Source organism: Dermacentor silvarum, chromosome 1 (genome assembly GCF_013339745.2).
Source record: "Dermacentor silvarum isolate Dsil-2018 chromosome 1, BIME_Dsil_1.4, whole genome shotgun sequence".
In the NCBI taxonomy this organism is placed as follows: domain Eukaryota; kingdom Metazoa; phylum Arthropoda; class Arachnida; order Ixodida; family Ixodidae; genus Dermacentor; species Dermacentor silvarum.
The window spans coordinates 76,226,079-76,470,503 of NC_051154.1; the positions used below are offsets into that span (position 1 = coordinate 76,226,079).

Sequence of the window (244,425 nt, forward strand, 5' to 3'; positions counted from 1 at the left end):
TCTATACTGACCTGTACAGAGCCCAAAACAGCCAAGCTACTTTCATTCAACATAGTGATGAACCGGATACAGAGGCTCCTTCTATAACTAGCGCCGAAGTTAGAAGGGCCTTGAAAGACATGACCAGGGGAAAAGCTGCTGGAGAAGATGGAATAACAGTAGATTTAATCAAAGATGGAGGAGATATCATGCTTGAAAAGCTTGCGGCCCTTTATACACAATGCCTCACAACTTCATGTGTACCAGAGAGCTGGAAGAACGCCAACATTATACTAATCCATAAGAAGGGAGACGTTAAAGAACTGAAGACATGACCAGGGAAAAGCTGCTGGAGAAGATGGAATAATAGTAGATTTAATCAAAGATGGAGGATATATCATGCTTGAAAAGCTTGCGGCCCTTTATACGCAATGCCTCACAACTTCATGTGTACCAGAGAGCTGGAAGAACGCCAACATTATACTAATCCATAAGAAGGGAGACGTTAAAGAACTGAAGAATTATAGACCCATTAGCTTGCTTTCAGTATTGTATAAAATATTCACCAAGATAATTTCCAATAGAATCAGGGCAACACTTGACTTCAGCCAACCAAGACAACAGGCTGGCTTCAGGAAGGGATATTCTACGATGGATCATATCCATGTTATAAATCAGGTAATCGAGAAATCTGCGGAGTACAATCAACCTCTCTACATGGCTTTCATAGATTATGAAAAGGCATTTGATTCAGTAGAGATTCCAGCAGTCATAGATCCATTGCGTAATCAAGGAGTACAGGAGGCATACGTGAATATCCTAGCAAACATCTACAAGGATTCCACAGCTACCTTGGTTCTCCACAAGAAAAGTAGAAAGTTACCTATCAAGAAAGGGGTCAGGCAAGGAGACACAATCTCTCCAATGCTATTCACTGCATGCTTAGAAGAAGTATTCAAGCTCTTAGACTGGGAAGGCTTAGGAGTGAGGATCAACGGCGACATTGTCCTATTCAGCAACAATGGAGACGAATTACAACAAATGATTGAGGACCTTAATCGAGAAAGTGTAAGAATTGGGTTGAAGATGAATATGCAGAAGACAAAGATAATGTTCAATAGCCTGGCAAGGGAACAAGAATTCAGGATCGCCAGTCAGCCTCTAGAGTCTGTAAAGGAGTACGTTTATCTAGGTCAATTACTCACAGGGGACCCTGATCACGGGAAAGAAATTTACCGAAGAATAAAATTGGGTTGGAGTGCATACGGCAGGCATTACCAAATCCTGACTTAGAGCTTACCACTGTCGTTGAAAAGAAAAGTGTACAATCATTGCATTCTACCGGTGCTAACATATGGGGCAGAAACTTGGAGGTTAACGAAGAAGCTCGAGAACAAGTTAAGGACCGCACAAAGAGCGAGAACGTTAAGAGACAGGAAGAGAGCGGTGTGGATCAGAGAACAAACGGGGATAGCCGATATTCTAGTTGACATTAAGCGGAAGAAATGGAGCTGGGCAGGCCATGTAATGCGTAGGATGGATAACAGGTGGACCATTAGGGTTACAGAATGGATACCAAGAGAAGGGAAGCGCAGTCGAGGTCGACAGAAAACCAGATGGGATGATGAAGTTAGGAAATTTGCAGGCGCAACTTGGAATACGCTAGCGCAAGACAGGGGTAATTGGAGATCGCAGGGAGAGGCCTTCGTCCTGCAGTGGACATAAAATATAGGCTGATGATGATGATGATGATGAATGCCTAACGTTTTTGTTTCTCTTGCCCGAGAAAGCCACGTTTATCGAGAGACTGAGAGTGCATTAAAAATGATTAAAGGCATAAATGCTGCGCAGTGAGTTAGTTACTCGTTGGGTCAATGGTACCTGCCAGTACCAGCGCTTCTAATGCAAAATGTACTGTGCTCTGATGACCGCTTCAACTCCTAATTAGGCTGATTCATAAGGTGGCATATAAAGCCAGAAAACCAAAAGCCATACTCTATCTGTGCGCAACACTGTGAAAGAAAATTGCTTCTCCGAACGCGCTTCGTCAAATAAAAATTCTACAATGGTAGCCGATAAACGCACCCACTCTGTAAGCATTGAATTACCCGAAATGGTTTGTTTCTACAAACCTCCAATGTCAATGCCCATTTACAAAATCAGTGCGTTCACGAGCCACCACCGTCTCCAACCTGCTTCGCAGTTTTATTTGCGTCACTGACTCGCATAACAATCATTACAACGAAACACCGAGATTAGCGTGGTACCTTTGAAATTAAAAGAAATAAGGTCTTAATAACTAACAAAAGAAAAAAAATGCAACGTGCCCTATTTACAAATTTACAAACGGGAACCTTATGGAGGCGCCGGCGATGTCTTCCCCACTTGACCTGTCGAATTCCTTGCCGATCATAACACATCCCATGGGAGTGGCCCAGACCCTTCTTTTACAGGGTTGTGTGGTGCCCACAGGGTTCGATGGGGTTTGCATAGCACGAGATTTGCTTTCCTAAGAACTGTTCACACCTAAAGAAAGCCGAGTGTCGAACACCTAGTGCCATTTGGGTAACCAGGTTCTCATTCACAACCACCATATTCTTCCGCACGCATCATTACTGGTGCGGTGGCATCGGGTATACGTATAGTCATCTTTACTGCTCAACGGGTTGACCATAACACCCCCTGAAAATCTACCAGCCACTCTTATGAGCAGCAAACTTGAAAACCATACCGGATGTACAGCCACTAATAAGGGATAATGTGACGCCCCATAACCGCACATAAGACAGCGGCGGTGAACAAGAAGGGCGAGAGAACAGTGAACTTGGCAGGTAACGAGAGTGGCTCGCAACAGCTACCTTTCCAATCCCAGCCGATTCATGCATGAACATTCCCCGATAGTGGGTATGGTACACATATTTAGAAGGAAACCCAACAAGTCCAGAGAACACGGCTGTGTTCTTTTTTCAGGATGTGCAGCATACAAGCTAAGACCTTTAACTCTACTGGAAAGGCACGCGCTGCGTCTCTGCCTCGGGCTGCCAAGTTTTGTGGCTAATAATGTGCTTTATCTGGAGTCTGTAATTATTCCGTTTGATTCCAGATTTAAGCAACACACTATCCTGACTTTCCTGAAGCTTTATCCCTCTCGCATTTGACACCCGTTTTCATCAATTATCCAGAATCATTTTTCAGAACACGATGGCGGCGTTACCGTCAGCCACAAGTTATTTTTGTTCAATTGCTGTTATCAAAACTTCAAGTTAGTCTACCGCACCCGATTTCTCCAAAATCTAATTCGTTCAAAGTAAAACTGACTTTTGATGATATTTTTCCAAAACACGCAAAACTTCTTCTTGCGCGCTCGCCTTTACCCCTTTTGTACGTTGTTGGGTGTATGTTTTATTTTATCCAGTGTGACCAATCCCCCTCGTAGGTACGAGCCATGTTTTGAGGCAACAACAACAACAACAACAACAACGAAGCGCCTTTTAAGACCCTTGTTCGGTAGCGGATTGCTAACTGGCATCGCTGCTTCGCATTTGGTGCGTCGGTGCCCTTCGTGGTCGATGCGTGGTTTCGCAGGCAGCTGTGCGCGCGACGTCCGAGCGGTCGTGTCGGGAACAAATAGCTGCGATCACAACCACTGTCTGTCACCCTTTTTCATTCGCTGCCCAGACATTCCGAGGTCATGAGTGGCTTTTTTTCCATGTCGCGGTTTTAGTTTGAGCGTTGCATATATAATGTGCATTACACGTGAGGCAACTATTTTCGCGTATTCTTTGGGGGATCTTTTCACTTCTTGTTTGTGACGTCGTGCCAACAGCAACCACGTGTTGTTTGTACAATGACGTGTCTGTCCAGTGAGTGAACATGATATGGTTGTTTCGATATAAGGGGGGACGTGGCTTTCAAAATCAACTTCCTTATTTCTTCATAGATTTTGATGAAAATCGGCACAAATGTTTGATGAAAATCGGCACAAATGAGTGTCTCCCTGATACTTCCATAAAAGTTTCAGAGTGATGCCTTGAGAACATTTTATTGAGCAGAATTTTTCTCTCTTGAACTTTCTGGAGGACCTGGGGAGCTTAAAAAACATGATGGAAGGCTCGTTGAGTATTGACTGCATAGCTCCATGCGTGCTGGAGGTCGTGACAGTCTTACTTTTTTTTTTTTTGCAACACAAATTTTTTAGATAGTCATTTTTCAAGTTACCTTCACACCAAGCACACTTTCGGGGTGAACGAATAACCACACCATAAATTTATAAAAAGTCAAGATAAAAATGCGAGACGGTCTCGACCTGCACTGTAGTTCAAGGAACGTGACAAAAAAAAAAAAAAAAAAAACAATCGAAATAGGCTAAACGGTAACGAAGAAATCAGCTCCAGAAATTGAGCAGAAAGGCGAAAAAACAGTTTTGAGAAAAGGGCTCCTAAAGTTTCACCTTCTCTTCAGTTCTCTAAAACGCACCAAATTTGTAATCTTTGATGTGTTTTGTGATGTGGGGCTTCTTGGACATGTGGCCTCTGGTCTGCTGTGCCTTCGTTCTGCCTTTTTCATGTTTGTATGGCATTCTTTACTGCTGCTCTCAGTAGCGCACCCAGGATCTCTGCCGGGGGGGGGGTTGACAGTTTGCCAATACCACATAAACAGCACTAATTTCGATTTCTTCACGGGAAATTGTAAAAAAATGCGCTTTTTGCGAGTGTGCAGACGATTGCGCGTCTTACGTCTTAGTTGCAGTACTCAAATGCGTAAGGAAAGAAAAGGGGTTAAACAAAAGGGGGGGTTAAGTCGGCCTCAGGGGGGGGGGGGCTACAACCCCCGAATCCCCCCCCCCCCCCTCGTCGGTGCGCCACTGGCTGCTCTACAAAGAGCATGGTGTCTGGGTTTCAAACCAAGTGAGGCGCAGAACTATGTGGGCATATATATACAGTAGTTCTAGCGTTGTACCTGCAGACTGCCTCATTGATAGCAGTCTCTAGTAGAGTCAGTGAGGCATTGTTTTCTTTTGGTAGAATCGACCATGTTACTGAATGAACGCTCTCAGCAGCGTTCTGGATCATCTTCCATTGACAATGGCTATGGATGTTAGGAGAGCCACCGATAGATAGGCAGCAATGCAGCTTCTAGGTGCTTTCCAGCCTGTACTTTGGTATGATGCCTCACTTCTGCAGCCAGGTGTCTGTGCCAGCCCAAGTGGCTTAGTGAACAGAGCTCGTGATGAGGTTCTCTTTATGATGGGGTGGTAAGATAGGTATTGGTACGAGATATCGTGGCAATACGATAATAGAGTCGGCGCGCGATGTGCCAAGTCGCGGGTCTGAGGTGCCCATGTGCGAAATGCCCGGTCGCGGGTCCAAAGAATAGACGCTCGGTGAGCTCAATCGCACAGTCCGAGGTGCCGACGCGTGAAATGCCTAGCCGCGGGCTCGGGGAGTCGACGCTCGCGATGCAGATGAGCGAAGTGCCTAGCCGCGGGTCCGAGGAGTCGACACTCGATGAGCGATGTGCCGACGCGCGAAATGCCTAGCCGCGGGCTCGAGAAGGCGACGCTTGATTAGCTTAGCCACGCAGACCGAGGTGCCGACGCACGAAATGCCTAGCTGCGGGCTCGGGGAGTCGACGCTCGATGTGCTTAGTCGCGCAGTCGGAGGCGCCCACGCACGAAATGCTTCGGCAAGGATCCGAGAAGCCCGCGCGCGATGTGCTTGATCGCTGAGTCGGAGACGCCTACGCGCGAAAGGCTTAGCCGCGTGTCCGAGGATTCCGTGCCCGAAGCTTGGTCGCGAAGGCCGTGTCGCCGATGCTCGGAATGCCTAGCCGCGGGTCTGAGACGTCCACAAAAAGCGGGATCGGCCACGCTACTGCGATCTCCATGTAGCGCCCGTTTTAACACTTGTCGAGATTACGGAAACTGCCCAGAGCTCGCGAGGAGACCTTAACAAGCGGTGCAGACGACGCAATCGCGGAGCAAGCACCGGACCAATGGCGAACCGCGCTGGAGTCACGTGGCGGGCGCGGCCAATCGGTGGCTCCAGCACGACCTTCAATCATTTGCTTTTTGTGTGCTTGTTTCTGTATGGAGGAGATAGCTGAAGCGGCAGATTTGAAGACGGAGAAATGCGCTTTTCAACGAGACCAAGATGGCGGCGCTCGGCTGCGCCGTTCCGGAGATATAGTGGCTTGAAAAACGCCGTTCTTTCGCGATTTCCGCGAAATTTTTCGGCACCTTGGCTGATACAATTTTTTTAGTGCACTTCAACTTGGTTTTCAGTGATGATATTTCGGAATCAGATAGAATAAGAGTTATATAAACTGAAAATTTGATTTTCAGAAAATCAATTTTTAGCCATTTTTCGCGATGCGAAAGCCGCGTCCCCCCTTAAACTTTTATGGCACATGCCTGTATGTGACCTGCATTTTTCCAATGAACGTCATTGCAAGTCAGTTTGGTTTGGTTTGGTGCCTATAGAAATAGCACAACCCACTACGGGGGATTGGCCATTAATTGGGCGGCAGTAGGAAGAAAAATGAAGGATACTTAAATGGGATTTTCTTGCTTAAGAATGAGATAATAAATGAATTCTAATCGTTAATATTAATTTTCATGCTATAGCATCTTAAAATTTGAAAACAAATATTTTTGTTGCCTTGTTAAAAAAATTAGCATGGCAGTCTCCTTGTTTACATTACAAAATTAAATATGGCATCACATACGTTCCTATTACAGTGTCCTAGTGTCGACGCCCCCAGAGATAGAATGATAGGTAGCGTAATGGGCAATCCAAGTTGGCGGAGGGGACCTTCTAGAAGTCGCTTTCTATGCATGGTGAACCTCCGACACTCTATAAAGAAATGATCCATAGTTTCCAGTTCATTGTAATAAAAGCATTGAGGGGAAGGCGCCAAACCAGACCTATGGGAATAGAAATTAAGCCTTGGTATTCGGCAACGCATTCTAGTAAACGATACTTCAAATTTTCTTCTTGAACACCATCCTGCTGTGCCAAGGCAAACCTAAGGTGCTGAAAATCAGTGTTATTGAGTACACATGATTTGGCATGTTCTTCTTGGACAGAAAATTTTTAAAATCTCGCAGAAGTGACGTATGCCGAAGGTCTTAGGATCCTCAGTACCGGGCCGTTAAGAGATGCCGCTGCTAGTGCGTCTGCAGATTCGTTTAAAGTGAGTCCCACGTGCCCTGGCACCCATACCAGATGGATAAGGCGTAAATGTTGGGGGATGGATGAATGAAATTCTCGGAGAATGATAGATGAATTGGGCACTGATAAAGCGAAGCAAACAGACAAGGAGTCGGTTAAGATTACGGCTGAAGTAATAGATGTGGGAAGTTTTCGTAGAGCTAGGATAATTGCTAATAACTCCGCCTGAAATATTGGCGTAAAGTCTGGTAGTCGAAGGGAGAAAGACCAATTTAATGATGCTGAAAAAATACCCACTCCTGCCTTCTCTTCACTGACAGAAGCATCTGTGGCTATTACCAGGCGCGTAGCCAGGGGGGGGGGGGGGGGGGGGGGGGCTTCAGCCCCCCCCCCCCCCCCGAAATTTTTTCGTGCTGTCGTGCACCGTCGACCAAAACAACCACCGGCGCCGGGAATCATTCTGGATTTTGTCTACAGTGTATTTTTGACGCACTAAATGACATTTTGGCGCCAAAATTGCGAACTCGGGCTAAATTTTGTGGCAACGCCCATGCACCTGGAGTCGCATAACGTAAGGAGCCCCAGCCGAGCACAAAGTTTCAACGGCTTTTCGATAGCGAGCGGGCGCGTCGCGGCATCTTGCAGCGGCCCCGGAATCTACGGAGCGCATTGATTTAAATTCCGAAACTTGATGGGTATGAAGTTCTCATAAACTTTTGACGCGAAAGGTGCACTGACACTTCCAAAGGCGTGCTTCTGCTTTTTAATCCTGGAACTTTGTGGGTTTCATGTTCTTATAAACTTGGGAGAACATGCGCGCACTCGAACGCGCGTATCCAAGCCGTTCCAGAAATGGAAGCACGCGCTCGCAATCTTCCACACACAAGAAAATATTGAATATCACCGTGACTGTCAGCTGGCATCTGATAATTTTCTATAAACATCTTCAGGAAGCACGCCAAATGTGATCGATCAGCTGGACCAAGGCAGGCAAAAGTAAAATAAGAGAAAACAGAAAGTTCACCGCCTATTAAATTTGAGACAGTTCTTTTTTGCGGGTTGCAAGGTCTGGCTCTCCGTGGCGATAGGACACTGGTCCTATGGATTTAAGCACAGCCCCCGCTGAAAATACTGGTATTTCCAGAGCGCTTCTTCGCATGCGAGCTGATTGTGGAGATACATATCTCAAGAACCATTTGGAAAGTTGCCCCAGTAATGCCTCGTATGTAAACCAGATGTACAAAACCAAATTATAGGAATTTCTCGCCTATCCACCTATCGATGTGACCATACAGAACTCTCTCAATTAACTTTACGAGATTTGAGGTCAGAGAAATAGGTCTAATGTTATCTATTGTATATCCATCACCCGTCTTTTTGAGTAGCGGAATTATTTTGCCAACCTTCTAATCTGGATGAATCCATGCATTTTTAATAAAAAAATTTATAAAATTAAGCAAATCCTGGGGAGATAATTCGAATAATAGTTTTATCATTGCTGTAGTTATGCCATCAGGACCTGGGGTTGAAGCTGGCAGCATCTTTACCACTCTCATTAACTCTTCTAATGTGACTGCTATGTAATCATTAGCTGTTTCAGGCACCGGTATATGATAGGGGCGAAGTGATGTGAATCGACGCTCTAAGCCTTTTGCAATCTCCTCCAGTGACTATACCAATTCAGTGGAAGTTAAGCCAACAGACTACATTTATCGGGGCTTAAACAATCTTTTTAGACCATAGAAACCTAAATAGGGCTTTTTTATTACTAGACTGCGATAGGTAACTGTAATGTTTAGTGTTATAATTTTCTTTCGCTTTGTCAACTGTTTGCCTGAACATAGCTGCAACAAATTTATAGTCATTCCAATTACGTGGACATTGATTATACAGTAACTTTCTCCAGGCTGCCTTTCTTCTTCTATATTCGCGTTCACAGTCCGGATTCCACCATGGTGAATAAGTACCCCCTTTAGTTGACTGCATACTGAAGCTGGATTTTTTGTAACTGTCACTTATCACTTGACACAAATTAACTGCCTTAACTTCATCATTTAGGCCAATCTGTTTATTTAAAGCTGATCGCAGTGAATCTTGAAATTTACTATAGTTAACATAGATGCGGACATGCTTTTCGACCAAATTAATTGGTCTCATGACTTCAAAAATTATTGGAAGATGGTCGCTATTTGTGGCTGAGGTGATAGCAGACCAGGAGAAAATTGCACAACCCGAACTGGAAAAACTTGGGTCTAACACCGAACGCGATTTGCCGGATACATAAGTTGGGGTTCTGAAATTTACACAGTTAAGATTATTTGATGAAACCCAATCCAACAATCTTTTACCACAAGAGTCGGACCGATAACCCCATGATACGTGGTGAGAATTAAAGTCACCAGCTATTATTAGATCCTTTCTGCAGGCTGCAAGCGCGGCATCAAGAGAACCTGTATTGAGAACTCCTGTAGGAAAATAAACATTGACTACCGAAAATGGGGCGCATCCAGGAAGCGTTAAATGCAATGCTAGAATTTCACTTTAAGCAGAGAATGACTGGTGACTAATCTTAGCTTTATGACAAATTTTTGTTGAGATGAAAAATGCTAATCCCCCTCTACGAGAAGGACGGTCTAGACGAAACCTGCGATAATTCTTTAAATGAAAACTCTTTTCTGTGGATAACCAAGTTTCTTGCAAAATAATCGAATCAGGAGAAAGTTCTTCACAGAGATATAACAAATCAGCGGCTGCAGCAAAAATGGAACGACAGTTCCACTGCAGCACTTTCAAGCTTCCTATGTTGACGATATTCCGGCAGTATTTACTGCCGTCTGTAGAATGTTATCCTTTAGGAAATCATCCTTTGTTAACCTGTCATTTTGACTCTTTTTAGCTTTTATTTTATGGAGGGTAGTTGCTCTCGGGGAGTTTGAAGAAGCACAACGTTTACACGTTCGAGCATCTAAATCCATGTTCTCAGTGGTATCTGAACCAGTCTCGTGAATGTTAAAGCCCTCAGGTTCGACAGGAGTTGCGGGAGCTGCAGTGTCATTAGTACTCCGAGGCGAGGCCTCTGCCAATTGGTGTTTCTTTATATTTTCATCAGAAACTGTGATTCCAGAAGGAACACTTGGACGCGCAGTAACATGCAAAAGTTGCGACAACTGAGAAGTGAAAGCTTGCCCAATTGTCTCTGAAAGGTTCGTAAATAAACTGTCAAGGGCTTTTGCCATAGCCTTCTCTACAGCTGCAGCTACAACATCACCAAGAGATGCATCCACAGCTTTGGAGTGACGAGCAGCAGCTTCAGCATAACCACCTAATTTCTCTAATGCAAGGGCACAAGCTTCATGATGCGAACATCGTTTCCTTTCTATAATTTGCATAATTTCAAGCTCTTGGTCTCTCGCAGGGCATTTCGTACAGTCACAGGGTGGGAACCTTGACACAAACAGCATCATTCGCTCTGAGAGGAACACGCTTTTCCATCGTGGCCTTCTCCGCAAATGCGGCACCGAACATCAGACCTACATCCCTTAATACTGTGGCCATATCGCCAACACTGAACGCATTGCACTGGGCGGGGAGAAAGTGCTTCCACCCTGTATAATACGGGCCACGCCTTGATCTCTGACGGCCTAGTTGTGCCTGCAAACGTGACAATGACCGACTCTGTGGGGACTCTTTGATTATCAGAAACGCGTGAACATCGGTAGACTGATACGGCACCTGCCAGGGGGAACCAGTAGCGCACCCAGGATCTCTGCCAGGGGGGGGGGGTTGACAGTTTGCCAATACCATCTAAACAGCACTAATTTCGATTTCTTCACGGGAAATTGTAAAAAAAAATTCACTTTTTGCGAGTGTGCGGACGATTGCGCGTCTTACATCTTATTTGCAGTACTAAAATGCGTAAGGAAAGAAAAGGGGTTAAACAAAAGGGGGGGTTGTGTCAGCCTCAGGGGGGGGTTATAACCCCCGAATCCCCCCCCCGTCGGTGCGCCACTGGGGAGAACATCTCCAGGACCTCGGAAGCACACAGACTCACGTCGACTCCACAAACTAGCCCCTTAACGCAAGCTAGATGAGGAGGAATAAAAGGCCTCACCGGGTGATTCGTGAACATTTGACACTGCAGAAGGTCGGAGACACAGGTCTGGTCCGGCGAACAGCATAGAATGCCCCCTCTGCCAAACTATCGAACATCGGTTATGCTTTGGAAGTGTGGGGTTGCTTTTCGCAGCTCTTCTTGAGTCGCCTTTGGATTTTTCACGCGGATGAATCCCCCATTGGTCGGCACTAGGGCCACTGGAACGCTGTGAATACCACTGCGCAAGAAAGCCTCTATAGGAATGTCGTTATTGGGAAGTAAAGCCGTCCAGAGGAAAGACCTCTGGCCGGGAGAAGAGGCATTAGGAACTCACAATCAGATTAATTACACAATAAGAGGAAAGTACCAAACAAAGCTAAAGAAAAATAAACCGCCCGATACTTGACCAATTCCCCGCAACACGACTCGAACAGCCGTTTCGTGACTGGAAATTATAACATGCAAGACAGTGCCGAAATTCTGTTTCCTTCTATCGTGTCTTCGTCTTCCTCGCTGTGTTTATATATACAGGTTGTCCCAACTATCATGCGCCATGATTAAAAAATATGCAAACGCCACGTAGCTGCACCGAACCAAGGTAATGTTGTTTGCCGTCGCTTGGAGAAGCTCAGATGATTTTTTGCATTTCGCCTAATTACATAATTAGTCCTAATTAATGAACTTCTCAATTATTATAATTAGATGAAAACGGTCAATGCGAAAGTTGTAGAGCAATATGAAAAACTCCCAATACAGCTTTCTGTTGCTCGATACGTGCTCCAAAAGTGTTTTTCCGAGCGTGAAAGAAGCCCGCGAATACACGCAAAATTGCCGCGCGACTGGCTGCTCGAGGTACCTTGTACTGTCAAGAAATTGGCCTCCTAACACAGAGGGCGCGCTTTCTAGGCGCAGGAGCGCCAAAAAGAATTCTGTATTATTTATTTATTTATTTCAATACCTACATTCACCCGAATGCATTACAGTAGGGGGCTTGAAATACTAAAGTAAGAGCAAACAAATGTGCATGAATATAAGAAAAAGTGAACAAGTGCGCTGAATTAAAAAAAAATTGTGCGATTACAAAAGGATGCGTATAGCTGGAAAAAAAAGAAAAAGAAAACCGCAATACCAACATCAACAAACCAGCAACAAATAACAACAACCAGCAATACCAACATAGCTTTATACACTCAACACATATTGGCTGACAAATTCAATGAAACGTTCTTCGCCGACCATGCTCATAACGTCAAATAGAAGGCGATTCCACCACTTGATCGAAAACGGAAAAAAAAGAATTCATGAAAAGAGATGTGCGTGTGGTTATTTCTTTTATCTTAAATGGATGGTCACAGCGATGCATGCTGGCGGTTCAAAATAAGTATCCCTACTTACGGCTGTACGATTAAGGTAGATGTCGCGTAGGAAAGTAATGCAGGCAAGCTTCCGCCACGTTGAAAGATTAGGCCAGCCGAGCGAGTCTTTTATTTCAGCAATACTGCTCGGAAAGTTATAATTTCCAGTCACGAAACGAGCAACACGATTATGAAGCGCTTCTAAGCGTTCAATAAGGTTCTGCGTATGTAGGTCCCATACGACGGAGGCATATTCAAGAATGGGTCTAACGTTCGATAAATATAATCGTTCCTTTATTTCTTGAGGAGCACTTCTAAAATTTCAGCGAATAAAGTTGAGTGTACATGCAGCTTTAAAAGTTATTGTATCTACGTGGTGGGTCCAAGTCAAGTCTGATGAAAGGGCTACACCTAAATATTTTGCTTCAGTTATTTGTGGAATGGGCTGATCATTCAAGTAGTAACGGGCTGGAAGTGACGCGTTTTCTAGAAAAGATATGTACTTGAACTTAGCAATGTCCGGACACATAAGCCACGTGTGCACCAAGTATATATTTTGTTAAGGTCAGCTTGTAACACATCTTTATCTGAATCATTAATAATGTCTCTATATACGACGCAGTCAACTGCGTAAAGCCTAATCTTTGATGTTGTGCCGATGCCTATATTATTAATATAGATGAGGAATAACAATAGATCCAGCGCTGACGAGACACAGAAGCTGTCGCCGATTCCATTCCATTTATCGATTCCATTTATTGTAGCATGAGCTACAAGATGGAGCTGATGAAAGAGCACTGGCTACAGCTCTCACGGAGAGCACTTGGTAGAGCCCCTACTACATCTCAGGGGAGATGGGAGAGTTCTCGATGAGCCGTAAAAAGTCCGCTTAAAAGCCCTCTGGCCAAGCTACAGTCCCACCGTCCTCCAATCGGAGCGTCGAGAGTCACCGAAGGGTCCGCTTTGAGGGCGAGGGTGCACATAATCCCCCGGCGCCTTTGTTCCACGAACACTTTCGGAGAAGTGCCCTCGGGCACACACTGCTCACTCCCCCACAGAAAGGAGGGGACACTCGTAGATAGGCGACTTCGCGCTTGACTTTGCCGAACGTAACAATGGGTTCAGCGTAATTTTTTCCAGGATGAGTGCCTGTCTGAAGGAGGGGAGGGGGGAGGTTGGTCGGGAATAATTTTTGGGGGGTATCCAGATCCTTTTGGAGGGGCGTTAGGGGGGGGGGGGGGTGTATATATCCCTGGTTCATGCAATAAAAGAACATGTGAGACCTTATCGAAGGCCTTCAGAAAGTCTAGTAATACACAATCGGTTTCATGACCCTGGTCAAATGATTTGTATAAATCATGAGAAAGTTCAGCGAGTTGTGTGGTGCAGGAATGCCCTGTCCTAAAGCCGTGTTGGTAATTCACAAAGAAATTGCTTCGCTGAAGGTGATGGAAAACCACTCGAATATATGTTCCAAATTTTTGCAACTGACACTTGTGAGGGATATTGGGCTATAGTTAAAACGCAATTACGAGGGCCACTTTTATGAATGCGAACTATGTTGCCAATTTTTTAATCGTGTGGAAGGGACGACGTGCGAAGGCATAGAGTATATAATAACGCAAAATATTTAGCCAGGACAGGTGCGCAAGATTTTAGAACTATGTTTGGTATGCCATCAGGCCCGCAGCCGAGTTAGTATTTAAATTTTGTAGTAGCTTCAGGACCCCAAAGCTGTCTATTGCTATCTTGGGCATAGATTAATACTGAGGGCGTATGTAATCTGGCAACTCTTGAGGCGCAGAGCCAGAATAGACAGAGTCAAAATAATGACTAAGGCAGTTTGCCGTATCTGTGTCATCAATAATGGCTCTGCCATCGTGCATAAGTGAAGGGATGCCAGTACCATCTTTACAGTTATATTTGACAAATTTCCAAAGTTCTTTTGGGTTGCTTCTAATCTTCAATTTAAGAGATAAAAAGAACACGCTTTTAGTCGTCTTCAGTTGAAGTTCTGTTTTATTATCTTGACTAGCGCTTCATATAAATGTTGTTCCTTCCGTTTGACATATTGCTTAAAAATGTGCTCTCTTTTTTGATTAGAGATTTAATGTCGTTGTTGAATCATGGCTCATGTTTTATTTGTTTTCCAGTAAGAATTTTATACGGGATATGTAGGCCATCAAGGTCAGTAAGCTTTCCTTTAAACAGTGACCATAAGTCCGCAATATTGGTTGTGACACTGAGAGCCTCAAATGTTTGAAAGTATTCCTCCAAGGTCTGCATTATACCATTGTAATTGCTCCTTTCGTAGAGATAAACCTTTCTGGATCGAATGATCAAAGCCTGAGGCGATGGACAAGTTACGTGTGCGACCACACATTCGTTATCACTAATGCCAGGTATTTGGACAACAGAATGTATTACATGCTGTGAATTGGAAAATAAAAGATCCAGAATGTTATCTGCAGAGGCAGAAATACGAGTGGCTACATTTACAAAGTGAAAAAGGCCATGGGTGCTTATAAGATTGCAAAAGGCGCAAGGTAAGGCTGACTGAGAAGAAAACACAGATATCCCATTGATCCACTGGATGTCAGTCATCTTAATGCCTCCTCCACATAAAAGATTTATCTGTATCAACTTTCGTTAACGCGTCAGACAGGCAAGTAGAGGCGTGAGAGCGTCTATCACTTGGTGGGCGGTAGAAAGCGCCAACTGTGAGGTATACACCAGAAAGAAGCATTATCTTGCACCCACACCGACTCTCAACTGAAGTCACAGAAATCAATAAAAAAACTCGGTATAAACTTTCTCACTCTTCAATTACTCGCCAGCGGACAAGCACACAGCATTTGTACTGTCCACTGTGCTCTGTCCCCACGTGTTGCGCCTTTTCCGAGTATACAGATCCATATGCTCAGCTTTCGGTATTGCCGAGCATATCCCTAAGGACGGCAGAAGCAGACACACAGATCTCTGTAACATATCATTTATTTCGCTTGTGGCAACATTCATGTTCATGCTCCAAAGCTACACGACAGGCTATGAGGCGCAGTCATGGAGTGTTCCAGGCTAATTTAAACCCATCGAGGCTCTGTTGCACTGATTAACCCTTTGCGGTCCGAAACTTCTACCCGCTTTCCGGCTGTCCTGGTCCGAAACTATTTTGCCAGTTTGTGGCACCACGAATAAAAACACAAACTGTGGAAGAAAAACTCACAAGATATTTATTTTTTCTCTTGCATTCTGCCGGCAACTCCTCTACCGATATTTGAGCAGCGTGCGATAACGCGCGAAGCATTCTCCTGGGTGCAAGCCAGGGTTGTTACTGCAGGTGTTGCAGAAAAACACAGTTTCCCTCCTGCCTCCGTTACACAGTTTCCCTCCTGCCTCCGTTTGTTTTTCGATCGCCACACACAGAACAGTCTTTGCTGTTTCGGCCTGGGAGCTTGTAGATGAAATGGCACCTCCCATCTAGCCTTTCCTCGCACTCCTTCCACGCAGACTGGCCCGGCTTTTTGGCTATAGCTCTCACGTCACCCACCACCTGTTGGATGAGGTTGCGGCGGTACTGTAGGTGTCGCTGTTCTTTCTCACCATGATTCTGCAGTTGCGTGCACCTCAAAATAAAGCTATTGACAATGGAAACCTCTAGAAGCCAGATAAAAAGCTTTCGCCACCATTTCAATGTCTTTCGACAAAATGCGTAGCTCACACAGTAATGATCCGCACGGTCAACTGCACCAATGTTTTCTGTGTAGTCGCATATGACCACTGGTTTCTTCATCATCACTTTCTTTCCTCCTGCTTGTATCCTTGTCACTTATTTCAGAGATACAGTGTGGGCAGAACTAAGCATCGTCACTTGACGCTTATCTTGCCAAGCAAGCACAATGTAGGAGTCTCTTGTTCTGTAAGCTACCACTTCGCCCTTTTTCAGCGTTTTCTTGACCTGCTGTGGCATTTGCTTGCGATTTGGAATCACGGTACCACTCAATAGTACTCTCTGTAGAAGTAACTCTTCGGCAGGTATTGGCGAAGTGTAATATCTGTCGGTGTAGAGGTGGTAGCCACTCCCCGGCGTAGCTTGCTGCACTTTCTGGAGCAGGTGCAGAACAATCCGGCAGGTGAAGGAGAGCTCGGGGCGGCTAAGACTGTCAGTTGTTGTGCTGCCGTAATAGGGCTCAATTGCCGAAACGTACCCCGTTTGACAGTCGTCAAGTGCGTAAACACGCATGCCCCATTTCGTTGGCTTTTGCGGATTATAGCATTTGAATGAGACACGGCCCTTGAATCCAACAATGCTCTTATCAACGCAAATTTTGGGGCCGGCTCTGAAATTCTGTCGACATTTCGCGACGATGTGATGCACAACGTCCCCGATCTTGCTTCCACGAGTTGCCGGCCGACCTGAAGAGGCATCATGGCATGGGGCAACGTGTAACATCCAAAAGATTTGCAGAAATCTTTTTCGGCAGAAAACGTGCGGAAAGAAAGGCATCTTGTTTACAATATCTTGGCTAGAATACTCCTTCAGTTCTGGTTTCGGATTCAAGGCCATGTTTATAATTACTCCAAGAAAAACTCTGAATTCTGTCAAGGTCATGTCTTCCCAGTCCTTTCAAATTGAATCCTTTGGAAGCTCACCGGCACTCGAAATCTTTTCACGTGCATAGCCGTTTGTTTCGCACACAATATTGTCCATCAGCTTGTCTGTACAAAACAGCCGAAAATAATCCAGCTCACAGTTGAGATTGTAAGCGCTTACCTGTGATCCTGCGTTCGTGACAGTGAATGGAAACTGAGTGAAATCAGGCACACTATCCGCATACCCCTTCCAGTCCACAGCACGTGGTCGCGCATTGTTCCCTTGTGTGTCAACAGAGGTGCTGTCTCCACCACCGCCGTCGTTTTCGTCACTCGCTTTTGTCGAACCACTGTCATCACTATCTGATGGAGGCACGTAATTCTCTTCCTCACTGAAGTCATCATTGCTTTCACTAACCGTAAAACGCGCCACCTAAACGCACCACCGTAAAATGCACGCAGTGAAAAAGTGGTCATGCTTCTCAGCGAACCGTGCAAACATGCGGTTCCGTGCGCAAGTGAGAACGCTCTGGAACATTGTGCTGCACCCTAGTGCAAAAAGAAGTAAACTTCAACAAACAAAGTTTACTTATCCCTCAAGAGATGGCGCATCATGTATACAAAGAATACGCACGAATTGCAGTGAGAAAAACCGCGAAATTTAACCTCCAAACACCCTTGTCGGGTGGTGCCCAACAGCGGACCGCTACGGCCATGTTGCGTTGCCCTGCCCGACAACGGAGGCCCTGCCCAACAACGGACCGCAAAGGGTTAACGCTACAGCAAATAATCGTTCTTGCATTTCGCCCCAGCAAAGTGTCGCGTGCCACGGTCACATATCGAACCTGCGCCCTCGCGCTCAGCAGCGGCATGACAAACACTTCAAGAGGCGCAAGCATAGCTTGCACACCTGATGAACAACCTCTTCATGATGTTGCTGGGAACTGCTTTTGCAATGCCAGCTGTTCAAAAGTGATTCCTGCTTTGTCGCATCAGTCCATGTATTTGGCGCATGTAGGGGAAACTTTAGAAGAATCCTTGCAGGTAGGAGAAAAAAGCTATTGAGGTACAACATGCAGGAAGTGAGAAAACTAGCGGGCACTGGGACAGCAGATGATGCTGTTCTTGATGTATGCTAAGAGTATGCAAAGATATGCTGAAGCTTTGTTTTGCTCTGTGGCAACATCCTGCACCTGCTTCCTTTTTCAATACAAGCAGCAGAGTGCGCCAGTCAAGTCACGAAAATGGCGACACTCCATTGGGCTTTCTTCTCCAAAGGTGTATTTATACCCTTTCGTCTGGACGGGAGGCTACAGTACCGCTTACACACTAAGAAAGAGTCCTAGTCGCACCTACGTGCCTGACAGAAATGTTTATCTTGTACTGAGATATAGGAATAAGATTTTTTCACGCGTTCAAATACACAAGAATCACGCCTCGTGCATAAAGCTCCTATGTGCCCTCAACTGACTCTCCCCCCTTTTTTTTCCTAATCAAAAGTAACTGTTAAAACTATCGATCACTGAAAAGTAAAGTGGAAGGTCACTGCTGCCTCCCATTTTTGTGCATGTAAAATTTTGCAAGTCCTTTCACAGAGCGAAAGTAGTAGTTTGTAAAAACCCATGTGGTCACCATCAATAATCTACATAATTGAACAATGGTCAATATACTTCGCGGGCGTTTGGCAGCCTACTGGAATCTATTGGCTACGTCTGTGTATCACAGTAGGCAATGGAGGCAGCAGAGGTTTGTGGTGTGCACCTAGAATCGCCAGTGCTTGACGTAGACGACTAGTGCTTTAAATGCGTTTGGCAAAGCAAAGTGCGACAATGCAAAATGGCATTCACACAGCGTGGATATAGGAGGTGGGGCCTTAGGAGTCTGGTCGACGTTATGTGGAATTATTTCCCCTTAACCAGCTCAACCACGAACGCGCGACAGACCTCGGCCTCTATATGCCCTAAAGGCTAAGGAAATGTTTGTTCAAGCCACTGCTTGGCTTTGCCTTACAACCGAACTCCTCCCAGAAGGAATATACCGCTTCGTGCCTACGAGACACCGAAGGACAAGATTAGCGTGACAGTTAGCTGAATGCAATATAAATTATTAAATTAAATCAGCCCACTAGTCTGAGTCTGCATGTTGTTGCAGTCTTTAAAACCCTCCCCATCTGGTATTTTCAGGCAAGGCCATGGGCGGAGAAATTGATGGGCCTCTATCTGAGATTCTGCATCTTTTTTCTGTGTAAAACTTGGCTCTACCACAAAATCATCTAAACTAAAATCAATGTGATCCCACGGTGTTTGCGTCTGAATATCTACACTTTCAAAATCACAAAACAAGAACCCAGACGTCTGTGTTTCCATATGCAAGACATCTGTGCTCTCAAAGACATCTGTGCTCTCATCTTCATTAGTTTGCGTCTCAGTGTGCGAAGAAGATGGAAAATCTGTTTGAGCTGCAGTTTGTTGCATGTTTTCAATGAGAAGGCTATCAAAGTGATTGTCTGTCTGTGTCTCAGATGACAGGATGTGACTGACATCCTGCAAACTGTCCTCCAAGCCATTAGTCACCTCTGACTCGCAGATTGGAGCTAAAACAGGCAACATAGCTGGTTTTTGTGAAATTATGTTTAAACGTTGCTCAAGTGGGACATCTGGGAGCCCCATTTGAGCAAAGTTTTGCCTTGGTCCATCCAAAAACAGGGAGCGGGAAGGCGAATAGGAACTACATAGGTCTTTCAGAAATGCATCAGACTCAAGTGTTTGCGTAGCAGAAGAACTTCTGGGGAAAAGGTCCATCCACTCCTTGGTGGGAGCTGCACAACCATTGAAGAGAATCTGATCAAGGTCACTCCACAGTTCATTTGTGGCGATTTCCTTGTCCAACTTGTCAGGCTCTGGCCTCAAAATAGGATGCTTCACACGTGCCTTTTGGGCCCTGCCTACAGCGCTTTCAATTGTCTGTGTGTGGATGCTGCAGCCATGATGTGTTTTCCTGCTCACCCCTTTGGACCGCAAGGGCTGCACGCTCCTAAGCTGGACGTCAGGTTCACAGGTCTGTGTCTGCACAGTCGTCTTCATCGTTCTGGAGCGCTTGCATGCCTTGGGTGGAAGATTTACAAGCTCTGATGCATCTCTCCTAGAACCTTCACTGCTGCAAGCTTGAATACACGAATCCTTAGTGCGCCTACATCTGCACGACACAGTGGTTTGGGAACTTTGATGCACTTTTCCTACAGATAAGCACCCAGCATTGGCGTCTAGTCCACAAGAAGGCAGGTCACTTGGAGGATTTGCCTTGGGAACAATGCTTCGCCATTGTGAAGGCACTTTTGCAGTGTTTGGCACAAGATTGTCCTTTGAACCAGCACTCTTCTCCTTTGGGCCCTGGATGACTACAATTACTTGGGTGGCCACAGGCAGGATAATTGTTTGCAATGGCTGGTTCTGGGCTGGCTTCTGCCTGAAATATAAAAATTTACATTGGTAACCAGATAACCAACAGTAAACACTAAACGTCAAGCTAAATCTATCTAATCCTTTCAATGGGCGTTGATAGACGCTGAAGTAAAATCCAGCACTACATTACACAACATTTCAACAAAATGTGTCATTGTGGACAAATGTGGAGAGACGAAGGTCTTAAGATGTAAGCCAGCTTAAGGCATGCATTTAACTTTTGCACTGACTGATTTGTTCACTCATACAAATGGAAACAACTTATCGATCAAATGAAGGGCCTCAAAAACAGAACAGTGCTTACATTTTCGAGAACTCTGCTTCAACTTGTGTTTAATGACATTTTTGGTGTAAAAGGTAAGTTTACACAAAACATGTAATTAAAGGCAGAAAAATGACCTCAAGATAAGGTTTTTATTAGCCAACAATAACTACTTCTTACTACAATTAACTCTTCTCACATCCTTCTCTGGGGAGTACTGGCATGTTATAAATGTTTGCTGTAACTCATTCAAGTTATATTCATAATAAAAACTGTGTAGTATGAAGCTTCATTTAGTTACTGGCATAATTACTGGTGGAAGACAGGATGGGCACTGATCATTTCTTTCTACAGTGTGTCTGTTTCTAATGATGTCAATAGGTCAGACCAGTCAAACCAACTAGCTGAGATTTCTGCCTTAAATAGCAACAATATTTTGTTAACAGCACCTAGGCAGAAGGAAGCTTAAGCATTTTTTGTAGACATATAGCAGCTAGAATTCCTAATATAAATCGCTTTCTAATGCCAGAGTAAGGCTCAAAACCTAGTGAACAGCTTGTGCAGTATAAAAGAGGGTGTCTCAACTTAAAAAAAAAAAAAAAAAAAAAAAAAAAACAGATTCAGGCTTGTAGTTCATGGGATACTGGTGCCAAAACAAATACAAGTGTTGTGCAATGTTTTTGACAAGAAAATTGTGTTTACCATACAAATGATACCTATATCCATTTCAATGAATCTGCTTAACAATGACATTCTTCATTCTCAAGACAATATTCATAAATATCATAATGCTGCAAAGCCTACAAGTCAAAAAAAAAAAAAAAAATCCACACCTTCAACGGCCAAACACTGTTACAAAATGGCTTTTGCAACCTTGCATGCCCACAATTCACAATGGTTGACTGCTCCATCTCCCTCTAGGCTGAAGCCACCATCAAACCAACCAAGAAAACATCTTCGCTGCTCATTTGGGAACTTGTAGAGCAACCTTTCAGGCTCAATTACCGTATTTCTCACATCTGTCGCGTTACTTCCTTTTTTTTTTCCTGTCTCCTGCCTGCACCTTTAATGCAAGTTGCAGAAAAATATTTAAAATAGCGGCCCCGTGGCAAAGATTCCATGCTTCTCTTGCAAAGTCCTAACAGTGATGGCCATTAAGACTTAGATATTTACAATAACTGAAAACCTTCACATACCTTCAACCTGACCCTATAACCTCCAAGCCCGAGCTGTGCCTATCCTGCCAGTTTTTAACTACATTGCCAAGGACGAACCTTACTTGTCCATGGTGCACATTTTTTGTCATAGATAAGCAGTCATGAGCGCCAGCTTGTTCCACCAGTAACTGTTGGCTTTGAGCACTCATGCATATCATTGTTTGCTTTACATTCAGATTCAGATTTTATTCCAAAAAAGTAGTTGCAACATCAATAATATACAGACAAGGGTCCCAAAGTGAAAGAACTGTAGTGGGACCCTTGGTAAATAATATGTTGATGGTGGTATCTATACACAGCAAATGAACGCTATTATCAAACAACATCGACAGATTAAATACATTAGATAATTCAATTCAATCAAGCAAAGACAAAAGAACATGGTAAGAAAGAAACCCGAGAACAAGCATGGATGAAAACATGGATGAAACATAAGTGACATGTGAGAGAGAAGTTTGGGAACTTGCAGAGCAACCTTTCAGGCTCAATTACCGTATTTCTCACATCTGTCACGTTACTTCCTTTTTTTTTTCCTGCCTCCTGCCTGCACCTTTAATGCAAGTCGCAGAAAAATATTTAAAATAGCGGCCCCGTGGCAAAGATACAATGCCAGGATCGTAGTACAGTTATCGCAGGAAATGACACTCAAGTAACTTTTTAAAGATTTCAAGAGAAGAGCACGATTTAATAGTTGATGGTAATTCATTCCAAAGAGAAATTGCTGCGAATGAAGATGTTTTTTTGCCGTAATTGATATGAACCATGGGTAACAAGAAATTGTTATTAGCCGCAAATCTGGTTACATTTTTAATTCTGCAAAAGGTCAACTGCAATGAACGGAAACATAAGGTTATTATGAAGCAACTTGTGGAGTAAGACAACTATGTTAAACTGGAACAAATTATTAACAGGCAAGATACTGCACAAGCGAAGTAACACAGAGGCATTAGATTGCATAGTACTAGAAGTGATAATGCGTATTGACTGATTTTGGATGTGTTGAATTGATGATAAGTGACAAGCGTACGTGTTGCCCCATGAAACAATACTGTAATTAATGTGACCTATGAATGAAAGCAAAATACAACGCTAGCAGAGCCTCACAAGAGAAAAAAGGACGAGCTTTGATTAATGCACGGATACCAAATGTAAGGTTAGAGTCAAGATGTATGCCAAGAAAAGTAACATCGGTGCAAGTGGGAATTGAATGAATTCTGAGCTTTAGTTGAGGAATAAAGGTTAAGGACCTCTGAGCACTTTTAAACAAGATATATTTAGTTTTTAGGGGATTAAGAACTAAGTACTAATTGTTACTACACCATTTCATAATGTTACTCAATGCAATTTAACTTTGAAGTAAGAGCAGTAATATATTTATCAGATGAAGATATGGTTGTGTCATCTGCGTATAAAACGCAATGATCATAGTTGGAGGAACTAAGAGAATCCGGAAGATCATTAATATATAGAACGAAATGCCAAGGACCTAGAACTGAGCCCTGTGGTACACCCTGGTTAATACATTTTGTTACAGAAAAAGTATTTGCTACATGTACTGTGTATTGCCGGTCAAGAAAGCAATTTTGCAAGAATGCTAGCACCAGGACCGGTTATACCATTATACCTTAAGACTCAAGTTTATTAAACAGGACCCGATGCTTAACCATGTCAAACGCTTTAGTAAAGTCTAAAAAAAAAGATCGGACTAAGTTTCCCGAATCGATACATTTTTTTATGTAGTCAGTTAGAGACAGCACAGCTAGATTAGTGGAACTTCCAGGGAGGAAACCAGATTGGTTGTTTTATAGCAACTTAAACTTTGGTAAGTAGTCATAAAGACGGTTAACAAATAAGTTCTCAATAAGTTTACTAAGGCAGGAAAGAACTGCAATTGGTCGGTAATTAGTAACTGTTTGTCGCCTTTTTTAAAAACAAGAATAATCTTAGCGTTTTTTAAAAATGAAGGGAATGAGCCATGTTTAAAGATTAGGTTGATAATATTACAGAGTGTGTCGGAAACTAAATGTGCCACCAGTTTTAAATGCCTTACACAAATTTTATCTAAGCCAGGCCCTGTATTTTTAAGATTAGCAATCGTGGAAAACACTTCATTTGGTGTAGCTGGTAAGAGGAAGAATGATTGCGACGTACGGTTTAAAGTACTATACAATGGCGCATCGATGTTGTTATTAGTATAAACAGAAGAAAAATAGTCCGGGAAAGCATCAGCAATTTCATTGGGCTCAGAAAGAGTGAGACTATTGTCATTTATTTTGGTTATAGAGGCATCAACAGATGACTTGTTAAGAAAAGAGTTCAGTAGCTGCCACTGTTTTTTGGGATTATTCTTTTTCTGCTCGAATTTATTTTCGTAGTACTTTTTTTTTTCGCCTGTTTAAGTAAAACGTTCAATAAATTACAGTACCTCTTATATCGTTTAGCCAGTCGAGTATTAAAGGGCTGACGTTTAGTTTTTTTTTGTACTTATTTTCCACCTTCCTCAGACTTTCTAAAAGACCATCCATCATCCATGGGTTCTGCGGATATTAATATTTTTTCCCACATTTTACAGTCGAAACGGCCAACAAGAATAAGGAGCAAAATTTATTTAGTGCTTCTTCGGGATCAAACGTGGTATTAATGGGCGACCAATCAGTTTTACTGATGGCTTCAACAAAGGTATCTGCACTAGATATAGGAGTATAGTAGCTAGTACTGTCCTCATGCATTTCCTTGTTGGAAAATTGAAAGAAAAATTGGAAAATGATTGGTTATATCAGTATCAGGTTATATCAGCGGTACACTCATTGGTCACGTTTTATCTAACATATCACCATCGCCTTTTCGCGGGGTTGTATCAACAACCCCGCGAAAAGGCGATGGTGATATGTTAGATAAAACGTGACCAATGAGTGTACCGCTCTCACAAGAGGCTAATCTAGTTGGACAGTGAATGAGTGATTGAAAACCATATCCAGTAAAACAGTCAGTGTAAATTGTGCACAAAGTGGAATCAGTATCAAGTAAATTAATATTAACATCACCTACAATCAGTATATCCTTATTTTCAAAACTTAGCTTTGACAACACGACGTCAAGACAAAGCAGGAAATCGTAAAGGGAAGATGACGGTGAGTGATAAATGCAACCAAGAATCAAGTTCTTGTTATTGTGATTAAGGAATGACCGGTCGACCTCTATCCACACTGACTTGCAATGATTCAAATTAACTGCCAAATAAAATTTGCGCGTGTAGGTGACATCTTGTGAAATAAAAATCGCGGCACCACCATGACCCTGACAATACTCTGCTTGATAAGATGGAAAACCACTCAGATTGTTGTCGGCGTCAGAAAGCCAAGTGTCCGATATGCAGATGAAAGTGAAGGCACGCTGAAGTGAGGCGATGAAGTTATTAATTGCATCTATGTTCTTACGAAGACTACGAGCATTGAAGTGAAGGAGCAATCATTTTTTTACGGTAAGACAAGATTTTATGTCAACGGGGGAGTTGCTAGCAAGGCCATGAAAAAAGAAAGGGGGAAAAGCAAGAAAAAGAAAGAAAAAATTTACAATGCATCACGTGAAGATTCAAAGGTCAAATTCAGTGATAATGCGATAGACCCTGCTGTCATCAGTTTTGCATGCTTTTATCTGGCAGTTCTCTGTCCGTAAGTACTTCCACTTATTTTCCTTTTTGAGTGCCAGCGCCTTCGAGAACACCTTGTTTTCAATGGTCAAGTGGTCGTTCACATAGATTGACATGTTAGTGCCACCAGTGAAACCAATGTGGTCAGTGCGAAGCCTAGCCCTTCGCGCCTTCCTGATGAACTCATTTTTGTTATTGCGTGAGCAGAAGCGAGCAATGATGCTTTTTTCATTTGATCTAGAGGCAACACGGTGAGCCGTGTCGATATCAGTGGTTAATATAGGGAGTTCGATATCATCGCCTATGCGCTTCAGAATGGCTCCTCAATCTTCACCCTGCGATGTAGGGATTCCCTCAATTTCCACATTATTCATTCTCGAATACTGCTCTAGATCAGCCACTATTTTTTCTAGTGCTTCATTACATGACAGGAGTGCCCTGTTTGAGGTTACTAGTTCTTCCTGTTTCAGTTTAATCGTGTCGAGTTCTTTGCTCATGAACTGAACACTTTCGCAAAGCGAAACATGTTTACCTAGTCCTAAGTTTTCCAACTTGATGTTAATCCGTGCCACCAAATCATTGATCAGCGTGTCCAACTTATCATTCAGCAATGCCTCAAGAGATGTAATTTTGTTCGCCAATTGCGCTGTAGTAGGCATAGCGGAATATACACACTACAAACAGTAAAACAAGACGTTTGGGCAGCAGTTGTGGCAGAATAAACCTTAAATGGTGTACAGAAGTAATCAACCAACCTGGTGACAAGAAATTGTGTTAGAAGGGGGACATGCCACTGCAACTGCTGCTGCCAAATTGAGTCAGTGCCATTGATGCGTCCTTATATGGTCCTAGTTGAAGTCACGTGCAGTCCGCGCATACGCAGCAGGCAGTACAGGGCGCAGACACTTGAATGCACTCTCAATGAGTGCAAGCGCACGTGGAAATTATATCCCACGGTGGCCACAGACGACGCAGGAACCAAGGACGAGCAGGAACCTAGGCAACTGATCAGCCTGGTGACAAGAAGAAATTGTCTTAGAAGGGGGACATGCCACCGCAACTGCTGCTGCCAAATTGAGTCAGTGCCATTGATGCGTCCTTATATGGTCCTCATTGAAGTCACGTGCAGTCCGCGCAGACGCAGCAGGCAGTACAGGGCGCAGACGCTTGAATGCACTCGCAATGAGTGCAAGCGCATGTGGACGACACAGGAACCAAGGCAACTGATCAACCTGGTGACAAGAAGAAATTGTCTTAGAAGGGGGTCATGCCGCCGCAACTGCTGCTGCCAAATTGGCTTGCTGGCTTTGCTGTCCAAATAATATTATTGCAACATTTACATACTTTGAGCAAAACCCTCCTTCGATATCTTATTCAATGCTTTGGTTGATTACAAGAGACAAACCAAACAATTATTACTTTGTTTTTTTACGAGGACATTACGTGTGAAAAAAAAAACGGCAGAGTAAAAAAAAAAAAAAAAAAAAATTGGAAATTTCATGCACTTTTCCAGGGAAGAATTTGGGAGTTGATGGCTAATGCACTGGTGACAACCTTTTGCCTAAACATACTTTATTTATCCGCTTTGCAAAATGTCATGAAATTCTGTGCAAATGCTATCAGACACTTTTGAAGCACTATGCAGTGATTGCATAGCAAAGTGTTTGATAGCACGAAATAGATGAACACATGTGCCATCTATTTGTCATTATATCTGGTGGCCTTAGGCCTCTTTGTTCTTGCAGGGTTTTCTTGGCTGCATCTTTTCACCTCCACAGCTTACGATGGGTTGGGCCCTATTGTCTAAGTCTCATGACCTCAATTTCTTGCACTCGTTAGGCTGGATCCTCTCAATTGTGATAACCTGTGACTGCATTCCAGGCCCTTACCACCATTTGCTGTTTTTTTTTTTTTTTTCCTTTACAGTAAAAGGTGTTAGGATCTTGCCAAGCCCACTCAGATCTACACTGTCTGTCTGGTTTCATAATATGTGATTTCAACATACATGGGTCATTCTCCACATCCAATGCACAAACCAGAAACTCAAACCTCTCAGATTTCTTTTTAAAGTTGTTTAGTAGGTGCTAAGAAATGCAAACCCAACATATTTAGTACAAAAACAATTTTTGTCTGCCTAAGTGGCATTTCAATCCTACTCTTTAAGCAAAACATCATGCACAAGAAAAAAAAAATGAAGCTGAATTCAGAGAAAGCAGAAACTGCACCTCAATGCTATCCTTTGAAGGACTGTGTTACTGTGCACTCTCCTTGCAGGCCGCAACATTATTTTTGACATAATTATAATGCGGTCAAAAGGGCAAATTTGGAAATTTTGAAACGTTATAAAAACTTTGAATTTATCTACAGTTGTTTTATTAACTATCCTTGGTAATGTTATGTCCAAATAATTCGCTAAAATACTTTGGCATAAGACAACCATGAAATGTGGGAGAAAAATTACCATGAAGTGGCATAAATTACATTTGCAACTTATTTTCAGATGTAAATTTTGCATAGAGGTGGTCCACCTCAAAATATGCAAAGTTGTGTATTTCTTAGAAGGACACTTGGAAATTTGTTTCAAGAAGATTAATTCCGGTAATTTTTGTTTAAGGGAAAGAAAAATTTTTGAAGTGTGGTCTCTACTCCATACCGCACTGTTGACTAGCAGTGCATCTACACTGCAATACACACTTTTTTCATGTCGAGAAAGTTTACATAATGGCGGTGTTTTCTGCAGAAGAGTGTTGCAAAACTGCTTGAGATTTCCGCACCTCCATTTATTTAGCCAGCTCAAGGTTCTGTGTCGATGAATACTCAGCAGAGTTCACTTAGCAGAGTAAAGGTGGAGTGAACAAACCAACCAACACAAAAGATGAGCTTGACTGCTCAAGACAGAGCCCAATAAAGATGTATGTGCGAAAATAGTCTTCTGAAAAAGCATTGTAGAACATTTTATAACCTGGGGCGCGATCTTGTACGCGTTCCAAAATGGAACGGAGGCGTTCCGTTCCATCGAGCCGCACACGATTGGTCAATTTGAACGTCGCGGTTGAAATTGACCAATCGTGTGCGGCTCGATGGAACGGAACGCCTCCGTTCCATTTTGGAACGCGTACAAGATCGCGCCCCTGGTCACTCTGTGAGGTCTAGTCTAGTCAGTCTAAAAACAGCTGGTCTAAATTCATATCTTCGTACCAAGAATGGGTCAAACGCTCCTCGCATTGAGAAGTGTGTGTTTGTATATTACTGCGTCAATTGTAATCTATGCCTTACTGTAGTCCAAAATGTGACGGTGTCATCGCTCAGCTCATAAAATGTGCATGTGCTCTGTGTACACCTGCAGCTTAATGTCAACTGTTGACTAAGCAATTTTACAACTGTCCAGCAGTGAACAATCTGACACTGGGGACACTGACCATTCCTCCTAAAGAAGAGTTGGTAACCGCTATGTGGGGCTCAGATGAGCTAACATGGAAGATCATAATGCCTCCATCATTCCTCAAGAAGTTTCAGAAAGCTGCCATGAAACTAATTCTCATAACTACGTAAGACACACAAAAGCAAAGGCCATACATGGTGGAAAGCAGTGTCAGGAAAGAGGCTTCATTATGCTCCCAGATGAAAGACAATTGTAATGTTGGCTAAATCACCAAAGGATTTGTCATATCCTAACACAAGTCTATATGGAGCTATGCCGTTATTAGAAATGCTTATTGTCATGACCCCACACATGCAAGTTTAGTTGTAGCAATGGTCACAGCAAACATTCAGGACAACGCTCTAAATTATATTCTGTAAATGGGTGCGAGTTATGGAACAGCCACTCATTTTAAGAACCAGTTTCAACAGCCCAAAGTGCAATACAATGAGTCCAGAACAATGAACAGTTTTTTTTCTTTTTCTTTTTTTCGGCTACAGGGTAGGGCAAATATGCTTACGTTGTTAGTTATCTTGTAAAGCTCCAAGAAACACTATATATTATTCTCAGCCACCATACCATGGCCAATTGAAGCATAAATGAATTTGTGCACATACTTACTGGCAAACTGAATAATTTGTTTGTTGTTTATTGAGAATGATGAAGTCAAAGCATTCAGTGAAAAAAAGAGCGTGAAGATGTTGTGAAAGTGCCCGGAATCTTAGTTGTTAAACATGTGGAAGCAAATAAAATCTTGAATATTCTCTATACACGGCCCAATTTGCAAGCACAGTGAGAATGGCTGTTATTTTCAGAACTTACTTGCATGACATACTGCTTTTCAGGAGTGCTATTAATATGAATAAACACACACTGAAGATTTAAACCAGCAACAACGCTTCCAACACTTTCGTGGGACACTCCCCTTCACTTTCTCATCAAACACAGGCTGTGAAGGGAAGGTTTAATTGCCCAACCTCTATTTAGCCTCATCAGTCATTACCTACAAAAAACCCTATATCTACAATAATGCTGCAGGTTTCTTGAGCATTGATACTGCAAACTCCAACCACCGTGAAATCCAATGTCTATAAAACACAACATGCTAAGTGAGCGAGTGCCTCAGGTTGAACACTGCAATAAACAATCTACATGAAAAACGTGCTGCCAGAGGGGACAAAAGAAGAAAAACACAGACATGTTTTGTCTGCCTGTTGTCCCACCTGATAGCTCTGTTTTTTCCCCCTAATCATGAAACAATGAATCCTTTCAGTAAATCCTCTCTAACAACGCTTCTCTGCATACCACATTTTTGTGTTAGGTGAAAGATAATGCAACAACACCGATAACAAATAATGAGCCTCAAGAAGTCCTATGAAAATCAGAAGTAATATTTTTTTATGACAGTCCAGAATTGGCAAAAATCTTTCTTCTTATGGTTTTTAAACATTCACTGCCTAATTATGAAAAGAAAAAGAAGAGAAAAAAAAGAATGACGGGCAATAGCAAATTTTTGCAAACTGACTAAATTATGATGGATAATGCCAAGAAAAAGCCTAAAGTTGAAAACGTTATTCTACAGTACCTTAAAGGGTCTGACAAACGGTCAGAACATGTTGCGAGACATTGGTAGAGATGAAAAGACCATAATTTATAGTGATAGAATCGAGTGTGCTTTTTACTATTGAAGTAGAAATCATGATTTTAAATTGGCACAGAAAGCCGCAAGAACCGATAAGTGGCCCGAACTGGCGCTGAAAGCTTTGGTACTTTGGATGCAGTATATCAAATTACTGTACATAAATTAGTTGTTAATAAGTGCGGCATAGTTATTGTTTAAAATTGCAGTACTTATACGTCTTTTGCACTTCATTCTATGCACACTATGAAGTAAAAAATGTGCATGCTAATGAATGGCGCTGCCTTCGTGGTAACAAGTGGAGCGGCAGAGCTGTTCAATGCATGGCGGTGCACATGAGCACTGTTGCACATGTGCGAGTTAGTACCCCGAGTTCTGTGGCGTCTATGAGATGCAAAAGGCCATCGACAAATTGTGCCATGCATGGGTGCCAGCACTGCAATAATAGCACTAGTGGCATATAGTTTTTGTTATTTGGACGGAGCCGTCGCTGGGCCGTAGATTTGGACACCACCTTTATTATTGCAAAAATAATTCGCTGCAGAAAACATGAACTGCACAAACATTGGCTTGATAAACAAAATATTACTTCCTTTCAGCTAGGGCTGCACTTGTCTGCTTCACACCAATGCTGGTGTATAATTGCTATCGTGCTGACCTATCACTCTTTTCTGCATGTTTCTTGAGCACGACTACATCTTCAATGCAGATGCCAAAATTATGCTGAAAAAGGCCCAGTTTTGCATTGTAGCTTAAGAAGTTTGATTTTCAATTTCCTTGCTTGTCTCATGCCCCTGCTAATTACATTCAATTTTATTCAGCTTGGAAGCTTCTCCAAGTGACACACAATATGTGTGAAATTGTGAAAAATAGTATTATTCACTCTATTCAGTTTCTAAGATGAAAAAATGAGCAACTCAATAAATAGAGCTTTTTCACCTTGTCTCTGTTCATTTTTCATGGGTAGAAAAATTTAACTTCACTTTATTATGTGAATAAATCTTGGCACCTAATTTTAAAGGTTCACTGAAAACAACAAATAGTAGGGAACCCTCTCCGAATGTTGTTATCTGCACCCCTAAATGTGTTGTCTTCTTTCCTTCATGACTTGTCTCTACTCCTACACATGCTGCAATAAGCAAAGCCCAATACTGCCAGGCTCTGTTATGATCGGCTTGGAACTCTGCATCTCAGTTCTGGGAAACCAAACCCGCGCACGTTGCCGTGTCGGGGCAATTATCTACATCCCCAAGAGGCGGTTGTGATCTTCCTGGAAACTGTACCTCTCAAATGTGGGAAACAAGCCCGAGCGCCTTTCCCGTGACGAGATAATCCCCTTCATCCCCGGGATAGCGTCACACCTCTACGACCTGAGCAGAAGAAAAAGGCGAGCTATCAAGAAAGAGGACCCGAGGGAGAGGAGGTCGTCAACCTGACCACCCGACAGAGGACTGACACTTCCACAAGTTCCCCGAAGGAGACATCGGCTACCACGAGGGGTTATTTAAGGCCGTCCTGGCCCCCCCGTGTTAATCAGAACCGCTCGAGACTCGGATAGAGTCAAAACCATGTACCAATGACGTGAATACAATCTTTCTATTTTTCATCATCACGATGCCCGCCCTCATCGCCGTCTCCCAATTCCTGCGGTGACGACCCACCTCACCCGGTCGAGATTATATCAGCTCACACATGGGGATTCTTTCAGATAACCACACTTCCATTTTGCATGTGTCGCAGTTCCGCATTCTTCGTCATTAATTTTGTCTCATAAGTAGACTCGCGCACAACTTCTACAATTCACTGATGATCATCTATAAATATGATTCAGCATTTTCAGTTTTTATTGCCATGCTAAAATTTGTATTTCGATGAATAATATTTCGCATTGGGCTTACAGCTTTTTTTTTTTTGTTGTTTTATCTGATTCACTAATTCTGTTGATGGTGAAACGTGTTGTATGACTGTACATCCCCACTGCAGTTGCCATCCAATACACCGAATAATAAAGCTTTCAAGGTCATAGGAAGGGCCCAATGCCACAAGGCGATGCAACTAAGCAAATATTAGGACAGCGCATTTGATATTTGAGCGCAAATAGAATGACGCATTATGCGTAACATTATGCTGATCCAAGGAATACTAAAAAAAAAATGAAAAGGAATTTAAAACCCCGCGTTACCACCACCGAACCTGCCCAAGTTCATCGGCCACAGTATGAAGACTGCAATACAAGGACCCAGGCCTGGGTCCCCCAACCCCTCTGTCACAAAACAAGGATGAGCGCTCATCCTTGAATGTTTTGAGCTTGTGTCTGTCAACCACTTAGCGTCAAGTTACCATAGTTGGAAACTCATTCAGAAAGTGCCAAAATACCTATGACGAAGTGAGCTCATCATAAGACAAAAAGTGACATCACTCATGACAAGCTGAGGTCGTCAAAATCCCTTACAGAGATAAACTGGGAAATATGTGCAATCCAATTTATGATGTTCAGATCACACATGGTCGCATGGACAAGGGTGAGTGGCAATGCTAAAGCCTACATCAATCAGCAAGCAGGAATTTTGCAAGGAGGTTAGAATACTACATTCTGGGGTGAAGAAGGCAACCCCCGAGTGAAGTGCTTGCTCAGAGCATTAGGACATTAATTAGAAAATATTCTCTTCTCACGTCCTACACGTTTGGTTCACCATTCAAACAGTAAGTGTTCATGCTCCTTTGAATTACAGGTTCTCGGGTGTTATATTTGAACAGGGTAACAAATTTTGTTTATGACCTTGAAATAGAAGCAGGACGAAAAGGAGTGTTTTGTCTACCAACAGAGTCTCAGTTTAGGTCAGTTTCTAGGTGTGCAAAAGCACTTCCACAGCATGTGCCCTCCCACCTGGCACAGACTTGTTTTTCATAAAATATGCTTGCAATAGCTTCACCACTCTTCAAAGGCAACTATACTACCTACTACGGATGTTCTATTATTATTATTCCTACAACCACGCAGGCATTCAAGATCATATGACCAATATAAATGGACACTTACTTGCACGCATCGCCTCGCTTCCGTTCAAATGGCAGCGCGTGAGAGCGCCGCCTCGCATGTGTCAGCAGGGCCTCCCTGTTCTGGTAGCTCGCCCCGCACGAGCAAAGCCAAGAAGTTCCGCAAGTAGCCTCATGGTGCTTGGAGAGCCAGTCAGCTCCGAATTTTTTCCCACATTTGGAACACGAATACTTCTTCTCGGCGTGAACCTTGAAGAAGTGCTGCAAGGAACAAGGGGCAATAAATATTCGAGAAGACCCAAACGGTGACGTTTTGCAGACGCTCTGCATGCTAAGTTTCACAAGGGAGAGTTAAGAAACAACGTGACATTACACCATTCGCATAATAAACGATAGCATGGCTCGTTCTAACCATTGGTTGTCAAAAATTGACTCACCCATTAAAACACGAAATTTTCACGGGGGTTGTGCACCAGGCACACATATATGTTCAAGTTAAAAATCTAATGGCAATAAGGATACGAGTTATCTGCCCCATCATGGTAGGAACGACGAGTACGCCGACATTTCCACCAAATGTGTTGCAATGCACTTAACACACACACACACACACACACACACACACATACATACAGATGCTGCTTTGCTTGTACGCTCCGGGTGTTATGTACAAAATGTATCCGTAATGCGCACTAGTTGTGTAACGTCTTAAGGTCCATCATACCTGGTTAAGGAGCTTTTGAGATGAAAACAGCTTGGCCTGTCCATCCATCGAACAGCAACTGGCCACGGTGCACCGGAATCTTTTTGGTACGTTGGGAAGTTTGACTCCAGTTTTCTGCTTCATGTCTAGTTCGCGTTGATGATGCCGAACACGAATAAATTAAGCACACAAAGTTAAACAGCACTACAAAGCACCACTACGGATGGCCTGGCTACAGTGGAGTGTATAAGTAGACTCAGCAACTGCAGCAGTGGTGCGTACCGTTACGCACACTGATCGCAGGCCTGCCATTTTGTTTAGCCCTGTAAACGAGCCTTGTAGAGCCCTGCGCCCGCTTGCGCCATCTAGCACTTTAAAAGCACAACGTGGTTTTTTAGTTCTTCTTTTATCCATCAGATGGCGAAACTGTCGGACTTTACATAAGCAACCTGAATAAAACCATTACAGTACAGTGTACTAGAATATTGGTACACATATAATTACAGGGTATAACTGAAGACTAAATTAGTTTATTTCACTTCATACAGACACACTAAAGCAAAAAAAAAAGAACTTGCAGTTATAGAGTAGTTGTAACAAATTCAAAATTTATCGAAACTGAAACTGCGACTCAGTGCTGACGCCGGGTAAGTGATCATCGTTGATTCCCTCGGTTTCATAAACATTATATGGGCGAATTGCGCTGACTCTGTTATCATTCTAGCGGGATAGAGCGTTCTGAAGGGTTGCGGCGGCGTTTATTTTGTGGGGGCACCTGCCAAGCGCCAGGGAACAGCGCGGCAAAACTCGCGTAGGACCTCAAACCGCGTGCCCGCGTCACCCGCGCTCCGAAAGCGCGATTGTCGCACCCCTGGCGGTGGAAGCGCTTCTCACTGCTGCAGCGCGCTCCCCTCAGCGGCCCGGCGCGGCATTCATTCAGAACGAAATATGGCGTCGGAGGATGCGAACGCGCCGAAGTGTGATCTCGAAGGCGATGGCTGTGTCCGTTTGTCTTCGATCCTTCAAGCCTTCGGTGCGCCCATCCGCGAGGAGCAGGCCTGGGCCGTGTGCTACCAGACTTCTAAGTGCATGTGCAAAGAGTGGACGGCGGACAACCGCGGATGTTATTGCCTGACAGACACCAGTCAGCTGAGGATCCACAAGGATGGGAGCGTACACAGCTCCACGGTGCGCGAACTGGGTCCGGGTAAGCGCTAGCCTACGTCATTATTTACATAGAGCTTTACTATCTTGCTATTTCGGCCCCCCTGCGCGTTCTCCTAATGACCAGCCTCACTGACACCGCCTGCAGCCTTTTTCTGGCATTCTAGATATCGATCTTGTCAAACGAAAGAGAAGGGCGAGTCGTGCCCTATGTAAATCGAAATCACGATGTGGTTTGTCGGTGTTTTGGGGGACCTACTGATGGTCGTGACACACAGGGGTATTCGCCATGCTTACACCTGTGTTTCCATCTTTTCGACGGTAAATTTAACAGTTGTTCGATAGCGTTTACTGTGTAAGCACTGTATGTGCGGCACGCCTACCTGAAGATGCGGGAGCGCATCTCTCTTGAAATATGCGCTCTGTAATGTTGGAAGAGACATCTTTTCGTGAGCATTATCTGGGGCATATCTAGTCTAGATGACATTTATCGTCATCATAATGTCACGGCTGCACCGAGTTCGTGCGCCAGTCTTGCTTTCGCGAAAGTAGTTCGTTTGCGCATACCAGCGCCCACAGAATGCGGAGGAGGCACTCTGATCCCACGCTCAGCATGGCTCCTCTTCGTTTTCTGGTCATAGTCACCACAGGGACTTGCTGTCATGTATGTGGTGCACATAACTGATTTGTGCGTTCAACTCGTTAATACATTTGCTAGCAGCAGTGGCCGGCGACTGTGAAAACGCGCGCGAACTGTGCGCACATTTTATGTTTACTAAAATTATTTTCGTTTAGAAGCGTGTGTGTGTGTGTGTGTGTGGGGGGGGGGGGGGGGGGGGGGAGCTAATTGTGGTTTCTGTTTTCAGACATACATTTATCGATGAGCACGTATGCGCCTTGCAAAATTCCGTCGTGCTCCAATTAATGCCGGATAATACATTTTGATTGCACAATGCCGCGCTCATTAGCAATTTTGTGCAGTGTACTTATATTCTTTGGCTGTACTTTCGTCCCTCCGTTTATTTACGTACCGTCAGAATAAGTTGACACACGAACAATTCAAAATCAACTGTCATTGCGTTCCTGCGTTTGCCACATAATCAGGCTCAGATTCGGGAGTTCTGAAACTTGTGCATGTTTAGTACGATGTGCGGTGCGTAAACTAGTACGATGTGCAGCGACTGCACCTCGTACTCTGAATCAATCGCACGAAAGATGTGCTTTGATTAATATTTCCCGGTTCGGGTTTAAATTTACGCCGCGGGCACACGCGTGCATTTTGTTCCGCAGAACCATGTTTACATGCGACGTATTCTAAGCGAAAGTCGTGGATTCGCCTTCTGCACGAATCACTTTGTACAGTCAACCACGTGAGTTTACGGAACACGGGTTTTCAGAAAACGTTCAATTTCCGAGCAGCCTAGTCAGTAAATAAAACGAACGTCACAATGTTGTCCACCGGTAGGTGCTGTAAATGCGAATACTGCCTGCGTTGTGAGGCTGCGCAGATTCAGATTTTTCTCAGATCTCGTGTTCCGTAAAATTTTGTGGTTGACTGTACGTGTTCTAAGTTTATACATTATTTGCGATACCTCTCGCCTCTTCGACGTCAGTTCGTGCGTTATTAAGTTGTCGTGTGGCGATTTCGGTTTCCTTTTATCGAGGTTGAACCTCGCCGGCCAGGTCGCCTGCAGGTATTCCATCTCATCAGCGTTGCTGTGCCATTAGGCCATAAAATTAGTGTTGAGAACTTTTTAAATATTTTTTTCTTGCAAAGGAGTGAGGGGGGGGGGGATACTTATTTATTCCGCCCAAAATGGGGCTGCGCGCAAACGGGCACACCACGACCTTCTATGCTGAAAACGCGTTTCCACTGCAGAACACATGGAGTTAGTTCACAAACCGTTTCATTGTCCGTTGACGCCAAGACCATGCCACGATCGCAGTGTTTCAAGTTGGGGGTATTCGCAACGACAGTATGTCTCGGGCGTGTTTTTCTTGGCGGTCTAGTCTCCAGCCTGATAGTGCGGATCACGGCCGCTTGTTGTGGCAGCGTGCGCGGCGGCGAGAGGCGTTGGCGCTGTCGTTGGTCGCGATTCGTGACCAAGGCGTAGCCGTTCAAGGCAACGCCGAGCCAGAGAGTAGCGTTCCCTCGAGAGCCGGCTGAGCGAGCGGCCATGCCTTCCGGGTTTAGCCGAACGCCGCGCGCGAAGGTCGGTCACGCGTCGATCGATTCCCGCGGTCTTCCGTATTCGGGCACGTTTTCGGGCGCTCACATATCGACGCCACCTTGGCCGCCGCTGGCAGACGAGCCACTGGGCCTGGTCGTGGTCGGTGGCCCAGTTTCGCTGCTGGCCTCTTGGCGCAATTCTCGAGTCGGGGGTTGTCACGTTCTCAATGAGACTCGACATCCAAGCTCCTCTCGTGGGGCTCAGCGTGTGAGGAAAAGTAGTAGCCGGTTATTTTCGTTTCATAAATAAGTTAGGAAGGAAGGAAATTGCTGCTGGACCACTAGCTTTTGGCTGCTGACACCTGAACGGCGGCCAATTGAGAGGGGGTAGGGGAGGACAGAAGGAATAGCAGGCATGACAGTTATAGCAGAAGGAAAGCTATGTACACACTTACATGTATTCACGTGATATTTCATCATTTCACCCCACAGTTCGCTTGCAGTGCCCCTTCACTGAGTGTTTGTTGCACCCCCCCCCCCCCCCCCCCCCACGCCGTCAATGTAATTGACGGCGTGGGGGGGGGGGGGGGGGAGTTTTTGGTTAGAACGATGAGGTAATGGACGAGAATAAAGTAGCATATATGTCGTCGTTTTTAGAGAAGTAACGTGGTGAATGTAAATAGGCTTGCGTTGAGCCCGTCGAGCTCAACGCAAGCCTATAGTCGAGCATTAAGAAATACCGCGTTCACACTATAATGTCGTAGTGACAGCAACGGGCGGCTGTCAGAAACGACTCAGTTGCGGCTTTGTGCCACAGTTGTGAGTAAAAACGCAACGTTTAGTACACTCGGCATTATCGGTAGTATCGTACGATAAATATCATAACGCCTCTCCGATTTGGCTGCGCCATTGTGAAACATTTTCTTCACATGCGGTGATGCACGCACGAGTTCACACTGGTGAGTGCATGCAACGCGACACTCCTCACGGGCCTTGCAAATTTAGAAATACTGTCACCGTCGAGCTATCGTTTGCTACGGGTGGTTAAGCCTGTTAAGCCTTTTCTTAAAGAAAGGCACACGTGCGAGGGCCACGTGGCGAGGGTCAATGAAGATTTTCGTAATCGCTGTATCGCAGTAGTGCTATACGCGGTGGCAACCACGTGGTGGCCCATAGGATGCAGCATTTCCTTCAGGAAATGCAGCCCACGATATGAATGAGTTCGAACAAAAGTAATTTAGCCGCGCCATCACCGTCATCATCAGCCTATCATTATGTCCACTGCAGGACGAAAGCTTCTCCCTGCGACCTCCAATTACCCCGGTCTTGCGCTAGCTGATTCCAATTTGCGTCTGCAAGTTTCCCGACTTCATCACCCCACCTTCTCTTGGTACCCATTCTGTAACTCTGATGGTCCACCGGTTATCCGCGCCATAAGCCGACAACATTCCAGGCTTCAGGCTTGTCCCCTCCTTGCGACGTTCTCCTTGTCCGTGTAAACCGCCTCCTTATGTGATCACAACGCGCGAGGCGTTTCGGTTCGTGAACCACTATATAAATTAACAAGCGCCGCGCCATGCTACAAAAATCTCGCGCGACGCCTGCACGACCAAAGTGGCGAGTTCAAGAGGACCGTCAACTCGTGCAGAGCTGGCTGCTCGCGCTTGTCGAATCGAGTAGTGTCGCACACTCTGGACTCGTAGTGACGAAAGCGCTGGCAAACCAGTCTCCCTGGCGATAAACGTGTTAGGAGGAAACACGAATGGTTCGGGGCCGGCTCGGCTTCCCCCCCTAATGGAAATTTTACCGCCACAACTCGGCTCTTAGAAGAAGTGTTGTTATGTGGGTATAGAGGCGCTATTGCTGTCTCAGCGGAGCGGCCGGATCTCGGCGGCGCGGCGTTCGGCGCCTACTCGTTTTCCCCGCCGCCCTACTATATGACTGCACCGCGCTCGGAGTGGAGGCCGGGCCGTCACCCCGAACGACGGCAACGCGGCCCCCTTTGGCGGAGTGCCTGTCCGATCTGCCCGTTAACTTCTTCGTCATGTTGAGCCTGTAGGGCCGAGGTTTGGCGAAGTGTCGGGCAGAGCCTCTCACCGCTTGTCGTTCCTCATCGCGCGATTTCCTTACGAGGCAGACTTTTTTTTTTTTTTGAGTTGGCGGGAAGAACGTGTTGCTTCGATGCGCAGAGCATCGAGGCACCAAAGTTGCCGTGACGTCGGGCGGGTCGCGCTCGCTTTGCCTTAACCTCACATTTCGCAAGCATCATTCGACATCAAATTAAATTGGAATATGTTCACCTTTATTTCTGTCCATTCGTACAAAAAAAGAAAAAAAAAAGTCAAATGTTATTTATTTCTAGGGGTGTGCGAATAATCCATCTTTCTAATAACGAATCGAATATAGTGTCCTATTCGATTGGGTCTTCGAATCGAAAGTCGTCGTTCGTAAATGCGGAATATTTTTCGAATAATTTTCGAATATTTCAAAACGTAAAGTGATATTCAAAATAATAATAATATTCAAAACGTAACATAGAAGTGGAGCAAAATTACAATAAATTGCATCCCCACGTGCATACTATAAGCATAAAACATGACAACTCACGTAGTGGAGCAGGCTATACGTCGCCAAGGGAGGCAAACTTTGCCGGATGTGCAGCAATAACTCGATCTCTCTGAAGTGCATACGAAGAAACTACTTGTTATCTCCTAATGCTCCGTTTGTGCTTGCTATAAACGATGCTTCATAACATGCAATCTAGTGACAAGGAACTAGGTAACGTTGTCAATATTGGGGTGTCAGCGTCGTTTTACATCAATTGTGAGAACGGCTGTTCATTATTCCAACATTATTCCATTAGTTTCAGGTACTATTCGATTCGTATTCAATTCACTCTCGAAATGTACTATTCTCACACCCCTAATTGTTTCAATTAAAGATAAATTAGTGTAATAATTAATTAGTTAGCTTTCATAATTATATACAAATGAAAACTTCGCTACAGCGTATCGGAAATGCTTTGCACAGAATACTGAATTAACGCTCGGCGTTAAGATGCCAACTTAATGCTTAGCTCAGGACAAACTCTATTTCCCTATTGAAATGCATGTAAAACGCAGAAATGCTTTTTGTCAGACAACCGCTTGACCGATTTGAATAAAATTTGTTCAGTTTGAGAGAGCAAAGAAAGAAGAAAAAAAGGAAGTGCAAAGTTTACAAATCCGTAACTCATCACCAAAGAAAGATATTGTAGTTCTGTAAACTATATCTGTTAGAGAATCCCAAGAGGACGAATGTGATATATCAGTTTACATCATAACTGAAAGTGTTACAATGCCTACGAGAGTTTTGCAAAACAGTGGTATATTTAGGAGCGGTGTATAATGCAATTTTGTCCGCTTTAATGTATTATTAGGTACAGCTTTACAGAATTGGAATTATTTTTATTGCTTATAGTTACAGAGTTTTGAATGTGAGCTTTTCGAAATTTTGCAATTTTAAATTATTTTTCTCAAAATATTTATGGCGTAAATTGACAATACACTTGCTGCAGTTACTAGATTGTAGCTTTTCCTTTCAACGCACATTATCAAAATCAGTGAAGTGGTGGCCGAGTAAAGCGATTTCTCCGTCCGTTGCCATGTATTTAGATAGAAAATACTGAGCGAAAGCTTAGGTTTTTCTGCTCTTAAATCAAAATTGGAGTTATCAAGCCCAGCGAAAAAAAAAAAAAAAAAAAAAGGTTGCGCAGAAACCATCGACGATGGTTGTCAGTGTAAGTGAATAGCGCCAACGAACGAACGTTTTCCTTGCCGAGTCCGAGCATCGACCAACCACGAAAATGGCCGAAAGAGCCAAAGATGTTCGTTTTAAAGTTCCACGTTGTTTCACCACCCTGTGTGCCGTGTCACTATAACGACACATGCTTACGTTTCCAGTTGTCAGCGTAACTGAACAGTTAAGGAATCCCTGCCGTCCGCGGAAAAAAATAAAAATAAAAAACGCCCGCTAAGTCCTCTCCTCCCTGTGCGCTGGCGTTTTCTTTCTTTTCTTTTTTTTTTTTTCTTTTTTTTTCCTGCGTTGGCGGCGGTGTTGAGTGATGCGTCTTTGAAAGTTTTAACGCGATGGTGTTAAGGGCCCCGTGTCGCTGAAAATCCGGCGTCGCTGTCGGCGTGGGCGCACAGGCGTCGGTGGCGGAGAAAATCATCCCGAACCCCCCCCCACCGCGCAAGCCCTCCGCGTGGCGCAAGGCGTTAGTGAACGAAATTGAATTTCTCAAGGTAAAATTCGTCAGAAAAATCGTAAAGTACGACTTAACCACAACCTATACAGACATGATAGCGTCGGATTGTAGTTTGAATGTACGAGAAAACATAATTCTGTTACACGGAAACTCAAACACAAACCCCATTTCCAACATTTCTGCCATATCACCAGCGGCGCGCAGAGGCGAAGGTGGAGAAAAAAGAAAGCTGCAGTTGGCCGGGAATCCTGACAAGCATTCAAGTATCTTTGAATGCTATCGCGTTCCACTCTCAAAGGCGAAGCTTAAGCATCCTCAAATTTTTTTGCAGGGCGATCGGGCTGAAATTAGCGTAGGCCAACTTATCAGATACACTGTAAAACGATCTGCTCGGACAAGGGCATAGAATGGCACGTAGCACGTCTTTCACGCATCCTTAGTTAGCGCGTTTTTTTTTTTTTTTTTTTTTTTTTTTTTTAATAGGGGGGGGGGGGTGATGTGGGGAAGTGTACACACGCACCCTTGTTGAGGGTGTAGGGGTGTCAATTTTGCTAATGTGTAGTGACACTAACTTAATGCAACGCTATTTCTGCTGACTTCTTGTCCTTAGCAGATGCTGTATTACCAGTTATAAATGTTTCTCACCAGCTCGCGAAAACATCCCCAGTAGATTTCGCTATAACGTGCAGAGATGGCTGCTTATTTATTCCAAACGCGCAGGCGCTCACCGATTGGGCAGCTCTTGCGACGTATCTATAGCCTAGTGGGCTGCAGCTCGTGCCACTTTTTGTTTGTTGTTATGTGCAGTATACGCGGTTAGTGCTGTAACCGTATATTACAAAATATTTGTTACGTGCCTCATTCGAAGACGCAGGCTAGTACGCTTAGTATATAATAGCGTGGACGTCGAACAGGGGAAAAAAAAAAAGTAAGCTTGACAAGGTAAGACGCTCAGGGCAACATATACCGACAGCGTTCAGGATAAACCTCCGTGTTCTCGGCGCTCATTCCACTTCTGACACGAAAATACTACTACATGGGATGATCACCTCTTAACGTGGACGCTTATATCGCACACTCATTCACCACCTGGGCACATTCTCCGTCACTCTCGTTTTATGTTCGACGCCAGCGCTGTAATAGGTGTGTGCCCGTATTCTATACGTCTTTGGATGCGTCACGTGGCGATATGAGATATCGTCCGGAACCTCTCATGGCTATAGGACAAGCGTCTGACCGCCGTTTTTTTTTTTTATTTATTTTTATTATTATTGCATGAGGGTTTCCGTCGCCCGTGACTACCGCCTGGCGCGTGTGAGCCCGTCGGCATAAGTATATACGGCACGAGCCTTATCGCTGCATGCGCTGGAGAAGTGTGGGCAGATGCTGGTATAGTTCCTGGTTCAGCAAACGTGCTGGCGGCTTGTGGGCTGTTGTAAAGACTTTGCGGAGAGATTCGCCGCCCGTTTCTTGTATATCTTCTGAACGAATGCCTCTATAAACGTCGACTTCCGTTCTTGTACACTACGCTGTGCGGCTGTCGCACATCGGGCTTTTGTCCCTTGCGTGGAACTGGATCTCTCTCTCTTCCGGGCTATGTGGCAGCAGTTCGGACAATATTGGCCTTTCACTCGATTGTTCGCTATATTGTATACATGAAATATACACCTATACCACTTATTTCTCTCTGAAACTAAAGTACACAACTCTTGAAACCAAAGTACACAGTTCCGACGGCCGCGTTATGTTGACCCCTGAACGGTGGCCAGTGATTGAGTCGATAAAGGAGATAGGGTAGAAAAACACACATATAGTGCATAGAGAGGAAGATTACCTGACTCTTTACATATTATGCAGGGAACTCTGAAAGAGCGCAGGCGGTGGCTTGGTGCCCATCTCCGGCGTCAAGCCAAATGGAAAGCATGCAGGGGACCGTGCGGGTCTTTTGTCGCGTGTAAGCCTGTAGCTCTACGATGAGTTAAGTGATGGAAAGGGTGGGAGGAAGTGCACGTAGATGCGCTGCATTCTACGGTTCAAGCCGTGCAGGGTTACTTTTAGGATGGACGCACACAGAGCGCTCTCGGCGCGGCGGAGCTTCAGTGTGATGACGCGAAACGAGCGCGAATTTAGGACTGACGTATCTTACACCACAAACAAGGCACAAATGCGTAAACGTTGAGCAGCGAGCTTGTCTGGCTAAAAAAAGTGCATGCGTTTGGCCCATTCGGTGCGTGGTGCCACTTGATGCCGTGGAATATTCGCGCACGAATTCGACATTCGTATGCATACGTGTTCCTGGCACTCTTCTTGCTGATTTCACTCAGCTAGTAACCTTCTCGTCCTAGCTATCCGAGTGGTCGTGTTTCTGTAATGCCTTTATCCTGTCTTTTCTTGTTTCTTTATTTTTATTTATTTATTTATTTATTTATTTATTTATTTATTATTATTTATTTATTTATTATTTATTTATTTATTTATTGGGGGAAACTCGATGATTCGTTGGTACCTCATTGTTGGATAATATTGATTTATATAACAGTGCAGTGCGCTGGATAAGCGTCGCGGGCGGTGTATAGGCGACTCGAGAATAAGCGCGCTTCGTGCTACGCGACCGTTTGGTGAAAACGCGCGTTTGGCAGTGAAAACTGCTCGAAGCATATATACGCGTGAAGCAGCAGCCCCCGGGGCTGTTCAACAACACACTGTTCGAATTGTGGGCGACAAACGCGCGATCGTCACGCACCATCGCCCGCCTCTTGCAGTCGTCGTGCACGTCCGAGATTTACGTCTCGACGCCGTTGTGTGGCAGCCCGCTATAAATCGACGCTCGCTCCCGTGCGCGCGCCCTTTCGCGTGCACGACATGCGGCACGAAAGGGCCCTATTTCTTCCCCGGGAGCAGCGCCGTCTCTCTGCCACACGAAGTGCGTGATGCCGTGGTGAAGGCGGCGAAAAAATGAGCGTTTCGAAAGTGACTACCGCCTTCTACCAACCAAGGCTCGGCGCCTCGGCCACGTGACCCCTGACTTGAGGAGGCACCTGCGGTGGCCTTTGTCTAACAGGCGGCACGAGCGTGCTGTTCGGCCCTATAGTGAACGCGGCGAGCTTCGACTCCCGAAACTGTATATACGAGGAGCGTGGTGCCACTGATCCCAGCGTGGTTTGGAAGGGGGAGGCCCCAAGTTACGACGCCGTAGCTCGCGTACGACCAGGCTGTTCGTCGGATCCTAAGTAGGTCGCACGGCACCTGCCGCTGATCCTCACTTTGCTCGTCGGTCGACTTGATTGGGCGGGCGCTTCACGTAACACGCGACCTATCTTCGCCTCTGCAGAACAAAAGGCAAGAGCTGCGCAAACTGTTATTGGCAGTGTAGAGCGCGGTCGGCCCGGTTCCGAGAGGCTCAGCGAATTTGGGGGGAAGAATTTCGCTTCCCCCACCGAGAAATACTGATGCACGTCCAGCCTTCTTCCCTTGTAGCCATTGTCTGCGATTTATCTCGCGCTGCTCGATTCCATGCCGCTGTGTGAACTCGCCCAAGTTTTTGCCGTCTTTCCTCATTGTGCTTCGGTGACCCCGGTGAGATCGTTGCTTGCGTGTGTATACTATGAGCGTGTGCAATTTCTCAGCGACAGTGCGAACTTTGTGGCCGCCTGGTACAAGGCACCCTTGGGAAGACAAGGTATACCCCCGCCAAGGTGCTCCGAGTGTGTACGCACATTCGTGGGAGAAAAGCGCCGTTGTCACGGGTTTTCGCCGAAGCTGGCCGCGGGTTCGGTCGTGTCGTGCGAAACGCGCGTTATCGCTGAGCCATGCCCTGTCCTGGGGTCGAAGCTGATCTAATCGGTTCGTCGCAAAAACAAGGCTGCCTTGTCCGCGCGGTGTTGTTGCCTGGGCGAGCCCCTCCGTTCTTTGGGAATGGTCGTTGTCTATATCGCGTGTTTTGGCTCGCACAGCATCTGGGACGCGAAAAATCCGATGTTTACCGGGCCGCCCGCTCTTATATAGCACCTTATTAGTATTCCATCGGACATAATCTTCATTTCTCTTCCACATTGTGGGGAAGAAAGATGACGCCTAACGCAGATACATATGAAGGAGTGATTGCATTTACGGGCGCTCATTGTAAAGATGGAGCTGCTGTAAGAGCGTCAGTGCTGTTGAGTTGTTTTCCTATATAGCAGTGAGCGGCCCCGTATACAATGTAGGACGGCGCGTTTGTGCAGTTGCTATATAGCTCCTCTCTGTTAGCGGCCGCGCAATCGTCCTTGCGAAGTATCGGCAAATTCAACATCAGCTGTACGCATATCTGTTCGAATGAGGTTCGTCCGTGTGTCCCATGCGATGCTGTGTATATATATATATATATATATATATATATATATATATATATATATGTGTGGTAGCTGTACAGGTCCTGACCAATATCGGAGAGAACACCGAACTCGTTTCGAATCCTGAAATGGCCATGTGCGGATTCGAATTTCACATGTCCATCTGTCACAAGCAGCTTCCCCGTTGAACAATTGGCCTCATTGAACACATTCGTGTGTGCGTAGCAACCAATGTTTGTTTTTTTTTTTTTTTTTTGGGGGGGGGGGGGGGCACGCACTTGACCGGGGGGATGGGGCCTGGGCGGGCCGCACACGAACACAGTTCTTTTTTTGGGGGGAGGGGGGGTCACGTGTCCAATGTATGCACCCCCCCCCCCCCCTTCTCTCTATGCCACTGCACTGTGGCCTCTTGACAGAAATCTGTGTGGTTCCTTTAATATTGCCTTTGGGTGGGGGGGCACCTGAAGAGCCTCTTGCAGCATATTAAAAAACACGTTTCCTTGTTCAAGTACCAAAATTCAAGCGACGCCAGACGATATTTTCACGCCGAAGCTGTTCGGAGCAGTGACTTTCGGAACTTGTGTCGGAAACTCTCCTTGTCCCCAAATGACGGGCATTAACATCGTCCGCGTGCTCTCTTCCACATTCTCGTGCAGAAGAGGAGTAGGAAGGCGTGACTTCGTGGGCCGCTGCAGCTGGTGCACGGCGATCGCTGCTGCTTTTCGGCGGCGGTCAGTTCCGGCCCGCTCGTTTCGGCCCCGTCGCGCGTGGCACGCGAAAGTATAGCGTCGAGCGCATTGTTTCTGGCCCCCTTGTGCTGGCCCGATGGCCGTCTCCGCGGCGGGAGCGCGCCTTAGAAATGGAAATTACGTGCCTCTTTCTCCCGGCCACAACAAGATCAGAAGCCGCGGGCTTTGTGCGGCATTAAGCCGCCATTATTCGACGGAGGGGCATTGAGCGCCGGAGACGTTGAACTCTGGGTCTCAGCCGCTCTTGGCCTTTGTCTGTGCACCGTGGGACGCGCCGGCGGTAGCCGCTTTTTCCTGCTGCCAAACGCGGGGCTCCTCATTTAGGTCGGCCAGCGCTAGCGCCGCCGCGGACGCGACTTGGGTGCCCGCAATTCCAGCCCGGGACACGCTATGCCACGACCCTCTTGCGAGGTGCCGCCACTCATGGGACATTTAGGCTGTTTTGTTTGCCCTTCCCTTTTTCTTTTCTTGGTATCTGGGCTCCGCGATGTGCACCCCCCCTCAGGGTATCCGCGACCTATCGCGCATTCTTCTGATGCGGCTTCTCATACGTTCCTTCGCGGCTTGTCATCACCTCCAGCTTGGTGCGAAGTCACCCAACGCGCTTGGCTTCTGAAAGAAATCAAAAAAAGAAAAGTTATTTCTGAACCAAACTAGGTGACCGGAGAAACTGAGGCATGGTACCATGGACCGCTGAAGGAACAAGAATTACTAATCACACACAGTTGTGCAAGTATAGAATGTATAGTTGGCTATGACCATTTTCAAACCAACGTTGATATAACGAACAAACAGCGTAATTGAAGACATGCTATGTAATGTGTGTGGACGGTTTGGAGATCTGCATTTAAAGAAAGGGAACACTAATTCAAGGGAACACTGATTAATAAGATTTACAGAAATAGATCCCGAGGCCTCTCACCGCGATCTTTCTTCGACTCCTCGTGTGTTATCCGTAGCTTTTTCACGGCATTGTCGCGCGTGCGCCTAAATAGAGCGTTAAGAGCGAGTAATCACTGCAGCACCTCGTGAACGCGTCTCCACCTCTGCGATTGACCGCGCTCTTCCCGACCGGCGGCTACGAAGTCTTTATGGCATCGATCGGCTGGTCGTGTTAGAGCGCTATGGTAGCGCTACAAAGGTCGTGTAAAACGGTTACAAAGCGTTACCGTTTGCAGAAACGGGTCCCTCTGATGATAACGAAGCAGGATCATCACTTCCATACCCGGTTATTGCCGTAATACAGCTGTAAAGTCGTTTTTCACCACTTGCGGCGAGAGCGCTCTGAAACGACCACTCGAAGATGCAGAACTATTCAGAGCGCAACAAACGCTGATGCCGCCGTCATCATCGTTTGCATCACCGCGTTGCCGGTGAGCGCGCCACTTGCCAGGGAACCTACCATGTACATATAGTGCGCAGTCCGCAGCATATCACCTGCTTCAAACGATCACCTGCTTCAAACGATCACCTGCTTCAAACGGAAAGAACCAAATTTGTTTTGCGGGGAGCCAAATTTTTGATAATCTGTTTAAATAACTAGTAATTGCTAATTGACATTGCACTTATCCGCGATAAGAGCAATGTCAATGTCAACCCGCTTTATAGCACGGGTTGAAATTATGAAATTGAAGCCGAGCAGTGCGACATGTCCACTCGTTTGGAATACTGACTATAGCAGCAGTTTAGAGATATTCGATCTTAAACTCTCAAAGTACATGCGTGTTTCATGTAGCTTCGTCTCGCTTCGCGAGACAGAGACTTTGTATAGGAAAATAAGCAGAACGCCAGTGGGACAATGCTCAGCGAGGTTGGGGCAACATATCGCGAAACTACGTGGCCATGCCAATTCTTTAATTGCAGCACGTGTCCTAAAGTAATTGACAAGTTTAAATTGTAAACATTATATGATCATTTGGGTAATCAGTGATTATTACACATTTACTAATGTCCGCCGCCGGGAATTATGCATTGTCATTAAAGATATACTGTTACATGCACTGCACTCGCCATCTGAAGCAGACGGTATTCTCGAGGCGTTTCATCGGGCACCTTGAACGCACTCAGGTTCTGCATCGGTTGTCACGGGGACACATCCGTATTTGCTCTCACGTGCAGAAGTATAATAGTATAACTCGAAATTCAAATAAAGCGATACATTTGTCACACTATCGTAAAGTTACTTTTCTTCGGCCGGAAGCTGCGTTATTAGGGACGCCAGCCGACACCACCTCTTCATCGAGCTCCATAGCTCAAATACCTGCTACCTTTCGTCTGCACGAGTTGGCTATAGTTGTTTGACGGCGTCAAAAGCGTCGGAAATGGCGGCGGAAGCCCATCTCCGCCGTATCTCGCGATTTGCGGGGAAAGTGGGTCTGTTGCCGCGGACGGTGTCGCCGGTTGTAACCGTTTATGTTCGAGATTACGCCAATGTGTCGCGCGTAGTTCCCCCTTGATGTCGCGGGGCGGAGGGAGCGCTGTATTCGATTAGAATCAAAAGGGCGCCGTTCGGACCGCGTCGCGTCCCGTTATCGCCAGATCTTCACGGATGTTTAGGCACCGAGTCGGCGACGTCGTTGCGGTGCGCCGGAGTGCGGCAGTGCGGAAGCGTCACCTGCCCTGCCGGGGGACTCTGCGCCCGGTTGTTTGCGGCGCGCGCGTCGGCGGCAGGTCCGCCGCTTCCGGTGGCCCTCGGGCGCCGGCCGCGGACGGGGCCACTGGGCCAGAGGCAGCCGCTCCCCCTAATTGCGCCGCCTCTTGGGGGCACGCGCTGGGCCGGTCCGCGCCAGAGGCTCTTTGCCTTTTTTTGGCCCGCCTTTCTCCGGCGTGCTGCGGTCCGGCGCGAATTCTCGCCTGGTGGCCTCCCGAAGAGTTCGATGCGCGATAGAGAGCCCGCTTATTACGAGCCACTCCTTGGTGGCGCCCGAGCGCTATAGTACAAAAATCTGTGGTTGCCTCCGTTGTCTGACGGCGTTTCGTTGCTCTTTTTTTTTTTTTTTTTCTTTTTATCCCCCACCCGTGTATATACGCACCCCGTTTTGAGGGCCCTCTCTCATGTAGGAGGGGGGGAGCGCGAGCTGTGCGCGCGTGGCTATTACATCCGTGTCTCGTCAGATGAAAACGAACAACTGCGGCCTACATGTTCAGTCGCGTCGTCTCTCTTTTTCTGTCCCCCGGCTCGTTCGAGCGGGCGCTTTTGTGGTGCCACCCAGTGATACAATGGCATCGCGGGGTACGATGCGGTCGGTCGAGGCCAGATGCGGATTAATTTCGCCCATCTACGCACGGAGTTCCCTCCTCCATCATCTGCCCTACACTCGGGGCCCCTCGTGTGAGGACGTTGCCAATCGCGAAGCTGTGCATGGCGCTGGAGGCAGTGCGCGCCCAAGTTGGGATGTTACATACAATCAGGAGCGCGTACGTGCCCAAGTGAACGACGCAGTTGTTTTCCTCCGTAGAAATCTCTTGTTTTGTTCCCGGCGTTGTGCCGAAATGTGTTCCAGTCACCGAGCTTTCCGACACTTACCGGGATGCGAAAGCTTTTGGCCTGCAGTGTACGGGAACGAGTTTAGCGGCCCTTTTGCTCTTGTGCCGCTTCACGGTGGTTGGCTTCTTTACCGCGTGTGTGGTGCTGCTCGCGGGAAATCTCATTATACTGTATACTATTACGCAGCCCTCTGAGACTGACCATTCTCGAGATTTTACGCAGGCTGGGTTTCGCGTGGCTTCCGTGTCACTGGCAAAATAGTTTTGGCGAGCGAAATTCACCGCAAGTGTTATGCTTCCCGAGAGACTTTGAGCTTCATAATGTGTCCGGGAGCTCATTTTCGCCGTTTTGAGATCGATTGCACGTCTCGTTGAGCCTCACCGGTGGATCCTGTTTAATGGGGCAGCACTGGATCGGAAATTATATCAACATTTTAACGCTTGCGTGAGACGAACGCTCCTCTTTTACGCAATGAGTGAATGTCTCGCGATAATTCCAAGGGTAGTGCCGTCACCGACTGTCTATAGGATGTCTCTTTGCGCGTCGCTTCCACTGGGACCGCTTGTGCTAGACCGGAAGCTCTAGGACTGTGCCTGGTACGAAGAAATTAAAATGTGTTAAGACGGAAGTTTTGAAGTTGTCTTATACGAAGTATAACTATCTTTGACCCGTCTTCTTTTCTACGCTAAATATTCACCACTTCAGCGAGTGATTAGAACAAGTGGTTTGCCGGTTGGTGGTTGAAATGTGCGTGGGGTCGCGGCTCCATTCGCACACTCAAACGTGGTTCATTATGTAGAATGTGTCGATGGAAGCAAAGTTTGTGTGATCCGGTAGATGGTTGATCCTGCACGGGGACCCAGCGCCAGCGTCACTTCATCCCACGTGGCTGTGATGAAGTTGGGTCACGTGGCAGTGCCTGGTCAACCGGCGCGTTGTCATCTCGCAGGAACGGAAAGCCATAATGCTGCATGAGCGGTTGTTTCCCCCTTCCTAAGTATTCGATCGCATGATAATTGGCCGCAAGGTGTCGTGGTGGATGCGGGATTCACCCAGTGAGGAAACTGTGGGTAACGTACACCTTCCAGAAGCGCTTGGGTTTAAAGTGGACGCAAACATCAACAGGTCAGCAGTCGCGATATGCAAGAGACGTTTAGGGTATTGGTGAGAAAAAAAGCGGGGAAGAGATTGATACGACCTGATTTGCCATCTTACAGTCATATATGTAGAGGTACAAGGTAGATATTGAGGGAAAAAAAAAAAAAAAAAGATTAATGAAATTTCTAGCTTGCAGCAAAACTTCATAAGGGGGGGGGGGGGGGGGGGTTCCACGAGTTTACCGGCGCCACGTTTAGGTGGTATGAAGCAAAGTGCAGACAAGACAAACGCCGTCTTGTTCTGTGTGCATCTTGCTTTGATGCTTGTAAATTTGGCACTGTGGTACATAGTGTCCACAATACTTGTAACGAACTAGCCCAGCGTTATTGTCCGACTGCATGTTTTTCCGCTTATGGATGTGTCAGGGCAACGGCGAATAAGGATCCCTCAGTTCTTGATCAGAGGAATAGGGTATGGGTGTTCTTATAGAACCTGATGTGATTGTCATACTCGAGAAGGAATTCATAGGTACCGTTTGCAACATGAAACGCATTTGTATAATTTCTCTCTGAATAAGGAGCCCTTCACTAAAGCGTCTCTTTAGCCCCTAGCTGTGTTTCTTTGGGATGCTAGAACCCGCCAATCGATCCCGCAGAGCGTCTGCTCTTAACACGTAAGCTGCGATAAAGCTGATTTCGGCGCGGCCGATTAAGCCTCGGGCAGGTGCAGTGGTCTGCACTTGCGTGCGCGACTAATGGATACCTGCTTTCATTTCCTCGGTGCGAAGAAAAATGATTCCCCCCCCCCCCCCCCCCCCCCTTCGCTCCTTTGTTAGCGCGAACCCCTGTCGACAGTTGTGTGCACGTGCAAGCAAATCGAGAGGGTCAATTTATTCGCCGCATCAGTTGTGCGGTGGCGTGGAAGCGAGTAGTGCCACTTCTGCGGCTCGAATAAGCGGCGCTTTAACGTCGTCAAATGTTGCGAAGCAAATTAGACTACGCGGCCCGTCTGCTCGGCGTTCTTGCGACACGGCCAGGCTTGTGAATGCTGCGCGGGGCCGCGGACGCAGCCAACTCGTGCGCCGCGCGCGCGTGTTACAATCGGGGTCTGAACTTTTTTGCGCCTATTGCGTCCGGGCATGCGCGCGTTTCGTTTCAACAGCAACGGCGATGAACGGGATGGAGGCAGTGCGGTATAGAAACTAGCGTTTGGGAATGAAACGGCACGTCGCTTTTGAAGTGGCTTCCAAATTCTCTACTCGACGCTTCTCGCATTTTTTTTTTCTATGCGCATGAACTCATCCTTGAGGTGTATACGTTTGTGAAACTGGGCCCGTATACCCCATTGACGTTCTTACGCTAAAGCTGTTCGTAAGAGCAGATTCCAGTCACTCCTGGTGCAACTGGTGTCATACATGTTAGCGAATGCCACCGGCCACAGGCGAAGAGCACTTGCGTAGAAAAAGCTTTGTGAATTCGGCCGCTGAATTAAAAGCGCTGTATACGCCGGTAATGGCAAACGCCCAATCCAGCGATAACTTTAATGTCCATTTAAAGAAAAAAAAAAAGCGCTTCGCTGTAATGTCGATTCCTTTCAGGAGTAATAGAACGGAAAATAAGTGCCGCTCTGCGATGTACCACACGCGTTGGCACAGGTAAGCGTAGCCAGTTCGGCTTGTCGTCAACGGGAGCGGTATGCGTTGATTTTATTGTAAGGGTACCTGATTACGGTTTGCAGCTTTATAGGCTCGAAGATCAATAGTGATAATGAAGAAAACATTATGAGAAAAGTTGACGGACTATTGGCGGGCACCGAACTGACATTTGCTGTGTACAGCGGCGGGTTGTCTACTGCGCTCTCTCGTCTATAGTTGAAACGCTTGAAGGAGCGGCAAATTTCGCCGTAGGGGATTTTCTGTTGTTGTTCTCGTTGTCTATGTTGTACATACTGTAACGCTATTCATTAAAGATACATCAAAGAAAATAAACGTGGGTGCCCCTCCCCCTTTTCTTTTTAGATAAAATATAGTTGGCAACTATATATCGCCAAATTATAGTTACTGTCGAGGTTTGCACCCTTGACAGTACCAGTAAGTACGTAGAAGTGCCGTTATATATAGTACAAGGTATAGCTACTAGCCGTACTATCGTGCTCAGTTCAATATGAGCTACAACGCGAAAGCGCGTAGCAAAGCGGCATACTGAGCGCGATATAGTACCCATAGAGAATTTAAGCGCTGCAACGGCGACACCAGTCGTGTCCCGTCCCTTTTTAGGTGCTTGTTCTGTAAACCTATGTTGTGTTGGCCATGGACATCCGTGAAACAGCGGTGAAAAAAAAAAAAAAAAAAAAGAAAGAAAGAAAGAAAGAAAGAAATAACGCTTGTCTTTGTGCCTGTTCGTCTCGTGTTGACGTTCCTCATTTCCTCGTTCGCCATAGTTGCAGCGTGATAATGCCCCTCCCCCCCCCCCCCCCCCGCCCCCCCATAAAAAAAAAATTAGAACTCCTTAATTTCGCTATATATGCTGTCTGCGGTTCCAGTTAAATGTCACAAAATAATATATACAAAATATTCGGCGGCGGTGTTGAAGGCAATGAGCGGCGCCCACCCGCGATATGGGGACCGCAGGGGAAAAAAAGAGAGAGAAAGCACAAATTGACGTCTCCGTGGTTGTGGTGCAAATATGGGACGGTGCTGACGACCCCCTCGAGGCGACCGCTGTCCTTCTGCGCCTCCCTCCCCTCCGCTACTCTCAGAGGGCGGCCTTTGTGCGCCGTGTCCCATCTTATTCCCTCTTCTCTTTTACGCCGTGTGCGTCGACCGATAATCGAGCCTGTCTGTTCGCATATAGAACCTCCTCGGTCCCCGCGCTCGGCTGCGTCTCTGTCGTGTGCCGCTTCTATAGCGTCGTTCCGCGGAGCCGTGCGACCAGATGGGCCGCATAACGTGCCAAGTACCACCCAGAATATCTATTTAAAAAAATAATAACTACGAAAAGTGTGTGTGTGCGCGATGGAGGCGGTGGTGGTAAGGAGGGATGGGGGGAGGGGGGGGGGGGGTGCGCGATGAGCGGGGAAGTTTGAGCGTAACAACCTCTGTGGGTTCAATCAACTCCGGAAGCGACGGATGGTCGAAGGGTTGCCTCAGGTTGACGGGTGGTCTTTTCGTCTCATGATATTAGCTTACTTTTATTTTACTTTTTTTCAAGGGGTGTGCCGATAGTGTTTTTTGAGACCCAATCGAATACGAATCGTATAGCTTTCGGGTAGTTTTTGAATAAGGAACAGTCGTTATCACAATTAATATAAAATGATGTTCACATCCTAGTATTCTTAAAGTTAGCAAGTTTTAAATTATGCGATTCCACGTACCAAAAACCACCATCTGATTATGAGGCACGCCGTAGTGGGGGACTCCGGAATAACTTGGACCACGTGGGGTTCTTTAACGTGCACCTAAATCTAAGTACACCGGTGTTTTCTGCATTTCGCCCCCGTCGAAATGCGGCCGCCATAGCCGCAATTCGATCCCGCGGCCTCGTGCTTAGCATCAACAACACCACAGCCACTAAGCAACCGCGGCGGGTGAAGCTAGCAAGTTTCTGTCATTGCATACTACGTTATGAAGCGTCGTTTATTAAAAGCACTAGTGGAGCAGCAAACAAGTATATTCTCTTCACACGCACAGGACTCTTCAGTAAGCGTGTATGGTTGCTGTAAAGTACGGATATACCTAAGCGACGTAGCCTGCTCCACTAGGCAAGTTCTCATGCTTTATGTCTGTACTGTATATGCCCACGGAGGTGAAAATTTACTTGCTCCAATTATATGTTTAATTGGGCCGGCTTTTGGTGACCGGTCGCATCGGAGGCGCGGCCACAATTCGGTAACTGGACAAGGTGGAAGGGGAAAGGAAAGCAGAAAATAGGCGACTTCAAGCGAAAAACACGAGGTACAGAGGCTGCGAAATTTACCCAACAAGTTTCGCCGTGGGACCGAAAATTACTATGGCGTCCTCCCTCGCCGCGACTTTCGCCCAAGAGGCTGAGAGAAGGCATGGATCTCCTCCCATCGCGGTGGCATAAATAGAAGTGCGGCCGTGCGAACGCAGCTCGTTCACTCGCTCGGCTGCGATCCTTGTTTTTCCTCGGTTTGGATGCGGTGGCTGTGCCACACGTGTTTCATTTGTTGGCGAGGCCTGTGGGAAAGCACTTTCGGCTCAGCTTTGTTTTTTGTTTTCGCGGAAGCTGACTCGTATATAAGCGTTGCCTTATTTTCTTTTTTTCGCCTCCATTGTCACGCCGGCCTCATTTGGATGGCGCGAATACTGATGTTTAGCAAATTCGCATGCTTACTGGTTTTCGCCGTCTTCCCGCTGGAACCATTCTCCCCTCGATACGTGCTCGGCGAGCGCTATCCTTTTAAGGAAGCTCGTGTCCTGCATGCAGCCTGCTTGGGCGAGCTCGTGGGCATGAAATAGAATTGGCGGACGAATTTCAGATCTATGCGCTTCTGCTCGCGCGTGCATAGGCGGAACGGACGCGTACACAAACAAACGAAGCCATGATCCACCGTGTACGACTTATGCGAACGGTAAGAGGCCTCGTTGCATGAAATTAACCCTTGAATTGCGATTTCGAAGTGTGACATCTTCCATACGTTTTGCACTCCTGATAGGTATTCTGCAGTCGCGCATTTCACTTGCGGAAAACACTGTCGGAATCTGTCTTGTTTTCCCAAGTTGTAACATTTGCACGACGTTGTATGCCCTCTCCCGGTTTCATTGACTTCATTTACGCTGCGTCCATCTCTTTCGTTAACTAAGCTCTTCCTTACCCATGCATCCGAGCGCTGATGCGTCTCTGGGTGTATGGACGTTGAAGGCGACCACATCAAAAAGTAACATCACTTACCTCCATCGCCTTCTTTCGTGGTGGGACTGCTTGAGCGACCCTCGTATCTCGTGATCTCTGCCCAGCGATGCTAAAATTGAAGAAGGAAAATTGGGCCGCGGTGGCGGGAGAGGGGCAGTGCGCTGTGTTCCGTGTTATGCCAACGTGCTACGATTATTCTTGGTGGTTTCAGTGAGCTGTAGTGAAGGGAGGCGGCGGTGCTATTTCGCTACCGAGTGGTCGGTGCGCAGTGCAGTCCACTTGTTGCGAGTGATTGGACTTCAACGCAGGACGTAGCTGCAGGTCTAGAACTTCGGGAGTTTACGGATACACGAATCTCTCTATACGGCACCACGCTTCAGCTGAGAGCGTAGCTGGTACTTCATGCTTCCTGATCACGTGGCTGCAGCAGTATACCAGAGCTTCTCTATACAGTTGGTATTGCCGACTGACCAACAGCACGCTTTGCACGCAAACGAGACGTGCTTGAATCGTCTTTTGGAGTGAATTTTAGGCGTGCGGTTGTTAGAAGCATTGTGAAAGGGCGATTAAAGGGTGCCTCGAGCGCGCGGAAAACACGCGCGCCGCCGACGTTTCAGCTTCTCAAAGAAGGGTGTTTTCTGCCACTGGGCTATACTTTCGAGAGATTAGCTTTGCGGTCTGCGTGGGCTGGTGGGGTTTTCGTATATAGTGTGCTCTCTGGTGGTGACGGTACGCCGATTGTTTCAAGTGTACGCAGCTGTATGCTTATACACGGAACTACGCGCGGCTCCTCAACCGCAAGTGGTGCATGACTCATGCGCGGCGAGTAGTGCTTGCGCCATTTATTTATTTTATTTATTTATTTACAAAATACTGCAGGCCCGACTTGGGCCCTAGCAGGAGGGGCAAAAGTGTACACGTGAAGGCAATACATAGTCACATTTACATACAGTGTAGTTCATACAGTGTTCAATTTGTACAGGAAAGCACGAAAGTAACAATACCTTGAATATCTCAATATTCACACAAAAAGGAGTATAAGTGAAATAATCAACATCAATCCTGAAGACTTTCAATTATTTTTATACTTTGCGCTGATGATACTGGCAGCGAGTTCCACTCGTTAATTGTGCGCGGGAAAAATGAAAACTTGAATGGGGGGGGGGGGGGGGGGGGGTTAGTGTTGGTGCTGTGTGGGGTTAGTGATTCTTCATGTCGATGCCTTGTAGTTCGTGACACCAGTGATGTCACGTATGGCTCAGGGGGGAGTAGCAATTGACGATTCTTCAAATGAAAGAGAAATTTTATTCTGTCAATTTTTCTTCGTAATTGCAATGATTTTATGCCATAAAGATTCATTAGTTGAGTCGGAGAGTCAGTTTGGCGGTATTTAGAATAAATAAATCTAACTGATTTTCGTTGGATCATCTCCAATGCTTCGACATTCTTTTTCGTATGAGGGTCCCAGACAATGGATGCGTACTCGAGTTTGGGTCTTATAAAGGATGAACATGCGAGTAGTTTGACATCAGGTGGTGTGTGTTTTAACTTATGTCGCAAAAAGCATAGTTTACGGAAGGCGGATGTGCAAATGTTCGAAATATGGGTATTCCAACTGAGTGTACTAGTTATTGTGACGCCGAGGTATTTGTAGTGAGGGACCTTCGTTAGCTGTTGTGAAGGGAGACTATACGAAAAAAGTAAAATGTTTTTTTTTTTTTTTTTCTACTCATATTCATGAAAACCGTTTGTCAGCGTTAAGTTGCATTTCCCACTCTTGACACCATGTATGTATGTTTTGCAGGTTAGTAGTATCCAGCAAGGCTTGATCATCCGGAGATTTAATTTCATTAAAAAGCAAGCAATCATCTGCAAAAAGTCTAATCTGAACTGGTTCATTTATGACCTGGACAATGTCGTTGATGTAAATGAGAAACAAAAGCGGGCCTAGTACGCTTCCTTGTGGGACTCCTGAGCTAACAGGCAAATGTCGTGAAAAATGTTTGTCAATACTTACAAACTGTGTATTTGCCATACACATATGTTACTGCTCAGCAGCCCTTTCACGCTGTATCGTTCTAACTCGGTCGCGTGTCTTCGAGGTCTCGTGCGCTCTTGCCTGACAGTTGCCGCGGGACCTCCGCTTTTCCGGCGCGTCTCACGGTAATCGCGGTGTTCCATATTTTTTGTGTGATCCGTGCGAGGGCGGATCCAGGGTAGCATCCAGGTAGGTGGGGGAGGGGGGGGGGGGGCTGCAAGAGGCTTAACAAAACAAAATAGATATGGGGTGCTCGCCCTTCTTGCGCACGGATCTGTCGAACGAGTCGGTATAGGCGGGGAAAGGGCGGGGTGTAGTGTCAATGTCTGGGAGAGGGTGATGCACTTATGGATCCGTGCGGGGCGATTACGTTCTACGAGGGAGCGTCAAGTGTCTCACTTGAGTGAACAGCAGTCGAAACGGGAGGACCCTGGCAACGTGTTTCCGATGCGGTGAGCCAGTCGGTTAGAGCTGAGCGGCGGAGTGATGAGCTGGCTCCCGTCGTAGGATCGAATGGAAACCGGGGATGGAGCGAGGAAAAGCGCCCGATGCGCCGCATTCCTCCGCGCGCGTCGTTTCGGCTTTCTGGTGCCGGCGGACAGGCCGACTCCTGTAGCGAGCCTCTATTTATTTGTTCCGCTCCCTCGCGCAGCTCCGTATTTTGCCCGAAGCCTTTTGTGCGTCGTGCCGCACGCTCGACCATTTCCACGGAGGCGCCACCGCCGTTGTGTACGCAGTCGGCTTTTGTGCCCAAAGCTGGAAGAAACGGCTCGCCATGGGGCAGCTCCGATTGACTTGGGCCAGCAGAGATATCGGCGAATGATTCCTACGGCTGAATGCTCCACCTGAAAGGCGATTCCCTCGGCGCATCCCCTCACTGCTCTTCGCGCGTCGCCGCTTCTCCTGCTGCGGTTGTCAGGCATCCACTTTTCTCTGTTTCTTTGCTTTGTTTCCGTACCGGCGCGGTTGATGGATCGCCGGCCATGGAGGAAGAAAAAAAAAAAAAGAAAGCCCGCCGAAAACAATGGCAGTACGCGATCGGATGCCCTGCCACCGATAGGGTTCGCCGCGCGCGCATCCGGATGCGCCTTCCCGGATCCATCCATTCGCCGGCGTCCCCACATCCGCGGGCCCTGGTCTCGCGGCCCGGCGCGGTGCCACTCTCCGGCCATTTCACTCGTCTGCCCGGTGGGCGCGAACCTGTCGGTCGGGCGCATTCCGAGGAGAGACGGAAACGCATTTTTTTTTATATATATTTGCGTAGGCGCGCGCAGTTGCAAGACCCAGGCTTTCTCTTTCTTTCTGTTTTTCGTCCCGGGCAGTATAAGCGCTTTTGTCTTGAGCTGGCGAGCGCTGCTCTGCAAGAGCTGTTGTGATCCGTCCTCCGGATGAAGAACGAGCCTGTTGGGGCATAATCAAAGTTCGATCACGTCATGCGGATCCTATGCAAATGTCATGGACGAAAGGCTGTTGAAGTGCTTTCCGCTTACTCGACGTCTCTTGTTCGAAAATTTACGGTGCACTTCGGCATGTGTTGGCATTATTTGCCAACGCTTGTCCACTGAGATTGTGCCGTCCACGTTCGCAAAGCACAGCGCCCGTCGGCGTGCGAAAAGACGTGCAACTTGTCTTCGTCATACTGTTCACATGCATTTAAGGGAGCACTGGGTCGAGTACCCTGAAGTCACCCGAGGCTCACCTTCTGCGCTGTGCCGTAACATGCGTTGTGGCGGCCCGCTGGTGGTGGAACCCTGCTGACCTTGAGCGGCGGCTGGGCCGGTCCCGCCGGTGGCAGCGACCGGATTAAGCACCCCCTGCAGGGGGAGCCCCCCCCCCCTCCCCCCCTGCATGCGTAATGACCGTCTGCATGCTGACCGTGGCAGCGGGTCAGGCCCGTCTCACCAGCTGTCCCGCTGCGGCCCTTCCGCATTGGCCGACGCGCATTAGCAGCCGGGTTCCGCAATCACCGCCGCTCGGCCACCGGCGGCGCGCGCGGGCCGCTTAAATCGCGCCTCGTCTACCGGCGACTAATCGAATTAAGTGTCCCGCTCGTACGGTTATGGTCCGGGTGATTGCGCCCTATGGGCACGTCGTGAATGCGGGCTGCAATTGGAAGGTTTGGTCGCTGACGAGTTGTACACTTTCGACGCTGCCCCAATCTGGGTCGCGGAATGCACCGCCAGTAGCTGAACGCTCGCGTGCTTTATTTTCTAATGGGCGTTATCGAGATCCCGTCTGGCATGAGCCAGAAAGAGACCACTGACCGTCCCTCTTGTGGTCGTCTGAGCCGTAGACAGTGGTCAGGGCATCGTCACGTGATGATATCGAGCTGGGACGTACCCGTCACCCGCGTGGGATCTGAAATCGCCACGACGTCAGCCGTTGGGCAGAGCTCGACCACCAATCGCCCAGGGAAATGTCCGCTGCGAAGACTACCGCCTACGGTGGGGGGTGATAGCCTTCACTTTCTTACGACAGAAGTCATGTCTGGGCAGGAGTTGCGTGCCCTCCTCTCCGCTCCTTCTTTTTTCGTGTTACCCCGCGGTTTTCTACGCCTTACCGCCGTGCGAACTTTCTTTATGCTCTGGGCTTGCGTGTCGAACGTCGGCGTCCGGTCGGAGCGTGGGCGGAGGGCAGCCTGCTGCTGTCTGCGCCGCTCGTCTCGCAGGCGGAGGCGACGGGTCGCGTGCCGGCCACCTCTTTTCAGGCTCGTCCAACGGGGCGTGCAAAAGGGCGCGCTGCCGCCGTCTCTGTCGAGCGCTAACTTTTCACGCAAGATTGTGGCTGCCGACAAGATGCGGCTTTGTCGCACTTGGCGCAGTGCTTTTCGGGCAGCAGCGCGTGGTGGATGAAAGGCGCCCCGAAGCGTCGTCGTGTGCTCGCGCAGGGCGCGCGCACAATGCCTCGTGGGGAAAGGAGAGGAAGCGCTGTGCCGCAATGAATGAAGGCGGCGTTACGACGCGCTCTCCTTATCGGACCGCATTGTTGTCGGCGATAAGGTGGAAGGCTAAAATTGGGGCGCACCACAAGGGACGTCCGTGTGGGGGCTCGCATTGGGTCTGCGCAGCGCCAGGGGCACGAACACTGAGCCGTCGTTGAGCAGCCTTCGCGGGACACACGCCACTCCTTTGTTGCTGTCCGGGAGAGGCTTTGTCGATGAGGACTCCTCGTCCGGGCTCTGCTCGCGGCGCCCACGCAGGCTGACCGCCGCGACCTGAGCGGCCTCTCGAAACAGAAAGCGGCCACGCGTGTACGCCTGCCCCCCTCCCATACTGGCGCGCATATATATACTGCTCGCGGAGAAGCGGGTCATCCCTTGATGGCTCCCTTCGCGAAAGCAGCGTGTGTCCACATGCGCCGCCAAGAGCCCCGCATCGGCCTGGATGGAGCGATACCCGTGGCTGCAGCTTGCGTGGCCGATAATTTCGTGCGCAGCTATATGACCCGGGTCTTGGCGCGCCCTCTTTCCAAAGTGCCTGCTCACATGAGACGCCACTGCTGCAGAATGAATGGAAGCTAACTGCCGTTGCATAAATACCCTCTTTTGCGGTGCCTCGAAGTGGCAGCAGGGGAGTGGAAACGGGAATGGGCTTGTAAGTAGTCTTTGACGTCACTGGGCGCTTGGAGCTTCGAAACTGTAGCCGTCATTCAGCGTTCGGCCATCTTTAGGAGTTTCTCCGTTTCTAAAGAGATGCTCGTTGGCTGCGTTGCGCTGTAGCTAATTTGTAGCTGGCTTGCCCGTATATTGCCATGGTTTGCTTGCAAACGGCGTGCCTAATCTTTGGCAGAGCTGCGATGGTTTCTTGTACGTATAAAGTTGTCCAAGTGCATCTTGCTCTAGCAGTGCTCGCAAATGCGCACTCGTAACATATCGCGTACATGCTACCACTCCTGCGGTCCGTATATAGGTGCGCCAAGAGTCGGGAAAATGCGAATCATGTCCGCTCGTGAACGCACACCGTGACGAACTCGACGGAGGGCGTCTGTATACACTTGCGAAATCTGCATGATTTCGAGCTCTTGATGGTATGTAGTTGGCATTGGCAAAAACAAGATGTACGAAGTCGAAGGTAAACGAGGCAATGTCATGATGCAGGCAACAGACAAAGGACGGCGTGTGTCGTGTGTCATAACTTCAAATGTTCCGTAGACCTGCGGAGTGATGCCTGCGCAAGATTACTTCATCAGAAAATATACGTCAATGTTTTTGAAGAATCACAGACGGCGGTATGGATTGGAGAGCAAGCACAGGTATAGTTGATGTAATGTGAGCAGGGCGTTTGGTGCGTGTATAGCGGATAACTTTTCAGAGGAAGCTTTAGCTCGGTGCCAACTTCGATGCCGTCTATTCAAATACATGTCAAACGCAGAAATGCTTTCATGAGACAACCCCTCGATAGATTTGATTGAAATTTGTTGCACTTGAGAGGCGGAGAGAGAGTTAAATTTTAGTGACTGTAAGAAGCAGAATGTTGATTTATTGCCTGGAATATTTTACAAAAATTGCCGGAAATTGGTAAGCTTCACAAAAATTCAAAGCACAAAGTCTGCAAATCCGCGACTCTACACCAAAAATAAATATCGCAGTTCTGTAGGCTGCATCTTTTAGAGCATCTGAAGCCGAGAAATATGATATAATAATTTACAGCTTACGTTAATTTGTTATAATTTTTACAAGGGTTTTGCAGAAGTCCTACTCGCATATTATGGTATATCTCAGAGCGATGTACAATACCTACATCAATGTTTTCCACTTTAGATTTATATAAGGTGCAGTTTACAGAATTGTGCTATCATTTCTCGTTGCTGAGTTACAGAGTTGCAGACTTGATAGTTTGTTTCCTGAAATTTTGAGATTTTTAGCAATTCTTATTAAAAAAAACTGATGACCTAAATAAAATGTCCGCTGCCTGCAGTCACCAGATTTTGGCTGTTTCTTATAAATGCCGCAAACCTCATCATATTCGGTGCTGTGGTAAAGCATGTAAAAAACTCATCATCATCAATAACCATCTCAGTAAGAACCCCTCCCCCCTCTTGAAGAAAACCTGGGCCCGCGCCTGCCCTCGTCACTGGAGAGCAAAGTGAAGCGCACATATGTAAATATCACAACTTATCAAACGAGGCGGCGGATTGCGCCGACTCCAGTATATACCGACAGGCTCATCCGTCACGTTCGCCCTTAACGCGCCGCGGCAGCCAATATGAGCCAGTGGTCATTCGGTCGCCTTGAGGCCCTGTTGCCTGTTGTTGAATGTCGTGCCTCGGACGGAGAACACTTTGCGCGATGCCGTATGCGTCATCGGATGCCTCTCAAGGTTCCAGGGCCCACGCAGAGGAGAGCGACTCGCGCTTGTTCGTATACGTGTATAGTGGACGAAGGAAGTCCGTTGCTTATAGTCGTCCACGATGACATATGGCGGCCCTCACTCAAACGACAGAAGGCCATAAAAACAAGAGGATCCCATTAAGTGACGTTTAGTTGCAAGCTCGCGCGCATTAGTATCTGCAGACGCGAACAGATTACGATAAGCCGACTCGTGTAACGCGGATAGCTAAACGCGCTGCCGATGTTGAAACTGAAGTCACCCCCTGCACGTGCCCTCGACTCCGCGCGCGCGACCACCTGCGAGCTATCCGTGTCAAGTCAGGTGAGCGAACCGGCGCAGACCATGGGAGCGGGGGCGACCCTCTCCGAGGGAATATAGGCACCGTGCAATGCTCGACGCGGTGAATTTGCGAAAGATATGCGCTCCTTTCAAGCTTCATCTGTCGGAAGAGACGCGAGTGTGTGTCGCCGCCGCGTTTCGACAGCGGCGCGCCGCGTTTTCGCCGCTCTGGTTCTCGCGGGCTGTTGTGTGGTCCGGCGGAAAAGGGGGTTGCTCGTGCGCGCGCATTTGCCACCAGGAAGCCCGTGTCCCCACAACGGCGCCCCTGTCTCACCCGCCGGGCGATAAGGCGGACACGCCGTGGAAAAAAAAAGGCGGCGCTCTTTTCTCGCCGGAATCGGTTAATCTTGCTCTCGCGGCGCGCGCCCGCTGCTTGGCCGCTTTTGTCTTCGTGGCCGCGAGTCGGGTCACAAAAGGCACCGCCGGTGTACGCGTGCTTGGCTGCGAGAAAAGGAAAATATCGAGAGAGAATAAAGTACGAATAAAAGAAAAACGTCGCTCCGCAGTCGTGCACACCGCACGCCCCTCCGCTAGATAGACTCTCGGCTAAGAATAAGCGCTCCCGGCCGAGCGGTGCACCGGTGGAAGGCTTGGAAGCGCTGACCGCGGTGAGTTCTATCTTATAATAAGACAGAAACGCATCGGCCTCACCGGTCAGCGCTTGTACTGTACAAGGCCTGAGAGTAACAGGTAGTGCTGGCCCAGCAGGGGAGTACACTATACCTACCTCGGGGCGAGAGGTAATAATCTTTGCTCTTGAGACCCGTGGTCGTGTGTCGGCTTGGTCGCTCTCGGGGGTCTCTCCCGCTGCGTCGACATCCGATGGCGCTTGCCTCCCCGGATAGGTCGTAGCTTTGGCGTTAATTACCGGCAGTGTCGCTTCGCCGGACATTCAACGTGTCCGAAGCCTCGTTTCTAGCTGTTTATTGTCGCTGTTTATTGCGTGACAGTATATATGCTTAATTTGTCCGTGGCCGTATCATCTCGATATCTGCAGCCAAGCGTCCGTTTCGTTTTCGAAGATGACAGTATATATGTGCGTGTGTTTCCACGACCTCTGGCAATCAGCGGGACAGTGCTATAGACCGGCCAGAAGCACCGTTCAACTGTGCCTCGTTTCTATCGTAGAGCTTTCTGCATGGACGTCAGTGCACCTCCCTCCAAGCACGCACGCCGAGCACTCGGTGAGCGCTGCGAAGGAAGACGAGGCGGTCCAAGCAGCGTTATCGCGGCGCTCCGTGAGTGCACGGGGCCCGTTCATTATGACGCTGTGTGTGCCTGACCGTGAGCGCGGACTGTTCTTCGATGGCGCGCGCGTGCTTGGCCAGCCCGCGAGCGCGCCGATGCCGTCGTGATGGGGCTGCGTGACGCGGGGCCGTTTTGTTGCGGTGGTCAGCACCAGGGTCATTCCTCGCGCACAGCCGCGGTGCTCGTCCGAGGCGATTCCGGGTCGACGCCGAGGAAGGCACCGGTGAAGCTCAGTGTCGCAGATCATCGAGGGCGGCGAGCGCATGCATAGCGCGAACAATGCGCCGTCCAGCCGGCCCGCGTGATGGATGATTGTTTCGACCGTTCGGCTACCGGCTGCCTTTTTTTGGGGTCGCGCAACGTTGCCGTTTATAAGAGGGGTCCTTTGCACCCGTGCGCTCTCTCCCCTTCGCGCGGCCCTGAATCCCCGCCGAGCGTCGTCCGCTGCGCGCGCGCGTGCGCCAACAACGCCGCGCGCGCGGCCGCACCCTCGGCCTGTCGCGACGGCTGCGTCGAGTCCGGCCGTCACAGCCGCGACGTGCGCGTTGTCCGCTGCACGCGTCGTTGGGCGCAGTAAGAGCTGTCGGGCCGGTGCTTAGCGGCTCGCCGATTGGGAGCGCCGTCGACGCCTGACGGGAAGAGCGCTGGCGGAGTCCGTCACTCGGCTTGCCTTCCCCGTGGCTCTTCGTGACCCCGCCGACGGACAGGCTATATACGTGAAAGCGAGTCGGCGCGGCCATTTATTTTGCAGGGTGCGCCTCGAGGAGCGCGGCTCCCCACGTTCGCCTCGGCACTAGCCTGTGTGTATGTGGTACACTTCTTAAACGATATTGCCGAGACCGAAAACTTGTGATCGATGACCGGTGGTAAATCGAAAAACAGCACACGCGATCCAGAAAAGGGAGACGTCGGCTGCTGATCAACTCTCCCCGTCTTCCTATCCGAGCGAATTGTGCCTGAAGGATTAGGGCTTGGTCGATGACCTGCGGAATTATTTTTCTTCGAACTGTCGTAATGTGCGCGCCATTAATACGTGCCGGTCTCGTAACAGGGATAATTAACTTACTCTTCAACACCAGTGGCTATTCGACCGTTAAACTCCTGTCTGCCTGTTAAAATTGTCAAGCTCAAGAAAGACGCTCTTCGTGATAACGTAAAGTGTTTTTTTTTTGTTTTTTTTTTTCTGTTCCCGACAAGCTAAAGAGCCTGTGTTTGAGAACTAATCCATCAAGAACAGATAAAGTAAAATGTGCTAATTTTATCACAAGAATAACTTCGCGCAGTGCAAGACATCTGTTGTTTACCGTATTTCTCTCTCCTGCGGTAGATGCTGTATCGGCGCAGATGTCTAAATGAAAGGTTAAGAGAACCTATAGCATGCAATACGGTTAATCAATTACCACCTGATGGCTTTCTCGCCCTTCGTGCTCAAGTGTGTGGCTGCTGTCCTTATTTTGATAGGACCGCCATCCTTAGGACGACATAGGGATGGAACAAAAGTGTGTGCCATTGCGTTGGGGGTTATAGTATGGTTTGGCCTAAGATCGAAATAAACATTGTCGGTGCTAGCAGCGCTGCGTCTCCATTGTTCTTCTTGTTTTGTTCTTGTGCCTTTTCGCTGCTACAACTAGTTTTCTGTCTTGCAGTACCAACAAGCCCACATTGCTGCTCTAGTTAAAATTGTCAGTCTCGATTTGTTTTCGTTTTTTTTTTTTTTCGGCACGGTAATAGAACCGCGCATCCTGGTTGCCACCTTTCATCTTTTGTCGGCAGGAAGAGCTCCTTTCGGGCTTTTATAATTTGTGTGATAGTGAACCGCATAATTTTCAATTCTCGCATCTCTTCGCACCCGATACTTAGCTATATTAAATTTTAGGGTTATTAATTGTTTAGTGTTTATGTACATATTGTTTGAACTTTCTGAACCGATAGCAGCTGGCTATATAGTACCGATCCATCAGGAGGGTGACATTGTAGGTAAGTTCAGGTAATGCAACTGTACAAAATAGCATTGGGAATATATACAACACAAATAGAAATAAGTGCAAACTTCAGGTAATAATTGCGTGTGAAATAGCGATTGGTGCCATTTTTCTGAAAAAAAAAATATGAATGGTTCAGAATATGACGCATTCACAATGGATGACATATACGGAATTATTAGGTGATAACTTATATGATGTCAAAAGACGAGCGCATGATAGTGAAAATGTCTCGGAAGGAACAGGCCAGTACGATGGGCGTTCATAATGTTCGTATTATTGCCATGAAAGAACAGAGATTAAGTGATGGGGAGACTCAGGTGGGAATTTATGAGGGGTGCTCATAACGTTGGTATTGTAATTGTTTTACGGTGCTACGGGCCACAGTATGATGACAAAACTTCACTTACGTGAAAAACGTTTAGCACAATCTGGGGCCAGATTCACGACGCATGTTCTTATGCGAGTGCGGTTTGTAATTTGTCGTCGCTGCGCCGATATTCCCGGCTGCTGGCCATCGGGAAGTTCTCTTCCGGCAGGTCACGGCTACGCGCCTGTTACGTCGGTCAAATGCGCCCCGTCGCGGGGGAATCGCGTACGCAAAAGGTTAAACGGGCACCGGTTGACGCGGAGATAAACGGAGGGTCTCTGGTTTACGAACTTCCGGTACGGAGTTTTCCTCGGCGGACGCGCGGCTCAGAGCCGTAAACACGCGTCCATGTGGTGGGTATACGCGTTCCACGAGCGTTGTTGTGGATGTGGTCAGCTCGCTCAGGGTTTGCCGCGAAACGTTGGTTGCTACCGTTGTTGCTAGGAGTGAAAAGCGCAAGCTCCGCTTAAGGAAGTGTGCGCGATGGGCCTTCGGTATTTCACTTGTGTAAGTCGCCGGATTTTCGGAAGTAGACGCGACAGTAATATATGCCGTCATCGTTGCGCAGAGCTTCCTGCGTTAACTTTGTTTTTTAAGGGGCTGACGCTGACGGCTGTGTTAACGCAGAGCGCGAGTGTTATGACCTATATAGAAATGGACTTTGTACGTCCATACTTTTTTTTTCTGCACGAATTAAGTGTATCGATTTTAATGTGTGGGCCTCACGCATTACGTTTATGGAGATTGCGTTCGCGGGAAGCGGGATGGAGATGAGCTGTAAAACGGGAGTATGCGCAGTTGTGAAGCTGCTGTAATTTTTTTTTTTTTTTTTTTTTTTTTTTTTTTACTGCATGCTATGAAGCTCTTTCGGTGCATCTGTTCCACGATTGTAACCCGGACGCCAGGATCTCGGCTCCGACATTATACGTGCTCATATCGTGGCCCGGAAATCTCTGTAGCTTCGGCATCTTGTAGACCGGTCCTTAACTAGCCTTTAAATAAACACTTAATGAACACTAAGGTATAGTGTGCGCAAATCATCCTGCGCGAGGTGAGCATATTATATCAAACCCAGCGGCGTACACGATGCAGGCGCTCGAGCTGCATGGCACGAAACTAACAACGCGAGTCGCTGAATAAGCGGTGGGACGCGCGCGATGCCTCATTCAGTATTTATATTCTGGCATAATTATTTATTTGTGGCAGTATTTATTTATAGCTGCGCCACCGCATTGCAAGCGCGATCGCCGGGTCGTGTATATGTCGCGCTTCCCGTACAGACGCCAGCGTAAAGGAGAGGAATATTTCCTATGCAGCACCGTGCCAAAGCTCAAATGGCATTGTTTTATAGCGACTTCTGCGGACGCGCCACCTGCAATGGTGAATACTTTTTTGGAACCCGCTGATGGGCTCTTACTAAATAGTGATGTTCTGCTGCACCACCTGCGCGCGGCGCCCCTGCGTGTCCATTTTGGCCAATAGGCGCTGCACCACGACTTGGAAGATGCTGCACGGCTACTATAGTATACGAACATTTTTGTCATCGTTTAGCGCGATGGCGCCCAGGGAACGTGGCTGCGCCGCGCCGGGCACGGCAGCTCGATTCTCGTGCCAAAAATAGGCCGTATATAACACCACTGGCGCTGCTTGGTACGTATGATATGACACTCCCGTGTCAAGCATACACACACACACACCTGCGCCTCGTTAAATTCGTCGCCCATAAATGGGTCCATGCGCGACTGTCACCCGATGATATCGCCTCCGCTCCTCGAGGCAGCTGTTCGCCCCGACGGAGGTCGAAAGTCGTTTAGCCGCGTGGCCGCGCGCACCCGAAGCGCGCCTCGGCGGGTGATGGGAGGACGCCCGCGCGCGCCGTGGATTGGTGCGCGGGTTGGCGCGGCGGCACAAATGGGCGCCGGCATGAATTTGGGCCGCGCAGCCTCCCCTTTGTGGGCTGCCAGGTCGGCACCAGCTCGCGCCGACGCTCTCGCGCGCGTTTCGTGGCGCAGTTCGGGCCTCGTGACCCCACCGCGCGCGCCGGGTCAACCAGCGCGCGCGCGCCAGGTCGCGCGCGGTGCGGCCGCCGCCGGAGTGAGGCCTGTTCGGACCCGGTGCGTCAGATCCCGGAGTAATGCTACACACCCGCGCCCGTCGCCCCCTGCGCGAACTGCTTCTGGCCACGAACCCCGCGGCCGCCGCCGCGGTGACCGAGCGCTCAGGAAGAAGAGTCGCTGTGCCGGAAACCCGCGCTGCCGTGTGTGTGTACACCGCGCCGGGCGAGCGAGCTCCCATGTCATTAGCGTTCGGCGACGCGGCAGTTCGTGGCGGAAGACCCGCGGGGTCATCTGCCTGTGGCGTATCCGCTCTCCTGGCGATCTTGACAGCTGCATATTCGAGGCGTATCGCTCGCCGCGGTCAGCACCGGCAGTGTGTGGACGCTGTCCCCTGCGGCGACGTGGAAAGCTCTCCGAGTATCCAGGAGACGAGCGAAGGTTCTGTGCTGATGAAAAGATTGCTCTATCTCGCTTTCGAGTGAGAAATATTCACGTCGCGCGCGGATTTCTGTGTATGATTGGCAGCAGCCCAGTGGCGCGCGAGTTTACGTCGGCCGCCCATGGGAATGCATGTTAATATATATATATATATATATATATATATTAGCACACGTCTCAAGTATGCACTCTTTTGATGTATATATAGAGAGCAGTATGGAGAGAGTTGCTAAGGACGTATATACTATACGTAACGGGGTATAAAGAAAGTGTCTTCACGCTTGTGAGATTGATGTCATTGTCAGGAGGAATTAAGTTACCAGGAGTATATAATGCACGAACATAATAAAACGCGCAACGTAAAACGTCATATAGATAATGCAGGGACATAGAAGTCTTTTTTTTTTTTTTTTTAGATTGTAGATTTTTTTAATGCCTGTTGGTAAGTAGTAAAATTATCATCCTCGAACTGGATTGCTCGAAAAGGCGGACATTACTTGCGCAGTAAATCGAAATGCATAATTGACTAATTAGCAAAATTTCAGCAATGAAATTTAAATGTAATTACTTTTCTGCACAAATTGCAATTTACGTATTGTAGCCGGCGAGTTTACGAGGCATGTTCACTTAGAACGAAGGATGACACTGGTTTCGAGAGATATTCGCCGCCAAACTGGCGGTTAAAATTTGTTGTCTCACTGACTTTTGTGATAGAGGCGACGTTTTATGCATTGAAGCACAAAAGCAACTGGAACGCCAATGTATTTAGTCGCACACGCTTTGGCAATGAGTATCTCGATGCTGGCGCTATCCAGAAAATTCGTTCTAAGTGGGATACGCCTCGCGAACTCACCGGATACAATTCGTAAATTCTGTTATGTGCCGTAAAGTAATTAGTCAAGTTTGTAATTAGTAATTTTTTAAAATTAGTTGATTATGCATTTCGATTTCGTTTGCAAGTAATGTCCGCCTCATCGAGTAATCCAGCTCAGGGACTAGAATTGCGCTCTCTGCCACAGGCGATTTTTCTAAAATTGTGTATAGCCACCCGGCATAGCAACGTAAAACATTAATAGTGCATAATGGAAAACAAAAGAAAAACGCTAGCGTTACGAGATGCGATCTGACGGCCAAAGGCGACGCGGAATTTGTACTTCATTCAAGTTGGCTGGTTCTTTGTGGCGGTTTAGCACCGGCCGCTCTTCCGCGTCCGAATAAAATACGCTGGATGCATCTCACGTCCGAGGACAACACGGATAAAAAAAAAAAGTGTCAGTTGATCTGATTGTTTAACGTAGTTAACGACTCATTTTGCATAAGAAATACCCACCTGAAAAGTTGTGCAATGAGATAACAGCAAAACAAATAGGGAGGACTATGAGGCGTCCTTCAATTAAGACAGCGTCGTCCTGAAGGCAGGCACTGCTGCATCCATATGTCATCTGTGTTGCGTATGTGCGACTATTAAAAGAGCAAATCACGCCCAAACTATATCAGAACACGTTAGTAAATCTACACGCTGTATGCCATGTTGTGGGATTTTATCATTTCTCTTTATGGGGCTTTCACGAGTACATGCAGTGTAGTAGTATAAAGCTTTCCGAACAAGGTCCGCTCTACGAAGTTTCCCGCCATACCTATTTTCTTCCGCCTCTGCAGTATAGCTATGGTCGTTTGAACGACGGCCTCAGGCTACGCACTGCTCTAAGTTATCACGATATAGTTATCCCTTAATGGATTACGCTGCCACATTCCACGATAAAGGTGAGCGCACCGACCTCTCCACTCTGCGCCATCCCGTCTAAGTCACCGTAAGGAGCATGAATGAAGGAAATCAACTTTCCTCCATGACAAGGAACCTTCCTTCTACCATGCTTACGGACGCTGAACGCAGTCACGTAACGTTAGCGACCGTGATGACGCAATGCGATAACGTAACGTTAGCGACCGTGATAACGCCGCGGTGGCGCCATCTGGCGTGACCTCGATCACCTGTTGCCGGTTCGCGCATGGCCGTTGAACCTCCGGGCCAAGACGATCCATTAGCATCAATCCTGGCGTTTGTATAGCGACGCGTGTCGTTAGGCCCGGGCCGCCCTAATTCATCAAGCGATCTGGGAGTCGTTGGGGTTGACGGTGAGTGGCGTGATTCGGCTGAGAGGGAGCGAAAGCTTGGATGCACCGTCAGCCATTCGGTCCGACGTATACGACAGGCCGTACCATCAACCGCATCCAACGAGTACAGCCCGATCGGCGATGTTTCCGGCGCGTCGTATCGGATGTCTTCGACGCTCGCGTGTTTCGCACTTTACTGGTGATTAGCGTTTAGAGCCATCACGATGGATTAGCTCTAAAGTATAGGCGACTTTCGGTTTTCAAGCTGTGGCCAGGTTTGCCAACTCAGTTCGCCTGCGAACGTTAAAACGGCATCGTGTACAAAGGATGGGGAAAGTCTTGTAGCGTATGGAGCATGCACATGTTCAGAGAATGTTGTTTTCTTACGTCATACTTAGGCATACGTATATATGGCTTGCCTGCCTACATGGCTCGTAAGTGGCCGCGCATGGCATGCCCAAATGACCATGCCTGCATGGATTGGCCAACGAGGGTCATGGCTGTTTTAATGGCTGCAGCCAAGTTAGGCGGTCCTAATGCTAAAGTTCACGGGGATATATGTAGATAGCAGAGAATTTAGGCAAGCACGCAGCTGACGCGGCAATTTGCATTCACCACGAGGCGGGGGAACCTTGTAAAAATATAGTTTTTCGATAGAATTGCGGCTCTCAGCCCTTCTCTCGGAGCGCTGTAAAAACAGTGTATGTATCCTCGATGGGAAGCGAACACGGGAAGAGGTGCTTGCCATTCCAGTGGGGCGATTCATTCACGTACGCTTTTGGAGAGAGATCCTTTTATTTCTTCCTCTTGTATCCGTTATTATCACCTTCCCCGATGCTAGCCGAAAAAGAAAAAAAAAAAAAAAAAAACTGCAAGTAATTGAGCGGAAGAGCCGTTCTGTTTTGTTTATTCATGTTCGCGTTTTAATTGAGCAGGTAACACTTCTTTTTTCTTCTCTCTCTCTCTCTCTCTCTCCCGTCATCTCAGACTTGGGCAGCGGAGAACATCGGCATTTGTCTGATAACCTCCAATGTAATTATTAACAAAATTTCGCCAATCACCTTTTGATGAATAAATTTAAGGGGCGTGTTGGCAAAACTGAATTCGGCCAGTATAGTCAAAGCGTAACCTTTTGCTGGGACTTTTGTGTCTGTATAGCATCATGTTTCGCAGTTAATCGTTTTCTGTACGCCATTGTTCCCCTAGTGCGGAGACACATTAACTGGAACAGCAATGCACTTCGGCGCTACAGCTTTCGAGCGCCTATTTCTCGAACCTGCTACTGTTGTGCTTCAAGTACTGGCAGACCACATCTGCGATTACAACATGCCCCCTGAACTCGTTAAAAGAAGGTGTTACTTAGTGGAATGTTAACTAGTTATAGTATTAATGGTTATCGCGCAAATTCTGGTCTCTGCCGCTGCTATATGTGGCTTGGTAATCGAGAATTATCATTTTGTCTCGAATCCCGTCAATTTAATAATCTTAAACAGTCACCGCAAAAACCGAGAAGCCTGCAGAATATGAAGCCAAGGAAATCTGAAGGTAAATTAACTATAGTGTTCCACTGTAGGATTGAATAAAGATTAATCAAAGGTGAGGTCTCCAGCTGAACAGGAGCTATAGGAACGCGACCTGTGCTATATATATATATATACGTGCGTATAATGTAGGCGTTTCCCTCATTTATCGGAGTGACCTTCATCGCGACCGGTGGGGGCACCTACCACCACGTTCGGAGAGAAACCTGGCGCCGCCGTTCTTTTTTTTTCCTCCCCTCTCGCGCGTGGGAATGGTGGTGCGAATGAAACCGCTTGGCGTCAACGGCGTGTTTCTTCCTACTTTGACGCTGCCGCCCCAAAAAGCAGCTAGGGGCGTCGTGTGCCGCGCGGCCTGTACTTCCGTCCAAGACATTGTACTCTCGTATACAATGCTTGATTTATGAGGAGGGGACCAAAAAAATTTACAAAATAAATGAATAATAAAGGAATGAAGACGGGGCGGAAGTGTAGCGTCCAGATGGCGTCATTACGTCGCTGCTGTCTTTTCCGAGCTTGTCACAGCTGCGGCCCACAGGAACACAGGCATACGCGTTGACACTGGAGCCTTCCAACTTCCGTCTTCGAGGCACGCCAGTCTTGTGGGATCTTGCGCGTACTCTTTCGGGGTCTCGTGGAAGGAGGCCTCCCCCACTGCGCACAGCCGGAGGAGACACAGTGCTGCGCGCCTCACTGCAGCAGCAGCAGCACCAAATGGTGGTGACCGCCGCGTTCTTCCTCTCCGCAGCAAAAAATACATCTCTGCGTAAGACGCCATTGTTCTTGAGCGGTCGCTGTATACGCGTCGTCGCTGGGAGCACCTTCCTCGAGGGCGCCGCGCCGCGACTGACCGCTGCGGTTCTGGTGCGTGTTGGCCATTGTGGCGCGGCCCAGTCGCCACCTCCGCGCGACTGACCGCCAGGCCGCGGCGTTGTGGCGACAAGCGGTATCGCCACGTTCGTGTGCATACGCCTGCGTTACGCGGACCTGTGGTGTATCCCAACCTGTTTCTTCTCCCCATGGCTGTTTTACTCCGTGCTCTGTGAAGAACGGACCTATATAGCCGCTCTCTCGCGAGTGGCGCGAAACACCTTCCAACGTGGCGACCGCGAAAACAGGGTAGCTTTACGCGACTTTTTGAGAGGCCATTCTTTTTCGCGAGTAGCCGTTCCTTGCACGAGAGAGAGAGAGGACGTTCCCTCTGGCGCTTGCTTGGATTTGTCCGAGCAGAATTGCCGAGCCGTGCTCCCTCAAGGGCTGCAGAAGATAGCGCCAACCTTTCCCTTTTCTCATAATAAACCACTTAGTGTTTGTCCGAACGATGAAGTTCTACGCGCACCTTTGACACATCTCGATACCACGATTCTTGCCATTGCCGATGTTGATTGCGCGTCTCTGCGCAAGCTTCTCTTCCCCCTTCTCTTTCGATGGCGACTTTTTCAGCTTTCTCGTAGGAGTTAGACGCGACACTCGTACAACCCTCTTTCCATCTTGCAAACTAAAATCGCTTCGGAATAACCATCCGAATCTAATTATTTATTTATTTTCAAGGCCCGAAGGCATTACAGAAAGGAGTGGTTCATAGTATCGAATAACAAAGATGTGCAGCAATAAAATTTAACATACTGTGTTGGGAACGGTTGCTTTGAACCTTGCATTGCCCGGTATAAGCAGACAGTCGGTTCCAGTCCAGACTTGTGCTTGGATAAAATAATCCGCGGTATACAACGTTATTCGACAAGACGGCACATAACTTTTAGGCGGCGACCATAACGGGACGACAGGTACGGTACGGTGGACGTGTTGCAAGCTCGCTCATTGAGAGTGGGATTGAAATGATAGATTTTATGAAAAAGACGCGCGACGGGATGAGGGGTGGAGTAGATTGAGATTAGGTTTCATAGACGTAAAACTGGCGTGACGGGGAATAATTAGACAAAGTAAAACGAGAAGCACGCTTTTGAACACTTTCGATGAGTTGACTTAAAATAGTTTGAGAATTCAGGCTCCCAAATAGCCGAAGCATACTCCAGTTTAGAGCGAACAAGTGTATTGTAGAGTGCCAGTCTAAGTTCACTCGGGAAAGTATTAAGGTTACGGCGGAACCCATGGTGCACGACGAATCGCGCACCGTTTCCCTGCTCGTCCATCTGTGGCGGCTCTTTTTAACTGCTGGCCATTTACTTTGCCACTGAACTGCTAGCAATCGTGCCATTCCTTGATTTTCACGCGCGAATGGCACGAAAGTGTAACAGCGAGTGAAGTTGTCTTTCTGTACGAGCGCCAGCCGAAGTTGTTGAAGCGCGTTTGTCTCCCTTTCTTGTCGCAATTGTCTCTTCTCGCGCAGAATGTCGCGGAAGGGGCGTTCAGGTTTGTGTCGCCGAACACAGGTCGGGAAACCTTGTAGCCACGACTATATGACCAGCGTATACACTCGGTACTTACGGTTTCTCCGGCAAGTCGTGGTTTGCATTGTGTCGTTTATGACGCAAAATTGTCGAACTGGCTGAACTGACGCAGACGAGAGATTTGGCTATTGCGCTGATTGCATAAAACACGCGTGATTTCGCGAGCGATACATAGCGCGTGCACCGAGCGCTGCCACGTGCGTTGTTGAACTGTACATTTGCTGGAAGCATGCAAAGAGCGACGCGACTTGGAGAAAACGAAATGTTTTTCCCATCGGGCCATGAGCAAATCCGTCCTCCTCCATCGGTCTTCCTTTATGTCGCTTAGAAAATTGTTGCTTCGGTAACAACGAAGAGGCGCACACTGCGCGTGTTAGCGGACGTCACGATTTTGCGCTCGTTCATATTCAGCACGTGCCGGTCAAAGACAAATAGTGTCTCTTCCCGACGTCAATCTCGTGTGTTGGCCGACTGTCTCATTACGGAGATGCACATGCAAACAAGATTGCGCCACGTCGTCGTGAATCGCAGCGCGCGCGCATATGTATGCGCATGTTTATATACGAATGCGTGCAGCGAGACGCGCGCGTGCGTATAATGCACACACACCACGATGCATAACCACCGCACGCGCTCTCTCCGCCGCCGCTGAGAAAGTGGGGTGGCGGCGCACCGGCGGGTGGGGATCGCTCGCAGTGAAACAGAGCATGGCATCCAGTGAACGAAGCCATATAGCAGCAGAGCACGGCGCGCAGCTGCATTCGCAACAGCCGACATCAACCGTCGGCGGCCGAAAGAGGAAGAAAAGCTCGATTATGAAGATTGGTTGCGTCGACATCCCTCCCTTCCCCCGCCACCACCACGCATGCGCCTGCAGGCGAGATGAGCCCCCCGAAATAAACCACGCTCGTCTCTTAGCGTCCTTCCGCTGCTCGCTTCGGATGCACCGCGCGACAGCGGCATCGCCCGTCGCTGCTGCGCATGTTGTTACGCTTCCTGCAGCGCTACCGGCACTGTCCCTGTTTTCTTACCGTCGAGTATGTATGCCCCGCATTTCTGGAACATCTGATCGCGCGTCTGCCTCGGCCGCGCAGCTCGGCAGCGAGCGCGCCGAAATGTATGTTGCCGTGTCTATACGGCGAAACTCGCGGCGCCGCCCGCGTTTGCCGTCTTTCCGCCTCGAGACGGTTGGTTGCCCTGTCGTCTCTATTTCGAGTGTTGACTCTGCGAGAATAATTGTCCGGCTTATCGGGACCGTACCTCAGTGGTATAGGGCGCGGCGCCGCGATTGGAGCTAATTATATTTTCTATGTACTATACGAGCGTACCCGCTGAGTTACCCAAAGCGGCAAGACGGGGCATTGTTCACCTCTAAAAGCAATAACTTAATCTACACTTGCGAACGCGCGCTACAGTTTTCACCACATTGTTTTGCTAGCTCTTCTCCTTGTATGCAAAGCCAGTCAGATTTTTTCCTGCCGAAACCATGCGTACTATACTAAGCTCTATATAGATCTCTCGACAACGCGCATTTCATTCTCAATGTCCCTAAAATGACGACGTGCAGATATGGGCCGACGCACACGAAGCGCGCTTTGTGTGCTCTGTCTTTGTGTGCTTTGCGCGCTCTATCCGCTCGTCGTCGTGTTCGCTTCGTTTACCCTGAAGATGCAGCACCAACTTGCACAAGTTTCCATCCTAACTTCCCAAAGTTAGACTCCAAAAATAAAGAGGGCAGGGAGGAGGGCTCCATTGTTTCGATTATCGCATTAATTACTCTTCTATTTCGTTTCATTCGTCATATGACAAAGCAGGAGGGATCCAGGGATAACTCCGATCGTCGTCATCTTATCCGTGACCTACGTGATGCGCCGTCCAGTTGTATGTGCCATTAGTCAGTGATGACCAACATTGTTTCGTGTCTTCACCTTTCTGTGCACACTGGAACGAGGCTCGACATGCCGGCTCTGTTCCGCCTGCGCTTTGATGCGGCGCCGCCGTGACCGACGGTGCCGGCCACTGCGTGCTGCACCTCTCCTCTGCGGATGACCCCCTCGGTGTCACAGGCGTCGCCGTTGTAGGGGAAGATGACAGTCGCGGCCACTTTCTCCTCCCTGTGCTCAGCCGGCCGCTAGCTTCAGCCGCGGCGCGCGCAATGCTCGGCGGACATGCTCCTTTTGCACCTCGCCGCCTAATGGGCCTCGGGGGGGGGGAAAGGACCGTCATTGTCTTTTCCCAGCACCAATGCTTTGTCTCCATCGTTCGAAATAAAGCCGCGCTAGCAGCGACGGCGTCCTTTGTACTCTGTGCGCACTCAACTGGCGTGGGTCCGAGGGAAGCCGAGAACAATGGCCATCGTGCCTGCAGATTTGCCTGAAGCGGCTGCTTGCTTGTCTTTGTTCTGCCGCGCACGCACCGTGCGCACAAAATGCTGGCCAAATAAGGCCCGCGCTGTCTTCTTTTCAGTGCGCGCGCGCGTCTTGAGACGGCCACGTCGTCGTCACGGGTTGCCGCGCGGGGGCCTGAGGACCTGTGACGAAACTGCAGGAAGGCCCTCGCGTGACGCCACAGTTGCAGGGACACCGCGCGGCCGGTCTGCGAGCTCCAGGCCTCGCGGCCCCGGCGCGCACCGGCCGCGCTTGGGCGCGGCCCTCCTTTTGTGGCCGTACCCTCTCGCGAGCGCTTTCGTTCTCGCCCTAATAACCTTGAAGAAAGAAAACTCGGTTGCGCAATGCGCCCGCACTGTTGCGGCCGAGAGAGAGAGGAGCCGGATGCGCGCTCCGGGGGCTGCTTCTTCCGTGCGCCCCTCCTAATGGTCCTTCCCTCCGATTCGAGCCCGCGGCGATGATGCCGAGGTGGGCCTTCTCCGGGTTCCTCCCCTGGATCAAGGACGCACGGCTGTGGCCGCCTCCGGGTTAATCGCCTCTCCCCCATCCTTGGCGCGTTCGTACAAACGAACTTGCCAGCTCGTGTGTCTTCTCTTGTGACCTGTGTTTTTTCTTTCAATCGTATTGACATCGACACGAGGAATTACACGGTGCCGTTCTGGTCCACTCCTCGAGTTGCCGCGTTAATTCTCATGTGACGTTTACGCTCTCTTTTCAAGTTCGTTCCGAGCTGTTTGCAGCTGCCGGTCGTGTGTCACGTCTTCCACTTTCGAGCATGTGTGGAGCCTCGGTACCGCGATAAATTACTTAAATGCAACTTCCCCGACGGAACGTGGCGCGGCGGTGGATCGGATCGTCCCGGAACGCTCTCGTGCGCGCGCTATGGCCGCCGCCACGTTTTGTGCGCGCCTCTCGTGTCACGAACTGGTCGAGCATTTGTCTGCCGCGTGATTTATTCCCGGTCGATGGGCCGTGACGTGACGAAGGCCGCGCTGCTCACGACCGTTGGGGCGCCAGTCATGCTTGGGGCGCGTGCGCCACGCGCATCCGCCACGCGCATCAGCCAGCTGCGGTTCCAGTGCCTGCGCGTAGGTTGATCGCTCTTACGGCCTCCGCGATCGAGGCCTGCACCGTAATCTCTGAGGCCACATTACTCACAATTTCACTATGCTTTGAGGACCATGACTGATTCATCGCCGTATAGATACACGAAGTGTATCGCGTTGTCGTAAGTCTCAAACTGTTCGGCTTTGTTTCGAGCACACCGAGCCAGCAGGCCTCATATATAGCACGTTTTATGCGACGGGTCTTGCAAGACATGACCAGGGGAAGCGCTGCTGGAGAAGATGGAATAACAGTCGATTTAATCAAAGATGGGAGAGATATCATGCTTGAAAAGCTTGCGGCCCTTTATATGCAATTCCTCATGACTTCAAGTGTACCAGAGAGCTGGAAGAACGCCAGCATTATACTAATCCATAAGAAGGGAGACGTTAAATAATTGAAGAATTACAGATCCATTAGCTTGCTTTCAGTATTGTATAAAATATTCACCAAGATAATTTCCAATAGAATCAGGGCAACACTTGACTTCAGCCAACCAAGAGAACAGGCGGGCTTCAGGAAGGGATATTCTACGATGGATCATATCCATGTCATCAACCAGGTAATAGAGAAATCTGTGGAGTACAATCAACCTCTCTATATGGCTTTCATAGATTATGAAAAAGCATTTGATTCAGTAGAGATACCAGCAGTCATAGAGGCATTGCGTAACCAAGGGGTCCAGGATGCATACGTGAATATCTTAGCAAATATCTACAAGGATTCCACAGCTACCTTGGTTCTCCACTGGAAAAGTAGAAAGTTACCTATCAAGAAAGGGGTCAGGCAAGGAGACACAATCTCTCCAGTGCTATTCATTGTATGCTTAGAAGAAGTATTCAAGCTCTTAGACTGGGAAGGCTTAGGAGTGAGGATCGACGGCGAATATCTCAGCAACCTTCGGTTTGCAGTTGACATTGTCCTATTCAGCAACAATGGGGACGAATTACAGCAGATGATTGAGGACCTTAACCGAGAAAGTGTAAGAGTGAGGTTGAAGATTAATATGCAGAAGACAAAGATAATGTTCAATAGCCTAGCAAGGGAACAAGATAGAGAGAGAGAGAGAGAGAGAGAGAGAGAAACGAAGAGGGAAAGGTAGGGAGGGTGCCCGGTTGACTGCCCTACACTTGGTAAGGGGAAAAGGGTAAGAACAGATAAGGAGAGACATTCGCAGAGACAGTCAGAGAAGAATCTCCGCTGTCACAAGCGTTCGTACAATTCAATGTTCTTCACGAACTGCAGAAGGGCTTTTGTGGCCTTTTGCATGCAAGAATGCATAGGCCATGGTCCAAGGATCTTTTCTTGCGAGAGCGTTCTGTCATCTAACATAAGTTTAGCTTGGAGAGTACGTCATTCAGTGTCAAAGGATGGACAATGACCCAGAAGGCAGCCTCTAGAGTCTGTAAAGGAGTACGTTTATCTAGGTCAATTACTCACAGGGGACCCTGATCATGAGAAAGAAATTTACAGAATAACATTGGGTGGGAGTGCGTACGGCAGGCATTGCCAAATCCTGACTGGGAGCTTACCACTGTCGTTGAAAAGAAAAGTGTACAATCATTGCATTCTACTGGTGCTAACATATGGGGCAGAAACTAGGAGGTTAACAAAGAAGCTCGAGAACAAGTTGAGGACCGCACAAAGAGCGATGGAACGTAAAATGTTAGGCCTAACGTTAAGAGACAGGAAGAGAGCGGTGTGGATCAGAGAACAAACGGGGATAGCGGATATTCTAGTTGACATTAAGCGGAAGAAATGGATCTGGGCAGGCCATGTAATGTGTAGGATGGATAACCGGTGGACCATTACAGTTACAGAATGGATACCAAGAGAAGGGAAGCGCAGTCGAGGACGGCAGAAAACTAGGTGGGGTGATGAAGTTAGGAAATTTGCAAGTTGGAATCAGCTAGCGCAAGACAGCGGCAATTGGAGACCGCAGGGAGAGGAGACCTTCGTCCTGCAGTGGACATAAAATATAGGCTGATGATGATGATGATGATGATGATATGCGTGTTTAGAGTGACTCCCACCAATGGCCTTGGCTTCGAGTGTGCTAATGAACTATATCTTAAATAAACATGTTCATTAGCTCTACCTTAATTAACTGTGTCTTAATTAACATCGCTTTAATTAACACCAACGTTCGTGGGTTCGACTCCCAGCAAAATCTTCGAGTGTCTTAATTAACGCTATCTTAATTAACTGGGCCTCAATTAACACCAAAAGTCGGGGGTTCGTATAGTCTTTTCGGACCATGGCGTGGTCACGCCGAAGCCGGATTTTCTGCCTCGTGAGCCATATAATGCGCATTAATAATGTAAGAATTCCTTTAGCTCGATTCTATTCCTTTCTCATCATCCACATCACTCACGGTCGGCTGATGCCAGTGATAAGGTGGGCGGAACGTGTGTTAATACGCCACATGCCTCGGCACAGCGGAGTCACCGTGCATGTTTTCTCATCGGCGTCTTCAAAGTGGTTGGTGGATTGCGTCGCAGCAGTCGTCGAAGACGTCTGCTGCCACAAGCCCGTGGTACGAGCGTTGGACCGAGCGCAGACGCATATTGCTCCTCCGCGGTGCGCTTTGGCACCGGGCGACCCTCGTGGAGCTGTTCAGAGGGTTTAAAAAAGTACGGCCAGGATAATGTAACGATTCTATTCCGATGCCATGTTATTTTTCTCGCTTCGTCAGTTGTCCGAGCGGCGTTCTGACCACTGGTATTGGCCGACCGTGAGTAATGTGGATGATAAGAAAGGAATATAATCGAGCTAAAGGAATTCTTACATTGTACCGGCCCAGCTGTGGATAATGTTCGCAACCTAAGCGATAGGGTATCTTCGGTCGCTCGCGGATGGCAAAACCATTGCCAGAGAGCTGTATACATTTTAAAGCTAAACTTTCTTTTCGAAACCCTCCCGCGGACTTCCGTGACCGTGGCTGCTTCTGGTGTCTGGCCTAATCGCTCGTAATTACGTTCCCGATGGTGGGATATCGAACCACCCACCGCGGTGGCTTGGCGGCTATGGCGTTGCGCTGATAAGCACGAGGTCATTAAATGCTGGCCGCATTCCGATGGGGGCGAAATGCGAGAAACGCCCGTGTCCCGTGCATTGGGGGCACGTTATTGAAGATCCACTGGTGGTCAGAATTAATCCGGAGTCTCCCACTACGGCGTGACTAATAATGGAATCGTGGTTTTGGCACGTAAGTTCCCCATAATGAAATCGTGGTTTTGGCACGTAAGTTCCCCATAATTCAATTCGATATCGAACCTCGGTCCCCCAACACAGCAGCGGGGTGCTCTAACCATTGGGCCACAATCATTACGCGTGTACTTGTATCGTGCTAACGGCAACTGTAGCTCTTTGGGGTGACCGCAGCGTGTGTCACATTGCGTAGCACGGGTGCTTGAGAGCGCATGCGCCTGTTTCCTTTATCCGTCAAAGACGCAGGAACGAAATCGGCAAATTTATAGTGTTTGATTAACCGCTTCAACGAAAGCTTCGTTTCACATAGATTCCAAGATGTGCGCTGGATCTGCATATTTTTTTTACTTTTTTTTTTAAGCACGCGATGCAGGCAACACACAGAGAACCGTACACACATTCATCAAGCACTAACTTTTTAATGTGAATGCGGCGTCACAACAGCGAATATCCTTCGTGCACTCGCAATACACAGACATTTAAGAAATCTTGACCCCCCCTCTCCCCCATCCCTTTTTTTTTTCTTTCTATCTTTTTTTCTTCTTTTTTTTTCTTTTTCCTTGTGCAACGGCTCGTGTTGCTAGGACATGATGCCCCCCTCCCCACCCGCACTTTTCTCTCTCTCTCTCTCTTTTTTCGTTCTTACTCTTCCTTCAATGCAGAAAAATGCTGGAATTTATTTATTTGTAAAATACCACGTACACAAAGTGCAAGCAGGGTGGGCATTACAAAATGCAGATTAATGATACGATTTGTACAAAGCACTTCGCCAATGAAAAATAGCTGCACCTTCGGTACAGGTCGTGGGACTTATTCAGTCGCGCCGTTTGGTTTCCCCTCTTAATACTTGCCAAGAGTGCAGCCAGCGTCTACGCACGCGGCCTGGCAAGCTGCAGCAGAGGCGAGTCGTGGAAGCGGGAGGGACGGCTCTGAGGGACGGACCGGCGCGGGTCGAAGTTCGGGGTCTGACAGCACGCAGCAGGAACGTCCGATTTGGTCGAAGGCACGCTCTCGCGTTGTGGCGTTGCAGGTGTATATGGCATGTGTGTGTTCGCAGACGGCTGCCGAGGTGGACCTGCCGTGGCACGAGCGGTGGGTATACGTATATTATAGGACGTGACAGCTGCGTATATATACGCCTGAATAAACAGTGCCTGATTCGACTGTATTCCAAAATTAGCTCGAAAAATGCGTGACCTCTCAACGGCCGGGCACTGCCTACGCCGATAGGAACCCATCGGGATGCTTATCGAATACTTGAACGTTGGGGAGGTGTTAGGATATTTTTCAAGGTGCGATGTTTTATTATTTACGCATTCATTTATTTGTTTGTTTTCTCAAGTTGACAATGATGACCATTGGCGTTTTTTTTTTTCTTTTTTTTCTTTTCTTTTTTTTTTTTTTTTTTGCTGGTTGAGACTGGTGGTATCAGTTGTAAAATATTGTAGCAAAAAGGGCTTCCGAAAACTTATCGGCAATGAATCTGTTGAGTAAAGGGTAACTTTTGTTGTTTGGTGGACGCTATATAGGCTCCGCCAGAGTACGCTTGATGAACGTGCTATAGATGTTGGCTCGTCTTCTCCAGTATAGAATCGATAACGTATTCCGCATTGAGCGACACAGCCCCGATGTAACTTTTGGCAGTGTAGACCTTCATCAAGGTGCCACTTTTGTAATCGCAACTTTCGTTTGTTTCGATGCGCTGCGTAGGTCGTGTGTTCGATTCCGGCCGCATTTAGATAGGGGCGAAGTGTGAAAGCGCTCGTGTACTTAGATTTAGGAGCACGCCAAAGATACCCAGGTGGTCAAAATTAATCCGGAGTCCCCCTCCCATACTAAGGCGTACCTCATAATCAGATCGTGGTTTTGGCACTTGAAATCCCAGTATCTATGCTGTGAACGAGCAGCTCCAGATTTCTCCTTCATTAGCGCGTGCGATTTTACTCGGGAAACATGTAAGCTTGCTCATGACAGCGTAGCGAATACACTGTTGCGCGATTTCCCCACCCTTTTCGTGCACGGTGCACCTTGCACCTCTGCATCCGGTGACGTATATGTCGCTGCTGACTCTCGGCTCGCATGTGTGCGCCACCGATCACGACACGGTTTCGTCCTTGTGCAGGCTGTCGATATGCGGAACGCGGACACATTCTGCGATTGTGACGTCAGTTCCCGCCTGATGCCTCGTACTTCCCGTGCGGTCTCGGGGTTGTCGCTCACGTAATGACGCGCACACGTCGACGCTGCAACGCGCGCAGTGTTGCGTTAATGAGCCCGCGGTGTGAACGCTGGGTTTGCGCGCGTTTGCATGCGCTGTTGCGTCGATCGCACATTTCACTGCGAACGCGGAATCCGAGTGTGCGCGTCTCGTGACGTATAGCGGTCGTTAAGCCGCGCGCGGTGCCATTGTGCAAAAGCCCTAACCCACTGCTTGCAGCAAGCCGCGCGCGCGGAAAGTTCGGCCCGCATCTGCAGAATGGCCAGTTGAGCGACCTTCTCTTATACACCGCGGGCAGGCTTCGCTTTCCGTTTATTCGCCTTTTTTTCTTCTTCTTTCAAACGGCCGTTGTGCGTCTGTGTCGGTTCATTGCTTCTTACCGCCGTTTTACTGGCTTCTCTTTTATATTCGTAGCTTTCGCTCCTCGTTGAGGGAGGCCGACAAAATCAATTTTGAGGCCGCGGGGAGGATAACGGAGACGCGCGGTCGACGCATTGGCGCTTTCTTTCGTGTGGCGCTGTTCCAGATGGGGGGGAGGAGCCCGTGGTGGAGATTTCGCTGTGCGTACACGTTTGCGCACTGCTCCGCTGGCGCTTGTGAATTTCATTTCGCCGCGCGGCCGATAATGTACCTTGAGTCGAGACGCGCGGTTGAATTGTGTGGCCATTCTGGCAGAACTTGCGTGGGAGGATTCTTATAGAAAAAGAAAAGGCGTCAGGTGGCGGTCTGAGCTGACTCCGTGTTCGTCACGTTTTTTTTTTTTTTTTTTCGGCGTTATGTGACTTCCTTTTAAGGTTGCTTCATTCTTAAAGCGTCTTTCTGTTAACTCGCTGTGGCTGCTCACCATATAATAAGCGAACGGAGTATGTTAGTCGCAGAGAGGCCGCGCACCACTGCCAGCGCATCAGAGCTGCACGTATATACGGATCCAAGTCCGAAGCCTGGGCCGGTATTATGTAACGATTCTATTCCAATGTTATTCCTTTTTCGCGCTTCGTCATTGGACCGAGCTGAGAACGCCCAACGACGTTGTCACCGGGATCAGGCGGCCACGAACGGTGGATGATAAGAGACGAACACAATCGAGCGAAAGGAATCCTTACAATCGTCCTGCGTGATTTCCTTCTCTATCGTCGTTCGCGCTGCCCGTAACAGTGAACCAGCACCAACTCGCCAAATTTTCCATTCTTTTGGGGCAACCTTACTTTAGGCGGGCCTTAACTTCGGCTCTAGCTCGACACGCGGTCAGCTCCGGCCACTTGGTTGTGCTGTTAATAGCTGTCTTTGCGACAGATATGTAGCAGATGATCTTATCGCCGAAAGGGAATTGGCATTTTACACTTCGTCAAGCGGGGTGCCGAAACATCCATCCTAGGCGAGGCGCGCATTTGCTGTGCGGCATATGCCCCCTGACCGAAGCGGCGAAGATCTGACCGAAGCGGCATATAGAGGAGGTATGGCTGCAGCTGCTCAGCTCGGGCTCTCGTGTCGGCGATCCGCGTCTTTCCTCCTCCCCGAGCGGACCAACGACGAGCGCCGCGCGTTGTCCACGGTCAGCAGCGGCGGGCCATGTGTGCGTGCGGCTGCGGTTGACCGCACAGCTGACGACCGAAGGACTCCCCGGTGAAGAAGCCGATGGGGGAAGCGACGGTTCGGCCGGCGTCTGCCTGCCTTCGCTGCGGCGATTCCTCCTGTGGTCTCCATTACGCAGCCGCTGAAATGCGGTCACTATACGCAGCCGCGCTGCGCTCCGTCATCTCTCTCTCTCTCTTTTTTTTTTCCTTATTATTATTATTTATTTCCTTCTTCGCTGCCTCATGCGAGCTCGTCTGTCCGCCCGCTGTCTAAGGCGCGTTCTGCGCGCCAGACGGCAACGAGCCGGCGAGATGGTTCCACGTTGACCGGGCCGCTGCGAAGCACCGTTTCAGCAGGCGGTGGAGGAGAGGAGCTTCCCCTGTGTCGCGTCCCCCCCCCCGGTATATGCCAGTGGGCCGCGGGGGGTAGTACGCGGGATTGCCGGCAACGTCGAAGCTGTCATCCACTGCACGGGGCTTTCTACGAAATAGTTATATCTATGTGAATGCCATAAGCTATGGCTTAATATGAATGCGGATGCTTGGTAGTTCGACGGCAAACTCGTTGGCACTGCATGGGTACCGAGCGCATAAGCTTCTTGGACACGCCTATCGAAGCGCGCCCCATACGCAACCGCGTACTGTAGCGCTGTCGCCTTGACACGTTCAGTCTGCTTTTCACGGGCCGCGTATCGCTCGTCGACGCATTTTGCCGGGCTTCTGAACTGGCGGGTTCATATGCGCTCGTCTGCGCTGCATGAAGCGTGCGGCTGGACTCGACGTCTCGTCGCGCATGCTCGGGAGCGGTGCCCAAGAGCAGCTCGCGATGCCGTTCGATCTTCGCGAGAGGATCACGTGCCCGGCTTTCCGAGTGCTCCAGATTCGGACCGGTCTCTGTTAATGACGAATTTCACCGCGGCCGTCGGAGACGCCTTCCGCGTGTCATGGCGAGAGAGGCTGGTCATCCCGCTCTGGGTGCTCGCTGCTGCCCCGAAGCTTCGGTTCCAGAAGCTTCAGTTCCAGGAACATCGGCGACGCGCATAACCTGCTGCTGCGGCCGTTGGCGCCCCAGGGGCGCTTCCGGATGGCGAACAGCCGCCTATATACCCACCGGCGGAGGTGGCGCTTGGTCGCCGCGCCCAGGCACCGTCAAAAGTAAAAGCGTTGGCACCGAACATGTCGGCGCTGTTTGGCCGGCATTCTGTCGATTTGCGCGATATTTGTTCCTGCGCCGGATGGTTGATAGAAGGGTTTTGACGTGCCGAACCAAGGTGGCTGCCCGCACGAAGCACTTAATTACCGGTGGGAAATATACCTGCGCTCTTAAAGGGCCCGGCGTTGCGCGAGCGATAGTAAGTTGCTGCGCCGTCAGTTATCGATTGATAAAGGAGCGACGCTTGCGCGAAAAGGTCACTCGCCAACTCTCTCTTGCAGCAATTTATTGCCAGTGGCGCGAAGCTTATTTTCTTATCTTTTGAAAGACAGAAAATATTCTTGGCGAGTTGCTACCACTTTTCAGTATCATACGGCTATGGGTTGTAGCCTCTTATCGTGGACCGATCCCGGGAATTGTGTGAATCGATATGCGCCCCTGCGTCCACTGGTCGTCGTCATGTTCAGAATGTGTGTATGTGTATATTATATTTAATAAATAAAAGAAATAAAATTGTCCGACGCCAGGATTCGAACAGACGACCCCTAGCACAGCAATCCGATACATTGGCATGTCGAATAGCACAATCTTAAGCATTTCCCGCGTGCAAGCGAGCGCGTTGAGATGCTTGGCGCGTTTTAACGCGATATCAGCTATATGAACACTCCATCCGATCTTTCGCCGTCGTCGATAATTACACACAAACATACTGATTTCTTTAGTTTTGCAACCTTTTCTGAAGAACATTACTCACATTAACTGTACGCTTTCCATTTGCGTCAGAATTTGAACGCCACCCGCCGTGGTTGCTCAGTGGCTATGGTGTTGGGCTGCTGAGCACGAGGGTCGCGGGATCGAATCCCGGCCACGGCGGCCGCATTTCGATGGTGGCGAAATGCGAAAACACCCGTGCACTTAGATTTAGGTGCACGTTAAAGAAACCCAGGTGGTCCAAGTTTCCGGAGTCCCCCACTACGGCGTGCCTCATAATCGGATCGTGGTTTTGGCACGTAAAACCCCGTAATTAAATTATTAATTAATTAGAATTTGAACGCCATGGTGGCGAAATATGTGTGCAGGTGTGTTCGTGTTCCAATCGCACAGACTGCGGCACAGAAGCAGCTCTATTCTATATAAGATCCCAGGTTATAGACAGCTTTGCTTGCCGGACCGAATTGTAACACAGCTTATGCAGACCCTGCCAGCTTCTGCCATCGTTTTCACCGCGACGTAGTAGTCATGGTGCAGTCAGTACCTGTGGGTGCGGTGTTTTTAGCAGCGAAGCACCGCGTCCCTCGCGTCGCACAAACATGCGCGCGCGTTTTAATAGTCCGGACTCCAGCAGGAAGAGTTCGTGTGCAACGCTAATCGCGCTGAAAAGCAAGGAGGACCCACACATACGCGCCAAGGCCACCCCGTGGTCCAGACGCTGGGACAACGCGCTGCTGCGTGTGCGGCACACGCGGCGCTACGGGAACGGGAGGCTAAGCGACAACGCCGACAGAACCCTGCAGCTCAGATCGAAGCGCGGAGCGGAGGCACATCGTGCGTGCCGTGAACATGCCGCGGTGCGGGAACGCGAGGGCCTCGCAAGGCGACAACGAGGCCGACAAGACGCGGTATAGTTTCTAACCCGATGCTGCTCGCGGTCATCGAGTTACGTCGCGTGTTCACATAGTAGCTGCAGCTTCTGTTTACTGCAATGCACACTGGCACTGTATGAAGCTACGAGCCTTTCTGCTTCGTGTAACATGCTGACATGTCGCTATCGGGTTAATTATTTCGCCCCTATGGCGAAATTGGGATTTCTTACAGAAGTAAATCAGTAACATCGTCCAACGGCCGGACTTGGACAGAGGATCCCTAGCACAGAAGCCATGATGTTGTGACTGTTACGGCGCGGACGAAATTCCTCCGTAACGGCGTGCCTCATAATCAGATCGTCGTTTTGACGCGCGCTAAATCCCGGGAAATATTAAAAATTAATTAATACGTCATCACATGTCAAAATGTAGTCCGATCCAGAAAGATAGTGCAGTAAGAAAATGTGAGTCCAACGTTCCTCCTACTTTCCTAACCCGAGGAGTGACGCGATAAAGTGCGGTGCTCAGTCACTCCTCATCTCACCCACAACTTGGTCAGGAAGGCTGTCTTTCGTCGACTTCAGCTGGAGGTTGAATCGCCTTCCGACCTTTTTTAATCGTGGGTATAAATTCTCTCGGGTATGCGCGAACGGTTTCTTTTTTTTTTTTTTTTCCTTTGGCCCCCATCGAAATGCGGCCACCGCTCGCCCCGGATCGAACCCCCGAGTTCAGCAGCGCAACGCATATAGGTTCGGCATTGGTCCTAGAATCATCCTTTGGGCGTCAATTTACCCCCCCCCCCCCCCCCCCCCGCATTCTCTTTTCGGATGGGTGCGGACTTCTTACCTATACTGTGTTCTAACATTTTTTTTTTTTTTTTTTCATCTGCGTCTGTCTAGCAGCGTAGTGGCATGCGGCATAAAGGGTATGCGGCCTGTTAGGGTACCTCCGGATACACAGTTGTCACTTCTCGCGTGTATTAGACGACCTATTCCAAACAAGACTGATCCAAGGCATCGTATTGATTTGATCCCTTTAGGAACGCTGCGCGTGGTGCTTCAGTGAATAATAATAATAATAATAATAATAATAATAATAATAATAATAATAATAATAATAATTATTATTATTATTATTATTATTATTATTATTATTATTATTATTATTATTATTATTATTATTATTATTATTATTATTATTAAACGAGTAGCAGTTACTACGCACAGGCCTGGCAAAGCCACAGAGGTAATGGAAACATAGCACGAGAAAACATGTGTTCGCATATTTCTCAATAACGTATAACAGCTCTTGTTTGCAAGCATTGTCGCAGATACAAAGCGTACAATTCACACTGAATTAAAGATAATGTGGAGCTCGGAGGTCACTGAAATGAACTCGGAGTTCAGTGAACACCATTCTTGTATAGAGCAGTAACGTAAGCTCGAGGTAGCACAGCGCAGGCGCGACACAATGACACTAAAACCTCTAGAACTAACACGAAATGAAGGATTACAGCGTCGCGACCCAAAATACACTGGGGAGCATTTTGTCGAAATATAACGGGATATGCCAGAGCTGCGCGATCGGAAATTTTGTCTACACATAACTAGATATATACAAGAGCTGCGCGATCGGAAAGCGTACCTTGTGTGAACTGATTAAGTTTATCGATTAGAGGCCGTCGATTAACCGCGGGTTATCACCTCTAATCGGCGCCCATACTTGTAGTATATACGCTTGCCTCGCGAGTTGACAATTCTTCGCAGGCGCTCACTCTCGGCGCTGTCATGCCGCCCCGCGGTGTGCGTGCGTGCGTGACCGCGATTCTGTCCGCTTTCTTTCCAACTTGCGGCGCGCACCCCCGAGGCGAGCCCGAGCGAGCGCGCGGAAGCCGCGCGTGGGCTCGTTGGCCCCAGGAAGCCCCGCAGCGACGCCCTTTCGCTCTCCGTCCTTCCTTTCCTCGACCCGCGCGGGAGTGAATTATCGCGAAGCGCTTAACCTGACGACTGGCCGCGATGGCTAATGGAGAACGCAATCCGTAAGTCGCTCTTGAGCGGTGTGTATACATGAAACGAGCCTCCGTCTTCATCTCCGCACGGAAAGGCATGCGCGCAACACACGGACACAAGAAGAACAAGAAAGACTGTACGCTTCCGAATAGGCTGTACTACTTGGTGCGGCATTCTGTGCGATACCGTGAAAGGCAGCACAGGACTTGTCTGGGATGACGCTCGAGAGCGCTCCCCCGCGGTTTTTGCAAGAGAAAGGATAGCACAAACGCCGACTGTTCAACTGAAAGGTCGCACAGTGGCGGAATAGGACACAGAACCTACAACGGCGCATGCAGGCTATAGGGAAGTCAACGCCAACCCGTCAATCATGGATACACGTGGGACTCGCGAAAGTTAAACTGTTATCTTTCGCGAGTTTCATGCATGTCCATGACTGACGTGTCGGCGCTGCGCCTTCCCTTGAGCATGCGCCGTTAGGTCAACTCTCTGTCCTTTCCCGCCACTGTGCCACCTTTCAGTTGACCAGTCCGCGTTTGTGATGCCCCTCTCGTTCTTCATATGTTCATGTTATGTACGCCTGCCTTTCCGTACTCATTTGCTCAGCTTTGTGTCAGTTTCATTTCCGCAGCTAGCTGTTCCCGGGACGAAGAAGCAGTATACAGGGAGGGTCTTTGGTTAGAGCCTTGTGAAACGTTCCAAAGCTGGGTCCACCGCAGGAATCATCTAGCTTCCTATAGCCGCCGTTGAGGAATTTCAGATCCGATGTGCAAGCTGCATTCCGCCGCCTTGACACATATATGTAAAGTTGGAAACACGTCATCCAACAAGTTTCTGTCAGTTTCAAGTTCGAGCGATTTGTTTATTATTTTCTTTAAATATTTTTGGCGCACGTGTGTTTGCCACTCTAGTCGGCTATAGTTGGCTCGAATGTATCTTGGAATATTGACAACAGAAAGCGACGAAGAAGAGGACAGGGAACGACAGAAACCGCGCTGGTGCCGCAGGCGCGATTTGTTCTCGTCTGCTTACGTCATGTTTGTAACGATGTCTACGGTCATACGCCTTTATAACGAAGCCCCTGAGACCTCCAAAATCGTTCCTCATATAAGGGCCATACAGTTGTAAAGATCGCACACTGTGCCGCTTGCAAAAGAGCAGGCTATAAGTTCATTCAGCAGAAGGAAACCTTTATTTAACGCGTAGTGGATGCTTGCTGAAAGAATTCGCTTATTTTTTTTCGACACACTATATGTCCGAAGAAATAAATGCGCGACTGCAGCCGGCCTTATGACATCGATGATCGAGGCACGCGTGCTCCCTGTAGGAACCCGGAAGCGACGCAAGGTACAACTGCAGAACGTTTAATTAATGCCTCTTCTATCTTCCTTGCCAAATTTCTTGGTTCGTCGGCAGGTTCTTCATTACTGCTACCGTGCCTCCTCGGCCTGGATGATTTCGGCAATGTCGGCGGTTGTTCGAACAGATCATCACGTGTGTGTGTGTGTGTGTGTGTGTGTGTGTGTGTGTGTGTGTGTGTGTGTGTGTGTGTGTGTGTGTGTGTGTGTGTGTGTGTGTGTGTGTGTGTGTGTGTGTGTGTGTGTGTGTGTGTGTGTGTGTGTGTGTGTGGAGAGAGAGAGAGCGCGAGAGAGATGGGGGGGGGGAGGGTATATCGTATCCATACTGCGGAGTCCCGACCCTCCCGCGCAGTCTTTGGTGTTGTGTCGACCGGTGCTATCTAAGCGCACCGCAGCTCGTTGACGGATGTTTTACGTGCGTCCGTTCTAAAGCAACAAATCAGCCGTAGGCGGACGACTAAGTTCTTTCGTTGTACAGGGAAATTCGTTGTAGTGAAACGTATATGGAAGATAGGAATCCGGCCCGGGCATACTGAATCCTTTGTTATACTGATAGTTTCGTTGTCGATGCGTTTCACTGTGCCACACGTCTTACGGGGACAAAATCAATCGTCGAGGTGCACTTCGTCCCCATTCCGCCCTCTTCGTGAAGGGGGCACGCATTCACTGCAGTTTGCTCTCCTTTGCGATTTCATTGCGTGTGTTTTCTTTGTGTTGTCCGGGAAAATTCTTTGATAGGGCGAGGTGGAGTTCCTTCGCTTGTCAGTCTGTGCGTGAGTGTCCTGCACGCAAGAACAAGCGCAGTTGCACACGCAGATCGCGCTTCGCGTGTCTCGGCTTCGCTGCCGCGTGCACGCACACGCATGGAGGCACGCGGCCCGATTGCTGTCCCACGCGACAGGAGCGCGTGAGCTTCGCGACACGGTATCGCCAAAGACGTCAAAGCTCTTCCTGCATTTTTCTTCTTTTTTTTTTTCGGCGGTGAAGAATTGCTTGTCAGTGAAGGAACTGAAGGCCAAACTTCCTTTTCCGTTTAATCTCGTGTCAAAAGTAAGTGGCCCATGACGTCGTTGTGACGTCACATATATATCACGATATGTCGGCCCCCTTGTGAGGCTGAAGCCCGTAAATGTTGCCTCGTTAATTAATTTATTTATTTTCGAATGCAGTGTAATCGTTTGCATTATTAAGCAGTCATCTGGGCACCCTCTGTCCGCCGGGAATGTGAAACATGTACTTTGTGAAGGAGTGGGCCGTTACATCAATCCATTTCCTGGATGCTTGCCATTTGACGTCGCTGCCTATATAGCAGCGGTTACCGTTCTGTCGGTGGTGGTCCTGCAAACTGTGTCAACTCTTTGTCCCGTGCATTTCTTCAGTTTCGGTCTTTTACTTCGTGGCTCCGGTATATACCAGCTGTCTGTCCTCTTCTCCGAAATATGGGGGAGGTGTATTACTTCGACCATTTGACGGTTCCTTTCTCTCGTACTAGCTTCCTCGCATTGAAGCTGTTTTTCTAACTTTATATTCGCTCTAAACAACTTCTCACGTTCTAGGACAGTTTAAAGCGCACTATTCCTCCTGTTGTGGCGTAGTTTACTAGCAACGCCACCTATGCCTACGCGCATGGTTCTGCATCCACTATATTTATTCCGCGTCGGCTAAAGGTTTTCTTGACGTACTCGTATACTATAGCAAGTACGTAACATGTTTGGACCAGATTATCGTTCGATCCTGGCTTGTATGGTATAAAGCGTTTGTTTAAAAACTAGGAAGGCCAGTTCTTTCGTTTGTCCAGACTTCTTTGGAGCATTCGCTCCTTGCTCATCGTCGGCATAAACTATAACACAGTTGTCAGCCTCTGCGGGCTGTCCACCGGTCGACGCCGCGCCGGACACGCGAGATGCGCGCGGACGTGGCGGTCGACGTGCTCGTCCCCGACGCCCCGCGTTGTCGGTGGCCTCGCCCTTGAGCCGCTCTCCGGCGGCCTTTTGTTGTCTGTCCACCGTGTACGGCCGGCAGTCACGCGCGCCGTGTCGTCCGGTGAACCGCGCCAGGAAGTGCGCGCCGCTGTCTCGGACGCGGGCCGCGGCTGATGCTGCCGCACGGCGCGGCTCGCGCAGCTGGGACGTCGACCGCGGCGGCGTTCGGCAGCGCTTGTCGGTCAGACCCGTCTCTCAGATTTGATATTCTAATGTAATGGGTGCACTGGGGGATTAAACGTCTTCTCGCAACGGGGAGGCTACCGTGCCCGCCACCAGCGCGGCGTCGCGGCGATTCTTGACGGGCCTCTCTGGCCTCCGCTTCTCTGCGGGCCTTGCACTGCGATATATAGTATGCGTGTAATGGATGCGCGATCGAGAAGCTATCAAGGTCAGTCAGACAAAGGTCGCAGCCCCCCAGCTCGCCTTAATCCGCGCTCGTCCTGCCCGCGTCCCGAAGGCGTCTTCGACTCGCGCCAGTCGTCGCGGTAGCAGGGTCGCGCCTCCCTCGCGGGCTGCGGGCCTGCGTCGCCAATCGCCGCACTCTGCATCGAGCGGCTCCACCATTAGCCCACTTTTGCCGGCGCCAAGGTCTCTGCTACACCGCGCGTCATTTCACATTGGACAGATGGCGATTATGCAAGCCTCGCCGAAACGTTTGTTCCACCGCGGGTAACAAAAACAAAGGGCGGGGAAGGGGGCGGCACGTTGTTAACTGTATTTGTTTTCTTTCCCTGTGTGCAATTTTAACGGTGCCCGGGGGGCTTGTTGTGGAAAGAAATAGAGTGCGCGCTGCTCATTTTTTTTTTTTTTTCAATTAATGTGACGTGTTCTTTAGTGCCTTAGGCGGTCCTAAATTCTGAAAAGAAAATACGTTATGCCCCGAGTGAGCGTGGGACCCTTGTCTTCGTCTGGGAAACGTGGAGGTCATTCTGGAGTAACAAATCTCCAAGTCGTGCAGAGTTGCGGAGATAAGAAAGAACTTACTCCGGCGCCCACGGTTACGTGATCAACTGAACGAAGTCTGCTGAGCCACGCCGATCAGAAGCACGCGATAGCGAAAGGCTGACACCTAATGAGGTGGGTTCCGTTACAACCCGTCCAAGGTTCTGTCATTCGTAACAAACGCGGCGTATATACAGCAGTTAAACCAATTTCCTGTGCTTTCTTTTTTCTCAACGCTTGGAATCTTCGCGTTCAAGGACGAGTGTGCACATATCCATACGATGTGGTGAAATGCTTTCGTCGAATTCTCGTCCACTACTTCGCCAGGATCTGGCGAAGTAGTAGTAGTAGTAATAATAGTTTAGTTAAATAAATAAAGGAAAAGAAAGGGAATTAAGGAAATTACTGCCGACTGCAGCAACTGCCTATAGCGCAGTCTGCGCATGCTGACACCCGAACACGCGGCCTGATCAGTGGTCGTCGCAATAACTGATACCGAGTCGGATACCTCATTTTCGATTTCATTGTATACGAATAGAATACCCCATTGTGATAAAACATGGCCAACCAAATTTTATATTTACTTAATTATATTCGATAATTCGTTGTACCCGTGTTCGTTATATCGAGGTTCGTGTATGCAGTACTCTGACATAAAGCGCAGTTTCGACATTCTTTCAGCAGGAGGGTCGTATATGTGGGGTAAGAGGAGAGAGGATATCAGGGAGGGGATAAGAAAAGTTATTACATAAACAGAGCGGCTAGGTAAGAGTCATCCATAATTCGCTTTCAGGGGAAGTCGTATTTAAAGGCGTCCGTCGCTGTCACGCGTGTTCAGGGACCGAAATATATAGCTGTGGCGACTCGGCATATATCCGAACTAGCGGGTCGCGCGCTCACACGATGACATTTGCGCGTTGCCTGAAGCGATCCCATTTAACTATTGCGCTTGCCTTTGCGGTTGTTTCACGTGCCACCGACTCCTGTGTAGAGCCACTTTCTCCTCGACAGTGTCCACCTTCAATGCACCTTCGATGGCAACCTGCGCCTTGGGTTTACCTATATGGAGGCATGCTGTTCTGAATGGCCTGACGCCCGCGTTCTTCGACACAATGCTCCTCTCCTCGTGTATTGAGAATCGATCAGCTGTGGCGCCCGGAATGGCCGACCCAAGCGCGCTCCCGTGAATGTAGGCCAGCCGCGTGCCTTTTCTCGTGGACCGCGGTGGCCGACCGTCCTCTGCGTTCCTCGGCAGCACCACGGGCGCCCGGAGACGGCCGGAGCCCGCGATTGTCTGCCGCGGGGGTCAGCGGCAGCATCGGGACGCGCGGAGCGTAGCATGGGTAATCTGATCGGACGCGGCGGCGTCCGTGATTACATGACGCGGCGCCGACCGCTGGCCTGCCTCGCGGCTGACGGGGCGCCGTTTAGGCGCGCACCCGCTGTCACGATGACGCTCCCGTCCGATTCCCCCGCCATACCGCGGGCCGCTGCGTGACCTCGCTGTTCTCGCTCGTTGTTCAGCGGCTGCCCCGCCGAGATCGGAGGAAGGGCCCGCCACTCGTGTTCAGCTGCATCCACCGCCGGCGGCGTCGCTCTTCTCGAATCGCCGCGGCGAAAAGAGCACTGGGACCGTACGGGGGTTTTAACGACTGCCGTTTCGCGCTGTCACTTGCGTTTTCGGTCATTTTCGTTAATGGTGCCCGCGTCGTTCGGCGATCCTGTTGTGTGTTCGCCGAGGTCGCTTATTCATTAAACAGACCGCGCGCTTGACGAAGAGCTTTGGCCGAAGTGGCGGGCGCGATCACTTTCGCCTCGTTTCCTCGCCGATGTGGTGTCGATCTGTCTTCTCGGAGATGCGTCCGACAGGCGCCGACCGCGCATTGCGTTGCGTGTCAGTCGAGGGACAGCTGCCGTGCAGATGCGTGCGATCTTCATTTCCTATTCCTTTCCTTGTGAAAAACGGGCCTCGATGGCGGTTAAACTTCGCATGCCAACGTCGCGTCGATGCAGAACAGCGCGGCGAAAGTCTACACGAAACAACCGATCGGCGCCGTTTCTCTGGCCGAGTGACTCCTTTGAACGCGTGTGTCAGGTCAGGGCGTTATTCGCGGCGCGCTGTCATGTCTGTCAAGGGGCCAAGCACTGCGTCACCGATCCATCATCGACGGCGGGTTGCGTGAGACTCGCAAAATTGAGTGCTGCCTTTGTGAGGAAATTGGCGCTCGGTTGCGAATACGCGGCGCGCTGCCTTTCTGTGTCAGTCGTAAGCTTGATGGCGTTTGCACGCGGATTTGTAGCCAGAGCGTTGGCTGCGTATTTTCTTTTTTTAAGGCGCGCAAACGGAATCGCGCGCGTTGTGTAGTCGCGCTCCTTTTAGAATGTTGCTTCGATGTGCCGTCTGTTCGACAGAGCAAGATGACCTTGAGGTTATTAATGCCCAGTCGTAGAAAACTGGTTGCTGGAATCTGATGTTGTAATTTTTTTTTTTTTTTTAGTTACCTGACTGCTTGTGTGTGTTTATTTAGCAGCGTTTAGTTGCGAGGAGCTCGCATGCGGATCGACTATCCTTGGCGACCGTGGCTGCTTACGTGCCTCTTGCAACGCAGTCCCTGAAAAACGCTCCGCTGTAACTCATCTTAGCCATGCAGGAAAGCCAGCTTTCCCTTGGTCCGACTTGTGCGGCGTATGCTTTCGATTTGTCATCCGGATGGGCCAAGCATTCGGCAAGAGCGCTCTGGCCGGTTCGTTTTTCGGCCGCGCAGTTAAACAAGGGGAAGTTGGCTCTATAGTATCGAGCCTCCTTGTCACGGTGCTACGCTTCCTTGCGGCGTCAGCAGCTCACGCCAGTGTCAGTACATCTTAATGATCCAGGGGGCGGTGCTATAGGAATTTGAGATAGCGATAACTGGCCGCCTATCACCCTACGTGTGCCCTCCGTCGGAGTTTGAGATCGGAGAGGCCAAAACACTGGAACGGCAACATTATAGGCTTTCGGCTGCGTGCGACGAGCGCCTGTAATTTACTCATTTACGATGGCGCGGTACGTGTCCCGCCCGCGTAGTCCATGCGTATAGTTCTCTAGTTTGCTGGCGTTTAGCCGGACTATTTCTTTCTGGGCCTGCACTTTTTTCTCTTCTTCCACGAGACGAGATTTCAGCTGTGAGAATGTATAGTCTGTGGTGGTTTCCCGTTTGCCTCGCGAAAGCGCCGCGGTCAACGTAGTTTTCCACTCCCCGCGGCCCCGCGTAGCCCTCGGCTGTGTGTCCCTTCTCTCTGTGTCCAGTGGCCAGAAAAGGCGGTCATCCCCATCGTCGGCTATCTTTAGTGCGTTCTCCGGCGCTCCCCGCATCGTGTCGCCGACGGGCGCGGCGGCAATTCCAGCTCGCGAGGCACCCCCCGTGTCTTTCCCTCCAATTACGGGCGCCCCTTTTGTGTGCGTTCCTCAGCTGCCATGCTCGCTTCCACTTTCTCTCCCTGACGCTGGCGCAGCGCAAGATCCCGGTGCACCGCGGCGCGTAAAGCGCGAGCTTGGCTGGAGCGGTGTCCGGTGCCGCGCCCGTAGCTTCGAGCATCGCAGCACGTCGCGTATACGCCGGAGAGTCCTGGGAAAATAAGTAAAATGCGCACGCGCGGTGTGTTGTCCTCTCTCGGCGAATCGGTTTGATGCGCAGCCCGCTCGCTGTCTTAGGAGCGTTTTGGCGAGTGATTCACCACTGCGCGATTACGGGTCGTTCAGAAAGTGGGACATGCCTGTGTGTGCGCCCCTGTTTGGGAGGGCGAGCACAAGGGGGCGGCGTCCGAGGCGCAGCTCTTCTCTCTCGCGTCGGCCGCGGCCGCCGAGTCCTCTCTCGTCAGCCCCCTCGCTCTCACATTACGAGCTCAGGTAGGCGAGCCCCTGGCGTCATGCCCAGCATCTAATAGCGATTCACCATCGTGGGCGTGCGCACACGCGAGCTGATAAACGGCCACCGTGCCGTTGTCATGTTTCGGGTTGTATTGCTCGCCTTTTGTGCTGTCGAAACGAGCAATTTGCCGTATCTTCGGGGCTGCAATGCGCTAAGAGCGCGTGGTATACTGCACGGTGACTCTTGTGGGTCACCATTATACCTCCATCGCAGTTTGGACGTCGAATGTGCGGCCGCTGAGCCGGTTGTTATACCTTATAGCTGCGCTTTGCGATTTTATGCGCAGTTCACGGGGCGCCGCCATCGTGGGCTCTTATACGAACAATTTCTCAGCGTCGCGATACGCAGTGACGTCAAGCTGACGTGGTCGTGAAACACCGAACGCGTCTGTACATAAGTGTTCTCACGCGCGCGAATCGACCGTTGTCACTGTGCGTTGGTTGTTACACGTGTAGACAGCGCCCGTGTTAACATCCCGTGGCGCTGCAACGACTTCGCAAAAAAAAAAAAAAAATTCTCGCCAGTATTCTAGCTTATATACGCATAATTTGAAACGAGTATAGTGGCTATATGTCCTGCTCATACAGCGTTTCAGGCCGCTGAGGTTCGGCCCGTTTCGTTCACTTATTCGTATGACGCACACTGCATGCAGGCAGGCCCAGGCACGCATCTTGGTTATACCAAACGCCACGTTCACGATGGATACAGCGTAATACGCACGGTCGTTGTCCTTTGGACGCATGCCGTGGCGTCAGGCTGCTTGTGCAAGCACCGTCGTGCACTCGTGCGCCCACGGCTGTGAGCGCACGCCGTGGAGGGATCGTCTCGGCTATGGTCTGTCTCTAAGGTTTCTTTTTTTTTTGGACCTTTCGGAGAGCACGCACGCGAGGCAGAGTCGAGGATTGCGTGCATCGGAGGGTCTTATTATTCGCGGAAGAGAGATGTCGCCGCGGAAGGCGCATTCCTGCCGCGGTCACTCATGCATGCGGGGAGAAGCGAAATTCTAATCCGACGGGAGAGCAGCGCGTATAAGCATGCCGTGGCAGCGCCTCAATTCGCGCGGCGGGTATATACAACAGTTTCGACGCCACCAATCCACTGCCCCGGGTTAAGACGCGTATCTGTGTGCGCATCCGTACCTCTCTCGATGCGTGAGCGGACAGCATGCAGGACCATGCACGTTGCAGATCTCTCTATTTCAAAACCGAGGCCTTGGTTGTAGGGCGTTATTCTGACATCCCTTTATTCTTTTCCGCTTGTGTTTCCGGTGAGAGTGGATTTCCGGTGGCTTTCGTTCTGCGTTTCGCGTATGCTCCGCCGCAAGGTAGGTCACCGGTTTGACTCCGGCCAAACTATGCGTTCAGATGTTCAAAGCCGGTGTGGAAATGCGCCCACCCGTACCACGCTTGTAACTATATGATAAAAAGAATAGAGTGGCGGGACGCTCATTTTAGTTTTCGATGCTGTCGAGCACTTCGCAAGTATATATACGTGAGAGATTGCAGAGCATGCCGCGCGCAATATCTCGCCGCCAGCACTCCGTAAACAAACGGAGTGCTGGTAATTCTTCTCTGTGCTGGCGTAACTGCTTCTCCCATACTTAACTTCATCAGCGTGAGTTCTCGAAGTTTTCCCTCGCCATTGAAGTATATATGTGTCTACTCTGGTAGCGCTTCGAACCTAACACTTAACACGTGTCGTTCATTTGAGTATTTGATTATGTTCGCCGTCTCAAAACTACGCAATGAGCTACGCCGTATGCGAATGGTCTCTGTGATAAAATTTTGACTACCTCCTTAAAAAAGCACCGAGATTTCGGTATATAAGCGCCTTCGCATTCATCCTTCATAGGAATGCGGCCGCCACCGGTGTAATTGTATAGAACTCGTTACTTTGTGCCGAGAGATGCACAGCCGATATAGTGGTCGCGGCGTCTTCATCGAGACATGCAATTTCGCACCGAATCGACAACGTGAAAGACCGCTATCTCGGAAGCAGTGGTGAAAAGCTTCTGCAAACTTCACATGTATAGAATTTAGCAGTAGTGTTTGTTTTGCTGGCTGAATGTACGCAAACCAGGCAGCAGTGACAGTCCACTTCCACTTCCTATAATCATTCTTAGAATCCTAAATAATTTATATCACAGTCTAATAAACATGACAGATTACATGTATAATAGGAAGCAAAGTTGTTTCATTGACGATAAATTATACTTCTCTGTTGCCGCCGTCTTGTATAACACTGAATTGTCATGCATGTGTTCGCACGACATTATCTACTGCACAGTAGAGTCTTAAATAATATATGGTATTGTTAATCTGTACTTATTTTCTTTTCTCGACGTGCGTGTTCGTGCGCATTGGTTTTATTACAATACTCTATTTTTTTTTCCTGGCTAGTTTCTTACTTCTAAGCATTCGATAGCGATTAATGGCCTGTTTTTGCTTATTATTACCTTATTCCGGCTTGTATTATCTTTTGCCCCACATTCATTGTCGATCTTGTCGCTGACATTGCGACTGGCAGCAGGAGCTAGTCGCGAGCTGCTTCTCTGCAGTCCCATCATGGCTCCTGTACTGTATGCATGAATTAAAGGGAAGGGACATTCAAATTAAGTTGCCCCATCCGTTGATGCCGTAGTTGGAATACGAAGCGACACACATTTTCGGCTTTAGCCTTTGGGAGCAAACAGCGCGTCAAGGCGGGACACAACGAGAAAATGCGGGACGCAGCAGTGCGCTGTTTTTATCGTTCTGTCTTTTTTAGCGCTGCTTGCTCCCAAAGCATGTACCGACTATCTCAGTCTCGTCACTTTATTGCGGCTTTAGCCGTTCGCAAGAGATACCGACGGAATCCGTTTGTATAACGGGGGCGGCCGCCTCAAATGCGTCCGTCGTCATTGGAACCGAAAGGAACGTAGCTCGTTCTCCACGCCGCGGTGAGCAGATGCAGTGGCGTAGAAAATTGACCTTGACGGCAGACGGCTCCGGTAGCCCCCTCGCGCTTCACTGGTTAGCATTAAACGTACTCGTTAGCAGGCCGGCACGTGTGTCTGCTTAATGAATGAATTTTGACAATGACAGTAAAAATTCAAGTCGGAATTTATGCGAAGAGTGACGGCAACTTGTCCTTTCGTATCGAACTGCGGTGTATCGAGGTTATGTGATGATGAGCTACACAGTGCAACAACGGTCTTCATTTCACTCCCCCCCCCCCCTTTTTTTTTTTTTAACAAATGCAATGTACATGTGAAAACAACTCCGGTGAACCGTGGTTTCTGGCCCCTTCTAGTCCATCGCACTAGCATGTCGGGTGCGTGATGGTGTACCAATAGCTACGATGGTTTTCTGGTTGTACTTTGTGATGGTGATGCACTTAATTTGATGCACTTAATGATGGCGAAACCTATTGGTCCTTTAACAACGAGCCACTTGGGCCGCTAGAGGTATTCCATTAGGTGGTGCACATATTATCGACGATGCACGTGCTCTTGTATAGTGCCTTGAACTCTTCGTCTGGGCTGTGCTTGTGGGGAGAACTGCCACGCCCTGCACGCGAGCGGCGGCACCATCAAGCATCATCGTTATTTTATAAGTTCGAATGTGTTGTTCCTCACTCGTTTCCCTGCGAGTAACACGCATTCACTCAGAAGGTACGGCAAGTTCGGTGAGGACAGCACTGTATTTTCTGTTGTGCAAACATACCCACCGACAAGTCACTGCCGGTAACTAGTATATCTTTAATCTGTTATATCTTTAATGTTCGCGAACCTTTCATGCGGACTTTGTGTAAAGTGGACCTTATTTAAAGAGTGAGATACATCTCGGGAGATATAAGTGATACTCGACTGTCTCCGAATACGTGATATGCCGAGGAAAGTTCTTGCACTCTTCGCTAATTTCTTCGTCCCTTCATTTTCTCATGATTTTTTCTCTTCTCTTTGCAGCGTCCACACGACCCATTGCAACAAGCGAGTACAAGGTGAGCCGGAGCACTTGTTTCTCTCTCTGCGAAAGTAAGACGCGGAGTGGTGGTTTGGCCTGCGTTTGTGCGTAATGATGGAGCTGTCCAAGTGGCGGCCTCCAGCCGCTTGATTCGAGACACTTTATTTGTTGTTGCGCGCATGTGGAGGCCTTGCGCGTACAACCTCAGCAGTGTTGCGCGCACCGCGGACGTCGCCTATTAATTGCGAGCAAAAGTTTCGTCGCAGCCTGAGCATGCCGGCTGAAATCAAGCGGTTCAGCCTACGTGTTCGACCAATTCAATGGATTGAAACAGTTCCACGTTTCGGAGCTGTATAGTCTCCAAACTTTTGCTCGCGAGCGCACGTGAAAGCTACGCGGTGCGAATGCAATGATGTGAACCTAATCAGTGATGCAGCAATATTGCAAAAGTATATATGCAATCTTGATTTCTTTTCTAGCTTGCACATTTTTTGCCCTTCGTCATTGGCTGGCAGAATGACACGCTTACGTTGTCGCAGGTGTCGGCCACTCGTTGCGATGCGTGATAAGAATATAGAATCGATGGAAAAGAATGACGCCGTGTAATACTGCCCCTGCATGATCGATGTTTCGTTGAACGGGCGTGGTATACATAGTATACGCCAGCTATCGTGAATTGTCGTGCAAGTCCTGTGGCTGCGCGTGTCAACGGCGTGATGGGGCTTTATCGGTCAGCGCATCAAGTTATCGCAAGTGACTAAAGCTTCTCTAATCAGGAAAAGTGGGTTAAGGCATTACTGTATCTCCTATAGATATTCCGTGCGTGCCGATCGTTCTTGTCATTGTTGATATGTTTTGCTTCGGCGCTGCTGGTGTCGTATCGTGATGTCGCGTGTGTATGCTGCTGTTTTAGGTGGTTCTCCTTCCAAGGATAAAATTAGTTGGTAGAACTGGCGCCTGACCTTTGGTTATGTGTTTTCTTGTCTTAATCTTTTTTTTTTTTTTTCATTATTCCTTGAAACAGCGTAAATTGTCGCGCGACCCACCGGTGTATCGCAGAACGCCCCAAACATGAGAAGAAGAAAAAAATGTTGTAGCGGTAATTAATTACTCGCGTGTCCGTCTGTTTAATTGCTTCGCATTAGAACTTAGGCTTGTGAGTAATATACACTGAGACATACTAACAGCGTGAAAGAAAATAAAGAATGAACGCAAATAAGTGTTCGTGTAAATATCCTGACCTCGTGCTTTTTTTTTTTTTTTTCGTGCTGTTAGTAATATGTCCATAATTGCATTGGCAGAATAGCTCGGTGACTGAGCGATAAGTGTGGGCGCCGATTGCGGCCCTATCTAATGGCTATCACTCATCCTTCTGCCAAACGTCCAATAAGCAATATACTGCTATTTAATTCACGCGAATGTGTCATCTCATGAGATGCGCAATCATTTCTTTGAATCTGTGTGCAGGCTTATCGAACGTGTCCCGATTTTATGGCGACACAGGAAGCGAACGTCTTTTGTGTGCTTGTGTTTGCGCGCTGTTTGTCGGAAGGCCGGTGCTGGCACTTTAATTGATATTTATTGCGCGAACAGGGGTGAATGGTGTTTCTTCTTTTATTGATTTATATACTTGCGGCGAACGTTTTAACCGTGTGTGGCGCGCTTGTCTACGCGCTTATTTAAACGTGCGAAGTGAAATAACTGTATAGAAAAATTCGCACCGCTTCAGTGTACTTGACGAAACCTTTCGTTGCGTGAAAGTTACTCCAGTGGTTCATGCAAAAGGCGCTGACCACGATTTCCGGACATCGTATATCGGCGAGTTGCAAACTGGCTGTGCCACACATTGCTCTGGAGGGATTTAGTTCGTTTGCCCACTTTTCTTCGTCCGATTTATTAGTTTCAGTCAAGATAGTCGGAGCTTCTATTGCACGCCATCGCAAGAGGAACATTCTTGTATTATGATGAAATTTAGTCATTTTGGAAAGTTGTTAGACGTCCGAGAAAGAGTAAGCACAAAATTAAGACAGCAGGAAATAAATAAAAAAACACTATTTTTTTTTAGGTTTGTTAATTAGCTCCTCTGCCACCACATTGGCTTTATTTTTGTGCTGCCATGTATAAGTGCTCGAGGCCATGAACATTTAAGTGGGTTTACTTTCCCATACTGCTGCTTGTAATACGCCTTGACCGCAGCACTTATGTCTGTGAAGTAATAGAAGTTAAAGAAAAGATGGAGGTGTCATGGCGAGCATATACCGCAAAGTTTTCGAAGCACGGAATTGGCCAAAAACTAAAATTCTGGCGACTTCGCCGCACAGCCTTGCAGCTGCGGTAGCCAGGGACACGTGCACTTCACAATTTGAGGGCGGATGCACTGGCTGCGAAGAAATCGCGTTTTCTGTTTTCTCGGTTCCCGTGTTACGAAAACTTTTTCCTGTTTGGGGTATATACCCTGCAGTACTCGCTGGCTGTGCGCGCGGCGTTCCTGTTTGAGTTATCTTTGCATCGGCCACCGCACGTCTCAATGGAAGATTTGCTTCCTATACGGACCGAAGTGCACGTTTGTACGAACAGGCGATATGACGTGCGTAGTGTGGCGCCGCGCCGCGATATGCTATCGCATTTGGGAACACAGAGCAACCTCTGCTTCTTCTTTCTCTGCTTCTTTTTTGTGCCGCGAAAGCCGCTTCTCAAACCAGTTCTGAGGAGCTTAAACCGCTAGGTCGTTCGAAGCCAGAAAGACGGAAGTTTGGACGAAATCTTTGGCAGTGTCCACCAATCCCATGATATCGTGTCTGATATCGTATCGTATCAATGTCATAAGCCGCCGTATACTGGCGACTGGCGCAGACAATAGCGCTCTGGTTTAGAAGAATCGGGGTGTGCTGTGGCAGCCGCAGTTGCGCAAGATTTAGTTATATATATTACTAGATTGCTGACCGCACGTGAGCGCGGAAGCAATCGAGAAACAAAGAGATTTTTAATTAAAAACGGAGACCAATCTGTTTATGAAACTCAGTAAGATAATTCCATAAAAGTTTGATTACACACATTACAGTCTTTGGAGAAATATCAATAAAAGCTGAATTAAAACTCTGCAGAAATTTTTAGTAATATATATTGTGTGTATATTAAATTTTTTGGAATTATCTTACTGAGTTTCATGAACAGATTGGCCACCGTGTTCTAATTAAAAATCTCTTTTTGTTTCTCGATTGCTTCCGCGCTCACGTGCGGTCAGCAATCGAGCGCTTTATTTATTGGGCGGAGGAGGTCGAATCTGCGGGACAAACACAAAGTTGAGCTATTTTGGTTCGTGTGCTTCTCGAAGCGTTTCACGACTGTTTCCGCCGCAATGAGATTCCACAGTAGCCAATAAGCTCTTCGACAGCGAAGATGGACTGCCTGGTGTTTTGAGGGCAACGTCGCACCGAGCAGCGAATATAGATTTCACGTTCACCAGAGGCCACTGGTACGCGCATTTCGTAGAAACTACCAGCGTTCTGCATTGCCCGTGCCGATCTATACCTCGCACAATTCCGGTTCACTTCCCGCGGTAGCGCTGTTCCGCGTCTGTCATGAGCTCTATGAGATGGCTGAAGTTTGGTGCTTGGCTCGGAAGCCGCTGCGCATTAGCCCGTAGCAGCCGTAGTCAATTGACCAGCAAGAAGCGAGAAAAACAGCGTTTTTCATATAATTGCCTCTAAATGTATGCCTTGAAATTGCATGTACAGTCTGTTTCACACTTAGGGGAAATCTCGGAGCGCATTGCATTGCGATGCAATGCGCTCCGAGATTTCCCCTAAGTGTGAAACAGACTGTACATGCGTCTGTCTCGTAGACAGACAACACGGCCGCGGATCAGTACGCCCTGGAAGGGGGGCTGGCTTACCTGATTGACTGACAGGGGCTACTAGCTTTGACGACATCGCACGGAGTCGTTGAGACGTGCACATACTACGATTTGCACCGGGAAACTGAGCGGTTGACCGATTCACTTGCCCTGCTTCGACGCGCTCTAAAGTCCTTTTCCAAGGGCCACAGCGTTCGCTGTGCTTCCGGTGCCACTAACTATGCGCGCGTGCATTCCTGGTGTTGCGTGGTGTGCGGCTGTTTCAGCCGCACTGCATGAGAGCTAAGCAGTGTATACCCTGTAACTACAACCGCATTCATTGGGAAGAGGAGGAGTGGTGTATCATGTTACTCGTCGCTTGAAAACATCAGCATCAGAGCTCGAGCTTTATGAAATAATAGAATGATGCGTTAACTGTATCTTTACCGGGAATTACCGAAAGGAATGTATTGCGGAAGTAGTTGGTTCGTGTACTGCTGATCTCTTTCGAGTACGTTTCTGTCTTTTATAATGCCTTGGCTTCTATATATTCTCCTGTCACGCAAAGCTGTAGCTCCTTATACAGGTGTATTTTTTCTTTCTTTTTTTCTTTTAGCAGCACCAAACTTTTAAAAATCACCTGTGGCAGATGCAATTTAAATTACTCGATGAGGTGGACATTGGTTCTACAAGAAATATAGGGGTCTTATTGAATAATTATCATAATTAACTTTTAAGTAATTACATTACGGCGCGTATTGCGATTTAGGAATCGTAGCCGGTGAGTTCGCAAGGCGGTGTATCCACTTGGAAAGAATACTCAGAATGACACTCGTTTGGAGGTGTTAATTTTCAAAGTGCGACGCAATGCTTTGGCATTCCAGTTGCTTTTGTGCTTCAATGCATAAAGCAGCGTTTTCCTGAAAAGTAAGTGGAACAACAGTGCATTTTTACTGCACGTTTGACAGCGCACATCTCGAGACCGGTGCTACCCTCAGAATTCATTCCAAGTCGATATGCCTTGCAAACTCACTAGCTACTATTCGTAAACTGCAATATGTGTTGTAAATAATTCGTTAACATTTAATTTGTGAGATTGTGTTAATTAGACAATTACGCATTTGATTGCTCGCTGATGTCCGCCTCGTCCAGTAGCTTAGTCCAAGGGTTAGAATATTGTCCTATCTGCCACAGGTGATTAAAAAAAAATTTGGTGCAGCTAAAAAAAAAAAAAAAAAAAAAAACACCCTATGTACAGGTTGTCCCAGCTAACGTTAGCCAAGCTCTTAAAAATATAGAATATACGAGGACTCAACCTGTGGTATTCTGTCATCAGTGACGTACCGCACCAGGATTCTTTTTTTCATAAGTGAACCGTTGATTATTAGATTAGATTAATTAACGAACTTTATAATTACTGAATTGAGGGCGAAAAATTTGATAGAAAAGTAATAATTGTGTGTTTAAATACCCGATTTAGTTGTTTTCAATGTCCACAGGTGATTTTTTTTTTTAATTTCGTGCAGCTAAAAAAAAATAAGAAAAAAAGAGGGACGGCGCAGCTGCGAAATGCCGTTCCGTAACGGTCATATATACTCCAAGTACATATCTTCGCTCGTACACTCCAAAGGAACGGTTCAAACTTAAATCGGCGGCAACGGGGATGCCAACAGGAAGCTCGGGCGAGAAGTGTACGAGACGTGTGTACAAAAATCAAGTTCGGCCGTTGTAAGCGTGGCCTCTGCACGCAGCTTTCCCGTTACTTGGAAGAGATCACCGGGGCAGGCGTGTGCGGTGGGCGAATGCTGGCACGTTCAACCCCTGCAGGACGCGAAAGCTTTTCCATCGTCATGCCACGGCACGTCGATGTTGCTTGTTCTGCATTGTGATTCGTGGGCCAGTATATATTACCCATAAGGATTCCTTTGGCTCCATTCTATGCCTCTCTTGCCATTCACCGCCGGTCGATCGTGGTGATAACGCAGGCATCTGGCGCCGCTCGCATTACTGACCAAGTGCGAAAACGAACTGCTCTAGGATCGTTACACGCTGTACCCCGCGGTCGTGTTCTCGTGAGACGCCTGCTTGGCTTGTGAATAGGGAGTTCCAGTCGTCTTTGCGTATATACCCAAAGGGCCGACGTTCGGCTTGCGTTCTTTTGTATGCCTTCCCGCGTTCTTTTACTCGCCTGGCTCTCTGCATCCCCCAACTTTTGGGCGCGCGGAATTACAGCGGAATTTTCAGCTGTATTTGCGGCGGCACCGTATACGGTTGTTGCTGTTGTAACTATTCGGTAATAATCGGACCTGGGGCCTTCACTTTCAGAATTTAAGCATTTGTGCCGCCATGCAGTATACGTCGAGGTGGGAGTGCTATATGGAAGAACGGCGTTAATTCCCTTGAAAAGCAGCGGTTTGGGACCGTGGTATGCCAAAGCTCTGATTATTAATAAACCAGCACCGAGCTGAAATAAGTCCAGTGATGCCAACGTCAAGAAGCTATAGGGACAAGATGGGAGCAATCATGAGGCATTATGCTTCGAGTCGGCCTTTATCAGGAGAATGATCATCGAGCCGGAGTCACACCGCCCGGTAAAACCTGGAACCTCGTTGACGGATCGTTCGGGCGCCCATCGGCAGGTAATGCCGCGGTTGTCTTCCGGTGTGACGCCCATTTCATTCGATCCCGCGCCATGTATGGACGTTGCAGGCGCGCCAAAGTATAGTATATATGCATACGCTAGCTAGAGGCGCTGCTGGCATATATTACACCTTCCGTGCCGCAACGTCAGCCAAGCCACATGACATTGTGTACAGCAGTAAACTCAAGCATGGAGATTGGCGTACGCAATCGTGAATGCGGTTATTTGTGCAAAAGTACGAGCTATACTGCCGGCCATTTATCGAGGGACAGAAAAAAAAGAAACGGAAAACTATCGCGGGGACATCTCGCGCCGCTAATTGAGAGCTTAATTTCGTGACGTTTTCCGTATGGTGGCACTGTCAGTCAGATGTTTACAACTATAGCGGAGCCGTGATCGACAGACATAGTTGCTCGCCGTGCAAAGGAAGCACGATGCGGAAGGTCCGTCGGCGCGCGTGCGGTCGCCCAAGATTGCGTGACGCGCGTGTGTGTAGTTCGCAACGCGTGTTCCGCTCCTCGGAAACGTGCCCCCACCAGCTGGCCTGGCTCTGCGCGCGCGCGCATGCACATTAACATGGTTTGCGTAGTTCCTTCGAAAGAAGAAAAGCCGTAACGATTCTTCTTTTGTTCCTAGATACCCTTCTTTTTTCCTCCTTTCATTTCGCGGAATCTGCGCGTAAAACGCGGCACTCGTCTGACCTTGGCTTTTAAACGCGGCGTCTGTTGCTATAGCCGCGAGAAAGCGTTGCCGGACGAGGAACTCCTATAGGGGGGGACGCTATAGTTGAGCTGATTTTGCATCTCTGCGGGAAGTATACGCGTTTTGCCGGCACATTTCGCGGAAATGCGACCAACGTGATAGACGGAGCTCCGAAGCGTGCGCTGCTGCAGTCGCATCATGTGGGGGGGAAAAAGAAGAAAAACCGTTCTCCCGCGTTTTTCGGCGTCTGATTGGCAGCTATCCGAGTGTGCGATGCCAGCTTGTCAACGGCATTATTTACGGTGCGCGCGTGTCGGCGTGACTCGTCGCACTTGTGCGAGCTGGGCGCCGCAGTTGGTGATTGCGGCCCCGTGATCGGCGCCGTTTCCAGCGATGGGCGCACGATGCCCGCGGAAACCAGGCCGGCCTCGCCCCTTGCTTCGCTGTGCCGACTGCGCTGTGCCGCAGGTGTGGCCGGCGAATCATTCCGGCGCGCGGAATGTGGAGCCGCGCCGCGGTGGGAGAGCCCGAATGCCGGACCGTTAACCGTGTGGGTTCCCTCCCCGACACCGGCGAGCTTTACGAAACCGCCCCTTTTTGAGAGCAGCCTCGTTTGCGGCGATAGCATCCCGAGTGACGATTAAAGTGTGCCTATAGTATACTGTGTACTCACGGGAGGAAGGCGGTAGTGTGGCCCGTTTCTTCGCATACACGGCGCTTTATTCAGCTTGGAACTTTTCTTTGCGTGCTCATTGAAAGGGCCTGCTTCGTCGTTTCACCGCTCGTAGCCCGATGAACTCGAGCACGTTTTTTCCAGGTGGTTGTTGCCGTTGAAGGCCTGCTCGCGCCCAGCGACGTTTTCCGTCATAGTTAGGCGTATCGAGCCCGACGTCTCGGTGCACCGAAAGTTGGTGGAACGCACCCGGTCCCGAATCCGCGTTTCTCAACACGAGTATATAGGCCCCATATGTTGTGTATACACGTGCCTCTGGATATGCAAAGCGCGCGCGTCCGCCGAGTGAAGGGATCGCCGTCCGAGGCCCTACACACGCACACACGCACATGCACACGCACTAGCTCGTATGCAACATCGTAGCAGAGCTCGGCACCGTGTATTATACTCCCCGGGTTATTGGGTTGCGTGTGTGTAGCCGGCAGGCATGCCTCTGCGCCGCCTTGAGCCTCGCCGAAGCAGTACACGAGCAGGCTGGTGCGTAGCACGGAGCCTTGCCGACGATCAACGGATCGCTTCTGGGGCCACGCGGGCGTGGCGGACAGCCACTCGGCTGCTATCGATCACTCCGGTGGCGGTCACTTTCGCCACCGGCGTCAGATGGATACAGACGGCCCCCGGGGCTGCCGCGCTGTCTCTCGGGATTGGCGCCGCGACGTCTCGCTCCGGAAGCAATATCGCATCCGCGGCGCGTTCCGCGTTCCTTGGAGAGCCAACAAGTGAGCCCGAGAGGCGCTCGAAAATTTTATTTCCTCGGTTCGTGACTTGGTTGTCTTGGGTCAGATGTCTTAGCTGCCGGGACGCGGTATTGGAACATTCCGAGTCCCGACACGTTCTGAACCAGCGGGGCTGACGAGGCCGCCTGAGAATCTCCGATGTTACTTAATTTTGCCCAACGTGTAAAAATTTTGGAAACCTTGAATCTGGACTGATTTATTAGCTTACCTGTTAGTTATCTTGTTGCATGTGTATTTATTATTATTATTATTATTATTATTATTATTATTATTATTATTGTTGTTGTTATTGTTGTTGTTGTTGTTGTTGTTGTTGTTGTTAATTATTATTATTATTAGTAGTAGTAGTAGTAGTAGTAGTATAGTAGTAGTATTGTGACCCTTACATGGGGGTGAACGCTGCGGTGGCTACCCAGCAGCAAAGGACTGCGGACCAAGAGTCGCACGATCGACCCTGGGCAACTTATGTGGCTATATACTCAACAAAACGGAGGCGACACACGCACATGATTCCCGTATGGCTTCGTTTCCCGTGTTGTTGATTGAGTTGAGTGGCTGTGAAGGAAATACGTTCAGAGATATAGCCTCCCATATGTGGCGCCCCCCCCCCCCCCCTCCCCCCCCTAGCTCAGGTCGGGACATTAAACCCTGAATTAATTCGATAGGTTTGTGGTAGCATGATGATATATTAGTTTGACGTCATTCAGCGTGCGAACTGTTGTTTCTCTAGCCCGCCCAGCGAGCGCCGTGAATCGTTTTGTTCGACACTTACGGCTGCCGCCTTTACACTGAAGGTTACACTCATCAAGCTGGCGGCACTATACCCCCGTGTCTTACGCGGTAGTTTAGGCGTGACGCGTATAAACCCTCGTTCGCTTTCCCTCCTCCGTGCCTCCTCTCCTTTAATTCTCCGCCTAAGTGGTTTCACCCGACAAGAGTTCAAACAAGCGTGTTCGTTTCCATCTCTCTCTCGTGCCGACTGCTTTCGAGGTCAGCCCCTGGGCAAGCCGCTGCTGGCATCGTGCCTTCGGGCCGCCGCACATATATATACTGTGCACGGCGTCTCGGTCAAGCCGCGTTCTTTTTTTACTTTGCGAGTGTGATGCGGCACGGCTCGTCGGCAGTTTACAGCATATATATTGTAAGGTAGTCCCTAGAAATTCTGTCGAGGCGTCACATTCGTTGTGTTAGGCAGCCCAGGCATTTTTCTTGCCGCCCGCCGTGGTGGCGTTGCTGCGTAGTCCCATTCCCCCGACCACTGAGGTCGGCATGACGGTATATAGGGGCGGTATATGCGAAAGCTATCACGTGCGTGTATTCCTGAGAACAAATCGAGGTGGCAAAAAAAAAAAAAAAATTAACCGTGTATAGCACTTCCACTTTACGGCGTCCCTCATTTCCCCCCCGTGCAGAGCTTCGTGTAGCGTTGAACCGCACTTCCCCAATTAACTATTGTTTACTTGTACGACTAGCGCGCTTCCCGCTCCACGCGTTGACTGGTAACAATGACGGCACGAAGAGGAAATCAATTTCTCTGAAGGGCCGTGTCTTCTGGAGTGTGAGATATCCGTTTAACTTTAGGGGGTCTGCCCAGCTGCATTTGCACTCTTTACCTCGTGCGAGCAGCGGTTGTTAGGGCTTTTCTCTGATCCCACTGTTGCCGCGGGATGGCCCGTATACTGTTCACCAGGGAGGGAACGTTCTCCTGCTGTCGAAGGCGCGAAGAGTGCACCGACGAAAAATCCGCGTGGGACATGTACGAGTAGCCCCGCCCGTGAAGTGCAGCAGATTCGTTGAGTGAGACATCGTTTTACTTGGTTTTTGTTGCTTAGTTTATTAGACTGAAGGAGTCACGTAGTTTGGACATTTTAGGATGCCTTGACGTGTTCTTATGTGGACAGCGTTGTACACATCTCTGGTTCATGCACGGATATATCGTTTTGAAAGCACTCACGGGAAGAGTTAGTTTGCGTATACTTCTATGCGCACCCTGATGAAGTCGGAACTGAAAGGGGTCGTATGAATACCGACGCCTTATAAAATGCATATAGGTATTCATGGAACGCAAGTCCAAGAAATTCAATAAATAAGAAGAGTTTATCTTTTAAATGCCCCTCACATTCAAAATAAAAGCGATCTACACTTTAAGTAGCACACAATTAAATGGCCCCACGTTAGTTCACGAATCACTGTTGTCAAATCTGTTGTAAAAAAAATGTATAACAATTGTCAAGAGAACTTTTATGGGCGTTATGTATATGTCTCTTTTACGCGAAAATGCACCTTTCTCTCACAATAAAGACGAGCGCTTGCTAAGAAGCAAGTAGATGCTTGTTCAGTATCATGTTTGTCTATCATTGGCCAGAAAGAAAGTAAAAAAATGCATGAATCGTGCGGTTCGCATGCGATTGCTCCCAATGAAGAAAGCGGGCATCACTATATGCTTGAGGTGTTCGCTACTACATTAGGTACCACGTAATGTCAACAAGATTTTAGACTGAGGTACACGCATTTGTAATATAATTACCGTGCTGTAAACTGCAGCAGCGCTTGTGACGACATCTTGTGATGCCGTGTTCAAGCAGATGCGTTAGAACATGTTTAGAACGTGGCTTCCAACATCGGGCGGCGCGACCGGCAGCGGTTATAACTTGCGTTGCACGTCTAGCTCTTCGCGAAAGAGAGAGAGAGAGAGTGTGTGTCATGATGCTTTCCTCGCCGACGCACATATATGTTATAGTTTTATAGAGCACCGTAGCTCATTTCTACGCGCAAGAAGAGTTCTATGCACTCCAGCTGCAATGCAATGGCTCAGCGCGTGTCGCCAACAGCACCGTTTACTACCACGTCTCCGCTTTCGCGGTGGCACGGTATAGTGCGTATACCTAAAGTAAGAACGTCGTCAACAACAGGACATCGAAACGCCGATAAACGCACTGGACAGAACTTGCGATAAACGGAAGGAAGACAACAGTGCAACACAGCGGTCACTCCGCGACGCTCCATAAATGATCACTTGATCGCCATTTTATAGCCGCGAGGAGTCCAGGGCAAGACCTCACTAAGCGAACTCTCATCGGACTGATCACCGGCGTTCTGTTACAAAAGCTCACCGTATGTTAACAAACTTCGTGCAAGCTTGGCTGGCGAACGCTTTGTTGCATCTTCTTAGCTTTCTTCCAGATTAAAAGCAGTAAGCTTTTCTCCTTATCTGCCAAACAGTGGCGAGTTTCTTTCGGGTCGGCGAGGCACCGATCGACCCCGCTGGCAAGTTTTGCAAAAGCTTTTAGTCGCATTTCTCTTTAATTTCTTGCGCTTTTCGTAATTCTCCTATGCTTTAGCATTCTGTCTGCGAAGTAGACACGGAAAAGTCACTTAGTAAACCACATGAGTAGGATCCACAGTCCACTATCTTTCCCGTTGTGTGTGTGTGTGTGTGTGTGTGTGTGTGTGTGTGTGTGTGTGTGTGTGTGTGTGTGTGTGTGTGTGTGTGTGTGTGTGTGTGTGTGTGTGTGTGTGTGTGTGTGTGTGTGAGAGAGAGAGAGAGAGAGAGAGAGCAATTTCCTTCTAAGATGCTCTTTTCCTTCGTCGTAGCGAAATAATAGAGCTATTGTGCGGACGTCGACGAAAAACGCAGGCACCGCAAAGTACCAACTTTGTCGCAGACGTCCCGAGTGTTGCTCGCCTAGAACACTTTAATTGGCCTCGCATTACCCAGACAACTTCATACTATGTCTGAGATTAAATTGAGGTATAGTCGGAAGCGCCGGAAAGCATGCAGTGCTCTCACAATGCGTGTACGACACGCTTGTTGCGAAAATACGTGCGATATGTAGAAAATATTAACTTATATAGGAATTATGTGCCTGGTAACGTGGCTTAGACGGCGCGTTGCAACAGTTGATGAGCGCGTGATCAATGCGGGCGCTTGCAAAGCAGCAGTGTCTGTCCGTATAGCAAAAGAAAGATAGATGGAAAGCGTTATTCGGCTATACGTTGCTGTGCTGCCGCTTAATTGTAGAGCATCATTGCAATCAGCGGTCTATATAGGGCTGACTATTCTAAGTTCTAAACTGGGCTTTTAGTTTAACTTGGCGAGGACGTTAAGAGCACTGTTGCGTATCTCTTGTCGCATCGTCTGCGCTGTTGGTCTCTATACGGTTTCGATTTCAGTTCCTTCGCATTCGTAAAACAGCAATTCAGGACCTCCGTACCGAACGTCTGAGGCATTTAACTAAGGACGCGTTAAGCAGATGGCACCGAAAGCGCTTCGGCGAGTGTGACTGCTTCTCGGGGTATATCGGCGACCGGGTGAAGGCGCGGCCAGCAGTCGGTGGGTGCGCCCGGGTGTGCGTGGTCGGGGCCCCCGTGTCGCAGCCCGTGAGCGCGAAGATGTGTGTGTGTGTGCGCGGCCCTGGCGGCAGCTGGCACCGAGCGGGGCCAATTAAGTGGGGCCTGCCGCGACGGCGGGTGTGCCACCATTCCGTATGCATCGCCCGCGGCGCGCTTCCGACCGGCCACCTCTCGCGGAGTTCGGCCTTCCACGCTGGCCTCGTTTCGGCCGCGCTGGTCGCCCCGCGCCGGTTTTGGTTTGCCCCCTTCGCGGTATGCCGGCCCCCAGAAGGCGTAATGTCATTAGGCGACGACAGCCGGCCCCGGAGGATGCTTCCGCCTGCGGGACGCTTCTTCCGCGCGGCCTCTCTGTGCTCGCGCGAGGAGACAAAAAGCGAGTCGGTGCGCGAGGCATGGGCACGTCGTCGCCCACGCGAGTCCCCCGCGCTCCTCCCACCTGCGGAAGCGCCCTTGGCGGCGCGGTCCGAGCTCGTGTAGGAAGCGTCCAACCTTGGCTGGCTCGCCGCCGGCTCCTGCGACACTCGCGCGAGATGACTCCTGCAGCGTAATAGCACGCGCGCGCCTCCGCACATCCGACGATGGGCGCACGCCGGTTTACCACGCGCTGCTGAGAGAGGAGATCGCCCGTTGAGCAAGTCGGACGTCCGGCTCTGCCCACAGTGTAGCGCGCGGTTGGAGCTTCTCGTGTACTTTTTTTTCTTTCGTTTCTTGTTTATTCCCGAGTGTGCGTGATATCTCTGGTAGCTATAGCTACACATCGTTCATATTCTCGAAAGCTTCATTTGGCACACTTTATATGCAATGCCTCCTCGCTCTCTCTCTTTCTCTCTGCTAAAATTTGATTGGGCACGTGTAGTCTCAGTTGGATTATGTTAATTTCTCTGCGCCGGACTTTCGTATACTATCACGGTGGTTTTGTTTTTGTTTTTTTTTTTTTTGTTTTTTTTAGCTGACGATGTTACTCGAAACGTGGTTCAGGCTGATGAGGTCCCAACGTTGGCCTAACTTTCCCCCACTCGTTCCCCAGTAAGATACACACATTGCGCATTCTGCCATTCATCCGAGAGGTGAGCACCATAACAGTTTCTCACTATAACACCTAGAGGGTAAACTGGCGCCACCGTCTATGCGAGTTTCTTAAAGGGCTGCCGTGCCCTCATGGGAATGACGGGATATGTGTCTGCGAGGCTTGTGTTGGCTGGTGTTGTACGAGGCTTCGTCTAAAACGTGGATATGGCTACACAGATAACGCGTTCTTAAAATAAAATCTATATAAAAGGCTTTCATTCACTCATATTACATCTCTCAATAAAGTTTACTCACCTACAATGCAGCATCAAGCGAAGAAAAGCAAGAACAGACGACAAGTTGTTCCAAAGCGAGCGAGAATCTTGTCTGCTCTCCAACTTTAGCGGCCAGCAGATACTTTTTACGTTTCATAGAATTGTGCATCCAATAGTATGTCCTCAAAATTAAACAAAACACGTTTTTGTGTAATAATAAAGCTAAAGCAGTTTTTTACGTCCTGTTTTAGCAGGAAATGAATCATTGTGACAGACGGAACGGTGCTAGCCAGGCGCGTCTTCAAGGCGTTCTGGCTCTCCAAAAACGATGCCAATCCGAATCCACAATATACCGGCATTCCTTTGCATACCACAGCGCAGCAGCGCCACATTTCCCTCTAGGTTTTATAGTGTGAAACTCTATGGTGAGCACACTACTTGTTCGGGATGAGATGAACGTTTACTTTCTTACGGTGGAGAAGCTGGCCAGCACCGCATTCACGCGCCTTCCTGTTTCTCTGACGTTTCTTGAAAATTGCGTATATCGCGTCGCACGGCGTAGAGCCGCGACCGCGTGGAAGTCACTTCAGACTTATTTCCGGCTTGTCGTCGGGGCGTCCATTTCGCAGTGCAGAACGCGACCGCGCTTGCAATTTAGGCCAAAATGTTTTGCACGTGGTCAGAGGTGAAGAAAGTGGATACCGCTGCAGTGTAACGCGTTTCGGTTATGATAGAGTATGTTTATCGTGAGGGGGGGGAGAGAGAAATGGAGGCGCCGTTGCCGAGTTAGCGCCAAGGCGGAAATGCATTCCACGCTGTCGCCATTTCGGAGATCATCACAACAGTGCTGCCATGATTCTCGCTAACGGCCGACTTTACCAGGTTTTATTCGCTGGGATGGCTCAAGTGCGAGGTTTGTATGGCCAAACCAAATAGCTGGCTTGAAACCTAAATGAAATGCAGCGCGCCCAGTGAGTTTCGTGTCCTCTGAGGTGGCTCGAATAGTATTCAAACAGCCAAATGCATATATCGGGTCGTTTCATATGGCGCTTCGGCAGTTTTTTTCCTTTTTTTTTTTTTTTTGAGGTTGACAGCTTTGAAGCTGTTCTACGACACGTGGACCAATAACGTAATTCTTGCGTCATTTCATTATATTGTCGTCAGTGCTCACTTACCTTTTTAGTCACGCTTATACGAGGTCTGTTAAAAAAGTATCCGACTTTTGGCCGAAGAAAAAAAAAAAACTGGCATAACTGGAGCGTTGGAAACCTAATCACCCTCAAAGTAGTCTCCTTGGGACTCCACACACTTCTCCCAGCGGTGCTGCCATTGTTGGAAGCATTCCGAGAAGGCCTCTTTCGGAATGGAGTTTAGCTCAGCTGTCGTTGCAGCCATAATGTCCTCTCTTGTCTGAAATCGCGCTCCTTTCAATGGCCTCTTGATTTTGGGAATCAGCCAGAAGTCGCAAGGGGGCCATATCAGGAGAGTAACGAGCCTGTTGAACTACAGGAGTCTGGTTTTTCGCCAAAAATGTATGAATCAAGTGCGAGGAATGTGCTCCACCGTGAGCAGCTCCGGCAACGAATTTCGCCGCAACTCTCTTCATGGCTGGCCAAATCTACGGTCACAATGGAATGTGCAGAAAAAGTGCCGATGCCCACCTCTTCCACAATTTCTCGGTTAGTCACACGACGGGCCCGCATCACCACAGCGTTCACTTCGGCAATGACCTGGTCATTTCGGCACGTTGATGGTCGACCGGAGCGTGGCTCGCTCTCCACCGATGTGCGGCCGTCATTAAACCGGTTGTACCACACCTTAATCTGTGTGCTGCTCATAGCATCGTCACCGAAAGCCGTCTGAGTCTTCCGATTGGTTTCCACTTGGCTGTCGACCAGTTTCTGGCAAAATTTGATGCAGTAGCGCTGCTCCAGTCGCTCCGCCATTTTCCTTGCAATAAAGAAAACCGACGAGAGCACTGCGCACTACCTCACTCAAACGCTGCGTCCCAGCGACTGACGCTATCGGCAGGAGGGAAAAAAATTCGCGCATGCGCACGAAGGTTCAAGGTCGGCTGATGCAAGCGAGCTTGCTGCATATCCATCAGGTGTTCGCAAAAAAAAAAAAAAAATGAAAATATAAGGTCGGATACTTTTCTAACAGACCTCGTACATGTATAGTTGCCGTTTTACGTGACCTTTGAAGCACTGTTACGTGCTCTGACCAGTCGAATAGGGCCATGAGCTGTAGTTGATTTACAACGGAACTGTATAAGGTGGACGAAAAAGAGACCTTTAAGCTCTAAACCCTCAACTGAGTTTTATTTCCGCGCCATGAAATTCCAAATTTTGTAAAACCGTATAATTTCGCGGTCGCAAGTGATCGCGAATTGAGAACTTTGGTCATATTCGCGGCCACTAGACCGCGATGTCTGGCTTCTGACGTACGCTTCACATGGGGCGCGAAAGTTCCATTGCAAATTTTTCCTTTAGCCATTTCTGCCTTTTCGAAGCAGCCTTCTACTCCGCCTGGCTCATCGAAGTATGACACTCCCTCTCTGCGAGGCCGGACATTCCATTTGAGAGCTCTAGAATAGCGCAATTTCAATGCGCAGCCAAATAAATCGAATGCGGCACATCTTAGGCGTTACAGCCAGTATAGTATACAGCCAGCAAATGAACTAGCCGGCAAAATAAATGTTTAGCGTTCACCACTGTGTCCATATTTTTTCCTAGAAAATTTCGCGTGCCCTTGCTTTTCGCGCCATTTTGTAATCGCGATATTAGCGTAAAATAAGGGCGCGCGAAAATAAGCGGTTTTACCGTATATCACAAGCAGATGCAAGGTCTTAGCGCCACATGCGATGCACGCCGTGCGGCTGATACGAGATCGCCAGTTTCCTGTCGGAAAGGCTCGCTCTTTCTCTGATATATATCAAATGCTACTGAGGCATGTGCTGACACACGCGCTTCTTTCTTTAAAAAAAATGTATTTTATCTGTCTTTGATGAAATAGAGATTGACCTGTACTTTATTTGTCCGTACACTGCCATAGTGCGGTCGCGAAAGTAAATCTATGATGATAGTTTAGTGCATTGTCTTTGTATTCTTTCGGTCCTTCGTCTGCATTTCAGTTGTTAAACTCGCTTTGAAATGACGTCACTACTACTGTGTTACTACGCATGACATGCTCGCCGCTTTGTAGCGTCTGTGAAAAGGGCCTTTCAAGTTTCTGCCTCCCCCCCCCCCCCCCCCCTTTTTTTTTTTTTTTAGACATTGCTTGTTAGGATTCAGGTTGCAGGTCACAATAATGTAAGACTGTCTTTGGTGATTTACTATCGCAGACGCTAACCGTACACCATCCCTCTGTAGGCAGAAAGCGTGGAAATTATAGGGTTTTTACGTGCCAAAACCACGATCTGATTATGAAGCACGCCGTAGTGGGGGACTCCGGAAATTTGGACCACCTGGGGTTCTTTAACGTGCACCTAAATCTAAGTACACGGGTGTTTTGGCAACATTTGGCTCCCATCGAAATGCGGCCGCCGTGGCCGGGATTCGATCCCGGGCAGCCCAACATCATAGCCACTGAGCAACCACGGCGGGTAGCAAGGGTGGAATCATCTTGAGAAGCTGTACCTATACGGCAGCGGCACTGCTGGTAGTTGGGAACAATTCAGTTCGATGGTGAGGGATTCCTTCTGCATGCCAGAGTATGCCCATATGCCGTGATCGTTTTCACGTTAAAATATAACCCTTTCTGACAGTTTCTCTCTTCATATTTTTTTATCCCCTTTTAAATCCTGCGAGCCTGGAAACTATGAATGGCCTTTAATGTGCTGCTCGAGTTGTAGGTGTGGTTTTTCTTCCTTTCTTTTCTATCTTATTGCTATTTCTCACAAAGAGTTCTGGCCGACTCACCTCTGTGGTGTCAAAGTATGAGGCCCGCGCAGCCTGCGGGAATTCGGCGGACATGCGAATGTCATTCACTGGAGGAATTCAACCATGAATCCTAATGACAGCCATGCCACTCTTGCAAGAATACATTTTTTCTTCTTCCTCCCTTCTTTTTTAAGAGTAATATGTCGAGTGATTTTTTTTTTTTTTTTTTTTAGACCTCCGTTTTATTTTCTTTCTTGTACACCTTCGTTTCGCAAGGAGGTCTCCTTTATCCTTGTAGCCTCTACGCGCAAGCGAGCGCATTTTTTCTCGGTGTTACCGCTTTCGGGCGGCTGTACTACGCCCTTCGTCGTGTAACACAGGCGGGCGGCGGTGTGGGCGCCCGCTTCGCTGCACAATTCGGGGCCCGCCGGCGTGACGCTAACCGTGGGCGGACGCGTGCGTCACAGCAGTCCACTGCAGTCCCACTGCCTCGCGTTCCGCTGGCGGGTCGTATACGCGGCGCACTGGGTGTCAACGGCTGCGGCGCATCTCATTAAACGTCGTGACAGACGGGAGCGCGCATGCTTTGAACCGCAGCGCGTGCACAGCCCGCCGTCACATGACAAGCCCTTGCGCGACGACCGTCTGCTAAACGTCCGCATTGATAATGCGCGTGCGTCTAGGCGAACACGCGGCAGGCTATACATCACCGGCTGTGATTGCTTAGGCCTTCAGCGCCCAGTGTTCGACTTGAGCCAATTCAGTTGGAAAACCGAAGCGACATCTATACTGTCTGCGCAGGCTGACGCGACCTGTATGCGTGTATTAGCGTATATATATATTGTTGGAAGTCGTGAAACGTTATACAGATCACAATGTGAACGCTCGTGGCATACGAACGGAACCACCTTAGAATTCCTTGCTGCCTTTCGTATATCTTCAATTTTAATTTTACTTTCCTGTCGTATTTGGCACGGATGCGCTCTTTGCTATTGCTCAGAATAAGTGCTCTCACTAACTTGTTTCTGAGAATGACCTGGGGAAAGCGATTCTCTGAAGCTAAGTCAGAAGCAATCGTAGTGACAAAGCACTGCTATAGCGAAGCAGTGCGCTTTGTGATCTGTCGCTGTGCCCCCACCATTGTGATCCCGCGCTCCGAACTGGCTTTCCGGAGGCTTTCGATTGCTGGTGCGTTTAGAAAACGGGCCCCGTTTCTTGGTACACGCAATTTATAGGGCTATAGTTCAATGCCTATTTGGTTGGCGCGTGGCGCTTCACCAGTTGGGCACCATGGTGTCACGTTTACATATATAGGTATACTGAAAATCGAGTGTTGATGGCTGTCGTTGGTCATCGAACGGACTGCTTATTCCTGACAGATCCCCTTGAAATCGTCGCCTTGTTATTGTTATACTACCCGCCTTGGGTGCCCAGTGGCTATGGTGTTGGGCTGCTGAGCACGAGGTCGCGGGATCCAATCCCGGCCACGGCGGCAGCATTTCGATGGGAGCAAAATGCGAAAACACCCGTGTACTTAGATTTCGGTGCACGTTAAAGAACTCCACGTGGTCCAAATTTCCGGAGTCCCCCGCTACGGCGTGTCTCATAATCATATCGTGGTTTTGCCACGTTTGGCACTTTGAAATATTGGTGTGATTACGAACCTGGCACATTCTTGAACGCCCACGATTTTCGACAAAGTTGTGCCGTACTAAGTCCTGCTTAGGGTAAATAGCAGCTATATATGAGCAGGACAACGGATGTGTACGTTTAAAGCCATCAACAGGTTTGACGCCATAGTTAATCTAGTTCTGAGTTGTGTCGTTTAGCTCGATCGGCACGGCAGTGCTTTTGTTCAAAACTACTACAGTTGCATACTTAAAATCTCATGGTTTGTAATTAAACTCACAGATGCGCACTGACGAGTGTTTGCAGTCTCCCGCTTTACTAACTGACTTGATCTGTTCGCTTTGGTGATACAGGTTCCCGTGTTGTTCTTAAAACGCAGCCTAACCGTACCAACAGCAGCATCCAAGTTTCCAATAGGTTTCAAAAGGCCGATCGGTTATCTACGCCTACGCGCACCGTTTGACGCGAGGTGAGCTGGCGAAGTGAGAGCGCGGCGGTTGCTCGTGATTTTGCTGTTTCGTTTGTGCAGCTCATCTCCGCAACCTTGCACAGCTGCGACGTTTCGATTTGTGTACATTTTCATAATAACCCGCATATACGTACGCTCGAGGAAATGGATTATCCATGGTAGCGATGTGGGCTGAATTCATCGTGTCAAGGCGAGTTTGTTAGCGCTAGAAAGCCACAGGGACGCAAGAAGGCACACATATGACACACTGCGCTATAGCGCGGTGTGTCGTCTGTGTGTGTGTGTGTGTGTGTGTGTGTGTGTGTGTGTGTGTGTGTGTGTGTGTGTGTGTGTGTGTGTGTGTGTGTGTGTGTGTGTGTGTGTGTGTGTGTGTGTGTGTGTGTGTGTGTGTGTGTGTGTGTGTGTGTGTGTGTGTGTGTGTGTGTGTGTGTGTGTGTGTGTGTGTGTGTGTGTGTGTGTGTGTGTGTGTGTGTGTGTGTGTGTGTGTGTGTTTTCGCTAGGCCGGGTTATCCAGTTCGCATTGTCGAACCGCTATAACATCCACTAATATACTGTATACAATTCATACTGATGGCATGATATTACGGCCTAAAGGAAAGGACCCTGTACAGCCTATCTGCTGTCCACGTGAATTCTGAGGTATACGGCTGAGAGACACGCATGTTGAAGGGATGGTGGTGCATGGACGGCGTGGGCCTTCGCGTTATGACCGGGGGACACCTCGCCTGGCGCGGAATACGGCTCGCGATGTCGCGCCTCGGCTGCCCTCGACGCCGGCGCGTTTGAGTGACGCCTCTATCGGGACGCACGGCGGCGGCGCCTCTCGCGGAAATGGTGCCAAGGATGGTGTGCGGCCGCGTGACTGGACTGCAAGACGGCTGTCCATCGCCACCTGCCACTGCGCTCGAGGCTGCCCGGCGGCTGTTGGTATACACGCCTTCTCGAGCCATGCACCTGCAGCATCCAGTCAGGCTCAAACCCCCGGCATATTGGACTGGTGCTCCGACTGCGCGTCGCTGCGCTCGATCGTACACCCGCCGGAATCTATCTACACGCCGGGCCAGCGGCGAGTAGCGATTTACGGCCGTCCAAGTAAACGGGAAATGTTCCAAGGAAGCGCCCGCCTTCGGACGTGCGCGCTCCAGCAGCGCAGCCGCAGAGTAATCTGTTGCGCGGGTGCGTTTGTGTACTGCACGGCACTATATGAGAGAGTGGTCGCGTCGTGGTATGTGCGCCTCTTCGTTTGCAATTTGTAAAGCGAATCGCTTTCTTTGGGTCGGTACGTGGTTGGATTTTGCGCCGATGCATCTATATATATATATATATATATATATATATATATATATATATAGATGCGCACCGAAGTTGCGGGGCGCGTTCGTTGCCGAATGCCAACTGTTGCATTTCTTTGAGACGTCCTCGCTGTCCACCTGTACTGTATATACCGCTACAGATGTGGTGATCAGCAACTCTGTTCTGGAATCACCCACTGAAACTACAAACGCAACCGAAATATCCTCGCTCCAACAAATACACGCCGTCAAGCGCACCATTCCTTTAATAAAGCGAGTAGCTTTATCGACACTCATCGTCGCGATGGTTTCTGCGCAAATTTAACCCTGTGCAGCTTTGTAAAATCGAACGGACAATGTATACGTCGCTGGTCATAAGCGCATTTTAGCCTTGTATAAGTAGTTAAACGTAAGCACGAATTTTTAAGGATTGATGTATTCTCAACCCCTCCCGCTTCTTGTTTCTTATTCAAGCTTGCCCTCCAAAACGCGGGGCATTTGTACGCGATACTAGTTTTTTCCCCAAGAAATGCACTCTGTATATTTAAGCGTGTTGAAAAGTATGCATAGTTATGACGCTCTAGAAAGGATGCAGCAGCTCAGATAGTCGACCCACGAAGCAAAGGAACCCTGGTGCGCACTGTGCAGATGCACCAAGTGTTCGCGGACTGCGCAGTGTATACTGCATGCTCAGTTCTGGGCCACGCGTGTGGAGGCTGCGAGGACGTTTCTTTATATATGCGCGGCTTTCGCGTCCGCATTTCGGAATGCGCATGCTCCGTCTGTGGGTATCATGTCTGCAGCATCGCTCACTGTGTGCTCGGTGTTTCGCCTGAGGCGTCTGAAGATCGGCGCGAATATGGGACACGTGTAATGTGTTTACCGGTGGATGAGTTGCGACCGCTTTAGCAGCTTTGTCGTATCGTATTAAACCATCTGTCACATGAGTTAGCCGACTGAGCGGGTTATCGAGAATTTGAAGGCGCTCACAGTTTTTTTTTTTTTTTTTTTTTTTTTGGGGGGGGGGGGGGGGGCGTATATGGAAACCCTTCATTGCATTTTAGATAGAGCAAAGTGTGAGGTAATTCGTCGCGATTTGAGTATTGTAGATTTGAGTGAAATCCGCAACTGTCATTGACCCGGCGAGCCGCGGTTAGCAGAGGTGTCGCCATCATTTCTGCAACGGCGCTCGCGAAGCCTTGAACGATTTTGACGAGTCCGAAAGGATGCAGCGGTGGAAACGATCTTCGCTCGGTATAAACACGCGTGCCGGCATTCGGTCGACAAGCGATTGACACGACGAAGATGGCACGCTGACCTTGGAGGGCGACGTGTGCATGGGGTCCGCGAAAGGAGCGTGCGCAGACCTTGTTGCGGGGAAGAAGCGCACGCACGCCCACTTAGCGGCCTTGTCATTCGCCGCGGCCGGATCGCACCGAGCGCTGACCCCCCGGCCGTATATCGAGCTGTCTGACCGGGCATATGCGATGGACGCGCTTTTGACGGTCGCCATCTCGGCTGCTTTGTGCCTTTGACAGCCCAGGCCACTGTGAGGTTCGCGTTGGGAGCGGCTGAGCGATGTTTCCATTGCCGAACCGATGCGGGCCTGCGGTGCTGCTGCCTTGGCAGATCGCTCGACTCCGCGGGACGACGACCGCCGGGGCGCCCTGCTGACTCACTTCCGGCGACCTCGCGCACCAGCCGAGCCACGTCGCCGAACATGCGGCGAATCTGCTGCACGAAATCGCTTTCACTTGGCTCCAGGGGGACGCTCGCACGTAGCATTTCGTCCGTGGATAAATGTGCCCGCGGTTATGAGAACCTTCGCGCAAAAAGAAGTTAGCCGGCTAACGGTAGGTCGACGAGCGGCAAAATAGTGACATTTGCGGGTTACTTTTTAGCTTCGTCTCTCAACAACCTTCTGTGCGGTAACATACTGCCACTTTCACGTACCTTCTTGTAATAAGCCCGAGCATAAAAAAAAAAAAAAAAAACACTGATCTTAATGGCAACTCTGGTTCAGCAAGTCGAAGCAGTCGCTGCTTCTCAAGAAAGTAGTCAAGCGGAGAAACAGACCTAAAGCGGTAAAACAGCGCCTGGTCCCATCGCTGTACGTTATTTGTTTGGAATGTAGACAGGGGGTTCTCTTTCCACATGCACCAAAGTTCGCAAACATGCCCTAAGAACCGCAACTCATGCCACTTTCTTGCTACACCACTGAGAAATTGTCGCATGTTTAAGACCCGGTCTTGGTCAGACAGCCACCCGTTGTATTTCGCTGCGGCCTCATCAAATGTGATCCATCCTTCTGGGTTCTCAGAAGACCCGTCAAAAGTTTCTGGCCATAAAATTTCAACTGGATGGTTTCGCTTGTGGTGTAAAGCTGACAGGAGAGTTTCCGCCATGGAATTCTGTTGCGAAAAGTGTTGTTGTTGCATCGCGATGGCCTGAAGAATTCTTGATCTTGTCATATGACGCATGCGCGACCGAATGGTCTTCCGAGTACCAGCTGGTTAAACAGGCCCACTGGGATATTCACCTTCGCCGAATCTCGTTTAACAAGCTCTTCGGGTGACACAGCAGCTCGACCCAGGATACGATCCAGGAGCTCAGCCGTTTTTGTGTCCACAGGGACGTCGACCAGAGAATCATCCCATGGACTTGGTAGGCTTTGCCACTCGGTCTATGTACTTCTCCGCGAAAAACGTCACCCACATCTTCGTTCACTTGTCAGCTGCGCCAAAATATGTAATAAGCCCGCACATATCAAACAGATAAAACAAGCGTCACGTCGCCATTTCTAACTTTTTATTCTCTTCTTTTATCCCCCCGCTCCCTCCGATGTTCTCGGACTTCTCTTTCGGTACGCTTCACTTCTTAAGCGGGTTTAAACTATACCCCGGGGCAATGTTCTTCGTGCAAGCTGCTCCAGAATTTGGTTACGAGATTCCCATGGGCTCTGACCATGCAAGCACGTACATACAAGGCAGTGTTCATCTTGCGTCGAGCCAGAGCTGGTGCAGCCTCGTAAAATCTAGCGGGAAACAGGATGGAACAGCGCCCGACTGCGGTCGCGAGAACCGCTTATCTGCGAAAGCAGCTATCGGCCCATCTTAATATGTCGCTTCAGATCTCCGATAGTTTCTCTGTCTTCTCTCTCTTCTTTAATCCAAGGTGTGGATTTAACGCGACACGCACTTCTCTCCCGTGGATTGAGTGCGTTCTCATGTTTGACGTGACTGCATATGACCCAGCGCCAGGTCTGCTATAGGAAAAGGACATCGTTGAACTGGCTGATGCCTATATGGAGAGGGCCCTATTCTCGGCGTACAGCTGATGCCAACTTGGCCGCGTTTTCTTCTTTTAGCGACTCAGACCGGATGTGAATCCCTATCGAAGTAATAAGAGGATGCAACATGCCCGAAAGGCCAGAAAAAGGATTCTCCCGGTTCGCGTTTTTTACAAGTCTGTGATACTCTTGCAGAAGAGGTTCACGCTTTCCTCGACGTGGTGCTAGCTAGACGAGCGTCTTATGTAGCAGAGTGCGAGGGGGGTAATGGTAATGCACTGAATCGCGTGTCCTGCATTGTAAGCAATCAAAATGTGTTGCACATGCACGACTGTTAAAAAGATACATACAGCGGTTATACGCCACCCGCTCCACGCCTCTTCTTGCGAGCTTTTGAATGACTGAACTACCACACAAAGCTATATGGACCCGCGGGTCTAGCCATCTATGACCACATTCTCGATTTGTTATACTTTCGGGAATACTTTCATCTTTACGCTATGTGGCATTCAGCGCGATGGGCATTGCGCCCGCTGGAAGTGATATCTCCGACAGTTGCTCGATCCAGAGTACGGCCCGTGGAAGTATACTTGAGCTATATATACTGCGCGCTTATGGCGCAGTGCTGCGAGATATGGAGGATCATCGCCTGTTATCGCGCCGACGTAAGGCCCTGAAATATTTAACACTTTATAATGTGCTATCATATAATTCGCTTTCGTAGCGGAAATGGCGCTTTTCTTTAGAAGCGACGCAGCGCATCTTCAATGCTTCAGAAAGGCGGCCAGAAAGCAAGTGATGGCAGCATGGTCACGTGGTCAACAGGTGGCAGCACCCATTCGGTGACCCTAGCTGTACGGCTTCCCTTCCAAACCTGCGTTCGTCTACCCGCGTTAAAGGGCAAGGACGGACGACTGCGGCGAAGGCTCGCGCAGTCAATGTCAGGAAGTAGCCGAAGTCACAAAAGTGGTAATATAAAACAAGCTCTACGGGTCAGTGGTGTCTCGGTGCTGTTGGCCTCTAGATGTTCAGAGACTCCCTTTGGTATTCCGGCTATGACACGCCATTGTTTTCCAGTTTCACTACAGGGGGAACAAAAAAGGAGGGGGCGCATTAGCGCGCGTGTGACCTGTGAACTGTAATTGCGCCTCTAAGTGCCCAATTAAGTTCTCTTGGTGCAGCTGTCTCAAATTTGGGCCTAAGTAACGATGCGAAGCACCCGCGATCACCGCAGAAATCTGGCCTAACTGCTGCAGCGGTCGCAGCGTTTCGACACAGCTGTGCCCGACCATTGCTTGCCAAGCAAAGGAAAATCGTGCCGGGAGTACGGCGCACGCAATGCAGTTCTCGCAACGATGTCGTCGTCGTTGTTATTCGTGCCGCGTTGTGATCCTCAGCGATGTCTTGGCGTATACGCAGCAGCGAAAGCGGCATCATAGACTTAACAGTTAAGCGCCTGGAGAAAATGTGGGCCCTCTCGCGGTTGAATATAAGCCAAGGTTCGATACGCTGTTGATAGCACGTGCTCCCAACAATGTCTTTTCTTTTTTCCCCTTAGAGGTCACCAGCTACGCGAATATAGCTGCGTCAGTTGTGCGGCATGTGCATACAAATTAATGGATCTCCTTAGCTTACAAAGCGCCGATGGTGCCCTTATTGGTGTTCGGCAAGCGCATTATTATTTTACACCAGCAGTGTAGTACCGTTAATTCTCCGCTGAAGAGCGGCCTCAATCCTGTGGGATTGCATTGTTTTTTTTTTTATTATTATTACCTTATTTTGCGTTAAGCGTTTTTCTTTTTATTCTGCCTTTATACTGCGCGCTCCCGTTCACGGAATCCCAATTGAAAAGAACTCGCGAAGAAAAAGTACTGTGTATTCTGTTTGTTTTGCGTGTTTGCCTTGATACAGTGCTATACTATTTGGTATATGCCGAGCACGCTGTTTTACAACTAAATTGTAACCTTTCCCGACTCTTATTTACAAATAATATTGTCATTCTAATGTGGCTCTCGTAACATGATTTTTGGTGGGCACAGGATTGCGAATAAAAAGCAATTTGCGCGTCATTTGACATATTCCAAGTAAGGGTTACTTAGCACACGTTCACGGCGACGATTGGAGACAGGTATTGCTGCGTGGACTGCCCAGTGTGGAAGCCTTGTAGCGAGGAAAGTAGTGCGTGCGCGGGACCTTGGGGCTTCGTTTTTCAATAGCAGCAAGTTTTGTGCGCAGCTGGTATGGTTACGCGTGAGTGCGTCGCTATTAAGGGGGAAACAAAAATTGGGGAGAGGTGGGGGCGTCGTGTCACTTAGTAGTTGTGTGGCAGCGCCGCTGATTTTGTGATTCCGCCCCACGATTTCGGACTCTTCGCAGAAAACATGGTGAACCTTGTGCACTGCAACAGTATAGTGGTACTGGTATTGTTTCAGACTTGCATTGGTGCTACTAGCTTGTTCAACTTGACGGAAACTCTCACGAAACACTCGCCTCAAACGCTTTTGCTCGCTTCGAAAGTGGAGGCGTATCACAAACCCTCCAGACTGGAATTATAAAGACGGAGATTGGAGAGTAGTGTACGATGTGTCTCCTAGTCAACACTGTTCAACAACCACAACAGGCACAAGCGTCGGATTAAAGATGCCGTCGAGTTAGGCAGTTAGCGACGTGCCGCGGATTGCTACGTGAGCTGCCTTCTTGCCACGATGCTAATCTTCCTTGGAGCAGAACCTCACCACTAGCAGGATAGGCGGCCTGCCTCGCCACACTGAGAATGGAAAAACAAGCACCAGTGGCGGCTGCTGGTCGTGTCTTTTGAAACACTGCATTCGCCGAGCCGCTGCGCGCTTGACCGGTGGTGCCATGCACCAGGCCATGTTGTGCGGTAGCACTCGCGTGGCTTTTCCTGCAGCGCTCCGAGGCTCTGAAGTCGAGACGACTTTCCTCCACGCCTGCGTCGCCGGGGCGAAGTAACAGCACCGACGCACGGCGCTTGGCGATTGCATCGTTCAGCGCGCGCTGTGACCCGCATGCATTTCATTCTATATGGTTTCTGCCAACTCTTATGCAAATTGTGCAAGATTCGCTTTCACTGCCAGAGTAGGGAAACGGTTGCAGCTCGCGATATTCATGCTCACGTAAAGAACAACACTACGGTCCCTCTGACGCTCGCCGTCAAACACTCCCCGGCGGTCCAGTGTCGACGTCACCTCTAACCGCCATGTCTGTGATCAATCTTGGAAGGTCTATCGTTAGAGTTCGTATCGCCGCTGTTGTAATGGACTACAGCTGCGTATAACGGTGTCCAAATAAGGAAGCAAGCGTCGGCGCAACCGCGTTCGGTCATATCGATCAAGTGGCCGTTGTAAAGCGTTCGCGTACAACATTAGCGGCGCCGGCGACCTGCATTATGGAAGCTCGCTGGGCACTTGAAGCCTCGCATATGCATCGGCATGTTCTGCAGGAAACATTCTAAGCACTCTCCCCCTGATTGCACGAAATCGTTCCACCACGCACTGTCGTCCTGCGTAAGTGCACACCGTGACCATGAATGCTTTGTTTTCGTAGCAGTTCCGCCGTGTAAGAGGATTCAATTTCTACCGTGGTGATATTGTTGGCGGCAGCTGGGGGCCAGCAAAGTGCGAACATCGCTGCGTTAACCGTGCCTGATTCGGTAAGGTGCGCGTAAGTTAGTATAAGCGTCTTCTCAAAGGAGATGGCGCATCATGTGTTAGGCAAGGTCACGCAATAGTTTACACGATATGAAATAGTTGAAAGCGACACAATCAAACTGTTGCTCGCGTGTTTGTATCGCCTTTGTTTTCTCTTTCGTGTCTAAGTGTGTTCTTTCTTTTCATCATGACTCGTTCGACAACGCGTGGGTCGCGTTTACTGGTTTGCCCACAGTGCCAGCTGTGCGATAACAGACGGAGTGCTCCTTTATGCAGGAGTAATTGATCGCTCATATTGAACTTAATTTTGGAGTCTCTCGTTCTCCCCGACTTGAGTGCGTTTATTTTGCTTGTGCCTGTGAACGTATACTCCATTGCAGGTGCCAGTGCGCCTGGGAATGGTGTTAAATGTGGGACAAGCAGTTGCTCCTGCAAGAGGAGTTGCCAACAGTCCCTAATTGTTCTTAGTGTTTCGCATCTTTCCTAGTTCTCGTTTTTGCGAGCGTTTCTTTTCAACCGCTCGTCTCATTTGCGCGCCTCGAGCGACGCCGCACCTGCAGTACGGCACCCGCGGTACAGCGGTGAGCACTGTTAGGGTGAACACGCGAGCGCGTGGCCGACGGCACTGTCAGCGCCCCGTTACGGTCATCACTGGAAACATTGCGCATGCGCATCACGCCTTCCGCGAAATAATTGTTCCACCGCGCGCATGACGTCATGAATGCACTTGTTCGTCGTCTGCTAGCCGCATTTTTGTTTTCTAAGCCCATGCATCCTGCATTTTAAGATTTCTTTAAACATCTGTGCTTGAACAGAACAAGACAAAAAAACTTGTATATCTATGGGGGCGTGTCTATTCGTTCCCTTCAAAGTTGTTGTGCATGCAACGCCGTATATAAAACAACCAAACATCTTTCGCAGCCGTTCATTCTGTCGCCAGATCGTATTATGGCTAGGGTTCTCGATGATGAACGGCGCTCAATTGTCGATCTTTCCCTGAAAGGTTATTCCCAGCGGCATATTGGCGCTTTAGTTAATAGGCCCCTGAAGACTGTGAACAGGATAATTCAAGCCTACAAGTATGAAGGTCGCATTCAGGATGCACCCCGCGCGCCCCGCCCTAAAGCTACCACAGACGATGAAGACGCCCTCATACTTGCAGCTGCTGTTCTTAACCCTTTCTTGCCAGCCCCAGCAATACGCGAGGACTTGGATTTGGACGTTTCGGACACCACTGTTCGACGTCGCCTGCGTACTGCGGGCCTTCGCAGTCGCGTCGCAGCGCAGAAGCCACTACTAACGGCGGCAAACAAGGACGCACGACGGCAGTTCGCTGAGCTGCACGAAGCATGGACATCAGAAGAGTGGGGTCGCGTCATCTTTTCGGATGAGTCGACGTTTTCGACGCGACAAGACCAAAGATTGCGTGTTTGGAGACTACCAGGCACACGGTGAGGCAAACTTCCTGCTTTGAAAAGCAATTGTTTTAGTTAACGTCACAATGCCACGCAGGAACGACCCGGACAACGTGCAAGGTGTTTCTGCCAGTGGGAGATCGAGTGTGAACGTGTGGGGTGCTGTTTCAAGATATGGTTTAGGGCCCCTGCAACGTATACGTGGACACTTATCGTCGGAACAATACTGCAACATTTTGAACAATGTGCTGTTGCCATATGCGAGCAGTATATTCCCAGACGGTGATTACCTGTTCCAACAGGACCGGTCACCGATACACACGGCGCGGGCTGTCAAGGAGTTCCAGGCGGAGCAGCACATGCAGCTACTGGAATGGCCTCCGAAAGGAGCAGACCTGAATGTGATAGAAAACGTGTGGGGCCGTCTGAAAGCTTCTTTGGCAAGGAAGCCCCTTTATTCCGCGACTTCGGACCAGTTGTGGGCGCAGGTCAGCAACGAGTGGGAAAGGCTGAAAGCCGATCGGGAATATGTTCGATCACTTTACGACTCGTTACCGTCCAGAATAGCTGCAGTCGTTGCTGTAAGTGGTCGCATGACTCGCTATTAGATTTGCTCATGTTTTTATATTTGTTCTCATGGTCTTGTTTAACTTGAATTGCAAAAGTGCAATTTTCTTGAATAAAAAGTTTAATAATTATCCCTCTTACACTCACTTTTTTCCTTCACGCGCCAATCTTCAATCCAGATGGACCTTGAAATGCAGAAGGTATCAGCTCAGCGAACAAAAAATGCGGCTAGCAGACGACGAACAAGCGTATCGATGACGTGATGCGCGCGGTGGAAAGAGTGTTTCGCAAAGCACATGCTGCGCATGTGCAATGTTTCCAACGATGGCTGTTACGCGGCGCTGATAGTGCCGTCGGCCACGCGCTCGCGTGTTCACCCTAACAGTGCTCACCGCTGTACCTTTCCCGTTCCTTTATTTTATCCGTTATTATTTCTTCCGTGCAATCGTGCACGCGCCTAATCGCGCCTTGCCATCTCGGCGCGTTCGCCGGCTGCGGCTTTCTACTTAGCGTTTCCACGAACCGGCTAGAATACCGGCGGCGATGGCAGAGCACCGATTGCAGTCAAGGACGCCAGGCGACGATAAACAATGGCCACTGTCGCTGCTTTTGTCGAAACCGCAGTTTTGGCGTCTGCTGTCCGCTGCAGCGTGTTCTGTTTGCAAATTGACGGCATCGGTATGCGTCGATTGATACTCTGTTTCATCTGGCACCACGAGGGCAGTAAAGGCTCGCCAGTTGCGTTTCCGCACTTGGTCACGCTATACTGGGCGCCGCGGGTCGCGACTTTCTTGAAGCCAAGTGCGCCATCGTATGTTGTGGATCACTTGCCAGAGACTGCGTAAGAGGATGGAGATACACTGAAAGACGGAAATGCCGGGGCACGCTCGGCGCGTGTCCCGTGTTTTTTTGGCCGACTGTACGCGTTTCTATCCGGGCGTCGCTTCTGTCGCGCCGTGTTTCGCGCTGCCCATTCCTCGAGGGTATCGAGGCCTCGCGCAGGAAGGAGTTCCTGTGTCGTGCCTCGTTAGAACTCCTGCCGTTGTCATTGCGCCATTCTGCCGCTGGTATTTTTGGTTATGGAGCCCTTCCATGCGCGTTTCCACCGATGGCTGTTTTCCATCGAGGGGATGCAGTTACGGTCGGGCCGGAGCGGTGCACCGCGCAGCTCAAGAAACCGTTCAGCCTCTGCAGCGCGTCTCTGAACGTAGTGCCCATACTGCCTCGCATTGTGGAAGGCATGATGGAGGGAAGCGAGGGGTCTCTATGTTTGCTTGCGGCAGCTCAGCGTATGGCGTCCAAGCCATGCACACTCGTGGCGCCTTGAAGGGCATACCGGCCGACACGGCGCTTAGCTTCGCTGCTATGTTTTTTTTTTTCTTTTTTTTTTCCTCGTGTAATGTTTACAAGTGCACTGTATTTTTTTCTCTGATACCGTTGAATTCTGCATAAAGGTATTATTTCATTTTCACGAGTTCTTCCGTTCCTATGTCGCCTCATTTTCGGACGCGGGTCACAATGTGTATAGTTTCCGATTACCTCGACTGTCCATGCGCTGCCACAGTTGATTAGGCTGAATCCGCACGCGCAAGGAGCCCTCGTCACGTGCCCGCCGCGATAGCCCAGTGGCTATGGCGTTGCGCTGCCGAACTCGAGGTGCCGGGTTCGATCGCGGCGGCTGCATTCTAATGGGGGCCGAACGCGAAAATGCTCGTGTACCGTGCGTTAGGGTGCAGGTTAGAGAATCCCCAAGTTGTCAGAATTAATCCCGAGGCCCCCACTACGGCGTGCCTCACGATCAGATAGTGGTTTTGGCACGTTTAACCCAGGAATTCAATTTTTTACTTGTTTTCCTTGATAGAACGTTTACGCAGTATGTAGGACCCCTTGCCTGGGTTCTTTTTTTTTCTGTTTTTTACTTCTTTTTTTTTGCGTCATTGTAACCGTCTTGACGTAACACAGCCGAGTAAGTGACCCGGGATTTTTGTCTCTCTCTCTCTCGTCATTTCTTCTTCTTCCTATTCTTTAGTGCATATCTATCTTATACACGGATGTGCGTGCCCTATATCGATGACAGTGTGGAACGGAGCGTCCATCTCAGCTCGTTTGCGACTATCCTCCCAGGGAAGATGGGAAGCACCACGTGGGAAGGACCGATGTGGCTAGACAATAACTCTAGATTTGGCGAAGTGACGCATCGTTCAACGCGCTTAGCTTTTGGCGAGTACTGCACGAGACGAGTATGTATCGGTACAGTAACACCTATAGCTGATTGGCTAACGAGCGGTTTGCGGTACCACGTCATCACACGGACAGATCACCGTGACGTCGCTACCGGCTATATATATACAGGGTGTCCCAGCTATCATGCAGCACGATTTAAAAAAAGAGGAACGGCGTTACCCGAAGCAAACCTAGTGCGTATTGTTTCCAGTACAGTGGAGTAGCCGCCAGTAATTTTTTCGTTACTGACAATTAATTAGGCAATTGTAATTAATTATCTAACTCGAGAAGTACTGTCCTAATTATCGAAAGTGTCAATGAGAAAGTTGTAGAGCAACATGAAAAACTCCCGATACAGCTTTCTGTTGCTCAATACGTGCTACATAAAAGTGTTTTACGAGTGTGAAAGAAGCCCGCGACTACACGCAGAATTGCCGCGCGACTGGCCGCTCGAGGCACTTGGCGTGTATTCGCGGGCTTCTTTCGCGCTCGGAAAAACACTTTTATTTAGCACGTATTGAGCAACAGAAAGCTGTATCGGGAGTTTTTCATGTTGCTCTACAACTTTCTCATTGACACTTTCGATAATTAGGACAGTACTTCTCGAGTTAGATAATTAATTACAATTGCCTAATTAATTGTCAGTAACGAAAAAATTACTGGCGGCTACTCCACTGTACTGGAAACAATACGTACTATGTTTGCTCCGCGTAACGCCATTCCTATTTTTTTTTTTTAATCGTGCTGCGTGATAGCTGGGGCACCCTGTACAAGGTGACGATACCAGCACTGTGTTGTGGTTTATGACTTATCACCATGATGTTTGCAATAGTTACGCTGGCATTGGCGCTTATGAAAAAAAAAAAAAAAAAAAGCGGCAATTTGCTTTGTAGCTCATTCTTTGTTTTTCAAGACGTTGGTGTATTTTCATTTCACGGACTAATAAGTGACGTAGCCAGTAGTTCCTTTTTTTTTTTTTTCGAGTGGGGGGGGGGGGGGGGGGGGGAGGCGAGGCATTATTTGACCGGGAACGTTGATGGGGGAGGAAAGGGGGGGTGCTTGGCAGGCAGCATACTAACACTAATTTCAGAGAGAGAGAGAGGGGGGGGGCAATATTATTATTATTATTATTATTAGTAGTAGTAGTAGTAGTAGTAGTAGTAGTAGTAGTAGTAGTAGTAGTAGTAGTAATAGTAGTAGTATGGGATTAGCCCTGGTGAGCCGCATTTAGATGTATGCATTTATGATGCAGGGTGACTTGCCTTTGGGTAGCAGAACGCAGAATGGTTTGGACAAACTTCTATTTGTACTGAACGATGCTCTTCTGCATACTTTCTATTGTCGCGTAGCTAGCTGTTCGTCTTTACGTTTCTTCGTCGCCTATGTTGTGCAGGAGTGTTCTTTTCTTTCTTATCGTTTTGTTTCTCTCAAAGTGTCTTTTCGCCTCGAGTGTGTAGGACAGCTGGGGGAATCTCAGGCTGGGCACCACCCGTTTCGCCTTAGGGTCCGGCTGGGTGACGGCGTTGTCGGCCGTCTTTGTACTTGGCGGCAGATGCCCCGTCTTCCGATTCCCCAAGCTGTTCCGTAAATGCTTCCCGACTCTTTTGTGCACTTTCTCTTTCTAGACACCGACAGTTGTTCTTCGCTCTAGCTCTTCAAAAGCCCAACGGCTGTCTCTGTAGTTTTCTGTGTATTGTTACTTTGCTTTGAGTCATAATTCTTTAGGCCGATTGCTGTCACCAAGTTTAAACCCGGCAAAGCCCGCCCACGATTGGCTGTTCGTGTTTGAATCTGTGTGGCCTGATTGGTTCCGGTCAGCGAGGATTCTGATTGGTGTTTTGTTTGCTCTCTGGCGGGTTGTTGGGACGCTTCCGAGGGCCCCGGCGAGAGAGTTCGCGCCGGAGACACCAAGGGAGTAGGGCGCAGCGAGAGCTGCTCAGATGTCATAGTCGTGTAATGTGCAAGTATCTAAAAGTGTAATTCGAGTAACTAAAGTTCAAATAAACCAAAGCAGGAAAATGTCTATGGATCTCCGATGTGATCGCCTCATCTCTCCGGTGCGGAACAAGTAGCGACAACAATCTACGCTACAAAGTGGTAGAGGTTGCGCGGTAACGAAGACCGGGTACGGTGATGAGCCCAACCCTGAGAAGCCAGAACGGTTCGAACGACGCTGCGACAATGGCCCACCTTCCAACTACTGCGACATCAAGACCCTTCATCGGACCCCCACTATTCAAAGGTACTCCCGAAGAATCTGTCTCGGAGTGGATAACCTGCTATGAGCACGTCTCCTCACTCAACGCCTGGGACGATGACACCAAGGTGAAATTCCTTTATTTGGCTTTGGAAGGCGACGCAAAAAAATGGTATACCACGAAAATTTTGACGGGGGCCCCAAGTACGTGGGAACAGTGGGCTGCGCTGCTGAAATCATGCTTCAGTAGCCGCCACGCAGCAGAGATAGCGCACCTGCGATTAGAAAACAGAACGCAACTGCCGAGTGAGAGCCCGGAGCAGTACCACTACGACGTACTGCAGCTTTGTGCTCGATTGGACCCAGCAATGAAGGAGGAGGAGCGCTTGCGTCATCTTTTGCGCGGACTTCGTGCCGATACGCTGGAGAAAATGATCCTCGCCAATCCAACCAGTTGCGCGGAGTTTTTGCAAACTCTACAGCGTGTAAATCACGCTGCCTTGATGGCCCGTACCCATTTGACGCCTTCGAATGGCTACTTTTCTCCCACCGGCCCACAGCCGTGGCCAGCGACCATTCCCGGGGAGCCAAGCGGCTCAGCCACCGTCGCCGCCGCAGCACAGCCCTCATTGGTGAGCTTCCCCGTTCGAGAGCACCAACACGCCATGTCGACATGCATGGCGGACGCCCACCATTGCCGGCAAGCCACTTCCACAAGCAACATGGAAATGAAGGCCATCGCTGAGTCGATTGGCTCACTCGCCGACCGGTTGAAAGCTATAGAGGCACAGGTCTGCCGGCCGCCTGCACAGTGGCCTCTTAGAACATCCCGCGGCAACGATGGGCGCCCCCGGTGCTACTACTGTCATCGCCTGGGCCACATCGCGCGTCAGTGCCAGAGGCATTACGAAGATCAGCAAAGGGACCGTCAGCAAAGGGACGAGGAAAGACGTAACGGTGAGCGACGTCTTGACTCGGGAAACGGGAACGGCCAGGCATAGGGGGCCAGCCTGGCCGTTTGTTGTGCACACTGTCAGAAAACCAACTAATATCTGTGCCTGTCAGGGCGAACGGAACAAGCGGCAGACTAATCGTAGACACGGGCTCTTCTGTAAATGTTATTTCCCTGGATCTCGCGCACAAGATCGCTTCAGTTCAAGAATTGAGAGAGAAGAAAATTTTGATAAGAGGAATCGGAGGAAATGTCCTCTCGCCCGTGGGGGAAGCGGAGATAATTCTGCAATTCGGGGCCACGCAAATAACTCAGAAATTTCTCATTGTCAAGGACTGCCCTTACGAGCTGCTGGGTGGCCTCCCATTTTGCCGAGCAGCTCGGTTACTTGTGGATTTTTCTGCGGAGAAGCTACAAGTTGGTAGGGAAGTGTTCGATCTTCAAGTCGAGTCGAAAGGTGCCACACACGGCGATGTTCCCGCGCGGTGCCAAGAGCAGATCTGCCTCGAGCCGCGCACCGAGACGGTTGTGCCTGTACAAATTCCTATAGACGGCGTCCACATTGTCGAGCCAAACGTGACTTTGAGAAACGGGTTGCGGGTCGCACGGACCGTAACCAATGTGTTGAGTGGGGTCGGCATTGTCCGCGTGGCCAACCCTACTATGTCTCCAGTGATTCTGCATCGCGGCACCAAGCTTGGCTGGGCTACGTCCATTTATGACGCGCAACTAGGCGTCACCGCGCCGCACTGCACAGATGGTAGCGGCAACTTCAAAGTTGACACTGGAGCCCATTTGCAACCTTCAGAAAGAGAGGAGCTGCTGTCACTTGTAAACAAGTTCCGCCATTTGTTTACGGGAGAACACAACCCAATTCAAAAAACTGACGTCACGGAGCATGTCATAGAAACAGGTGATTCGGCTCCGATTCATCAGCATCCGTACCGACATTCCGCTTTTGAAAGAGAAGTGATTAGTGAGCAGGTTGATGAAATGCTTCGGGACGGAGTGATCAGAGAGTCGAACAGCCCTTGGTCGTCACCCGTGGTTCTCGTAAAGAAGCCGAACGGCGGCTGGCGCTTCTGTGTTGATTTCAGAAGAGTCAATGCCGTCACGAAGAGAGACGTACACCCTTTGCCGAGGATCGACGACATTCTTGATGTGCTCCAGGGATCCCGCTACTTCACGACATTGGACTTGACATCAGGCTACTGGCAAATTGGAATTCGAGAGGAGGATAAGGCTAAAACAGCATTTTCATGTGGGCGAGGACTCTATGAATTCAATGTTGTCCCTTTCGGGTTGTGTAATGCTCCGGCCACGTTTCAGAGGATGATAAACAAAGTTCTAAGTGGGCTACTCTGGAAGGTATGCTTGGCGTATCTTGACGACATAATTATTTTCTCAAAGACGATGGCAGCCCACCTGGCCGATCTCGAGAAAGTCTTTGTTGCCCTAGAAAAAGCTAATTTGAGGTTAAAACCTGAGAAGTGCACCTTTGCTCGCGAGGAAATTAGGTACCTGGGGCACGTACTTACTGGCGACACTATAACCCCTGATCCACAGAAAATAGCCGCCATCGAGAAATTTCCGACACCGAAAAGCAAAAAGCAGGTACAGAGCTTCCTCGGTATCTGCAACTATTACCGTCGCTTCATAAAGGACTTTGCACGGATTTCCCGGCCTTTGACAAGGTTGACTAAGAAAAACGAGACTTTTGAATGGGATGTTACATGCGAGGAGGCTATGCGAATGCTCAAAGCAAAATTAACCATGGCACCAGTGCTTCGTCAGTTCGAACCGGGCAAAGAAATCGAAATTCACACAGACGCCTGCGATTACGGCATTGGCGCAGTCCTCGTTCAGAAGGAGGGCTCCCAGGAACGCGTCGTTGCCTACGCTAGTCGCCACCTAAACAAAGCTGAAAGCAACTACAGCACGACAGAGAAGGAGTGTCTCGCCGTAGTTTACGCCTGCAGACAGTTTCGCCCTTACATCTTCGGGTGCCACTTCACCGTAGTGACCGACCAGGCTAGTCTAGCTTGGCTGATGAGAGTCAAGAATCCGAATGGACGGCTCATTAGATGGTCGTTACTGCTGCAGGAGTATGACATGGCAATGAGGCACCGCCCAGGATTGAAGAACGGGAACGCGGACACACTTTCCCGACTGCCCCACGATCCCCCGCCGACTAGTGAAGAAAACTTACTACCGCTACTCGCACTGGATTATGTGGACGTCGGTGCAAAGCAGAAAGAGGACACTTGGATCAGGCAGATAATACAGCATTTGGAGAATCCTGAGACGCCCGTCACAAGAACGCTGAAAAGAGCAGCACGTTGTTTCCGGCTCATTGATGGAGTGCTGTACCGAAGAGCCAAGGGCTTCGACGAAGACCGCTCGGCGCTTGTTCTCCCGAAAAGCTTGAGGACTGAGGTTCTAAGACATTGTCATGATGACATTACGGCAGGTCACCTCGGAGTCCGGCGAACTTGGGAGAAGGTGCGGAGCCGTTACTTCTGGCCGAAAATGTTTTCGCAGGTAACAAAGTATGTAGCGACCTGCCCAGACTGCCAGACGAGAAAACCCCCACCCGGCAAACCCGTCGGTTTTCTCCAACCTATACCTCCAGTGGGGCGGCCATTTGAGCAAATCGGGATGGATTTTCTAGGACCATTTGTTAAGAGTAAACGCGGCAATCGCTATGTACTGGTGATGACAGACTATCACACAAAGTGGGTAGAAGCGGTCGCATGCCCTGCTGCAACGGCCACTGAGGCCGCCCAAGCTTTCGTGGAGCAAGTAGTTCTGCGACACGGAGCACCGGCGAAGATAATCACTGACCGAGGCAAACACTTCGTTAACAATTTAATTGAAGAAATATTTCAAGCAATGGGGAGCAACCACATCACAACTACCGCCTACCATCCGCAGACGAATGGTCTGTGTGAGCGGTTCAACCGTACGCTTGCAGACATGCTCAGCATGTATGTTTCTACAAACCACCGGGATTGGGACGAATTCCTCCCTTATGTCGTCTTCGGGTACAATTCCTCACAACAGGAGACAACCGGCTTTACTCCGTTTTTCTTGTTGCACGGGCACGAGCCGACTTTGCCCATTGACGCGAGCCTCAACCTGCAACGTGGCGAAGACGGCGCCTTCGACGCATACGCAGTATCGCGCAGGCTTCGCAAAGCCCGGGAGCTCGTAGCCAAGCGCGAAAGGGGCCAGCAAGCAAAGAACAAGAAAGCGTACGACGCCCGTAGGCGGGGTGCAGTGTTTCGCCCGGGGCAATTCGTCTACGTGTGGACGCCCTCACGAGCGAGGGGCAAAACAACAAAGCTCCTCCACCGCTACCACGGACCGTTTCGCCTCCTTCGGCAAGTAGCCGAAAACAACTGGGAAGTCGTGAACCGCAGCGGAAACAGGCGGGACATTGTGAACGTAGCGCGGTTGAAGCTGTGTCGTCCCCGTTCATGTCTCGACGACGACGCGGATGACGAGAGTGAGGGTGAGCGCGAGTGTTCTGCACGTGTTGACGCCACAGTGCCGCAGGGTGGCGCAGCAGTTCCGCCCGCGAGTGACCACGGCCAAGGTGAACGTTCAGATAGTGACACTGAGGTGTACTTTGATCCGCGTACATCCTACAGGGACCTGTCCTCCAACACCGAACCAAAAGGATTCTGGGCGGATGACAGTGACACTGAGATTTATTATACAGCGAGTGGTGTTGATTGAGTGAATTCAAGACTGTCCTTATAACATGTGTGGCTTTGTGTGTTAGTGGTATATCTTTGATGCTTATTGATGTTTTGAGTCCCGTTCTTACTTCGTCCAGTTCGTCCTTTGTATAAGTGCTAGTAGTGTATTGACATGTACAAAATATTCTTTTGTTGATTTGTTGGACTGTTTTTCACTTTCTAATGATGTTCTCTTTTCTTGTAACGGTGCGAGAGTGATATGGCATTTCGGAAGTGCTCTATAGACATCTCTAGTTTTTTTATTGTGAATGTATGCGCGCTTATATTTTATAGCTTGTAGCTTAATTATTAAGAGTGGGGACACTCTTATTTTCCTAGGGGGGAGGTGTCGCGTAGCTAGCTGTTCGTCTTTACGTTTCTTCGTCGCCTATGTTGTGCAGGAGTGTTCTTTTCTTTCTTATCGTTTTGTTTCTCTCAAAGTGTCTTTTCGCCTCGAGTGTGTAGGACAGCTGGGGGAATCTCAGGCTGGGCACCACCCGTTTCGCCTTAGGGTCCGGCTGGGTGACGGCGTTGTCGGCCGTCTTTGTACTTGGCGGCAGATGCCCCGTCTTCCGATTCCCCAAGCTGTTCCGTAAATGCTTCCCGACTCTTTTGTGCACTTTCTCTTTCTAGACACCGACAGTTGTTCTTCGCTCTAGCTCTTCAAAAGCCCAACGGCTGTCTCTGTAGTTTTCTGTGTATTGTTACTTTGCTTTGAGTCATAATTCTTTAGGCCGATTGCTGTCACCAAGTTTAAACCCGGCAAAGCCCGCCCACGATTGGCTGTTCGTGTTTGAATCTGTGTGGCCTGATTGGTTCCGGTCAGCGAGGATTCTGATTGGTGTTTTGTTTGCTCTCTGGCGGGTTGTTGGGACGCTTCCGAGGGCCCCGGCGAGAGAGTTCGCGCCGGAGACACCAAGGGAGTAGGGCGCAGCGAGAGCTGCTCAGATGTCATAGTCGTGTAATGTGCAAGTATCTAAAAGTGTAATTCGAGTAACTAAAGTTCAAATAAACCAAATCAGGAAAATGTCTATGGATCTCCGATGTGATCGCCTCATCTCTCCGGTGCGGAACAAGTAGCGACAACAATCTACGCTACACTATTTTCCAGAGCTGTTGGTCGTTTCTTACTGTCGGCTCTAAGGGATTGATAACTACTAGAACAGAGGTCGGGAACTCTCGTCAGACATTGGGCCGCATATATGGCACATAACGTAGGCATCGTGCCGCACTTTACATGTCAGGCAGCGAGAGAGAAAAAGTTTTTTTGAGGACAAACATTAATTAGTGGGCAAGAAGGTCAACACCTCTTCGTCTGCGGCCGTGCCGGCCGCAGACGAAGAGGTCTGCGGGCCACGTTTATCAATCTCTTCGCCCTGGAACTGCAGCAGGACCGCTGCACCATATAATTTCGCGTCATACTAAGTTCGCTTTAGATACGTACATAAATGGTGGCGCGGCCAGGCGGTGCTTGGCGCCACCTGTTTTCACCACCGAGGTCCCTGCAGTTGAACCGAGAAAGCGTTCGAACGGTCTGTCACGTGAAAGTCTTGCGCTCGTAGAAGCGATCGTCGCGGCCAGAAGTTTTCCCGCATTCCACGCCTTTCCGGCTAGCATGTGCGCCTGGTCCTCACTTGCAAGCGGCATTCGATCTCCGGCTGTGTGCAGCGGGGCATCGCCCTGACCAAATAAGGCCGCCTTGTGCGGAGGAGGGGGCGCGCACAGGCTCGAGAACGGTGGCATCCGATCGGAACACGCACGCCAGAGGTCAAGTGGCCGCCTGGCCTCGGAGCCCCCCAAGCATGCCCCCCTGTCAAAACAGGATTTCTCCCACCGCGGAGTGAAAGGAAGCAAAGCACTCCCCTCTGTGTCCGTCCATCGGCTTTCGCAATGCTCGGCGTGCTTGGTCGCTTTATGTGCACGGTATTTTATGTTTACTCTTTAATGTTTTCCATTCAGACACACTTCAAAGCGGGCGCTGCGAAAACGTCGAGGAAATTACTTGTCGTGTTTATATAGGGGCCGCAGGTGCAACCCCGCTCGGTATGCAGCCTCTTTGCTGCACCTCGACCACGGGATGTGCGAGAGAATCGTGCTGTGGGTCTTATTCCGTTCCGCCGAACATTCCTCCGCGCCGTTTGCAAGCTGGAAAAAGAAAATCTCGCGACAGCCGACGTTGTGCGGAAAGGACAGTAGTATCGGCACATTCGGCAGCGCTGTTTAGTCTATTGGCGTTTGGGTGTGTATACAGCCACGCCGGTGTAGGCCACGGTTCCCAAGAGTGAGGGCGTGTTGCTGTCTAGGCTTGTTCTTGTCCCACCTGTTGCTTTCACATGTCCATTTAGAGGCATGTCAACGGCGCGGCACCTACACTCGTTTTTATGTGTGTCGACCAAAGTTGAGTCGAAAGAACCGGAGTTTCGTGTTATCCGATGTACGCAGTTTGAAATTGATAAGTGCACAGCGGTGTTCTCACAGCCATGTTAAGGATGCACTATTCAACTACCAGGTCGCATGTAGAGGCAGCAGAAAGGTTTAAGATATTACGCAGAACTCGCACTCTGTATACTTTTTCTCGTCCTGAAGAACTGAGCGTGTCGCGCATGTTGCACTCTTTTGTACGTTGTGCGCATCGCATGCGCTTGTGCCTTATTAACTGACGAGTACGTGTGTTTGTGCGTGCAGCTCGTGTGCAGCCTAGGCCTGGTACTGTTCCACGCGCTCGAGTACGGGCTCCGACCGGACGAAGAGCACGTGCTGAGCCGGCCCTTCGAGATGCTCCTGGACCGCATGACGTCCGCCGACCCCGAGGCGAGCTCCGACGCCGAGCTGAGCTCGGACGACGACTCGGGCGAGGAGGACTGCCACGACGAAGGCATCGAGAAGGACTCCGGCGAGGACGACCCGGGTGGCGGCGATGGCGGGGCCGGCAAGTCACCGCATCGGGCGGGCCTGACGCTCGCCAAGGTGCTGGAGGTGCGTTCGTTGGCTCCTCACTTGCGCCGCGCGCCTTTCTTCGCCGGAAAGTTTTTTTTCCCACGCGGTTAACGGTCACGCAGAAGCACTCTTCACGGAGACAGTTTCCTGGGAGCTCCTTTGTTCGGTTCCACGTGTGACGTGCGCACGCGGGCAGACCGATGCACATGATCTCACGACTTCGCCCTTGACCGCTTCGCGCGCGCGTCTTCGGGGACCGCTCTCGCGCGCCCGCTTCCGGTCGAGGCTTCGTTTACAGCGGGACTAAGAAACACAGGGACCTTCTTATCGAGTCGTGACCGCGAGGCCTCTGCGCGCACGTTTTGGTCAGTTTCGCGTGAGCCCCGTTGCGAACTCTTACCATCTACCTACAAAGATAGCTCTGTGTCCGCCGCCGGGCCTGATCATCATGAACGCGCCGTGCTCGTCTTTTTGATGGGCGGAGGGCGTACGAGAAAACCCAAACGTTGTTGTCTCTGCGTGTCGTATCTTGTGCAGTCCGGTGGAATGACTGCTGCGTGTTCCGTGTTGTTGAGCTGTGCTGGAGTTAAGAAATTGCCCCTTTCGGCAACCATTCTTGTGAAAAGAAAGGAATGGCTCTCATTGGTGAAGGGTTCCCGCAAACTGTGCTGTGTTTGTAGCTTTGTACATCGTATGTGTATGTCTTTGGTGGCATTTGTTCCTATTTAGTATGTGTAAATTCCTGGGCACAAATGTTTAACTGGAATCGAAGTAGGGAAATTTCTGTTTTCTGGCAAAATTCCTATTTCGGACTAGCAGACACTAGCATGTTCCAGTTTGTGACTCTACTAATAACCAATACAGATTGTTATTGTTGTAATGGCTGATTCAATTAATTTGCACTCATTTGCTTATGAACACCATACTTCCATGTTATGGTGTCAACAACACTTAAGCAAAAATTGAATTATGCAATGGCATAGGAGCTGTAACCGTTGTTGTTTCTCAAGTGAAAATTTTTTACCAATTGAAAACAAAACTGCTATTGTCTCAGCTGCTTAAGAGTAGTCTGCTGAGATTGGTCAGGGTTAAGGGTAATCAGATTCAAGCTGGTAGTATACTGCACCGATTTAATTGACATGCACTTTCCTCGTCTTTTTCGTTGTCCAAGTCCGGAGTTCACAGTGTTGGTTGTATTCATGTGCCATCAACTACCCAGAACCTGTGCGATACTTCCACTTAAATTGGGCTGAAATTAAAACTGCACGCAATATTGTTTGAGTGAAAAAAAAACTGTATGACGGGAAACATTTCTCACAATGCTACTGGAACACAAAAGTGACCTACAGCAGGGTAAAACCAAATTGCATTTGATATTATTGCAATATAAGGGAGGGGGGGCACCAAATGTTATGCACTTCAGAGCAGGTGCCAGTGTTTGAGACATCATATAAAGGCAACGTAGCGGTAGGAACAGGAGCATTTCGTCCTGTAGGTGAAAAAGGCAGCCACCTTGGTGGTCACTTGGAGGCCAAATTTGGCAATACCGCCTGTCAAAGTCTTATTTTTCAAGACTCCCGAATGTGCCAAATTTGACAAATCTGACCAAAAATAAAGGTGACCTATTCAGTTCATACAGTCTGTGGCATTGCTTGTTGCAGAATTCCAAAGTCAATGTTCGGAAGCATGTCGAAAAACTTTAGATGAAATGGATAAATTTTCTATGGCCTGGTAAGGAAATCACTTAAGCAGTTAAACATTTCAGTGTTCTCAGAAAGTGAGTATATAAACTATAGTTACTGAGGTCACTTGAAAGCTCTACATAGTCGTACAGCTCTTCAGTTTCTACCACCACATGTTTAGATTTCAAATTTCACAACGTTGTCATCGATGACAGTCAAAACAGGGATATATAGAGGGTTGTAATCTCATAATGCCCACCCATATGTAACATTGTTTTTCGTTTAGAATCAGAATTGGGATTCATTATTAAAAGTTTGGTCATATTGCAGGTATTTAGTGTAGAGAAGAGGTATGTTCATACAGGAAGCCTTTGGCCTTAAATGACATAGAAAATATTCTTTTTTCTTTATCATACTCATTTCTTGTGTTTCGTTTCAGATGTGCGCGTCCCACCTTCAAACCCCAACCCAGGCTGACTTACACTACAAGGCTGTTTGCCGTGCTCTAGTTGCAGAAGCTGTTGAGCTATCAACATTCCTACAAAAAATATCTAGTGGAACCAAAGTGAGTGTTCCCTGGTTTTTGGCAATATATAAGGGACTTGACTAAAAGAAAAAAATACATTGAGGGATCGTTAGTGAATCTGCAGTGAAAGTGGTAGCTACGAGAGCCTTGGTGCAGTCTTGTTACATTGTGTACCATGAGGCACTTGATCTCTTGGCACTTCCACAGTGTTTGGTGAAATGCACCAGTGTCTCATAGTAAGTGGTGTAGCCTGGAATTTCTTTTTTTTTTTGGGGGGGGGGGGGGGGGCACACACTTGACCAGGGAAGAGGTGGCAAATCAGGCTGGTCTTGTTGCATGTCACATTATGCCGGGTATCTCTGGTACACAGAATTTTCAAGGGTGGGAGGGCATGTGCGTGGTGTGAACCCCCTCTGGCGACGCCCCTGGCCGCAGATATCGCCCACGTCGCCGCTTACAGCTCAACATAAGCGCTGGCTCAACAGTCATTCGCAAATTGAGCTACTCCTTGTGCTACGAGTGGCAATCTCTCTCTGGCTGTCATTTTCTTCCTTGGTTCATTTCAACAACAAAATGAGCACTGCTGCAGCAGTCCAAACCCAGTTTTATTGAATTCCCTGGAGTAACTTATGGCTTTATTACATAACCTGGTGCTTTGCCCCAAATTGAGGCCAACGATAGGCGGCACCGCCGTGCCATTCGCTGCTGCTGCTGCTGCTTGCCAACACTATTTGCCCTCACTTCTTACTCACTCGCCATTTCTCCATGCACTCCTGCTGCCGTGTGGCCTTCTCCAATTTGGCACAGTACACTCTTGTCCCCAGCAGTCTCCACTCCCCCTTTCTGCACTATGTGCCATTTCAGCTTGCTGTAGGCGAGAGGGAATCAATGACACACAATGTCTCAGATCACTGGCTTTTCACCTGAAACGCCAGTTATACCGTAGAAAAACAAGAAAGAAAAGCAGAGGTCGCGGCTGTGTGTTTCTGACATAGCTGTGACCTCTGCACACACTGTGGTATTGCAACCTAATTCGTCCGATAATTCACAGTCGCAGTCTTTTTTTTTTAAGTAGGCTCAAAATTTATTTCTCATGCCTAATTGCACGATTCGGTTTATGTGTACCCTCTGTACTTAACAGTGAAACTATATTTGCTCTTCTTTTTTCAGGATTTTATCAAGTGTCATCGCAGTGATCCAGATACCTCAGATCTTGATGGCTTACAGTTTCAGGACTGGGTAATGAATCCTCATTAGTTTCTGTGATGTAGTGACAGAAAACAGTATGGATGGTCTTAAATTGCTTTGGGCTCACAAGAAGCCAAGGGTCTTTTGATGTTGCAGGAGTATAGTTGAATGGTCCCATGATCAATACTTGTACATGAAACTTCACCACAGTGTTAAAAGGAGCAAGTTGGAGATAGTAATAGCTGAGTGGGTTACTTGAGACGGTACGTACTAAGCAATCAGTTTTATTCAGATCACTATAAGATGTGACCTCACATTAATTGTTGATATAATGAAATATAATAGTAGTTATCTGATAGGATAGGATTGCGGAGATCAACATTTTTTAGTGTAATCCTGAGTCATCTGCTTTGTGCAAACTACTGCTTGGATTTAACATAGCACTAAATGTAAATAGAATGAATTTGAAGAAAAATATCAGGAAAAGTGCTTTCACATATCGCTTCCAGATTTCCTTGTTTTACAGTTGAAGCATACACATAAATTTGATGGGCTGACACATTCACTTGTCTCGTGTTTGCAATGAAAGTAAAATGGCATAATTTTGATGAAATCTAAAATAAAAATACAGCATATACTTTTGGCAGAGTGGTTCCCACTGCATTTTCTTGTAAAGTAAGAAAATGATTAGAACTGAAACAAGTACTTATGCAAAGAAAAATTTTTTAAAGATGGGCAAAGCACTACACATAATTAAACACATATTTTATGGTGAGACAGTCCTAGTAAATATATAAAAGCTGTGAGTGTCGTAGTGGGAACAAATATGAATAACATCTGAGATTGTGCTCCAAGTATTTTATTGTCTTAGGTGATAATAACCTGCAAGACTCTCACACTAGGGCATGAAGAGATGTAATTGCGGCAGCCAATAGATGCATTGCTTAGTGCTGAAGATGTATGAAAGACTTAAAAATATTTTCAAAAATTCATTTTTGTTTTGAATTTTCAGAAGTGTTAATGTGTGCATTTAAGGCAAGTTTGCATGTTTGACATACATTTGTTCAAAGAACGCGGTGGTCTGTGAAGCTGGGAAATCGAGGCATGCATTGCATTTGTCTGCCTTCAGTTGTCTGCGTTTGGCTGCCTAAATTGTTTCAGAAAGGTGAAGTAAGCGAATACCACATTTCTCCTTAATCGGCAGCACGATGCCAATGTTGGCACATTTAGCAGAGCATTCTGGCATACTGCGTGCTTGCTGTGTTGCAATTAGCCACACTAGCTTTTGTCCACCAGCAACAACTACAGTTCCTCCCTTACTGGTGCAACGTCAACACCAACTAGAACACCATCTCTAACACACATCGCACCCTCCTTCCTTGGTTGCTTCAAGTAATGCACAGCACCTCAATTTGTTTAATTAAGGTCACTTGCTTGTACACTGGGTAATTTTAGACCTCTGCCAGCAGCAGCTGCAACTCATTTATGCTGTGGCCATTCTAGATATGACAAACCCTTTTCTGCAAGCACCTATGAGTGATCTGTAAAATGGCTATTGCCATTGAAATAATATTTAAGAGGGACACTAAAGCGCAATTAGAAATCCGTTTAGAATCATAAGGTATGTTTTCAAGACTTTCATTTTCAGTTATTTGGTGGAAAAGGGTTCATTGCTACCTGAGAAAAAAGTGAAAGCAAATGTTTCCCTTTTTGAATTTCGTGTACAAACAGCAACACTGGTACAGCACTGGTACATCACTGTTACACTGCATATTTCTAAGTATTTTCTCCTTTGTTGACTATTTCTGTGCTAAGAAAGGTCTCGGAACTCGCTAGGTTGATTCATTGGTCCTTTTAGAGCTCAATGCAATCGTTTCTTATGTACAAAATGTTGATTAGTCCTGAACAGATGCTGTCCAAATTAATGACATCATAGGCAGCTAGCGCAGGAACTTCAAGGTGCCATCACCACCTGTCTTTCGTTTATCCAGGCCCTGCATAGCCTGCCAAATTTCTGTGCATAGTAACATATTCGTTTTCGGTGTCCCAGATGCATAATTTACAAAACTACATCACTTAGTACCTCTTTAGTCTCCTTTATAGTCGAGCTCCAATTGCCTCTCACAGTGTTGCTCCATAAATGCACTGCACAACACCAGCCGCTGCAGGAATAGGCTTAGGCAGTGGCTACATGTTTTCCTATTTTAGTGCAATCATGCGCCGTGGTGTAGACGCCACAATCTTTAGCGTGTCAAAGTATGGTTGCATGCCAATATTTGGGGCCACATGTCACAGGGCTTCACTGATATGGATGTTGTGCTGCTAAGCACAGGATTGCTGGTTTGATTCATGGCTATGGCAGCTGCATTCGTATGGAGGCTAAATGCAAAAATGCTTCTGCACTTATCTTTGGCTGCACCCTAAAGAATACCCGGTGGTCAAAATTAACATGGAGCTGTCCACTGCATCGGGATCCAGATTTTAGCTCTTAAATGTGAAACCAGAGAGTTAATTTTAAAAAGTTGGGTCTGTTTTAGCCTATGTCTGATCCAAAAGTCGAGTCCATGTCCGGGGAAGGAATTCAGTAGTCAATCAGGGGAACAGCGGAGATAGTCAGCAGTGCGCTGCTGTTGCACTGGAGTTGCTGGCAGCACAGTAGCATTGAAATTCGAAATATTTTAGTTTGATAAATTATAGAAATTCTGCAATCAAGCTTCTCTGCAGAGCACCATGCTGCCTTGTGGTGAACCCACGTTCGAAATTTTGTAAAGTCTGGTTTGCTGGTAGTGTGATACATTGGAGTTACATTCATTTTACTGCAACAGCAGTTGAGTGCGCAAAACATGGTTTGCTCTGTCCACCCGTCCATCTGTTGGTTACTTCACGCTGCGATGAGCATTGACAAGCTTGAAACAGGGCTTGCTCTGTCGATTCCATTATGCTGCAGCAGTGGTTGTTGTATCGTAATACCGCCACCGTTGTTAATGCAATGCCATCATTATTGTGACAGAATTATCATCATCTCTGTCACCGAGATATAGATGCTACATACATTTCTGAGAGCTTTCATTGCACAAAGTTGTTGGCTTGGTGACAGTTGGGGGTCCCAATAAATAATTTCAGAGCTGCAGGAATTGCTGAAGCCTGCTGATGTTTCAGTGTGTGATGTGCAGCAGATGATAGTGGTCTTTAGCCAAATGATTTCTAAAGCAATTGTATTTGTTATGAAATTAGAGAGTTATATTATTCACTGCCAAAATTTTGAAGAAACTTTCCACGTGGCAAGATGGTCATTTTTTTCAATGCATTGTGTAGGAGCTTGATTGTGGACATTTCAGATTTTTTTAAAGTGACCCTACTGTTTAATAATACATACCAGTTTGGTTCCTGTTCATAATTAATCTTTCTGGTTTACATGTGAGCTTGCATTGTGCCTGTTTTTACCGTTTTCTTGACAGGGGAAAGAAAGATCTGGCCTTAAGGTCATAGTATATTTTTTCTTTCTCTGCTTGCTATTGTTGCTTTGCAGGCCATGCTGTGGATGCAGGTTATTCGAGAACTTCGACAGGGAGTCAAATTAAAGAAGGTTGATGTTGAAACACACCTGCATCCTGTGGAGTACGAGCTAACGCCTTACGAGATGTTGCTGGATGACATCCGTTCACAGAGGTACAAGCTAAACAAAGTCATGGTAAGGACATCTCATGCATATGTAAAAGCTGTGGGTGTACAGATTATCAGCAAGGGTTGTGTTTATCTAGAAAAATGATTTTTTTTTTTATATGCCTGAGAAGTTGACAGGGACTATGTCTATTGCTTCTGGCAAGTTGTGTAGAGAATTACCAGTGTGATTTTATTTGTTTCTCTCTCTCTCTCTCTCTCTCTCTCTCTCTATATATATATATATATATATATATATATATATATTATTTATTTATTTATTTATTTATTTATGCCACTAGAATCCAGATTTAATATGCCTTAATATAGTTTGGTAGTAGAGTTACATTTTGCACCAAAATTTTATGTGACATTTTGTCTACAGGAGTGAGGATTTAATTATATTATTTGCAAAGGTGAAATAAGCATGAGGCAATTGAAGTGAATGAGGTGTCCAGTTTTTAGTCGTCATGTTCATTCACACAATATAAACCCTCTTATAGACATCTTTGCAGTCTTAACACAATGTCACAGTACTTCACTTAGCTCTCTGTATCCAATTGATCTTCTAGTTAGGTCATCAATAAGCCTCTCATTTTCCAACAAACATAACTCTGTATCTGTTTAAGAAAGTGACCCTGCAACCATATTTTACCATCCAATTTCTGCATCACAATGCATTCCTTGTAATATTCTGAGGTGGACGCAAAAATAATTGCCAAAATTGATGCGGGCAAAGAAAGGACAAATTCAAAATAAGAGCAGACGAATGAAAGGCAGACCTTTTGCATTTCACTCACCCAGACTTCATCATCAGCCTATATTTATGTCCACTGCAGGACGAAGGCCTCTCCCTGCAATCTCTAATTACCCCTGTCTTGTGCTAGCTGATATTCTAAGTGACATTAAGAGAAAAAAAATGGAGTTGGGCAGGCCATGTAAATGCGTAGGATGGATAACCGGTGGACCGTTAGAGTTACAGAATGGATACCAAGAGGAGGGAAGTGCAGTCGAGGATGGCAGAAAACTAGGTGGGGTGATGAAGTTAGGAAACTTGCAGGTGCAAGTTGGAATCGGCTAGCACCCAGAGTTATGCTGCTTCAAATAAAAATATGGCTTTCATTAAGCGGTAGTAGAAGCTGTCTTTCCATTGTGGCCTTCCCACGACAACCTGTAGCCGCGCTTTCTGAAGGACAGTGTTACCTTAACAGAACACTGGTAGCGACATCTTCTGTGGGTTTCTTCAACCACAACTCCTGATAACATTTGTTTGCGTCACTGTTGTTGAAAAAGAGCAAAAAAGAAATGAAAACTAAATGCCACGCCACCGAAGCAGTGCAAGTGACTTGCCTACATATTTAAAAGTTTATTCAGAGGCTGACGACAGTGACCCAGGGATGCTGCCGGCCGAGGTAGCTATACGTTTTGATTACATTGGAGCATGAGGCCTTCGAAGGGTTCGAGTGGAGTGCAATAAATCTTGATTGAAGTTATTTTTCTGCTAGAATTTGCAGCAAGCGTGAAATGCTGTACATCGCAAAAGAGTGCATATTTGCACTCTTTTTCATCATGCTGATTGAGTTAAAATAGGCTCTTCTTATACACCGGTGTGACTTGTATACCATTTTTTTCTGTGAAAGTCATGAGAAGCGGGGCGTGCGACTTGTACAAAATTGCAACTTATACACTGGAAAATATGGTACACATATCTTGGAGCCCTCACTCCTGCTGAAGCATCGTCAGGTCCTATAGTAAGCAAACGTGGAATAAAAACAGCATGCTTAATTTGGCGCACAGGGCCCCTTTAATCATGTTGAGTGTAGGATTTTCACATAAGTGCTCTTTGTGGTTTAAAATTTGACAGACAATAGATTGTTAAAATTTCACTGCCAATTTGCTGTTGTTCATATGTGAATATTGTATCTCCCAAGCTCGTGCTCACAGTAATACATTACTGCAGATTGCTGAAGGCCAGAATAGTTGCACGTTATGACAATAAAATGGATATGTTGTGTGTTCCACAACCCTTTTCTATTTTGAGCACATTCAGGGAACGCCCAGCAGTTCTACTATTTCGCTGTGTTAGAGGGGACATGCCAAAGCCAGTTCTTATGTCTGGAATGGCTAGACACTTCCATGTCACTTGATCAGAGCATGGCACAGTTGATTGGAGAATAGACACACAATGTGTTTTTCGATCAGCCATGGCTTAGCACAGCAAAAGGCAATGGGTAGCAATAGGCATAAAAAATACATGAAAAAGGCATAGAACTGACACTGCCAAATTTTTATTATAGCAGAATTTTACTGGTGATAGACAGTTATTGGTACTTCAGTAGGTGCACTCCGAGACGTCAGTCGAGCTTCTGTGTCACCATAAAGCTTCATCTGGCTATCACATGAGGGCACCTCACTATATATGGCAAAGGAAAACAGCCTTGCTTATAGCCATCATTGGGGATGGAACTCGTACCACTGTGACAATGTGCAGTTGGTGAACAGGCATGCAAACTGTTGAGTTACCACGCAACATCCAGACTTTGCAGTTTGTGTAGGGTTTGTAGCATACACATTTGCAGACTCCAAGTGGGGTGGTGTTTGTGTATGTGTTCCAGAGGCAACAGTAAGCACTACGCTTGCACAGCATAGCTGCTGGATGACACAGCAGTCATTGTCAGTAATTGCTAGTACATTTTCGTCACATATGTGAGGAACTTTGTACATTTATTTCAGCTGTGGAGTAAGAAGGGTCAGACAGACAGGTATTTTTTTTTTTATATTCAGGGATTAAACAAAAATTTCTTTGTTTCTCATGTGATGTGAGGAAAGTCCACTATTTTATTGCCCTAATTTTGTAATCAGTTTTTCATTCGCGTTCACTGTTCAACACCATAAGTTGCTTGGCTTTGTTAGGTACACCAGCACCACTCTACCCATTTCAAATACTTCATGCACAGTTGGAAAGAATAGTCTGGAGACCACAAATGCTGTGAAAAAAAAATTTGTTCACAGCCTAGGCACACAAGCTGGAATGAAGTGGTACAGTCTACATGTGCCTGTTTGACCAATGTAATGCATTGAGACAATTTCATGTCGCATGGCTGTTCTAGAAGAAATTTTTTGTGGGTGCCATGGTCTTTAGACTTTTGATGTCAACTGTGCTTGACAAGGGTCAGGAATTTATTCGCACTGTTTCACTTATGGCATTGGTTTGCTATGCCAACCTGCTCTGAAGCACAGATACACTCAAACATTTATGCACTGAATACAATAGGGATCACAAATTTCAATAGGGATCACAGATCACAGAAAGTGTTAATAACATTATTTGTAGTAATGTGCTGTATAATTTTTAATTACGTACTTCATTGCATCCTTCAGGGATCACTGTACTGCATTCTCAAGATTACTGTATCCATAACTCGTAAAGTGTTGAGCAGTAGAACTGACAATGACTTTTATGTTTAATGGTGTGCGTTGTACTGCATGCACACACCTGTCACATTTCCCTTAATGCATGCTGGAATTCAGCACTCCCCACAGCATAGATGTACCAAATGGCACTCAAGCATGATTGTGCGTAGTTTTCTTCATTTGTTCATGTGTATGCATGATGTTATTTTAAGGCTTTCTTGAAAAGTGCATAGCAGTGTTTTGTTCTGTACTAGTTTTTGTGTTTCTGTCACCTTTCTGTCGCCTTTCTCCAGACATGTAAACGAAGGTCAACTCATTGCAATATGTGTTGATATCTAGTATATATTTGTCTGCTTGGTGTTATGACTAGTCCTGTAAGACACTGTTTGCCCCTGTTTCGTGCAGGTTAATGGTGATCTCCCACCTCGAGTGAAGAAAGATGCCCACGCTTTAATATTGGAATTTATCCGTTCTAGGCCTCCACTGTTTCCTGTAAGTTCCATCCTTTCTTCTGAGCTCAAAGCCATACGTATGGCTGGTGTTGCTGCTGTCTTTTTTTGTGATACATTGCATATGTCATGAATAGGTTGTATAAATGGTGACGTGATTATAACATATAGGCATTTTGTGGCTTGTAGGTGTTACGCGTACAGATTATCATTTGTCACAAAGTGCTTCCTTCTTTTTTATGTGTGCTGGAGCTTTTAGTACTTCATACTGTGATTACTGCGTTGACAACTAACAACATCAAGTAGGAAAAAAAAGAAAGATCAGACAAAGAACAATATTTTAGTATCCCTTAGCCATTCTGAGGCCATAACGTGGGTCCAAATAACATATTGACCTTGTGCACAATCCGCCTTTTGCATGTTCCTGTGCTGCCCTCTGCCGCACGTTGCTGGAAACGTTTTGGTAGGGTGCCGGGGATTTCGGCGGTTGATTTTTGCACCTGCGCCCATGTTGAGTGCACGTCGGTTGTGCTTTTCGTGGATCGCGAATAATTATTAATGGCTTCTCCGGGGCAGCATGTCATTCCTGGACGCAATGCAGCACTCACCGACTGCTGGGTGAGCAGGCCTGAGTGCACTGTTGTGCATGCAGTGCGGCCGATAGAGGCACACCGAGTTCCGTCTGCCGACGCGGCTGCCTTGGAGTTTATTGTCGCTGATCTCTGCACTTGGAGCTCGCTTTTTGTATTCTTTTTACACATTCTTTGGAAATTTAGAGCATATTCAAGAAGGTCTTCGAGCGAAGCCTTCCACGTCGGATTTATCAAAGCGGTGAAGCTTGTTTCATTGACATCTACAGCCACAGATCGTTGTTAGCGTCAAATATTGGAGCGAAGGTACATCGCTGGTATGAAATGTTAAAATGTAGCAAAACATGCATATCTGTGTCAGCATAACAACACGTACAAACCCACCCATCTACGTAGCGAAAGCGACCGGCAGCCTATACGGGTACGGTGACGTACAGGTGTTCGCACAGCTAGCGCTGTGTCGCCGCTTGCCGCTTACTGTGTACGCGCCGTGTGAAGGGAAGAGACGTTGATTTCAAATCAGTAAGGCCAGAGACGAACAATAAATTCAGTTTCCTTCGGCCTAACTGCTTACATTTCAGTTCAGGTGCACCGGTAGCAGGTGCAAGAACTCGACGGCGCCTGGCCTAACCATCGCTGAACATGATCAACATTGGCTCACACTTCATGTTCTCGGCATGGGAGGGATGAAGCTTGTGCATTTCAACTCCGTATATATAAGGCATCTTTGACTAATCATATATACATATGTGTATGTTATACGATCATATATGCAATCGAAGGCGCTGTGGATATATCGCGTTGTCGGTTCGACGGCCAGTCGCGCGGGGTTCGGTCGAACGATGGTCGGCGCCGTCGGTGCCGTTGACAAGAAAGCCCGTCACAGTACAACTTGCGCTCGTCGGCTGCGTCGTTGTCGGCCTGGTATGATAAGATAGTCTCGGCGACCCAGGCCATCCGTTGGCGTGAGCGTCTTGTCGGTCTCGTATCGACCCATTATTACCGCGCCTTAAACGAGTACGTGAACTCAGGCGCGTGCTGCCTCCACCAGCAAGTGAGGGCCAACTCTGCAAGAAGACTTCGCCAGCAACTTGATGATTTTAAGAGTCGCCCAAGTGTAGCGCAGGGGTTTTCCGTGAAATTTGCCAGCCATCAATGAAAGGCGGCAACTACGTGGCTCAGGGTGCATCCGGAGTGGTCCGGACGACACACTGGTCGCTTTCTGTTTTAAATTGGAGTTGCAGTTACGCTGCAAACGTTTTCGGCACCGCGTCGACGTCGCGGTACCAGTGGAGTTTCAACGCTGTACACGGCACGAGTGTTTGCAGTAGCGCGCGTCCGAGCGGCTTTTTTTTTTTTTTTTTCTTTCCGGGGGATCTTTCCTCGAGACAGGGCCGCGCGACCGCGCGCGTGTCCCTTCCAAAACGTTTTGCGACTAATCTGCTAGGGCAGGGTGCATGTGCCGTCGCGCCGTGAAAAAGGCGGATTGATGGTGGCACTGACTGCAAACAACAACCTGGGGACATCAGCTGGGACATTCGCACTTGTCATCTGCTGTACTCCAGCTGGAACAGCTGCATTTTCATTCATTTGCCGCTGCTCTCAATGTGTGCTTGCATAGCATGGCAACCTCCAATTATTGTCTGTATATTTTTCTGGTGTTAGCTTTATAAATGTTAGTACTTATGAAGCCAACAAACATTAAAATTTATATTTGCATTCCATAAAACCACAGCTGTCATAGTCATGGACAAAACCTCACGACTCAAGTCGCAAAACATCATGCTGAGTGAGCAAACTAGAGAATAAACGAGGGTCTACGCAGCTTTCTAGGTGAAGCGTGATCTTGCGGATCAGTTGTAAAGTGGCATGCTGACTAAGCTGCTGTGTAGTTGAACACAATTTCACTGATAATTTGACTCATTTCATGCTACTACATTGCTAAAGCTATTGTTGGCAAGAAAAATCTAGTAATTTCACTGTGAAGCAGTTACTCTCATACTGTTTTGCAGTTGAAAAGCATGCTTCACACTATCTTGCTGCAAAGCAATCTTATGATCATATCTCAATGTGAAAATTCAATGTTACAATTGGCTTCGCATCAAGTAACTATTTCTGTTTATGCACTTTTGGAAAACATCAATCCAGCCACAAAATGTCACTTTGTCAGTGTAAAAATAAAAGTATTCTTCTGAATTAAAATATGCCGGAAAATCTATTTTTAAGACAGGTTGCACCACTCAACGATTTACGTACACTCCTCTTGATTTCCTCACTTATGTGCCTACTGTCACGTACCATTTTGCTGCTAATGCCACATTGCTGCATGATTCCAACTTTTGCTGCAGGGCTGCTACAGGGGGCCCTGAAACAGGTTTCTAACTAATCATAGAATGTCCTCACTATTAAAGGATGTAGCTTCATGAATCTCCTGCTGCAAACATATTTCGAATCCTTGACATATAAGCGTAGTTAGAGGTGGTTATCGCACCCAGGCATGGCTTTCTCTCTTCTTTTATCTCCACTATTAAAGGATGTCGCTTCATGAATCTCCTGCTGTAAACATATTTCGAATCCTTGACCTATAAGCGTAGTTAGAGGTGGTTATCGCACCCAGGCATGGCTTTCTCTCTTCTTTCATCTCCACTAAGGCGCTGAAAGCTACACAGGGAGGATGGTGAGAGGGCAAGGTCCCACCCAAAAGGAGTTTTTTTTCCCTTTCCAACGCTACTTACGATTCAGGCACGCGCGGCACACTCTCGTCGCAAGATGGGCACTACGGCGCCTGGAGCTGCGTCACTTACAGAGACCAATCAGAGTATGCGGTTGCCTGAGCATATCTCCGAGGAGAGGGCTCGTTACGGCACCCCATGGGGGCCGCTGTATCTACACTACACAGCATGCTGGTGCGATCTTGGAGGCCACGCTGAGCAGGCGCAGCAAAGCGCATCTGGCATGTGTAGACCAGAAGGGCAAAGATGAAATACCTTTTTTGGGCTCTTTGAAAATGAGCAATTACAGTATTAGAATGTTCTCTCGATAACGAAATCTGTCGGTGCCTGCTGGGCCCGCTTGGCTGCTTGCAGCATAGCTGATAACGATATTGCGAAGAAGAGAGCAAGTGATTTTTTTCTGTTTTTGATTGTAAATTCCCTGCTGCATGCAGTCCAATAATGTTTGGCTCACATGTTCACAGGAGCCTTGTCTACAGATCGGCAATGTTTTTGTGTTTTTTAATGTTCAAAAAGTGTTTTGAGTCCCCTTTAATGCACCTAGTGGCCACTAAATTTTTTGAGAATGACATCAAATGCCTTTCATGATGTGCTTGAAGCACTTGCCAACAACAAAATTGTAATGTCTGTAGCCAACAGACCATGCTACCGACAATGCGGAGGTGTGCTGTCCACAGGAAAACACTGAATTTAGTGCAAAGACAGCAGCAATTCATCGTTCAATTCAATTCAGACAAGCTATTATGAGTGTGCCACAACCACTGAACAATGTGTTAAAAGGATATCCGCGCTGTACACACACTGATGGCTAGTGGACAACTCTTACATACAAGAGGGTGCCACTCAAACTTCTCAGGGGCTAATATGTTTACACATTAATATTTTGTGGTTCTTGATGCTGCTTCTGTCATAAAAAAGGAAATATGAAAACTAAGTAACCTTGGATAGAAAAAATTGGCACCTACTCATCCCACAAATTTATGCCATGATGTTCACCTTTGGCTCTTCATAAAATGGATGGAAAAGTGTCTCAGCATGATGGTACGTTGCAAATGCTGCATTTTTACACATGGTATGGTATGGTAAAACTTTATTATTGTCCGTCGGAACGCGCGTCAGCACGTAGCGGGCCGCTCCCACGTCGGCACAGAAAGGCCGAGCCTCTCTGCTGCGTCGCGGGCCCGATGGACAGCCCATAGCTGTGCTTCAAGATCGGGGATGCTTAGGACAGCCTCCCATTTGGTCGACGTGACATCGTCGCCGTCGTGTAACGCGGGGCACCGCCAGAGCATGTGTTTCAAGTCAGCTAGGTCTGAGCATAGCTCGCAAGCATTGGTCGATTGTATATCTGGGTATATTCTGTATTTTTACACATGCTGCATTTTTACACAGTGCAGGCTTTCTTTGAAATTTTCAAGCACAAACATGGCAAACACATACTCAGTGCTATTTTCTGCCACATTACAAGTTTGCCGAGGTGCTTATGAACACGTTAAACTTTTTTTCTTACCTACGAATAAACATGTACAAAACCTTGAGTGAGCATTGCACCAATGCACTTCATTCACTAGCTCTGATATTGAAACGAACAGAAGTCAGGAGTGCTACAAGAACAGGTGTCGCCATACTTTGCAAATATGAACGTGATAAAAAATATGGTTCTGCTTTCCTAATCTCTTCCTTATGTTGCTACAAGAGGGAGTTCACTGGAGAGGCGTTTCCTGTCCATTTACAGGAAAAAGTTGTCACATGTCACATGACAACTACCTAGTTGTCACATGTACTGACAACTAGGTAGTAGAAAAAGAGGAAAATGAAACATTCGATGATAATGTTCCTCTTGGTTATGCAACCTGCTGAAATTATAGAAAAGGGAAATGAAAGATGTTCACAGCTCACTACAAAAGCAGCTGCATTTGCAGTTCCAATGAGAGACTATTGGCAGACAGAGAGAGAGAAAGGGATTTTTTGAGAGAGTACTGACACAAATTTTGTCTTGTTTACATTTTGTTTATTGATCGATACCTGTCAGTACAATAATGATGGTATGAAGCCACTGTTCCTTGAGAGCACAAGAAAATAATTACATCATATTGCAATGCAAGCAATCCAAAATGCATTAAGCAGGACACAGGTGACATCACCGCAATGAGATATGTTGGTCATGTGGTACTACACACCAACCGAAGTGTGCACCACTCAGTCTGGTGTTGTGGGCGCAGGTCACATCATGACTGTGCTATTGAAAGATGAGCTCATTCAGCATTCGATGGGATAACAGGGGAGAGAAGTTGAAAGGGACACTGTGTGTTTGGAGAGAAGGGATAGCAGAGAACCAGGCATATCCTGTGTCAAATTCAAAGCAGTGCAGAGGGTGGAAGGGCAAATTTAGTGATGCACCCATCGGTTTCGGCAGTACAGTAATGCTGTGGCTTTTAACCACTGCACCAGGCTGAATGACACACATGTCAGCGGTTTGTGATACCATGGGACTACCACCTGTGATTTCTGTGATAAAACCTGTGGCCTGCTTCATGCCTGAAGTTGTGCTGCACTTGACACATTTCTTGAACTGGTCGCACCGAAATACGTTTTATGTGAATAATGTTTTGTATCACACTCACAGAAATGAGACTTTGTACCATAATTATGGAGTGAACAGCTACCTAGTAAAGTGGGGAAAAATTAGTGTACTCTTTTAAACAACGCTTGGAGAGGTTTACTTGTCAGCTTGCCTAGCATTCTACCATTTGCATGCAAGTGAGGGCATATGAAATGACAGTGACTAACAAAAAACACTGCACCCCCACAATATGCACTAGCCTGCACTCCCCAAGGCTAGTCACAGTACCTGGTTGAGACGTGTATTATGGGAGTTGCTTCATTTCATGGCTGCAAAATTTTGAAACTGCGAAATAAATTAGGCTGACGTATTGCATTATCCAGAAATACTTAACAAGAAACAACATTGGACAGCAGCTTTGAACAGCTTTTGTGAATAGAGTTTTAATATTGTTCTTCTGTGGTATCTTTTGTTTATGAATACTAGCTTCAGAAACATAGTATATGGTGCCAGTTTGACAACCTGATATTTCTGTAAATGAGTTACTGGCTAGGTGCTTAATGCTGAAATGTAGAATGCAAATGTTTAAATGTTCAGAGTACCAGTGATCTTGATAACTCAGCATCAAAATAATTTGAAGGAAGTACACAGCTCCACTACTGTAAGATATAGTAATGAGTGGTCCCCGCCAGAGTTGCAAATTGAATTAATTCTGGAATCATTCCACATGTTTAAACACCAGGAATGGAATGGGAATGGAATGGGAATGGAATGATGGCACCAGTCGGACAGATTGAATGAGAATGAAATGGGATTCCAAGATTCGGGAATGGAGTTGAAAGGGAATGGGCACATAGTCCTGGAATGCTATATGTTGATTTTGATCGAGGCAATCAAACTGGCAAATTTGCCATTTGGACTAAATTAGATGCGGCCTACATAATGTAATTCTCCTACCAGTTTTTTCACCATCTTGGATTGTCGTGGTGCTAAAAAGGGAGGACAGTGTCGAGTGTATACTGGGGCGGGCGAGCATATATAAGGAAGAAGGGGCTCTAGCCGGTTAGCCGGTAGTCTCATGTTTGGCAGTGTTGTATGCGTAAGTAATAAACAGTAGAACTTCATCCCAATTCTTATGATCGGACGCAACATACATGGAAAGCTTATTCGTGATCGTTCAAGTAGTGCGCTCAGTGAGGCCATTCGTTTGCGGATGATACGGCGTCGAGTGCCTGAGGTGTGAGTTAAATAAACGTAGAAGCTCTTCCACGATATCCGCTGTGAATTGACGTCCCCAGTCGCTTATAATAACACAAGGCGGTCCATGTCACAAAACAATAACGTTAAGTAAGAAGAGCAACACTTCAGTGGCAGTGGCTGATGGTACAGTAGAACCCCGCTGTTACGTTCCCGGGTGCTGCGTTTTCCCGGTTGTTAAGTCCGGTCCCGGCATAGCTTCCATAAAACCCAATGCATTGGTAACCCCGCTGTTGCGTCGCAACTGTGGGACCATTCCCACATCATGCGTTCCGAACTGCCACCCCGCGCCGGCCCGAACGGCCATTTTGACTCTTCATGTCGCTTGGCTTGGTTAGGGTAGCTTGGTGGCTTGACGATGGGATTGGCCGCCGAAAGTGCCGGGTGCGACACCAATGATGTATTTTCGGTTTCCGCCAGCAAAAGCATGGCCTTTGAGATCCGTATTTGCTATCTAAAAATTGTGTCTATGACGCATTGTGGCCCTAAAATTGGTTTTGGCGCATAGATCCAAAGGTGATAACGCTGTCGCAGGGCGCCGTATGCTGTATGTGCGAGTGAAAGTGTGCTGTATGTGCGAGTGAAAGTGTGCGAGGGGAGCCGACAACCGCGGCTAAATCTCACGCGCGCAAGAAAAGCAGAGGGAAAGTGCGCCTTCCGTTGCCCTCGAAGCACCGGCGATGGGGTGGGACAGATAGTGGGCGGCGTTGTTAGCGTTCTACTCTCGTATCAACTGCGAAATGCACGCGCGCGGTCGCGTGGGCCTTATCTTGAAAGCGATCTCCGTTGGGGCAGAGTATAGGCAGTGTAGGTGTGTCGGCGGCTCGTAGCTTTGTGCGTGCTGTGTGTTCTTGGCGCTCAGTTTGCGTTGAAGCGATAGACAACAGCACAAAGGTCACTTCGCTCGCAGCCGCAGCGGCGGATGCTCACGCCAGCGTTTGACAGCGCGTGTCTGCACTCATCGAGCGTGATGTGTCCTTGTTTGCCTGTGGGCGCTGATACCATGCTTGTTAATATAGGTAATAAGCGAATGTTTACAAGTTTATACGGACAACAAAACTACTATCCTTACTTTGTGTAGCTGTCTACTAATTTGCTATAGCAATCGATGCTTCGGGCTTCGGCTTTCAGGCGAAACTACAACTTTTTTTCATGTAAGAATTAAAATAATATTGTGTGCAGTTCAACACTACTGTCATTTCTCAATTTTTCCTGTTTCTCAGCTCTTGCATTTCCCGGCCCTTACGTTTTTTTTTTTTTTTTTTTTTTTTTATAATGGTCCCGTGAAAAACTTATCAGCAGTGTTCTACTGTATAGCCGCCGTCTCGCAGTAGCGCGTGAAATAGTCGGCGCAGACAATTATCCAGCGGTTCCCCTTGGATGACTGAGGAAAATGGCCTAACAGATCGATTCCAACTTGCTGAAAGGGCAAGCTAGGATGTGTCACAGGTTGAAGGAGACCAGGCAGTGGTTGGACGTTTCCGATGTTGGCAGTGTATGCAGCTGGCAACATACAACTCAATTGAAGGTCGCACCCGGGGCCAGTAAAAGCGTTCTTGAATGCAATAAAGGGTGCGCACAGTGCCTAAGTTACCGGAGGTAGGGTCATCGTGCATAGCCTGAAGGATTGCTGGCCGGAGACGCTCCGGCACCACTAGAAGGAAGCGTGCACCCGTGCTTGAGTAGTTCCTTTTGTACAGGAGCCCGTCACGTACACAGTAGCTGCTTGTTGCAGTAGAGCGGGCTGAAGTGAAGAGTGGCTCCAATTTGGTGTCTGTCCGTTGTTCTGCTCTGAATGCATCGATATCAGGAAAAGCGGGTGTCACGGAGGCAACAAGATGATCAAAATCGTCTGCGTTGCAGTCCGTCGTGGTAAGCAGCATACGGGAAAGACAATCTGGGTCAGCATAATTTCGGCCACCATTTTAGGAAACAGCGAAGTTATATCCCTGCAACCTCAAAGCCCAGCGCGCAAGGCGACCACAAGGGTCGCGAAGGATCATGAGCCAACACAGGGAATCGTTATCTGTGACGGCTAGGAATGGGCGTCCGTACAAGGAAGAGCGAAATTTCTGAACCACAAAGATTACAGTAAGGCATTCTTGCTCTGTCACCGTGTAATTGCGTTCAGGTTTGCTTAATGAGCGGCTTGCATAAGCAATCACGTGCTGACGGTCGTCATAGCATTGGACCAAGACGGCACCCAGACGTTGCAACGCCACTAGCATCTGTGTGGATTTCTGTCGGCAATGCTCCAGCAACCTTTCAAAGGTTGCTGGAGCATTGGACAACCCAAATGGCATCACATTGAATTCGAATAATCCATCCGGGGTTATGAATCCATGAAGTTGATGGTGCTGCATTTTTTTCATTGCTGTACCCTATATATTGTTCTAAGCAGTATTGTTTTCGCTTTTATGCTTGAGAAAATATAAACTTTCTATTTAGCTTTAGTTTTTCCCTTTGCTGATGTAGTAGCACCAAGTGAACATAATTCATTACTCATCAAGTTGTATTTGTCTGTCCATTTTGGGTTCTGATTATTGTGGTGCATCTGCTGTGTCATGCACACTCATAGTCTTGCACAGTCTTGGCTTCTTTAAAAAAACAAAAACATTCTTCAGTAGATGTATGCCAATCTGAGCAATTGATACATCAAAGATACTGAAGCTCTTTAAGTAGGTTCGGAAGTACTAGGTGTCTGTTTGCTGGCTGTTCTTAGTGACGGCTCCAACGCTGACAGCATTGCAGCACAATACCCTCATCATTCACCACCGCAGCCGTACAAACTCCTGGCTGGCATCCACTGTGGAGCTGGTAAATGTGTTGTGGGAAACAATTACGAATTGCTGGCAAAAAAAAAAAGAACATGCAAATAAGTCACTGTCTATTTGAATGAGGTACATGCAAGGCAACTTTTATTTTATAATCATTGATAATTAGTGTGTTTCAAAGCAAAAATTCAGGACTCTGGCTGTTCTTTAACATTTGATACCGAGCATGCTACTGCACGCCAGCCTTCACCGTCACACGAAAACGGCTGTGGAACTCCCCTTAACAGCTTGCTGTAAAACTTAAAATAGTCACTTTTAGCAGTATCTTTTGATGAATATATGCTGAGAAGAGGCATGAAACCAACATAACTAGCAGTAACTTAGATTTGATTATAAAGTGTCTGCACATCATGGCAGGGTTAAAATGTGTTATCTGAGAATTTGGTCAGAATAGCCATGGATCTTTATGTTCATTGTGTCTCTGTTTTTCTAGAGTAGCATAAGCAAAAATAAATAGGAGCTGCATTTTCTGAAATACTAGGTTAGGTGATAGGCATGGTTATTGTCGTCATTGTTGTAGAAACCAGGCTTGTTCATTGGGCCAGATGTTCTAAATATCAACAAATCTCCTCTACTTTCAGGTTTCAAGGCGAAAACTGAAGCCTGCACCTCGGCGGGAAACATCGGTACACGACAGGCTGATGGCAGACATACGGCAACCACAGATGCTTCGACCAGTCAGGAAAAGGAGCAGTTCAAGCAATTCTGGTGAGTGGTATAATCTTCACAATCACTTTGGGTGCCTCTTATTTTCAGATGAACACAGCTCTTCCGATAGTGGCTTTTTCCACCCATCTATTTTTCATCATTGTACCGCTGGCATAAAACGATGACCTGAAGTTATAGAAATGATATGATAATGTCAGAGTATCACTGAAGATTTTAGTGTGGTGTGACAGCACTGTGTCACCATTTGCTAGACATGCTATAGTCCCAATACCTGGCATCTGTGCCTGAACCAAGCCTATACCACAGCATAGCTGAGCAGGAAAAATGCAAATATTCACTTTCGTTAAGCTTGTCTTGTTTGACTTTATGTAGGTTAGTACACTTGGTCCTGAATCATTATTTTCTTGCCCAAAATTAACTGTTATGTAGATGTCTCATATATGTGGATATTTCACATTTAGGATAAAGCTAAATACACGAAAGAACGTAACTTTCAGACATGTCATTAAGTCCGCAACTTATTGCACATTAAAATGCATGTTAAACTTTTTTTTTTTTTTTAGCATTACAACACCCTCAGTGGCCCTATTATAGGGCTAATGATAGGCTTTTTGTCACTGCAATTTATATTATTTGCATTTGCCAATTCCCTCGTTTTGTTATTTAAATTCAGCTATGTGTATATCTCTCTTTTTTTTCGACAGAGAGATTAAAGGGGTCTCAGCAGACTGAATGACAAACACTTGGTAACGGAAACATTCAGAATGGATAGTGCTTCTATGACTTTCAAGCTAGTTGTTGTGGACTTCACTTTGATTGAAGTGAACCCAAGTAGTGGACCACAGCTTGTGACGTAAGCGCAACTCCTAATGCTTGCCGATTTCTTCAGCTGCTGACAGCTGAACATTGTCTGCAAGAGATGCTGCTCACCATGGGCGTACATCGTCTGAGGACTTTAAGCCTCTGGTGGTAACCATTACTCAATGAAATGCGGGATGGCCCGCCTTCATCTAGACTTCCTGCATATTCAAATGGGACTGCACATATGTTGAACTGCTGTGATGGTGAAATACCACCTGCCTACACATGCTGCCTGCACCAGCTTTTTTACATCCTTCGTCAACTGCTCTCACCCAAGAAGACGACACTCGTGTGGAAACTGAAGCATCCCCTAATTGTTCCTTGTTTCAAGTCTTTTAGCCGTTTTTCACATTTTTTAATATGGTACTGAGACAAAAATTTTGTGTGTTGCTTGTTTTACTTTATTAGATAGACTAAGATAGCTTATGACTCTGTATTCCCAGTATGTGGGCTCAGTTGCTTCAGCACACAACAAACCATCAATTATATTGTCTTTTAATGTGGCCACATTGATATGCCATGACATGCATGACAAATAGACATCTTGTAAGCAATGGGGAGTGACTTATCTCTAAGGGCATTCAGATTGTAAAATGTTGTAATCGAATTGAATAGGAATATCCAAGAACTATAGTTTTGAATATCTTATAGAATACTACATAATCTTTTTTTCTTAAAAGAAAGAAAAGAAAAAAAGAAACATGGAGAAGTAATGTGCTAAAAATGTGCAGAAACAAACGACAATAATTGTCAATGTAAGCAAATAGCCCAAATGATCGAGTGAACGAACGAGCAAATGAGAGCGAGAGAACGAGCAAGAGAGAGAGATTGTTTTCCTTGCCAAGTGCGACCACTGACAACTGACCAACAACGAAAATGGCTGAAAGAGCCAAAGAAAGCTACACGCTTTAAAATTTCTAATTGTTTCCTTCAATACAGACAGCGATATTCGAAAGGTTGTTCAACCGAGCAACTTGTAAATGAAGCAAGAAATGAAGGGTCAGCAGTATTCCGGTTTGGCCTTACATTACGGTAAAATAACTGGTTGCACATATGAATGGGTGTTCCTTTTTGCAACATACAAGCTTTAGTAATTGTAATAAGACCATATATTCAATTATAGCAATTGTATATTTGAAGTAACCAAATATCAGTCTCAAACTGAATACTTTACTAGGGTGGTACTATTCAGTTTGTATCTGAAGTTTTAAATACGTATTCACTCTGTAACCAAAAGGGAGGAAGGGGGGGGGGGGGGTACTGAGCATGGCTTCCAATTTGTGACTTGTCAGATGCAAGTGTCTGCCTGTGAAGTCGCAGGGAAATTTGGAGTCTGTGCACCCTCTCCTTTCTCTTTCATGCATATAACAGATATTGCTTTGTGGCTTTGTTGTCCTTACGCTGTAGAGGTCGAGGTCACAAGTTCGATCTTGGGCACAGCGGCAACATTCCGATGGAAGCAGAATGCAAAAACAATCGTGTATCATGCTTGGGTGCATGGTAAAAAGGCCCGGCTGGTCAAAATTAATCCAGAGTCCTCCACTATGGCATGCCTCATAATAAGGTCCTGGTTTTGTAGGTAAAACGCCAGAATTTATTGCAATTTATTGTAACGTATGCAAGAAGGAACTTAACGACAGAAGTGCCAACTGTCAACTGATTATTGAAGAAGCAAAAAAAGAAAAGAAATCATGCAAGGAGGAACTCTGTATGCACTAGTGAAGGCTAATCACATGTGAAAATTTGCACTGGTAGGCCCTCCCCTCAAAAGATTATAAAACAGTCATAAAACGCAATAAAGGAAATACAATTTGTAGTCATTCAGTATGATGGACGCCTGGCTGACACATGTGTCATCCAAATCGGAGATATGCCAAGCCATAAATTCATACCGATTCGCTCAGCTCGTGAATCAGTCACAAAACTTGGCTCACACATGTGCCCTTCTTGTCTTCTATCTAAAATGCCTCAACGATTTCACATGCTAGCTGATGCGCGTGTTTAAAGACAATCTTGGTTTAAAATCTTGGTTTGTGTTTAGAATGTTAGTTTGTGGATAAAAACCACATTGCACAGGCATTGTGGTTTTTATATACCAGGTGTTCCTGCAAAAACTTTAATTTTTAAACATTGCCTGTGGCAGTTAGCACAACTCTAGTCCTGAAATTGGTCTACTCGAAGAGGTGGAAATTACTTGCATGAGAAATTGAAAAGCATAATCTACTATTAACAAAAAATTCACTAATTAAGGGGAGATGGGGGTCTCTGACCAACAATTTTCTAAATCTTAATTCTTTGAGGTATGGTGCTGGAAATTTGTACATATATATAATGTTAAGTGCATATTTGAAATATCAGGTCAATTTTTGTTTATCTTCATTGGTTCTAATTTAATGTAAGCATCCTTTAATTATTTTTTTCAAGGATTTACAAAATATCTGTTTAACTGTTAGATTTCACTAAATAGGGTATCAGTGGCTTCTGTATAATTCAAGGAATGCCATAAGACCAACCTTATTGCTCTGCCTTACATAGAACACAAGTTGCAAGGTTTTGAAGTTGACACTGGAAAAGAGTTTTTCTGGTGCTTAACTTTGAAGTCTCACAAGTCTCACAACTCTTTTTCTAGCTAAGCTAGAGCAATAAGGTTGGTCTTATGGCATTCCTTGAATCATACAGAAGCCATTGATAGCCTGTTTAGCAAAATCTAAGGAACAAATATTTTGCAAATTTTTGCATAAAGTTATTTAAAGCTCACATAAAATTAGAACCACAGCAGATACACAAAAGTAGACTGAATATTCAAAATAAACGCATAACGTTACGTATATGTGCAAGTTTTCAGTACCATATCTCGAAGAATGAATTTTTTTTCTAAAATCCACAAGTTCTTATCTAATTACCTTAGTCACATATTGCAATTTACGAATTGTAGCTCGTAAGACTGCAAGGCATGTGCACTTGAAAAGAATTCTGTGGATGACATTTTCAAGATATGCACCATCAAACTTGCTGTAAAAATGCACTGTCAGTTTCAATTGCTTATTTTACAAAACGCTGTTTTATGCATTGAAGCACCAAAGTAACTGGACCACCAATGTATTTCTTAGCAAAGTTCGGGAATTAATATCTCGAAACTGGGACGGGGCCATCCTGAGAATTTGTTCCAATAGTATCTACCTAGCGAACTGTGCACATGCCTTTCAGTCTTATGAGCTACAATTTGTAAATTGCAATATGTGCTGTAAAGTAATTAGTTAAAATGTAATCAGGGAATTTTTGTTAATTAGTCAATTATTCATTTTAATTTCTCGTCCAAATAATGTCCGCCTATTTGGGCAGTCCAGCTCAAGGATTATAATTGTGCTATTTGCTACACCTGATTTTTAAGTTACTTAATGTCTTTGCAGAAACACCCAGTATATGGAAATTTTAAATAAAACCTTTTCAGTTGATAGTAAGCACTCAGTCCTGTGTTCTGTCATCTTTGTGCCTTCACACTTTTCCTAACAATAAATATACACCAACTTGCCCAGGTCGCCGTTTTCATTAACCTGACACTCACAAACCTTTGCTACTCAGGGCAGGTTGTAGAATTGTATGGTATATTCTAAAAGAACTTATATCTGTATCTGTGAGTTTACAAAAGTTAAAATTTCCATATTTGTCACATGGCTGCAGTTGGCCATCTTCTGTGCAATACTTGAAGTCGACAATGATAATTGCTTTTGCCACGCATCGTTTTTGTTGTGAGGGGAAGGTGAATTTATGAAAGTGATGGGTGGTTTACAGGTACCTGACTTTAACCCTTTGTTGGATAACAGTCTGCTTTTCAACTCCTCTTCAGGGCCCCATAGTCCTGTAACAGAATAGCTGCCAATTTTTGATGTCACTCTTTTTCTGCACGTTCTGGATACATTTTTCCCTTAACTTCCATGGCATATTCATCAGGTACTTTCTGCTTGGTTGCAGTGTTAGCCTAGTGAGTGAAGTACATAGGAGCAAAGTCTCATTCCAAGTTTTACCACGATTTTTTAAATCTTGTACATTGAGAGGATTTTGGTGCACATGATGGATGTAAGATAATTTTTCAATTTGCTAGAAAATAACTTAACATTGTGCTTGAAGTATGAAAGATCTGAAGAAAAGACATGAAACTACAACCTGACAAGCCCCTGTATAATGGCAGCTAATTGACATTGCAGCCGTGCAAATATCAAATTTTTAAGTGCAACGCGAACATTAATAATTATAAGAAAAGTCAAATTCAATTGACCATTTTTTCTGATATGTTCAAAAACAAATATTGCCACTAGTCACAATACACTGATTCGTTAAGTAGACTAAAGGCTGTACATCTTGAATCCGAGTGTGAAACCCTGCTAGGGGATATTTAAGCATGGTGGCTTCTGCTGGGTGCTAAGCCATGTTGGAATACTGGGTAATGAAGCAGCAGATAAATGCGCATCCATGTCGGCATACAAAGGTATAACAAACACAACATTTCCATACAAAGTTAGTATCCGAGAGATTCGGAAGGCCTTGATGTCAAAATGGCAATACGAATGAGTCTCTTGCGCAAACAAGCTACATCTTACTAAACTCCCATACTTGGCGAGTGAAAGTCATGTAATCACCAGGAACAGCTTATCGAAGTAGTCTTATGCCGACTAAGGATTGGGCACACACACCTCACACAATTTTTTACTTAGAAAAGAAGACCCACCTACATGTGAGAAGTGCCAAGAAACACTAACAGTGATACACATTTTACTGACATGTACTCATATTGAAACACACAGATGAAAACTTTTGCGCAATTTATATAAATTACACATACCTTTACACCCTGCTGTAGTTTTAGCAGGTGATCTACTAGTGCCAGTACGTCGACACCAGCTTTTTACACAAGCTATAGAGCAACACAGCTCTTGCTGTTTTTAAATTTGATTTTATAACACCTTGTGTTTGGTGCAGCATAGCCTTAGTCACTTTTGTGCCACTAAACTCAATTTAACTAACTGACTAGCAACTGGACTTCTTACTTAGGTTTATAATATGAGAAAGCATTGATTTACACAGCAAGGGGTTTACGGCATTCTTCTTTCAAATATTTGTACTAAATGAAGTAATCACCGTGTGTTGAGAAATCATTGGATAGTTGTTATTTCAATTCTCAAGCAGGAGTCGTCTTTCCAGTGCAAAATGTTTGGGGCCAACAATTTCCAGTTTTGCTAGTGGCAGATTGCCTGTCTGCTTGAGAATTTTGGCTTATCTGATCAAACAGTATAATTGAAGTCTCCCTGAGACTGCAGTGTAGAAGTAGCCACTTTTTTTACTATGGTGCTTTTTTTTTTTTTTTTTTTTTTTTTTTTTTTTTTTTTTTTAGAAAGTGCTCGCTCAGTGTGAACTATTTTAGTGCAGGTGCTCGTGGCATGCATAGTGCTAAGAAAAATTCAAAGGAAACCCAGGCCATTCAGAGTTCAAGTACAATGTTTGCAACATATCACTGTGCCCTGGCTGTTGCTTCTTACTTAGTGGCAGCAGTGAGAAATAACATATAAATGGCAGTATGTCCCACTGGCTAGAGTAGCCTAGCTGGACAGTGGGACGAGTAGATCCTTTTCTTTTTCGAGCCCAACTCTTAGGTGCACATTTCTGCATTGAGCGTTGACGTGCCTCGGCGTAACCTAGCGAACGTGCACAGTGAAGGATGAAAGAGCGAACACAGAGTGCAGCGGGAGATGAAAGACAGCGATAGCGAAGAGAGTGCGAGGAGGAAAGGGGAGGAAGCCACCTTGCATCACCTGATGGTGCTCACGTCTGCGCATCCGTGGCTCTCGGCTGCCACGGATGCGTGGCCGTTGATGCCATACAGGGTTACTTGGGGTGGTCATCATTCGAGGCGCGAGAAATGAGCAGCAAGGTGGCCTTTGAGGGTTGATTTTGCCGAATAGAAGACCAGAGGTGGGCACGTCCTGTTTTCTGATACATGGGCTTCAGGGGCACCCAGACTGTGTGGAGATCCCAAGTGCGCCCACTGAGCCGCAAGTTCAGCTTCCTTGCCCAGCCGCTACAGGCATCAGGCGCTCAGAAGCTGAGCTACGCGGCATGGCAACGTGTACACTGAGGTTGAAACAGAGCAGTGGCGCTCTGCCATGCTTGGGAAATCGACCCTTTCAGCTCTACCGCTCACATAAGTCCACCCCAGCTACAGAGAACTTCTGCGACGACACAGGGAGTGCGCTACTCATTGTAGCCCATGCGGGAGCACTCCAAACCCTCCTATATAGGCAGTGTTTCGACACATCCTTAACAGTGCAAAGTGCCATCTGCCAAGTATGTGGGGAGGCTCAAGAATGCGCGATGCATGTCGTTGTCCAGTGTGTTGGGGTGTCGCCAACTCACCTAGAGGGCACCATTCTTCCACAAGCATTGGGCTTCGAGGCCCACGACGTCATGCCATCCACAGTGGTGGCGACAACCAGAGAGAGACTACGACAGTGGTGGTGGCTCAACCGGCAGCCCGGCCTCTGAGAAGCTAGAGACAAGATTGCGGTTGGCAGTGTCACAGACTCACAGGGCGCCCAGTGATCCGCACTGAGAGCATGCCCCTTGTCATTTGTAATTCTTTCCCCTTTATTTTCTTCTTTTTTTTTTTCTGTGACGTAACAGCTAGGGTGCAAAACTTGCGCCCACCCGATACAAAGGGGAAAGCCACATCATCATCATCAACCGTGGTAGTGGTGGCGCCGGCCATGCGCGGAAAAGACAAGAAAGTACCAGAAAGCTCGCCTTCGCGCATAGAGCTCTCCTCAAGTGTTTCCTGCTAAAAAATATGGTTGCATAAGCTGCAGTGGCTGGAAAGCGGCAACTGTGTGGCCGGTTTATATATATAGCGCCGCGCGTCACAGCTCTGCCAGTTAGTGCAGGGATCGATGCGATGCATCAATATATCATGAAATGAAAACACGTATGGAGCTGCGCTCAAATTTCGCATTAGGGAGTATCGTAATTGTCTGTTTTTTTTTTTCTGTAGGATGTTTCTGAACTATCAGACATATTTTTGTGAAAATATCTATGTCAAGAATGCACAAGTAATATAAAGTAAATATAAAGACAAAGTGTACTTGAATGTTTGAATTTTTTTAATGTTGGATTGAATACTATGCCATTCAGTATCCACTTTGGCCTGAATTTTAGAATTTTGCTATTTCGGAGCATTGGATACTAACAAATAATAAAACTGAGGAATGTACATTGTGTGGGTTTCAGTTCTGGTGAGAAAGCTACTATTCTTCTTACATAACGTACCATAATGAGCTAAGACTTTTGACAAGCAATGGAGAGAACTTATTGCTATTCTACATGGCGCACTGTACGTGTAGGCCACATGCTTTAATTAGTTTGCTGCTTTTGCATTCGATGCTGTGCATGCAATCAGTTTTGTACTATAAATGTTGTTTGTATATGGTGGTTTTCTTTAAAACTTGGTTGGTCATGAAGCAAGCATTGCTGGGCCATCAACAAACACCAATCTGATCTGGAACTGTTATAAAATCTTGTTAATTTATCCCTCATTAACTCGGATAATTAAATAACTTGAATTGGCAGCCTGGTTTCAACAAAATGCACACTTTGTTTTATGACATGAAACTCTTAACAATAAAATTTTGGCTACATATTGTTGAATTGACTAATTTGCTCAACGCTAGGAGCACTCAGTGCAACAAATTCAAAGTTGAATCTGAATGAATGCTGCAAAAGTGGTGCTAGCATGAAACTAAAACACTATAGTTGGTAACAAGCAATGATGTCAGAAAGCACCTAAACTTGCTCTAACTCCTGTTAAACCCTGCACACTTCAAATGAAAGCTCTCTTGCAAATAACACTGGCATGTAGAACAGGCACCACCATGGCTCAGCAACAAATAACAGACATGCCACAATCATGCAGACGTAGAGAAAAGTGGTATGTGCGCAAACAGAAATATGAGCTGCAGTTGTTAGTGTCGAGCCGATCAGCACACACAAACTTGTGCAGCGAAATAGTGCAACATGAGTGGCTATTTATGAAAGACTATGTAGGTGCTTAGCACTTAAGTGTGACGTACTGACATATGCACACATTCAAAGCACTGGCTGCTGGCAAGCACCCTGTAGATTGGAAGAAGTGGTGTGCGAGCACAAAATACAGGCACACCTGGTAGGACAGACAAGTCAGCTACACTAATTGTTTGGTGTACATATGGAAATTTTATTTCATGTGTGCTTGCTGCTAAATTCCTTGCTTCTAACGAATTGTAATGTTGTAAAGCATGAACGTAGAACAAGGATTAAGCTTTTGTGAAGCAATGTAACTCCTTATTTTTTTCTTTTACTTCTAGATGCAAAATGGCCCGAAGCCAGGAAGTGCAAATTGAAAGTGCTCAAATGAATTATCCTGAACAGAGCCCACACCTTCGGCGTGCTAGCCATCCTCATGAACACAAAATTTTCCACAGTCTTCCAAGTAAAACTTAAACTGTGACAAGCACCGGTCTCTTACTCTCTCTCCTTGTGCTCCTCTTTTTCTTCATTTCTTCTAGAATTCTTTACATGTACTCAAAATGCTAATTATTTTTAGCAGCATGGGGAAAACACCTATATTCTAGTTTTTGTATTTATGGTGGGCAACAAATTTTTGTTATGTCTCATATAGTTCAAAACATTTGGCATATTATTTTGTGGAATGAACCATTTTGATTTGGCCTAGTTTTTTACAGTGCTTCATGACCACTAGTGGTTCAAACCCAACTGATTTAGTTTCATCAACTCTGTTTGGCTCAAAGGCTTTTCCTACAAATATTATGTACAAATCAGTTTGGCTGTCCAACATTTAATGAAATGTATAGCCAAAGATGTAATTTATTATTTGAATAGGCCTTCACGGTCATTAAAATAAGGCACTGGTCATTGATCATTTGATGATGATGTGCCTCAGCACCACTGTGCTCTTCAGATTTGATCCGACTATGGCAACTCCTTTTTCAAGGAATATGTTGTTCAACATCATGAAAAGAAGCAAGAGTATATTATTATAGCTTTGGTGGTGTTCTGACAGTTATAATGTTGCCTTTAAATAATTAATAATGTCCCATTGTGGCAGAACATGTCACTGCCACTTCATAACTCTGAAAGCGCCGAAGCCACAGTTGCAACATTTTTTTCTTCTTAATTATAAATGTTTGCTAGTATACTTTACGCAGAGCATCATTTACATGAAAAAAAAAATAATGTGGCATGAATATAATAATATAGAAGGGATTTATGGCAACTAGCAAAGTAAGAAAAACAAAACCGATAAAGGTACGATTTTAGTGCAGTGTAATGCTGCACACGGCCCACCTGCACATGCGCGTGTGCATCGCTGCAGTTGATCACCCACCATAGGATAGCTCTATGTTACATGGGGAGCCTGATGAGCTGCCCCGAAGGACCAGATGCATGCCGTGGCAGTTACCGTTTGCTCAAATAATACCGCACCTGCTATCTTACATGCATCTATATAAAACTTTCTCTCTCACTCTGTTAGACATCGACAAGCTGGCTTTCTTGCAGTGCTCAGTCGTTTGGTGGTATAGCTTGCCGCATGTTGAAGTGCGAAATTGTAGGGGCAGTGTCGAAAGGGGAGAAACGTCACGGTATGGTTTGTTCAGAGCATATTTTTACGCATAATCTGATGCGCTGTCTCAGGTTGCTCTCTTTCTCTCTCGTTAAGAAGGAATCTCTAGGGTATTTTGTGTGCGACTATAGCAACACCAGTGCTTTGGTGTCAGTACTACCCAGTACTACCTCACTCGTGGGGTAGCTGTAATCCATTGTTGAGAAGGACGAAATTGCAACCGATCGTGAGCGTTACAACTATTAAAAAATAAATGAGGTAAAGCTTCCACACTTCCTGCAAAATGGTATAAGGATGCTCCTAACACACGATAACGCCATCGTGGGCGTAGTTTAGAAATGGTTTTGTGCAAAAATGAAAGAACTATGTCTTGCTGTTCATGCAAAAGAAGCTCAGATTTACTTGGTGCAGTTTCAAAAAGTTGACAAGCAATGAAGCAACTGCAAATGCAACACAAAACAAAAATGCATGAGTGCACAACAGTGCTGGACCCACAGACGCCTACAACTGCACTTATTGTACTGAGCCTGCAAGTAGTGCAGGAGTGAGAGGTTTCAGTTCTCTGTAGGTGTGCTTATGGCATTGATTCCATAGTTATTAGACAATGAAAACTCCTCTTCTAATTAATTTAACGAGGACACGCAAACACATGCACTCTTGAGCTTCGTTATAAAGTAAATGTGTAGAAGCTCCTTAGATCATTTGGTCACGCACCAGAAAGGAACATTGAAGATTGGTTGGACGTAGTTGCTCTGAAGGGACTTGAAGCCCCTCCATCCACATGCCACCTGGTCGGCGGGAACTTATATGGAGGGGCTTAAAGGGACTCACTTCCAGAGGGTGGCCTGTAGAAAACAGATGTCTTCACTTCGAATAAGTATATCTCGAATAGAACAATATTGGTAGTGTGTAAAGAATAAAACTTTGAGGCAAGGAATTTGCTACCTGCGTTACAATGTTCCTTTACTGCTTAGGTTTTTTTGGGGTTTTTTTAGCTAGCTAAGAGCTAGGCTTTCGAGAAAACAAGCTTTCTAAAACTGAAAAAAAAAAAAGTTTGGGCAGTACGTGCGACTAAAATAAAACAAGCTGAATTGAAAACATCGACGATGATTGTCAATGTAAGCGCATTGCTGAAAGTTTCTAGAAAGCTGTTCACTTTATAAGAGGAATGACGCACGTGAAGGCGTATATTTGTTGCAGCAATTATTATGAAGCAAGCACTTTGCATGATATGCAAAATACTTGCTTTAGTCAGAGGAATCCAACAGCAAATGCCTAATAATTATAATAATATAATGACACCAAGGATGAGGACGATGCTTATTTGCTTATTTCTTCAGTGTTTTACTCAAAGTAATTTAAGAGTGAATGAATAAACACAAGACAGTGGTAGAGTGTTTTTGTCAATCAGGAAAATACGACCTCAAGCCACATCCTTAATTGTAATGACAATGCGAATAGAGCACTGAAGGTACACATTGGACTGGTGGGGCTGGAGGCGGGGGGGCTTCACAACACCCAAAAAACCCCTCCGTCGGTGCGCCACTGCAGTACAGTCACCCCATTGGAGTGAGGTAGTACTAACACCAGAACGCTGCACCTCGCGACAAATAGAGTTTTTATCATCAACCATAGCACCTATCCACCTTCCGACGTACGCCCGCGCGACAGCACGTTCGTCTTTAATGTGCCCTACAACTCGGTTGCGCACCTCTCTGCATTGACGCCTTTGCATCGGCGGTGAAAGTCCGACCACCGACAAATGTGTGAGAAAAAAGCCAAAGAAAGTTATTCGCTTTGAAATAACAGTGGGCTTTATGCGAACGACGGTCAGTGTATGTTGATGGGCGCTGTTCGTGCTAGTCATGGTTTTTTCAAAAATATTTATGGTTAATTATCTATTTCTTTATTAACTTGCCCTATCAATAAGCAGACAATGCAACAGTTTTGGAGGATGTTCAGAAATGACTGCGTTTGTGAGTGAAGAACTGAAATTTGGGCTAGTAGGTATTGATTCATCGCGGCGTATCCTCGGTGAAAAAGACCCCCCTCCCAAAAAAAAAAAAAAATAATAATAATAATAATAACACCACGTGAGGACGCGTCCGCACGCTAGATATTTCTGCGCTGTCAAACGTAGAATTAACCTCGTCAAATACGGGTCAGTTACCGCACTGGGAACAAGCAGCTGCGCTCTATCCCCGACGCGTGATTATAGCCTCCGGGCGCACCTGCTATCCTGATGAAACGCGAAGCCGTGGCTTTGAGCTTGCGTAAGATCCGCTGCGTATTAGATGACGAGGTTTACTTTTTAGACCGCTGCTTTCTCTTGCGCGTTGACGCGTTGTCTCGTGATATTTTTTTTTTTTTAATTTTGCTGGATAAGACCTAGATTGCTTTAAGCGCTGTTATCGGTCATTTCTCGACATCCTCCACAACTTTTTCATTGTCGCCTTGTCGACTAGGGAATGTAATTCAAGGTTAGCGAAAAAAATTATTTGCAAAATGAAAAGAATACGTACGAATAACACGAACAACGCCCATCAACATAGTGATCGCCGTTCGCGTAAAGCACTCCGTTGTTGTTTTGATCCTTGGCGAAATTTAATTGGCGCACCCAAGTATATACTGCACATACAGATACTGCAAATATATACTTTCTCTATGGCTATTAGAAACGGTTACCGTAAAATTGAAATAAGCTTTAACTGCTTGATATGCATGTCGATAATCATGAGCCCTCTGTTTTCCACATAATATGAGCAGTTTACGTTGGCATTTTCTACTTGAGATTCAGGCTTGTCAGCTTGCCATTTTTGTCTGTTCAGTTGTAAAGGACCACCTGCCAGCAGTGTCTCGGTTTTCTTTTGCACATGGTTAAATAGTTGATTCTGATCACTTCTTGGCTTTTAGTACTGCCAATGGCCATACGCTATTTATTAAACGCCAGCGGCCATATCTTGTAAGTATTATCTTCCTCGCGATTCTGTTCCGCTCTTGTACCATCCGTCCTGCCGAGTGACCGATACCGGCTACAGCGCTGACGAATGGCAGAAACAGTTCGTTGCCTACAGCGCGAAAAGACGCGGGCGTCGACAAGAAACGCAAGACCGCGCTTTTTCTAGTCTAGGCGTTATTTACGCGTGTTAACGAAACATGTTAACCTACCAACTATGGATCCTGATAGAATGGCAGGAAGAATAAAAAATAAGAACAATTGTTACAGAATACTGCCTAGGTCTGATTATGGGAGTATATACAGGGTGTTTCAGCGAACACTTTCAAAAATTCCTAAAGGTTGCCTGTGGCAGATAGCACAATTCTAGTTCATGAGCTGGTCTACTCAAAGAGGCGGACATTACTTGCACAAGAAATTGAAATGCATAACCGAATAATTAACAAAAATTCACTAATTAAGTTTTTAACTAATGACCTGATGGTCCATATTGCAATTTACAAATTGTAACCGTAGAGGTCGCAAGGCGAATCATTCCACTTGGAACGAATTCTGGTGATGACGCCAGTTTCGATGTATTCCCGAACTTTGCGGAGAAATGCATTGGCGTTCCAGTTAGTTTTTTAACAAAACGTCGTTTTATGCATTGAAGCACAAAGTTAACTGGAACGCCAATGCATTTCTCCGCAAAGTTCGGGAATTAATATCTCGAAACTGGTGTCATCCTGAAAATTATTTCCAAGTGAATCCGCCTTGCGAACTCCACGGCTACAATTTCTAAATCGCAATATGGACCATCAGGTAGTTAGTTAAAAACTTAATTAGTGAATTTTTGTTAATTATTCGGTTATGCATTTCAATTTCTTGTGCAAGTAATGTCCGCCTCTTTGAGTAGACCAGCTCATGAACTAGAATTGTGCTATCTGCCACAGGCAACCTTAAATAAATTTTGAAAGTGTTCGCTGAAACACCCTGTATATTAGGTCAATTCGATGTTGCCTACAGAAAGTACAATATATACGCCGTTTGGGGTTGCCTTTTAATCGACGTACGCATGTCGAAGCAGAGAGAAAGAAAAACTTAACTGGTTGCAGAGAGATGTACAAAAAAAATTGTAGCAGAGAGACCAAGTCAGCGGTTAGGTTACCTGCACAGTAGTTCGCGGCGCTCTTATTCGATTAGCTAGCGCCGATTAGCTATGCACACACTGCTGGCAACTCACAGTGTAAAAAGTCGTAGTGAGCTGTAACGCTATGGTTAAACATTTTCCAAATTCTCGCAGCTTGGATCGTCACATGTTCGCGTGCAAATTAGTCGCGTAACTCTTAAGTTCGCTTTCCTGCGCAGCGCGGCGTCACTGAGGAGAAGATCTTGTGCAGCAAATGCTTGTTCTCTACTTATTATATATATATATATATATATATATATATATATATATATATATATATATCCCACGCTTAAGCAGTGCGTGGGATATGCACTTCAGAAATGTACAGCAGAGGCTTCGCAGAGAAGTCAACTTCTTTGCACAGCCGAACGTCTAATCTCCGACACCTATTCGGCGTATTACCTTTTTTGCTGATATGTTGCGTAGAATTAAGTGGCTCTTCACGCAATTTATTATTATTATTATTATTATTATTATTATTATTATTATTATTATTATTATTATTATTATTATTATTATTATTCAGCGAAGACCGCTATAGCGACGCGGAATATTAGAGTGTTTTAGCATAGCGCTTGCTGTCCGCTCCGCTCAGACCTGCATATGCTAGCAAATGCCACACAACCGCTTAGCGGGAACGCTGTTGCGCTTGCGCACAACGCTCATATCCCTCGCTCCGCTACCAAGCCGACTGAGCGGAGCGTGACAGCGTGTCTACTTCTCTTCGTCGTTTTGCAGCCGAGTTGATAGCGCGTCGCTCGCGTCTCGGCAAGACGCGCCTATCAAATGCGAAATATACGCAGTTACTTGCAGTAGAGTGTTTTAGCTGAGCGCTTGCTGTCCGCTCCACTCAGACCGGCATATGCTAGCAAATGCCACACAACCGCAATTAGCGGGAACGCTAGTGCGCTTGCGCACAACGCTCATACCGGCAACGGAACGAAGATCGCATCCCTCGCTCCGCTACCAAGCCGACTGAGCGGAGCGTGACACGCGTCTACTTGGTCTCTTCGTCGTTTTGCAGCCGAGTTGATAGCGCGTCGTTCACGTCTCGGCAAGACGCGCTTATCAAATGCGAAATATACGCAGTTCCCTGCAGTATCTCAGAGCGTGAAATCTGAGCGGAGCGTAAGCCGCGCTCTGTCTATTGTGTACAGTCTATTGTATTGTGTACTGTCTATTGTGTGCCGTACCGAGAACGTACGAGACCTCGATTTAACGAAATTCGTGGTTTCAGGAAGCTTTCGCATAAAACTGCGACTTTGCTACACTTTACGGGGTCTGAACGGAGACGCTATTGAGCATCGTTGGACGCAGTGGCGCGCGCCAGCCGCAGCCATTTTGGGCGCTCTCGTGGGCGCACTGTCGCTTTGGGCGCGGCTCTCCGCAATCAGCGGGCGTCCTCTGCGCGGCGGCGGCGCCCACGAAAGCGCGCATGCCGCCGCCTCCGCTGCGCGTGCGTGCGTGGCTGCGCGGACGCTCCCTTGACTTTGCCGCCCACAACGAGAGCCCGGTGGTATTTGCTGCTATCCCTGGAAGCCGCGGCAGGTGGCCTCTCTGGCCGTGACTCACGAAAAGTGTGGGCGGGCCGGGGCAGCCCTTTCCTCCTAACGGCGAAAGTGCAGTGCCGTTCCTCTCATGGGAGACTATAGCCTTGCGTGGACGTTCTGCGTGGCTGCCGGTGAACGCGGGCGGAAGTGTTATTGTTTCTTGTGGGCGGTATACTTGTACGTTGACGCACTCGGTGATAATGGGTTGCTATATCTTCATTCGGACTCTCCGAAGCTATACTTGCTTCCGTTTGAACCAGCAGAACGAAAGCAAGCCCGTTTGCATACTTTGAAGGACGAAGTCGCCGTTGAATATAAGAGTGCTCCTACGCGTTACTGACGTACTCGCACGAATATTGTTGAATCAGCAACCTGCTGTACCCGTCATAAAGAAAGGGAAAAGAAGAAAAAAAAAGTTTACTGTCTTAACGCATGAGTGTTTTAACTGCGCGCGTGTATTTGTTTTGCTTAGCGTTTTCTTTGGATATACGTGTCCGGCGGCCCGCGTGCCCGTATAATAGACTTAACGCCAGTTGGTATTTGAACGAAGCAGCCCGCAACAAATCATATACGGTAAGGCACGTTATAATGAAATCGTTTTATCCGAAATATTGCTTTATTCGAAGTTTTTTTTTCTTTTACGGTTTGACGACACCACACCCCAGTGTATGCATTTTTAGACTGTATTGTTTGAAGTGCAGTAGCGCCGGACTCCGCTTAGTACGAAGTGCGAAATCAGAAATCCGCACAGGACCGCCCGGTGCAGCACATGCGCTGTATAGAAGCCACACCCTTAACCTGGATGTGTCAGAACAAGCGCCTGGTTTCGTGAATATATATATATATATATATATATATATATATATATATATGATTAAAAGAATATTTGCATGTTTGTATGCATATAATATCCGCACCCCTACTACTTTCTTTTCTCTGTCCTGTTGGCTTTTCGCATTGTGTCGATTCTGCCTTTGCCCATAGGGTGCGAACGCGCATTCAAATCCCGTTGGGTCTGTATAGGAACGGGTCGCAGGTCGTGCCGGCGCGTGTCAGGCCGCGATTATACATGTATATACGTCGGCGTCACCCTTGTGCCCACAGGCGCGGTATGTTTCCGTCCTGTCACCCGAGCGCCGCCGTTCTTGTTATGTGCTCTGGGCATGACCTTCTCCTGTCAGGAATTTATTTTTAATTTCGCCTCGCGGCACGCCGCTTCGTTTGTCGACAGTGCCCGAAGCTCCCGAGTCGTGACCCGCCGATGTCGGATTCACACACAGGGGTCGTCGTGAAACTATAGTTTAACTTCGTCATCTTCGAATAAGAAGAGTGTGATTTCGTGCGTGAATGTCGCGTGTAGCAACAGAATAAACGGAACTGGGGCTTGTGAAATGCAGGGAGAATGAAAAGAATGCCTTCCAGTTTTCCGTCCGGTTTGTGCTATTTGGTGGGCAACGTACACCTAGCCATTTCGAAATCAACAAGGCCATGTAGGCACAAATGAGAGAAAAGCATGTGCAGAATTACTTCTTTTTTTTTTTTTTCTGTGAAAATACCCCAGAAACGGTGCCACATCGCGGCTACGATCATCAGTATACAAATAACAGGAGCTGTCTAGAGTATAACAACAAATGCTGTACTCCAAGGATGGTACTCCTGTTTGTTCGGTGTACAAATTTTGGTAATTAAAGGTTAATTGTGTAGTTGGTAATGAAAGAGCACCTAAAATTCCACAAGCTTCACAAAATTTCGCAAATTCATAGCACAAGCTTGCCACCAAAGCGCGAAGCACTTGCGCACTGCAGTGAAAGCAACACACAGGTACACGAGCCGCCAACTAGCGATGTGTAACTAATTCCTAATGAGTATTTCGGAGATCCACAAGGTGAAGAGAGATCGTTAAGTGGAAAGTTGTCGTCCACCTGCCAACTTATTGTTTTATGAATCGCTTATTGAAATCACAATGCATAATCCTAATGTCACAATGTGCATGGCAAATTTGGCCACTGTGTGTGACGCGTACAGGGCCCGAACACGCCTGGCGGCATCGCTGTGTTCGGGGGTCTCGTTCGGTTAGTCTATATGCCTGAATGCATGCCAGTGTAGGTGCCTGCCATAGTCCAGTTTCAAGTATGACGTTGGCCAACGAGCTTTTCTTGCAAGGATGGCTTGGTGGGCTAGTTGGTAAAGCATCTAACGGGGACAAAGGGAATGGTGTCCGGTTGTTTCTTCATTCTGTCCCCGTCTGTGCATGTGTGCTGTTACACCCTTAAGAACTTTTCTTGAATAGATGTGTTGGCAACCGTGGGAAACGCGCAGTTTAAATGCCTCTGTTTTCACCGAATGCCTACTTTTGTCAGGATAGACAATAAAAAGAAGCTGAACCTGGCGTGTGTTGCCTATAGTGTGCCCCCGTGACAGGCAACGGTAAACGACCCAGTACGTGGGTAGTCTGCCCTTGTATGCAGCTGTTGATTCTAGCTCTAAGGTCCAGCTCAATGTCGTATCCCAGCGCTATTATTAGTTTTTGTTTCGCTCTGATAATGTTGACCAGTGGCGCACCAACAGGGATGTGGTGGTGGTTTGGGAGGTTGTAACCCCCCCCCCCCCCCCCAGTAATTGTAATGTGTCAGTAATTGTAATCTGTAATGGTAATGGTAATTGTAATGTGTCTTGCGTGCATTGGCTTTCTTTAACGCGGCACTCCCGGTATAGACAGGGTATCCCAACTATCTACACACAAAGTGCCTCGAGCCGCCAGTCGCGCGGCAATTCTGCGTGTATTCGCGGGCTTCTTTCACGCTCGGATAAACACTTTTATGTAGCACGCAGTGAACAACAGAAAGCTGTATCGGGAGCTTTTCATGTTGCTCTACAATTTGCTCATTGACACTTTTCATCTAATTATAATACTTCAGAAGTTGATTAATTAGGACTGATTATGTAATTAGATGGCATGAAAAAAAAAACAATGAATATCTCCAAGCGACGCAAACATTACTATGGTTCTGTCCAGCTACGTGGCATTTGCATATTTTTAAATCTTGGTGCATGATAGTTGGGACACCCTGTGATACTTCCAGGTCACGAATGGCAACTGCGTTTCCTGACAGCAAAGTATAGCGTGCGCAATAAACGGAAGTGTACACAAGATTAGTGACGATTATTCTTGGTAACTGGATAAGACCCAAGGGATGCTCTATTTTACTGCAGCATTTTGCGGTGTTTTTGTAGACATTCTTGTATAGTAAGATGGATTACTTTTTAGAAATGTTATGACGTGTTATTTTTTTCGTTTTTTTTTTTTTCAGCACCTCCGGTGCGCGCCAAATTACGGCTTATCTTAATTGCGTCAATGTACGTGCATACTTTTAAAACAAATAGCGGATTTAACGAAAACATTGTTCTTTGCTGTCGATGGCGCTTTGTCAATACAAGTTTGGATTTTAGCGCAGGAAGGGCATAAACTGTATGTGCATGTGTTTTTTGCTTGGCTCGCTCCACTTTAGACCAGCCACGGCTGGTGCAACGGTTGAGCGCTCGACGCCCAACGGCGGTGTGCTGGCCTAAACGGCCGTGGGCCGCCAAGCGTGCGTGAAAACGGCAGGCGCGCGCCGTGAAGAAGCCCCCCCCCCTCCTCTGCGGGCTTCCGGCTTTCACTTCCGCCGCGAGGAACTCGCCCTTCCGGCAAATGCTAATCGCAGCGCGTAACTCGACGCAGGCCGTCGGGCCGCCCAAGCTTCAGCCGGCTCGAAGTTGATGCGCCCCGACGGTGCGCTGCTGGCCATGGCCCAAAGCCTTCGGCGAGTCATGGTGAAACCGAGCAGCCCCATTCGCGCCGTTGTCTGCGTGCTGTCCGGTACGTCCGTCGCTGAAGCGGTGCTTCGACGACGCGCTCGTCGACGCTACATGTTTCGCGGTTCCTGTACTCTTCCTTTAGGTTGCATTCTTAACGTCCCACGTTACGCATGTCCGCTCTGTTGGCGACCCTGCGGCTGCCGTCTCTCTCTCTTTCAGCTTTTTTTCTTTTCCCCCCCTTTTTTTTTTCGGCATATTATAAAATCACCTCCATTCAGTCGTCGTTATCTTCGGATATGTCGATCGGAGAAAAGTTTCACATGAGCTATTTCTAGGTGATGTCATTTGCATGTGTAAATTTTACTCCGATCGACATGTCGCCATTCAGAATTCAGAAAAAAGAAATAATAACCGACACATCATATAAATCCCGGCTAGTACCTCGAAATGCGAAAATATGCACCTTCATAAAGGTTACCGTCATTACAGTGCAGTGAGTGGGCGTGCACGCACCTGACGGTGTACAGTCATGTATATCACGGTAACCTTTATAGATGTGTACACTGTCATATATGAAGTACAAAATAAATGGTACCGTTGCCTTAAATGTAATGGTAACATCCGTTGGCTGTTTTTTGGTGATTTTACCCATGTTTCCATGACTAAACGTAACGTACATAAGAACAAAATTTACGGGAGCGATTTATGGGTTACTGCAGCATAGTGCTACGCATGTTGCGAATTAGCCATGCTTGACTGTACGCATCTTGTTACCGCTTCGATCACTTGGTGCTCAGCTATGCCAAGTATAGTATACGAGTCACTATATAGTCCGCACGTTTCTCTGTATACCGTATACGTAATTCTACACTCAAAGAAGGTGTTTTATGCGATAGTAAGTGCTTGTCCCATATTCGACTCCATTTCCTTGAATTCCCGTACTCCCAGATGAATTACGTTTACGCTACCTGTGCCCCATCAGAGTGAACGTATACTCCACCGGGGATGCACGAAAAGCTCTCCAAAATGGAATCAAATATGGCACAATCACTTACTCTCGCATAAAGCACTCCCTTTGCTACTATATAGAGTGTACTGAACTGTTCGAAGCATCGTTTGCGTAATGTACTAAATGAATGTTGAAAAGACGAGCAAAACGAAACGGCAAAATTTTTATATATCTGTGAGGCTGCTTCGCCGACTCCTGGCTTGCGTATACGGCGTTTCCATTAAATGTGAACCTGTAGACCGATCTTCGCTTCCTATTCTATTCCTTCTAGGGATGAGTCATTTTAATGCGCCAGCTAGCATATGTCGTATAATATTGTATACGGTACGTTAACGTAGTTGTCTTATCGGACAGGTAAGCTGAAACGATGATCAACACGTTATGCGATGTAAACAAGTGCGCCAAAGTCTCGCGTTATCTTTTGACCATATGTATTTGTCTTGCACCCCTAATTAAAAAATAAAAGAAGCAGAAAAACGGGATAACTGCGCTCATTGCACGTTACTCTATAAGGGCACGCGCAGGACCGTTATTCGTTACGACACACTGCGTGTTGTAACTTTGCAAGTTCAATCGCATACGTCGGTTGGTTGGTTCCATTTAATTCCTCGACAAAAAAGGGTATCTCAAACTTTTTTTTAAAAAAATTTAGAAAATCTATGCCAATTGCATCGGACGCATTCAGGCACGGAGAAAGGTCCAGACGAAGCGCATATTTCTTCAGCCTTTTTTGCTACTTTTGTCGCGCGCGATGTGGCCCGACGATACAGGCATGCGTGGTCATCTCTCTATACATCTGGGCCTTCCTTCACGGCCAGTGCCCCTTCGGCTGACGGTCCGTCACGATTGCGCGCATGCATCCTATACCCCGCGGAGAGCGCAATCGTGGCTCCGCGCGCGCATCTTTTTTGACCGCGCGTTATGCAGAAAGAAAAGTGCTCGACATTCGCTCGGCCCTGCTGCGGCTATTGCTTACGCTCGGAATGTGGGTCATATGGCACGCCGCAACTGTGGCCGCGCGGCAGTAAAGCTCGCGTATATACCTGCTCGCGCGCTCTGCTGTGGCCATGAAGGTGTGTGTAGTGGGTGCACCTTGTCCAGGAAAGCTGTCGCGGTCCGAGCGGTTTTTTGTATATAGTTCGCCGGAGAATATAAAGGCTGCATAGTGACCGCAGAATGTGATTGAGGGGGCGTGCAGGGGGAGGGCGCTCTGACGATATTGTACTCTGGGCGCTCCGCGATTGTGTAGAAACAAAACATCAAGCGAAAGTGAAGTCGTCCCGGCAAAGCGGTTGTAACTGTTCGCGGGAAAAGTACGTGCGCAGGTATCGCGATTTCTTTGTATTGCGATAGCGTTTAGGGCCCCGTGTGGCAGAAAATCCGGCATCGGCAACCGGCGTGTGATCGCGGGTGGCGGAGAAAATCATCCAACCACATCGACCGCGCAGGTCCTCCACGTGGTGCAAGGTTATGGTGAATAAAAATTTAATTTCTCACAGTGAAATCCGTCAGAAAAATGGTAAAGACTTTACCATTCGGCGTCGGATTCGCCGTCGGATTGTAATTTGAATGTACGAGAAACGTAATTCTGCTACGAGAAAACTCACACACAAACCCCTTTTCCAGTATTTCTACCGGACCTGCGTGCGTAGGGGCAATAGCAAACAATTAATAAAATAATAAAATAAAAGCTGCTAGGGCCTTCACATTTTAATATAAGACCACTTATATTGCCCCTGGAAAAACGTCTTTCAGCAATGCATTTCAGTTTAAAAGTGAAGCCGACTTTAAGGGGATCGGTGTAAGCTTGGTCTTTGTAAGCTGGCTTTCCCACGTTCAGTGTTGCAGTGAATGAAGCCTACTTGCCGTATGCGAACGATGCGATGCGAACGGGTCCCGATAACGCTATCGCGTTCTACTCTTAAAGGCGAAGCTTAAGCGTCCTCCAATTTTTTTTTCTGCAATTCTTTCTGAAATCGCCATAAGCGAGAGCGCATCTTCGCTGGGCATAAATTTGTGCCAGAATCCTTTATATATATGCAGGGTGTCCCACCTGTCATGCACCAGGATAATTAGATGAAAAGTGTCAATGAGAAAATTGTAGAGCAACATGAAAAACTCCCGATACAGCTTTATGTTGCTCAATACGTGCCACGTAAAAGTGTTTTTCCGAGTGTGAAAGAAGCCCGCGAATACAATTATTCGCGGGCTTCTTTCACACTCGGAAAAACACTTTTACGTGGCACGTATTGAGCAACATAAAGCTGTATCAATTATTCGCGGGCTTCTTTCACACTCGGAAAAACACTTTTACGTGGCACGTATTGAGCAACATAAAGCTGTATCGGGAGTTTTTCATGTTGCTCTACAATTTTCTCATTGACACTTTTCATCTAATTAAAATATTGGAGAAGTTTGCTAATTAATGAAGACTAATTATCTAATTAGGCGGAATGCAAAAAAATAATCTGAGTATCTCCAAGCGACGACAATGAACATTACCTTCGTTCTGTCCAGCAACGTGGTATCTGCATATTTTTAAATCTTGGTGCATGATAGTTGGGGTGCCTGCGTACGTGTGCGCGCGCGGGGGGAGGGGGGGGGGGGACTATAGTGATTATAAGAATCGCCGTGACACGGTTTGTACGCTACGACCAGCCCTTAAAGAGAGAAGCTAGCTGGTAATAAAGCCAATGTAAGTCAACCACTTCTGATTCATAGTGCAAAAGAAGGTTGATAAGATGAATTGGTACTAATGAAAAATAGTCTGCATGCCTTCGCGCCATGTCTATAGCTGTAATCGGCAGGCAAAAACAAAATGGGGTGTTCTCTTTAAAAATTGGCTATACTATATACATTTTCCCGTTTTATAACGGTTTGTATATACGTTGGCGTAGTTCACGAGATTTAACGTGCCGTGTAGGAGCATAGCCATGCAGATATAGAAACTGCTGGAGCTCGTTTCCACTGCAGGAATCGGCCGTTTCGGCAGCCGTCTGGGATGTAATGGAAAACTGGCTCAGGCTCGCAACCGTGCAATACCTGTGCTGCCTGACTGGCCCATCTTCCGCAAGTGGCGCAGCTCGAGTTCCTCGGCACAGTGGCGCAAGTTTCTTCCGTGGCCCCGTGCGCTGTCACGCTCCCCAAGGAGGTCTAGTTGTACTTGCCTCTCCCGTGTGCATATCATTTCGGGCGATAACCGCACGCGCGCGTCACTCAGGGCCCGCCGCGCATCCTCGCGCATGTGCGTCTGACGAGGATGCGCACGGCAGGAGGAGGAAGCACGTTGACGGAGGCGTTCCGACGGGGTTTCCGGAATGATGTGCCTTCGCCAGGCACCGTTCAGCTCGCGCGGAGACGCGCGCGTGCGGTTAATTAGCGCACGTGCTGTTAACGTGGTTTGATGGCAGTGTATAAGCGCACTGTTTATATAAGCGGGCGAGCGAGGCAGCTATAGCTTCCTTCCTTCGGTGTACTATCTGGTGCCATGGGCGCCGCTGTTAATGCGGCCGCGGCTAACGGGTCGCCCCCGGCGGTGGGTGTCAAGCGACACAGAACATGGTGCGAGTTTTTTTTCGCGTGGCCTCTGGCACTGGGTCGCCGCGCTGGGGGTAACACCCGACCGCGGCGGCGGGAGAGTGCCATTGTCAAGGCCGGCTTCGTTTTACGCGCCCGGCGTTTTTGCATTTTCCCCCCCGTTTCTGCCGTTGCGTGACGGCCGCGCTTATCGCTCGCCGAGATGCCCGATGGCGGCAGGCCCTGTAGCGGTCGCGCGCACTGTCCCCCCGCCTAGCCAGCGCTATCGCTCGCCTCGCCAGTGCAGTCACGTTTCGTCAGTTCCTCGGCGCGGTCCAGGCGTGGTGGCGCCCAGGGTCAGAGGCGGAGATTTCGCTTGACCCACATCGCGGGCCGAATACGGCGGTCGCTCGCCGCAGGTCCGCGGACGTCGCCGAGGGGGCCGCCGCGTCCTCCTCCTCTCCGCCGCAGGGAGCGCAACGGGAGCAGCGCGATCGCGGCGGCGTCGACGCAGACGTGCGCCGGCCTCGGCACAGCCAGGTGCGCGTGCGTAGCTACGGCAGCACTTCGTCGCTGTACCTGGAAATGAAGGACCGCGGCGCCGAGTCGGACGAGGACGTGGGCCTCGGGCTCGACTTCGAGGAGGACGATGACGAGTTCCGCAAGTGCATCGAAGATGACGTTCCAGGTGCGCCATCCTCTGTTCTCTGTGCGCGTTTGTCGCCGACAGCTGGACGGCTGTGTTTCCCCCGCCGTCTGTCTGGATTATACTGCGCGAGGAATATCTCGCCGCGGACACTGCGTGAAAGCAAATGAGGCTGCACACTCGGCCTGTCGTGCAGCGTTGTCTGCTTTCGCCCAACAACCGCGGCTCACCATGTGAATGCGCGCGCGTTTCGCTTCGTCCGCGATTCGCTTGAATTGGGTTTATCGAACATCGCGCTTTCCACCGAGCGGAACGGCGGCTATGTAGCCTATAGCCGACTTACCGCGTTCTTCAGCATGCAAACCGTTTTTCTTTTATTGCGCGCCCAGATGAATTCCAGATCCTTTTCCTGTTTTACAGGTATTGGCCGGTGTGTCAGACGTTATCTTGTGAGGGAGTCGCTGTCTGAATTAACAATTGTCTTTGAAAGGGATATGGAAATACCGTGTTCCGTCTCGCTGTCTATGATTTCTGATTAAAGCACTCCTTTTTTTTTTTTTACTTTAATCTAACACGGACATATTCGCACTTTAACAGCTTCATTCGCAGAAAACAATTAAAGCAAACTGCCTTAACCACTACTCGATACACACGCTCTTGGACATTTTTCTCCGAGCGATGTGTGCTGCGATTGGTCTTCAAAACGCCTCGCGTACATAGCGGTAGTCGAAATTATCACGACAGCACATGATAACTACTTTACTGCCAGACATGAATGCAACCATGTCCGTGCCAGATTTTAAGAGCGTAACACCAATGTTAGCAGAAGCGTTAGTGCATCGCGAACTAAATTGTCATCTAGACTTCCTCATTTTGTCTTAGCCATCATAGGTGCTTTCGATGCCATAAACGCTGCATGCACATCCCAAGGAGCAATACCTGACTTGTGTGATTGTTGTTACGCTGTTGGCACCGTGCTGGTCTTTGGATTTTTCTATGGGCTGTATTATGAAATCGAAAGCGCTTGATCTGACCTTCTTGCTCAAATTTACATACATGTCGTAAGCATACTCGCATACCTTAGAGATACAAGTCTTGATGTATACGCGATCATTATTGAAGAATGACATAAAATGGGAGGAAGCCTGCAGAAGCCATGAAATTTCAGACGTTTACTGTTATTGCTTATATAGAAAGACGACATTGCAGGTCTAACAGGGCATTGCTAGAATTCCTGAACACACTGCATATTATTATTATTATTATTATTATTATTATTATTATTATTATTATTATTATTATTATTATTATTATTATTATTATTGTGTTGTTGTTGTTGTTGTCAAGCTTATTTTCTAGTTACTGTCATTGGTGTCTGAAACCCAGGCACACACGGCGACATCACAAGCGTTGAACGTAACGCGTATGAAAGCGCGCCTAACGGTGTTATGGTAATGACGCAGTCTCTGTGACGCATAAACCTCTCTGCGCATTTCCCCGCAATTCCCTCTGAGTTGCACGTTTTGTGCGTGTCACGGATAGCCTCGACAGGTCGGGAAACCGAAACTATGCCTTAAGAGAACACCGTTACTGAAATTATACGCTAATTGGCCAGCTTCACGTTCAGATTCATAGTCAGTTACTGCATATTTCTATTATAAGGAAAATAAAAGGCACTAAACAAATGTCACATCCCTTTTTTTAACAAGGGGTCATATTTCGCGACAAAAATGTTGGCAAAACTTCTCGGTTATCGTGTAAAAGAGCACCTGATGATTTAGTACTTCACTGTTAAAATAGGTTCGTTATCTTGCCTTGCCAGCGACGGCTGGCATCCACGGCACACAACGCGAAAGCCGAGGTCTTCGTTTGGGAGCGCCCTGTCGAGCACTGGGATCCATGCTATGGTCACAGGCCGTCCATTTAATTAAGTTGAATTACGCCTATCTTTTAACTTTTTTTTGTTTAGTTTTGTTTTGTTTCAGCACATAAGTTGTGTTTGTAGAAGTTGTAGAGCATATTAAAAAAAAAAAAAAAAAACGTCCAGTGAAATAGTTTTCACGATGTTATCTATTAAGTGCGCGCAAGCCTGCAACTAGTGACGTCATTTTGTCATATCTCGCGGTCTTTTTTTTTTTTTTTTTTGTAAAGCCCATATGTGTTTCTGAACGCGCTCTGCAACTTCTTACAAATAAATACAGCCAACCAAGCGCACTATGAAGACACTCTCAGTAACTCTAGGCCACTTTCTTCCCTTTAAGCTTGGTGAAACACCCAGTATAGGCAACACTAACCGCTGTTCGTGAGCTTAGCCGACGAGCGCACCGTAGTCTTCACCATGCATCGCACGTCTTTCGAAGCCGCCTTCAAGCTGCTTTTATTTTTCCCTCCTCCCGCCTGTCGCTGTTCTCTCCACCGATCGTATAACGTCTCACCGCAGGACGGCTTGGCTTTCCACCAATTTTATGCGCAAAAGAAAAGTACGGCGAATACTCTTTAGCAGGTGGTTTTTCCCGTTTCACTCGGTGCATCATGCAAATAGCAAACCGCGAGCACGGCACGTTTGGCTCGGTGTCGCAGCTTCTTATGCATGGCGTCCAGCTGCAGCAGCTGTTCTTCACATGATGAAACGTCGTAGCAGCGTCGCATATACAGCGCTTTATTTTTGCGAAGTTTGAGCGCAGTCAGTTTATCCAGGAGTATCTGACTTGCATATAGTGTCCCACATATTTTGTATGCGGGAAGCTTTCGGTGTAATGAACCGCTGCTCAACGCGAAAATGGTCCATGGCCCGCCAATTCTGCGCGTGCTCGTCGCTGACGTTTTGCGGCTGATGTGGGTAAACGCTTTGAATGCTGGCAGGTTTATTCACTGCTCTGAAGTTATGAAGTTCGGGGTTTCCAGCTACGTGCTCCGCATCCGCTGTTCCAATAGGCTGTTGTATACAGAACCTGATCTCCCTGAGCACAACATTCGTGCGCATGGCCCCAGAACCTCAAATGCAGTGTGAGCGGGCTGCGCAATTGTTGTTGACTCGCGGCGTACTTCTATCATTTGCCCAACAGTGCCATGGCTAGCGCGTTTTCGAAACGTGGGGCATTGAGCGCGGCTCTCACGTTTTTGCAGGTTGGCCTTGGCAGTGTAGCTAGAATTTCGTGATAAGAGATCAATATGGCTGCATTCAAGTCCTTCAATGAAAGTATCTGTACGCGCTAAACACCGCGCGCGGAGGCGTCGGTGGGCTCTCTGGCATCCGTATCACTGCTCTGTACAGCGCTGTACCACCGTCAAACGGGAAGCTCACTCAATAATGTCTATTTTCGGCAAAACGTAATGAAGCGTAATGAACCTAAAGATGTTTGATGGTCACTGATTATCTATTTAATTATCTATTATTAACCAATTAAATCATTGTTAATAATTTGAGGCCACTTGTCGCATTTATGGCATTACAACCGGTCTGTGTGCTAGGCATGTCCACTTGGTAAAAATCCTGAGACTACGGCACCAGTTTCCAAGATTACTCGTTCTCAAGCTCAATCAGAAAGCGCGCTACCGTTCCACTTAGTTTCGCTCCGCCTTGTGCGAGCGAGGCTTTGCAGAAGTAAACTAAGCCGAGCGTAAGCCTGTGCAGAGAGATCACGATGCTGCAAGCTGCTAGTCTCAAGATTCCTATACTTAGCGAAACATGCCTAGAGTGTTGGCCGGCTTCGGTTCTGCTATTGCAATGTGCGACCTTAAGTAAATAAGTTAATTGGCAAGTTTTTCTAATGATTTCGTTAATCAGTAGTCATCTCACAATTTCACTTAATTATTACGCGTTGTCAATCAAAAAGCAATATTATCTCCGCTTCCTTCAAGTTTCCCGTTTCAAGCAGGTGGTAGTTACATGCTGTGACACTGGCCAGGTGGAAGTGTGCGCTTTACTTTGGAGCGTACAAGGGACTAACAACACTGGAAATAACAGTACCAGTATAGTTTAAAAAATAAAGCTGTTTAGTAACTGTTATGGCTTGTGCGGTGCCCGACGTGTGCCCGCTTTGCTGTGGCGGCAGCTGTCAAAGGCAGGGGTAGTGACTAACAACAGTGAAGCCCATTAAACCGGAAACGCTGTGGGGTCGGTCAACCCTGGGCGTCTATTGAAGCGTCTGCTGCACTTTGTCTGCGGAGGGCCATTCTGTAGACCGATCTGAACATTGCAGCTCATCCCCCCCCCCCCCCCCTTTTTTTTTTTTTTTTTGTTCGTTTGGAATTGCTCGTCTTAGTTGACTGCTTAAACGTCTGGCACAAGAATGGCTGTGCAATAGGTGGTCTGGAGTCGTACGTAATAATTGGAAGTGGGGCTATATAGAGCAGGTTCGCGCAAAAGCGCGCTAGGAATGTCTGCGTTGTACGGTGACATGTGGTAGATGCGAACTGCCTGCTGACTCACTTCGCCAGCGTTATGAAATATCTGACCGGGACCGAGCCTGCACCTGTTGTATAAACTGACTTGCGGTGGGATAACGCGCATGCACTAATGAGCTACCTGCGCTAGAAAGTTGCGAGGACAGGGCCGAAATACTGAAGCCCAATAATCGTTCTGTCGCGGAGAGAATGCTGTGATTGGCCACCGTGCTGCTGCATGGTTCGGCGAGGCTGTTAAATATGTTGGAATAATATTTGAAAAGCGCCGGCTTCGAATATCGAATGCCCAATATTATTCTGCTTCTAAACAAAAAACGGAAGAAGCATGTAGGCGAAATATGTCCAAATATAAAGAAAAAGAGCGCCGATTCCTTGAATACGCACAATGCTGTCTGTGGAAGTTCGCTCAACTGCGTAGCTTGTAAATGAGCAAAATGTCAATTCCTGGCTGGGCTTGGCACTTGAAGCGGCTGGTAGAAAGTTTGTCTGGCTTTCTTTTTTTTCCTTTTTTTTTTTTTTGGCAGGCCGACTTCCAGTCATACGAAACTCGTATAATAGGCCATTCTCGAATACTTCGATCGATCCGAAAGAGTATAGCATTCGATACGTGACATCGTAGTTTGTATACTGCAGTTAAAACTGCTACCGAAAGTTACCGAGCGGCTCGTGCACATGGTATACGTCTATATAGAGCTGATGAAAAAAAAAAAAAAAAAAAGAGGAATAGGTCTGACACAGAAATTTTTGAGCGCGTATATTTTCAACGCCGCCTTAAAAATCACGTTTGTGCAATGATGCAATGTGCATTGATGCAGAGCTGAAGCTTGAATATGACTAACGTTGGGGTCCTGGCACTGTAGTCATCCTTCTGGTGAAAAGGGCCGCTAAATAGCGAGCGATGTGTTATCAAAATCGGGTTGCGTAGAGGAGGAAGTTTCACTCCACCACCTCCTGATAAAAACTCGCGATACCGCAAGTGCGACGTGTGCCTCTCGGGCTTGCAACACGTTATTTCGTCCCCCCCCCCCCCTTTTTTTTTTTACTTCTTCTTCTTCTTCTTCTTCTTCTTCTTCTTCTTCTTCTTACACGAGGAATTGGGAAAGCAGGACGAAGCTGGTGCGGCCGCAGTCTCCAGGCGAGAATTGCGAAGCGTTATCCCTTCTGCGGCATCGCCTAACACACGCCCCACGCACTTGGTTCAGTTTCACCGCGCCTTTTGATACAGTATATGGGCAGTTTCTCGTTTCCGATGCGGACGCGATAAATGCCGCGAAGGGACCTGCTTGCAGGAACGAATTCATAAAGATTTTCGTTCTTGAGGCCTGCATGCGTGTCACTGACCGACCGCCTTTTCCAATAACGTGTTTGATACCGCGATTAGCCGAAGCCTGCTCTTATGAATTTCACTTTAAAACAAGTCATTACGTTACAACTGTAAGAGCAGATACGTGCCGATCGTGACGTTGGACGTATTATTGGCGAAGGGAGACGACTAATGGGAGGCATCACTAACGAACGAACTGCTTTGTGATATCGGTCTCTGCATGGTTTGCACCAACTGCTTTGTGAACACGCGTGCCCTGATGCTTTCGCGCTTCAGACGGCTCGCTTGAGAACGTGGACATTGCGAGCTGTCAGACTACGTGAAAGGACGAGGAAAACTTACTTACCTCTGTTCGTGTTTCGCGTTTTCCTGTTTTCGCGATTCAGCTGGCAATTTATAATCCACACGCGTGCAAAATTGGCTTAGCTTCACACAATGTTGCTTCAGATCTGCATACCTTTAAGATGGACGTTCATCTGCTCCGGCATTTCAAACCTTTGGGTGCAAATTTTAAGGCGTATAGCTGCGACGTTTGTTTGCTTGCTTGTTTGTTTGTTTGGCGTTAGCTTCGGTCATAATTTTACCTGCGATGTGAAGGGTTGTGACTGAAATGGTCTGTCAGTGCGGGCAACGAGCAGGCATTTAGGAATCAGTTGTTCGCCGTCTTTCTTGTTTTCGTCTTCTCTCTCGAACAACGGGATTGCGCGAATTGTCTGTGTGTCTATAAGCTGTGACCGTGCCCTTTCACAGCGCTTGTGTCGCGGACGTTGTAATCGGTTACGGCGAGGGTGGCCGCCTCGGAAGGGGCAAATACGCCCGTTTAATAATACGCATCTGCGATCATTGTAATCGTTCAGAGGAAGCCAACCCTGTGTGCACTCGAGATGCATGCTTTGCAGAGCAAGAAAAGTGCGACTCTGCCTGCTGTTGGGTTCAAGGTACGGTGCTCATAATCAGCATTGTCTCTCGAACCGCCGCGCTCAGAACATCGCTTTTCTTGCTTTTTCGTAGCACACCGCTTTTACTTCTACGTGCATATACGAGGTTGACTCACTCCTCTCGAGAAAGTCGCGTGCAGTTAATCGATGAGGCTCCCCTATGTGATAAATGGTGAACGCATCGCGATCAGTCTTACAGAAAGTCGAGTTGAGACAGCTTGACCACCTATTGTTTACATAAACGCGCGCGTGCATTATTATTATTTTTTAATGCAGTTGTGGTGCTATTTCCTTTGTAGCAAGCGCCGTAAAGTACTAATTTAGCGACCGTGAGATATGTGGCCACAAAGATGGCATGTGTCAGTGCAAGTTCCTGCTTTCCAGAAACCGAGATCTCAGTTGACAGCCCGCGTTAGAGCCAAACAGGTCGGGTGTGCATGCAAAACGTCCGGTTTCTCGTTGCAGTCTGCGGCAGGGATTGAGCCAAACAATTAGCTCGTGCAGACGTGTATATAGCCCGTCCCGAGACCCGTCTATATGGTCATATAGCGTTTGCACGAGCCCGAAAGGCAAATTATAGCCCGACAAGCCAACTCGATCGCACCCGCTTTTTTGGGCGCGTATGTAAACGCTTTGTCTGCCATTTGTGGTGAAATGGTTATTCCTTCCTGTCACAGCTGCATTGCGTAAAAAGAGAGCAGGAGGAGACGGACCCGGTATAGTGTTAGTTTACTGCCGTGTGCAGCCATTTATTTTTTCTTCATAGGTAACGCAATCGCTGTGTGAACACACCCACACGCGTCTTGGTGCCTCATTACGCCTCTCGGGGCGGTAGTATAGATGCGCTGCTTTCGACTTGTTCCCTACTCCAGAAAGCAAATTAGCAAGCTCGATGCGTGTCCCAATATCAATGTCGCTTTGTTCTTATATACGACTTCCCACTTGAATAATCTTATCGAAACGTTCGTCGCACCCACGCCTTTGGCGACGCGCAGCCGAGTTGCTTGGGGCTTCCATGTCTTTGTTCTCATCGACGCTCGGTTATCCAGCCAAGCGGGATACATCCGCGTCCGATAGGTCTTACCGCAGATAACGTGATTCTCGGAGACCTGCACGTTGGTGAGTGCACAGGGATTGGGGGCAAAAGGCTTCATTCAACTTTGTACATGCGAAGAGGCTCTCAACTTGGCCTCATGGATCTCGCCTCCGGTACAGGTCACTGGAAAGGAACAGCATAAAGGTGGTCAGCGCAAGCCACCCCTTTCCTTTTCTTTTTTCCGTTGTGATCAAGTATTTATACTCATTGGCGCCATCTGAAGGGACTTGGCGGCTTTTTCAACCACTACGTGTGGTTCCTTTCGTTTCCTCGCATTTTTCCTTTTACGAATCTGCATCCCTCGTTCCTCTAATACTCCCTGTGACTCCATCTATGACCGCGAAGTGGTCCAGGTGCTCGTAATATTGCGAGGCAGTTATGATGCCCACTCCTTACCTCCTTTATGTCTTTGTATATTTCTCGCTCTCCCTTTCTTATAATTGTTTTGCTCCAACCAGTAAGTCAGAACGCTTGCCGCTTCGTCGTTACTTCATCGAACGATTGCCCCCCCCCCCCCCCCCCCTCCTTCACTCCACCTGCTTTGCTGCTAACGTGGTCCAAAATTTCGTTGCACTTGGCGGCCTTTAAGCACCGACAGGCTCGCCGGACAAATCGGGGGCTGCACTGCTGCGTCTTCACAAAGCCCACACGTTTTTTCGACCGTTGGGAAGCCTTTCCCGAAGGCGCCAGCGGTATGTCCGCGACCAGTTTTGCAGCTTCGGGCTGTTGTAGGATATAGCTCGCAGTGATCGTATGCGCAGATAGAAGGTCGGCGTTTTTTTTTTTTTTTTTTTTTCTAACCTTGGCGAGTGCATGCAGTGCGCGTCTGACATCGACTCAAATGAGCTTCAGATTTCTCCCAGAGAGACCTGCTTTCAGTATCCCCCTTTGTAACAACCTTTTCTTCTTCTTCTTCTTACCTTCGTATAAGTGTAAAGGAAAGGAAAGAGTCGCAAAATGCAGTTGCGTGCCATACATTGCGTTCTCGTCGTCCTTTGCAAGATTAGCGATTGAAATGGATTGTGATACATCGTAGAAGAAGCATGGCATTGTACGGCCCGTTTCTCCAAGGTTGTTCTTGCTTTTGTATTTTATGCTGCCTCCCCCCCCCCCCCCCCCCAATGCTCATTATTTTCCTTTCTGAACAGCGTGAATTGAATTTAGATTACGCTTTTCTGTTCGCTATCGTGATTGCCCCCATCCATCCATCCGTCCATCGTGTCGTGATCGTTGGACGTAATGTAATCCCTTGGTACACCTGAAACAAATGTCCGGTGTATAACATATAGTCTTCGTGGCTAATAGTTCCATCGTCTCTAGGTTGATTATTAATGGCGGAAGTACATTTTCCGGAGGCTGCGTTGTCACGTACCAGCACATGTGAACACAGGGTAATTAAGGGTGACTATGTTCTGCGTACGACAGAGGAAAATGAAATTTTTGGAATAGCAAATAGATAAATATCGCTGGACTTGCGCAGAATCGCAACCAAAATTTCAGTGAAGCTGGCTTTCGTGCATGCGCGTGTATTAATACTTTCATCCGAAGCCCGTAATCAATCCACAAGGGCGTTACCCATACATGGCATGGCACGGGGACAGCAATTACCTAGGCATGCACACGATGAGTGAGTGAAACCTTATTGGAAAGAATTAACCTCTGTGGCGTAGAGAAAAGAGAATAGGAATGAGGATATAGTTGTAAAACCCGTTGCGCACAGGAACGCGCCGGACGTTAGCCTGAGGAGCGTCCGGCTTGATCCAATCATTTATATAGTCTACTGCAGGCCCTCAGCCGTTTCCTCGTGGTCGCTTCTAGGCCGGGGCACTCCCACAGCGGAGTGCGCGCTCCCATTCTGCTGCAGGTCCGACAGGTGAGGACGCGTCGTTCAACGCATAGGGGCAATGCTCCTCGAGGTGGCCCTCCACCAGGCGTCATCGGACATCCTCCGTCGGCGCTGCTCCCGCCATGTGGCGAGTTCTCGACCCGCATGTGCTCGTCCACTTCTCCTTGGATGTTGGCTGTCCAGTTTTTGGCAGAATTAAGTCACTAAAACGAGCCGCCGTGAATGCTGAAGGCACTGCAACACGCGTGGGCTGCTACCCTAGGGGGGGGGGGGGGGGGGAGGAAGGGGGTGCGGGGACGTATGCTCTAAAGATTTAACCGCCTGGCTCGGGGGCCAATAGAAGATAAAGATAGAGAGAGATGAAGAAAGGGGGGCTAACAAGGCATATATGGTTTGAGGCTGGCGGCGCGCGTGCTCGGTGTGCGAAGCGGTGATCCTCTGCGACGATATTCGCTGGAATGTCGGGTGCGCAGAATCCTGTTTTCTTCGACGGCGTACTGTCGGCGTCAGTCGCCGCTCTCACCGTCGGATGCGGCGCGTGTCGCGGCGCCCACGTAGCCCGTCGTTGGTGGCACCGAGGGCACTATACACGCTGCCAGCCACGGGGGCCTTCGTTGACCTCCGCGCCAGGCCCACTTCGCCAAAGGACGTTTCTTTTACGGCCAGCGTTATCCTCGCATCGCTTTCCCCTGGCGTTTGCGGGTCCCGCGGCGTAAAGTATACACTTACGCTGCGATCGGCACCCGCTCTCGGTGTGGGGGCCTTGGCGCCGTCCCTGCAGTGGCTGCGAGCTGCGCGGCCGACTGCTTTGGGGCGGTCATTTTGAATCGGTGCAACAACTTCGACGAGTGTTCGCCTCGTTTCGAGTTTGGCTTGCCGGCTCTGAGCGTGTTTTCCAACGGCGTCCAGGCTGCAGAGTCTGTCCGTTTCGCATCTTTGCCGTTCGCTCCCATGTGCACAGCACTCCCACAAACGACTCCCCTAAACACAATCGCGACGCGGCTGGCGCTGCCTGGCCCGACTCGAGAATGCGCTCCATGAATACGTGTGCACCTCCCTCTGCGGGCCGCTAAGCGACGCGTACAACGTGAGCTATTGTTGCGGCTTGTACAGTGGGTCGTCGTGTGTGCGGCTAGCCGGATCCATATGATCCCGCCAGCTTCAACCAGCTGTGTACGTGCTTTTCCTTCAATGACTGCGTCTGAGCCGCCGGTATTTATAGCATCAAAGTGCACGCCAGTGTTGGGGCGGCTGGGTTTTCTTTTTTTTTTTTTTTCCTCCCTCGCGGGCTGTCTTCTCGTGTTGTGTGGCTCATTGCCGCGTAGTGAACGTGGAAAGCGAACAAAGCTTCGCGTGCGTCGCACTTCCTCGCTGCACTGCGGCATAATTGAGGGACCTTGATGCGCGTTGTTCTCGGCGAAGAGCGCTAGTCCTTGCGTGAACGTTTGTGCATACACCGAGGGGACAGCGGGCGCTCGCTGTGAAGAAGCGGTTATAACGAAACCATTGTAATTTCACATCGAGAGCCTTTTGGTTCTGCGCGAAACTCGCTGTCCTGCGTCAGCTGCGTGGGAAGGTTTTTTTTTTTCTTCCTGTGTTTATATCTTTTTCCGACTTTAATTAGCGGAAATGCTGTGCGTGTCTTCATTTTTGTTTTTTCGCCAACTTAGCATACCGAAAATCTTCCGTATACAAACGGGTGGTTCTCTCTGGCGTTAGATGTGAGGCGATTGCACCGCCTTCACAATGCTGAATTCGTTGCAGGGTGTTGTCACTCGCAAACATAAAAAAGTCCAGTTGGGGGGGGGGGGGGGGGGGTTTACGATATCCATTCAGGAATAATTCATGTTAATTAGATGGGACGGGTTTTAGAACAATTCTTACACAAATAATATGTGGTTCTTAATGTTCCTACAAGGTGCGCTTTGCACTCGTAGTGAAGAAAAGCAATGCGCTGCTCAGTCTTCTGTGCTTAAACATCACGATGATGGTTAAAAAAAGGTCATAATACAAGCTGATATGTCCTTGTCTGCGTAGCTCGTGTGGCATGAATAGCAGTGTTATTCGATGCTGGATAACGGAATAGATGCGCATGCCGTAGTAATCGCTAATATGCGTAGTCACTGTTGGTTACATTATTTATAAGACTGCGAACTGTTGGGCGCCGTCACATTTTCTCACGCGTCGGATGTCCTCGTATATGTATTTTTGGTGTAATGAAAACTGAGACAATTGCTTCAACGCTTAGCCTGCAAATTAATTGCAAGCAGTCATTAACACACAAAACTCGGGCACCGTTCCAGCGGCTAGTCATATTGGAAGCCAAACAGTTTATCCTGAATTATTATATCGCTACAGTTTTCGGCTATGGCCCCAGAGACGTTATCGAGGACAGGAACTCTGCTGATAGAGGGTCACTGACCCTTCTCAAGTCAAGTACATAACTGACAGCTCGCGCATTTTCTTTCTTTCCACGCTGATCTTGCGCCCGTCCTGTTTTATTCATGATGTGTGTTCCAGTTTTTTTAAGCGCTCTAAGTATGTTAGAAAAATCTTGCAACTTTCTCGTCAGGTTCTGTGTGTATGATAGTGCATGCAAAGCATGTATATTTAAGAAAAGCGCCCTGTCCGCCGCTGTGGTGTTTTCGCTCGGCGCGTCCAGCGGCAATAACGATGCTTGTGAGAGCAGCAGTCGTCTTTATATTTCCAGCTTTGAATTCCTTCTGTTCTTTCTATAATAGACTACTATATAACTCATTATCATATTAAGTAATTGTACAGCTAAAGATAAAAGTAAAAATAAGAACACGCAGATCCAATGCAATGTTTTAATTTAAATGACGCGACGCATGTTTGAGGTATAGTAGCAGTTTAGCGCATGATACGAGCTCAGCCTCGCCTATAGTTGTAGCTGTTCCCCGTGTGTGTCACGAGGACGAGCGGGATGTATACGATGCTTGCCGGGGGAAGAACGTTGATTAGAGGTGTATGGGGGCACCTATAGAGGTTACGGCACACATTTAAATTTAAGTACATTTAAGGCTTCTGTGGCTCTCGTCTGTCACAGTGGTGTCACACTGTCACAGTGTCACGTGTGTCACATTGGCCAAGAATGGACACATCTCCCAATTCAGCAGGCAATGCAGCAGTAAGCAGCAAGTTGTCCATCCAGGAGCCCAAGTTGTTGTCTACTCGGCACGACAGCTGCGGCCCGAACCCTGAAAGTGGGGAGGGAACGGAGGCAAAGAAAGCTTCGCTTCACTAATTTCTGGCTTTAATTAATATTCGTGCTATTGCTCTACGTTGCTAGTATCTTGTCCCGTCCTTCCACCGCCCTCTTCTTGGCCAATCCCCGCCGTTGTGGGTATGTACCACTGTGTGGAATCATCATCAAACCCCTTGGCTCGCGTAGCTCGCGGTCTCGAGCTGAGCGCGTTGGCCCCCCCGCGCCTTGTGCAAGGCGGTCGGCCGTCCCGGTCCTGTCCGGCTGACCCGAGTGAGTACATGGCCCTCGTTAGGGCGGCCCTTTCTCTGCCGCCGAGCTTTCAAAGGAACGCTGCCTCTTCTTCCATCTCCTTGACAAAGGGTGACCGCTGCGCGACCACTCCCGGGCTCTTTCGCTTTGTGTGCCGCGGTTGTTGTGTGCTCGGCGGCGGTCGAGCGTCTTCTTCCTCAAGCTGATATTTGGCCCACTTGGCGACTTATAACGGCTGCAAGGTTAAACGCAGCGGATCGCTGCTGTGTTGGTCCGACAGTTATTCGCCCGCAGTTTCATCGTGCTGAATTCTTGAGACCGGACTCGCGTATAGCTGTGGTTGGCAAGCACACTTTCGCTATTGGTCGTTCCGCGGAGGAAGTTGATATCTCGCGGACAGTTTGCAAAAACTTAGCAGAAATCTGGGCAATTTTCACGAAAATTTGTGATAGTTGTGCATGTTTAGCACTGTAACGAGCAAAGTAAGTCGATAAGCGCAATATGTTGGAATGTAATATATTGCGTGTATTATCTCTTGATTAGTGTTGATTTCGATGTTACCATGACGAGTCCAGCTAGGTGTTGCAACGCTGGTAGTCACAATGCTATATTTAAGGAGGGGAAAATATTATAGCTCACTCGTCCAGGTTAGGTAGGTGGGAAAGAGCGAAAGCCCGTGTCGCCGTTCATTTGTTGGGTGTGTAATGCCCGAGGAGCCATATCCTTTGAGACACTCGCTTTCGCGTGCGCACGTTATTTTTAGTTTCTGCCAATGACAAACGCGAGCACTGGCGTGTAGTCTTTCGGTATATACTATAAACGATTACGTGAAATTACATTTTGTATTACGTGCTTAAAGAGCGGCAATCAACCTTCTCACAAGAGCGCTTCACTTTCAATTCAATTTTATTTTCCCATCACGTATTACATGCTAGCCGAGTAGCCCTCGGTAAATGCTATCTCTCGATAACTTGACAAAGCCGTGGACATCTATAATACTTGGCCAAACCATTTTGCTGATACCTTGCCAAAAGCCACGAACAGCCACTTCTGTGGCTTTCTGCTATCTTCTCTCCCTGTCCTTTGCTTCCATACCCCGTCACCCCTGTGCTGGCCGCCGCCCAGGTGTCAGCAGCCTCAGCTGGACAGTTGTACAGTGCGGCCAGCAGCAATTTCCTCCTCCTTTTCCCCCTGTTTAATACTCAATAACAACCAATTACTACTACTACTACTACTACTACTACTACTACTACTACTACTACTACTACTCCGGGAGTCTGGAGTCCGGGAGTTGGGCAAAACTGCTCTCTTTCGCTTCGTATACGTCTGTCCTCATTCGTAGATGGGCCTCGGCGGTGAATCATGCATATGTTGAGGAGCGGCAGCGATTGGTATATACGCCCACTGCGAGTGCCATGCCGCGCGCAGTCTCGTCTCTGCTGTGCCTGCGGCGCGTGGCTGTTGGCGTTGACTGGTTGGCGAGCGGAGTGTCGCACTAGAAGGAAATGGCTGCTGGCATAGGCGCGTGCTGCGACTCTGCAGGAAGCGCTCGCCGCTTGGCTGCGCCTTTCATCGACGTACGTTACTTCGTGCGCCAACTGCCACGCGGTTGCCGCTCGCTGCCCATCGCTGGAGGCGCCGCCCGCGTTCGTGTCTGCTCGCGTGTAGTGTCCACAGAAATAAAGCGCACGGAAAAGACCGAACCGAGCCCGCATTCGGTTCCTTACCCGACAGCCGCAGGCGTCCTCGTTTATTTTTTGCTAATTGCGGGCTCACGCGTCGGATGTCCTCGTATATGTATTTTTTGGTGTAATGAAAACTGAGACATTTGCTTCAACGCTTAGCATGCAAACTGCAAGCTGCCGTTAACACGTAAAACTCGGGCACCGTTTTAGCGGCTTGTCATATTGGAAGCCAAGCAATCTATCCTGAATTATTATATCGCTACAGTTTTCGCCTATGGCCTTTGAGATGCTGTCGAGGACAGGAACTCTGCTGATAGAGGGTCACTTAACAGTCTTCAAATCAAGTATAACTGACATCTTTAAGCGCTGTGTATATAGACTGCCAGCGCTTCGTGGTCGGGCTTCTTCCTCGCAGAGAGAGAGAGAGACTGAGGCTGTATGTATACCAGTGAGTGAGCCGACTAGGGCCGACTGGTCCACCCTTGGTCGGAACAAAAGCGGGGCGGATGGTGAAAATCCCAATCGCCCAGGTCCGGTTCCTTCCCGTGAGAAATTGCACCGTAGAGTCGATCTTGAAGTTGGTTTAACAAAGGGTGATTCGATAGTGTCGGTCGGGTTGCCGCGCGCCGCTTCGCGTGGGCGAAAGGCGCATCTCCAGGCGCAGCTAGATTCGATTCCCGGAACAAATACGAGGAAGCGTTCGTCCCTGCAGGAACAGGGAAACGGGCCGAGCACAGCAACTGGAACAGCCAGAGTCATCGGGCATGGTGGGGCACAGCAGTGGCGCGCGCGCGTTGAATTTGCATCTAGGATTTATGTGGCAGGGTGATGCTGCTGGCGCTGTCTTTTGTGTTTGCATCTGATGCCGTATTGCACAGATATAGGCAGTTTGGTTGTTGTGCAACGTGTAAAACAAAGGTCGTCTGCAGGAAGCGTATATGCAGAAGCACCTTCAGAAGTCATCATCTGTTGCTTTCTTTCGAGGTCGCGATGTCCATGACGGCACGGAAAAGCGATGCATGGCGCTCGTGCACGCTGCAGGGACCTTAATACCGCGGGCTTGGCGACCGGAAGTCGCTGCCGGCCGGAAGTCTGATGGGAGACCGGTGGTTTTCTCAAGGTCGACTCCGCGAGGCATTTGTTCGCAAATATCGGGTGGAGGCAGGCAGATGGTGGAGGACGCCGTGTCGCCCACGTTATCCGCTTATACACATATACTGCTGCGCAGAGAGCAGGAGATGGTATACAGGGTGTCCCAGCTATCATGCACCAAGACTTAAATATATGCAAATGCCACGTAGCTGGACAGAACCAAGGTAATGTTGTTTGCCGTCGCTTGGAGATACTCAGATTATTTCTTGCATTCCGCATAATTACTTAATTAGTCTTAATTATTTAATCAACTTCTCAAACATCATGTTTAAGTGAAAAGTGTCAATGTGAAAATTGTAGAGCAACATGAAAAACTCCCGATACAGCTTTCTGGTGCTCAATACGTGCTACATGAAAGTGTTTTTCCGAGCGTGAAAAAAGCCCGCGAATACACGCAAAGTGCCTCGAGTCGCGCGGCAACATCCGCCCGCCATGTCCCTGAGTGACGCTGGCTAGCACAGGGATAGCTCTAGTAAACATAACTACCCAAGTTAGTGGACGGGTTGATGACCGTCGCCGTAGCACAATTGGTCAGATGTGGGTTCGGCTCCCACCGGCAGCGAGTTATCTCGGTTAATCTCATGCCACATATGGCACTTGTGCGTAGCATGTTACAAGTAATTCATTACTTGCAGTCAGTATATCTTTTCTCGCAGTATTATTGTTTAGAAACTGGTAGCGAAACATTTTGACAGAATTGACAGTCTGCAGACGTGTTAATGCTCGTTAGGTTCTTGAACGTGTACCCCGATACACGAGCGTTGTCGGATTCACCCCCCACCGGAATGCGGCCGATGCGGCTGGTAATCGAATCGAGCCATAGCCACTCGTAGAACGCCATGCCACTGGGTCGCCACGGCGATTGAGCAATGCAATTGTTAACCGGTTAACTTCACTCCTGTAACACGCGCAACAATGGCAGATATTGGTGAAGGTCGAAATGAAAGTTGTGGTGTTGGTGGTTGAATGCCGATCGACTGTGTGTGTGTTCCAAGTGCGCATCGGGCAGCACGCTCGACAGCAGACCTATTCCTCAATCGGATAACCACGGGGTAAAACCGTAGAAACGGTTCGAGTAATGAAAGTAGATCGGGTGACCCGACAGCGTCGGCCGTGCTTTGTAGAAGAAACAGTGAAGCGTGTACGTGCCTGTTGTGTGGGCACCCCTTGAGCGGCTCTAAACGGGGGCGTGGGAGCGGCGCCCCTTCCGGGCCATTGCGCGGTCGTATGTGCCTGCTGCTGCTGCTGCCGCCGGGGTACGCACAGCGGCGGCGGGGCCCCGCCGTCGAGGAGGAGGCGCGCAATTTTCGCTCGCCGATGGCCCCGACCGAGGAAGCCGCGCGGCCACTTCCGCCACCCGGCGGCTTTCCGGCAGTTCCCGCGCGACGCGGAGAAAGTGGTGCGCGCCGCCTCCTCGCTCTGCTGTGATGGGCGCCCCTCCTCCTCCTCCACCACTTTGCGCGCGACTTCTCGCTGAGCACGACCGTCTTGCGTGCGCGTCGAAAGCGGCGCGTTTGTCACTCGGCACCTCTCTCTCTCTCTCTTTTTTTTTTTTTTTTTGCTCCCGCGTTCCGGCCCGTGGTGGCTGAGGTGTGACGCGCGCAGTGCAATGTTTGCGAGGCACCTGGGAGAGCCGTGCCATTCGGGAACGGCGGAAGAACAAGACGGGTTATTTGAGACGGAACCTACGGAGGAGGATCGGAGTAAAACGTGTTTTATCTCGGAGACCGAATTCACATTTGTTGATCTTGTTCGTGAGGGAACCGAGCTCGCGTTCGGAAACCTTGTCTGACGTTTCCTCATTGGCCGGCTTTGGGGCGTCCGCCACGCTAGGTGGCGACCGGGCGTGATAGCGAGACGATCGCCGCGGCGATGGCCAATCGCAGACTACACTGAGTTGCGAATGCGGGCCCTATTGTCTCGCGCTTCAGATTGATCGTTTCCCACGTAAGAGTGTTTTATAATTTGACAGCACTCGAACGGCGATAGCGAGCCAGACACGTGAAGTACTCGGTATTCTCTCTCTCTCTCTCTCTCTCGTAAGATCTGAAATTGGCCGGCCACCATCTCTAATATGTTCGTGTTCACGATTGGCCGGCGCCTGTTCCTGCGAACCGCTCAAGCGCGTGACCACACCTTTGCCGTGCGACGGAGCCTGAGCAGTTCCTGCTGCCGCGTGCCATGACTGGCCATCGCACTTCGGGTTCCTTGACGGCAGCCCGTTCTCTGCGCGCGTCATGCATATGCATGCACGCGCGAGGCGCTGCGCGCCACGTAACGGCGGAAGCGTGCCCCCGGCAGTCAAACTTTTCCTGTTTGCCATGGCACGGCTCACTGCAGGCGCTGCCATGCAAATTTGCTCTTTGGCCGTGGCTGTCGTCTGCGATCTCAACTGAAAGGCAGGCAACACGGCGCCTCACGCGCCGCTGTTGATCTCAGCGGTTTAAACAATTGCTCCCCCTTACTCGGTCGAGGGCTTGTTGGGATTTCTGCTGTCGTGCGCTATTCGCTAACGAGGAAGGCTGCGCGGCTGCTCTCGTCGACTCCTGTATAGGCGCAGGCTTTCTTTAGTTGCGTACTTGGACCTCGCTGTAGGGCCGGCATTCAGGGATCAGACAAGGTTACCAAGCTCCAGCAGGACATATCCGCGTGAAAGGCTGCGAGGGGCCCTATTTTGTAACGGTTCTTCTCATTTTCCGTTCTTTTTTGCCTTTCGTCATTATTCGCTCGCACAAAGCCCCCATCCTCTATCGCCAGGATCGGCCATTTGGCGGGACGCGGATGATTTTTAAAAAATGGATAGATTCGGGGGAAGAGAATACCCGCCAGATATGGCCCCATATGAAGGACCACTATACCGCTGACGTCACGACACTGATAGTGACGTGAATGGATAGGTTGCCGCCGCTGAATAGCCGTGCGGGTTCACCTCAGCGGTGGCATAGCCGGGGATGACCACCAGGGAAAGGAAACCGGTCTGGCTTGCTTGTAACCTGTAAATCGTTGTTCTCACACAAATTAACATTTGGTCAGGAGAGGAATGACGATACCCGCTCCCCTAGACACGCTACTTCACCGCAGTGCTTAGGGCGATGAAATACGGCCTTTGATGCCTGTTACTATGGGTTGTGTACACGCAGCGCATGTTCATTCTAAATGCCCGAGCGTGTCATCGCCAGCCTTAACCTTAAAGAGAGTGTGTGTTATGCCTGGCAAACACCTTAAAATGAAATTTCACATTGGAACGAGAATATTCATAATGTGGGAAGAACACTTGCAATGCCTTCTAATTGGAAAAGGCAAGGAGGAGGAAATAACTTTACTGTGTCCCGAGGAACCCCTCCCCACCCACTCTTGGTTTAGTGGTCGGCAGGGGTCGCGGGCCGCACCCACGTTGGGACAGGAAGCCAAGCTCTAGCAATTATAAATTGGGGATTCTTGCATTTGCAGTTCCTAAAATGTTAAGATTGAAAAATCTTGTTGTTTACGCCTATAACTAACGGCGTCGTGTATAAACTTGAATAGTAATAGTAGTAATTGGTTGCTTATTTAAATAAAGGAAGAAAATTGCTGTTGGCCGCACTGTAACTGTCCAGCGCAGTCCACTGGCACCTAAACGGCGGTCAGCAGTGAAGAGGGGGAAGGGAGTAAAAGGAGAGGATAGAGTGAAGGAGACACCAGCCTGCTCATTCGTGACGTACGGCCCGCCAGGAAAGTATACGTCGCCGAAGCGTGATAGCATTCTTGACAAGATCATATATAGAAATGGGTGTGTTGATAATCCATACCTTGAATAAAGCAGCACACAGTGACAAAGACAAGGGCGTGCTTGTGCGCTGCTCTAGTATATACGCGAGCATTCGGATCGTTGAAGGCATGCGGTCGCCGTCCTTCGTTTTATAGAAGCAATATAAAGTTGGGTGCCGCCGAGCTTGCAATCTGGGGCGACTAGAGCGGTCGCATTTGCGCTTCTTCAACAGGCCGGATAAATTTTGGTGCATTTTTATTTTCGAACGTGCGAGATTCAGCCTTTGTTTTTCTCTCTCTAGCTCTTTCATTTTCTCCCTTTCGGGTTCAACTATAGGATTTTCAATGATTTTTAAAATGTCCAAATAGATATGTTAAAAAAAATACTGCAGTTTAATAAGGGCTGTAGATTCCGAATGAGCTATAGTCCGTCACGCCACGTTGCCACGAAGAAAGGCGGCAAGGCATGATCGACTCTAATTAATCGAGGCTTTCTTTGTGATGGTATTTATTTGCGTGTCGGAAATGTTTTAAACGACATTTCCCGTCCGATTCCTGTCGCATGGATGCCCGATGAAGTATAGTCTGCTAACTCTGGGCGTTTCGATTCGTCTGGAGCCTTCCTTCGTAGAAATTGGCAGCTATAGACGTGAGCCGTAATTCAGAATGTTCGCCTGCATTTCCGGTTGCTAAATGCGACCGCGTCGAGTGAAGCGCGCTTTCCTGCATTTAGATCCTGTGGCAGGTCGGACGAGGAAGAGAGGTGAAAAGTAGAGCGACTGGCGTCTGTATACGCGAGTCCCCACAGTTTGTTCGCGCTCGTCTACGACTAAACTCGCTTGCCTGGGCCGTGGCCAAAGTTGTAATTCCGCCTGCCGTAGGCGACAGTGTTGCGCGCGTTACATGTATAAAAGTGCCACACTCGTTCCTTCGCTTGCCGTAGCGAAATGCTAAAACGAGCGACACACGGCGCGTAGTGGCCCACAGCGAGAGGGTGCGAGGAAGTATTTGCTTCGGAAGTGCTCGCCGAAACCGCAGCGACCCGTCGACGGAGCCGGCCGCGGACGACGACGCCTTCCGGCAGCGTGTCGGCTCAGTCCCCTGGCCCTCGTCGTCCCGCGTGACCCGCGGTGCTGCGTGTCTGCTGTGCGCACGTGACTGTATACGTTACGATTCTGCGAGCCTCGGGCTGCCAGTGCAAGCCGCCCGCGAATGAGTTGCAAAGGGATCCTACCCGCGGGACCGTGTGACCTTTATAAGCACGAGACATTTACGCAGGCCCCGTTCTCACCAAACTAGTCGAAGCACGCGCCGTAACATCTCTCTCCGATATCATCGTCCGAGCCTCTCCGTTCGGCCTCAGTGCAGCGTGCCGCATTGCTATCGTCACATGCGTGTCGTGTTATCTAACGTTGAGAAGGCGCATTGCGCGTATCCTCGTCGGGGTTGCCTGCTGGCGGAGAGCAGCCCAGTCAAGGAAAACATACCAATAACAAATTTCACTGGACGGGATTTGGGAAAGTATAGTTATGTTGGTCACAGTTATGTCACAGAGCACTCTACTTCACGAGGGCAGTGGCTGGCGTGCTTGTCACACGTTGCGTTATACATACGGGATTAGCTGCTACTATGCGGCGGTAGTGCCAGTGCGCCGATCCAAGCTGACCGCTCATTTTCATACCCATAGGCTACCTCAGACGGACTTCCGTTTTCTCCTGTAGGCGCAAGGTGTTTAATTAGGTTACCGTGCACTCGAGATATCTCATTCGGAGAAGTTGTGTATAAACGCGCATAAAAAGATAAACGCTATGTGGGAAAGCGCTGGGCTTTTGACCGGGAACCTTGTAGGCAGCCAACAATGCTATTTCGTTGTCCAAGGTTCCGAAGACTCAAAGGTAACGCGTCGCTGAAGCTTGCAAAAGTATCGTGAGGCGAGTAAACACCAAATGTGAAGCCATAGAGTAGCGGCGCGGGAATGGTCATCCGCTGTTTTCTGAAATCACGCGCTCGTATACGTGCGCGGCTGCTATCACGCAGTCGGCATCCGTCCCCCTACCCAGCGGTCTCTCGAGGTTATGAGCCGGGTTTTAGGTCTCGGGGTATGTGATCCGTGCACATGGTATCCCCCGCGCCGCACATGCCTGCTTCGCGACTTTGAGCACAAACGACGTCGATCTGCCGCTTGAGTGCTTCTATTAGTGCGTGCACGCAGCCTCGAACGGGCGTTCGCGGGATGGTTCGCGAGTGCCGGAAATTCGGTGGCGGTTGCGCAGCGGTGGCGGCCCGCCATTGTGGCAGTAGCCAACCTTTGTCCGCGGCGGATGAGGGAGAGAGCCGCAGTTATCGCAAAATTGCCGCGTTTCTCCCTCATCGCGTCTGACCCGCGGTTGATGCGGCAGTCACGAGCGAATGGCGGCCGCCTTGCAGTGCGACCCTTCCGCGGCGAATGCCTGCCGTCGGTAGCGTGCCATTCTCCCGCGAGATGCGTTCGGCTTGATGTCTCTTGATTCGAGTAAACCGGTTGCAGCGCACTGTGTATCTGTGCAGGCGCATCTGTCGACCTCCATCGCGACGATCGTTGCCGTAATGACGCGCCTCTGCCCTCTCCGAACGTTCAGCAGTGACCATCTCAAATCTTACTTATCGAACTTGCGAAATTTTAGGGAAAGGATGAGAGCGCGAAACGACCAGCCGAGTGGACGTAAATGTCTGTGATGCCCGCGCATGTTTGGAAGAGTGCGATTTGACTTAGTAAATGGCCCGGAGAATATATGAGCGAGTATGACGACACCGGCGATGTGCCACTGAAGTGGCCGTTACTTTCTCCGACTTTCTCCGAGATCCTGCTCCGAGTCCTGACCAGGCCTGAATGTGGGATTCATGTGCATTTCGATGGAGGCGAAATGCAAAAACGCCCGTGTGCTTCCGTTGTAGTGCACGTTAAAGAACCCCAGGTGGTCAAAATTAATCCGGAGCCCTCCACTAGGCGTGCCTCATAATCATAACTGGTTTTCGCACGTAAAACCCCAGAAAGAACAACAAGGTCTAGTCCGGAATCAGGAGATGGTAATGTTTGAGACAGTCCCGCAAAATCCCGGGACAATTTTCAACTTCACGAGAGATCTGCCTCGAGAATTTCATTCACTCTTCGTATAAAAATGGTGCACGTGTTGTTGTAATGAGTAATTTTGTGCTGTTTTCTCCTTTATAGGTGCGTTTTTAGGTAAATAGGCTGTATCGTCGTACAGCAAATATCGTATCAGGTTTTTTGTGGAACCCACTGTCAAATTAAGGGAGTCATAAAGGAGTCTTAAAGTGTGCGGTGGCTCGGCGTAAAGTGAGCGTTGCACAGTAGCCAACATAATTAGCACGCGTGGCGTCCTTCTCTCCATTCCAAAGAAGGTACACGGTGTCGTTCGCTGGGCGTGCGCTCATTCACCTTCGAGTCGCCTTAATGTCGCGCCCTCCTAATCGGTCGCGTGTCGCGAGGTGCCTTGCCTCGTCGTCCTCGTTTTATTGGTTGCGAGCCGCTTCGTCGCATCTCGAAATGCGTGCGGGGCCACGCGGGCACGGTGACGAACGCCAGGCGTTGTTGCTGGCGGTGCTGAATAACTGTGTCGTGGCGCCGACCCCGAAGGCCTCGGCGGGTCTCGGCAGCGGGGCCAAAAACCAAGCCGGCGCAGCTGTCCCAAAATAGCGCCCTTAAGGAGCCGCTGTTCCCCTTTGGCGGCGAACAATGGGCAGCGCGTGAGCGTGACGCTGTACGCCGGCTTGTGTCGAATTCTTTCGCGAGTCACGACGCTGTCCGGCGCGCGTCCGAGTCGCGGCAGAGTGGCCCATGCTCGCGAAGGCCATGGCTCCGCACTCCGCGTGTTCCTTGTGACCACAGCGCGAGGCTGCGCCGCGCACGCCTCGTGTATAAACAGCGGCGTCTTTTGTCGGCGTGCGTCCACGGGTCTCTCACGAGAACGAACGGCGGCGTTCGTGCGCGGTGTTCGACTCGTGCTCGTGATGGCCGGAAGCTCTGGACCTCCTTGTACATCGAAAACCCCGCGTTCCGGTCGTCGTCTGCGGCATACTGAAGCCCAACTCTGCTTGTGAGCCTGGCTACGAAGGCACAATAATGAATGTTGCGCGCACCGGACGCGATGCGACGCTCGGTTGCCTGCCATTCTGATGTTCGAGCCAGTTTTGCGTGCTCGCTCGTCTATCGGGAAGGCGCATGAAAAACCGTCCCATCCGGAAGAGCGCGTGCGCATCGTCGGTGCGTTGCCGTCATGCTGGCTGACCGCTGTGATGCTCCCAAGGGAAGCGACGCGCGGCTCTCAGGTCCAGTGCGCCGCCGTAAGTGGCCGCTCATTATTCTTGTCGCCTTTGTGCTCAGAGCCGGTAGGTAACTCCGGAGTCCCTCGGATTTCGCTCGCCTCAGCTTCCTCCCGCGCCTCGTGAGCGTCGTGATATTCCCATCTCGCACAGAATGGACTCGTTCCTTTCACTTCTAAGCGGGTACGGGGAAGCGCCCGAAGCTAGCAGCACTCTGGCAACGTTCGCACAAGACGCGCTCCTGTAGATATCAAACCAAGCGGTCACGTTACCCTTCGTAGCGTTCATGAGAATCCGGAAAGCTACACGGGTTGCACGTATACATCAGTGGACGTGTTCCACAAACTCCGGCACGCCGTGGCCGCACGCCTGGACCCAATTCATGGCGTACCTCAAGCATATCTGCAGCGTGCTTTCAGACGAAAGTGGGATCCTAGCTCTTCTCGTACTATCGGGTAATCTTCAAGAAGGACAATCCTTCGCTTCGAGGCCGGCGCGAGCGGAATTAAACCTTTGTAAGAACACTCCGGTTTTCGATGTTTGCCTCTCGTTAGTATAGTTAACGACCCAGAGACGGCATAACGCAGACACGATGGGCGACCTAGTTATCCGCTTTTTATCTGCGAGAAGTGCACTATACGAGGTCGTCTAGACGGAAACAAAGTGTTGTAGAAATGAGTGATTGAAAACAGTATTCAGCGTAAATGCCGGTCCTTCTCTGTCGATTGACAGATAGCTGAAAATTCATTACGATCCTGCCGCTGTGGCTCAGTGCTGCTTAGCACCAGGGTCACGGGTTCGATTTCCAACCGCGGCAGCACATTCTGATGAGAGCGGAATGGGAAAAGAGCTTGTGTACTTAATTAATCTGCAGGCGTCCGACTACGGTATCGTTCATGCATAGCCCGTGTGTTGCAGTAGGATGCGTGCTAAGCCCCATTATATATAAGGGCCCCGTTGCGCAGTAAGCACGGCGGCATTGAGCGTGAGTTGACCGTGAGCGAAACGTGAATCTCAGCGCGGCGCGCGCCGCGTGCTTTCTACCAATCCGAAGCGCGGTGCGCCGCGTTTCTGCCATCCGCGGCAGCGGCGGCAACGACCGTTTGAAAAAAAAAAAAAAAAAAAAAAAAAAAAAAAAAAAAACCCAGAAAGCTCGCCTTCGTGCACAGCGTTCGCCGCCAGCGTTTCCCGGTAAAGATTACGGTTGCATAAGCTGGTTACCGGGAAGCGTTAGGCAGTCAGGGACCCTTTAATGTTATCGCGTTCTGCTCTTAAATGCGAAGCTTAAGCTTCTCCAAATCCCATGACGTCACGGCCGCCGTGTGTGGAAGAGCCCTCGCTGCCCATCTTTCGCGATTGCATCTATTTACAAAAGATGCGTTCACCAACAACATTTTCTAATGCGTTTCCCTTTAACTTGTGACCTGCGGTAGTTGGTGCTCTTCCGCGTACTGCAGAGACCACAAATTATTAACTGTCACTGACATCATGTATATTAGCGAACAGTTTCTTGCTTCTGAAAAGGACCGCGCCAGCGCGATAGTAGTGTTGGGGTAAAGTGCACTTTACGGGGGCTCGTGTCGCGGCGGTTGGAGCTCGGTGCGCGCACACAAAGATCCCAAACTGTCACACGGCGACTTCATTGTTATGAACAACATTTGCGCCTGCTTTTCTGCTGTTCGACGTAGGCAGTAATTTAACATAAAACGACTCTAGTGTATAGGAGCAGGAACACCAGGACGCCTTTTAGATGTGAACTACTGTTATGGCTCACAACGTCGCAAGAGCTTCTAGATTGAAATAGTTTGGTACTTTTCAGAAATTCGATTTTATGGCACGTATGAGGAGGCATCGGCCCTTACGCGCTATGTGTTTATATTTAGCGTATTTAGAAAGGGCGAAATACAGTACGCCTAGCTAATTTGCGGGATATGAATGCCGAAAACGCTATACCCTAGCTGTGATGTTATAGCGCATGGACAAGATGTGGCCACGCCTGGCGCATACGTGGCTGCGCCAGCAGGTTCGTTTAATACCCTGTCGACTATTGTGGAGCGCCCTTGGTTGCATTCAGCAGCGGCGCTGTGCGTGTGAGCTGGGTTCGCAAGACGGCGGTGGGAAACGTGTGCGCCATGCTGCGGCGGCCACGTGCTTCGTTGGCCGCCCGCGTGCTCGACCAGGGCGGTCGGCCGAGCCCACCCAAGGCCGGCGACTCCTTCCGCGCGCGCGTAACTCGCAGCTGGGTGTGGTCCGTGTGCTCCACTTTCGTTGCCGCCGGCGTCCTCGGCCGATCCGGAATCTCCGGTCGCGGGGCGCCATCTCGCTTTTTTGTTTCTTTTGCCGTGTTGAGCATGCGGCACCCTTCCCTACGTTTTCTGGACGCGAAGATTTCTGTCTGCGCAGGCCGCGCTCTCAAAGAACTGCGCCCGCAATCACCTGCCTCTCTGATTTGCATTGGTGTGGTGTATAAAATTTATTCGTTCAAGAAATGCTGGCTGCAAAGCCTGTCATACGTTTGCAAAACAGAAACCGCATCAAGTGTGGCAGTCTCATAAAAAAATAGTGTCTCCGCGACATGCGGTACTGCAAGCATGTGTAGCCTCTCAACATTTCATGTGCTGTTTTAGTTGGCAACAGCATGCAAAGTCTGTACATCCACATCACTTTTTTTCTTACATTGGGCTTTGTGTGCAGCCCGATTACCAAATGCATTGTTGCTCTAGGCACAGGCCGATAAATGGCTTGTATCCAACCTGCACGCCGAGCCATGCATGGGCTTTCAGGTCAACCCAAGACTGTGTGCAAATTGAGCAATTGATTTGATTTTTGCTTTGTTCTTCCGCTCTTTTTTTTTTTTTTCTTTTTGATCTTGGCTCATCTTACTTTTTCCACTCCTAGCTTGCGACTTTAGCTCATGTCGTATTCGTAAATTCGAGTTGGATAGCCTCTCATCAGCTCTAGTCTGAAGTTTTTCAATCAAAGCAACAATCATTTTGTTGCAGCTTTTGCTCAGGAGTCAGCAGTTTCGGCACCATCTTGGTGAAAACCTTTTTCATTTCGAATTTTTCAGTCAAAATCTGGTGAATGTATGCCTATCCCAAACCAAGTGCTTCTGCTATCATTCTGTAACAGTCGTTCGATGATCACTGAGCACAAGAGAGTGTACACAATCAGTGTTTTCCTTTTCGTACGAGGTAATGGGCATCCTCATCTTTCATCGTCTTGGGGTCTTCATGGCATTACTGAAAATGCTGGACTGACTCGAACACAGTTCTTTCTTTTAGAACATGCTTTCCATAGGCCCAATTTCACATGAAATTTGATATTGATCTTTTGTTTCATCTATTCATCAATCTCCATTTCAACAAAGACCAAAAATGGGTTGCACAAAAAGTGCACTCTTAAAATTCTGCCTTGTCATACTATGTTACTATGTACTCGTACTAGTGGTCAATGGGGTCCTTTCGAATGAGAGAGCAGTGCCACTACACTCCCTCCTTCCACTTTATTGCTGACTCACTGCATGAACTTTTGGAACTGACCTCGTATGTGCCACTGTGACACAAAGGGTAACTTCTTCGCTACCAGTGTCCACATTTGTAGACACTTTTTCTAAAGCCAAGTACTCCTGAGCGAAAAGGTGCAAGACATTAAAATTGCACACCTGTCACAGTCTTCACCTTCGTTTACTCAACTTTAAAATGAGGAAGCTATATCTTGACTGATGCGGCTGTTAAAAAAAAAGACTGGCACGAGCGTTTTCACAAATCTTCTTGTTAGCTACCAATGTCCGCATTTGTGGACACTTTTTCTAAAGCCAAGTATGCCTCAGTGAAAAGTTCTGAGGCATTCAAATCACGCGAGTTTGTCAGCCTGTGTCGTGGTTTACCCTGCTTCCAAAGGAGGGTTGCATATCTCTGCTGAGGTGGCAGTAAAAAAAAGAAAGAAAATGGCTGCAAGCAGCTCATTAAGTGCTTTCACAACTTGTGTCCACATTTGCAGACAGTTTTTTTTTTTTTTCAAAATGTTTTTTATGTCACCAATATTTTTTTTTTCTATGAGCTCCTTAGATAGTGTGAAATAAAGTTTTAAAGACACTCATTTCCCTGCATACATTGTCTTTGGTAGTGAAGAGGTACTTGCATACCTGCACTGTGACACAAGGGTACATGTGTGTTATTCTTCCAACTGCATACACCTCTCATTACTGCCAAGGATCAAACAGTCGCCTTCATCCTAGAGACATTTTTAAAGACGATAGTCTTTCTTGGGCTACCTAAATGCGAAAAACTTCGTCTGTCTGTCTCTCACTCGATTCAACTGCCCGGCCAGTTGACATCGAAGACTATCATCTTTCGATGTCATTTGCAGTGAAGCAAGCAGATATGCGGCCAATTTTTATGCGTCGACGTCTCAGTGTGCATATGCCTGAAATGGTGTTTGCATTTCTGCATGGTGTAGTACTTAAACATTGCATAACACTAAATTAAGTTGATACCTGTGCAGTGCACATGACATTGCACGAGATTATACTAGGGATGGTCGATTAATATTTTTATTCGATTAACAATGAATCATTCATCATTATAGCCCTTAATCGATTAATCGCTTTCGATGCAGGGTTTTTAATCGATTAATTGATTAATCAAAATTTTTGCAGGGCACTTTTGAAAAGGTTGAAACCCAGTTATATATTCTTGTAGCACCCTATCCTAATGTTTGAGAGGTGGAACCAAGTGTCAAACACAAGGCTATAAATGTTTGATAAAGCATAATCTTTAACTTGTTAAAGACTAAGTATAGTTGGCAGTAGTAGCTTTTGAAAAGATATATGTTATGTTTGAAACAATATATGTTATGAAATAGCACTTAGAGTAGCATTAAACGAGATTAAAAATTATGGGGTTTTACGATGCCAAACCCACAATCTGATTATGAGGCACGCCGTAGTGGGGGACTCCGGACTAATTTAGACCACCTGGGGTTCTTTAACGTGCACCTAAATCTAAGTACACGGGTGTTTTCGCATTTCACCCCCATCAAAATGCGGCCACCGTGGATTAAACAAGGTAAATGGCACTAGTGAATCCCTGTACAGTACAGTAAAACAAGAAATAAGAAAAATGTCAAAATTTTACGGTGAAGTGCAACTGAAATATACAAGAAATTGCAATATGCACAGGGGTATACTGGTACTGAGTTTGGATTTTAGGATAAAGAGAAGTACTGGCTTAGAATTTTAGACCCCATGCTCGTTTCTACAAAGCGAAGGAATGTCAGTTGGCTGGGATGTTTGGGTGAAAGCGACACCTTCTTTGAATGGCCACATAACCAGCATGCGAGAATAGATGCTCGGGCGCTATATATTTGCTGGAATCGACATCAACTCCATCGCTATGTCAAATACATGCTCCAAATCGGCGCGCATGCTTTCTTTAGTGGACTGGGAGTGGCACGACGATCAACGACTGGCTTGCTATTGTATGCCTCAAACTGCGAGGGCATTTCAAGCTTCTGGCATCGAGTGGAGTGGTTGCGTGTGCGGTGTGGGGGGAAGAGAGGGAAAGCGCTTGTCTCGGCATCGCTCCAGACTCGGAAAAACAGTCGACAGTCGCTCTACCACAGCCGCATAGTCACTGCTCGTGCGCCGCCATTCCAGAACGATTTCAAAATTTTCGCACCACTCCTGTCAAACTCTCGAAAATGATTAATCGAACAAGTGCAATCGATTAGGTCGACTAAATGAAAGGTGGACATCGATGAAGATTTTGCGGAATACATTTAATCGATTAATTGATTAATCATTCATCCATATTACCAACCTTAGATTATACATTGTATAAAATAAAGATAGATACAATTGCAGACATCAGTTGTATATATAGCATTTAACTGCTTCAGGATAACTTCACGTCACACAGATTGCAACGTGCTCGTTGTATCTGCATTTTTCGCATCTATGGTTCCATAGTTTCCTCCTAGCTGCGGCTGTCATAGCGTACTGTACATGTGGTATGTGATTACTGGGGAGTTTCTCTACAAAAATCCTCACTTTAGGTGCGTTGCTAACAAGGCTTCATGGCTCTGTGTAACAGATGCATCAATGGCAGTCTGTTTAAATAATATCTCGCTTCTCTGTGTGATGTTTTTCTTACAAATGCTGTAAAAAAAAAAAGGCAAGAAGTGATTTTTTTTACTTAAAATCTGTATATTTTTTTCATGTCCAGTGGAGACATCACGGACAAAACTGGAGGACACAGATTCCACGCCACAGCCTCGGAGGCGCCTCATTATGGCTGACATCTCCCTCCACCTTTCTTCAAGCTTTGATGTATGTAGCATGTTTTTAATTTATTGTAATGCGTTAGATATTCTTAGGGTACTTTACACACCTCCCGGGGGCTATCTATGTTTGTTTTGTGTGTGTGTGTGTGTGTGTGTGAGAGAGAGAGAGAGAGAGAGAGAGACCGTTTTCCCGCATACCTAGGTCACTGGGTAGTCCGTGGTCAAATGGGTAGCGCATCAAGCTGCTGTGCTCGGGTAATGGGTTTCGAAACCAATCATCGGACTAACTTGGTCGCTTTCATGCTGAATGGCTCGTCGAAGATGCGAGACTGGGTAGGTACCACTGTTCGGAGAAACTCTTGGGCACCAACTTTATGCACTGGGTATGGGCCACTCGGTTTGTGCTGGTCTTCAATGAACCTCTTTGATGGCAGCTTGGGTTGCTGGGTGTGTGCGCACCGCTCTTCAGTGAGCATCTTTGACGCCAAGTTGGGTAACTAGTAACTAGTTAGTCAGTGCAAAGGAGTCCCACTGCTGTACACACCTCATACATAACTTGTTTCGATGGTGGCAATACCTTGTGTTACTTTGATTCAGTGCTAACGCATTACCATACAGTCATCATGAGGTGGGTTCCGCTGAAATTTAAAAATTCTAGTTGGAAATCAAATTGCAAGTTAAAAGTGTTACAATTGTTCAATGAAAGATTGTGAAGTGTAAAAAGCCACAGCCTTTTAAATGTTCTTGTTTGTTCACATGGTTTGGTGGATAACCATCTTGTTTCTAAAGGAATTTAGAATGAAGCTAGCTCAGTCTGCTGTGATGATGTGCTATGACTGGCATGTTCATGTTCACTTACAGGTACAATAATGTTCTCCACATGTTCAGTTAACAAGAGTTGGGAAATGGTTGCTAGAGATGGTAAACAATTTTTGAATTAATCAATACATTATACATGTTCTGAATATTTACAGAAGGAGGTCCCAAGAAAAAACCCATAAGGGGGTACCTCTTAAGAGAAAATGCTCAAGTACAGTGTATAATTGCCAGACAGGTGAAATAGATACCAAACAATTATACAATAGTGAGAATGCAATATTGTAACTGTGGTAGTGTACATAAATAGTATGGCAGAACAGGGAGTGAATAAACAAACAGAAAAAGCAGAAATTAAAAATAAAAGTTTGAGTTACTGCTCAACTTTGATTATTTTTTAGAACTGTAGCAGAAGTGAAAACCAATAATGTAATTTAATCATCAAAAAAATTTTAGTGCACGACAAAAATAAGAAAGTGTAGGGATGATTTCAAAAAAAAGGGGGGGGGGGGGGGGGGTAGTGATTTTTTAAGGTACAGCTGAAGAAGAAAACTGTTTGCTTTTTTTTGTAATTGGGAAAAACTCTGGGTAGCAATAGGTTGTATTCATGTGGAAATCTCGTTATGTTGGAATTGGATAGGTTTGACTGTGGTGTGGAGTTTGTGAAAATATCACTACTGCATACTGAAAGATAGCCGCGCCTAAGTGAAAATGGATTAGTTGAGTAATAGGAAGTATGTCGAGAAAGTGATAAATATGTGCAATATGATTCCCATCGTTACTAAATGAAATGAGGTGTAAAGCTTAGTTTTGCAGGTAACGAATTCTAGTAATACAGCAGAACCCCGCTGTTACGTTCCCGGGTGCTGCGTTTTCCCGGCCGGCTGTTACGTCGTTTTCGGCCGGTCCCGGCACAGCTCCCATAGAACCCAATGCATTGGTAACCCCGCTGTTACGTCGCAACTGTGGGACCGTTCTCGCATCATACGTTGCGAACTGCCGCCCCGCGCCGGCCCAAGCGGGCCAAAAGTCAATTTTTTTTTTAACTTTTCATGTCGCTTGCAAGCGACATGAAAAGCTTGGTGGCTTGATGATGACATTGACCGCCCAAAGTGCCGGGGGCGACACCTATGACGTATTTTCGGTTAGCAAAAGTATGGCCCTTCAGATCCGTATTTGCTATCTAAAGATGGTGTCTAGCGCGTTGTGGCTCTAAAATTGGTTTTAGCTCATAAATGTTCCGTATAAAGTCCAAGGACGATAACGCCGTCACCGCGCGCCGTATGCTGTATGTGCGAGTGAAAGTGTGCGAGGGAGCCGACGACCGCGTCTAAACCTCGCGCGCGCAAGAAAAGCAGGGAGTAAGCGCGCCTTCTTCCGTTGCGTTCGAGGCACCGGCGAGGGAGCGAGGGGGGGGGGGGGGGGATAGCGGGGCGGCGTTGTACTCTGGCATCAACTGCGTATCGCGCGGGCCATATCTTGAAAGCGATCTGCGTTGGGGGCAACGGTGTAATGGCCCGTACATACTAGCGGCAAAACGCAGCAGCGGCAGGGCGGCCACACCAACCGGCGGCGCGCCGCTGCGGCAATCACGTGACAGACTAGACTCCTCTCCCCTTCTCGAACTATCCGGGAGCTCACGCGTGCAGATGATAGTGCGAAACGAGAAACAAGCGGTCGGGCGGGTCCGCATGGCACCAGTTTCCCGCGCGCACGTCACGGAAGCGGGCCGCTCTCATTGGTCTCCTTCATCCGCGGCACGCGGCAAACCGCAAAAAAAAACGGTCCAGGAGCGATCCCTGCCGCGGCAACAAAAACCCGTTTCGCGGCTGCTTTCGCGGCGCGCGTCTTGCCACCGGCGGCAAAACGAAGCTGCGGCACGGCGGCCACACCAACGGGCGGCGCGCCGCTGCGGCAGTCACGTGACAGCATGGAATCCTCCCCCCTTCTCTAACTATCCGTCAGCTCGTCTGGGAGCGGACGCGTACAGATGATAGTGCGAAACGACGAGTACGAAACAAGCGGTTGGGCGGGTCCGCATGACACCAGTTTTCCGCGCGTACGTCACGGAAGCGGGTCGCTCTCATTGGTCTCCTTCATCCGCGGCACGCGGCAAACCGCAAAAAATCGGTCCAGGAGCGATCGCTGCCGCGGCAAGAAAAACCTGTTTCGCGGCGCGCGTCTTGCCGCCGGCGGCGCGCCGCGCGCGTTCTGCCGCTAGTGTGTACGTGCCATAAGATATATGCTATTTACGTGACGACATTCGCGATACGCGATCGACCAGATAAAGTACGTAGCAAAGGCGCGCGCCGATCGGCCCGGTGACGGCAGAACGTAGGGGAGAGGGCATGCGCGCGTTCCTTGTCCGCGCAAGCTCTCGCCTGCGTTCTAACTGCAGTTGCGTCGTTCCGCCGATAGGTATCCGCTGCCGTCACCGGCCCGATCGATAGACGCGCGCCGTTGCTACTTTATCTGGCCGAACGCGTCTAGCAAGCAAGCCGAGAAGTGTCCCTACCTAAAGAGTATATATCTTACACCGTGGGGCAGAGTTATAGGCAGTGTAGGTGCGTCTGCGGCTCGTAGCATTGTGCGTGCTATGTGTTCTCGGCGCTCAGTTTGCGTCGAAGCAATAGACAACAACACGAAGGTCACTTCGCTCGCTTCTGCAGCGGCGCTTCCTCACGCCAGCGTTTGACAGCGCGTGTCCGCGTTCATCGAGTGTGATGTGTTCACATTTGCCTCTGGGCGCTGACACCATGCTTGTTAATGTAGTTAATAAGCGAATGTTTACAAGTTTATATGGACGATAAAACTACTGTCCTTATTTTGTATAGCTGTCTACTAATTTGCTATCGCAATCGATGCTTCGGCTTTCGGACGAAACTACGACTTTTTCTCACACGTAAGAATTAAAATAATATTGTGTGCAGTTCAACACTAATCCTATTTCTCAATTTTGCCTGTTTCTCGGCTCTTGCGTTTTCCGGCTCGTACGTTTTTTTTTTTTTTTTTTTTTTTTTTTTTTGTCGGTTCCGTGAAAAACGTATCAGTGAGGTTCCACTATGAGTATTGTGTATGTATACCCCCAAATATTGCACAGTAGTTCAGCTGTCCTGACATTTTAGTCAGGGTGTGATAGCCAAGCTTTCAACATGCTGGCTGATAGCCATAAAGTGTAGTGTGTTGCTTATTCTGATGAATCGATTTAAAAGAGAATTATAAGCTTCACTTCTTGCAGACTAAAATTTGCACCTGAAGCTACCAACTAATACTAATTGTGTCTGCATTTCTCATGCGAAATATTTGCAGTAATATTTGCTTGATTTGAGTTCTCTTATACTCTGTCACAACAATTTTCAGGGATGACAAAGGTACTTAACCGAGATTATGAAGGTCTGTTATCAATCTCTTAGAAAGCTACATTTTACCAATTGCAGGAGGATGACTTGGACGATGCTCCCACTTCTCCTGTGCCAGAGCAGCCTCACTCATTGCCTGTGCAGCTTCGCCGAACACCCCAAAGGCCTACAAAACTGCAGTGGCAGCACAAGCATGGAAGTGGTATGCCTGAACACTATATAAAGTAGTTGATGCAGAAATGTGGTGTAGTGTGTACTTGTGGGCATTTCACTAGCTTGTAAATATGATAAACAGAAGACAATGACGTGATCTCACTGCTGCCAGTTCGATGTTCGCTGAACACAGCAGTCATGCTACCCGGATTTAATTCTAGAGTATAAAGGCCTTGTGTGCTGCCTAAATCTCTTGTATGCATGTATTGTGCATACGTATGTAAGTAAACACATGTGCACAGATGCGCAAACACACATGTTCACATTGCAGCCTTAAGAAGGGAAGGCGGACTTTGAAACCCCCTTCCTTTGCCATAGTCGTGTAGTCACATATGCGTCGAAAAAGCTGAGCTTCGTGTTAACACCTCCCATGCAATGTGAAACCTGAAACCTGAATCTTGCTGCCTAAGCTAGCAAAAGAATACTTTTGCTAGCTTAGGCAGCAAGACTGCTCTAGCCGCAAGCATTATCTGTTGGATTTTCTGGAGACACTTTTAATAAGTAGTGTCATTTACAGTGACTGTTTAGTCTCCACCAAGCTGAATGCATTGTTGCTTTCTTTGTGTCCATGTTTAGTATGAGGTTGAGGATACCTTAGTGTTGATTTTAGCATCGCTAATACCGCCATCGGAACCAAATTTCGTACCACACACAAGGACAGAATGAAACAAATATGTATTGAAAGCATTAGATGTCTCAAGCAGATAATAAATTATCATGCCTTCAAATGAAAAAGAGGTGCCATGTTAGATCTATAAATAGTTCTAGAACTTAAGAGGATTAGGTTTTCATAATTCCAGCAGCTGAACAGGAAATTAAATCTTTTGCCAACTTAATTGAAGTACGTAGTTCTTCTTTAGCACTATTAAAGCAAATGTTAATTACTATGGTTCTGCATTGCTTTTTCTTTTATCACATTTTAATTGATGAGCGTGATGTAACATTTGTAAATTACTGTGTTTCATGTAGGGCATGTCAAGATTCTTTGTCTTAAGCAGGACAAAACAATCTATACATATCTTTATATAACGCTTTTCAAGAGAATCGACGGAAGTAGCTGCGCATTCATGGAGGCACGATTTTTCTAGCTCTAGTTTCCACAATGCTGAACAGTGACAATTTCTAGCATCATGGCATTGTGTAGCACTTGTGCTGCATCCATGCAACGACTGCCATTGTTGCACCATGGACTTTTTGTTATTGTGCATGTGTTAAATTTCTCAGGATATTGACTAAAAACCCAACATTTTCTTTTCAGGAGATAACCCCGATGTCCCAACGACAGCATTGTTGAAGCACAAGCTAGAGCGTCGACATAGCATCACTGTGTGTGAATCACCATCAAGGGCACCATATCGCATAGCTCAGGAAATGTTGCGACGCCCTGACAAGTTGGCACTTAATGCACGTCAAGAGTCTGGGAAGGAAAACTGGACCACGGTATGGGACACCTTTTTCTAAAACATGATTAGCCAGCTCCTGTTTCATAATTGACTGAACAGGCAAAATTTTCACTAAACATTCATTAGTCAACTTCCTGTAGAAGTTCAATACATCAAATAAGTCAGTGTCAGATGATGTAGTGCATCTGCTATAACAAGTGATAACTTTCTGTGGCATTGAATGGAAAGCCAGGAAGGCAGAACACGTGTATCGCATCACCAAGTAGTTCAGTCAAGTTTCGTGCTGCTATTGGTATTGGTTTTGGCACCTAACATGTGCACAAGACTGATATAAAGATTTTTTTTAAAGTTTCTTTGAGGAAAAGGTAATGATGCTTGGCAAGCTAATCGTAAATGAAATTCAACCATATTCGTACCATTGTTCCGCTTACTTTACACTGCGGGGGCAACGAGGTCATCTTGCAATGGGTGACCTAGCAGTTTTATTTTTCAGCCGATGTCATATATTGGTACTTGTAATGGTGCACAAGCATATGTGTAAAAGTGCTGGTGTCATTCTGTGAAATTTTGCTTAAATGTATTTTCCTTTTTTTTTTTTTTTTTTGTAGACACAGTGGGAGAATTCGATGGAGTGTTTGTCCTTGACCCTGGAAGAAGTTGTTCACATACGTAATGTTCTAACAAAGGCAGAACTGGAGTCTCTTCTTACCAATAGGCCCCTTTATGAAGATGTTGAGAAGCGAAAAGTAAGTAAATTTAAGTTTAGAATACTATATTTATTGATCGAAATAAAATTGTAAGAAATAATGCCTTTATTATGTTTTCTTAGGTTTGCTTCACCTGCAAAAAGACAAAGTTCTCCTTCTTCAGGCCATGGGGAGTCAAATGCAAGCTGTGTGAGAGAAAAATCTGCGACAAATGTTCTACTAAGGTACCAGCTTTTGAATGCACATTGTGAAGCTGGAACATTTTATTTGGGTTATGATCTGTCAGAGACATTGGCAGTCTTTTCTTCACTCATATAATACATGGCAACTTTGGTACATCCTAAATTTGCAGCAATCTCTTGGCTGACTCATATTTACTTAATCTTAAGTCATATTCTGATGCTGGGTTTAATTGCATGAAATGTGAAGAAGCCGACACACTAATACTGATGAACTGGATGCTGCATAATGTTTACTCTTCAGTATCCTGTCATCATATATGCTAAAAAAAAAAAAATTGCAGATATTCTGTACAGGTGTTCAAAACAATTGCCTACTGTTGGCACACAGGCAAAATAAGATCTAATGTAAGTAGCCAGCCTGTGCAGCTTTGAAATGGAGACAACACAGTTGTATACCAGGTCGGCTCAAGCTGATTGGTTTATGAACTGTCATTTTACTGCATTAAAGTAGGTGAACATCCTCAGTGAAAAAGTCAAACTGTACAAAACACTACAAAAATAAGATTATATGCAGTGAGCTACAAGAAACGATTAGTCAAGCCACAGGCTATTTAATGAGTACCGGAATGTCTTGGAAATAAAATATAGCCATGTTATGTTCCCAGTTGTTTCATTTTCTATAGGCTTCTTGGGTTTATGCAATTTCAGTGCAAAGCCAATAGACTTCATGCTTTCCATTTTGGGCTAGGCAGTGATGTGAAACTAAAGATGAACAGGAAATGGCAGTTTGCTGCACAAACCTACTGCATCCAACATTCACACAGGCCTGGCCTGTGCAACCTCATCGGCTATCAACATGGCATATGGCTACTGCCAACCAGCCACCCTTGGCATCGTAGCATTCAGTTTTTCATTCTGAACAGTGGCACCCATTGTGCAGAAAAGCCAAAAGCACATACACCTTAATGGCAAAGGTGATAATGCCATGGGTTAATGGTGATAATTTCTCTGATGTCTTTAAGTGATCATGGGATTGCTGTCGTCGTGTTCTGTGATTTCGGTCACTGGTGGGTGTGCCAAAGCACTAGCTGTTCTTTTACTCATGGCATCTTAGACTTAATGTAATGGAGCGTACTGTACTTGAACCGAGTTGCAGCACAGCGTTTTTCACTGTTTTGCAACATTAGTATTTCTAGCCATGTGATTACTTATTCCTGTGACCAGTGCAACAAAGTGGCTAATTTTAAGTACAGTCTAACCTTGTTATAATAGACTCGTATCCGACTTGAAAATAACTTCGTTATATCCAATATTCATTGTAAGCATGCATTCGTTACATGCTAGCAGCAAGAGACATTTTATATTTACTTCATTAAATCGATAAAATGTTATGTCTATGTTATATCAAGGTTCAACTACTGTAAGATGCATTATGCTGTAGTTTGTGAGCAGTATTCAGAGATGGCTGCCAGAATGAAGATTGAAATTCTAAACTGCACATTACTATTTCTCTACAGATGCACATTCCAACAGACAGGTTTGACCGCATACCTGTGTATATGCTGTGCCCGACAGTAACAGAAGAGGAGTCGCCAAATCACTCTCCGCTTCCAGTGGCTTTTCAGTTTACCAGGTATAATGCCAAGTTTTATCAAGTCATTTAGTGCTGTGCTATCTCTATACTAGCTTTGTTTAATCCTCCTAAATATTTCGATATACACGTTATCTCCGGTGTTTTTTAAATTAGTTTTTATTGGCGAAATCGCTTGAAGCGACATTCGTTATGAGCAGCATGTGCTTTTTATTCTTGGCAATGCATTGTTGAGTAATTGAGATGGTACAAAAATTTCGCACTGCCTTTTCATCTATCAACATTGTGGAGTAACTGTACCCTGTGAAGTTATGTTACCAGGTGTTTCAGCAATGACTTGTTTCCACTTAATAATAATAAGGGATGTGAAATGGGAAAATTTTTGTTGGCTAAAATTTTTAACAGTGGTGAATGTTATCAATTGACAATTACAAATAAGCTATTTTGACTAAATTTTTTTAGATTAACAACATGGCACAAATGTTGCAATTGCTGAATTGAAGGCATTCAGTACTTGGGTGCGGTCACTAGTACGTACAAATCCTAAAGTTATATACATCTCCAAGCTTGCAGTGAAATGCATTGGTGTTCAGCATATCATTATCTCACAATGTCTTCCTAAAGATGTATGCTGAGTTAATGCAACAGATATCTCCACTACAGTTACAAGTGCCAACCCAAAGGACCAGTTTATTATTACATGTGCCTAAATGTCCCACATTAATACCAAATTGCAGGAACATTCTATAAAGTTAAGGTTTTTGCCTGTCACAGTGAAACACATCGAGGAGCTTACTTTTGTATATTTGCTTAAGGAGTGCCCTTTTTTACTTATGCTATGCAATATGCTGTGCAATCATAGGCATCAAACAGGACTGTCTTGCAGTCGTGAATAAGTCATGTCAACAGTGAAAAAAATATAAAATATTCCTCTTTTTACTAGCGGCTCCGCACCATCATCACCCATCCTGAACAGGCCTGCAGGCGCCACCTTCAATACCAAGCTCAATGTGACTGTCTATGCACCACCGAGTACCGCACCACCACGGCCAAGGGTTCCCAAGCTTCGCCATGCATCCTCTGTGTGCAGTCCAAAAATTGGTGGCTCGGAAGATGCAGCAGGCCAGGAGGCACTTACACGCAGAGCACCCCTGCTACGTTCCCGCACATTCCAGCACAAGGCCAGCTCTCCGCAAGAAGAGCGGTTGCGCGGCCCGCTTATGACTGTCTGCCGGGACTGCAAGGGGATGATACGGCAGATCATTCTGGCTAGCAGGACCGACATGGCCAAGTCACAACGGAAGGCGTGCAAGCCGCCCTTGTGCGTCGTGTGTAAAAACTGAGAGCAGCAAAAGTTATTCACAGCCTGCAGAGAAAAATGCAGTGCAAAGGGCACTGTTTTTTTTTTTTTTTTCTTTTGTGAATAGTTCCTTTGCAGATAAAGCAATAGAAGTGTTATGTCTGCATGTTGAGTTATGTGTCCTCTTGCTGTACAGTGACTAGCTGCATGCCTTATCTCCTAAACGTGTGTTCACAACATCACAGCCCTGATTTATTTAATATTTCAAGAATGCTGTAATTAGCATGGGTTCTTGCCCTGGTGTGATTCACGGTGGGTATGTAAGCTAGGCTGGTTACAAAATTTTTTTACGAAAGGTAGCTTTTGCTGGCACAAGTTCAACCCTCGGTCCTTGAATGCTATGACATGTTATATATATATTTTTATTTTGTACAGTTTTGAGTAGTTGATGTGACTGCATGTTGCATAAGTGTTGAATTTTAACAGATTTTATTTTATTATTATTTTTTTTCATCTCAGCATCCATGTGGAAATATGTGCTATATGCTGAACACAAACTATGTTGGCCGTAGTAACCTCGCTCTGCAAAAAGAAATATATATATATTTATTTATACACCACATTTTTTGCTGAAGCAATTCTTTTTCAGAATGTAAATACATGTATATTTAATGGGTTTACTATGCACAAACACCTGTTTGATATGTCTGGTAATAAAATCCCTGCCATTGCTCTTCAGCTTTGAGTGCCCAAGTAAGCATAGTTGTGGCAGATTCTAAAGATCTGTCAGCAGCAGAATGGCAGTGCGACTTCACATGGGGAGAGATCCTTGCTGCAAGGGCAGTGCACCAGCTGATGTTATGCCTCATCAGGCAGAGCTGCCAGGTGGAACTCTCTGGAGAAGGGGGACTCTTTGTTTGAAAGCCCAACAGCTGGGTAGCTGCCTTCTCAGGTGCATCTTATCATGGCAGCACACCACTTTGCTCCTCACAGGGATGATGGAGAGGGGAGGTTCATTGGAGACTCCCTCCTGCGATCCCCTTGACATGTCCTTTGTGCAAATATTCTTTTCACCATGCCACAGCAATGGCAAGCATCTGGATTGTGTGATGTACGTATAGTCATTTATATAAAACCAGCACTTAGATCATCTACAACTTATAGTAACAACGTTCAAAGTCCTCAGTTCCCTTCCAATGTCAACGTGATAGACAAAACAGGGAAAATAGTGCAATAGTATTTCCAGGGAAAATAGTACACTTGGCTTGCAGTATATGAGCAAGGAGATAATTGGCAGTAATGTGTAATTCCTCTACTGAACCTGTGCTATAAACTGCATTTTCAATGCAGAATCAAGATGAGTATCAGTAATGACAACCGTTTGGGAGACAGGGGCAAAGTTCTCAAATCAATGTGTTTGGGAAAAAGAGAAAGAAAAAATAGCACTTCTGCCCTAACTGTGGAGCAAATGCCAAAATTGTCTGAAAACGTGGTGGTACAAATGCACATGTAGCTTATAGGCTATTAATTGGTGGTAAGAGGGAGCAGAGAGAGACGGCTGAGCTAGGTCACTAGAATAGCTGTTTCAGTCCTCTCCATGCAGTGCTGTCTCATTCTTTTTCTTTGGTGTCTAGAAATAATCTTTGCATGCACCCCATTGAAATTGCAAGCACTTTTCTTCTTTAAATGTATGCTTGGTGTTAATAGTCCCTAGATTTGATGAGGCATTGCTGTTAATTACATTATGAAATATACAAAAGCCTAGTATTACGCGCAAGCGTACATGCCTCGTCTGCCAAATCAGCGAGATTAAGCTGGAGGCCGCCGAGCTGGGAGAGGAAAGCAAGCTTCAGAGGAGGAGAGTGCCTGGCGGTGGAAAGGAGGCGCCTGCGGCGGAGGCGGAAGGTAGAGGGGGGAGTAAGGAGCGTCGCAGAGAAGGAGGGTAGGCAGAGGCGCGCTGGGTTACGTCTGGCACTTGCTACGGCCTCTGTGTGCGCTATGGTTGTACCGAGTTCGTCTGGCGATCGAAAGGCCGAGCGAGAAGGCGGAGCAGCAATGCAAGTGCTGGCAGGCCGAGTGCGAGCTGAACGAGACCAACAAAAGGCGCGGGCTAGGCGTGCCCAGGAGACTCCCGAAGAATGTGCTAGGCGGCTTGCGACAATGCGGGTGTCAGGCAAAACTGCATAGCTTAGAAACTCCGGAACCACACCCATACGCATGCGCATAGCCCACATTCACGAATTAGTGAAACGTTACTGTACTTATTTGCAACACAAACTCGCAGGACCTTTCAATAAAGTTCTTTGACTGACTGACAAATCACCTTAATGGCATGGTCTAGCTAGTGTTTAAGGTAATGCCATTATGACCAAGAGGATACTATCACCTTGCGTTGCCTTGCAGAACAAGTGTTTCTTTTTTTTTTTTTGCTCTGCCTCCTAGAAAAAAATAAATTAATGTACTAGCCACCAATAGGAGTTGTATGTTGATCTGCATTGTCTTTTTTACTCTATTCATCTGACAAAGCAGACTTATGAGAGCATAACAAGGAAGTGCACAGTCCCTTGTTATGAATCTTTAGTGAAAATGCCAGTGGTAAACATATTTTTTACTTCCCTAAAGCAATTTCCTGACTAGTATAGAACTTGTACCTACATGCATCGATCTGTTATGATATACAGATAACTGCTGGTTATTTGAGGCAAAGGACTTGTAAAAACTAAGTGAAGCTGTTTTGGTGATGTGGTGTTTCCAGTCAAGATGTACTTGTATATGTTTATAATAGTATCTTTCTGCAGTAAAAACATGTGACTCGCATTAGAAATATTAGTGAAAGTATGGCCTTAAAGGATGTATGTGTTATGGAGCATGGATTGCGGACTGTGTAACAAACCAAACTATTGAGCACAGTTTTATTCTTTGTTGCTACATGTTTTACCTTTTGGATACCTTAGTGCAAACATCCAAGAACTTTAAAAGCGTTTGCACGGATTGTGGTATGTACTGTGTAAAAGCACAAACATTCCACACGATTTGTCATTGGGTCTCCACACAATGAGGAAATACTGCGTTAAAAATAAGAGCGTGGATGAGTTAACCCTGCACGGGCCGCGAAGTCTCTTTCTCTAAAATGAAGTCTGATTTACACTATATAGTTGCGACTTATGTCCCTGCACTGTTGGACTGAAGTTTCTTTACTGTATTTTTATTTCTTGGGTACATGTGTCTTTGTGCGTGTGTGATCACCTCTGTTGTAAAGCTTTTCAGCCATGCATTTGTGATAATATAGTATTTCCATGCAATAAATAAAAAGAAGTTGGCGCTATGGCCGAGTGACACGCATTTTTTTTTTTATCCCGAAGATGATAGTTCATATCTTTGTAGCATTGATAACGCTTTTTCTTTTTCTCTCTCTCAATTTAAAGCATGGTATATAACTACCATGGGTATTACTCGCATGGCTCCATGTCATGGAGGAAAGAAACAAAACAGGAGAGGCCCTGACGTCACGTTTTTGAAGCCGGAAGTGCAGCCATGTTGGTGTGCCATCTGCCTTTGCACCTCCAATCAGGGGTTCTGCAGCTCGCCGGAGCAGATGAGCACGAACTTTGAACTTGCATTGTTACGAGCCGCCGGAAGTGTCTGCTGCCGACGCGCGTCAAAACAAAGCCTACGAAACTTCTGCAGCAGTTTTAGTGAAGCAGACGTGCTCCTGTGCTTTTCCGTGGTACGTTGGAAAAGAAGACGAAGACCCGCTCCGTGACTGCTTGAGTGTATCTGTTGCTGGCTGACACACACTCACAAAACCCAAAACACAACTTTCAAGCTTACGCACCACACTCCAAAGTCAGCATTTCTCGCGAACAAAAGGTGCTGCGAGAAAGACACCGGCAGAAAAATCTTATCTCACTTTTCAGAGACCGAGAGCAGCAGCGAAAGCTGCAGGAGCGCGGTTGCTATGGCAATGTTGACATTTGGGGTATCCGTCCCAGTGCTCCTTTGCGAAAAACAGCACGCGACTTCCGCCACACCTTCTCCGTAGTATGCATAGTGCATTAACGAAAATCTGAGCAGTTCTGGCCAAGCTGCAAAACGCTGACACAGCAAGCACAACAATGGAAGGCTGCCGCTCGTGACTTCTTTCTTTTCCTCGCTCTCAATTTGTGCCTCGAGAAGCACTGTCAGCATACTGCGGCAATGCTGTGGACTTCCATTAATTCAACACTGGTTAATTCGATTCCGACCGTAGGTTCCGGCCGGCCCAAACTTTCGTTATTTTGATCCTAAAATTGGCCTTCGACGAATAAGTCGAGCTTGACCAATCGGCACGCAAGCGCCTGACCCCGATAGACCTCAATAGCGTCCCCTTTAGCAGCAGCGTCTGCCTCGGCAGAGCTTAGGGGACACTGAATGCGTTGAACACACATTTCTCATCTAATACGCTTATTTTCGGTCTTCCCTAGGAAGATTTTCAAGCAATTGCCGTAGCTCGCAATGTCTGATAACGGTACTTACCTGAATTTAACGCACGCTTTTCTTTTTCTTTTAAAGAAAATTGGGCTGAAAATTTCCTGCGCGATGCAATCGGACAGGAAACCAAAACCGCTTTTGCAACTGTCATATGCTTTACCGCATAATTTATATGTATTGCGGCGGAGCTGACGTTTAAAATATGTGTGGCGAAGCTGACTTAAGGAAACCGGCCGCCATTGTGCAACAATTCCTAATGCTGAATTATTGGGAGCGCGTTTGATTTCTACTTCGCTTAGGAGCTTTAATGTCATTCTTACGTTAGTTTTCTACTTTGTACATATAAAAGTGGGTGCGCGTTTGGTTCCGGGACGTACAGAAGTGAGCAGCCTTGTCTAGAACGCAGGAACGGCGGCTTCCGGGGCTCTCCAGAGCCAGCCAGTTACGTCTAACGGTGGGCCCAGCACCCACCGTTCGGCGGACCCAGCAGCGCGCGCTAGCGGTCGCTGGCTGGCTCCGGAGAGCCCCGGAAGCCGCCGTCCCCGCGTTCTAGACAAGGCTGCTCACGTCTGTACATGTTAGAATAGGGCATATACTCGGCAGTGTGTTATGGTGTTTTTTCTCCATCCTGTCTAATTCAAACTGCCGGATAATTCGATCAATTTTGTCGGACCGGTGAGGGTCGAATTAATGGAAGTTGACTGTATTTCAACCTTCTTCTCCTGTTGCTCCTTTTTTCTCTTTGTCTAGAAGTAATCTTCCTTCATAGCCAATTAAAATGTATACTGCTAATTTTCTTGCAAAGAGGTGCTTGGCTGTAAAGTTGCTAGATATGATGAAGCACTGCTGCCATTTAATTATCTTGGTTCAAGGACCTATAAGTAGGGAAGAGACCACAACATCTGATACTGTTAAATGAATAAGCTAAACAATCCTTACTGTTGTGCATGGCCCACATTTCTTCCTAGGTAATCAGCTAAGTGGCACACATTTCCCAAGTGTCATCAGAAGTAACGGCACGTAGTGATAATGACTTCTTCTAGGAGGCCACAGCCACCGTCAGTTGTCATAGTGATGCAGATATGCATGGATAGCTCTGGTGAGTAAATAACGAGACTGTGACAGCAAAATAACTTGATTTTTAAATTATGTTATTTACTTTTGACTATTTCAGTTCCATATAGAGAACACCAAAGGTTGATGAAAACCTCTAGGCATGGTATATACAGGGTGTTTCAGCGAACACTTTCAAAATTTATTTAAGGTTGCCTGTGGCAGATAGCCCAGTTCTAGTTAATGAGCTGCTGGTCTACTCGAAGAGGCGGACATTACTTGCACAAAGAATTAAAATGCATAATTGACCAATCAACAAAAATTCACTAATCAAGTTTTTAACTAATTACCTGATGGCCTATATTGCAATTTCCAAATTGTAGCCGTGGAGTTCGCAAGGCGGTTCCACTTGGAATTAATTCCCAGGATGACACGAGTTTCGAGATATTAATTCCCTAACTTTGCGGAGAAATGCATTGGCGTTCCAGTTAGTTTCTTAACAAAACGGCGCCTTATGCATTGAAGCACAAAATTAACTGGAACGCCAATGCATTTCTCCGCAAAGTTAGGGAATTAATATCTCGAAACTCGTGTCATCCTGGGAATTAATTCCAAGTGGAACCGCCTTGCGAACTCCACGGCTACAATTTGTAAATTGCAATATAGGCCATCAGCTAATTAGTTAAAAACCTGATTAGTGAATTTTGGTTAATTAGTCGATTATGCATTTCAATTTTTTGAGCAAGTAATGTCCGCCTCTTAGTGTAGACCAGCTCATTAACTAGAATTGGGCTATCTGTCACAAGCAACCTTAAATAAATATTGAAAGTGTTCGCTGAAACACCCTGTATATGTGAATAAGAATGCACATCTTTCAGGCATTAGTGTTCTCATGAGAGCTATACTACTTAAAATATTACAGGAATGGTCAATGGTAGAACATGTTGTCCATATCCATGGACCAGAAATAATTTTGGAAACATGTGAGAATGAGGTGAACCAATGTTCACGGAATTATTATTGCGATCATACATGGGCACCCTCACGAGGGTATCATCACCCTCACATGGGGTGAGGGAGGGTGACGACTGAGGCTAAATGCGATAGACTTTTCATACTGTTCATCATTTTATATATGCCGTTGGGCAAATCTTTGGGGGGAAAAAAAAGAACAGAAATATGTACGATATGACATTTGGAAATGATCTCATTCATAAATTTATTTTATTTTATTTATTTATTTATCAATACTGCAATCCCCAGTGGGGATTTTAGCAGGGTGGGAAACAATACATATGTAAAGAACACTATAGCATAGGCAACGAACACAATACAAATCAGGTCAACAGAGCTTGAAACATAGCAGTAGCACAGCAAGATAAACTTTTACTCAATACTTGAAACAAACGCCGAAAGTGATGATTTTAAAACTTGGTCATTGGTTAGGTGATTCCATTCAACGATTGTTCGTGGAAAGAAGGAATACTTAAAACAATTATTACGCGTACTAAATGGGGTTATTGTTCGGCAATGTCGTTGCCTAGTAGCATAACCTGATGAAAAAGTAATTATTCCCGTGAGATCTGTCTTATAATGACCATTGATGAGTTGAAAAAGGAATTTTAGTCGTGATAGACGGTTTCTTTGAATTAATGGTGGCAGGTTTGCTTTTGTTAAGAGGTCTGTCACTGAAGTGCGTCCGAAGCTGTTATAAATGAAACGAGCTGCTTTTTTTTGCACCATTTCTATCTCGTTAGTGCCAGTTTTAGTAAAAGGGTCCCAAATTACACATGCATAGTCTAGCATCGGCAGAATTATAGCTTTATATGCCAGTAGGCGTACAGTGGAAGTAGAAAGTTTCAAGGCCCTCCTTAAAAAAAAGAGCTTGCGGTTAGCATTAGCTATTACATATTCACGGTGCTTAGTCCAAGTGAGGTCATTTGTGATCCAGAGTCCAAGATACTTATAATGTGTTACTTCGGAAAGAATGATGTTATTAATACCGTACGGAAACGTTAGTTTATGCCTCTTATGTGAAATGGACATAAAAACAGTTTTCTCGAAATTAATCGACATTTGCCAGGCATCGCACCAGTCGACAATTTGTCGAAAAGCATTGTTCAGCAACTCCTGGTCAGTAATATTGTCTATTTCTGAGTACAATACACAGTCATCAGCATAAAGCTTAACCATAACTGGAATACCATGTAGCATATCATTAATAAATAAAACGAACAAGAGAGGTCCAAGGACCGAGCCCTGCAGAACACCAGAGTCTACCGGAAGTCGTTGAGAAGAATTATCATTAAAAACAACAAATTGTTCTCTGCCATCAAGGTATGCTGTGAGCCAATTAATTAGTCGGGAGTTTTTCAGTATCTTGCTCAATTTGTAAAGTAGTTTTTTGTGAGAGACCTTGTCGAAAGCCTTTGAAAAATCCATGAAAATAGCATCTATTTGTTTCCCATTGTTAATTGCTTTCGCAAAGTCGTGCACTGTTAAAACCAATTGGGTAATTGTAGAGTACCCTTTTCTGAATCCGTGTTTATGCTTTTATTAGTATATTATTGTTTTCCAAGAATTCTGAGATATGATTATGGATTATGTGTTCCAAAAGTTTACTTACCGTAGATGTTAAAGAAATTGGACGATAGTTTTGAATGCAGTGCTTTTTTCCTGTTTTATGTAGTGGCTTCACTCTGGCCGTCCTCCAGTCACTCGGTACTTGCCCCTCACACAATGACCTTGTGAACAGAACGTGCAAGTACTTTGATGCCCATTCTGCATACCGTTTTAAAAATGCGTTTGGAATGTTGTCCGGGCCAGAAGATTTTTTAGTGTTCAGTTGTAAGAGCATGTTTAGTATACTTGGTTCGCTTATTTGGACATCGGATATAGGCGGTACAGACATTTCGAAAGGTGGCATTACATCATTATCACTTGTATAGACGGACTTGAAGTGTTTGTTAAACGCATTTGCTATTTCTTCGCTTTCGTGAACTGCCTTACCATCAACATGAAATACAACACATTCCTTGGCGGTCGGAGAAATAGAACGCCAAAATTTCTCTGGAGCCGTGGTTATGAAACTTGGTAGCGATTCACCATAGTAGCGTTGTTTATCGGCATGCACTTGACTTTTAAGCCGAGAGGAAATGTCGTCGATCTTTTGTTTTATCGACTGCTCGTTTTCAATTTTTAATTTTTTCTTTACACGTTTCAGTTTCCTTTGGAGCGGCAATGTCTCGCGGGAGATCCATGGATTATGGCGACTTTTCTTTTTAATCGACAACGGGACAAAGCGATCAATGCACTCTTTTACTATTTTTTTAAACCTGCACCACAGCGACACTACGTCTTCCGTGCTACTTGAAAAGTCGTCAAAATTAAGCGAAAGTATATCAGTAATTGATACATCATCGGCTCGAGAGAAGTTTCGGTAAGATGAACATTCAGATTTCTTATCTAACACGGCGTCTGCAATGGTGAGTAGTATAGCCTCGTGATCCGATATGCCAGGTACTATCTCGCAATTAGTTTTGGCGCTAATTGATCCGCTGACAAAAAAAAGGTCGAGCACTGACTGAGAACTGCCTTGAATTCGAGTGCTTTGTTCCACAATTTGCAATAAGTCAAAGGCAAAAGCAATGTCCAGCATAGCTTCCCCTAGAGGGTCATATTTTTTAAGTGAGAATGTTACCCAGTCTACATTAGGCAAATTAAAATCTCCTGATAATATAATACGATTACCGGGTTTAACATTCGTACACAAATATTGCCTCAGCTCATCAAATACGGCAATGGTAGAATTAGGGGGTCGGTATATTGCCGCAAAAACATACCTAATATTTGCATAGTAAGCTGTACAGAAAATACACTCTACATTGGGTATTTCAAGCATTAGAAAAGTTCGCAAGGATGATTTAAAAAGTATGCTAACACGTACCCCCCCTCTACCATCACGGTCTTTTCGATACGAACTGTAGCCGGTGGGAACGAACTCACTGTCAAACACAGTGTCATTTAGCCAGGTCTCAGTCAAAACTGCTATATCCGGCTTGTGCAAGAGCAGATGAGCCTCCAACTGAGTGGTCTTGTTGAGTATACTTCTACAATTGACATTTTATACTTTCAGGGTCCGAGATGTCTTAGTCGAAAGTCAGTTTGATTTTCTTTTAAGCCTGTAGCGAGAACACTTTGATTCGTCCCAACCAAATAAGACGCTATCAATGCTTAGTTTGTCGAAAGTTAGTTTTACCTTGGCTCCATCTGCTCTCTCTTTCTCGCAACTTTTCCAGAGTTGTTTGCGTATTTCTCGAACTCGCTTTGAATAGTCCTCGGCTATCGATAGCCCTCGGTTATCGAGGACTATCGATAGCCGGCTATCGTCCTCGGAATAGTCCTCGGCTATAGAAGTGTGGAAATAAATGGCTGTTGATATTAGCTGTAGCTAAAGTTAGTGATTGAGAACTGTAGCAGCAACGAAAGTGGGTACAGTCACGCCGATGTTTTGGAGTCACTCCAACATTTTATCCCAAATAAACATGCTTGCTCTGATTATATCGAAAGGGACAAAAACTTGGTTTGAGACTTTTCAGGCATTGGTTTATGTACCTGTAACAAGGCTTGCCTTGTTATCGTTAGCACGTGAAAGCAAAACCATGAAAATGAAAAAAAAAAAAAAAAAAAAAAAAAAAAAACATGACAATAACAGAGCTAAAGCTCGACCGACAACGTGGGTCGCTCTGACCACTGACGAAGCGCGAAAAGGGATGGCATCGGCAAAGACACTGCTATAAAAAATCGCAGGAACGTCAACGGCCGAAGAGCTTCGGTGGCAGGACTGCAGATCGTGGACACGAGCACGGCACCGACTGCTGTCAAAGCGCGTCAACCATAGAACACCATGCCTACAGTGTACCATGCCACAGAACGTGTCAACCCCGTTTTTTTTTTTTTTTTTTTTTTTTTTTCTTCGAAAAGAGCCAAATTCAGAAACCGAAACTGGGCTAAATTTGACGAAAACGTAAAGTACACTTAGGTGTCTTTTATTTTAATAGCAATTGTAACCAAAACAGGTCAATTCCTTATTGTAACGTGGACTCTAAAAAAACAGTTTCTAATCATAAATGAGCCAAGTGCTGCACCTGCTTTAACCAAAGTGAGCCATATTCATTCAACGCTGCCCAGCGTTGCCATCTGGTGAAACTCGTCACCAGATTTCGGAAATCTGGTGAAAATCTGGAGCTTTTGGTCGCCAGGCTAGCAAACTTCTACACCAGATAACATCTGGTGGAATCTGGGGAAAACCACTCTACCGAAATACTGCCCACCGTCGCTGCTCATCCAAACGTTTACCACTAGGGAGCGCCTATGGCCGCCCGATCGTAAGGCTGATAAGTAGCTACCGCTAGGGCATAGTACAGTGTACTAGAATAGAACTCTTCTAGTACACTGTAGGCATAGTCAGAGTGCAGAGTCAACGCATCCGTTGGCAGAGTCAACCAAAACTTCTATTTGCAACGCATGTCTAGTTATGAGGAGCTTCACTAGACGGCGCCAGCTGTTCAAGTGAAGTGAGTGAAGGAAAAGCGTCTTCCCTCCAATCAAGCCATTTTTCAGGGCATGAGTGGACTTCACCCTTCGCGAGTCTTGTCTCAAACTGCACGACATTCTGTTTTGCAACTTCCACTCCAACATCTGATTGAAAAAAACCTGGACGTTATTGAAATACAATACAGGAGAATTGTTATGCATCTTGAGGAGGCCGTCTTCGAAGGCAAACTTCCAGAGGATTCTGCAACATTCTGGGCAGGGATTTTCAAGTTTGAAAATGCCATGGGTGAAAAGCCCTACAAGGAACTTGCATTGTATTCG

General features: G+C 47.5%; 2 protein-coding genes across 3 annotated transcripts; one reads left to right on the forward strand and one right to left on the reverse strand.

Moving 5' to 3' along the window:
- Positions 1-17,266: 17,266 nt before the first annotated feature.
- On the reverse strand, positions 17,267-34,879 carry LOC119466518 (uncharacterized). The gene is made up of 3 exons (XM_037727040.2): positions 34,560-34,879; positions 33,879-34,096; positions 17,267-20,654 (listed from the first exon to the last, which is right to left on the reverse strand). The coding sequence occupies exons 1-3, from the start codon at positions 34,680-34,682 to the stop codon at positions 19,301-19,303; spliced, it is 1,695 nt and encodes a 564-aa protein (XP_037582968.1). The 5' UTR covers positions 34,683-34,879; the 3' UTR covers positions 17,267-19,300.
- Positions 34,880-35,482: 603 nt separating this feature from the next.
- LOC119466526 (protein spire homolog 1) lies at positions 35,483-236,364 on the forward strand. 2 transcript variants are annotated; one of them, XM_049669896.1, is made up of 18 exons: positions 35,483-35,745; positions 103,898-103,932; positions 146,193-146,483; positions 148,566-148,691; positions 149,823-149,891; positions 153,370-153,531; positions 157,320-157,406; positions 167,921-168,047; positions 187,929-188,066; positions 191,988-192,165; positions 192,950-193,218; positions 223,397-223,500; positions 227,708-227,831; positions 229,101-229,282; positions 229,854-229,991; positions 230,075-230,176; positions 231,652-231,767; positions 232,669-236,364. In XM_049669896.1, exons 1-18 carry the CDS (start codon positions 35,487-35,489, stop codon positions 233,066-233,068), a joined length of 2,907 nt encoding a protein of 968 aa, XP_049525853.1. In that variant the 5' UTR covers positions 35,483-35,486; the 3' UTR covers positions 233,069-236,364. The 2 variants fall into 2 exon arrangements, with proteins under 2 accessions (XP_049525853.1, XP_037582980.1); XM_037727052.2 differs by lacking the exons at positions 187,929-188,066; positions 191,988-192,165; positions 192,950-193,218.
- The last annotated feature ends 8,061 nt before the right edge of the window (positions 236,365-244,425 follow it).

Bases quoted from the DNA above. Each gene is read 5' to 3' on its own strand.
- LOC119466526 (XM_049669896.1), top strand. From the start codon at position 35,487: ATGGCGTCGGAGGATGCGAACGCGCCGAAGTGTGATCTCGAAGGCGAT. The intron at 146,484-148,565 runs GTGCGTTCGTTG...GTTTCGTTTCAG, and splicing joins CGCTCGCCAAGGTGCTGGAG to ATGTGCGCGTCCCACCTTCA. The intron at 229,283-229,853 runs GTATGGGACACC...TTTTTTTTGTAG, and splicing joins GGAAGGAAAACTGGACCACG to ACACAGTGGGAGAATTCGAT.
- LOC119466518 (XM_037727040.2), bottom strand. From the start codon at position 34,682: ATGAAGCAGAAAACTGGAGTCAAACTTCCCAACGTACCAAAAAGATTC. The intron at 34,097-34,559 runs GTATGATGGACC...TGTTCCTTGCAG, and splicing joins CTCAAAAGCTCCTTAACCAG to CACTTCTTCAAGGTTCACGC. The intron at 20,655-33,878 runs GTAAGTGTCCAT...TTTATATTTCAG, and splicing joins AAGCGAGGCGATGCGTGCAA to GCAGAAGCCAGCCCAGAACC.